The 285231-nt window shown below is 49.5% G+C and overlaps 5 protein-coding genes across 56 annotated transcripts; 1 reads left to right on the forward strand and 4 right to left on the reverse strand.

The window, feature by feature from the left end:
* Positions 1-32: 32 nt before the first annotated feature.
* Positions 33-4286, reverse strand: Sohlh1 (spermatogenesis and oogenesis specific basic helix-loop-helix 1). Of its 3 annotated transcripts, NM_001001714.1 has the most exons (8): positions 4169-4286; positions 3756-3890; positions 3247-3394; positions 2691-2815; positions 2300-2433; positions 1524-1710; positions 962-1038; positions 33-397 (listed from the first exon to the last, which is right to left on the reverse strand). In NM_001001714.1, the coding sequence occupies exons 1-8, from the start codon at positions 4231-4233 to the stop codon at positions 195-197; spliced, it is 1074 nt and encodes a 357-aa protein (NP_001001714.1). In that variant the 5' UTR covers positions 4234-4286; the 3' UTR covers positions 33-194. The 3 variants fall into 3 exon arrangements, with proteins under 3 accessions (NP_001001714.1, XP_006497938.1, XP_006497939.1); XM_006497875.4 differs by lacking the exons at positions 3247-3394; positions 3756-3890; positions 4169-4286 and adding an exon at positions 3453-3677 and having other exon boundaries at positions 37-397; XM_006497876.3 differs by lacking the exons at positions 2691-2815; positions 3247-3394; positions 3756-3890; positions 4169-4286 and adding an exon at positions 2541-2645 and having other exon boundaries at positions 37-397.
* A 16542-nt stretch (positions 4287-20828) lies between these two features.
* On the forward strand, positions 20829-75311 carry Kcnt1 (potassium channel, subfamily T, member 1). Of its 33 annotated transcripts, none has more exons than NM_001145403.2 (32): positions 20833-21100; positions 39234-39275; positions 45107-45186; positions 45797-45896; positions 47887-47943; positions 48229-48277; positions 49096-49155; positions 49372-49446; positions 49512-49595; positions 50167-50261; positions 51320-51500; positions 55309-55473; positions 55737-55873; positions 57261-57324; positions 57410-57518; positions 57927-58035; positions 58247-58396; positions 58790-59028; positions 60397-60631; positions 62311-62416; positions 63701-63873; positions 64313-64384; positions 64554-64688; positions 65083-65194; positions 66243-66344; positions 66632-66715; positions 66852-66974; positions 67304-67324; positions 68064-68394; positions 69693-69755; positions 72817-72904; positions 73035-75311. In NM_001145403.2, the coding sequence occupies exons 1-32, from the start codon at positions 21006-21008 to the stop codon at positions 73153-73155; spliced, it is 3657 nt and encodes a 1218-aa protein (NP_001138875.1). In that variant the 5' UTR covers positions 20833-21005; the 3' UTR covers positions 73156-75311. The 33 variants fall into 33 exon arrangements, 32 of the variants coding, with proteins under 32 accessions (XP_006497955.1, NP_001138875.1, XP_006497954.1 ...); NM_175462.4 differs by lacking the exon at positions 20833-21100 and adding an exon at positions 34821-35073; XM_006497879.4 differs by lacking the exon at positions 20833-21100 and adding an exon at positions 34861-35073 and having other exon boundaries at positions 55734-55873; positions 60403-60631; positions 68031-68394.
* Positions 75312-83875: 8564 nt separating this feature from the next.
* Camsap1 (calmodulin regulated spectrin-associated protein 1) lies at positions 83876-140600 on the reverse strand. Of its 10 annotated transcripts, none has more exons than NM_001276361.1 (18): positions 139820-140320; positions 123724-123986; positions 122701-122862; positions 113285-113365; positions 110953-111012; positions 109716-109857; positions 102172-102311; positions 101980-102076; positions 101464-101641; positions 98416-98507; positions 97903-97987; positions 94984-97351; positions 93553-93689; positions 92888-93096; positions 92500-92599; positions 91258-91373; positions 90629-90747; positions 83876-87066 (listed from the first exon to the last, which is right to left on the reverse strand). In NM_001276361.1, exons 1-18 carry the CDS (start codon positions 139974-139976, stop codon positions 86764-86766), a joined length of 4809 nt encoding a protein of 1602 aa, NP_001263290.1. In that variant the 5' UTR covers positions 139977-140320; the 3' UTR covers positions 83876-86763. The 10 variants fall into 10 exon arrangements, with proteins under 10 accessions (NP_001263290.1, NP_001263289.1, NP_001359428.1 ...); NM_001276360.1 differs by lacking the exon at positions 110953-111012 and adding an exon at positions 112298-112330; NM_001372499.1 differs by lacking the exon at positions 110953-111012 and adding an exon at positions 112298-112330 and having other exon boundaries at positions 92500-92602.
* A 13395-nt stretch (positions 140601-153995) lies between these two features.
* Ubac1 (ubiquitin associated domain containing 1) lies at positions 153996-178819 on the reverse strand. 6 transcript variants are annotated; one of them, XM_030252260.1, is made up of 11 exons: positions 178435-178806; positions 173334-173454; positions 172993-173181; positions 171930-172003; positions 167560-167667; positions 166199-166301; positions 165899-166007; positions 164757-164991; positions 163565-163651; positions 162364-162502; positions 155579-156105 (listed from the first exon to the last, which is right to left on the reverse strand). In XM_030252260.1, exons 4-11 carry the CDS (start codon positions 171954-171956, stop codon positions 155990-155992), a joined length of 924 nt encoding a protein of 307 aa, XP_030108120.1. In that variant the 5' UTR covers positions 171957-172003; positions 172993-173181; positions 173334-173454; positions 178435-178806; the 3' UTR covers positions 155579-155989. The 6 variants fall into 6 exon arrangements, with proteins under 6 accessions (NP_598596.2, NP_001349610.1, XP_030108120.1 ...); NM_133835.2 differs by lacking the exon at positions 172993-173181 and having other exon boundaries at positions 153996-156105; positions 178435-178798; NM_001362681.1 differs by lacking the exons at positions 162364-162502; positions 172993-173181 and having other exon boundaries at positions 153996-156105; positions 178435-178798.
* A 33753-nt stretch (positions 178820-212572) lies between these two features.
* On the reverse strand, positions 212573-279849 carry Nacc2 (nucleus accumbens associated 2, BEN and BTB (POZ) domain containing). 4 transcript variants are annotated; one of them, XM_006498260.1, is made up of 7 exons: positions 279727-279845; positions 247280-247520; positions 246581-247198; positions 221492-221656; positions 219230-219335; positions 218611-218708; positions 212573-217511 (listed from the first exon to the last, which is right to left on the reverse strand). In XM_006498260.1, exons 2-7 carry the CDS (start codon positions 247458-247460, stop codon positions 217000-217002), a joined length of 1680 nt encoding a protein of 559 aa, XP_006498323.1. In that variant the 5' UTR covers positions 247461-247520; positions 279727-279845; the 3' UTR covers positions 212573-216999. The 4 variants fall into 4 exon arrangements, with proteins under 4 accessions (XP_006498323.1, XP_006498322.1, NP_080771.3 ...); XM_006498259.1 differs by lacking the exon at positions 279727-279845 and adding an exon at positions 248789-249429; NM_026495.3 differs by having other exon boundaries at positions 212574-217511; positions 246581-247520; positions 279727-279849.
* Positions 279850-285231: the final 5382 nt, after the last annotated feature.

Raw genomic sequence — 285231 nt, forward strand, 5'->3', positions numbered from 1 at the left:
GAATCGGATTAATTACTCAAAAGCCAGGGAAATTTTGTTTCTGCCAGAAAAACCACTTTCCTCTTTAATACAAACTCCACTCACAGCCCTGCCAGGCTCCCTCAAATTAGGCCTCAGCTGCAAACCAAGCCCAAAATACAACACCCAGGCACAGGACAGCTCCCCAGCAAACTAAACTCTGGGGGACTCAGCTATCAGGGGAAAAAGTCAGGGAAGATGCTGTCCGCTTCATCCTTCAGGGCCAGGCCAGGGCTGCCAAAATCCAAACCCCACAGCTCTCCAGGACCAGCCTGGAGCTCCTGGGAGCAAAGCTCAGGGTCTCCGATGAAGCTTGGCTCTGCCCCATCCACTGGGCTGCTCCTGGCAAGGGCTGGGCCTCCTCTGCCCTCCACCGACCCTGGAAGGAAAAGAAACATCAGTAAGGCAGACATGTACCTCAGACACTGGCCAAAGACTGGCCACAGCATGGTAGGGGTTCCCATGCTGCTAGCACAGTGTCCATTCTAGGTGCCTGTTGCCCCTCTGTGAGAGAATGTGAACCCCATTTCTCTCCTCCCAGGGAGGTAGGATGATGCCAAGTCTGGTGACCTACTCTCATGCCTCAGGAGATGCTGCTCTCCATGCCAGGACCACAGAGGTGTTCACTCAACACCGGATCCTAAAGATTGAGGAGACGCAGAACACCTGACTTGTCCTGGTGCCGACCTAGGAACTTTACTGAGAACACCCAGGACTCACACAGCCATTTGCACATATCATGTGCTCACGTCATTGCATATGGTCAGACGTTACCTCTGTCCCTGTCTGTCATCCTGAACATAGCTAGATGCGGGGAGATGATTTGGGGACCTTGGGTCAGAGAGCAAGCTGAGATCGGATACGGTCTCCTGGTCCTGGCTGGCTGGACACAGGCCCCAGAGCCAGGGCTGGTGTGGGGGAAAGGCAGCCTAGGCTCACTCACCCAACCACCAGTCAGGATTGGTGGTCATCAGAAAGGGTGCTCCATCCACCACATCGGACCCTGCCCCTGTGGTGTACCTGGAGATGAAAAGATCCCCAAGTCGCCACAAGTGCACCTAGACACTAGAAACCAACAGAAACACAGCCCCATCCTGCAAAGGTCCATCAGAGTCCACGGAGGCTGACTCCAACAGGACCAAGTGTAGAAATGGCAGCCGAAGGGCACAGGCCGTAGCCATTGGGCTCTGCTGAACAGAGATCTATGCTGGCTTCTCCAGCCACAGCCTCATCCCTCCCTTTGCCTCCCACATCCCAGCTGGTGTGTGCTCCCCAAACACAAAATTATTTCACCATCAGCCCAAACAAAAGACAATTAGGAGACAAAAATGTTTTAGGAACACATATCAGAAAGCCACATGGTGAGTCTGGCTTGGGCCAGCTGCCTGGGCCTCCTCTCAGTGTGGTGTAGAAGTCAGGACCAGAAGCTTCCAGAAGTGGAGAAAAGCACAGACTAGTGCTAGGCCATAGGCAGGCCAGTGACACACATACTCAGAAGCACCCACCTGGCATCAGGCACAGATGCCAAGACCAAGTTGGCCTCCTCAGCCAGCATGCCGGAAGATTCAGGGTCCCCGGCCAGGGATGCCACCTGGTGTGACCCACCAGGAACAATGTCACTTGCCTCGGGAGTGGCTGGCTGCCATGAGTGAGGGATCCAGGGTGGGAGCCCAGGACCCAAGCTGGAAGACTCTTAACAGGGAGAAGATAGGTTAGCCCACATGGCTTAGGCCAGCTACTGTCCTACAGTGTGTGCATATGAAAGCCAAAGGTACTTGACAACAGGTGACCACGCAGGGCAATGTCCAACTCTGTGTCAGGGCAGGTTCCTGGAAAAGTAGTCTCTAGGCCTTGGATTGCTCACATGGGCTCCAGTCAGGAGTCCCCTCAGCACTGCTCCTATGAGCTTGGTCAAGCTCCTTCCTCCCTCGGACCAGCTGACTATCCCCAGCCCCTGTGTATGCGGCTGCTTAGAACCCCTGCCGGCCAGCTGAGACTTGTAGACACGGCAAATATAAATGATGGGAGACATTAACATCCAAGAAGGGCAAACTGGCATGAGAAGCAGCCCACCTGGTGACTCACTGGTACCTCCTGACCAGGGCTTGGCACTGGAGAACAAGACCCCGTGCACTAGAAAACAGCTAGAAAAGCTGCAGGCCTCACAACTGCCCCGATTTCAGCAGAGGCAGAGGCGAGACAGTCAGCTGTTCTAGACTCTGGACATGGGGGAGGTAGCCCTTTCAGCCACAGCGATGGTCATTTCAGGGCCATAGGTTACCTGGCTCACTGAATGACAACGCGCTCTGGCGATGACCAGGGCAGGAGGAAGGTCTCTCCAGCAGCTCTGACTCTCTCTCAGTAGCCTGGCTCTGGTCTGTATCCAGCATCCCAAAGCATGGGGGATCCTGTACCCTGAAAAAGTATAAGACATTGAGGAGTTCAGAGCCCCAGAGAGCAGGAGAAGAACCAAGTAACCCTCCCCTATCTTCCCAGTGCCCCAAGTCTGCTGACAAGGGCACCCTGTGTAATGTTGTGTCACAGCAGGCTCTCAAGGGACCATCTAAAGGCATTTGAGCACAAGCAGTGATGTCACAGGTGTGTGACACTATTACACAGCTAATGCTACTGCTCAGAGCCCAGGGCGCAAAGATGGCCCCAGGGAGACTAACCGAGACACAGCAGATGGTTTGGCTATACCGGAGTCTGGCTTGCTGTCTGCAATCTGATTCGCCAGGGTTACCTGCAGAACATCACCCTGCCACATGTGCCACATCTCCTGGGGAGGCTGAGGAACCTGAAGGTTAAACACACACAAACTAGCCAGAAACTCAGGGTCACACAGGGAAAGACGTGTCTGGACTGAAGCTTCACTCCTCAAACACCCACCCCCAACCTCCCGCTCTTGGGTCAGGCTGTATCCACCCACGCACAAGTGTACATGGGACTGAGACTAGAGCAGTAGTCTTAGGCTCAAAGGGTAGACGTCTGAGTGTGAGTGCTCTTGGCCAGAAATGGACATATGGAGACCCTGAAACTCCCATACACTGGCATCACATACGGGCAACACTTGCCCCCTAAGGAGAATACCAACTGGTATGGTCTGAATGTATCATGAGGTGCAGAGTGGGCTGAAGGCTGGAGCCCAAGAAGACAAGTGGCATGGCACCCTTAAACAAGGATATCCCCTAGCAGACACCTGACAAGGCCCGCCTGCTTACGACTCACAGAGAGTTGCTCCCAGCTAGGGTCCATGCTGTGGGCAAGCTGGAGGAAGTACACAGACATCTCCAGGACAGATGCCATGTCCTCCCGTCGGCCATCAAACTGAGGCAGTAGAGCCCGCAAGTGCTCACAGCTCAACGAGATCCGCCTCCTGCTTCCAGACAAGGAAAACAAAAATCCTACCCTCACCAGATAGCAAAAGAACCCACCACTGAGCAGCCTCCAAGGCCTCCTGAGCAGCGGGTTCAGCCCTGTCCCATTGGAACCCAGGAGGCACGCCAGAACTCTGGGCTGACGGCACAGCCCAGCCCTGAAGCAGCAGCTCTGTTCTGGTATGTGAAAGGGTGAATCCAAGTCAAATTGTAGGAACAACCGGCCTACTCCACAAAGCTGAGCTTACTTTGGAATCTGGTTTTAATCCTGGTTGGTCCAGATGAATACAAGCTCATTAAACCACAGACCTAAACTCCTCCACCCCGTTGGCATACTGCCCACCCCGAGGTTGCCCGCACCTGCGTTCTCTCTCGCTGACCACGTTTCTCCGAAGACTGGGGCCCAAGTTTGCAGCAGCCACAGGAGCTGTGCAGAGAGCTGAGCTTTGTGATGAGGTCTGCAAGCTGTCCTGAGTCTCAGGCTGAGGAGTCTTGCTACAGAGAAAAGAGCCAAGACCACTTATGAACCTCACAAAAGGCACCAGTGCCCCACATGGAGAACTAGGGCATTTGGGGTAGATGTCTGGAAGAAGTGAAGGCCGGCCTGGGTCATCCAGGAATACCATCTGGCCAGCTCACGACCCCTCCCCCACCTCCTCCACGCCAAGATGGGAGCTCTGCCTGGCTGTGCCAGGTAAGGTGAAGATGTAAGTCACCCTTTGGCAAAGGTCTTGGAACCTGACCCTCTCAGAGCCCGTCAACCCAAATTTTACCTGCATCCCGTAATGCCAGAGACTCTGTAATCCTCATTGGCCCGCTCGTGGCCACCGGACGCCATTGGCACGAAGTTGGAGGGAAGCAACAAGCCGGAAGCCGCAGATAGCCCTTAGCTAGGCCCACCAGCCCGCCCTCTCACCCACACTGTGCCTACCCCAGGAGCTCTGCATCCAACCAGCACCTGGGTGCCCACTCTTATGCAAGCGTCTCACTCCACGCCCCCCCCCCCCGCCTCCCCGCCCCACCTGCCCACTTCGTGCTGGGCTTGCCCCGCCCCTTCTCGTGTTTGACTCCCTGCTTCACGTGCAGACCTTCAGACCACGTGACCTGATCACAGCCCACGTGATAGCTTGCAGCTCTGTTTCTGACCCCTTTGTCAGAAAGTAGCAACACAGTTCCAAGTAACCCGTCTCTAGTGGATTTCTAGGGGCATGGCCAGCGGGATGCCCAGGTCTCCGCTTTCTCTTTTTGCCAAGTATTTGTTCGTTCCCACCCAAGATGACTCTGCCTACAGCTCTTTGGAGCAGACTACAGGGCTATTTGAAGTCCAGCCCTGCCCTCGAGAAGCTCACAACCTAGTTGGGAGAAGAAGGTTGTTCCACAGTATAAGGGACCCTGGCCAGTCTCAAGAGGACTCTAGGGTGTTCAGGTATGCTCTCTCAGATGGTTCCTTCTAGCAGATGTTCTTCCCAAAAAACACAGTTATCACCCACCCTGCCGGATCACCAGAGCCAGGCAACACCCGGGCTTCGCTGGTGAAACACTCAGCTGGCCTGCCAACCCCTACTTAAGCGCCTGCAGCCAGAAGTGTTAGCGACCTGCATTCCTGATCTAAACCTGTACAGCAGTTTGGAGACCCGCATCTGGGGCCTGTCCTCAAAAGCTCAGTCCTAGCTGGCAGGAGTCCCTTAGCAAATATTCCTTGGATGACAGAAAGGAGGAAAGGGGAAACGGGGGGAGGGGGGTGGTGGTGAAGGAACATGTAGTGGTGAGAGATGGGTGCAAGAAATGCAGGGACTTCTCAGAGGATAGTTGATGCAGATCACTGCACCTCTCCTGGGGACCTGCAGAGAATGGGCAGGTAGTGCCACAGAGGAAATGATACATAGTGGGACCTCTTGCCTCTGCTTCCAGTTGGGTGGAGTCATGGTTGAAGGGCTTGGGATGAGCTGGAGAAAGGTAATACTTGGACATTGTAAGTGGAATGGTCTTGCCCATCTCTTCATCTTTGCTCTGCTCCAGGCACCAAAAAAAAAAAAAAAAAAAAAAATTTATTCTGCTAGCAGCCTTCAGATGAAGATGTAGAACTCTCAACTCCTCCTACACTATGGCAGGGTGAGAGCCAGGGTACTGCTGACATGGGCTCACAGGCTCAGGCAACCTTGGTAGGAAGGCACAGCCTTTGACTAAGGATAGGGACAGAGGTGTGGAGAAAGAGCCAGGGGGCTTACTCTTTGTACTGGAGGCTTGGGGCTAAGGCCCACCATTCCCCAGCCAGATGAGGCAGCTACAGTACTTGGGGCTCCCACTTCAGGCATTTTTGCCGGTGTAGTGAGGGCTTGAGATGGGGCCAGAAATGCTTAGGGACACTGGATTCTGAAAACACTGTGAAGTCTGGGGGAAGAGAGGAGGAACATGGCAGCTCCACACAGGGAACCGACCCAGCAGGACCTGCTCACAGTAGCCGTCTCCCCTCTTACTCAGGCTGCACTCTGGGCTTGGATCTTCTGGGCAGAATGTCGCCATATACTCATTTATGTAAAGCCTTCCAAAATGCCTCCCAGCTTGCTACCTCTGATGGCCCAGTGTCTTAGTCAGGGTTGTACTGCTGTGAACAGACACCATGACCAAGGCAACTCTTATAAAGGACAACATTTCATTGGGGCTGGCTTACAGTTCAGAGGTTCAGTCTGTTGTCATCATGGTGGGAAGCTTGGCAGCATCCAGACAGGCATGGAAGAGCTGAGAGTTCTACATCTTCATCTGAAGGCTGCTAGCAGAATACTGACTTCCAGGCAGCTAGGATGAGGTTTTAAAGCCTACGCCTACATTGACACATCTACTCCAAGTCCACACCCCTTCATAGTGCCACTCCCTGAGCCAAGAATATTCAAACCACCACACACAACAAGGCCACCTCCCTGCTAGACCCTAGTCAGTTGGTGATGTAGACCCAGATAGGGTCTCTCTGAGTGATGGTCTGGATCCCCCAGTAGTAAACCTGCCAGAAGGGTCAGTTAGTTGGCTGTTGGGCAGATGGAGGTGAGGCATAACCAGGGGATGTAGAACCCAGATCAGTGAGTCGCAGTCTGTATCTCTTCTGAGGACTGTGGAGCACCCCAGCCCTCTGCAGAGCCAACTGTACCTCTGCCTCAAAGTATCTGTGTTCAGTCTGCCCTCCTGCAGACAGACATGGGGCCTCTGGTGGTTTGAATAAGAGTGGCCCCCATAGGCTCGTAGACTTGAATGCTTAGTCCTGGAGTGGCACTACTTGAGAGGGAATTGGAGGTGTGGCCTTGTTGGAGTTAGGAAGTGTGTCACTGGGGGTGGACTTAGAGATTTCAAAAGCCCAAGCCAAACCTGGTGGCTCTCTGCTCCTGCTTTCTGCAAGATTCTGATGTAGAACTCTCAGTTACTTCTCCAGGACCGTGTCCACCTGCATGGTGTTCCCTACCATGATGATAATGGACTGAACCTCTGAAACTGTAAGCCAGCCCTGATTAAATGCTTTCTTTTATAGGAGTTGCCTTGGTCATGGTGTCTGTTCACAGGGATAGAACACTATGACAGGACTTTTGGGAGGGTTGATGGGAGTGGAATCAGTAGTCCTATTTGTGATCCCTCTAGTATACTGACCTAGCCCCCAGTGAGAGACTGGGTTCGTAGCTTTTCTCTGAAGAAGAGCATGAACAGAAGTCATCTCAACCTCCTTCCATCTCCAAGGTACCCTGTGTTTGTCTCTCCTGCCCCCACCTCTCATTGCCACAGTGTTGGTTTGGAGAGGGTTCTTCAAGACACTGGACAGCAAAGGCTCCTGGAGCCCTTAAGGTCCATATTCAAGGTTTCAGGGTATCTTATGAATAACCTGTTTGCCAGAATGTTGCCCTGCATCACGAGGGTGTAGCACCTGAGGGTGGTACTGTACCTACTCCACTACCTGTTGATAGGTGCTCATGTGACTGAGGGCTGGCAGAGGTCACTGTGATACCTGGGGTCCAGACAGCACTTTAGCCTAGCAGGTTCTGGCTGGGTGCCCTAGAACACTGGGGCTCTAGGTGCAGGCCTCTATCCTACTGAGCACTGTTGGAAGGAGAGGAAGAAAGGGAAAGCTGGCAGGACACAGTAGCCGTGCAATTCCATGGATGCTTGCCCACTTTAAATGTGGAGGTCCTCCCCATTCCCAGTGTCCCACGGAAGCCCCACGGGGTCAGGGTGCAAGGTGTGACCAGCAGGGGGCGCTCAAGGACAAGAGCCTGGACCCTGGGGGAGGGGACAGGACAGTTTTTTTTGTTGTTGTTATTGCTGCTGCCTCCCCCACTTCCAATCTTGGAAGAAAAAAGAGACTTAAGTGTTTCTGGCCAAAGTGAAGAGAGGGGTGATTGTGGTTTCCGACTTATCCTGCACCAAGTCTGCATGCCTCTCGAAGACGCACCCCCTAGTATGAGGTGCACAGTAGTTATCGCCCTCCTGTGGGAATTCCACAGGTCCCCCGTGGATGCACCATCCAGGACATATCCTCCGATTCCCTGTGATAGACCTCTCATCTTCAGGACTGTCTGCAGCCTTTCTTGGGAAGGAGCATTTATTTGGCCCAGCCTAGTAGCGCCACAGGGGTGTGCTGGATGCAACAGTGGCTGGAACACAGCCTTTCCGAAGTCCAGAACTCAAGACTGCCCATATATTTGGAGATGAAAGTAAGATGAGGTGTAGAGAGCGCCCCTTTTTCACATCTTCTGCAAAGAGCACTCAGGTGCGGGCGTAGGGAGGGACTCACGAGGCATCTCCACGTAACAGTAGCAGCACTGGGACCAGAAAGAAATACACCGCACAGAAAGGCAACCCCTGCCAGACAGAGCCACTGAGAAGAGGGTGAGGGAGGTGTTACAAGCCGAGGCAGTGGTAGTTTTCTGCTGGCCATTTCTTTGCAGCTGCTGACTATTGATTCCTGCGAGGAAGGGCTTCCAGTGGCCTGTGAACCAGCCCTTCTAGACATCAAGAACACATAGCTAGTACCTACCCAAGTGACCACATGCCATGCAATACTGGTGGAGGGGCCCAGGGTCAACAGTGCACATTGGTGGTGTTGATCCTGGTCCTAGTCCTCTATGCTCCCTTCCCCACCTCTTTCCCAGCCTATCTCTGCTTTTCTGAGGCCAAGCATACTGAAAGGGAGTCCGGGGATGCTGCCGCTGCTGACAGTTTGCCCTGTCTTTGAGGACCATTCTGGGTGAAGGCCCAGGTTTTCACCTGGATCTTTAAAGGCCAGAGACATTCCTAGAAGTCCTAGGTGAGACAATGTGGGGTTGGGAGCAAATGCTCTGAAAGCAGACAGTGTCCTTGGGAAGTAGAGAGCACCTGGCCCGCCCCTGGCTAGAACCAATCAAGAGCTGCCTGCCAGGCAGAGTAACCCCGGGAGGGCTCTCTGGTTTCTGTGACCTTGCTGTTTGGGGACCCTCTGCCACATATCTCTGTGATTTGGTGTCACAATTTGCTGCCTGGTTGCAGTCCAAGCAGGGACACTGCGTCCTTGCAGTCTGGGCTTCAGCTCCAGGACTAGTGGCATCTTCTACCTGGCACTGTCCACAAGTCTTCCATTCCCGCCCCCACCCTCCAAATCTGAGCCTGACTTCTGTCCCTGCACAGATCTGCTCTCAAACCTTCAGGCAGAGCTGCTGCCAGGACCGTAGGGCTGGTGTTAAGGCGGCAGTGGGGGTAGGGGGTGGGGGTGGGGTGGGGGTAGGGGGTGGGGGTGGGGTGGGGGTGAGCCCTTCGTAATACCAAACTGGCAGTTCACAGTGGCCTTAGCAGGGGCCTGGGGGTAGGAGCTGAGAGTCCTGAGTGGATCAGCCCTGCCTTGGATGTATCTCTGTTTTATAGGTGCTGGAAAATGTGAAGTACTTTTCTCAAGGGAGTTTGATTCTCACAGTGTCTCCAGTTCATCTCTATCAGCCCTGCACCAATGCTGCTAACATACCCAGACTTCATCATAGCTGACAAGTAGGGATCCAGAGACGTCCTCCTAGGTCACTAGACATTGTCCTCTTCTGTTATGCACCTGAGTGTGGTTCGGGGTTTTCAGCCCTAAGATGACAGCCAGTGTGGCAGACGGAGGGGCCTTGACATTGTTGTCTGTTTCAGTTCTTTGGTTGTTTTTTAAAACAGGGTTTCTCTGTGTACCCCTGGATGTCTTGGATATACCTATATATACCTGAATATACCTATAGACCAAGCTGGCCTCAAACTCAAAGATCTGCCTGTCTGTCTCCAAGTGCTGGCATTAAAGGAATGTGCCACCACTGCCTGGGTGACATTGCTTTCTTAAAGCAAAGAGTTCCTCTCTACCACTCTAGTACACTTCCCACCAGAGCACAGACCTTTCCTGGAACTGTGTGTTCCGAACAGCCTGGATCCCAGCCATCTCGGGACCCTCTGGGCCCTGAAGACTAAGAAACAGAACTTGATCTTGGCCTGCAGCCAGAGTACAAGCCTGGCTCGCCCTCTGGGTCTGTGGTTAAGCAGCAGTGTCTCCAGGGCAGCAGGAAGTGGCCCAGGCCCACATGCAGCCCTGGCTGGCAAGAGGAACAGTCAGACAACAGCTCTACAGCCAAAGCTGGAGGGAGCTCAGCAGCCACCCAGGAGGCAGAGGTAGGAGCAAGGAACAGAATGGTCCCCAGGATTCCAGTGCCAACTGTAGATGTAGCCTAGGTATTTACTCGGCATACCCGAGAGTGCAGACTCAGCAAGCCAGGGAAAGCAAGCCAGTAAGCAGCATCCTGCCATGGCCTCTGCATCAGCTCCTGCTTCCAGGTTCCTGTCCTGTTTGAATTCCTGTCCTGACTTCCTCTAGCAGTGGACTATGATCTGGAAGTGTAAGCCAAATAAACCCTTTCCTCCCCAACTTGCTTTCTGATCATGGTGTTTCCTCACAGCAATAAAACCCAGACTAAGACACCCACCTAGTTTAGATTTTTAGTTGATGAAGTTAGATCATATGGGTTTGCTGTCTTTTGCAATTGCTTCTTTTGGTCTTCTTGGTGTTCAAACAGGTAAGGCCACGTTCCCGAGGGCAGCAAGCTTCCCAGGCACAACCAGAACCAGTGAGAACACGGCAGACCCTGTGTGTGGTTAAGCGGACCTCAGTGTTGGACTTTGTCCTCTGTGGCTCCCTTGCCTTTGAATCTTCCTTTGGACCTGGTGAGGTAGCATTTGCCACGAAGCCCAGTGTCCTAGGGTTTCCATGCTGTGATAGAACAAAATGACTAACAACAGCTTGAGGAGGGAAGGGTCTATTCCATTTCATACTTCCAGGTAACAGTCTGTCACTGCAGAAAGTCAGGGCACGAACCCATGAAGGCCAAGAACCTGGATGCGAGAACTGAGGCAGAGGCCATGGAGGAACACTGTTTATTGGCTTGCTCCCTCAGCCAGCTTCACTCATCAGTAGTACCTCCCACCATGACCCACATTGATTATCCATCATCAGTTAAGATAATGCCCCACAGGCTTGCCCACAGGCCTTTGTAGTGGGGGTGTTTTCTCTACTGAGATTTCCTCGTCCCAAATGACTAATGAGTGTATGTCAAGTTAATGTAAAACTTACCAAGACTCCCAGATTCCTAAGTTCCATCCCTAGAAACCACATGGCAAAGAGACTCCACAAAGATGCCCTCTGACCTCCGCATAAGTGCCCTGGCACGTTTGCCATGAGCATCCTCGGGACTCAGCTTTGTCCATACCCTTGATGTAGTGCCAGGGGTGATGTTTGCCCCTTGGCTTTCTGCAACAGCCAGGGCACCTCTCTTCCTTCCAGTTGGTTGATACAGAAAGATACCACTGAGTGTCACTTCCGGTGACTCCAGTCCCAGTTCTGCTCGAACTCTGAGCTTTCACTTTGCTTCAGGAGTGTCAGGGAGCCACCATGTCTGTCATAGACACCAAGCTCCTTTCCCTAGGGAGAGCTACCTACCCTGCAGCCTGGCAGCTCCCACAGTTCTGGCATTTTAACTGTGCAGAGGAAGCAGGTAGACTTCCTGCCATGGTTAGCGTTAGTGGAGAGTGGCTGCTGCACCGAGTCCTCACCACAGTGACACCGTAGTGCTACCTTCAGGACGCAGATGCTTGGTGGGGACACCCAGGAGTTTGCAGGCATGCATGCATAAACACACATAAACATTCATACACCCATGTGCACACACATGCAGATGCATATCCAGGCACACATAAGCATGCATGTCTGGCTTTACAGATGCATATTCATGTGCCCACACAAGTATAAATCTGTCTGTGGCAATACACATGCAGAAATGTACACAAAATGTACATATTCACATGTACATATACATACCTGTGCAGGTACATGAACACAGAAGCATATATTTGTCCATGTGTACACATGGAAAAATGCACACATTACACCTTTTTGTACACAAACGCAGGCATGCATACACATGTGCATGTACCCAGGTGTGTACACCTGTGCATATTCTATACACAAGAATATGCATGCACATTTCATACACACCTCTGCACACATGCATGCATGTGTCTCTGTATATATACAGGATATATTCACTAAACCTGTCATTTTGCAAGGTCAGTGAATGGGATGCTTGTGTGAACAGTGGAAGGATGAATTCCAGCAAAGGAAATACCCTGCCCACAGACGATGGTCCTATTCAAGCACTAAACACATTAGATTCTTAAAAGGAATCTTGCAAGGAGAACAGCCCCCGGCCCAGGGCACACCTTCATGTGGAGCAGTCCTTGCCTCCCTCTGAGATCAGTAAAGCACCTGGAACTGCTCTGGCTGGTGAAGCCAGGCAGAGTGTTTAACAATGGAATCGGGCACTACCTAGGAGCCCACTGTGGCTCTGGGAATTGAAACTGTGATTGCCACACACAAGGATACTCTCTACATTGTATTCAAACTGGGAAGACAAAGAAATTCCCTTTTCTTTTAGGGTTCTTCAAAAAGCAGATATGCCTGGCTTTTGATTTTGTTGTCTAGAGAGAGTCTCACTATGTAGCTCTCATTGGTCTGGAACTTGCTATGTAAAACAGGCTGGGCTCAAACTCTACCTGAGATTCTACCTGTCTCTGCTTTCTAAGTGCTAGGATTAAAGGTATGTGCTACCACACTCAGCAAAAATTATATTTATTTAGGTATCTGTCAAGGAGGAAGTTGTCAAGCTTAGTGGCAAATGCCCTTACCTTTTAAGCCATCTCTCCTGTGCCTAGTGTTTTGTTTTTTGTTTTGTTTTGTTTTTTTTTAATGGAATCCTATTAAGAGACCTGAATGCCTACAGCAGTGTGTCCTTGCAGACTCCTGTGGGCTCCTGAGGAACTGTGAGTTCAGGGTGGCCTGGGGCAGAGCTACTAGCTACTCCTGAGTTACTCTATCAGGTCTCTGCTTCATTAAACCTTAAAAATAAGGCTGTAAGGAAAAAATAACCAACCTTGCCTAGGCTGCCTCTGAAATGGGGTGAGGAGACCTCCATGATACTCCTGATGACAATGACGGTGGGGACGCTGGCATGTCATAGGCTCACGTTTCCCACCATGCTATCCACCAGCTCTGTCTTTCTGCCTTGTGATTTTCTCATCATCAAGGAGGCAGAATGTCTCTTCATTTTATTTCCGTATTGAATTATTTTCTCATCTTTGGACAGCCACCCATCCAGGCTGCCTTTCACTTTCTGCTGGGTTGCTTCTAGTTCTCTGTGGCTTTGCGGTCAGCGAGGTGTTCTTTTGTCTCAGTCATTTGTCCTTCCTGTTGTGGACAGTGTCATCCAACTGCAGAAGAGGTTTGGAGTCAATTCCTCTGTGCCTTTGAGGGGTTTGTGTATTAAATGAAAACGTCCCCTATATGAGGATTTCTCTGCATTGTCTTCCAGCCTTTGCCTTGGCTCAAGGCTATGAAGGAGGTCTGATTTGATTCCGTCCTATCCAATGGCAGGCATGCAACTGTAGGAGCTGTGTAGGAGCACAGGCTCTAGAGCCAAGAATCTGGACTCAAACACTGATCCTGCCAAGGGCAAGGAAACAGCAGCCAGATGAAACAAGTCCTGAGGCTTCAATCTTGTAAATATACAAGATTGAGAGATTGATTGAGAGAGCCTAAGCTGAAAGTGTCACCAAGCAGGGGCTCAAAAACAACCACCAAATCAAACATACAGAGGCCACCACAGCTGTGAATCAAGCCACATCTTATATTGGCTATATAACTAGGCTTTATGGACTGTGGCCACACCCTGAATGCCTCTCATCTCATCTTGGAAGTTAAACAGGGCCTGGTCTGTTTAGTACTTGGGTAGGAGAACTTGGCCTTATCATTCATGTGGCACTGGTTTGTACTAAGGAAAGATGAGACTGAAGGTCATAGAGCCTTGTACCAAGGATCCAGGAGGCCGCTGAGGTCAGAGAGTGTGTGACCTCACTTGCAAGGAAGCCTTGAGAGACAACTGTGTGAAGCCTGAGCTTCTGTAGAGACCCCAGGGTGTTGGAGATGCCAGGACCATATGAGCTGAGGGAAGCTGAAAGCGAGAGAGACTGTGCTGCAGGCAGCAAGGATGGAGGTGGGCAGCCACTGTTGGACTGAGTCTCAGGCGCTCGACATGGGGCCACAGGGTTTGGTGTTTCCCCAACTGGCTTTTAGACTCATCTTGATCTGATTGTTCCTTGGTTATGTTCCCATCCCTCCCATTTGTATTGAGAATGTTTATGCCATTGTATATTGCAAGCATCTCTCTCTACCTCTCTCTCTCTCTTTCTCTCTCTCTCTCATGTTATAGGAGTTCATATTTAATAGATTGTCTCAGGTGAGACTTAAACTTTTAAAGAGTTTTGGAACTGTTAGATATCATGAGGGCATTTAGAGCTGGAATAAATTCATTTCACATTATGGACAGTTGTAAACTTACAGGGACAAGAGGAGGAAGGGTATAGCTTAAAAGTGTCTGGATGCCGTGCAGACAAGGAGTAGACTCGTGATGGTTAATATTGATCATTAACAGGATCTAGGATCATCTAGGACAAGTCTCTCTAGGAGAATCTCTAGGCATGTCTTTGAGAGAGTTTCTAGGTTAAGTTAATTGAGCTGGGAAGCCCCACCCTAAGGGTGGTCAGCAGGACTCCTTGAGCTGGCCAAGATTGAATGAAAAAGGAAAAAGTGAACTTAGCACTGAGATTATCTCTCTCAGCTTCCTGACCGGATGCCATGTGACCAGCTGCCTCACCTCCTGCAGCAGTGTCTTCTCCATTATGATGGACGGCACCCTTCATCTGTGAGCCATAGTAAACTTCACCATGCTCCCTAAGTTGCTTTTGCTGGGCACTTTGTCATCAGGATGGTTGTTGCATCAGGACCTCCTGGCCTCTGCCCTGTCTTGCGCGCGCCAGACTGGCCAGCAAGAACGATGCTACAACAGGATCCTTCTGCACACATTTATTGGGAGAGCTTGATTGCAGAGGTGAAGAGACCCCAAGCCCAGAACTGGTGCTGCTTATATAGGCCTAGGAGAGGCGTGTCTCACACCCGGATTGGTTGTGCTTAGGTTATGCTTACCACCTCATTTGCATGCCTACATCTGATTGGTTAACTTCTCTCTCATCTGATTGGTTAACTTCTCTCTCATCTGATTGGTTAACTTCTCTCTCATTTGATTGTTTAATTTTGGTTAATTCTCAAAACCTCATCTTGGCAGAAAAAACTTTACTGCCTATGTATGCGTGGTGGCCAGCGGTAGCCAGCACCACCCTGCAACGGCACATGTGGCTTCCCACAAGGACCTCCTGGCCTCTGCCCTGGAGCATCCTTGAGCTTCTTATACTCCTGACTCCATGTATCCTCACTGTGAAATATGGTCCATATCCAGGATGAGGCATCAGCTTTGCCCAGTGTTTTCTGAGAGCTATCTTCAAGGGGTTTTGAAAGCATGAGCTCCTGGCCAAAAGAGAAAGACAGGGATGTCCCAGTCCAGCCATTTTAGCCTTTGTCTCAAAACCGGTAGGTTTGGTGCAATCACCTTGTATCAGGTCTGGTAATAGTCCTGCTTGGGATGTTTTGATCATTCTGTGATGACATGTGGCTCCTGAAGTGCCTAGTGATAAATTTTTCTCCACCAGTGAAATGAGCCAATTCCAGACAGATTAAAGTATAGAAAGGCAGGTTTGTCAGGAAGCAGCTCTCGAGCAAGTTTACCAACTACACAGGTGGGGGTCATGTAGGTTGGAGAAACAGAGTAGCCGAGAAGACAAAGAGAAAGCAAGAAGAGACCAAAATGTCTACATTGTATATGGAAGAGCTCCTGAGGCAGGGAAGGCTCAGCCCCTCAGCTTTTTTCTTTTCCAACCTGTAACAGAGGTGGCTGCCAGCCATGTGGCTATCCTTAATCAAGATGGTGCTAAAGCCATGGTTCCACCTTCTTTATCCCATAAATGAGATGGTGGCCAGCCACGTGCTGTTTATATCTTTCCTGCCACTGGCTGGTGTGCAGCCACATGGCTGTGGGAAGGGGGTGGATTTAGAGTAGCAGGCTGCTCCCTCACCATCACTGCTGCTGCTCTTCCCTGGGCCTCACAGGATGGGATGGGATGGAGGTGGGGTGGAGGTGGGGCTAGGCAGCACCTAGAGCTGAGTGTGCGGAGGTGCTCAGCTGCTGAGGCTGCGCTAGAGTGATGAAGGGGAGCAGGAGAGCTTGGTTCCAAAAAACTGGATATAGGGACTTCAGACCAATTTGGATAAATTTTTTGATTTTAGATCTGGTGGTACCCGCTCTCCCAGCCTTTGCAAGAGACCCGAGGAGCTATGGAATATAGTCCCACCCAACAGCCTGGAGTCTAATGGTGGTGGTGGCTAAGCCTCAGACTTTTTCAGACTGGGGACAAACAGTTGAAATGCTCATAACCATAATTTTCAGAAGACAATAATCTTATCTCTGCTATGGGTTGGAGAAAAAACAAAAACAACCCCCCCCCCAAAAAAAAAAAAACAGCGTACCTTGCTTGGTGGCCCTGATACCCAAACCTTGTAACATAATAATAACCTACTTGGTGTTAATTTTAGGAACATTAAATTGTTTACACCTGTTAGAACTTGGTTTTTGTCTTCTGAAAATTATGGCTATGATCAAGGATTCAAAAGTCTTTTACCCGAAGGCTCCCTGGAACAAAGACCAGGTCTGTGTCCTGGCACAGATGTGCTTGCCCTGGCCAGCCAGCTCGGCAGGGAAGACCCAGAAGGAGCAGCTGATGCTCCAAGGGTACTCATAGAGTCCAAAAATTGAGTCAGACAGAGAGAAGGATGAGGGAAAGGAGAGGTCCCATGTGGCCGCAGAGGAACCCCACTCCCCTCGCCCCTAGTCTCAGCATCAGATAAGTTATTCTCCTCCAGTGAAGTGAGCCAATGAAGACAGATTAAAGTATAGAAAGGACGGTTTCTTGGGAAGCAGCTCTGGGCCGAATAGGAGGAGGTCAGTGAAGTTGCTATGGAGGAGGTGGGGGAGATAGAGGGGAAGGGAGAGAGAAAGTGTGCAGAGAGAGGAGAGAGACCCAAATGTCTGCCTTAAGCCTCTGGGGAAGGGAGGCCTAGCCCCCTGGTTCAGGACAGAGGGCTAGATGTGCCCGCCATGCTCTGTAACAGGTAGGAACTGAGGAATGCTGGGAGAGCCTGGAGGCTAGGTCCAATTTGGTATGTAAAATATGCAACTCCGCTGTTTATCCCGAGTCTGAATCCTAACACCTAGCAAAGGCTTGGACATGTTTTCATGCACTCAGTGAGTGCCCTTCCTGTCCTTCATGCTGGGCTGTGTCCTTTTTGCCCTGTTCTCTCTAGATTGATCACCTAGCTGGTCCCAAGACCAAGCTCTCTAAATGGTCTTCCAGATAACCTGGATAGGTTGGCCCTGAGGCCCAACTTGAACTCTGTTCCAAACCAGGAACTGTTGTCATTCAATAGAGTGGCTTGTGTATACCAACTTGGTACTAGTCTACTATTCTACAATCGCCCTGTGAGGGAGGACAAACAACACGGTTGCTCTCATTCCAGAAGAGGAAACAAAGACTCAGGTGAAGAGACTTCCTTAGGCTACCTCCCTATCTATATATCTAGAACCCTTGACCATCACTGGCTCCCAGAGAGTCCCTCAGAGGACCAAGCAGTTTCCTCTGCCGTCAGACTTTCCTCTTTTTTTTTAAATTAGGTATTTATTCCATTTACATTTCCAATGCTATCCCAAAAGTCCCCCACATGCTCCCCCACCCACTCCCCCACCCACCCACTCCCACTTCTTGGCCTGGCGTTCCCCTGTACTGAGGCATATAAAGTTTGCACGACCAATGGGCCTCTCTTTCTACTGATGGCCGACTAGGCCATCTTCTGATTCATATGCAGCTAGAGACACGAGCTCCAGGGGGTACTGGTTAGTTCATATTGTTGTTCCACCTATAGGGTTGCAGATCCCTTTAGCTCCTTGGTTACTTTCTCTAGCTCCTCCATTGGGGGGCCCTGTGATCCATCCAATAACTGACTGTGAGCATCCACTTCTGTGTTTGTTAGGCCCCGGTGGTATAGTCTCACAAGACACAGCTATATCTGGGTCCTTTCAGCAAAATCTTGCTAGTGTATGCAATAAGAGAGCAATTCTATCCCTTGAAGGCTCTGCCTTGACTTGGGGTAGAGATGGGGGACGTGGGCTATGAGTCTCATAAGTTGAACTCTGTGGTGGTTTGAATATGCTTGGCCCCGGGAGTGGCACTATTAGAAGATGTGGCCTTTTGGAGGAAGTATGTCTCTGTGGGGGTGGGCTTTGAGAGACCTTTCTCCTAGCTGTCCGGAAGCTAGTCTTCTTTTTGCCTTCAGATGAAGATGCAGAACTCTCAGCTCCTCCTGTGCCATGCCTGTCCAGATGCTGCCATGCTTCTGCCTTGATGATAATGGACTGAACCTCTGAACTGTAAGCCAGCCCCCATTAAATGTTGTCCTTTATAAGAGTTGCCTTGGTCATGGTGTCTCTTTACAGCAATAGAAATTCTAAGACAAACTCTATACCTTACCTTAAGGGCAGGCTGAGGGCCTAGGATATGAGCAACTAATTTGAGCCACAAGACATTGAATTCTTATAGAAACAGGCAGTTCACTGACGTAGCCACCTCAAAGGAGACAGATGATAGAGATTAACTCTGGGTCCTATCTGTCTCCTAGGCTCTCCCGGGGTCACCCAGGGAAAGAATGAGAAACGGAATAAGAAGTGGACCCCTGAATCCTGGAAGGTGGGCTAGAGCCATGTTCTCTCTCCAGTTGTCCCACCTTTACAGAATCCTCTAGTTGCCCTGCCATGCTTGCCCCAAAGTTCTTCCCAACATGGCTGAGTCCTCCCCACTATCTCCCAAAGCCTGGGACATGCAGTGAACAGAAATATTGACATATTTCAACCACAGCCCTCCTACCATGGGCACTCTCCCAAGAGGCTCTAGGGGCCCTGGTCTGCTTAATAGTCAATTCGAGTTTGTAGGGTGTGGAGGGGCTAGGCACCACTAAGGAACATGAAGGGGGAGCTGGTGGCAGGAGGTCCAGGGGATGCCCACTCACAGCGCCTGCTCACTCTTGTGCACTCTTGTGCAGCAGCACTCTAAGGTTGCAAGAACAGCCTGCCTGTCACTGCTCCCAAACCACAGCTGGGTGGGGGCAGGACCAGGTCTGACTTCAGGTGCATCTCCTTTCCCTGAGGCCCCCTGAAGTAAGCAGAGACTCTCCCCTGACCCCTGACCCCTGACCCCTTGGATCTTGAGGCCAAGAGGGAAAAATTCAGAAGTGCCCAAAAGGTCAGGGCAGCAGAGAGTGCAGCTCCTAGGCACCTGGTGCTGCCTTCCTGGGAGGCTTGCCAAAAGAAATAAAGCCCTGAGCCCTGGCCATGTGCTTCCCCACCTGCCAGCACCTCCCCAGGCCCAGCCAGCTTGTGACTAAGAAATAACAATCAACTCCGCCGATGCTATTAGGAAAATGTTATTTTTCAAGTGCTGCCAGATCCCAGAGGTTGGAGCTGTGATCTGAGAAACATGTGAGTGTTGCCACTGGCAGCCATGGCCTGAGACAGCCACTGAGCATCCCCAGCCTCCAGAGGAAGGGAGTGCCTACACTTGTCAGTGTGCTGGTAGTCTGAGGGTGGGAGGACCAGGGTGGACAATACACCCACTCTTCCCAACTTGAGAATGAGAGTCCAAACTCTGCCTGAGGTAAATGTCCCCTTCATCTTCTACCCCTGTGGCCTACTTTGAACAAACATAGAGCAAACCCCTTCCCCTCAGGCCTTATTTGGAGAAGCTTAAGCAGGTCCAGTGGACTGGTGCTGCGTACTTAAGTGTGAACACTGGCTGCCTTCTTGGGCTCTTTGCTCTTGGCTGAGCCACACTGGGGCACTGCTAAGTCAGGTAGGAGGGAACTGGGCATTCTACCGACTGAATTCTACTGTGGGGTGCTGGAAGGCTAGATTGACAACAGGCTGGGCTGAGGGCCAGGAGCTCTGCCATGCCAGGGTACAAGAAGCATAGGACCCTGGTTAGGTCAGGAGCCCAGTGGACCACAGTCCCCCACTTGTGCCAATGCCCACAGTCCTGTCAGTTCGTGGGTGCAGTTGAGTCTAAGCCTGTTCTCACTTGGTGTGTTTAAGCTGCTTACTGAGTCCTATGCTGTAGGCAGAAGTTTCTACAGATAGCTGCGGTTTGGAGGCTGAAGATAAATGTCCCCAGCTTACTGCCTCAGGAGGCTGGGAACTGGAGCCTGGGGCCCTCTGCCAGCCAGTCTCCAGCTGCTGTGTCTGTTTAGTACAGCTGAATATGGATATGGAGGAAGAGAAAGACCAGAAAAGGCAAAGGGTGGACATACTGCTGGCCGCTGGGGACAAGACCTTCCTGGTGTACATAAGGCTGCCCCAGCATGCTCCACATGTCCCAGTTCATATCAGTGACTCCCACGATTGGGGTAGGAGTCCTTGGAAGTCCAGAGTCGTGAATCTCATCTTTTCTGATTTGTTGGCCCTAGAGGGCCTCCTCTTAAACTGCCTCTTGCCAGTCAGCAGTGAGAGGCTGAGAGGAGGCCTTGGGGGGTGGAGATGCTGGCTCCAGAACCTGAAGAAAAGCTGAGCAACTGGCCTTGGAGCCGACTGTGGGGGCGGGGAGGCTTGCCTGGCTTGAGTCCAGGGAAGAGGAGGGCTCCTATGCCAGCCAACTCAAGGAAGACCAGGGACCTTCAAGTAAACAATGTTCTGGAGTTAGCCATGACCACTCCCATCCGCCCCCCACCCCCGACACACACACACACACACACACACACACACACACACACACACACACACATCTCCTGGGAAAAGAAAAACCTTAAGCCCGCCCGGAGGACCCGGGAGGCGCCCCGCCCCCGCCGAGCTCCGCCCTCAGCCCCTCCCCCTGCAGGTGCTTGTCCCGCCCCCGCGGGGGGTCGCGGAGGCCGGGAAGGGCTCGCAGGGGTCTGCGCGCGACCGGCGAGGGCGCGGGCGGTGAGGGGGCGCTGCCTTGTGCCTGCAGGCGACCCTGCTCAGGGAAAGTCGGCCGCGGGGACGTGCTCCTGGACACCGCCGCCTCACAATGAACGACCTGGACACGGAGGTGCTGCCCTTGCCGCCAAGGTACCGATTCCGTGACCTGCTTTTAGGAGACCAGCCATTCCCGAACGACGATAGGTAAGTGGCGGAGCTGTCCGCGGTGCTGAGTCCCGCACGAGCGCACGCGCACCCTTCACGCCCCCCACCCCCACCCCAACCCCCGCTCTGTCCCAGCAGCCGCCACAACGTTCTTCAACTTTCTCGGTTTCCCTGGATAGAAAGTTTTGGGTGGGCTGGGATCCGGCGCCTCTTCCTGCGGGGACCTGGAGCAGGACGCGGGGGTGCTAGCAGGCTCTGATGCACGGGGGTTGAGGGTGGAGTAGGGGGCTAGCTCTGTCTCCCCGTGCACGTACGTCCGTTCTCATCCCCAACCCCAGCGCTCCACTGATTTGAGGATCAGTCAGATCTGCACGCACGATGGTCGCAGAGCCCCGCAGCCAGCCAAGTAGTCACCAGGGGTCAGTGTCCTTCAGACTCCAGTTTCAGCATGGTCATATTTTCAGAGTGAAGGCGGTATGGCGGTATGACGTTCCCTCACCGCAAATTCTCCTCTGTGCTTTAAGCAGGGGTCAACCGAATGATACTATGGAAATAGCTCCTAAGTGAAGGGGCTTGGCAGGAAGCTGGAAAGAAATGTCTCTTTCTGCCTTTTCCCCAAATAACTCTCTTGGTAAACACTAGTGTTCTTGCTGCCAGCCTCAGGGGAGGTGCTTTCCTTTCAGCAAGGGAAGATGGTGAAGGACACTGGCAGACTTGGAAAGGCTGGCTTATGATCAGAAACTTCTACTTCTGTTCATCACCTTCCCAGGGCTATGTCTCCCCCAACCTTGGACTTGGATGCACTTTCCCCCAAACAACGTAGTTCCTTGAGTTAGGACAGAAAGTACATGAGCCTGCAAATTGTCAGGACACACACTGAGCACTTGAAACAACCAACTGGGAAATCACTACTGAGAACGAATCATGTTTGTGAATAGGTCAGTGTGTTCAGAGCTGGAGTGCATGCAGAGTGAGCTTGATCATTGCTTTGCCTACTGGACCAATGATATTCTAACAGACGTCCCTGGGTGTTCAGAACCATTCATCCTACAGAGCAGGGCAGAGACGTGTGTGCACGGGTGTGTGTTCCAAGTCTTCACTGGTTAGAACCAGGGAGGTTGGATCCTGTGCAGGCATGTCTGTTCTCATGTCTTTTGCTATGTAGCCCAGACTTGCTTTGATTCAGCATCCTCCTGCCTCAGCTCCTTGAGTGCTGGGATTTGCAGCCGTGTGTCGCTGCATCTGGTTTTAGAGATGCATTTTGATGTCATGTTTTCTTGTCTTTTGAACCAAGTGCTACAGTAACACACATACCTGCCTGAGGAAGACCCTGGCTTTGGTCTAGTTAGCAGTGTCTGCTCAGACAGAGAGAAAGATAGGTTGTCTTGGCTCTGCCATCTGCAGGTGGGGACTTCACATGGCAGGGCTTGGGCTTCTGTGAGTCCCATTTCCTGTGCCTGACATCTTAAGTCAGCACCCCCTCCCTCCTGGTGCCTGCTCCACTGGGATTCGGTGAGTTCCGGGAATTAGCAGCTGCGGAGAGTTCTCCCATCCCAGTGCTTGGTAAGAAACGGCATCTGTCTTCCCAAAGTGCCTGGGGCCTGACTGGACAGATGCCAGTGACTAGCTGATGTAGCTGAAAGACTGCCTCCCTTCCTTTCCAGGCATGGATAGTGAAGATTCCTGTTGTCAGCCATAGGGTGGCAGCCACAGTCTGCCTGGTAACAGCTGTCTTCTGCCCTGGGGTGAGAAACTGCTGTTAGGGCAGTGGCACTTTGTGCAATGTTTTTAATTGTGATACATAATGAAACATGAATTTTAAAACAGTAAGATTAAACAAAGCCAGGGTTGGCACAACCCTCGACTCTCAGAAGACAGAACACAACCATCCTGAATATTTCTCTCCCTTCCCTTCCCTTCCCTTCCCTTCCCTTCCCTTCCCTTCCCTTCCCTTCCCTTCCCTTCCAAGTCACTCCCTTATCTCTAAAGCTATCTTAGTATCAGCCTAGTGGGTGAGTCTAGCCTCTCATGACTTTCAGGCTTTGGTCCCTCTGAGCCCCTAGGTTCTCATCACAGGCAGGTAATACAGAAAACTGTGGGCTGAGGTCTGCTCCAGAGCATCTGAGCCCTGTGTGTACACAGACCCAGCACAGACTTCAAGCTGAATACGGAGAGGGCAGAGGAGGTCCCTCCTGCTGCCTGGAACCTGCCCGATGGTCCTGCTGTCACTCCCACCAAAGCTTTGTCCATTCCCTCCCCCTCCTCCATACCTGTCTCCTCTTCCTTCTGCATCATCACTGGTTCTCAAAGTGGACGATGGCACTGGGAACCCTTCTTCACTACTATGATGTTGGCCTAAGCAACTGTGCCATGTGTCTAGGAGGGCTTAGTCAGGGACAGAGGGAGGGGAGGCTCTATCTGCCCTGCTTTCTCCCAGGAGTTCTCTGGAGTAGCCAGCTGGGTCCCAGGCTGCAGGCAATGGGCTTCTGCACCAGGGAGATGTAGCATAGATGTACCCTCACAGCCTGGGGTAGTGGTCTCAGCGGGGGGCTGGGGGGGGGCTGGGCTAACTGTGTCCCAGCACAGGACAGGCTCAGGTTAGATGTTTAGCACCTCCCTCTTTGCCCACTGGTCTTGCCCCACAACTAGCTCTGCTGGGCAAAAGTGGGGGGATATACACCCCGACTCTTGGAAGACTGTAAGCAGGCAGGAAGGGCCGTGTGGGTTTCCTGTTCTCCATAGGAATAAAGCTACTTACTGCTGGTGAGTCACTGCAGCTTCCGAGGCCTTGACAGGGAGGTGCTCAGCCACCCACATGTGCAAATGAGGCTGCACCGCCAGCCTGGGCACTCTTAAGGACACTGAGCACTGCACACAGCCCATGAGGGGCAGAGTTGAGATCTCACCCACACTGGGGCCCATGTTACTGCGGATAAACTCCCACCATCTGTGCTAAGTTCTGAGACCTTCAAGGGGTGGGGAACAGTCAGAGAGAGCTCAGTGGCTCCTGTTGCATTCAAGGTTCTAGACCAAGGCCTTGCCCCTTATGATACCTTACTGTCCCAGCTACGGGAGTCCTGGGCATCTTAAAGAGGTTGGGTATACTCTCCACCCAGAACTACCCCCTCCAAGTTCCCTGATCTGGGGGTGGGAGTATAGACTCACATTCTCCCTGTAAATGTATGAAGACCCCTGAGAGGATGTTATGAGAGGCCTCAGGCTGTGGTGTTGAAGGAGTGTCTGAATCTCAGAGTCTTGTCCTGGTCTGTAAGAGAGACTAAGGCTTCAGTACCACCACTGGCCCTTTGTCTGCAGGATGAACAGGGCACTGCCAGGCTGCTCAGAAGAGCCAGCCATGGGAAGACAGGACCTAGTAGGTCACCACTGGCTGGGCTCTAGGCAGGTGAAAGCAGGTTTGTCCCTGGATTAGTCTGCTCAGTTCAAACCTGAAGGGAAGTCTTCAGGGGTCCAAGGTGCTGCTGCAGACGGCAGGCCAGTGCAGGCCCCATCTGTGCTGTCCCTGGCTCTCAGACAGTGGAGCTCAGCTCACTTCTCTGAGGCAAAAGCATTGAGTACGTTCTGATAGAATCATAAAAAATGGGAAGCAGAAAGTGCCCTGTGGCCAGGGCAGTGGGGTGCCCCCCATTAAGGACAGCCATGGGGAGTAGAGAGCCTGTGGAACCTCCTATCCCTTCCTGTCAGGAACTGAAAGTGCACCAAGTTACCCTTTGGGGACTAAGCTGAACCCTTCTCATGAGATGCAGGCCCTCTACCCAAGTCTCCAACACCGAGATTAAGGAAAGGTGCCTCGAGGGACAGCCCTGCACTCAGAACTACTCACTGAGATTGTTAATGACCATAGAGCTGGGCTGGGCAGTGCTGCTGATGGGGAGGGGCTGAGCTGGGAGTGGAGAACTCCGCTGGATAGCTGGATGCCCACTAAGTGCCCTCCTCATCACTCTTGAACGAGCTTGCCCTCGGGACCAGAGCCTGGCTCCACATCCTAACCACTCCCACAGCTTCCGATGCCCCGTCCTTACCTCTACCCTTGTAGTCTGCCTCTTCTGCTGCATATAACCATTTGGATCCAGAACCCTCACCTCTGCCTCTGCTGGGCAGCCCTGCTTGCACCACACCCCGCCCCACCCCGCCCCACTCTCTGTACATCCCTTCCAGGACAAGTAGCCTCCTATTTGCACCTTGAGCCAGCAGTAGGTGACCAGAGGGCACTGGGACCAGAGTTTGTGCATGAAGCCCTCGAGGGTAGCTCTAAGGTGGGAAGTATTAGGGACACATCTAGTTCTCCTTTGGAGGTTCCTTGGGCCTTGACCAGGAGCCCTTATGGATCCCAAGTTAACACACACAAGCATCCAGTAATGCTTGTTCAGAAATGGAAAAGGAGCTTTGACGATGGAGGGTGTGGCCTGGCTTGAGCCAGGGTGGTAGTGGGTGGGATATGTAGGTCATGCCTGGTCAAGAGTCCAAGGTGACAAAAGGGGTTCAAGAAGGAAGCAGGGTACTACTGGTGATGAGGGATGAGGCAATCAAGGAAAGGCCAGAGCACAGGATCAGAGATGGAGCTAGGAACCCCAGAAAGCACAGTAGCATCTCCAGCACACTCAAGACTGGAGCTACCCAGCTGACTGGGGCTTCATACCTGCCAAGAGCAGACTTCAAGTGAACTGATGGGGCAGGAGATGGGAACTGCCATGGCAGAGGACAGAGCAGGAGATGATGATAGGCCTGTGAGGCCCTGGAGCAAGCTGAGCACTCCTGCCCACTGACTGGCACTGGGTTCTGTCCTGTGTTTTCTGCCCAAGGCTTCTGAACCCAGGAAAACATCAGACGGTGCTGCCTCCCACAGGGACTTCATTTCAAACACCATCTAGGTGCTTCCCTGGCTCTGCAGAGGCTCGACTGATGAACGGGACAGGCTGTGGACTGCTGCCTGACTTAACCTGCACCCTTCTCTGGGCTGGGGCGCTCAGCTAGGGGTCACCAAAGTCAGAAGGGCCAGCTCCCTGGACTCCAGGAGCTCACTTAGATGTCAGTGTGCTCTCTCTCCATCTCCCTGTGCCCCGTGGATATACTCTTGTGCCTCCTAGATGGTTGAATCAAGGCCTGGTTTCAGCAGGAAAAATGAGGACAGGGTCTGAAAGATTCTGGAATGTTCAGGTACTCTCAGGTGTCCTAAGCAAGATATAGGTTGAGACTTTTCAGATCATTGTCCAGGACCAGGGCTGGTTTCCACAAGTCTCTACACTCAGTTTTACATGGGGTGAGGGGTTGACCATGCCTCTCCACTTAGCTATACAGGCAGTTGGATGATCTGTCCCCTACTATACACTGAGCTCCATAACAAGGAGCAGAGCCTGGAAGGTGAGCTTTGGGGCAGAGAAGTCAGGTGACCCTCGATATAGAGTAGTCCCAGGGTCAGTTATACCTTCCTCCTTCTGGTATCTCTGCCTGGGCATGGGATCTGGGACTTGGGCCACCACCCCAGAGCTTGGGCCCTAGGAGGCTACAAACAAGCAGAACCAATAGGTGGGAGATAGGCTAGGATAAATATAATAGAATACAGGGCAATGAGAGGTGTCAGTCCAGGGTACATTTGTGAGTTAAGAGAGCATCACCTGAGAAGCACCTGGGGCCCATGTCTTCATTCACACAAGACACCACCTTAGCTGTACACCATCAGTTGACTAGTCTAGTCCCTTCATGTCCATGCCTGTGATGTCCAGAGACCCCCTGAGAAGATGGATCTGGCATCTCCAGGGGCTAAACTCATATATCTCATCCTCTGAGTCAACACAGCTAGACACATATCTATCTTGGCCTTCTAAGCCCATGTTCTATGCCCACATCCTAGTGACTCACTTTCGTGACTTAAAATCAGATTCCTCCTGAATTAGCATAAAACAGAACCCAGAGGGCTGGGCCATGTGTTGGGGGAGGGGGGAAGGTCCTCTGTGGTCAGGATTAGTTGGGAGAGGGACCCTACAGTTGCTGGGGATTCCCCTGATTTCCCACACACTTCCTATAGCCTGCCGCGTGCCACTCTGAGCTCTTCCATTTGGATGCAAACAGGAGGGCATCTTTTGTTTGCCCTTTATCTCTGTCAGCTGTGGGCAGTCATGAGCAGGCATTGAATAATCCTCAGAAGCAGCTCCAGAGAAGCACAGCTATTCTCACAGTCTTGAAGGTCAGAAGTATCCCCCCAGGTTCCTAGAGGCATCTAGCAGGTGCTAGAAAATGGGGTTCTTAGAGCAAGCATGTTGACTGCTCACAGGCCAGGTGTGGTGGCTGGTTCTTGTCATCCCAGTACTGGGGAGGCAGAAATGGAGATTGGCTGGCCAACCAGTCTGCCTAGTGGACTCCAAGCCAGTGAGAGACCCTGTCACAAAGGAAGAACTGTGGAGTTTCCTGAGTATGATACCAAATGGTGTTCTCTGGCCTCTACACACGTGCATGCACATATATCTACAACACAGAGAACAGGGGAGAGAGAGAGAGAGAGAGAGAGAGAGAGAGAGAGAGAGAGAGAGAGAGAGAGAGAGAGGAGGTAAGTACTCATATGGACATCAGCCTCTTAAGCTTAAGAGGCTAGACACATGGTCACCAGTGAGGGACAGGGTCTTAGAAGTAAACATTGCTGGGGCCACATAGCTATGATCTACAGAACCAACATGGCCTGGGCCAGCCATCTCCAACTCTGGACATCTGTCCTCTAGCACTGAGAGCTCATAGGGCATTGTGGCTTCAAGGCACTCAGTTATGGTGGCCCCAAAACAATACCACCATTAGAGGTCATAGGTGTCATAAGAAGCCAGAGCCAAGAAGCTGGAAGTCACTAATGAGGAATGTGCTATGCCCATGGTACCAGCTCTGAAGATGGCATCTGACTGTCAAGCCACATCTGGGGCTAGGCTGTTTTCCTAGAGAATCTAAGTAGCCTGGAGATATACTGGGAAGTGGAAATGCCATAAGAGAGGCCCACCCTATACCAGATGAGGTGACCTCCTGGCAGGCCAGCCACCATGCAAAAACAATGAGAGCCATCCTGCCAGCTGATCCTGAAGACTGAGGCTGATGGTGGAGACTGCATCCTTCCAACCTCGACTTCCCTGAGAGTCTAGGAAAGGGGCCCTTTGCAACCAAGAAGAGTTGCCATCCTCTAGGTGATGAGTCCCTGAGCTTGCTGGAGGAAATAGCCTGCCGTGGGAGAGAGGGATAGCAAAAGCCAGGAAAGAAAGATGTTCTGAGCAGGCTGCACAGGATAGGATGGGTGAAGGAGCTTCACGGCTGCTCAGAACGTGTGTGGGATTCTTCATAGCTCTGTGCTGGGCAGGGAAGCCATCAAGTAGCAAGCCAAAGTGGATCCCAGCTTTGCAGGTGTATGGTGCAATCCTTGGGTCTCGAGTCCCATGAAGTGCTTGGACAGGATAGTCAGAGATAGATAGCTCCCTGGGAGCAGAGACAGTCTGGGAGAAAGCGTGGTGAGGTTCTGAGCCCAGAAGTTCCCCTATCCATCTTCTGTTGCTTTAGATGTGGGCAGAGCCACACCTTTAGGGCCTGACCTGTGAGAGGTCCTTCTTGCTCCACCTCTCCACCCACAAGCCCCTTCCAATCTTAAGAAACTCCTAGCAAGTGCCACCTGCCACCCCAGGAAGTAAGAGCTGCCTTGCCCCTCAAGGTCCTGGCAGACTCAACTCAAAGACCTCACCCTGTCCCACTGTTAACTTGATTCATTTGCATAGGCCCAGTATGGAAAGGGCAGCTTAGTCCTACATCTCCACTCTAGAGGGGACCCTGTTGAGCCTCTCAATAAGCTGTAGTGTCCTCGGAGGAAGTTGTGGCCTTGGGCCAGGCAGTTCCCACCCATGGGTACCAAAAGTGTTTTCTGCCCTCCCCGGCTCCAGAACAACAATGTGAGGTACCTGCCCCTTTCCTGCAGTAGCCTCTGTGACACCTGGCTTGCCTCACATCCACCTGCATCCTCTTGGCAGGAGAGGCCTCTGGAGAGTCAAGGAGCACCTACAGAGCTAAGGAGTCTGCCCGAGACCCTTTCCCAGGTCACTGAACAAAAACAGTTCAAATACGTCCATGTCTGGTTCCTGGGACCTTGCCTAAAACTATGTTACCTTGAGGATGGTTGTATGGGAGATTTGAGAAAGAAAAGTTGTCCTGAAATGCAGTCACACGAGTCCACATTATAAGAGAGAGGCAAAGGCCTGGACTTCAGTCACTGAGAGAGCATTGGCCAAATATGCAGATTTGGGATATTTTACTTGAGCGGGGGGAGGGTAGTGGAAGGGAGAAAGAAAATGTCAAAACATAAGCCAAAGAAATTTAATGTATAGGTGACATGTACTGGGTCTCTCTGTATCACCCAAGGTCTCCCCCTGCACTTGGCCTGTTGCAGGATAGAGCCTCCACCGTTTATCGTGTGAGCCAGTTCCCCAGCAAACCCTCTCATGTGCTAATGTAATGTATGTTCTGTTGGCTGTGCCCTTACTGTCATGGAAGCATATTTCCCCTCAAATTCCCGTATGAGCAACCAACCTGCTGACACTTGGACCTAAGGCTCATGAGATGTAGAATTGACCATGCCTGGTCTGATCTACAGGACCAAAACAATAGGGTGTGCTGATCCTAGCAGTAAGCACAGTAACTGGCAGCCTCTGGCCCTTCTGGCTCTGGGTATCTAGTGGCCTCTTCATGGGGATCTAGCTTCTCTAGGTCTTTGTAAGTTGGACTCTGAGTCTGAGACCTACTGGACCAGACTTGCCTGATGTTGCCTCTGGACTCGAGTATCCCCATTAAAACTGACCAAATAGGCCCACTGGCAGTTACATTTCCCCCTTTATCACCACAGGATCACTTGAAGAACTAGCTCCTTCTCCTCCATACACCTAAGGACTGTGGGCCTCTCGTAAACATCTGTCACACACACACACACACACACACACACACACACACACACACACCCCGCATCCAATGAGGATAATGTTAGGTCCATAGTCCCAGCTCAGAGCATCTTTATTTTGAATCACAGCACCCCGCACACTCCCAGTGTTTGCTAATTATATTATTCTCTTTACTCGACAAGCTTTAAGATCACTGCAATCTGTTCTGTAGCCAGATTTTGAATAATTATCTAACACTTGCTGCAAACCCACTTCCATGAGCTCCTGCTGACCACAGGCATCCGTTTGCCCCCTTCCATTCTGGAGCAATTCAATTTGGAATTTCTTAGAACTGTCTGCAAATAACCTTTGAGGTCATCCACCCTCCCCAAAAGAGGTATTCGTGCCTGTGTCATGCTCCTGTGTGCTGCCCTACACCTGAGATGTCTCTGTATCTGGCATTTGGGTGATATTTTCACAGGGCGTAATAGTTCTCTGCCTCTCCTTTTCTTCCACCAGATCTGCCTATGACTATTGTTTCCTTATACTTCTTCTCCTGAGGAAATCCCAAAGCCTCCTTCAGCCCTTGATAGACACCCTTCCCCATCTGCGTCCACAAATGTCCTTTGTCCTTCTAGCTCAGTAGATTGAGGAGGATGAATATCCCAATGTACTGTGTCCTGTAGCTTATTTTCCTGGAATTTATTGCGTAGCTCTCCCCGCCCTGTAGAGTGTGTTTCTACATGCTAAGTGTATTTAAACACATGAGGCCAGTTGGAGGTCCTACCCATGGGGTCCAAAGACCTGTTGGAACAGTGTTTTCCACTCTGATGCCCGGTCAGTGTCTACATCTGCCAAGTGATCAGAGCCATTGGCCTGGTCAGTAATTCCATTTCCAGCAACCTCTTTGGATTTGATTTGATTCACTCTGTAATATTGGGGTAGTGCCTGGGCTCCCAGAAAGCCTGAGTTGTAAAAATCTCTCTACTTCCGCTGTGGAGATAGGCTTACTTATCTGGTCTCTCAGAGCTGCTTTTATTGAACCTTGTGCTCATTACTCTGAGAGGTGCTTCCAGCCCTGATGGCCAGAGTTTCCTTCTGGCCTGGGGCTAGGTTTTGCTGATAGCCAGGCTCTCTGTCTTTAGAGTTCTTTCCCTTGCCTGGTAAGTAAGCATAGTCACGCTGCTGTGCATCCCCAGCCCTGTCCATCCCCATTAACGTTGAGTCCTTAGCCCCAGCCCCTGCATCCGCCTTGCACTGCGTGTCTTTATGGAGCCAAGGACTCTGGGACTTCATAGAAACCGAGTCCCACAGGACCTGTCTTTTTCTGAATGGCTTCTTTATCAGCACAACATCTACCTCTGTGGTAGCCTGTGGCAGACTTCCTCTCTGTAGAGGCTGAGTGATGTTCTCTCATGGACTGACTCATGACCTGTCCTTATGGTGTATAGCCACTGGGGCTCTCTCATCTCCTGGCTTTATGTAGCCACACCATTTCTGTTCCTTCTCCACACTACCTTTCCAGAACCCCAGAGGTGGGAAGGGCTATGTGAGCTCAGCTCTGGACCTCCCTTCATTTTAGATCTTATGAATGTCCTTGCTGTGACTTCCTCGATCTCTAGCAATGCCCTAAGAACACCCCTGCCTGAAGATGTCCTTCTTCGTGGACTGTCTCTCCAGTGAAGATAATGTTAGGTCCATAGTCCCAGCTCAGAGCATCTTTATTTTGAATCACAGCACCCTGCACACTCCCAGTGTTCAGGTCGTCCAGCTGGGCATGCTGTAGGGTCCCATGCCCTTTCCACAGGGACAGTCTTAGGGAATGATCTTATTGAGAGGTTAAGATCTGATATCTCCCCAGCTAGACAACAATGCAAGTTAGGACAGCTACCTGCTGCCACCCATTTACCACCAGCAAACTGTGGGAAGCATTCTCAGGATTTATGATTGTCCCAGTTTAGCCTAAAATGGTGACCAGGGTGAAGAGGCCAAATCTTCAAGGTTATTTTTCTCTCAGGCAGGGCATCTGCATGCATGCCAGGTTCTTGTACACTGCTCTGCTCTTGGGATTTCACCTGTAGACTTGGGTGACATATTAGCTGGGTATAGTAGTCCTTGTCTCCCATTCCTTTTTTTTTTTTTTTAAGTCCTGGGACTGTCATCTTCTCATTCTTAGTACCCTGCTTCTGACACTGTTTTGTGAATGTGTGTGATGCTGGTTTGTCCTGTCCTGGCTGGGGTGTCAGGGACTGGATTCTGTCCTTTAATACATTGGTTTATCTCCTCTGGGTCTCGGAGGCTGCCTTCGAGTTGTAGTTGTTTTGAGCAGGTTTCACCCACAGGGACTCCATCCAGTTGGCTTGGAGCTTCACATTCCTCTATGCAAGGACACTTTCAGTGTCACCTATAGCCTGGTGTTCCTAAAAGGAGCATCATTTATACCTTGGTTTCTATGTCATTCATCCTGAGCCTTGGGACTACAGACTGTCCAAGCCTGGCACCCATCTTCTCTTCTTTGTCTCACTCCATAACAGGTTCTCTGACATCTGGAAACTCTCCTCTGTGTCCAGGTGCCAAAGAGCTCCATAAGAAACAGGACCGGACTCTGGAAGCAGAGGTGATGATCGTGCTTAAATTATACCTACTCTGATCTATGTGATTTAGCAACAAGTGCAGCAGAGTCCTCCCTGCCCTAGATTCCCCACTACCACTAAGAGGTTCTTCACAGGCATCAGCTTGAAGTCATGCCAGGTGAAATGCTTGACTCAGACTCTTGTCTGTTATCCGATTCTACTCAGGGAATTCAGATGGACACATGGAGACTCGCTGTACTCAGAAAATAAACACAGAACAGCCACACACGCTGAAGCAAGCAGCGAGGTCTTTGTCCCCCTGTGCTCTGCAGATGTGGCCTCTGAACAGCCCACGTTGCTCAGGGATGCAAATGTGTTCTCTCTGAGCAAGGAGCCCTGCATCCCTGACACTAATGCAACCTTCTACCCTTGCTCCTTGGTGACCCTAAGTTCCCCCAAAGTCCTACTAGCACTTTCTGTGCACTGCAGTCTGTGCACACAGCATCCTGTGTTGTGCCCTGTTGTCTCTTAGTCTGAGTCCCACACATTACTGTGAATCATCCCACAACATGCCCTTGGGAAATTTCATGGTCCCTTCTTGGGTTCCCAAGAAGGGCAAAGAGGCTTCTATCTGCAGGGGCACTCATTGAGTACAAATGCTTTGTTCCTCTATGGCCACATGAGCTCTGCTGAAGTGTAGTCAGGGGATGCTCGCATGGATATTAGCTCAGAGACTGAGGGCTGGTTTTATGAGGACTTGGAGCTGAAGCAGATAATTGGAAAAGACAACAAGGCAGTCTTTTTTTTTTTTTTTTAACACAAAGGCAATTTTATTCAAGTTTAAAAGAAAAACTGTGGGGCAGGCCAGCTGTAAAACACCCAGCTGTTGTCCTGGGTGAGCCACCTGCAGCCTCAGCTGTGAAATGGATAGTCTGGGCTAGAAAAACCATACCAGGTATCTCTGAGTCAGCCAGTCTCCCCTTCAAATGCTCTGTTTCTTATTGCTTCAGTTTAGTGGGGAAAACCACTTTATCCTCAGTTTCCCCACTGCACACTGCTCAGGTTATGACTTTGGTTTGGTTTAGTGTGTGTCGGGGAGAGGTGTATGTGTCTGTTCGTGTGAGTGTAGGCCTGTGTGTGTCGTGCATAGGTGATATGTATGCATGCACATGTGTGTAGAGACTGGAAACAACCTCAGCTGTCTTCCTCAATTTCTCCCTTGTTTTTTTCCACTTGCTTTTGTATTTCAAGATGAGGTCTCTTCCTGGGACTAGAGCCAATTTGGTGAGGCCAACTGGCCAGCAACCTCCAGGAATTTCCTGCCTCTGCTCCCCCAGGTCTCCGATTTTAAGTGTGTGCTATCACCATGTCTGGCTTTTTTTTTTTTTTTTTTTTAATGTATGTGTTGGGACTTGAACACAAGTTCCATCCTTGTGTTGCAAGGACTTTAATAATTCTGTGCTATCTCCCCAGGTCCTGCTCAGGTTGTGAGTTGAGACTGTGCAAGTCCCCAGGTACCTGGCACAGACTAATACCTGTATCTGGAGTTACCACACCTAAGATGGGAACCCAAGCTGCTGCCGGGCAGTGGTGGCACACACCTTTAATCCCAGCACTTGGGAGGCAGAGGCAGGTGGATTTCTGAGTTCTGAGTTCGAGGCCAGCCTGATCTACAGAGTTCTAGCACAGCCAGGGCTACACAGAGAAACCCTGTCTTGGAAAAAAAAAAAAAAAAAAAAAAAAAAAAAAAAAAAAAAGATGGGAACTCAGGACAATTCAGGCATCGACCCTGACAGCCCTGAGATAGGATTGGAGGGTGAGGACCCTAAACATCAGCAGCAGGGAGAAAGAGCACACGTACCATTTCCCATCTGACTAGAAGAGTGGGCCCACTTCACTCCGTGAGGCCCTGAGGTGGGACTTAGAGGATGGGTGGAGCTCTGGGCTTCCTGCCATCCTGAGCAATACACCATGGTTCCCAGGACACACAAGAGTACCCTGTGATGTGGGTAGATGCCCAGCAGAGATGGCTATCTTTTCTCTCCATCAAACTTCCTCTGGAGGTGAGCTACCAAGAGCCTCATGAGCTGTGCTACCCTTTCTGCATCCCATCTCTCTTCAGCGCAATGACCGTTATCACCATTACTATTACTTCTGGTAGGAGTCGGGGTAAGACAGCTGTACACTGGAACTGCGTCCTCCCTGAGGCATCCAGGTTGGGACAAGAGCCTGGAGCCGACCTTGGTGCACGGGGAGCCAAGCTGACACCCTCCCCACTCTGGACCATTCCACTGTGCTGCGCGTTGGGGGTGAGGTGCGCGGTGGTTGCGCCCGGCGCCGCCCCCGCCCCCGCCACCCGCGCCAAGCGCTCCCGCAGGATGGCGCGGGCCAAGCTGCCGCGCTCGCCGTCCGAGGGCAAGGCGGGTCCGGGGGACACCCCAGCCGGCGCTGCAGCCCCTGAGGAGCCACACGGGCTCAGCCCGCTACTGCCGGCCCGCGGCGGGGGCTCCGTGGGCAGCGACGTGGGCCAGAGGTAGGGACACTTGCGGGGACCAGGACCCCGCGGCTGCGCGGGAGGGGCTTCGCGTCGTTCGCATTTTGTTTAGCACTGGCTCTGCTCCCCCGCCTGGCGTTGCCTGTAGCCCTGGAGAGGGCGTCCTGGAGTCCCACCACCCCTTGCCTGAAGCCTGGCTTGGGGAGACTTAGACCCCGGGGCCCCTTGCTTAGTGGTTGAACCTAGGGCCTTGCAAATATGACCTGGGCTCTGAGTCAGGTGGCCCAGGGCCTTGCAAATATGACCTGGGCTCTGAGTCAGGTGGCCCTGGACCACAGTGCTCCAGGAAGCCCACTGGAGTGGGTTGAGGAGGGACACTAAGGAGAGGTAGGCACTTCAGAAGTGAGCAGCTGAGGCCCTGGCAGGCTAGATAGCAAACTGGCTGGCTGGGTTACAGTAAAGGTATGGGATTGCTGAGTACTAACTAGCATGGTGGGCAACCAGAATGCAGGAGGCCTTTGCAGAACGGAGCCCACCCTTTTCATCCTCCTGCAAGCTCCAGGCAGGATGTGGCTCCCCATTTCATGGATGAGGGCACTGAGGTCTTTGCAGCAGTGAATCCCTAGCCATCACCTGCTTGTGCCAAGAATCCTGCTGGCTGCTGTGGGGGGAAATGAATCAGACCTGGCCTGGTGTGGGCACATCGTGAGCTTGAAGCCTGTTCTGCTAGCCATTGGGGTAGGACTGAATGGGACCAGGCCAGTCAACTTCCTGAGCACTGGCTTTTAAGGGTGAACAAGAATTGGCAGGGCTTTCTGGACAGAGGGATGGTGAACCCCCTGGGTCAAGCCTGGTGGTTTGGCCATGGCTTGGCCCAACAGATGGCTGGCCTAAGGTGATCACAGCACCCCCTTCTTCCTTTACCTCCCCCATTTGCACCAGTCTCTTGGTTCTCACACAGGAAGGCTGCTGCTACGCTGTTTCCATTTACCAGAAATGGCTCTTGAGGGGCCTCCCATATCGGATGGGCAGCTCAGGCAGGAGGGTAGTTAGTGCTGCTCAGGGGCCTGGGGATGCATCCTTCTTGGCCTCTCCCTCCTAATGGACAGTTTGGTCCAGTGATCCCAGAAGCTCCCTCCCCTGCCAATCTGGCCCCATGAGAGATGGGCTGCAGGCAAGGCAGTTTTGCCCAGGCTACGCCTGAGCCCAGAGTACAACACGGCTGTGGCCACCTCTTCCAGGAAGCCCTCCCCCCACTTGCACCTCTGCATGTGGCTGCCCTTCATCCTGTAGACCACAGGCTGTGCTGCTGGCTCTTCAACAAGGATAGCCTCTCTCTCCTCTATGCAGGGTCCTTGCCAACCTCCTCTGCAAAGCAGAGAGAAGGAAGCTGCGTACCCAACCGGTCCCAGGCAGCACCTGGGCCTGCAGCTGGCATCTTAACACCTGCTGTGATGAGCAGTTGGGCGCCAAGGCAGGTCCCAGCTGGGGAGGATGAGGTGGAATGACTCGTTAGGAATTGGATTTGTTGAAGTTTCCAGGCAAGATTGTGGCCTGTGACTTGCCTTTGCCCCTGTTCTATGTCTGGACTGCTGGCCAGAAAAGTCAGAGACCTCTCCACTACTAGGAAGACAACAAGGTAGAAAAGTATCTTGATAGCCCCAACCATGTCCACATTGTGGTGTGACTGCCCACACAGTTCCTGAGACACTGCGTTTTTTTCAGAACTATAATAGGCTTGGACCCTCTCACCCCACCCAACCTGAACCCTCTTTCTCCATCTCCCACTGAGGCTTAGAATGGTTGAAAAATGTGAGCTGGGGAGAGGAGAATCTATTTCAAAGTTTGGGAACCTAGAAAGAGCTGGACCATTAGCCAACCTCTCAATGTGTCAGGTGCGAGGGCCCCTTCTAGCTCCTGGATCCACTTGACTTGGGCCCCTGGAAGTCCTTCCCACCTGTACTCCCTGTGGACTCCCCCTCAGCCCCATCTGCTTCCTTAGGGACTGGCTGAGCCAATGAGGGGTGTAAGAAAGTTGTATGCCCAAGAAGAAGGGGCTGGAAGGGTGGGGCCAAGCCTCTACGAGCTGTGCCCATGGGGCCAGGATTGGAGGACAACTGGAGAGGACAGAAGGCAGAAATGGTCCTAGAAGTTGTCCCTACTGGAATATATTGGGAATCTCTAGAGGCTCCAAATGACACTAGTGTATTTCATAGTCAGTAATAGGACCAAGAGAATAGATATCCTGGGGTGCTATGGTGGCTATGTTATGGGTAGGAAGCTACAAAAATACCCTGGGGACAGAATTTTGACAGCCTGGGCTCAAGGAGTCTCCATATCCCAGGAAGGGTGGGGAGAGGTTGATGTTCCCACAGACATTGTCATGGGGAGTTTTGTGACCAGGAATCATCTATCCGTTGACATCTCTGGGATCTTAATGTAAATGTGTAGAGGTGGGGGGAGCTGAGGATGCTGGGGTGGAGTTGAGGCAAAGCCTGATGGATGGGCAGAGGTTTGACTTGCTCTAGGCCCTCTTTCCATCATGATGCTGTGTCCTCACAGGGTCTCCACTGCAGCCACCCCTTTGAGCCTGGCATGGTGAAACTCTCAGTCTACTGGGGACAGAGCCCAGGGGTAGAGGCTGGGGCAAGAGCAACCTAGTGGCATCCCAGCCTGCTTCTGACCTGGCCAGTCTAGGATCAACTGTTAGCCTTATTTCTAAGCTGAGCCATCCCTACACTTGCACACCCAACATAGCTTTCCCAAATCCTGAGGAGTAAGGCCCCCACCTCCTGGCTTTGTGACCAACCCCTAGGGAGTATCTATGTCTTCAACCTTCTTACAGCCAACACATATCTGCCTGAACCTGTTCTCCAAGATCCCCTCTTTACACCCCCTGACATCACCTACTGCCTTACCATTCTCCACCTCAGTGGGGCCATAGCTTCACACTCTGTGGTACCAAGTTTCTCAGTAGCCAGCCAGACTCCCTGTCAGCACTCCCATTCCCAGGGTCTGTCCCTGACCATCATATGCCATAACCACCCCCCAAAGGCCAGGGCCTTCACAGAGCAGTTTCTCAGGCTCATAGATTGCCTTGATGTTCTCCCAAGAATTCTCCAGCCTGTCAGTCCAGTTGCAGGGGGCAGACTCCCCAGCCCCAGCTGCAGTCACCCCAGCATTCTTGCACTCATGAGAGGATCCCTTGGCTCTTCCTTGCTGGGACTTTCTTGTCCTCCATGTCTAGAACCTCGTGGTCCCCACAATACTCCAGGACCCTGGATCCTCCCCTGACCACCAGGTGGTTCCTCTGAACAGCTTCCATACAACAGCTGCATGGTACCTCACTCCCTGCTCTGACAGGTGGACACACCCAGGGACCACGAAGGGCTGCATACTGGAATAAGAAGCCAGATTCTGGCCTCACAGAGGTCCCAATGCAGGTTGTACAGGGTGCCCCCTGCGGTCTGCAGTGACCTTTGCTGAATCCTTGCTCCTTACCTGGAAGATCGTTGCTTTGAAAATTGAGAGAGGCTCCACTGAAGTCCTTGGTTGGAGGACTGACCCAAGACAGCATGCAGTCAACACTCAACACAGACTGCTACTGCAGAGTTCCTGACACTAGGCCCCTTCTTCATGGCAGGGTAGTCTAGGGAAACTCAAGGTTAGGTTGTCTGGAGTTGGCCAGGTCCACAACTCAGTCACCGGAGAATTATCAGCTCCAAGTAGAAAACCAAGGGGCAGGCTGTCCAAGGTTTCCTGTGCCCAAATGTACCCTGGACAGGAACTACTCAGCTGGCTTCAGCTTCCTCAGTTCTGGTGTCACTGTAAGGGTCACTGCTGGACACAGGGTCACAAAGATGCCTGAGGTAGGCTTAACCCTGAATGGGAGAGAGGCAGATCCTTGTCACTTGGCTAAAGGCAGGGTCCTGACCTCCCTGTGGTTGTCACTCCCTCTGGCCAGAGTACAGGGCCTGCATGTGCCAGCACCTGCAGTCTCTAGGGCTTTCTCCAATACAGAGGGGTAAACCTGGCTTCCACCTGCCTTGCATGCTAGACTGCCTCCCCTGACAATACCTATCATGCCTGGGGCTCCACAGGTCACAGGTATGGGGACTTCAGGTATACCCCATTACTCTGAGATACTGCCTGGAGCCCCATCCACCTTCTATGTTGATGTTTCCACTCTGTGTCTCCAGGCTTCATGTGGAAGATTTCAGCCTGGACTCTTCCCTTTCTCAGTAAGTGCTTCACAGGGAAGGGTTGACTATCTCAGGGACAGATGCACCCTCATGCCCTGAGAACCAGGCTCATGGGAAAGGCCACACTTGTTCAGTACCATGATCCAACAGCCAGGCAGGAACATGCCAGTGTTGACCAGCACTTCCCAGGACCGACATGTGTTTCTTGTCCTGGGGGTGGGGGGCTGGGGCTGAAGACAAAGAGATTAATGGTTCCCTTGGAAAGAATCTGTGGACAGGAAATGGGCTCCCCAGGGGTGGGGGGTGGATGTCTGATTTTAGATACTTTTCTAGTGCTGTGATAAAACACCATGACCAAGGCAACTTAAAGGAGAAAGAGTTGATTGGGGTGAGTCCATGGCCACCATGGTGGAGAGCATGGCAGCAGGCAGGCAGGCTGGTGCTGGAGCAGTAGCTGAGAGCTTCCATCTTACCCATAAGCATGAAGCAGAGCTAACTGGGAATGACATAGGCTTTTGAAACCCCAAAGCTTGCCCCTTGTGACACACCTCCTTCAACAATTTCAACAAGGCCACTCCTGATCCTTCCCAAACTGTTGGTGACTGGGACAAAGCATTCAAGTATGTGAGTCTATGCAGAGTTCCTGACGCTAGGCCCCTTCTTCATGGCAGGGTAGTCTAGGGAAACTCAAGGTCAGGTTGTCTGGAGCTGGCCAGGGACAGCTATTCTCATTGAAACCATCACAGAGCCTGAGGCAGTGGTGTCCAGACCTTCAGCAGAAGCCTGATGACAGACAGGTCTGCCACCGTGCCTGTATGAGTACAGTGTTCATTTAAGCCCAAAGCCTACAGCCTCAGCTCCCCTCTGCTTCCTATGTGTGTTGTTGTCTCCAAGGGCCAATGTCTCTGCTGGGTACCTCTCTATCTTGAGCTAAGAGTTAGGCCAAGTGACAAAGACTTTGAGACTGGGGCAGCCAGAGCCCCTCAAGGAAGCCTGTTATGGCATGCTTCTGGGACCCAGATCTACCATTGTCAGAGTGGTCTCCAAGTGAGGCCTCATCTGTCATTTCCATTGATGAACAGAATTGGTAACCACCATTTGCTCAGTGTTTCCAGCTGCTGGTAATTTGGGGTGCTTCCCTGCTACTGTGGTTCAGCCTATTATGACTCCATAGCTGTAGGCTGGGTAGCTGGGGCCACAGCCTATACCTCCATCTCCTTGTTTAGGGCCCTATAGTGCAGTAAACAAACAGACATAGACAGAGATACCCACCTCATGCAATGCTCTCCTCCTCCCCAGACACCTGAGGTCTCAGACCTGGTCACAGTAGGGAGCAGGAACCTGTCTGTGGCTGCCCTTGTTGTATGCTCCTTGGAGAGCCCCTGGGTCCAAAGAAAGATGCCTTGCCAGGAGAGTTAGTTTGGGAAGCCAGTTCTCTTTTCTCAGTCCACACTGGATCTCTTCCCTCAGTTTCCCAGGTGGAGCTTAAAGACCCATACCTGACTGTCTACCCCCCCCCCCCAGGCTGTATGGGGCTGAAGCCTGGAGCATTGTAAGGGGCCTTTCTGGGGAGCTATGTGCTCCAAGCAGAATCCAGAGCTAAAGGAGAGTGCTACAAATAGAGTTCTATTGAACTCCCCTGGGGATTATGAAGGCTTGGGGTTGTGAGAGCATCAGGGCTCTTCCCACTTGGCCAGCCCTCAGAAGATGTAGGGAGGAGTAGATTAGAGTTGCCCCTGGCAGCCTGTTCTCAGGCCCTTCTTACCCAGTCACCAGTACCAGTACCATAGCTGTGCCCTCTAGCTCCTCACCAAGGTGGGTCATGTATTTTACTCTAGCTCAGACTGGTGGTTGGGCATGTGCCCTACCCAAGGTCTGTGGGCATGGCTGGTGTGTGTGTAGCCAGTCTGTGAGTTTGCAGTGTGATACACTGAATGATCTAGTCCTGAGATGGCTTTCTCTTTGCATTGATTTTGACCTCATGGGGTGCTGCTGGTCCTGGGCCCCATCCATACCCATCCTCTCTCTGAGCTCATTCCCAAGGGACACAGTGGGACACGTCTTACCTTCACTCTGTGATACTGGGGGTGGGAGGATGGGGATAAGGCACATCATTGTCCCCAGTGAGGAAGCTAAAAGCAGGCAAGAGGTAGAGCCTGCATCTCTCCAGCTTCCCGGTGGGCACTGACTCTCAGTCCTTACACTTTATGACTCCCGGGAGCTTTGTGTGTCCCACTGTGTCCCTTGAGAATGAGCTCAGAGAGAGGATGGGTTTGGGGCCCAGGACAAGCAACACCCCACGGGTCAAAGTCAGTGCAACCAGAAGGCCATCTCAGGCCTAGATCCTATAGGTCCAAAGGTGCCTGTGAGCAGAGGCTATAAGAGGGGCAGGCCATTCATAAACTCCCTCTGCTCCCGTAGGGCTGTGCGATGCGTCTTCATCTTAGGGTATCTTAAACATAGGTTGGAGTAAAATGGATACTTTTAATCCCTGCTTTGTGTGGTGCTAGAGGAAGTGGGTGGCCACAGGCCATTAAAATTTAAAAGTAAAAAAGAATTCATTGATTTCTCTGGCATTGTAGAGCTCTGACTCCAGTGGCGGCTCCTGGGAGACACCTTCTGCCGTAGGTGGGCACTGCCCACAAAATACCTGGAGCCATCCATACAAATGGGTGTTGTCAGCCTAATGGGAAGCCCTGCTGGGAGGTGGCATTAGTCAGGATCAGCCTGGTTCAGAGAGGATGTCATTAGCCAGGTCAGCTTTCCAGAGCTGGGCGAGGATGCCAACAGGCAGAGTTGGGTGTCACAGGCTCCTGGCTGTTCAGTGAGCAGCAAAGGGCCTGCTGGCTTCTTGATCTTCACAGGCTGCTCAAGATGCTGCTGGGAAGATGACAAGTAGGACAGGAGGCCTTGAGGGCTCAGGACCCTGGAGAGTGAAGCAGCCATGAGCATGGTGCTCAAGACACCTAGAGACCAGGGTCAGACACATGGGAAGCAGCAGGAATGTCCCATGAGAATGTCTAGTGAGATAGGGCAGCAGGGTGCAGGGACAGAGGGGTGGGGGGCAAGGTTCTGTCCTTCCCCAGATAGGGTCCCTGTGGTTGGAGCTCTACCCTTAAGGAGAGCATGCAAGTACTTTCCCAGTGTGTCCTGGGACAGCCTCTCTGGTGGGTCAGCTATAGATAAGTCTGCCCAAGGGAAGTGTGTGAGTCCACAGACCGGTGAGTCAAAGAGGAGCTGATGAGGTTCATCTGGGAATAATTGTCTCACAGGCAGAGGACTGCGGTGGTCACAGTCATCCCACATGGCAGGAGCGGGAACACACATGAGCCTGACCCTTCAGCTTCCCCTCTGCCCATTAAGCCACCATGACTGACTCTGGGTTCTCCCCTAACGATCTTATCCAATCCTAACCTCACCCCCATCAGCACCTGTGCCCCCTCGCCCCGCCCCCCCCCCATTTCCACACACCACAGCTGTATGTAGTTCCTTTCTTCTTCCTACCTCTTGGGGTTTAAACTCCTAGCACATGGCACCTTGAGGACACTTCATCATGTTATACTGGCACGAAATAGCAGAGGGCAGTGAATAGCCACCCTGGCCACTGGGGGCACACTCAGGCAGGTAGAATTTGGTGCCTTGATCTGGCAGATTGTAGAAGACTCCTGTGGCCATCCCTGTTTAGGGTATGGCATAGGAGTAGAGCCAAAGATAACAGAAGCCACAGTGAATCAGAAAGGCTGTGGTCTGTGCCCTAAGGGAGGTGGGGACAGACTGCCATCTTGTTGCCTAGCAAAGGTCTTGGCCACCTGAGGGCCCTGTGGGGCTGAGCAGGTGGGAAGTCCCTCCCTCGAGGCCTTTATTTTAAAGGAGATGGGTGGACAGGAGAGGGATTCATGAGCTCCTTACAGGCTTTTAGGTCCCTGAGGACACCTGACAGTGACTTCCCTGCTCCCACCCCCACCCAGCCTGTCTGCCTAGCCTCAGGTGCCTTCAACGAGAAAGTCGCACAGCTGACTCTTCATAGTCACTAAGTACAGTGTCCTCTCTGGCCTTGGGCTCCTAACACCCTATAAAAAATTAAACTGTGCTGCCATAGAGTGGGGTACAGTTTTGCACTGGATATAGCATGTGTACCAGGGCACTGTGGGGACACGGTAGGTTGTTCTGGAAAAAGTGGGGTACAGAAGTGTGCTGTGGCATAGTGGGTGTGCCGAACAATGTGGAGCATGAAGCTTGCTGGTGTACAGTGTCATTTGTGGGGCAGGAGGGGACATGTGCTGGGATAGAAGGGTGTATTGGGGGACAGTGAGATGTTTGGTAAAATGAGGTTCAGAAGTATAGTGGGATATGCTGGGGTACACCAGCCATTAGCACTGGGTTGGCCCCTACTTGCCTATGGGAAGCTTGGCTTGCTGTGAGGTCCAGGATGGATCCAGTCATGGCCCTGCACCAATGGTACCTGTCCCAAGCAAGATGACCAGGCCTTTTGAACCCTTAGGGAATTCTGTGACCAGCAAACCCACTGTGACCCAGGCCCCTCCCCAGCCCAGGTATAGGGCATTAGGGCAAGGCTCCTGAGCACCCAGTAGTCCACACTTACCAGGCTTTAGGCTGACTGGTGTTAAAACACTTTGGGGCTGTTGGAATAGTCAGTCCTAGCGAGGCACTGACATGGAACTCTCCAACTGTCTTGACGGAACCTGTACCTGATCAGAGGAACATGATGTCCAGCATCTACCTGCCCTGGGTTTGGTGCCCCCTTCCCCAGGTGACAGTAACAGTGAGTGGGAAATGGTAGAAACAGATTGGCTGATATTTGTCTCCTTTGCCTACAGAAAGGCAGCAACTTCTCCATGCAGGGTCCTTCCAGGCAGCAAGACAAGTCTGCAGGGCACATTGTCCTTCTAGCCTTCTGTCCTATGGTCCCTGGTACTGTGTCCCACATCATTTCATCCTAGGGACATTGCAGCCTGTTGGGGAGGACGTACTGGTAGGAGCCATGTGTCCTCTCAAGGGTACCTGACTGCCCCAGTTCACAGGGGAAATGCTGCAAGCTGGCCACACTTGCTAAAGGAGTCCAGGCTCCGAACTCGGACTCCTCCCATTCTTCCTATGTCAGCACGGATGTTTCACCTCCTGCTTCTGAATGTTTCTGAAGCTGAGGAGAGCAGGACCACGTCTGAGGCTGGGATCCTGAGAATAGAGGCTTATCTTCCATTAGCCACAGTTAATCTCAGTGAACACTTGGCTCTTCCTGGGTGTGGCACTGGGGCATCAGTGAGCAGTGAATAGCTCACTCGCTGTTTATACTGGGTGATGTTCGGACCTCAGAGAACGTGGGTGTGGCCTCTGTGTGTGGTGCCATGGGGGATTGGGGATGGTGGACAGAAGACCGGTGGCCAGGTCCACAGTATGGTTAGCTTATGGATAACTGCTTCCTGCTGGCCTTCTGACCATCCTCCAGATTGTAATGATTACAGGCCTCAGAACACAAACCCCAGACGTAATGACTGTGAGCTCCTGTTTAGGAGCTTTTACAGTTACTAAGAAGATTTGAGCATCCAATGCCCAGAACACTGGGTGCTGTAGCCCTGATCTCCTTGGATCCTGGAGGGCTCCAGATGCTGAGCAGATGGTCCACCAGTGGCTGCAGCTGTACTCAGAGGAGGCTTTGTGAGGGCCAGTGGCTGCTTTAGACATAGACCTTGATGGTCCAAAGTAGGGACATTGTCCCTCCCAAGTTCCTCTCTGCTCATGTGGTTTGAAAGAACTCAGTTGGGCTTGGGGCTCTGGTCCTGGCTTGAGGCTCCAGCTGCCTTGGGCCTAAACCTTCTGACGCCAAGCCCCAGCTTCCTCTCCTTTCTCAGGGTCCAGGTGGAGTTCTATGTCAATGAGAACACCTTCAAAGAGCGGCTCAAGCTGTTCTTCATCAAAAACCAAAGATCCAGTGAGTCAGGGGCCTGGATGGAGAGGGATGGGCAGGGGCTGGGAGTCCAAGGAGATGTCCCACCTATATGTGGAGGGAAATGGTCACCCGAGCATCCTGGGGAAGCCCAGTGTGTTGAGTCACGGCCCCCAGGCTGGACCCTGAGCTGAACTGGGTCTAGGCTGTCTCCAGGAGCCAGCTGAGTCACCTCCCCTCTGTCACTCCAGCACCCCCTAGCGATCCCCACCTCCGTGCTTCCCCTCCTCCTTCCCAGCTTTAAACTTGGCCATTCTGGACCCACCTGGGATGCAAGAAGGAAGGGGCTTGGAGGTGAGGCTATGGCTCCAAGTCCCCTAAATCGAATCCCATGAGTGAAGTGGCCTTGGGAAATCCCCAGTACCCCAGGCCCCTGCACCCCCAAGCCTCTGCACTGTAAGTCTCAGTGCTTTATCAGTGGTCAGGTGGATCTGGCGGGGGAAGGTTGGTACAGATACACCTGTCCTCTGCATCTGGAATACAAGTGAGAGACGGAGGCCTATGCGGCTGCTTCAGGAGGGAGCTGTTGAGAGCCCCAAGCAGAGGGGCGGACCTGCTCCTTGATGCTCCTGCCCTGTTGTTCCCCTCCTAACAGGCCTGAGGATCCGGCTGTTCAACTTCTCCCTCAAGCTCCTCACCTGCCTGCTGTATATCGTCCGTGTCCTGCTTGACAACCCAGACCAGGGCATCGGATGGTGGGTGACCTGTGGGGCTGGGGTCGGGGTCCCGAGGCTGAGCCTTTCCATTGCGTTCCACTGGCATTACAGGCAACTGTTTGGGGGACTTGTGACCAACACCTCACCAGACTCCCTAGAAGTCCTGTCACCAGAGCCTTGTGGATCTTTCCTTCTCCTAGTGTGACCCTGTCCCAAAGTCATGCCTAGGGTCACTTAGTCATACCCAGCATGGTAACGGGGTTGGTGTAGGGTAGATCTGTGCACACAGCCACAGTGTGTTTCCTCGAGGAAGAGGTGTATGCTAGCAAGTGTCTGTATAGGCCCCCAGCTGATGAGGCTGGCAGTTCTTCTCCTGAAGTCTTCTTCTCTGTGGTCCTCCCACTGCCCTGCCTTCTGTGAGATGCTATGCTATTATTTCCCAGCCCAGATCCATTCGGGGCGCCATTGTCTTCCCTGTCTTGAATTGTGTCCTGTGAGGCTTGGAAGCTGGGTCCTATATGCTTGCCTCTCCTGACTCCTACTCTATTCCTTCTATTCTCTCCATTCTGTTCTGAGGTGACACTCCTCCCCAAATTTGAGTTCTGTATCCCTCATCTCCTGGTTTCCTTCATTCCTCTGAGGATGCTTTGTCTGGGCCCTTCCCCTTGCTGGTTACTTCCACTGAGTCCTGGTTTTTGGTTTGTTGTTGTTGTTATTTTGGGTTTTTTTGTTTTGTTTTGTTTTGTTTTAACTCCAATTTCCATACCAGCAGATTTGACAAGTGGGCTCAGATGCTAAAGGACTCCTTAGTCAGAGCCTGGAGTTTGAGTGCCTGAGCTGCCGAGGTCCCATAAATCTCCAGGCAGGAGGCCAGATCCTGGAGCCTGTGTGCAGAGTTTCACTGAATTCCTTTTTTCATTTGTTGTCCACTTTCAGGAAAACTAGGGTTCCCAGGCCAAAAACCCCCTCACGTGCTATTGAGAACAAACCTCTCATCACTGTCCGGGTCAGAGGAGGGAAGAGTCTCTGTAGATGTTTGAGGAGAAGCAGAGGTTATAACTAACTCAGAACACTTTTCTGGGTCTGTTTCACCTTTTCCACGTCCCAAAGGCTCAGGACTTCTGCTTGCACCTCCCTAGAGGATCCAAGTCCTTCACAGTCACTAGCAGGGATAGTAGGGGAGGGGTAGGTGATGGATACTTAGGTGGTGGGTGGGTGAGTGAGTGACGGATAATATATAGCTGGATGAGTAGATGGTTGGATGGATAGATGCATGGGTAGTCGGAGAGTTAGGAGTCGGGATGCCAAGGAGATATTGAACAAGAGGATGTGTTAATAGATGGGTACATGAATTACAGATCAGATGGTGGTGGGTTGGTGGATGCATGGACCATAGATGTGGTGAAGGATGGATAGGTGAGTATAGATGTTGGAGAAGAGGAGAGGGGGTCAGTGGATGGCTCAGAGACTTCTGTGGGTGCTGAGTCTAACAGCCCCAGTAAAGCTTGGGTGAGAAGTAGCTCACTGCAAGAGGAGAGGCTAGGAGCTGCCCCCTTCTGGGTTCTGTGAGCCTGGTGCTGGGTCTGGCCTGGAGCAGATTGGTCGAGTCCTGCTTCTCATCAGCTGGTTCCCAAATGCTCGGATATGCTTATCTTCAAGTGGTTTGGAGGTGAGCAACATTAATAGTTCTCCTTAGGATAGGAGCTAGCTATCCAGGTTTGTTCGGAAAGCTCCTCCAGAGGGCTTGTGCATCCACACTGGGACATCTGTGGTTGTGCGGTGGGTGAGGGGCCTCCTGAGCCTGTCATCCTCACTCTCTCCAGAGCAGCACCTTCCTGTAGGGCCCAGAGCTCCAGACTGGCTAGAGAGCTTCCCTACTGCAGGCCAGGGAGGTTCCTTAAATGTTAGAGCACCAGTTTCAGTTGGAGGTGGGCCCTGCGTGAGCAAATGGGGCCTTTTCACTCACTCTGAGCCCTTGGCGTCAGCCCTGGAAGTCTGTGTCTGGGCCAGTGCTTTTGTCTCTTCACAGCTGGGGCTGCACGAAGTATAACTACACTTTCAATGGCTCATCCTCTGAGTTCCACTGGTGAGTTTGCTCCGGGCTCCCATTTGTCAGGCCACATTGGGCCAGGGTGAGAGTTCAGTTGTCCAGCTCTAGTGGAGCCGATGCCCACCCTGGGACATGCTCAGCAGCACCCTAGCACACTGGCTGAAGCCAGTGCTGCAGACACTCCCCGTGTGAGGGGAGTGAATACCCTCCACATCTGGCCACTGGGCTCTCACTACCTTGGTGATACTCTTCTGAAGCCCGACGAGGAGGTGTCCTGGCAGTTGTCATCCTGCCCAGGGCTCACTTCCCTTCTTTTCCTAGGGCTCCCATCCTGTGGGTGGAGAGGAAAATGGCTCTGTGGGTGATCCAGGTGAGTCCCAACCTATCTCTCTTCCTTGTACAGTGAGACTGCTCCTGGAGGCTCAGTAAGGAGAGAGCTTGTTCCCATGTTCAGTGAGCAAGGGACTCAGGCTCACTAAATAAACAGACTTAGGCTCAGTAAGGCCTAGCAACTCTTACTCTGACTTTCCCAGAGACTTTTGAGGGCATACTAGCACCTTCATCTCTTTCTTGGTTGGAACCTGTCCTTCCTACTGTCTGTCCTTACCTAACCCTATCTAACTATCTTCCTTTAAAGTAGAGGTGGGGGTCAATTACTCAGGCGAACTTCTGAGGGGTGTTCCCCAGCTCTGTCCCAGTCCTGTGTGTCTCCAGCCTGGATGACTCTGCAGGATTCATGGCTATCTGTAGTGAGGCTCCATCCCTACCCAGGGTCCAAGGAGTACTGCCAACTAAGCCCCACCCCCTCACAGCCACCTCCACCTCCTGAGGTAGCTTTAGTGGTGCTCCTCAGGTTTCCCCACCCCTCCTTGCCTCATCAGTCCTGATGGCCCACAGGGTGCCTCAAAAGGGCAAGGACAGAGTATGGTCTGCCCTCTAACCTAGCCAGGGCCTAGAGTACTTACTGCAGTTTAGCCTGCAAGCCTTTCTGATCAAGACATCTTACTTCAGCAGCTAGGGTGCAGACAGGCCTGTACACACACACACACACACACACACACACACACACACACACACACACACATGCATGCCCGCCTTTAGGACTCTGCCTGTTGAGTTGTTGAGTCCCTCATAGGTCAGGCCCTGTCCCCAGATCTGCTCCAAGTCTCTTTGCTTTTCTTCACTCAGGTCATTGTGGCCACAATAAGCTTCTTAGAGACCATGCTCATCATTTACCTCAGCTACAAAGTGAGTCCCTCCCTGTGCCCATCCTGCCCTGAGTCCCCACCATGTCCTTTCTGCATAGCCCTTCCTCTATCCCCCAATGAATCCCTAACTCAAAGACTGCCACTCCCAACCCTTATGTCTCCCTATTTCTAAACTCCCAGCCCCCTTTCCTGACCCTGATTGCCATACGGCCCTGCCCCTGCCCCTCACTGGCTCTGAAGTCCCTCTGTCCCCCAGGGCAACATCTGGGAGCAGATATTCCATGTGTCTTTCGTCTTGGAGATGATCAACACACTGCCCTTCATCATCACGGTGGGTGAGCCCCAGCCCCAAGCTCTGCTACCCAAGCCCCGCCTGACCTCTCCCCAACACCACAGGTCTTCTGGCCACCTCTGCGGAACCTGTTCATCCCCGTGTTTCTCAACTGCTGGCTGGCCAAGCATGCGCTGGAGAACATGATTGTAAGTGAGGCCTGGCCCTTGCCAGCTCCAGGAGAGCACTGTTCCCACCTGCTGGCTGGATCAGGCAGTGGTCCAGAGACCGCATGCCACAGTGATGCATTCTAGTCTGGCCTTGAGCTTCCTCTTTCTGTGGAGACAGCTTTTCCAGGCCTGAGAAGCTGGGACAGGGTGTGTGGGTGTGAGCAAGCACAACCAGAGTTGGGCCCCAAAACCAGCGTCAGGAGAATTCAGGTTCCGACTACCTCTATGGCTAGCCTCTGCTGGATGTCCAAGGTTATCCATGCTGTAAATGAAAGCCAGGATGACAGCTGTCCCCCTGGTAGCCAGTCACCTGGACTCAGCCCTGCTCCTGTTGCACAGTGACAACAGTTCTGAAGAAAAAGGTTATCTGCCCTCTGGTACTTTTTGACCTCAGCCCAGGGCATGGCTCATCCTGAGACCAAGCTGAGGTCAGAGTGACCAGCACAGGGCAAGGTTGCCTGGTACCCTCCTCTGGGATGGAAGGGTAACTAGACCTCTGCTTGTTATGCATCAGGGTGTCTGTGGGTTCTGATGGCTGCATTCTCTGCAGAATGACTTCCACCGTGCCATCCTACGCACACAGTCAGCCATGTTCAACCAGGTGCTCATCCTGTTCTGCACCCTGCTGTGCCTGGTCTTCACAGGGTGAGTGCCTAGAAGTCTCGTGGTCCTATCAGGTGGCCACGACTAGCACACTCCTCAGGCAGACCTCAAGCCTAGAAGCAAGCCAAGGGGAGGTGACAGATGGGACACAAAGCTGACAGAGAACTTCGCTCCTCACTTTTGTGTCCAGAGCTCAGGGATACAATGGCCCAACGTCTGAACTTGAAGGTGTCCTGCTCAGCTGGCTGTGTTTGCAACCCTGAAGGAACCTGGCTCAGGGGCTGAGAGGGGTCTCGGGACCCTTTGCTTTGATGTTCAGCTGAGAACGTAGTCTAGAAGCAGCCAGGGTCTTTTGGAGGGTCACTTAGAGTGGGGAGCTTCTGGTCACCTGGGCCAACCTGCCAGCCTCCGGTGCCTGCCTATGGAATGGCCCTGCTCCCCATCTTTAAGAGGCCCAGTCACCTCCTGCTATCCTTCAAGCAAGAATGAGCTGGCTAGGAATGGCTGCAGGGCCTGGAGGATAGGTTGGCAAGGCTTGTGGCAGCCCTACCCATCACTGCTGCAGCCACACACCTTTGCTACCAAAGGCTCCCCCTTCACCAGTGTAGCCCCATTGCCTTACTGCCTCCTGATTAGGACGAGCAGCTTTTCCAAGCTCAGACTTAAACTCAGTGCCAGAGGGCCAAGGTCCTCCTGTGGGTGATGGGTATCCAGGCCAGTCACCTGTATCCTATGGTCAGGGAGGCATCACTTAGGTCCTAGGGGACATGGTTCTCAGGACTGGTAGAGCCTATCACTCTGGGAGGGGAGAAGGTGGGCATGTCCTGTTTCTCTGGCCACAGCAGCCAACTCAGGCAGCCCCATTCCACACTGCAGCCCTGTCTCTTTCCATTCACTTCCTCCCATCCATGGCTGCAGCCCCTGCCCCACTGCTGCAGCCCCTCCCCCACTGCTGCAGCCCCTGCCCCACTGCTGCTGATCCTGCCCCCACTGCTGCAGCCCCTCCCCCACTGCTGCAGCCTCTCCCCCACTGCTGCAGCCCCAGCCCCACTGCTGCAGCCCCAGCCCCACTGCTGCAGCCCTGATCTTCCTGTTTCTAGGACCTGTGGGATCCAGCACCTGGAGCGAGCAGGTGGCAACTTGAACCTGCTGACCTCCTTCTACTTCTGCATCGTGACTTTCTCAACTGTGGGCTTCGGTGATGTGACGCCCAAGATCTGGCCATCCCAGCTCCTGGTGGTCATCCTGATCTGTGTCACCCTTGTGGTGCTCCCACTGCAAGTGAGTCCTCGTGCTCAGCACAGGGACATCAGGAGGCACTCCCTGAAGAGTGACAAAGGACAGGAGGGATCCATGGTGGCTGTGAGCACTTGTTGGAAGGCCATTCCCAGGAGAGCACTGAGGCCAGAGAAGGTGCTCCCTGGTCTGCGGCGGGTCATAGGTTCTCCCTGGACCCTAGTAAACAGTGAGGTGGTGTTCCGCACAAGAGCAACCATGGGCACAGGCTTTCCTTTCCAGAGGGTCTTAGGTACAAGTGATCCCTTTACCTATGCAGACAGACTGTGGGGATGAAATTTACCCTCTTTCCCAGCCACAGCTTTAGGGATGACTCTGAGCTCTGCCCTTGGGCTAGTCCCATCTCTCGGTGGAGCACTGACCCCAAGCCCAGTAGGCAGCTCCCTACTTCTTCCAGAAGGAGCTGCCTGCCTCTCCACTGCCCCTGTCCAGAGTACGCTGCACTGAGAGCCCGAAGTGTGCTAGTTCCATCCCTTTCCCACCCCCACCATGGTCCCTCCTTCCTTCTCCCACCTGCTATCTTCTCTGTGTCTAGGAGCCAGTCCTAGAGGGTTCTGCTCACAGCTGCTGCTCTGTGATCTTCTTCCTAGCCTTGGTCAAGGGCCCTGCTCTTCTCCAGCTAAGGTTTTAATGAGGTCTAATGTGCCAAACTTCCCCCTTAACATTTTACTCTTACCTAAACAACCATTTCCTCCCTCAGTCACAAGTCTGTTTTCTTGCAAAAGTTTAGGGTCAGCTTCTCACATAGAGGGCCAAGCCCGCCCAGAATGGAGCGTGTATGATAAGATGGAATGGGCCTGACTTGGCCATGCACATCTCTTCATTCCACTCCTGAGGCTCTGCACACGATGCTCTAACTCTCCTGTTCAGAGGCTTCCTAGATCCTCGCTATTCTGTGTAATTCACAGGCCAGGCCTCTGGTAGTATCCACCTGTAATCTCAGCCTTCGGGGGTTCAAGACCAACTCCCCATATGAGGATTTTTATGAAAATCATATTGACACGTGTGCCAAGGAACAGATTGTGGCTTACTAGCCTTTAGCATTTCCTAGCAAGTCTCTGACATTCCTGGGGCTTTGCAAAGTTCTGGAGCTTGCTTATAAACCATGCTGGCCTCAAACTCACAGAGATCCTCCTGCCTCTGTGTCAGGAGTGCTCAGATTAAAGGTGTGTGCCATCACACTTAGCTCAAAAACCTTCACAAGTGTTGTTTTATCCAGAGCGCAAAGCTCTTGTTATGTTTCCTCAGGCCGCCTTGTCTTTTTGTCCTGGGTTGAAACTGCATTTCTTCTTCTGAGCTCTGTCAGTGCTGGTGTGTGCAGTGTGTATCTAGCAAGCTGTACCAAACACTGGTCAGCTTTCATGGGCTGCCCCTGAAGAACGACAGTCTCTCACTCCCTCTTCAGTCTAACCATGAGCCTCTGAGCTGTCACTCTGACCTCCCTGTGACAACCTGTTGAGTTTGGGTAGATGCCTGCCTCTGCTTAAACACCTTCTCCCCCCCAGTTTGGTGGAACCAGAATTTTTTTTAATTAAATACTTTTTATCAGTCCAATAGAGTGATAATACAGGGCTTTTACACATTTAAAAATGAATGCAGTTGACTAATATTACCCATCCTTGAATTCCTGAGAGAAACACGACGTAAGACTTTTGACAGCATTATGCTGGAGTCTGCTGAGGTTTGCTGGATTCTCTTCATTCGTTAAGCTTGTGTCTGAGTGGGGCCTGTGTTTTCCTTTATCTGTCATCACATCTAAGATGGGTCTGCTTTGGTCAGAGTCGCTATGGCTGGAGTGTGCAGGTGTCTCCTGAGACTGCTGGAAGCTGGCCACACACCTGGACTTAGAAACAGACACCGCAGTTATGGAGACCTCAGGCCTGTGGCATGGTTCACAGAGAGCTCTGAAGGCATCAAGTTGGCCCTGACACAGTTTTCGGCCCTCAGCCTCTCTTGGCTTACAGACAAAATTCCAAACTCTGGGCCCTGTGCATGGCCTTCCTCTGTGGCTCACCATCGCTTCCTTCTGCCTGCTTCTCCATTCTTCTAGCTGCACTTGGTACCCATGTCAGCTCATCCTGGTGGGCGTTGATGGTACAGTGACAGCCCAGATTCATCAGTCACAGCTCCAGGTGCTCATCCTGACCTAGCATCATCGAATTGTGTTCTTGACATAAAGTCCACATCATGATCTCTGCAAAGGCTCCATTGATTTTTCCAGATAGCATCGCTTTCTAGGTTCTAGGAAGTCATCTCTTTTGGTAGCCTCCCCTTACACACTATAGGTCCCGTCCTCACTGCAAAGCCATCTGAAGCTTGTCCTGGCCTCTCATCTCATAGCCCCACCAGCTTGTTCACGATATCCTGACTCAGAAGGAGCTTAGACAGTGCCAGGGACAATCCATCCATACAAGTCTCAGCCTTCATTGTCTATCAGGACTCTCTTTGGATTCCCCAGTCTCTTCCCCAAGTGAGGATGAGCCCTATCCCAGTAGCCTCAGAGCCTTCTTGGAGGCTCTGAGATGGGGCCCTGATGCTGAGGGTCACTCTCCTCCACAGAGGCCGCATGTTTAAGATTCAGTATCCAAGCATGTAGGCAATGGCTACTCTGGAGGCCAGGTCAGAATGAAATTCTAGTTGGGCTAGGACTTTGGGGGAGGGGTGGAACTGGGGGTGCTCAAGACCCATTGTCTGATAGTTGGTATCATGGTTGTGGCAGCCTCCTGACCATATGCCCAACCGTATGCCCTGCTCCATATGATCTTGTGGCCCTTGTTCCACCTACAAGCAGCCCATGGATATTGGATTTAGAAGTCACCATAATCTAAGATGACCTCAGGTCAACAAATTACAAACACACACACACACACACACACACACACACACACACACACACAAACACACACACTTTTTTCCAGATCAGCTCCCATCTGGAGATTCTGAACAGACAGTGAGTCTGCTTTAGGACTCAATGTCAGTCCTTCATTAGCTCTATTACCCCCTTCACCACAGCTGCAAACACCCCTACACTTCATGTGAGGAGAGTGAGGCCTGAGAGAGGCTGGAAGCAAGCCCTAGGGATCCAGCAGCCCACTGCAGCAGGCCCGGGTTCCCCAACACGCCCTGCCTACAGGTCTCCTTGTGAGGACCCATGGGAGTGAGATGAAGGTCACATCACCTGTGGAATGGACACAGCCGTCAGGCCCATTGCCACATTCCTAGAAGTAGGCTAGAGATGTGGGGTCTTGATGCTCAACAGTGGAACAGACAGTGGACACCTGACCTCAGATCTACATGTCATGTGAAGCCTTGGGCAGAGCCAGTACTGAGCAGCTCACAGGGGCCAGGTAGATGTGAATCTGGCAGACCTCACAACTCTTCCCACCCAGCACGAGGAAACCCCACTGGCAAGGCCTGAACACTGATCTTGTCACTGTTGATAGAGAGGCACCCAATGTGGATGTCCTAATACTGTCAGGAAAGCCAACAGGGAGAGCCAAGATTCTCATGTCTGTCCAGGAGTCTAGAGCACAGGCTCTGGCATCCGCTACTGGTCATGTAGCTTCTGAGACCACAAGCTGGACTTCCCATGACTGTGTCACACAGCACAGCTTCTGACCCCACCTTATACATGCCAGATCCAGGCCGAGCTTATCCTGCTGCAACCTACCAGCCAAGCAGGCCTGCTCTTACTGTCCTCAGCACCTGGCATCTCCATGTAGCTGCTGTCCCACAGCCTGCCCTGCCCTCTGCTCCCCACCAGAGGCCTGTGCTCATTGCTCCCTCTCCACAGTTTGAAGAGCTTGTCTACCTCTGGATGGAGCGTCAGAAGTCAGGGGGCAACTATAGCCGCCACCGAGCACGGACGGAGAAGCACGTAGTCCTGTGTGTGAGCTCCCTCAAGATTGATCTCCTCATGGACTTCCTGAATGAGTTCTATGCCCATCCCCGGCTCCAGGTAAGGCTGGGGGCACCCCTCGGGGGCCTCAGATTTCTTCTAGGCTCCCAGAACAGTTATCGCCCCTCAACCCCCAACTCCCACTCAAGCGCAGAAATGCCATATGCTTGAGCTAGGCTCCTGGGTGCTCTAGAGCCTGGGGGTGGGGGGAGCATCTGTGGTGGTCCAATAAGGCCCTGGGATGACATCACCCAGGAAACAGAGCAATCTGGGGGTGGGACAGGAGCCTGCTCAGAGACACTGACATTCAGCCTTGCCAGCAGGACTACTACGTGGTCATCCTGTGTCCCTCTGAAATGGACGTCCAGGTGCGCAGGGTGCTGCAGATTCCCCTGTGGTCCCAGCGGGTCATCTACCTCCAGGGCTCTGCCCTCAAGGACCAGGATCTCATGCGAGCCAAGTGAGTGCTGATCAGGGCAACACAGCCGACCTAGGCCTGAGGCCACCAGCCGTCCTCAGGCAGAGGGAAGGAGGGTCATGACAGTCTTAACTGCCTAGGGCAGACAGGGGTCCCAGGAGGCAGGGCCAGAGTGGGTGAGTGGAACCCTAGAACCTATCCTCACGTGCTAGTCACTGCTGGACAGCCTGACGAACACTCCTGGCCGAGCTGTGGTCTCTGCTGTGGACCTTGCCTGTGGGCAAAATTTTCTCGCTCCTGCTCTGAGTCTGGGGATTTTCTCTGTTAGATTTTAGGGAGCTTAAAATAGACCAGGGGTGGAAAAAACCTGCTGCGAAGAGTCAGAGACAAAGACACCAGGCTGAGGGTGGCTCTTGATTTAAAGACAGAGTTGACAGAGTGACTTGAGGTGACAAGAGTGTGCTGTTAACATGCAACTCGAACGTGCTATCGCACCATCTGGGACTCTCCCCCAAAGCCTCTGTGCCACGTCTTCATTCTAGAAGGTTCCTGTACCCTTTGTTGTGTGGTACAGGTGATATGGGGCCAAGGGCAAGCAGATCAATGGCCCAGGTCCTTCATCCCCAGAACCCTGAGCTGGGGCGTTCACGGATACAGCCTCCTTTGGGATCCTGCTCTGTTCCCATGAGACTGTATCTGCCTGTGTCCAGCTCTGGGCTGGTTGGCTGGAGAATAGTGCCAGCTAGGCAGGAGGCTCCACCCATGGCTTTTGTGGAGCCGGAGGTGGAATGAGGCTTCACTGTCCTGCTTGTGAGGTAAGGGTTTCTTAGACTGATCCTTAGCAGCCAGACTCCTGGGAACCTGGAAATGGCCACCCAGGTCAGTCAGACAGAGGAAAGGACACACAGGGTTAATGGGAGCCTAGGACATGGGCAGTGCCCTATGTAAGGTCAGCTGCCCTAGGGCCTAGGTAATTCCCATCAATAACACAAGTGGACCGATTCTTTCTGACTCTAAGCCTCTGACAGCTGTAGGCAGAGACCAGAGTGTGGATGGATGTGGCAGAGTGGTTCAGAGACCCCTCTCAGGTACCAGGAGGCCACAGCTTGGAAACCCTGAGTGGTTCCCACTGGCCAGTTGGTGTCTCTAAGATAGGCTTGGCTTGTGAGCATTGCTCAGCCTCTGAGCTTGGACTCTGAAATGGGTGTCCTGGCATCCTGACCTGCTCAGAATATGCTGGAAGAATCTGGGGAGGTTGGAAGGCCTGGGATGCACTGAGGACTTGACACTAGGATGTGCTGGACTGGGCCTGGCTGTCTTGGCAAGGCCCCTGCTTGGCCATCCTTCACCCTTTGCGTGCCCAGCCTCTCCTGACCTCCCGGGGAGGCCTCTGGGTCCTTAGCCACACTCAGCAGCTGCTGCTCTGCAGGATGGACAACGGAGAGGCCTGCTTTATCCTCAGCAGCAGGAATGAGGTGGACCGCACAGCTGCGGTGAGTTCAGGCAGACTCCCCCAACCCGTGCTGCCTGCCTACTCTTAGCAGTAGGCCCTCTAACACCAACCACACCTCCCCACAGGATCACCAGACCATCCTTCGAGCCTGGGCTGTGAAGGACTTTGCCCCCAACTGTCCCCTCTATGTCCAGATCCTCAAGCCCGAAAACAAGTTTCACGTCAAATTTGCTGGTGTGTTGGGGCCCTGTGGCATCATGGGTATGCAGGCTGTAAGGGTATGAACAGAGTCTCCCTCTCCTAGGCTCAAGGAAGGCTCTCCTTTGGGACAACCTTCCCTCTAGCTCTCTGCATCAGAAAGTAAGGAGCAGCCTTGGCAAATGATCTGTCGTCCCACTGGGGCCAGAGGTGGTGAGGGAAATGGGGACAAGCAGAGCCTGAACAGACAGGGGCCATGATGGGCACCCGGGGACAGCCCGTCTGGGTAGAGCTGGGGTGATCCCAGACATTCAGGTACTCCTCTGGGACTCACTGAGATGCTGAGCTAATGCTGAGCAGGAGTGGTTCGACATGTTCAGAAAGACATGGGTGCTGTGGGGAGGGACCACAGGCAGCAGGGGTCTGACCCTGCAGTTCCCACAGACCACGTGGTATGCGAGGAAGAGTGCAAGTACGCCATGCTGGCCCTGAACTGCATCTGCCCGGCCACCTCCACCCTCATCACCCTGCTGGTGCACACGTCCCGTGGCCAGTGAGTGCCCTGTGCCAGACCGACTACCACGCCCTGGTCATCCCGATCAACCCCACAAGGCAGGGCGGGCTCCCTGGAGGTGGAGGGCATGTCGTGGGCAGAGGTCTGGCACAGGAAGGGGTCTAGGGAGATGCAGGATGCATTTAACCAATTGGGTAAGAGGGGCAGGCCTGGCTGAGGGGGGCAGCCCCTTACCCTAGTCCTCTGGCAGGGAAGGACAGGAGTCTCCCGAGCAGTGGCAGCGCACGTACGGGAGGTGCTCGGGCAACGAGGTGTACCACATTCGCATGGGTGACAGTAAATTCTTCCGGGAGTATGAGGGCAAGAGCTTCACCTACGCAGCCTTCCACGCGCACAAGAAGTACGTGGGGCTCGGGGTGGCCTAGAGGGTTGGAGCCCGCTATGCCCACCACCACTGGGCTACTCGTCCTCCACCCAGGGCCAGGTCATTATGAGTGGGGGTCCTGGGCAGGAGATCACAGAGTCTCAGCTAAGGGCAGTGTAACCCGGCTCTGCGCACCTTGTGAGGTGGTCAGGACATCCCAGGGCAAGGTTCATGTAAGAACCTGCCGCAAAGCCTCTCCTTTCTGAAGCTTCTAATGCTGACCTGGGATCCTCAAGTCCCTAACGCCTGAGGGGAGGGCTTGTCCAAGAAGTCCAGGCGTGGTCCCTGGGAGGAGACTAAGTAGCTCAGGACAATGTGAGCCACAGGCTGCCAGGAGTGGCACTGAAGGTCCAGGCCATGTCTGCTCAGATATGGGGTGTGCCTCATCGGGCTGAAGCGTGAGGAGAACAAGAGTATCCTGCTGAACCCAGGACCACGGCACATCCTGGCTGCCTCCGACACCTGCTTCTATATCAATATTACCAAGGAGGAGAACTCAGCTTTCATCTTCAAACAGGAGGAGAAGCAGAAGAGACGGGGCCTTGCAGGGCAGGCACTATATGAAGGGCCCTCCCGGCTCCCAGTGCATAGCATCATCGCCTCTATGGGTGAGCTGGTGAAGTATGCAGGTGGAAGATGGGTGGCTTCCAAGGGTGCACTCCACACCCCACCTGCCACTGGGCAGGAGACTCCTGAAACCCAGCTCTTTCTGGACAGTGTGAGCCTCTTCTGGCCCAGGGTTTTGCATCTGTCCAATTGTGGTACCCCACCTATCAGAGTTTGGGTGAGCATCAGTTACCTGGGCAACTGAGAGCCTGTGGGGGTACTGTGGTAGATGAAGGACTAACCAGAGAGCCCTGGGGTCTCAGCCAGGCATCCCTGAACTAGATGAAGGCCCTGGGGTTTATTGAGTTAGCAATGGTTTATCTTCATGGCTCTTCCCTGGAACTGCTTGCTGTCTTCCCAAAACTGGTTCAAGAGACTTCCTGAACAGGGTTGGGCCAATACAGAAGGCACCAGTGGCGTGTGTCATCCTCTGCCAGTCTTCCAAGAGGTGATGGGGAACAGGAAAGAGTCACTTAGCCTCTCAGGTCCCAGACCCACAGGGTAGCCAGGTCTATGGCCTTCTCACAAGGCAAGTTGACACTAATAAGCACTTACTGTATGCCCAGCGTAAATGGTCTCTAGAGACCAAGTACTTTGACTCTGATACACATTTTTTAAATATTTATTTATTTATTTATTTAATGTATATGAGTACACTGTAGTTGTCTGCAGACATACCAGAAGAGAGCATTACAGATGGTTGTGAGCCACCATGTGGTTGCTGGGAATTGAACTCAGGACCTCTGGAAGAGCAGTCAGTGCTCTTAACCCCTGAGCCACCTCTCCAGCCCTCTGGTACACATTCTCAATGGCATGTGACAGCAGCCGTCAGACTGAAGTTGCTGCCCTTGCAATAACAGCTTTCTCTGGTGGTCAGGCTGGAGGAAGAGCTTGGGGTTGGGGTTGATGCTGCCCAACCCAGCCTCTATCCATCGCTCACCCCCATGCCTTCTAGGGAGACAAGAGTAACTCAGGAAGACCATCCACCCTATCCCTTGGGTCTGGCCCACAGAGGCTGTGAGCTACATCCTTGAGCCAACCACCAACCCCAACCTGGCAGCCCTGGGCTGAAATGGGAACAACAGAGGCCAGGAGGTCAAAGTGGCCTTGCTGCTCCCTGGTTACTGTGTGGCCACCCTCCCTAGTTCCCTCCTTAGAGCAGAGCAACCAGTTTTCCATGAGCCCAAAGGGCCCCCACCTCAGGTCAGCATCAGTCACGGCAACGAGTTCGGGGTCTACTCAACATCACCACCACTCAGGGGCCTCCTTGTCCTGAAGAGGAAACGGAGGCTCAGGAATGTGCTGAAATTCCTAGGGCCTAGAGAGTGGGGTGGGAAGGGCTACTGGTCAGGTTCAACCCCTCTGTCCAGGGACAGTGGCCATGGACCTGCAGAACACAGATTGCCGGCCCTCCCAGGGTGGCAGTGGCGGGGACGGCACAAAGCTGACTCTGCCCACCGAGAACGGCTCTGGTAGTCGACGCCCCAGCATCGCACCCGTTCTGGAGTTGGCAGACAGCTCAGCCCTGTTGCCCTGCGACCTGCTGAGTGACCAGTCAGAGGATGAGGTGACACCCTCGGACGACGAGGGGCTCTCTGTGGTTGAGTGAGTGCTGAGTGGAGCTTCCTCAGTGGGAGGGAGAGGTTCCCCAGTGTGGGCATGCTCCATCTATGGCAATCCCTGCTTTGCAAATGGTGTCTCTGGGGCGGGGCCCGGGCACACGGGAAAACAGAGCAGGGTCCTCACCCCAAGTCCAGTCACTTGAGAGCATTCTGACAGGGGTGTGCTATGCTGGAGTCATAGATAACGGGGCTCACAGACTCCACACAGTGGCATGCAACCCCATACCTGCTTAGCTACTGACCTGTCTGCCCTCAGTTACTCCACAGTCAAGATGGTGTAGAGCCAGGCACTGACTGGCAGGCATTCCTGAGCTCTTTCCAGCTGGCCAGCTCCTCTTGGGACTGTGTGTGTGGCCCACCTCATTTCGGGTGGATGTTCATGGGCCAGGGTCTGTAGAGGTCACCAGTAGATGATTTGGCAAGACTTTGTCCAGAACCAGAGACTACAAGCTTACCCCAAGTTAGCCATCCTGGCTGGGGGTTGGGGGTATGAGGCCAAATGTTCCTGTTTGAGACCAAGAGGGATTTCAGTAAGTCCTCAGCAGTGTAGCTACCTTGACCTCGGTCAGGGCATCCTCCTGTTGGAATCTTCTCTAAGGTTGAGGGGTCATTTGTAGGGGTCCCAGATCCTGCAGGCAGAAATATGTGGGTCCCTGTGGCTGTGTCCCTTAGGGCACGAGGAAACAGTGCTAGAGGGTTGTGACCGGGGCTCAATGTTAAAGCATGGCATGGTGTGTAGTAGTGGGTACTGTAGGGTGGGGAAGAGGAGAAGCAGCCTTCTGAGAGGCTAGCCCACTGGAAGCACAGCCTTCTGAGAGGCTAGCCCACTGGGGGCACAGGCCTGAGTAGCTGTCTGTCACCTGGGGTGCACAGGCCTGAGTAGCTGTCTGTCACCTGGGGTGCACAGGCCTGAGTAGCTGTCTGTCACCTGGGGTGCCATGGGCATCACTAAGGGGACTAATGATTACAGCTCTGGTGTTCTCCTCAGCTTCCAGGCTTGAGAGAAAGAGAGAGAGAGGGAGAGGGAGAGGGAGAGGGAGAGAGAGAGAGAGAGAGAGAGAGAGAAAGGGGAGGGAGGGAGAGAGAGATTATATAGGTATGTAGATGTGTAGAGGTGGGTATTGCTTGTGTATGCTTGCGTTTGTGTGCTCATACATATGTGCAAGCATGTTGTGTGTTCATGCATGCATGTGTGCACACATATCTGTTCCTGTCTTTTCTGCCATATGTATATGTGTAAATGTTTGCACTGAGTATACTTTGTGTGGAATTTTTCTCAAGGGATGCAAGGCCCCCTTCCTGTCCCCATCTGAATAGCAGAGGGCTGACTATTAGGAGACTTCCTGGTGGGCAGCGACACTGGGAGCCCAGCTTGGGCCCTATAGAGGGAGCAGCAACAAGTAGCCCCTCTGCACCCTATGTCTGCCTGAGCCATTCTGGGGCCTTGGTGAGGGCCAATGTACCTGTCCCAGTCCTGGCCTAGGAAGCAGGGTCAGGCTTCTAAGGTGTTATCTCACATGGTTCTCCCAGGCAAATATACGAATCAGGAGTTGGGGGACAGTAAGCCATCTCTGCTAGTACCAGTTGACTCTGTGATACTCCAGGTAAAGGGCAGCTTTGAAGTGGCCAGGCTGCCATGCTGTGGTCTCTGTCTTCATCCAGGTACGTGAAGGGCTATCCCCCCAACTCACCCTACATTGGCAGCTCCCCGACTTTATGCCACCTCCTGCCTGTGAAAGCCCCCTTCTGCTGCCTGCGGTTGGACAAGGTAAGGCCATTCAGCTATGGCCATCTGACATCCCACTTTGGTGCCTTACCCTGCCTGCCTGCTCTCTGCCTCCCTGCTCTGACCTCACAGCAGCCTTTTCTAAACAGGCTGGAAGCAGATTAGGACTATTGTGTCCCTCATCCAAACACCTGTGTGCTTCCAGATGGTGAGGGCCATCTCCTCTTCATATAACCCCACTGCCAGAGTCAGGCAGAGAAAGAGTCTGCCAAGGCTCCAGGGTCCTTGTTGTTCTGTAAGAAAGCACATGCCTGTCACTCCCCGCTTCTGCCTTCCTCAGGATCCCTTGTTGACCTTGGAAGACCTTGGAGTCTATGGGACAGGACTCAATCCATGATAGAACCCAGCTCATGCATCTGGGCTGAGCACACTGGAACAGGGTGGGGCTCAGTTGGCCACATCTCTAGCCATGCTGCCCCCTGTGAAAGTGACTGTTTCTTTTTTGTTTGCTTGTTTGTTTTGTTGTTGTTGCTTTGTTTTGTTTTGTTTTGTTTTGTTTTGTTTCGAGACAGGGTTTCTCTGTATAGCCTTGGCTGTCCTGGAACTCACTCTGTAGACCAGGCTGGCCTTGAACTCAGAAATCCCCCTGCCTCTGCCTCCCAAGTGCTAGGATTAAAGGCGCCCGTCCCGAAAGTGACTGTTTCTTTATGGTTCAGTGATACAGACATAAGGGCAGGATAGCTTCTGAGCTGCTCGACTCTAAATCTGTCTTATTTCTAGGCCCCTCCAGTAGTTCTTAGTGTGTTACCAAGAGGAAAGTGTCTGTTGCATTCACATGGTGGAGGCCCATGGCCTCTTGTTAGCTTTGGGCCTATACTCTATTTCATGTTGCTTGGGCAATCTGAACCCTTTGATGCCTGCCGGCCTGTCTCACCTCCTCCCTGTACAGTGCCAAGCTGTAGACTGAGATCAGGCACCTCCAACTGAGGTCTGACTCCATTCGAGAAAAGGGGCTTTAGGAATCATCTGCTGCCTGTGGCCTCGAATCTGGGCTAGAAAATGCATGTGCATTAATACATGCATACACACCTGTGCACACATGACTTGGACCTCTAGATTTCTGTAGCTAAATGCTTCATTGGCTGGCTTCCATCAAGTTCTGTGGGTTACTGACTTTAGTGGCTGCCAGCAGGTTGAGCCCTGGTGGCTGGTGGCCCCATGTCTCCCCAGGGCTCCCATGTGCTGCATGTGTCCTTGCTGTTGTTGGCCCACCGGCTTCTCCAATAGCCAGGGTGGTGCCCAGCCTGGGTTCCCCTACATCCCTAGGGCTGCAAACACAACAGCTACGAGGATGCCAAGGCCTATGGGTTCAAGAACAAGCTGATTATTGTCTCTGCTGAGACGGCAGGCAACGGGCTCTACAACTTCATCGTGCCTCTGCGCGCCTACTACCGGTCCCGCCGGGAGCTCAACCCTATCGTGTTGCTGCTTGACAACAAGTGAGGCGGAGTACAGTCCTCATGATGCCTTGCCTGTGTGTGTGTGTGTGTGTGTGTGTGTGTGTGTGTGTGTGTGTCCTGTTGTCTTCTGTGGCCATGCTTGCCTTCCTTTGCTGACCATGGTAGCCTCCTCCTCTAGTTTCTCCTGTAACCTCTCTACCTTGTGGCTTCACAACTGAGAGTCCCGGGTGGCAGGACCACAAGGATCCCCTGGACCACAGCCCCTTTCATCCAAGGACCCCAGAAGCCTGGCAGCCAGACCCCAAGGTCCAATCTTGGCTATTAGCCTCAACAAGCCCAAGGCCTAGGTTTCCTGAGCTGAATAGTGGCAGATCCTTTGACTGTAACCCCCTTCAGTCCCATGTTTTGGGGGTCCCAACAGTGTGGGGAGGATGAACCATAGAGAAGATGGCACCTCCAGGCCCTTCTGTCCTCACAGGCCTGACCACCACTTCCTGGAGGCCATCTGTTGCTTCCCCATGGTCTACTACATGGAGGGATCCGTGGACAAGTGAGCTGAGAACAGCATGGCCAGGGTGTCTGCATGACCAGGGTGCCTGCTGTTGCTCTCTGCCCCGCTCCCCCAGACTGCCTCAAATGAGCAGTTGGTCCCAATCCAGGGGAAGGGGTGCTGGGGGGATTAGGGCTGATCCTATGGTCATATTGCTTGCCCTGTGCAGCCTGGACAGCTTACTGCAGTGTGGCATCATCTATGCTGACAACCTGGTGGTGGTGGACAAGGAGAGCACTATGAGCGCTGAAGAGGACTACATGGCAGATGCCAAGACCATCGTCAATGTGCAAACCATGTTCCGGTGAGCACCTGGCCCATGGGAGCTAGGCCTCATGGTGAGGACTACAGAACCTGCCAGAGTCCACATCCCTGACTGTGTTCCCTACAAGAGACCCCACAGCTATGACCATGGGGCCCATTAGAGTTCAAAGACCTCTCACCACAGGACCCACAAGAGACTACACTTCTATGACTATGGGACCCACCACAGACTCCATAGGCTTGACCCCAAGATCTACCAGAGACCAACCCCATAGCTGTAACAATGGGACTCACAAGAGGCCACCCAGTTATGACCACAGGATCCACCATAGACCCCAGAGCCATAAGAGCCACCACAGAACTCCACAGCCCGGGGACCCACTGGGGCCCTCAGCCCTGAGTGGGTGACAGCTCCCACGATCATCCTCCCTCAGGCTTTTCCCCAGTCTCAGCATCACCACGGAGCTCACACACCCTTCCAACATGCGGTTCATGCAGTTCCGTGCCAAGGACAGCTACTCTCTGGCTCTTTCCAAACTTGAAAAGGTAAGCAGGCTCCTCCTGGCAGGCCGTCCTTCACTGAAGAGGCCAGAGAGAACAGGACAAAGAGGAAGAGACAGGGCTGTGGGAGCATCGGCTACTGGCTACTGTCCCGCAGTAGCTGAGGAGACAGGCTCAGTTGCTGGTGCTGTGGTGCTACATCCCCCGAGCACCTGCAGGTCAGTGGATCCGCCAGGAACTGCTAACAGATACCTACAGCCCACCGGGTACCAGACTCTGCCTCTGTGCTCTACATTAGGGATCAGAGAGTGGAGAGGCCTGCGTGGATCACACAGCAGGTGGGGCAGCAGTGGCAGGGCTGTTGCACTTCTGACACTGGAGTTCTATGGGAGGTATCAGGTCCCATGGAAGGCATCCACTGGGTCAGATGTGGAACCCAGGGGCATAGGGACTCAGCAAGGTATTATAGACACACTAAGGACCCAGGAACTCATGGGGAATATGGGGAACTTCAGGAGTACGGAGAGAGTTCACTGTCTGTGTTGCTCTGTGTATGGTGGCTTGGCCCTTCCTGCTATGCACACAAGGGATGGCCAGGTACTGGGAAGCCATGTATTAGGATGAGGAAGTCATGGCTGCCAATGCTTGCTGTTGTGTGTGAGTCCCAAGTTCAGCCTGGGCCAGTGTGCTTGTGGAGAGCTACCAGGGACCAGCATGGCTGACTGAGGAAGACCGAGGAGCTGTCTGGGACAGTGTGTGTGAGGCCCTGGGTTCCACTCTCTTCTCAGAGCCCCAAACTCTCCCTAGGCTCTGTCCCTGAGAGTATAAGGGAATGTACCTGGATATTCAAGCCTGCTGGCCAGAAGTCTGTTAGTGTATGCACAAATGCACATCCATGTATACATACCATGCACATATAACACATGCATATGCATACATACCATGCACACATGATCATACACCACTTTTGAGCACAAAATGCATCATAGACATACCACACAGACATGTACATACATATGCATACTCACATCCTATGAACACTCTGATGGCCACCCACAATCCTTTGTGCCATCTGAGGACCCCTTCCTTGCAGCAAGAACGGGAGAACGGCTCCAACCTGGCCTTCATGTTCCGCCTGCCATTTGCTGCTGGTCGAGTATTTAGTATCAGCATGTTGGATACACTGCTCTACCAGGTCAGCTGGAATGTGGAGAAAGGTGGGCAGGGTCCCATAATCCCTAGGCCAGAGTCCACAGCCCATCTATGGCTGACATCTGGTCCTGCTGCTGTGAACAGGCCTCCCCAGGTCCCCCTGACTTTCTCCTGCTGGAGCAGCAGGTCTCATTGCCCTCAGGGATACCCTAGTACCACTCTGGGGGGTTGGGATCCTGGTCCTTTTTGGACCTCATGTGCTGGGGCGGCAGGCAGGTTCTGAGTGTGGAGGCTGGAGTGTCTGCCTCACATGGCCCTGCTGCCCCACAGTCCTTCGTGAAGGACTACATGATCACCATCACCAGGCTGCTCTTGGGCCTTGATACTACACCAGGCTCCGGCTACCTCTGTGCAGTAAGTGAGGGGGGTGGGGGTGGGGGGCGGGTGTGTGGTGCCATACGGCACAGCCACCCTCCGTGGCTCACTGTAGCTCTGGGGCTCTGGGTGCTGTTGTAACTCCTCTCAGCTCAGAGATTCCCACTCGTTGCAGATGAAGGTAACCGAGGACGACCTGTGGATCCGCACTTACGGCCGCCTCTTCCAGAAACTCTGCTCCTCCAGCGCCGAGATCCCCATCGGCATCTACAGGACCGAGTGCCATGTCTTCTCGGAGGTACATTCCCAGTGCCGTAGAGCTTCCTTACAGCCCAGTGCTGAGGAGCTGGGCGTTTGCCATGGGCTCCTTCCAGGTGGGTTCAGCAGCTAAAGCGTGTTCCTCCGGTGAGGACAGCTGCCACTCTGGGAAGAATGGTGACCTTGGCAAGCATCCCAGAGCTCCCGGGGGACTGGGCATGGTGTTAGGGGAGGTCTACCTGACGTGGGCAGCACGCCTCCCACCCTCCTGCCCCCTGCATGTTCTATATGGACTTGGAGAGGCCAGGGTGCACTGGGGAAGAGGCAGACACACCCACAGGTCCCAACAGCCCTTGGCTTCCTTTACAGCCCCATGACGTCAGAGCCCAGGTGAGTACCCCGGGCCCCTGTGGAGCTCCTGCTTCGTGGGGCTCTTCCATACCTTGAGCAGGCCCCTGGGCAGCAGGCGGGAAATGAAAATGTGTTGGTCACTGGGCAGTTCAGGGTTGGGGGCGTTTAGCAGTTACTATCCTCCCACACAGTGTGGAACTAAGGCAGAAGCAGATCCAAGATTTCAGCCCATGGTCTGTACCCCGCACCCCAGCCCAGCTCCATGTTCATTAACAGGTGGCAGGTGCCTATATGGTCTGACCTGGCCCTCACGCCCTCTTTATCCTCCCCAGTGCCTCTCACACCCACTTAGGCAGGCACAGCCTGTTTGCTCTCTGTTTGCTGACTCCCAGGGATGTGTTTGGCAGTGACACCTGCCCCATCTGTGTATGGGTATACTGTGGTATAGACAAGGGCCCCTAGGATAAGGTCAGGATATGCTGGGCTAGAGGGACCAGGCCGGCCCTAGACGTGATGGCCCAGAGAGGCTAAATCCTGGTCCAGAATGGAGCCAGCCTGTCTCCATTTCCCACCCTCAGCCCCAGGGAAATGGGGACAGGCTGGCTCCATTCTGGACCAGGAGGCCAGGCAGACTGGGGTACAGATGGGAAAATAGAGCCCCACAGTTCTTCTGACCTGGAGAAGGCTGGAGTTCACACTGTGGGTCCAGGGCCCATCTCCTCTCCTGGCACACCTCATGCCACAGGGGGGCCCAGACATAGCCCTCCTGCCTGCCCAGTCTCAGATCTCGGTGAACATGGAGGACTGCGAGGATACTCGGGAGGCCAAGGGACCCTGGGGCACACGAGCTGCATCTGGCAGTGGCAGCACCCATGGCCGTCACGGGGGCAGTGCTGACCCAGTGGAGCACCCACTACTACGTCGCAAGAGCCTGCAGTGGGCCCGCAAGCTGAGTCGCAAGAGCACCAAGCAGGCAGGGAAGGCACCTGTGGCCACAGACTGGATCACCCAGCAGCGGCTCAGCCTGTACCGACGCTCAGAGCGCCAGGAGCTCTCAGAGCTGGTCAAGAACCGAATGAAGCACCTGGGACTGCCCACCACTGGCTATGGTAAGGGCTGGCAACAAGGCAGGGCCGGTAACAAGGCAGGGCCGGTAGGACCATAGCAGATCAGCTGATGGGCATCTCATATCTGCCTGACCCTTACAGCTGGGATGGCCCAGGTCTACCATGGCCTCCCTGGGCTTACTCAGCAAAGGGCAGAGGGCTGTCTGCAACCATGTCATATGGAGAAGGTTCAGAGTGACCCACAAACTGACTCATTTCTACCACTCTGGAGCCTCAGTTTCACACACACACCCCCCATAATGTAAGGGAAAGAGTAGAGAGCCAAGCCAGCTCCCCCAAAGCTCATCACCTTCAAGTGGGGTACAAGTTCAGTCTTCCCATCCCATGAGAGACATGAGAGGCAGGGAGTTGGCAGGGCCACAGCACATCCCTGCCCTGGTCATCAGAGACAAGAACAGCCTGCACACTTCTCAGTCCATCCCATGTCCCTCCCAAGGCAGTCGCCATAGCTCTGTTGCTCCAGAGTCAGCCTTAGGAGAACATCTGTGCAAACAGATTTTTGTAACTCCTTTCTCTCTGTGCCATTTTGGGGGTAACACCAGTGTGACTTTGATCAGGACTTCCTCTAGAGATGTTACCTCTTGATGAGGTCAGAGGGGCCCAGGATCTCTATTCTGACCTATGCCTCTCCCCACTCTTTCAGCATCTCAGTACTCAGCCGTTGCCAAGGCCCAACCTACATGCTAACGTCCATTGTCACCCTAGAGACTCCTCCTCTAAGTAGAAGGAGCTGCCCGGGCGTCACTGGGACTGGGCGTCATAGGGCATAGGCAGTACATATTGGGCATGCTGGGTATGTTCACAAGACAGTGGTAGACCTGGAGAAAGGCCTGGCTGGGGAAGACTGAGACCAAAGTTTTAAGGCCACCAGAGCCCTCCCCAGCCATGCATACAGTGTAGAGAATGTCCCGATAATGCCCTAGATCTAGTGGCCTCCTCAGTACTCCTGCCTGGGTGGGGATTCCGGCATTCACAAGCCTTTGCAAGTACGAGCAGATGCAAAGTGGAGCCCTATGACGACCTGCCCTGTGTGCCCTTTAGCCTCTGCAACCCAGCCCCTGCCAAAGCTTGCCAGATAAAGCCTAGATCCTCTTTGGCAACTGACTTGCTTCTGACGCCACTAGTGCTGGCCACCATTCTCCCAGCGTGGACGGTGTCTGCGTGCAGCTGGCCACTGTCCCCCACCCATTCTTCTGTGCCAGCGTGCCCACCCTGCCAATGCTTGCTGACCTGTCTCTCTCTCTCTGTTTCTGTCTGTGCCTCTCCTATGTGTTCCATAGAGGACGTAGCAAATTTAACAGCCAGTGATGTGATGAATCGGGTAAACCTGGGATATTTGCAAGGTAATTCTGCTCCAGTGAATACTGGCCACCACACAGGGGATATGTCAACCCTTTGCCACCTTGGCTGGGCCAGGCAGAGACCAGAAAAGAGGGCTTTGTGTGTCCACAGTGGGTTCTCAGACCTTCTGCCTCCCTCCTTGGTTTGGGCCTCCTAGCTGAGGGCCATGGGAGCCCAGATGATGGAACCCACCCTGGTCCCAAAATACTTGACCCAGTTCTGTTAGGATGTGCCATGCCACCTAGCTTTGGACTGACTAGGCAGCAGGCTATCCCAACAACAGCTGGTCTCTCTGGCTAGTCCCAAGAGATGCCCAAATTCCCTGTGTGTCTCAGTAGGCAGGCATGAGGATGGAACTTAGCGTTGGCTTTCTGTGCTAAAGCATAGAAAGACCTGGATTACTCAATCCAGGTAGACGTGGGGGCTCCAAGAGAAGTCTCTTTCTGCTTGAGACAGAGATCTACTTACTTCTCATCTGTGTGCTTCACCTCCTCTAAGGAGCTCTCCCTCCCTGAGGCCCAGAGCAGAGGCTAAGCCACTGCCTTTCAGTGTCTCCCCTCAAAATAGGTTGTCAAGGAGCTTTTGGGTTATCTGAGCTCAGTTAAGCTGGGTCCTTATTTGCAAGGATGGCTGTGGGAAGCCACAGAAGTGAAGTGTTGGCATCTCTGGGCTTGTGGTTTTTCTCATCCTGCCACCCATAACAGCAATCACGGAAGCTGGGCCCTCTGCTGGGCACTTGGGGTTTTGATCTAGGGCTGGTGACTTCCATGAACCAAGCGTATCCTGCACCCAGTTACATCTGCTTCCTGTGTGGCTGCTAGGCAAAGGTGGGCAGGCAAGGGCTTGGGCAGCTCCTACAGGGTCACAAGATGCTCTTGGGTGTGCAGTGAGTGTCACCTATGTGCTCACTGGAGAAAATGTGCTGGGACTCAGCAACAGGAACTCACAGTACTCTACGGGCATCATGGAGTGGCATCAGGATGTCTGGCCAGAATGTCACACTGTGCTCAGAAAAGGGCAACACCAGGCAGGGGTTGGGCCCAGAGGCATAGCCACTGGAGTTACTCTGGCTCTGGGATGAGCAAGCTGAGAATCCAGTTATTACCCTCTAGCTACATGGGAAATGGATGTAGAGGGCCAGGGCCTGAATCTCGGGGTTACTGGGCTGGGGGAAGGGGAAGGAGGAGAGGGGACACAGCTGTTGCAGAGGCATGATCTGTTGGGAGTTTCCATTCTAGAAGTGCATTCAAGCCAGGTCTTGTCCCCACCTACCCCTACACCTGCTGTCCACCTTTCCCAAGCATGGGGGCTGCCGAGGCCATCTTAGCTTGCCTTCCCCATCCCAGCAGTTGGGAGTCAGTGCCACAAGACTGACCACAGCCCCTCCTTGCACTACAGCTGGAATTTGGCATGGCCCCCTCAACTCAACACTGAGCCAGGCCTAGTCCCATCCTGGGCTTTGCTAGTCTCAGACATTTCAAGATCTGACCTCGGTTGGAGGAGAATCATGACCCAGGGCCTAGCCCTGACAGGGGAAGATTCATCAACAGCTTCTCACAGCCAGGCTTCTAGCCCCACCTTTAGGATGACTGTATGGTGGTCATGACAGAAATGAATCAGTACTGTGGTCTGAAATGTTGTGCTCACACCCGAATACTCTTGCTTCTGCACAAACCCTGCTGTCCCTGCATTACCCACGCCACTGCATGAGGGCCTTGGTCCCAGAATCACACCTCTCCCATTTGGCTCCCAGCATGAGTCATACCATGGGTATCTTGACTGTAGGATTTGAGGGGGGAGGAGCAAAAACTGATGCTCATGCGACAGAACAGCCTTCCTATATGGAGGGCAAGCCACCAGGCCTTCCTACCCTGCAGAAGTAGATGGAGGTGTTGACTCCATTTCAACTACCCCAGGTACAGACTGTTTGAGGTGCCCCCCCCCATTTCTCAGAAGCATTTTGTGCCACATTCCTTCATCCTGGAGCTACAGTTCTGAGAGCGAGGCATGCCCCTCCCTGGCTCAGTTGGCTACCTGGCAGATTCTTTAGTTTCACAGAAGGGTCAGTCTCTTTCTTAGGGTTATGTCCAGCATGACCAAAGGATAGAGAGAAATGGAAGGAGCCAGGTAGAAGATGCCCTGTCTCAGGTCACCTTCATTTTGTATGCTCGTTGAGTCCAGAGATACTTCTAAATATGAAGTAGGTAAATTGAGGTCAGCAAGCTAAGGGCCATTGCCAGGACTGTATGAGGCCATGGTGACCTGCTGGCCAAGCACAGGCACCAATGAGATAACAGGCTGCTTCTCTGGACGGGCCACGTTCCCATGAGTCAGTCCATGGTCACCCTGGGGCTAGGAGCTTGTGGCAGCAGAGCCACAAGCAGGAGGGAATGACCCTGTTCTCTGATCAATGAGTCCGAAGTATAGGGAGTAGAGGTGGCCTTCCCAGCCCCCAGGAATGGGGGTCCTGCAGAGCACTTCAACTGAGGTTGCAGCTTATGTACGTATGTAGGTGTGAGGTAGATGGAGTGTGTATGGGGGGGGGGTGTGCATGTGGGTATGTGTCATGTGCAGGTGACCAGTAGTGTTTATGGGTACACAAATGTATATGTACAGGTGCAAGTATATAGGATATGCACAGGTCCTTGCAGGTGTGTTTAAGTGTGCACAGTTATATATTCAGGTGAAGGCATGCATGGATATGCACAGGTGTACTCAGGTGTGGTGCAGGTATGTGTACATCTGAGCATATGCACCTGCCCATACAGATCTATAAGAAGCAGGCATGTACAGGTGTGCTCGGTAACTCTGTCCTGGCCCCACACACTGGTGAGACATCATCTAAGGTTGGCTCGCAGCTGAGCAACCTGCGCAGGCAAGTGGGAGCCAGTGCTCTGCTCTTCCTATGGCTGAGCCCTGCCAAGTGCAGGCAGGAGCTGTGGACAGGTGTCAGAATCCATCTGTGGCCAGAAAGGAGGGACAACTCGCTCCCCTGGCTCCTTGGGGCCCCGCAGAGCCGTACTGGGTGGGGCTGTGGTGACACTTAGGCTATGTCCTTTTCAGATGAGATGAACGATCATCACCAGAACACCCTTTCCTATGTACTCATCAACCCCCCGCCAGACACAAGACTGGAACCCAACGACATTGTGTGAGTACCAAGTGCTGGCCATCCCAGCATCAGGCATGGGGGAGGGGGGGGCGGGAATCACCTGGCACGGACCTGGTGTGGCTGCCTACCTGGCTTGCCATTCCAGGACCAGCCTTGGTGTCTTCTGCAGGTACCTCATCCGTTCCGACCCCCTGGCCCATGTGGCCAGCAGCTCCCAGAGTCGGAAAAGCAGCTGCAGCAACAAGCTCTCATCCTGTAATCCTGAGACCAGGGATGAGACCCAGCTCTGAGCCCCATGCTGGGGCGAACAGGACGACACAGGAGAAGAGAGGAGACACTGTCACAGGCTGGCCTGGCCCAAGCAGGCTGCATTATGACTTTATACAGTGGCTCCAAGACTTGCCCCCAGAAAGGAAATCCTCTCAGTGGGGCCAGTCGTGAGACCACTGGACCACTCTGGAAAGTGGCATGAAGCATTTTTTTAACCTTTTTTACAAATCTGAATGATTTGCATCTCTTTACATAGCTGTACCACAACTCGTGACTGGGGTCTGGCTAAAGAGTGAGGCAAGCAGACAGGACAGGGACTGGACCCTATCCTGGATCCCTCCGTCTTGCATGGCTTCACTCAGCAATTTCTGAAGGGGTGCTGGGGTGCATGGGAGAAGTAATGACCTGGAACTGGAGAGTTCCATAGGGGACTGGGGAGTCCTCCTGCATGGAAGCCAGCTGTGTTCTCTAGCCATTCAACATGCTGTTCTGATCAGTTTCTGCATGGTTCTGGGAGTACACCAGGGCCTATGGGGTGCCTCTCCCCAGAACCAGGCAAGGGGCCAACCAGTAAAGGTGCCATGCCCTTTAAGAGGAGAAAAACAGAGGGGCTTAGAAACCTGGTCGGGAGAGCCCCAACCTGAGTCTGAGCTCTGCAGCCCCTGCATGGGGGAGGGGGACCACAGTGGCTCCTCCAGAAGTCCTGAGCTGTGGATGGAAGTCAAAATGTTCTTTCTAGCTCTCACACTTGAGCTTTCCTAGCCATGGCCTTTGGGGACATCGAACTGGCAGATGATGTGTCTCCACAGACCATTTCACACTCAAACTCTTGTCTCTAAACTCCTGATCTGAGAAGCACAATTAGCTCTGGGCCCTGGTCATGCCTCAGGTCTCCAGGGATTGCTTCAGGCAGCTGACTTCATTCTTGTTTATGGTTTGTATGATCAGAACTGGAACCTTCTATTAAAATGGATACATCCTGCAGGCATGCATGGAACAAGGCAGCCCACCATAGCTCTGGAATGGTGGTGGTGGTGGTGGGGAGACAGCTGAGGCTCACCTGTTTTAGGGTTAGAATTGCCTCATGTATCCCTCACCCCAGACTTCACAGACTAGCTCCCAACCTCTGGGATGGCCAGCAGGGCCTTCCCAAAATAGTAATGAAATCCTCTGTGGCTGCAGGTGGCTGGGCCTAGACAGCTGCTCCAAGGTGTATGGGGACGTGATCCCCAGAGGACCTCTTGGCAAGCTTTCCATTGGTTTCCCCCTATGGTCCAGTCCAGCATGTCCCAAAGATAGGCACAACTCACTTAAGGTCTCAACGCCTGGAGATCCACCCTTACCCCACACTTGGGAGGAAGGTGTCCCTGATGTGACTATGTGAACTTCCCCCTTAAGTGTCCTGAAAGGTTGGGGTGAAGGGATGGGACCAAAGGGCCTACACTTCCTCAGCCAGAGCAGATGGAACCTCAGGAGAGCAGGAGATAAGGGTCAAGGCAGTTGCTGTAGCTTGCTTGAGAGCACTTGCACCTACGTCTCCCCTTCCCATAACCTGCCTGCATATCCAGCCTTCCTATTGCCACTCTGTGCCTGTTGGAACCTTCTTGCTCACAAAGTATGCATGAGTCCTGGTGAGGTGTAATGGGACAGAGCTGGCTCTAAGGACTCAGGGAAGAAGTTTGGGGGCTTGGGTAGAGAAGCAGGTGGCTCACACAGGGCTTGGCTGGCCAGGACTTATCTAGGCTAGGATCTGTCAGTGGCCATCACTCTGGAGCAGGAGGGGTCTGAGTCTATACTCACATTCTCTCTCCCTGCTCAGCCACCTGCCAGGCTGCTGAGCCCAGAGAAACAGGAAAGCTGGTCTTCATCTAGATGGGACTAAATAGCCTTCAAGTCCATGGGAAGAGCTGCCACTTCTGAGGCACCTTGGGGAAAGCCACCTGCTCCAGGCCCTGTCAGGATGTTTACTCTCGTGTTCATCTGCAGCATGGAAACACATTTCAGACTTTAACAGTGTGAGGAGGGCACTCCTCCCACAGCTATAGACAGATACTTCCAGCCCAGCCTTTGCTAGCTTTTAAAGATGCCCAGCCCTGGGGCTGGCATTTGGGCCAGGAGGATTTGTGTGCTCAGATACCAGTCACCAGATCAATAAAAGCCACCTGCACACCTGGAATTCTCCATAGCTTCCATCGCCTTCATCTCTAGGCCTGGAAGACTGTCTTTTGCAGTATTATCCCTGTCTCCCACTGTCTTTGGACACCACCGATTCTCCCAGTCCTCATACCCTACTGGTCTTAAGGGCTCTCATGAAACACTTGTTCCCAATGGACAGGGTCTGTCCCAACCCAGGAAGAGGCAGAATTTACACACAGCAACAGAATGTTCAAGGTATACAAAATTAGCAAGAAGCCTTTTATTTTTTTTCATTCCTAACTACTTGGAATCGTAACTCAAAATAGTGTATTGGGTGCTGTAGCCTGTGCTAAGTGAAACACTGGCAGCCGTGTAGTGTTGTGAGGGGCAGCTGGGCCTGGGAGCTGTTCTGCTGTGGGAGCTGGGAGCCTGGGAAGCATGTGTTTGCTGCAGGTTCTAGGCTATCTCAGTAACATGTATTTACAGATGGGCAGTGACAGACAGACAGGAATATCTAAGCTTAAGTACTTAGTGCAGAAAAGCAGGCAGGGCAGAGACAGAGACCAAGGCAAGGGCTAAAACACAGAAGTTAACACCAATCCAGCTACACGTCGGCCACGCCAACTGAGGGTAGCTTTAGGTGGGCAATGATAAAACAGACCTACAATGGACAGAAAGAAGGCTCTGAGACATGACCCATCCCCCAAGTCCCTCTCACTCCACCACATGTCCCCATGCTCCAAGGCATCTCTTTGGGGGATTTCAAGACAGATTTCTGAGAGGATGTGACTGGTCTGCATTTGCCAGAACCCCCAGGCTATGCTCAGTCCCACCATGCTCTTAACCAGCCATTCTGACCCCTCATCTTAGGCCCCACAGAGTCACACACCACACACCACAACACCCTCAAAAGGACCTTTCTATCTGAGTCACAGTTTTCCCTGTTGGGTTAGTTTCATTAGGAAGACAGTGTAGAATACAAAGACAAATTGCATTTGAGTGACAAGAACAGTGTTGCGGTGGGGAAGCTAACAGTTTTAGATACTTCCTTACTAATTTCAGTTTATTTTGTCTTCCCTTCTAAGAGGCAGGTTCCTTAAGAATGGGGTTCTGGGTGTCTAATGCTCACTGTGCGCAAAGCAGATACATGCCTTTGGTATCAAAACTTTGGGGTATATTGTTCTTATTCTCTCACACATTATATCCCTACTGCAGTTTTCCCTCCCCAACTCCTCCCAGAGCCCACCACCACCACCCCACCCCCCAGGATCAACTCCTCCTGTGTTTCCCTTCAGAAAATAAAAATAAATAAGCAAAAGCAGGCCTCCCAGGGATATCTACTGAACATGGCCTAACAAGATACAATAAGACTTGACAAACTTTCACATTATGGGTGGATGTGACAACCCAGTAGGAGAAAAAGGGTCCTCAGCACAAAGGAGTCAGACACCTCCCACTCCCATTGTTAGTCCCATAAGAACATGAAGGTGTACAACCATAAGGTTTATGCAGAGAACCTAGCTTAAAACCATACAGGGTTTGTGTCTTGTTACTTCAGTTCCTGTGAGCTCCTATGAGCACAAGGGGGCACATGTCTGCCCCAGGCCCTGCAGTGTAGTTTCCCAATGCAATTGCAACTCACACAGGGCACCCAATAATGGTTTAGCCTTTAGCTGGGGGTGACATCTGCCTATCTAGATAAACAGCCTTAACCCTGGCCCAGAGTCCAGAGCCCTGGACTCTGCATGGGCAACTCTGGGTATCCCTAACAGGTGCCTGCCAGGGGTGGGCAGTTTGTGAACACAGCAAGCCCCGCCCTCACCTTCTGTTCACACCCTTTGCAGCCAGGCACATACTCGTACTTCCCTGGCCCAGGGCCTGCTCTTCCTCCAAGTGGGAGCATCCAGCTCTGAACATCTTATGCACATCAACAGATGTTTAAACAGCTGGCTGTGGTCCAGGAGACAGCAGACAATAGGGCTCTTATACTCTCCACTCCCAGACTCTGCTGAATAAAGTACATGTTCCCTAACTAGGATGCAAAACGGCACACCTTGTCTTTTGCATGGCTTGAGGAACTCCTCCTTCACAGACTCAGATAGACTCATAAGACTGTAGGGCAGGTGGGTGGGCACTCCCGTCACCAGGGAAACTGAAGCCCAGGCCCGCTGTTAAGAGCTCAGAGCAGCAAGGCCCAAGCTTGGACTTTGGAAGTAAACTTCTTAGAACCTCCATCATCTCAGCAGCTTAGACTGCTGGGACAGCACTACCTTTGGGTGGCACCTACACCAACTGTCCATCGTGAGAGCCCAAGGAAGCCACAAAGGGCAATCAGGCTGGGACAGACCACCCTGCCTCTCTCCTCAAAGTAGCACCTCTGGCCCCTGCTCTGCCCACTCTTCTCAGGAAGTCCTAGGAACCAAGACAGGCCTGGCCAGGGCACTAGAACCAACAGGATCTGCATATAACATTGGCATAAGCAAATATTACAGGCTGCACTGATGACCTGCAGAGGGTCCCTACTTTGGAGGCACTGCCATTATCTGTTAAAATCTCACCTTTAAAAAACTTTAATTTTCCTAAGCCATGTAAGAAGATGGAATCTCACCCACTATGGCACAGTGAGGACACAAACCAAGCCGGGTGTGGTGGCACATACCTTTGATCCCAGGATTCAAGAAGCAGAGGCCAGCCTCTGCTGGTATACATACCAAGACCAGCCAGGGCTACATTAGGCCCTGTAGAAAAAGAAAGGGGGTGTGGAGATGGGGAGGGTTGCCTAAGGATGGCTTGTACTTAAGAACTGCTGCTCTTCAGAGGACCCATGTTTGGTTCCCAGCACACACACACACACACACACACACACACACACACACACACACACACACACGCACACACACACACAACCAGCAGCTCACAAGCATCTATAACCAAGTTCCAGGAGATCTGAGGCAGCACACAGTCATATACATAAAACCCCACAAAATTTCTCACCATAGCATATGCTGGTGGCAGAGCATGGTGAGACAGCCAGAGGTGCGTCAGGGCTGCCAGGCTCTGCCTCTGCCCCTCAGCACTTAGGTCCAGTGAGTCCTACTTCCCTTGTGTCCAGATATCAGCCGAGGACTGCAGCCTCCTAGGCTGCTTGAGCCTAGAGAAGAATTCTGATTCCTGTGGCCTCTGCACTAAGTCCACTTCACTCACCTGATCCTAGCGCTCCATCTTATCAGACTAGCTGGTAACTGGAGCAGCTCTCTCTGCTTCATGATCCCCATTATGTATGTGAACTACTAAAGTACACCAGGCCCATCAGTGTGGACCAACCTCTGTGCCTGCCCCCATAGGAACCAACATCTCATCCATCACCTACTCTGCCCACGACTACGGGAACCTCTCCTCCCCTGTACACCTCAGAGTCACACCATGTAGCCCATGCTGGCTGCAAGTTTATGATCCTCCGCTTTAGTGCCCATAGTACTCGCGTTACGGCATTGTGTTTCATATCGAACACATATTACTGTGTTCTTTGGGCAGTTTCTAGTATCTTACCATACAGAAATGGGAGGAAACTCCTGTGACGTCAGGTCTCCCAGAAGAAGTCTGGCTGAGATGACATCTGCCATAGGCAAGTGTGTGCCAATTCCTATGTTGAGACCCTAAGCCCCAATATGATTGGGTTTGCTAGAAGGTTTTGAAAGACAAGGACCATGGAGACAAGAACATGAGTGCCCATAGATCCAACCCCATCTCACTGGTGATCTTATAAGTGGTCAGGACACAGATACAGAAGGACATCTACATAAGGATACAGGGTGGAGACTGCATGAAAGGAGGAAGGTAGCCACAGGAGTTAGCCCTGTCACCCCTTATCTCAGGCCTCTAGCCTCCAGGACTGTGCAGGGCACACCATGCAGTAAGACGTATGTGTGTGTATGTGGTGGTGGTGGGGTGTGGCATGGATGCAAGTGCTCCCAGAAGCCAGGTCAACTTCTGGCATAAACACTACAAATTGTCAGCAGACTAAATCTGACAATATGTAGGTCAGAGCTGGGTCATTTATTCCAGGAAAACAGGTTTCTCTAAACACCCAGAAGGCATGATGGTAAGAACAGAACCACCATCTTTTCAATGGGATAAAATGAACCCTGTAAAACTCAACCCAATTCTAGTACACTAAGACAGGAAACCTACAGACAGGAACGCCACAATGCCACCAGGAGGATGCCCGGCAGCTCTCCCAGGCACAGCCAGAAGGCAGGAAAGACACAAAAGCCTTAATAGAGCTACAAAGGAAGGACAAGCAAACATTCCTTTTCATGGGATGCTAACAGAGTTCAAGTGCCTCTAAAATTAATAAGAATTAATAAAAGTTGAGTAAGACTGCTCATGGCAGAAAAAATCCTTTGTGTTTATATGCTGCCTGCATCAGTGCTATTAATAGGAAACAAATTATAGGTACAAATCCACAGTGCACTCACAGAGAGCCAAGCTGCAGGTGCAGCCCAACAGGACCCGGCAGGGCTCACCTAGAAGACACAGGCACTGCCCTCTTCCAGCCTTCTGAAGAGTTTTGTTACCTCTGTGGTCTCAACTCCCTTGCCTGTACTTAACTCTCTGGGTGGATCCTCACCCACGTACCCACCCACAGACCACGGGCCCAGAGAAAAGGAACAAAGTCACAGAGCAGCGAGCACTGCTGATAGGGAGAGTGGAGGGGACAGTCTTGGTCACTGGAGATCTACCCAGAAGCAAACAGACAAGATGCCTACACTTTCCTAAGCCCAAATCCAACCCCAGGTGTATGGCAGGCTGAGAACCAATGAGCCAAAACCAAGGTGGTTTTGAGGATACTTTAAAAGACTTCGTGACCCTATAGCATAGAATTTTTCAAAACTAGTTACAAAAACTTGATAATGCAGCCCTAGAAATTTTAAGATTTTGTTTTTGTTTTTTTTTGTTTTTTGGTATTTTTTCCGAGACATGGTTTTTCTGTGTAGTCCTGGCTGTCCTGGAACTCACTCTGTAGACCAGGCTGGCCTCAAACTCAAGAAATTCACCTGCCTCTGCCTCCCAAGTGCTGGGATTAAAGGCGTGTGCCACCATGCCCAGCGAAATTTTAAGATTTAACAAAGCGTGAAAAGTGGAAAAAGCTAATCAATTTGCAAAAGATAACAAAATAGGCAAAAGCTTGTATAGATAGCTTCCGAAGCAAAAAGTACAGCCAGCCAATGGAGAGAAATACAGTCAACTTCACGTGGTCAGAAACGCCCATCAAAGGCTGGGCGGTGGTATTGGTGAAGACAGAGGCAGCAAGGTCCCTTTGAGCTCAAGGCCAGCGTGATCTAGATAGAGTGAGTTCCAGGACAGCCAGGGCTACACAGAGAAACCCTGTCTCAAAACAAAAACAAAACAAACTCAGGCCTGATGAACACATGACTGAACAAAAGACAACCCATGTTGATCCAAAGCCTGGACCCTCCAGGACTCCCTCCCCATGAGCCCACTGTGCACCAGCACCTGGCCATGTAGGCCCACAGGCTCACACTGCAGGTGCAGGACTTGTGGGGCCTCCTCTGACATCCTCCACTTTTCTCACTATGAAGCCAGAGAGCAATGGTTCCACCGTTTCTGCTTCCTCAGCAGCCTCCCTGGGTCTGAGATGTGCCCTCTATTATACCATCAGAATGAGTTTGCACAGCAGGCCTCAAGCCTGCCCCCTGGTTTACATGCTGCCTGCATTTCCTTTTCAGGGGCAGGGAGCCTCATGGAGTAGGCAACTGTGATGGTTTGGACTAGGGAGTGGCACCATTTGGAGGTATGCCCTTGTTGGAATAGGTGTGACTATTGAAGTAGGTGTGTGACTGGGTGTGGGCTTAAGACTCTCACCCCGGCTGCCTGGAAGTCTTCCACTACCAGCCTTTGGTTGAAGAGGTAGAACTCTCAGCTCTGCCTATGCCATGCCTGCATGGATACTGCCATGCTCCCACTTTGATGATAATGGACTGAACCTCTGAACCTGTAAGCTAGCTCCAATTAAATGTTGTCTTTTTATAAGACTTGCCTTGGTCATGGTGTCTGTTCACAGCAGTAAAAACCCTAAGAAAGACAGCAACCCATACCTCCAATCCTACCCACATAAGTGCCAACTGAATGCTGGCACATGCTGCCACAGGCTTACCCACGTGGCATCTCACATGGCAGTAGGGACACTCCAAACAAGAATGCCAAGCACCTGGCAGCACTGAGGAAGGCAGAGACAGAAGGGTCAACTTGTACCTACATGCTCTGGTCTGTGCCCATTTAATACCCTCAATGAATGCCATGTTTTAAAGTAAACACAGAGGGCTGGCGAGATGGCTAAGGGGACCTGAGTTTGGTTCCCAATGCTACGTCAAGTGGCCCACAACTAACTTCTGGAAACTGGGCCGGTTATTCAATGGCTATAGTTGCAATCTAGGGCAAGGAAGACCATTCCACAGCAGAAGGTTCCCTGCAGTGTTTGTGGCAGGGTGGTGCCCATGGGAATGGGTGGGCTTAGATGGTGCCAAGACCACCTGGTACAAGGGGCTTCTCCTTTGCTCCCAGATACCCAAAGGTGGATGCTCTACCTACTTCTGTAGCTCTAGGGAAAACATGCCAAGCATATGGATAAGTCTGCAGTTGTGGGGCGGGGGACAAAACAGCTGTGCATGAGCTTAAGTAGAGGGCAGACTATCCTGGAAGGGCTCCTCCAGTCTTCAACACACATGTGCCCCTAGTACCTCTGGGAGCTCCGCAGGAAGGAATTATCTCAGTCTCAGAGCAGGCCTGCTATCCCAGAGGGAGTCCAGGGCCCATGTCCATACTCACAATGTGACTTCCTTGTCCCCAGCATGCCCAGTCACTGCTGCTGCTGCTGCTGCTGCTGAGGGCATGCCCGCTGCTCTCCAGAAGCTTCCTGATGTTAAAAACCTATGGCCTTCCTGAACCCAGCTTCCGAGGTAACCATCTGTTTCCTTGAGTTCACTTGACAGAAGTTTAACCACTTTCATTGACCATCCATCAATTACTAAGAGGCAAAGGGACACAGCTCAACAGAGATCACCGGAACTTTAAACAATCCCGGGCATTAGCAAACGGCATCGTCATCTGATGCCAAGCCTAGAACCACAAGTCCCAGAGTGGGGACTGGGTCCACTGTTAACCAGCAGTGGCTACATCTCCCCAGAGCACTGTTCCTGCCAGGGTCTGCTCTCCTGGGAAAAGAAACAGTAAACTGGCTGCTTGTGAACCAAACAAACAGTTGAGGAAACAAACACAAAAACAGCTTAAATGTCACTATGAGATAGCAGCACGACAACTGTCACAAGCTCAAAACTGCAGCTATGGTAGGTAAATGGACTGGTGTGAGTGGATAAGGCCGTGATAAAGGTGAGCCCAGCAAACACCTTGTGAGAATTCACTTAGCACTGCCTGGCTGTCCCACTCCCGTTTAGGAAGATCTACCTCGAACTACAGATCCAGCATAGAGACCAAAAACCAAGCTGTCTTTCAAAACAATAGCTCTATCAGTTCAACTTAAACACACAGAAGCCCATGTCTTCAGCTCTAGACCTGGGAGCTTGGCTGGTCCTAAATCCCCACACAACAGCAAATACAGGGCCATTCTCTCAGGCCACCCAGCTTTGTGTCTACAACTAGTAGCAGTGGCTACCCAGGGCTTCCATCAGCCCACATAGTCAAACATGAGAGACCACCCTTCCCTCCCAAACACAAGGGACTACTCTCCTGTCTATGGAGAGTTTCTTTCTCTATATGCCAGAAAATACGACAGGGCCTTTTCCAGCCAGGAGACAAACCTGAGATATCACAGATGTTAGAGTGGGGACAGGCACCCTCTGAAGCTTGTGGTGCGCAGAGGGACACCAACCAGGATCTTTGCTCAGGCACCAGCTTTCAGAACAAGTGTGACGAGGGTCTCAGTAAAGATGCTACCATACTGCTGCAAGGTCTGTACCACCCACCCTAACTACAAAGAACTACTACACCCTGACTTGAACCATTCACGGGGTGCAGCCTGGGCTACATGTTCTTCCTTACCATGCAGGTGTTGCTATGTTCTCCTTACCACTTGGGGAACTAGGGAAAGTAGACCCTGGATGGTAAAGACACTGACTGTACTTTCCCAGGCCACAACCTGGCAAATAGGAGGAGGGATGACAGGGCTAGGGGAGGAACCTGTCATCCATGCCCTAAGTGTATTGTCAGGGAAGTTTGCATCACAGCTCTGACATCCCCAGCCATACCCTTGCACAGGCCTCCCAATGGTGGCATGGTGGCACCGGAAGATGCCGAATACCTCTCACAGGTTTGAGAGCTGACACAGCTTTTGTCAACACAAACCTAGTTAGACCTGGGAGAAACACCCACTGAGGAGCGGCCTCCATCACGTTGTCTGTGTGGTTTAGGAGGGTCGAGCCTGTGTGAAATGGCAGCAGAGCAAGCCGGGGGGAGCAAGCCAGGGGGCTGCACCCATTCCCCACTGCCTCTGCCTCAGCGCCTGCCGTGGCTTTCCTCAGTGGTGGATTGTAATCTGTGAGCCAGACAAACCCTTTCTTCCCCAAGTTGTATTTGGTCGTGGCTTTTATTATGGTTTTCATTTATCACAGCAACACAAAGCTCAGAACACCAGTGATACCAGATACCAAAAGCACCTCCAGAGTGCACCTCAGACACCAGGAAGACCCTGAGTCAGCAAGGTACAAGTTTATTGCCAAGGAATCAGTGAGAAACAAGAGGATGCTGGGCATGGCTCGTTCCCAGTTGGGGCTTGTGACTTGGCCATAGTCACAAAACAGGAGTTAGAACTGGCTTTACACATGTGGTACTGGACACAGATAGAATGAAATCACCAATAGGCTCAGGTAACCAAGATCAAAGCCATTTCACTAGGTAAACCAGCACCAATCTATAAAGGTTTACTCAAGTTGATTAACTTTCAACAAGAAAAATGGACTTTTAACACTTTCTTCTTCCAAGTAACAACCATAGTTTCAAACAATCTAGAAGTAAATTTTGTATTATGCCACTTTTCAATGTTGCCTGAAGCAGTCTGGGCCTTAAAAGTCTGATTGGAGATTGTATTGCAGGAACACACCGAGAATACCAGGTCAAAAGGTCACACTGGAAACGCTATCTTTGGCATGCATACACACGTGTACACAGGCCATATGCACATGTTTGTGTGCACATACTCATATACGCACACACAGGTACATCCCACATCGACACAGACATGTAGACCTGCACATCTAGTTCTGAGATTTTTTTTTTTTATTTTTTCGAGACAGGGTTTCTCTGTGTAGTCCTGGCTGTCCTGGAACTCACTTTGTAGATCAGGCTGGCCTCAAACTCAGAAATCCGCCTGTCTCTGCCTCCCAAGTGCTTGGATTAAAGGCGTGCGCCACCACCGCCCGGCTGAGAAATATTTTTAATGCCAACCGACCTGGGCTCCTCGGGGGGGTCTGTTGTTACTAAGGAATGAGCTGCATGAGTCGTCATGTATTCAATTTCTTGGCACTTTCTGCCCGAAAAGCTGAGTAGCCTTCCCAGCACAGTTGGTCAAGACAGTGTACCCACACCCTGGAGGCTCCAGATCACCACCACAAAATCCTGTACCGGAAACTTCCTAATTAAAAAAAAAATCAAAACTACTTCTGTGTCATGGAACACAGAAGGCACGAGTGCTTCTGAGCCATCAAGCCACATGGCCTCCACAGCCCGGCCTTGAGACACTGGCACTGTACTTCACATGCAGACCCTGCGTTCTGAGACAGCCTTCAGGACAGGCCACATGCCAAGTCACCGTATTAAAAGTCGAGCAGAAATGCAACTTCCTGCTCTACACCAGGTCTTCCAACTCTTCATGAAAAATAAATTCCTAGGTAACCCAAAAGTCATGCGCAGCTGCCCTGAAGCCAGAAGATGTGGGACACTGTCAGCAGAAGGAGTTGTGACAACCACACACATGGTTAACAGAAAGCCAGCTCATTACTTTATTATATTTTAGTGCTCTCTTAAAATAAATATGGTAACATCAAGTGCACAGTGAGAAATGAAGACACACAGGGCATCCAGTGACAGGTGGCCACAGACTTTAATGCTCATACAGCACAGCGCCACCCCTGACTGGATACACAGTCACCAAGGAAGAGAAGACAAGACCTCGCCTCACGCCTCCGGCGTTCTGTCCCATGCTCCTTTCCTCTGTCTACATGACACTGCTAGCGCTAACACTAAGATGTCTGAGTTCCCTCTATGATCTTCAAGTCTCTCCTGCAGTTAAGACAGATTCAAGTAACACTCTCAAAAAGAAATGTGCAAAACTACAAGTGGCTCCAGGGTCTTCACATAGCTGATCCATCGCTGGGGCACCTCTGCTCCCCAGGAACGCCTGTTCTGAGGCAGGCAGCTGCCACAGGGGCCAGCGGGGAAGAGACCCAAAGCAGCTACACCATTCTGAAATAACCGCAAATAACCACCAAGTTTTAAAAGAGGCAAAAAGCAGAATTACCCACCTCACCTGAGACTGCACACTGCACTGAGCACGCTGTTCCTCCAGAAGCAAGAACCGTGGTAGGTAAGCCAGGCCTTCACAGCACCACAAAGGAACCGGCAGCCAAGGGTGGAAAGTACGCTACTATACCAAAATCTGCCTTTATCAGAGTGAACATGCCAGCACATTCCCCAGACCTAACCAGTGGTGGCTAAGCCGGCTTAGCTGCCGGCTTCCAATGAGGCCAGCATCAGCTAGCAGTACCCACAGCCCCCAACTGTGTGGCAGAAATACTCACTCCACATATGTAAACGTCATTTTAGCAGAAGACAAACTTTACCGATTTCAGTGCTTTTAGTGAACTGACATTTTCAGTAAACTTTTTCTGAGCAGCAAGGAACAGGTTTTTTTTTTTCTTTTCTTTTTTTCAGAATCTTAGAACTGGATATAAAGGTTGGCAGTAGACACAGTCAATAAATATTATACAATTTCTAAAATGAAAAAGATTTCCCATACGAACTCCTTTTATGAAGACATTCAAACACCCTGACCCGAATGAGCCTTGGCCCTATAATCACGCACGATTACAGCTGGCCAACATGGGGCATCAGGCAATGTGCACAGGGGTGAAGGGAGGCCAGAGAGCAGATCACATTTAACTTATTCTGAAGAACTTCAAGTGAGGGGCCCACAGGCCAGGATCTCACTCCATGGTGTCCCTTATTCTGAGGATCTCAGTGGTCAGCAGGGCCACAGCAGCCATGCCCATGAAAGCACAGGACTCACTCCTGCATATGTCATGCCCAGCATCCATGTGTGCAGGGGAGAGAGCATCTTCTCTGTTCTCTAGGAACCGCTGTAGAAAACTGTCCATGGCTCATCAACTTCGTACCAAGTAGATGAAAATAATAAATAGGGATCCCGTCAGCACAACCTCTCAGAGTCCTGGTTGCCATGGTCACTTACGAGTCTGGGTCTTCTTTGGCACCGTGGGCCGCTTGGGCTGCCACAAGTGGTTATGGATCGTGAGTGCATCCACGCTGACTGACATGGTCTTGGCTGGGATCAGGTTAAACTGCTTTCGGTCTGAGCTGTATTTATATAGTTTGTCAATCATCTTCTTGGTGATGCTTTTTGGCCCCGTGCCAGTGAGTTTGTAGATTTCTTCAGTGTCGGGTTGGTAGCAGTAAAGTGCCCTGAACTGGCAGCCCGCATCTCGGAACAGAATAATATAGTGGTTGGCATCACACTTCTCCAGCTCCTGGGGAGTAGGAAGAGATGGAAAACACTGAATGTCACTCTTACACCCTAGATTCCCATTGTTGTCCAATGGGTAGGTATTGTTCCAAGGCAGTAAGGGTCCAATAAACATCCTCTTTTAAGACAGACAAAACAGGTTCAGCACAGCCTCCCCACTCAAAAAAGCTATGGCTGGCCAATGAGATTTTACTAAAGACTCTGAGCAAGCAAGGAAAAATGCTGCTGAGACAAACTGAGGAATCATATAAAAAGATGCTTCACAGCTCCATGCTGTGGAGAAACGTAAATCAAAACCAAGTGAGCACCAGTTCACAATGAATGCTAAAATAAAGAAGACTATGAGGGCAGATATGAAATGATGTAGTCAGCTGCTCTCCACAGTGGACGTGGAGTCTGTTCTCAAGGAAACTGCGAAAACTGTCTGCGGCTCATCACACTGTACCAAATGACATCCTGTGACCACACTCTCTCCAAGTCCTGACTACCATGGCCACTTACATGTCTGAGTCTTCCTTCTATATGCAAAGTCAAGAATAAGGACATCCAAGGAGACAGACCGCATGTAGACCAGTGACTGAACTAAATACACAGAAACCTACTGAGTGATGGCTTTCAAAGGGTAGCATTTGTGAACTAAAGTCTAGATTTTACCCCTCCCCCTCCAGCCAAGACAGGGTTCTCTGTGTAGCCCTGGCTGTCTTAGAACTCACTCTGTAGACCAGGTGGGCCTTAAACCCAGAGATCTCCCTGCCTCTGCTTCCTGAGTGCTGGGACCAATGGCATGTGCCACCACATCCCACTCTAATAAAGCTATTACCAAGAAAGAACCTGCAGCCAACAACCTATTGACGTTGCTACCAGGCTTTGCTATGCAGTGTGTGAGAATACAGTCCTACATTGTGCACTCCTCCACATAAACTCTCGGTATCAGCAGTTCCTGAGTATGGTGGGGGCTCCTGAACTTTCCTGGCATCAGACTGCAGTGTTATAATCTCAGCCTACCATCTCCAGTGAGTGCAAAAGAGACTCTGAGGCCACCCAAAAAGCAGGGTGTGCCAGACCAAAAGGAGGTCCCAGTTCTCGCCCATAAAGCCGAAAATTTAAGAGTTATAAAAATATAAAACAATGGCTTATCTTTGCTTCAGAAGAGACAATTTCCAAAACATTTGATTTTGCCAGTGTAATGTAATGGGCTTATTATTGTCTATCCTTTGTAGTATGTACATGTGTATGATGGAAAGGGTACACGTGTGTAGGTCAGAGGACAACTTTTTAAACTGGTTCTCCCCTTTCAGCTACGCATGTGTTCCGAGGATCAAACTCATGCTGTCAGTATTTGCTGAGCCACCTCACTGACCCAGAATGTTTTGCCTACATGTTTGTCTGTGTACCACATGAAAGCCAGAAGAGGGCAGTGGTGCCCCTAGTATTAGAGTTACAGACGGTGGTGACCTGCCAGGTGGGCCTAAGAGTCAAACCCCAGCTTCTAGAAGTGCAGCCAGTGCTCTTAACCATTGAGATCTCTCTCCAGCCACTATCAACCTACAAATGTAAAAAATTAAATAGAAAAAGAAAACTAAGTCTGTATACAATACTGACCTAACCTATATGAACGGTGTTTAAACATGGCTGAATGAGCTCTGGTCAGGAAGAAGAGCGCCACCTGCAGGCATGGCAGCTGTTGTGTATCAGGGTCCCTCACCCATTTCCTGGAGTGTGGCTCTGTAAGGAAGCTGGTACTTAACTTCCTGGGTGTCCAAATCAATGGCTGACAGGAAGGCTCCTTGTACTGAGCTGGCTGACCATCACATTAACTCTGCCTTCCCTTTAGAGTTTGGAATTAAGTTTTACATGGCTGACTAGGTACCATGTGAAAGAATACAGTTGAGTTAAAAAATAAGAAACACACACACACACACACACACACACACACACACACACACAGGGGCTGGAGAGAAGGTTCAGCACTTAAAAGCACTTCCTGCTCTTTCAGAGGATGGAGTTCAACTCCTGGCACCTCATGGTAGCTCACGACCATCTGTAATTCCAGTTCTAGAGGATCCAACACCTTCTTCTGGTCACACGGTGCCCAGACATACAAACAGGCAAAATATCCATAACATATAAAATAAAAATAAATATTTTTAAAAGAAATAAAACAAAACAAAACAACAACAATAATAATAATAATAATATAAAGGATGTATAGCAAAGTCTTATGGAAACCCACTAATTTCTAACTTTATTAAAATATAAAAAATTTTAAGAGGAATTTTAAAGGAGTGGAGATGCCCTGCAAAGTTCCTCCCAGGAAACCCTGTGTTATTAAAACAACAGACCTCAGTGTCAAGCATGGAATAGTTCCTTACAAGGAGGCCAAAGGCCCCCAAACATAGATAGAATCCTGCCATTGTCCTTGGCTGCATACTCTCACTAGACGGTAAGACCCTACTGCTGAAGATGCAGCATATTATGCTGGCTGCAGTCCTCCCTAGGCCACTGCACAGGGCTCACCAATACACACACTCTAAGCATTCACTGTGCGGATGTGGCCTCCCTCCCAGCACACATACTCACAGTTCCCAATTGTGAAGAGCATGTCAAACCCTAACTTTGACCCTCACTTTCTAACTGTCTCCAGACTCTTGAACTTGAAAGGCTACTAACATCTCTCATCTTTTCTTGTTCTCTCTCTCTCTCTTTTTTTGAGAGTCTTATACTATAGTCCAAGCTAGCTTCAATCTCATAGGAATCCTCCTGCCTCAGTCTCTTAAATGCTGACATTATAGGCATGAGCAGACACAAAGCAGCAAACCAGCAGACACAAACAGCCTCAAGGAAGTGACAACTGACACAGGAAAGACGAGTAGTTTTCCACCTGACCCAACTTTTCAGTTCTTGGTGACTCAGGTGCCCAAAGTGCCTCCAAGGCCCACCCTTCTAACTTCTGCCTTCAGCCATGGGCACTCACTAGCAGGACAGCAGAGTCACCTGCCTCTTTTCTGTCTCAAGTGCACTGCCATTTAAAAATATCTACTCTACTCTGGGGACAAAGTGGGTTGCTGGGTGGCACGGTACTTGTCTACTATATATGCATTAGGCTCTGTGTTCCACTGTCAGCACCAGAAAATAAAAACAGAAACAAGTCACATCTATAGCCACAGAAACAGTCTCCTCTCCCCCCAGGAATGTGGCCCACTGGACCAGGTCCTGGCCCTCGCATGGCCAGCACGCCATACCTACCATGAACGGCTGAAGAGGATACCTCTTATCTTCTATGTCTAGCTCTGAACCAAATGAAACCATTAACTGAATTAGTAATCCACCTTTCTGACAAAATCCTGTTCTTCTATGGGGTCTCCCATAACCCTACAGAGAATTCTGTGTTCATGCTTCAGGACACACACCCCTCTACTTGATAATTAGGAGAAAAAGACTCCATGGCTATTCAGTAACAGGGTAGCTTAAAATAACAGAAGAGAACATACCTCTGGCATTAACAGCAAAGGCTAACAGAATTTATTTTTATTCTATGTATAACCACCATAAAATTTGACACTTGCCTCCAATATTGAATTCTTGTGAGGCTCATTCACTTTTCCAGCCAGACAGCAGTGGGAGATGGCATTGTGAATAATTGGTTTGTTTGATTTGCTACTGGGCTCCTTAAAGAGTTTAGGACCTAAGAAAACCAGATCAAAAATTGCAAAATTATTAACAACAAGCCACAAATACACACAAAAGAGCAACACTTTTCTCAGAAACAAAATACAATTATGCATTTCTGAAAACAGACCATAAAGACCTCTTCTAATCTACTCAGAAGAATTTAAAAAAAAAAAAATTAAAGTACTTGTTGCTACTTTCTGACCTGAGTCTCTTTACTATACAAATTACAAACCCAGAAACCGGAAAGTGACCAGGATGTATGATCCTGCTTTATCTCTGCTCTCAAAAGAGTAAGGAGTTATTATTGCCCACGGGACAAATAGAGATAAGATCAGGGTCTCTGCTGTGTCCCTGCTGTGGACAGCCAGCAGTTAGAGATAGCTCTGACACTGAGTATATATTGAATTAAAAAAAAATAAAACAAAACATTTTAGGCCAAAATAAAGATATATTTTAAAGAGTGCTATCTATACCCAAGTGCCTCTGTGGGCAATATACCCTAAAGATGTTGTGTGGCTGTTACCTGTGTACTCAGCCACAGAGGCCAAAGAGGAAGCTGCTGATGCAGTCTCCCAGTCTCGGTCTGTGCTCCGACTGGGGTTGCGGCTCAGGATAGGTAAAGCTTCCAGTGATTCAACTCTGCAGGCAGAAAAAGACAGGGTGCTCAAGCTGCAGTTCTCCTACTTCTCCATGACAACCATACATTCAGGGCAAGATGCATGCCCACAGCTGCAACAGGCAGGGCCTTTATGTGAAGGTAGAAGATTTGGTGAGCCTTTGTCAACCACTGCCAGAGGGTGTCACCATGAGTGCAGGGAATGACTGACGCTGGCTCAGGTACAGAGGACCAAGTACAGGAGACTAACATCCACCAAGCAAGGGATGAGACCTAGGGAAGGAGGGGCTGAAATGGGGCTAATCTAAAAACCTATGCATGCCTCAGCTACTCTCTGACTCCTAGCAGGTTGGGGCTGTACATGCAGGGATGCTGGATCATGAACAGTAACTACCAAGGCCAAAGCCTGTGAAAACTGTGTAGAAGGTCACTCTCTCGGTGAACTGTCAGGGATGGAGTAGAATCTAGCTAGACAACCAACTCCCAAAACAAAACTAAAAGAAGCACCATTCAAGGCTGCCTAGGAGTCTTCCAGAGTCCAGGAGACAAAACCCCACTAGACATCAAGGAGGAATGAAAGCTCCTCTCCACAGACAGCATTCACAAGATGCCACTCAAATGAAGCCCCAGCTACCAGAAGTCAACACCATGTAGGAGCTCCCAGCTAAAGCTACATTAAGAATTCATTGATGCCACAACAGGTACCCACAGCACCTGTAAAATTACTTTGTAACACAAAGAGGGGGTTTTAATACCTGGTAGAAAATGAAAAATACCACTTTAAATGATCTGGTAGCCCGAAAGCATTGGTCCCTGCCAGACCCCATAGCCCAAGAAAGACATTCACACTTAAGGCTGTGCCAGATGACGGTTTGACAAGCAATGTACTGAGTTACTCACTGAAGTATGCAGGTAATGGGGCTAAGTGTCACCCACTTACTCCTATGCAACAAGAAGTGCACACTTTTGACAGGGAGGTCATGGAGAAAGAATGAGGGACGATGTCATAAAAGCCACTTAGCCCTGGTAGGGGTGGGCTGGGTTTTCTCCTAAACGTTGTGGATCTAGTTATAAAGTGTCTCTCGATCTGGAAGGCTCTCCTGCTCTGTACAAGCGCTGAGATACTTCATAGCTTCTTAGCCTCCTTACCGGTGAGAAGGTGTGCCCCCCGAATAAACACTCTCAGGTTCTGTTGTTGCTGCAGATGCCAAGGATAGGCTGGAGCCAGAGTGAGTTTGGCTCAAGTTATCTGCTGTAGGAACAAGAAATTGGCAAACTGTGAAGAAGTTTACCAGGCCCATCCCTGCCATCCTAACACACTGTGATGGAGCTTCCCTCTACAACCCCCAACAATTAATTCTCTGCCCAAACCCTGGCTGTCCCTTGCCATCTTGGAACATCACATTTGGTCTCAGCCCCTTAAGCCTGTTTAAGGGATGGCCCCTCCCCTGCACCCTCTCCCAGTGAGATAAAGCACTCAGCACTGAGCAGCAAGCATGGCACACGGCTGGGGCTGGGGCTGGGGCTGGGCACTTACGGGTAGAAGAGCACTTGGTGCCAGAGTCGCTGTAAGACTCTTCCCGGTGAACTGACTTTGGCCGAGGCTTTTTAGGCTTTGATTTAGGTTTGCCAAGTCCTTGCTCCTCCAAGGCCTGCTGCTGCTTCCTCCGTAAGTATTCCTGTTTAATGAGCTCTCGCCTTGCCTTCTCCTCCTCCTTCCGTAGTCGATCCTCTTCAGCCTTACGCCTAAGAACAAAATGGATTCATGAGACTGGGTCAGAGGTTCTCTTCCTAAGGACAAACGTACCAGACCCACTCTCTAAGATCCCTCTCTGTGGTTCTTTCTGTAGATTCCTGGGAACTATGGGAGTTTAAGGGGCAGGTTAGGACTGAATCACCTGGTAAACTCTCTGGACCACAGACATCGTATCCCCTGTGCTGCATGCGGCAGCCTCATCATTACAATGGGGAGTGAGCGCACAGGGAGTGAACGCATAGGGCTGATGTGAGCCTGGCATGAGAGCCACACGGATGTGTACTGTTGTGGCTAGTGAATGCCAACGTCCAACAGCAAGAACGAGGAGGGAGTCAAGAGCTGTGAGATGCTAGCCCCTGTGATGTACCAGCCTGGTCCTGTCTACCTCTACATCTAGGCTGCCCAACTGGACACAGACAAACGAAGGCTGCTGAGGAAGAGGTTACCGGGCTTCATCTCGCTTGAGCTCCACTTCTGCCTCCAGCTGCTGCTTGCGCGCACGAGCCTCTTCAGCCTTGCGCTGCTGTTTCAAAAGGAAGGCTGCCCGCTTCTTAGCAAGCTCATCTTCTGCTTTCTGTTCATCCTACAAAGCCCACATTACTTTGTAGTCAGTGGAAGTACAAAGGAACTCCTTACTATCCAACCTAGGCTTACCCTGATCAAGTATGGACTTTAACATACACTTAGAAAATCTGACTTCATTGTAGCTCGCCCTGGATATCCTAGAACTCTCTTTGCAGACCAACCTGGCCTTAGGTTCAGAGGTATGTTTACCTCTGCTTGCCAAAGGTATGCACCACCATGCCCAGTTCTGATTCTTTTTAATTAATAAGCTGTGACACAAATGGGAAAAAAAAAGTCCATGCCACCAAAACAGCCTATTAGATGACCTGCAACAAATTCAGTTTCCCTACAAAGCCACACATTTCTCCACATCTCAGCTAACACCATGTGACTACAATCATACCATACAAAGTATGACTGGGAATGAGGTGGCGGCTCAGCAGAGAAACCTCTGCCTGGAAAGCATAAGGACCCGAGTTCAGATCCCCAGAACTCACAAAAAGCTAGATAGGAAAGACAGCCTTGTGTAATCCCAGTATATGAAAAGTAGAGACAGGGAGTCCGTGGAACAAACTTGCTTGCCAGGCTAATTGAAATGATAAACTCCAGGTTCTACAGGACACCTTGCCTCCTATAGACTATAGAAGGTGGTCTATGGCCACATCACCCTGAACCCATCCGCTCTTGTCTAATACATAAGGTGGAGAGCAATAAAGTAAGACACCCATTGTCAGCCTCAGGCTTTTTACACACACACACACACACACACACACACACACACACACACACACACACACACACACTCACTCTACAAATGTCAATAAAACGTGCATCTTATAAGGCTGAGACTATAGCATGTGGTCAGGAGAAAACAGATATGATCAAGAAGAGAAACCCTAGAGGCCATACTTCTTATCATCTCTGCATGGCAGAGAAACAAAGGCATTTCAAAGCTTCTCTGCTGCCAGGTTTCCATACCAGGGGTTGGCAAATTGAAGCATACAGGCCAGGCCATATCTGGCTTGGATGTCTTTGTACAACGTTCAAATTCTGAGCACTTTTTACATTTTTCAGTGACCAAAAAGCCATCCAAAAATAAAGTATTCATGGCTCATTAAAAGTATCAGGTTCTAGGATGCACTGCCTGAGACTACATCTGATTGGGTATATCCTCAAAATGGAGGCTTCCGTAGCCCACAAAGTCAAACATGTTTCTTCTCCAGCTTGTTATGGAACCTGCTTAGAACAGAAGTTCGTGAGATAGCCTTACAACTAAGGCAATATGACTACACTTCAATACAATTCCAACTTACCTTGAAGAAGAAACCAACCCCAGGCTTCTGGTCACTATCTCCACCAAGCTCCACCGAGCTCTCATGGCCAACCACCTCTCCATCCTCATCAGGGGCCTTCAGGTCAGAGAGGTCTACCTCAATGAGGCTGGCCTTGCTCCTCAGCGGCTCTTCCACTGGAGTATGTTCTTTGCCTGTGATGGTAGAGGAGCTCAGCCCTGCCTCTTTCACACTTGTATCTAGACCCTCTTTAAAGTTCACCTGTTCTGATACAATGTTTGCATCTTTGCAAGAGGACAGAACAAATGTCCGATGGTTACTCTCATCATGGAGCCTATAACTGTCGAAGAGACACTTCTCAGGGAGTTCCCCGCCTGGGTCGGAGGGTGACCGTGGATGGGTACTTGGAGGTAAAGACCTTGACTGTGGGAGTGTCTCCACACTGGGTGTTGGGGTTTTGCTCCGAGAACAACCCTGCTGCCTGTCTTTTGGAACCTTCAGTTCAGCCGGCCTTCCTGAGCGGGAATTCCGGCCCTGGCCAAGCCGTGGTGGTTTGCGGTGGCCAGGCACGCCAGTTGGAGAGAGTGGCTCAACAAAGTGGACTGGGGCCTTTATTTTTTGGTCCTGGCAGTTATTTTTAGTGCCCGGTGTTGGCACTGTGGGGGACTTCATGAGAAGCTGCTCTTGCTGCTGGGAGATCTTCAGTATAGCCTGCTGCAATGTACTGATGGTCTCATTGAGCTTCTCAATGGACAGGTCACACTCGTTCACATCTACCTCACCAACACTATCCTCGAGGAGGGCCGTAGAAATCATTCTGTGCTTCTCTCCATCATGCAGAGCAGCTGGGTCCCTGGGCTTATGTAGCTGGACAAATGCCACATCCTGAGCGTCACTGAGATCTCTCTGCTCTTCTTTGACAAGGAACCCTTCAGTTTTACAAGTGCCATCATCCAAGTCCTCCCCATTGTGCTGTGTGAATTCCTTTGTGAAGTGTTCGGGTCTCAGTGGCTGTGGGGCACCATCAGCCTTCCCTTTCTTTACCACATGCAGAAAGGCTGCCTTGCCCAGCTTCAGACGCTGCCGTGCGGACAGCGCCTCCATCTTTTTCTTCTGGGCTTCAATAGCTCTGCGCTTTTCCTCCAGCTGCATGTGCAGCTGCACCAGCTCAGAAGCCAGCAGGCTGGCAGGGTCCTTGCTGTGCCTGCCTGGACTCTGCTCCCTCTTCTGGCGCCACGTTGTCAGAGGGGCTGGGCAGCTTTCAGATGCATCAGGGGTGGTCTTCTGGGAGCTGCTGGTGCTGGACTTGGTCTCACAGCTGTTGAGCCGCTGGAGCTTCCTTTCAGCAAAGCTGGTCATCTTTACACTTCCACTGGCCATGGACATGCTGCTGAGCTGAGAAGTGGTGCTCAGACACGGGCTTGAGCGGCCGCTGGCATCATCCTTGTCTTCATGTTCCTTCACTTTCATATCCTCCTGTAGTTTGGCTGACTCTTCCTCACCAGCATATCTGGGGATAACCACAGGGTGGTCCTCACCAATAAAATCCTGCTCTGTATCCTCTACGTCTACTACATCAGAGTCCGAGTCTTGCCTCAAAATGGTCCAGGGTTCTGAGTCGTGGGAGCTAGGACTTTGTGAACCAACGTACCACCTCCCCTCATCTTCCTCAGCCCTGCCTACATGGAGAAAGAAACCATCAGCAGCCTGCCCCTGAGGTAATGTATCAAATCTACCCAGGGCCAGAGGCTGTCCTTCCCCTGTAGCTTCTGCTGACTGTGGTCCTACCTCCGCAAGATCAATGCTCGCAGCAAATTCTGAACAAGGAATTGGGGTGAAAGTTCTGTTCAGGTCACGACTGCCATGGCCACCACTTACTTTCTTTCGTACCATAGGCTGGGAGCCCTCACTAGGCCTCTTGGCCATGATGGTCCTTGGCCTTCCTTCTCCACGCTCATCTTCCTTAGTGGTAATCTGCTTCTCTTTGGCTGGCCGGAGTACTGCTGGCATCAGGGGTTCTAAGTAAAAACTGTCAGGCTTACTCTCCAAAGTGTCTGCCTGTCTCTGGGGAGACCTGATACTTGCTACCAGGCCTGGGGCCTGAGGTGAGGTCCTGGGCATCTGTGGGGAAGGAGGAGACACATCTGTCCTGATGATGGCTACAAGCTCCTCGTCCTCATCCTCAATGTTGACATTGCTCAGGAGGCTTTTCCCATTGCTCTTTCCAGCGGAGGGATGGGGCTGGTTCTGTGGGGTCAGGTGGATAATGTTAGATGCCAAGCTATCTTTGCTGATAGAGCGAGCTAAGCTGACACTGTCACCAGAACTGGGATCCACATCACAACTTGCAGCATGATGGAGAGCAAATGATGTTGGCTGTGACACAGGCCTGAAACAAGAGGAGAAACCAACTCACTGCTCAGCAGCCTGAAGAAGAGCTCAAGATATGGAGAGAGAGCAGCAGTCTTACAGGAAGAAGCCTTATACAAACGCTTTAGGACAAAAGAGCCGCAGAGGCAACATTTAGTGAATGACTCAAAAACACTTTGCCCCAGCACTCCTTTATACACCCTTTAAAGTAACCAAGGCCCCGATGAGCCTTGATTATCTACATTTAGCACACTACAAATGACAGCTCAGATATTTTTTAAACCCTGAATAAAAATCACCACAGGAAACATGAAAAACAAAAGCGTCTATAGCACAGGAAGCACCTGTTGCTACTACAGACCCCTACTGCGAGGCCCTCACAGCTCCCTCTATTGCTGGGACACCATACATCATACAGTCGCTGTGCCAGCACATGCTGCCATTGCTGTGGTATCACTAGCTGCCAGCTCCCAGAAGCAGCGTGGTGAATCTTTAAGGGTCCCTGGAACACATCTGGAGAACTGCTGCTTAGTCTAATGAGCACCCAACAGAAACAGTTCAGTGACTCACCTGTTTTTTTTATCTGGCCATGCTCCTATTGCACCTCGTGGCTGACCATCAACCCGAGTTAAAGAATTCGACCTGTGCCGCTGATCTGTAGTTTGGAAGAAACATTCAGTGTTAAGTAACTAACTCTGTACCGTTGGAAGTTCTTTCAGTGTAACAGCCATTTCTCTGGGTAATAATAATCCTAACTCAGGACACTACTACACTCCAGTACTGTAACTTCCAGTAGCTGCAATACGTGAAGAGCAGTGCTACACACAGTAGCCAGTGCGGAATGTCTGCGACACCTGCCACTCTGTGCATGCAGCACACAACTTACCTGAGTTGAAATGACATTTACACCACAAGTTCTGAGCTATAGATCAATACAAATTAAAATTTATCCTGCTCTTCTTAACTAAAATGGGTACATTAGAATAAGGTCATTTAATTTTGAGGAATATTATTTTACTAACCATGAAAAGGAAAAGTAAAACATAAATAAAAATAAAAAAGGGAAAAGAATCATGGTCTCACCAGGGATTTCCTCTGTCTGTGACACTTTTTGCTGTTTCTGTCTCAGTGGCAACAAAGGATGGGACGGACTAAATGTGGAAGCTCCTTTCCCACTAAATAAAAATAATTCAGAAAAAAATAATGAGTTTAACAAACTTCAAGTTCAAAAGCAAAGGCAAAGGATAGTGAGACGGCTCAGCAGAGAAGAACACTGGCTGCCAAACCTGACAGCATAGGTCCCACGTGGCAGAAGGAGAGAGCTCATTCCTGAAAGTTGTCTTCTAACTTCCACATAGGCACTGTGGTACAGTAACCATAAATACACACACACACACACACACACACACACACACACACAACCTGTCAATCAATGTAAAAGTAATAAAACAAAGGCATATAACTGAAAGAGACTATTAAAAACTTGTATCAAGCTGAGAGCAGTCAGCAGGTTTCTCTGGGTTAAAGTCTTTCCATAAAACTGAACCAAAAGAAAACCAATAAAGTTTTGAATTTGAGATAAAAATCCCCAAATTGGAACTGAGCTCAGTTGGTAAAGTGTTTGCTATGCAAATATAAGGTGGGCCTGAGTTGCCAGCACCCAGATTAAAAAGCCAGACAGAGCAATCAATACATATCTGCAGCCACTGTACTGGCAAAGACTGCTGACTAGCCAAATCAGTGAGCTCTGGGCTCAATGAGAGACCTTACTTATCTCAAAATATAAGATGGAGTATGATCAAGGAAGACATCCAACATCAACCTCTGTCCCCCCAACCCCCACACACAGGCGCATACATGTGTACAAACACACCAACACTCACAAATCCCAAAGCTTCGAACACAAATCATACAACTTCTGGTTGCAGTATATGGCACAAAGTCCCAAGTGACTACCACAAAGGGGACCAGCTGGGTAAGAACAATGCATGATATATATGTATGAAAATGTCACACTCATAAACCAGGCGGTAGTGGTGCATACCTTTAATCCCAGCACTTGGGAGGCAGAAGCAGATGGATCTCTGAGTTCAAGTCCAGCCTGGTCTACATAGCAAGTTCTAGGCCATCTGAGGCTATATAGTAATACCCTGTCTCAAAAACACAAAAATAAAAAAAATTTAAAAGGCCACAAAGATGGTACCACTATATCAAACTGACTGAAAATGTTGAGAGTAACTTGAAAATGGATAAGCAGGGCACTCCCACAAAGCTGGGAGAGAACACTCACATATTTTAAAGAACAATATGGAAACAGCTACCAAAAAATCTACAATTATTCACACCTTTTGACTTCTTTGATTACAGCTTGAGTAAGAGGACTCAAGGCTCTGGCCATAAGGACACCCACTTTATATGAGACCAGCGGGTGTGGCGAAGGCACAGACCAGGTGAGCACTGTTCAGTGCAGCTACGTTAGCCTGACACCCAACCATGGGGACTGGCACTAGCTTCCCATCAGGAAGAGCACACTCACACTGGAGGGCAGCTATTTTGCTATTTTACTTTGGGGAAGAAGTTGACCAATGGACAGTAATAAAGTCTGGGCAGGAATCACAGGGGCACTCAACACCCTGGACTGCAACTACTAAGGTTAACCCCAAAGGAATAAAGACAGGTGGCAGTCCCTCTGGGGAAGAGGGGACATTAGGAAGAGAGGGAGACAAAACTGAACAGAGGGGTAGAAGGAAATCCAGAAGCCCAGCAGAAGGCAAGGAAAAAGAAAGTGGTTTATAACCTATAGTCACCCACGGCACCAAGGACCAGAGAATTCAAACAGAATAGAGTCAGAAATGCAACAGTGCCAAGCTATTCAGGGGAGAATTTGATGAATGAGAAAATCTTCACAGTCACTATTAGGTAGAAAAAGTCACTGAGCCAGTTAGAGCACATGTGATGCCAATGCTGCCTCAACCAAGTTCCATGAGCTAGAGAGAGGGAGAGGGGGAGGGAGAGAGAGCATGCTCGTGTATGTACACACACACACACACACACACACACACACAGCATGTACTGGATCTGACCATAAAGACCCAGCACAAGGGCTGGATGTAAGGACTGCCAGCAAGAATGCCCAGGTACCCACATAAGGCACATGTGGCTATATAGCTCTGCCCTTGTGATGCTGTCACTCCTCAGCCACCGTCTGTCTGTACCCATGGGCTCTGAGCCACACACAGCTTTCCACTCTGCTCCAAGGACCAGATCCTGTCAGTGGATCTCAGCCCTTAAATATTCCCAGGGCCACCTGACAGGTTTTTTGGGCCCCTGAACACTCTCCTCCTGGACCGACCCTCTAGCATCTTTAGTGTCAACATGAGAAAGTTGAGGTCCTTTCCAACTTGTGTCTAACTAGCCATACAGCTGCATGTGCTATTCAAAAATCACTTCTGAGTATCGTTTTAACCTTAAATCTCAACTCAATCTCCACATTCTAAAACTATGTTTCTGTTTTAAAATATTCTCTCAGGAGAACACACACAGGCCTCCTCCCACAGAGGCTCACACTCTCTCCCAGGAGAGCTCTTTCATCTCACCCTCAGCCCACTGACAAGGTTGTAGCCAATCAACCAGATCTAGCCAGCTGATAATGATAAAAATCCATTCTCAAAACCCACTCTCCAGCAGCTCCATTCACTATGTCATCATCCACTGCTCACTGAAGGCAATGAAGCAGCACTGCTTACAGCTGAGCAGCCTTCATCCCTAAAGGCGATCAGATGACATTTCACAGCCAATTCCAACTGTTCTTCAGTTTCCTCCTCATTACATCATCTGTGAGACTGTAATTCACTGTGAAGAGATACGGGAGAAATCTCTTTTCTCTTCTACAATTTGATGTATTAATTAAGAATGAAACTTGTTAATTGCAACTAAGGCTTACAGACTCCTGGCCTCTGAAGAGGAGACTGAGTGCTCCAGGAACAGGCAGGAGGACAGACAGCGAGCAACAGGAGCTACTCGGGTACTCTCTGCATTACTTACTTAAGAGAGTTTCCATTCTCAGGCTATCATGTAAAAGGAAAGAAGATGGTAAACTGGCCACAAAAGTGGAATGACTGACAGACTTACAGACACTCAGGTTCTTCCGAGTGGAGGTGGTACCGATGACTGCCTTCAGCAAGAGGCTGGGTGGATGGTGGCTGGTCAGCGGGGCTCATGGCAGCAGGGCTACCCAGGAAGCTGCGTTTGGTTGCATTGGAGATAGGGACAGGAGGCCGGCTGCTCTTCTGCTGTAACACTGTTTTAGCTACAGAAATAGCAAATTTATATAAATGTCTATTATTTATAGTTATAATGTCAGCAAGAAACAGAGAGCCTATAGCCTTTAGAACCATGGAAACACAGTTCAACTTTTATTTGAAACCAAACTTCTCAAAATTAGTTTAACAGGTGAGGCTCTAGGCTGACTTACAAATACAAAATTTAAAAACAATACAGACCAGAAAACAGACAAAAAAGGCAAGCCTGGACTTCAGGTCTGCCCAAGCACTGACACACACACCACCTTGGCCTTCACAGACAGATGGGCTGACTCAACCTTCGAGCTCTCAAGAAAATGGCTATGACCACCCAGTTGTTACTCACCATCCTTCAGCTCTTGAATATCTCGGGGCTGAACAAAATCTGGTTTGACGTTCTCAAACCACCAGAAGAGCTCAGCGATAAAAACCATAACGTTCGGCTAAAACAAAACACACAACAACCCCGGCACAGTAAGTACCTGCTCAAAGCCAGCTGGCTCTAAGTGCGTGTCTGTCTGTCTGGTGGCAGGCTTACCTTCAGCACTAGGGGGGCATACAGCATATCCTCCAGCGTGAGATAGAAACACTTGTTCAGATGCTCGTTGGAAAACTCCCTCAGAAGGCGGATGTTATAGAGGCTGTCAGCCATTGATGGCACCTCCTTCAGACAGATATCTGGTAGATACAGACAGGAAACTGTTATGGCACGCGTAGTGTGCTCACACCGGTGTGTGTAGACACACAAAACTGAAATTCTATGTAAAAGGGTTGGTGATAAAGGAAGCAAGGTGAAGAGAGTTTAAAAGACAGTAAGTTTCATAGGTGACACTAAAAGGAAAAAGAAAATATGTAAAGTACTCTGTATTCACAACATAGATCATTTGAGAGTTCAAGGCTGAAGTCCTAAAGTGAACAGAGGGGCTGAACTAGAATTTAGTAGCATAGCACTTGCCTAACATGTGCAAGGCACAAGAGCAGGCAAAGATGAGCAAAATGAGAAATCTCAGTGTTCTGGGTCCTCAGTGCTCAATGGGTAAAGGCTCTGGCCCTGCAAGCTCAACAACCTAAATTCAATCTCCAGGACTCACATAAAGGTGGGAAGAAACAGCCAGGTGACGGTGGTGCACACCTTTAATCCCAAGGGGAAAAGGCAGGCAGATCTCTGAGGAGTTCCAGGCCAGCCTAGTCTACTGAGCAAGTTCCAGGACAGTCAGGTATAAAACCCTGTCTCAAAAAAAAAAAAAAAAAAAGTAGGAGAAAACCATTTCCAAAAAGATAACCTTTCACATCCACATCTGTGGCTACACCCACATACATACAACATGCATGCACACACAATACTATTAAAATAAATGTATGGAAATGTTTGCATTTTCTTCCACAAGCAGAGACATATTTGCAAATGGCAGGAGATAGGATATGCACAAAATTATAATTGTCAAGCAATGTCTCTAATCCTCCAAATCAAGAAACTACACTGATCGAAAAACCAAAAAAAAAAAAAAAAAAAAAAAAAAACTACCCCAAAACAAAAAGAGAAAGAGAGAAAGGGAGAGAGAGAGACAGAGAGAGAGAAAGAGAGAAAGAGAGAAAGAGAGAGAGAAAGAGAGAAAGAGAGAAAGAGAGAGAGAGAGAGAGAAAGAGAAAGAGAAAGAGAAAGAGAAAGAGAAAGAGAAAGAGAAAGAGAAAGAGAAAGAGAAAGAGAAAGAGAAAGAGAGAAAGAGAGAAAACTACACCAAGTACAAGCCTCCTCTATGAGAGGTGAGGCTCTTCCCAACCTCTCAGGTAAGAAAATTCAGGAGGGCAGATGCTCCATTGGAAAATGTGGTACAGGCAGTAAATAAGGACCCCTGAAAAGGGGCCTCCGGGGTTTGTCCAGATGCCAGTAAACAGCAAATGTAAGATCATGAGACAGATGCACCAAGGCTTTGCCTCTGAATGTTCCACCTTTAAAAACGAGAAGCCAAGAGGGTGGTGTACACATTTAATCCCAGCACTCCAGAGGTAGAGGCTGGTAGATCTTTGAGTTCAAGGCCAGTCTGGTCTCCAGAGTGAGTTCCAGAACAGCTAGATCTTGTTACACAGAGAATCCTTGTCTCGAAAAACCAAAAAGAAAACAGGAGGGAGGCAGGCTATCTCTCTAGCATGCTCGAGTACCAAAATAAGAGGGGGAGGGTTTGAGGGGATTATTTTTCAAAGATCTCAATTGCTATTTCCAGTCTAGGTCATCAGTCCAGGAGCAGGTGTGCCCATGTCACAGGAGGTAGTGTCTGTCATCTGACCATGGAGCGCTGTTTGCCACCACTCCTGACTGCCCAGTCCTCCCTTGCCCTCTATGGTATGGGTATGTGACCCCTCAATGCACAGCTCTGACTGACCATCTCTTTTTCCGTGGTTTGTGTATTCCTGCTCTATTGATTGCCCTGAGCCAATGCCACAGTTTCAGCCAGTGTAAAGCTAAACAAAATGTTACACTTGTAGAACAAGGGCCCCATGTTCTATTCTAAATAAATAAATAAATAAACAAACAAACAAATAAATGCAGCTAAAATCTGTGAGAACTAAGTACCAAGTACAAGTCTCTGAGATAGATGGAACCAGACACAAGCTACCAGGTGATAAGATTATAATGTGAGTTCAGTCTGTCAATCAACAAACATGCTGGCAGGAAGAGGACAAAGCTACCCCTGCACAATGCCAGCTAGGAAACAACAAACAGGAACGAGGAGGGACACTCAGTGGTGAAAATCAGATGAGGAAGCAGATGATAACCGAAGATCCAAAGTCCAAAGGTCTCCCTAGGAGTCAGTTCATCAGTAAAAATCACCTTTCTCAAGTGGTCTTAAGCGGCCAGCACACAGCGTTTTGACCAAGAGCACAGTAGACACAGATACTGGTGTGCAGTATAGCCTGAGGCAGACAAATCATAAGGAAACAGTAAGCCAACTAACCACCAAGCAAGGGACAACAGACCAACTCCATAGCCTAAACACCATGAATGGCAAAGGCTAGGTGGACACTATGGCTTTAGGGAGACTGCAAGCCCCAACAACTACAAACGGTGAGTAGGGGTGAAAAGACATCCCTGGACCTCCCCTGAGCGTACACTGCGTATAGCAGTGCTGCCAGGAAAGCCTTTGGTCCCTGAGCTACTCCAAAGACAAAAGTGAGAAAGGATTGCCCTGGGAAGGCTAGACTTTAAAAAACAAATTCTTGGAGCTGTTATATATTAAATTTATACCAAAGTAAAATGTTGTAATTTTGCCCTTATATTGCCTTATCAATCTTGGTAAAAGCGAAAGTATTTACTGGACTGGCAATATATTTACAAGAAATGATGATTTTAGTGATTCTGACTCCACATCTGAGAATGTGAAGCCTCTTCCAAGAACTACAGGGATGTTTAGGACTTTTTTTCTTGCAGTTTTTAACTTTTTATATATTCACATTTTCTTCTCACACCCCGTTTTACTGACTGGGTTACCTGGCTCTCCCCAAGCTGCGGTCCACATGAGACTCATGTACTGCATAGTGGGCTAGCACCACCAGGGGTCCTCCTCTTTGAGAGTTTGGTAAATGCTCCAGCACAAAGTTCCCACAGGAAGTCAGCCCAGGAGGATGCACTTCCTGATGCCTGAGTCCATCTGTCTTGTACTTATGGGTCTCCGGCTCTCTCATTCCTTTTTCTCCAACACAGAACTATCTGTGTCATATAACAAGTGAAATAAACAACACAAAATACTCTCCATATTTTTACTTGGTTTCTACTAGACCTCCATTTATGCCATTTTGTTTTCTGCTTTTTTTCCCCACCTAGACAGGGTTTCTGTGTTAACGGAGCCCTGGCTGTCCTGGACTTACTCTCTGTAGTAGATCTGACTGCTTCTATCTCCTGAGAGCTGGGATCAAAGACATGGGTCACCACCACACCTTGCCTGTTTTCTGCATTCTCTATTTTGCTCTCTTTTATTGTCTGATCGATCCAAACATGTATCTGTTTAATGAATCCATCAAAACAAAAACAAAAACAAAAACCAGCTTCTAACTTTACATGGTTTCTCTGCAAAATGTCTAACTGTTTTATTACTTTCCTACTAAATATACTTTTTACTTTTTATTTCAACAAGATACAATGTCTTCTAAACTGCACAAAGATTCTGAAGTGCTCTGTGTAGCCTCTTCTCCAGCAAGCTGGAGTGCAGAGGCAAGGCTGTTAGAAAGCAGCCAGCCGTGCTGAGACCTGCTGCTGTCATACAGTCCTCTACTCTGTGTGACCTGCTTTGTCTCCCCACAGAGTGCTTTGGAGTCTTCTCAGTATACACCATAGTCCTTCAACTGGACACTTCCAGTGGGTTCCTGAAATCTGGCTGTGCTCACCCAAGAGGCGTCTACACTTTCCTTTGGTAAACCATCTCTATTTTCTGTGTTCATTCTCCTATATTGATTTCATTTTTCTAGTTTTCCTTTACTTCCATGCTTTTGCTCTTTCTGTTCTATTTTCTGGAAGATTCCTTTTTTTTTTTTTCTACTCAGCCTTCTAACTCTTTAGTATACTCTTACACTTTAGATACCAAAATGCCTACTTCCTCAGAGCTCTACAGAACCTAACGTGGACATACCAGGAAGACAGTTTTTAAGATGCCTCTTTCCAGTCACCGTTCTTGGCAACTAGGTCCCCGGCCTCTTGGTGCTGTGTATTCTGAACTCTATCTGTTGTCTGAGTATTTGTTATGGCCAGGGGATTTCCTCAAATGTTCAGGGGGACCTGGGTACCCCTTCACTGTTAGAGGGAGGCATTAAGAAGTGGGTTTTGCTGCAGGTGACCAAGGCAAGAAGCCAGCTGATGTCAAACCTCAGTCACTGTGGCTTTTATCCTTAAGAGCAGTCTCTAGAGAGAAGACTCTGTGCCTGCTTTGCATGTGGAGCACAGAACTGAGGCTTACAAGTACAGGATGAAGAGACGCACACAGAAGCCTTGATTCTGGTCACCTCCTCCTACCCACCCCACGCGGAGCCTGAGGCCATGACTTACAGGCTTAGTCTCCCCAAGTGTGTTTATATCCCTATCTTTGGACATGGAGGCTATTACTGGAAGCAAAGGAAGAATCCAGGCTCTCACAGTTCTTGAGACTGACTTACAAAGACACACCTAGGCATAATTGCTGGCCAAAAGCCTTCTTCTGTCTTCCTGTGGCAGCTCCAGAATTCTAGCTGGTGAACTGTTTTGCCTCTGTTTTACTTCTTGGCTAGCCAGCTTGTTAGAGCCTGGAACTTACAATTCAGTCGCTTGCTCTACAGACACCGTCACAAAACTTCATTTTTTTCTCCCTTTACTTTTCTCTGGGATTGTGTCCTTTTTTGTAAGATACTGAAATGAATCTAATTAATGCCCAAGCTCCCTGCTTTCTGACACACATATGTAAAGCATTCACCTCCCTTACAGCACGCTTCAGGCTGTGTCCTACCCACTTCTGGCTATTGTTCACTGGCTCAATACCTAGTCCACATTGGTCTGTCCTACATATCACTTTAAATGGTTGTAACACATCAGTGAAAACAAATAAAAAGCTCCCACTCTTACAGATCTTACCTACCAGCTGACTTCTCTTATTAGGAAGAGTGTGGATAGAAGCTGTGCCTTTGTGACTGATTTGTAATGTGCTAAATTGGCGGGAACACATACTTTGGGATCTGGTGTAGTTTCTCTTGTGGCTTTGACCAAGTTTGTTGTTGCTGTTGTCGTCCCCATTGACTGCCCCCACCATGACATGGTCTTAACTATGTGGCCCTGACTGGTCTGGCCTTGGCTTTGTAAACCAGTGTATACTTGAAATCAGAGTTTCACCTATCTCTGTCTCGTGTGTGTGTGTGTGTGTGTGTGTGTGTTGGGGATAGGGGGGTGCATGACACTAAAGGTGTGTACCACAACACTAAGGTCATTTTTTGCAAAGGTTTGTGTACATGGAGACCAAGGAACAACTTACAGGAATCAGTTCTGCCCTTCTACCTGTAGGTTCTAGAATTGAACTCAGGTTATCAAGCTTGGCATAAGCACTTTCACCCCCTGGCCCATCTTGATAGCCCTGACCATTTATTTTTATTCAGTGTACTACAATATCTGGTACACTATGTAGCCTGTCAAGTTTGTAATATTACTGTCTGCCTTAAGATGCTCAAAGGACAGATGTAAAAGCAGGCTACAGAGCAGACATGGTGGCATATGCCTTTAATCCCAGCACTTGAGAGGAAGAAGCAAGAGAATCTGAGTCTGAGGCCAGCCTGATCTATATACTGAGTTCCAGGACAGCCAAGACTATGGAACAAACATGCAAACAAACCAGGCCACCTCTGGAGCTGAGGGAAAACTGAGAAAGTGCACTCGGGGCAGAGAGCTACCAGAGCACAGCGGGCAGTGATGCCCATGTCTCTGAGCTTAGTACTCTGAGAGGCTAAGGCAGCAGGACACACGGTCAAGGGCAGTGTGGAACACCTATAGCCCCAGGTCAGTCTAAGCACAGTGAAAGGGAAACCCCCACAACTCTGGGATGAAGTGCCCACCAACTCTCCTCCGTACAGCTTCTATTTCTTTCCTAAGGTCCTTCAGAAGCATTCTGCATTCTCTTTCACCTGCTGTGAAACCTGAGGGTTCTATGGAAGCATGTTTCCTTGGAAATTGTGGTTTCTTGAAATGTTCCCCACAAGCAGAACTCTGGAGTTCCTACATGGCCTGAGTGTCTAGCACTAAACCAGTTTTACTTTTCAGTGCTCGGGCAGAAACCTAGTGCCGTTTGCTTGTCTGCTAGGCAAGCCTTCTATTACTGAGCTGTATCCCCAGATGTGTATCATTTCTTTTTTTTGTTTTGTTTTTGTTTTTGTTTTTTTTTTCGAGACAGGGTTTCTCTGTGTAGTCCTGGCTGTCCTGGAACTCACTCTGTAGACCAGGCTGGCCTCGAACTCAGAAATCCGCCTGCCTCTGCCTCCCGAGTGCTGGGATTAAAGGCGTGCGCCACCACGCCTGGCCGTATCATTTCTTTTTGTGTGATGCTGGAGATAGAGCCCAAGGTCTCAGTCAAGCTAAGCAATTATCCACACTGAATTATTTCCCCAGAGTTGTTTTTATTTTGTGAAGCTGGCCTCCCTCCCACTCACTTCCTCTTAGTCCTCAGAGACATGGGTACTTGAGAAGCCACCTCGTATAAGCTAGGGCTTTTCTGATACACTTCCCCATGTCACAGGACCAAGGCCAGCCAAATGTGAGGAAGCCATTTGTTCACCTGCAGGTTTTATCCTCATGAAACCTGGGGGTCTCCCTAGCCACCTGTGTCTGTAAAAAAGAAAATGTATTATCTGCACTTTCATGCCTAGAACAGGCATTAATACCAGCCTAAGCTGTCCAGTGCTAAAAATCTGAGATAAAATTCCAATCAGAACTGGTCAGGTCCCTGGCCTTCTACCTGCCCACTCCAGACACAAGGCACTTAGGAAATAGAGCTACTGACAACACGAGCTTCATAATCCCCTGGCAGGTCTGTGCCGTGGCCCTCACAGCCAACCACTTCCCTCCTCCCTGCTGTCAGTCACAGCACCTAGAAAGAGGCACTGTGGCATCAGAATAGTGCTCCATCAGGTCACGACAGGACACAGACTGAATCTAGCATTCATTTGCATGTCTTCACAAAGTTCTACAGAATTGTTTTGCTTTTGGCTTCTGACAAGGGGTCTCCTTTAGGCATCCCAGGCTTGTCTTGGTCCTAACTCAGCCGACCACATACCAGGATTATAGGTGTGTGCCACCCTGTCTGGTTTAAGTTCTAGATGTTTCAATAAGGAAGGAATTTAAACCCCACTCATACTCAAACAAAGGTAAAGTCACAAAACACAATGACATAGTATCCAATACTCAATGGGCTATTTCTTTATCACTTAAGATACAGATTACAAATAAGAATCTGGTTTCTTGGAATTTCTAGGTATATAGTAGTATCCCAACTGACACAGGGACTCCATGCTACTTCTCTTGCATGCTAAATGCACACTGTTCCCTCTCAGGTCTGTTCAGGGAAAGTGTTCTGCACTCACCATCCAGTTTCATCTGCTCTGGGCAATAATAGTGAACCACTGCTAAGAGAGCAGCGCCATCACTGCCGTCTCTCATCAAGTCCTCCAACAACGGGAAGTAGGGTGACTGCCTAGCAGAGAGGTGCTCTCGCCGATAACGGACCTGCAGTTGATAAAAGGAAAATGGTCTCTGCGTGTGAGATCGCTTCAGTCTGTGTATCTTACAGGCATACTGCTAGAGCAAGATTTATATCAAGTCTAGAGCCACATGATATTGCCTGGAAAAATTCAGACTATGTGGATGACATCCTCTATCCAGAACAAACAAGTCAGATCCAAGGACTGGGGTCCATGGCTACACTGTATGGCAGAGATTCACTGCTAACACCACCAGGGTCAGTCTAACTCTAAACTGACTCTGGCAGTGGGCACACATGGGAAGGAGACAAAACACATAACTATACTACCGTGAGCCAATGCATTACAAACTAATGAGAAACAAGTTAAACAGTGGGCATTCAGATGCTTGAAAGACCCAAGCTACAGGCACTGTTCTAAGTATTATCAACATTAACACTGGTCATTAAAAAGTACAAAATAGCATTAATTGATAGTTTGAGAAATTTCAGAAACCAGATTTAAAAAATTTCTCACACCACTACACCAGCCACCAAGAACTATAAGTGAAACATCAGTGCTAAACTCACAAGATCATCAAGCAAATGCCAGACCAAGGCTCCTTTATGTGCACACCCCAATATTGAAGCTACCTGTCAATATTCTATGCGTTACAGTCCATCCATACTTTTCTATCTACTGTCAGTAAAAGCTTAGCAGAGAAGGGGTTGCTCAGTGTAGACACGACTCCTTGAGAGCTGCAGTGTACCGCTCTCACCTGAATCAGTGCCCAGGGCAGGGTACCTACCAGTCCACATTTTTCTCCAGGAGCACACACAATAGAAACTAAAAACAAGGGAGCCAGCACCTGCCTAGAAGAAGAACTATTGGTTTCTGAGAGTTCTACAGGTAAGTCATCCAACTCAAAGAATCATCTTGGAATCTAGACTTTCAGCTAACACTTCCATAAATATTCTGCATGAGCAGTAGTGATGCTCATTAGAAAAACACTTGGAACTGACTCCTTCACATTTAGCAACAAGGCTTGTTTTGTGTTGACTGAATATTCCAACACACATTTTAACTTGTTTCTCAGAGCCCACAACAAGCACTATCATAGGGAACCCGCCTTATACTGTACCACACGTGCAAAGTCCACAGGTTCCAGCATGCAGTGCATCACAGCATGCTCCAGGCCAGGCTTTCAGAGACAGCAGACAGGGAGTGAGCAGACATGCAGTAAAGCAAATGGTTTCTTGAGTAAAGATGGATGGCATGGGTAAAAATTAGGCTGACACTGAATTACAGGGGCCCAGAAGGCTCACATGGCTGCTGTGCTCACCCACATCTTCAAACTTCTAGCTGGGACATGTTTAGGTAAAGCCCAAAACATACCAACCTTGACCACACGTTTTCTTGTTGGTCTATTTACCACTGTAGGCTACCCATAGCCTCTCTAACAAAGTTAAGGCGGATTGTTTTGGGTTATAGTTCTCTTTTTTTAATCAATTGTATCTGAAACCAAACCTCTCTACAGGACACCTGAGTGTGTGAGCCCTTGCCTTGGTCAAATTCAGTACTCAAACATTCATTAAGCATGCCTTCCTCCTCCTTCTCACAAACACACTTAGCAAGAAGTACATTCAAGGTTTACATTGGCCTTTTGCAGCCCACAGCTGTGGGGACCCAAAAAAAAAAAAAATCTGGGCCAAATAATGAAGCTACAGGACCCAAGCAATCAAAGGGCACTTACAAAGCCATCTGCAAAGAGTTCACATAAAAAGGTACCACTTGACACAAGGCATTTCCTATAAGGGCAGCAACAAACTGGTCTACTTCCATTCTGGGCCACCAGTTAGAAACTGCTGAAATTACTAAATCAAATCCTGTTTTTTAAACTTTGTGTGAAAATTCATACGTAATTTCAGAAACCCTGCATTTGAACTGACCTAACTCAGACTACAGAATCTGAGCTGACCTCCATATGACCTGAGGGGTAGAAACAAGAAGACCACATCAAAATACACCATCGACAGCCCTCTCTGCAGTCCACCTGTACCCTCAGTGGGAGAATGCCTCTTCAATCTGACAGCCTAGAATACAGGTTCTAGGGAAGGTGGTTAGAGACACCAGCCCCCAGGCAAAGTAACAGCAGAAAGAAAAGGCCATGAAATGATTCCAGCCACTAGGTAACCCCCAGTCCTCTTAGCATCTGCTAGAAAAGACAGTGTCCTGTCAGCTATGCTGTACTGGTCACTTAGAGATCACTAAGAGCCTAGGGGAATGAACATGGCATCCCAATGTGCCACATAACAGAACCCATCAGCGTGGCCAGCAGGGCTCATGCTAGACAAGCCGCACAGCCCCCAGGCGGACACTTAAACAAACAGACAAAAACCAATCTTGGGTGCGAGCAATTTTAATGGAAGCGCATGATGGCAACAAGATGGCTTTGCAGATGGTGGATGGTGGCCTGGGTCACTTACGGGTACTAACTTCCAATACCACTTGGAGGGAGACTGCTCAGGAAGCAGGAAGGAAGGTGGAAAGGAATGTCAGCACTGCAGGTCCAGGTGTGGCCATGACACACATGCTCACACAGGAGAGTTAGAGACAGCCTCTGATAGCAAAGGCTTTCCAGTGTGCATGACCTTAGCTAATCACAACACCAGGCAATTTAACTGGAAGGTAACCTGTCCCCTTTACAACTCTGTTTCACAATAGCAAAGAACAGTTCCAAACTTGAGAAAATCAGGGGACCAGGCTACAGGTCTGCCCTTTGTCTATGCCCATGTGAGCCTGTCCCCATCCAAAGATTAGGGAGGTGCTCAGCTCCAGCCTAATCCTCTACTGACCTGGCTGACTAGAGCTGACCAGTGTAGAGAGAAAACTACACAGGGAGAACACATGCTGCTCTCAGTAGTGAAACTGTGTCAATAGTCAGGCATTCCTGGGTACATCCCACTGACTGTGATACATGGCCTTGGCAAAAGAGAAAATGGCCAGGGACAAGACCAAAGGTAGAACGTGGCACAAACGTACCCATCTACACCCATCCCAAGGTACACACTTCCCACTGGCTCCAGGCACAGGGTTTAGACCCCCATCTGTCCCATGGCACCTCACAGGCCATCTCAAGTATCTGCATGAGTGCAGCTGGGAGTTTTCTGCTCAATTTCTGACCTTCTAAAGCTCACTCCCAGCTCAGGCTACATTGCTTCCTTACTGAGCCTCCCCCCAACACCCCCCAAGTCCTCCCAGAATACCCCTAGTTCAACAAACCAGACCTTTTGGGGTTGGGCATAGAAGACAGGTTGCCCATGGAAACTCCTAACTGAAGCATGGAGAATCTAAGAGGCCGGCTTGCTCAGAGTGATAAAAATATAGAATGAGCAAGTAGAAACAAAGATAATTCTTTAAAACTACTAACATTTACCTTAGTGTGTTTCGAAGAAATTAAAATTACCCTTTACCTTTTGATGAGCGGGACTTTCCAGTGGCTGCTGTTTTAATTTAACTTCTTTCTCTGTTATCTCTCTCATTTTAAGATTTACCTAAGGCAGAAAAAAATGCATTAAGAAGGCTACTGCTCAACCAAAAAAAAAAAAAGAATAGCTTGAAGAACTTAGCCGGGTGTGGTGGCACACGCCTTTAATCCCAGCACTTGGGAGGCAGAGACAGGTGGATTTCTGAGTTCGAGGCCAGCCTGGTCTACAAAGTGAGTTCCAGGACAGCCAAGGCTACACAGAGAATCCCTTCGAAAAACCAAAAAAAAAAAAGAAGGCTACTGCTCTCCCATGTCATCCCCTATATCTCCACTTCACCACCATGAGATCCCACAGCACCTGCCGATCACTCTTAAGACAGGCGTACGTACCATCAGGCCAATTACAAAGATGCAGAACACCTGAATTCTATGTGCCCCTCAGGGTCAGCCTGCCCTTGCAAGGAAACCACTGTGCCTTTAAAGGTCAGTGCAGGACGTTCCTCACCATTGTAGAATCAAGGCTAGACCCCATGTACACTTTACACGGTTGTTTGATGTCACCCCAAAACAATCTACCTAATTTTACATCACACCTCAACTGACTACACAAAACTAATGAATCAACACAAAATAAAAGCTCGGTTATAAAACCAAGCTGTAAATCCCTTTTAAAATCATAGATTTAAGTAATCTCTCTTGAAATTAAGATAATATCAAATTTGTATTTCTATTGAGCCAACGAGACAGTTTAGCAGACCGAGAAGGTACTTGTCACTGCAGTCTAGTCACTGGAGTTCAATCCCTAGAACCCACATAGAGATGGAAGGAGAGAGCAATCTCCACAGTGTCCTCTAACTGCAACACACCTAGTGTGCCACATGAGCACCCACACATACGTCATACATCATGAACACGCATTTATCATGCACACACACATACATCATGCACACTCACAATATAATTTCTCAATCTGTATTTATAAAATAACAACAGGTTTTGTAAAAATACACATTAATACTTAGGAGTGGTTAGAGCAATAATGGTCAGATGAAAACGTGCAGTGGCTTATCATCCAAGAAAAATACAGTATGTGAGCTCTTTACCTACAACACCAAGAGGGCAGAAAATCTCTTTAAAACCATGATAAAGGAGCTAGAGAGACAGCTCAGTGGTAAAAAGTACTTGTTCTTGCAGAAAACCCAAGTTTGATTTCAAGCACTAATATGGCAGCTCACAGACAGACAGACAGACAGACACACACACCCACCCACCCTCTCTGTGAGTACGTGTGTTTATGCTCACGATGCCACAGTACATACGAGGAAGTCAAGAGGACAACTTGCAGGAATTAGTTCTCTCCTTTTACCAGGTGGGTAGGGATCAGAATCAGCAACGACCCGTATTTGGTAAGCCACGTCACCCACCAATCTAATGGTCAGATTTTTGAAGGAAAGTAAAGCCACTATCGAAAACTGGATGAAGTGGCTCACGCTTGTAATTTCAGCACTCCAGAGGTACAGACGAAGATCAGAAGTTCAAGGCAAGGTCCTCTGAGCTACACAGTCAGTTCAAAATCAGTCTTAGATATATGGGACCCTTTTTTAAAAAAGGAAAACAAGCCCATTTTAAAACAAAGGTGGTGCATACCTTCAATACTAGCCCTCAGGAGTCAGAGGCAGGTGGATCTCTGAGTTAAAGGCCAGCCTGGTCTTCAGAGTGAGTTCCAGGACAGCCACAGAGCTATATGGAGAAATCCTGTACCTAAGATGTAAATTAATTTCAAGTTTCTCATAAAGTAAATATTTTAAAGTAAAATATCAATTTCTTTTCAAAATCAAGATCTACCACGGTAAACCAAACCAAGTATCTGCTGTGAAACCAGGTGGCCCAGAAAGCACAGGAGAGAGCATGCCACCACCTAACATAAGGAATGGGTTTGAGAAGCAGACAGGAAGGGTGGAGGGCAGTTACCCAAGACACCACCCCCATCTTCTGAGTGGGGGTGTGAAGCTGACCATGACAGTCAGTACTGACTTTTAAAACATTAACTAGGAGAGGAACTGCCATTTTAGCCTCCTATGTGCACCCTGAAACTGGGAAGCAACATCTTCATCCAAAAAGAGACTGCCAGCCATTGTCTCTTACAAAGGTGCAGCACCTGGGGAAGACATCTTACAGTCTTTTTCAGGAGAGTCAAAGCTTAGTGAACTCATAACCAGTCTATAAAAATTCACTACAACAGTTACTAGGTGGTACGGAAAAAATGCAGCTAGAAATGTACATCCAGTTATTCAAATGGGACTCAGGAGCCCCTACCAGTCTGAGATACTGCTAAAAAGTGTACAAGAGCAAAACTAAGCTGGGCAAGATAAGTTATCCCAACACTTGGGAGTCTGCTGAAAGCTTGAGGCCCGATCTGAGCGATATAGTAAGTTCAGGCCAACTTAAAATAAACACAAAATCTTGTCTCTAAAAAAAGGGAGGAAGTTGTACAACTCAGTGGGTAGAGTGTATAACATTCACAAGGCCCTAGGTTCAATTCACAGCACCACATAAACCTATGTATAACACTTGGGAGGTAGAGGCAAGAAAATCAGTTTAAATTCAACCTCAACCAAACAAACCAAACAGATGAAAAGTAAATTAAAAAATATCAGCTGGCCAGCCAGTCTAGCCAAAAAACAATGGTGAATTCCAGGTTCAGTGAGAAACAGACAGACATCTTCTCCTGGTCTTGGGTATGTATGTACCTGCACTTACAATACACATAAGACCCCTATCATGCGCACGCGCACACACATACACACACACACAAATGTCCTTTAAAAAAAAAAAAAGACTGTATATCCTTAAAACATCAAAATCTCTTATCTTTTTGCAGTGTGAACACTGCACAGCCACTGTGCACTGCTAGTCCTTCACAACCAGAGAGGACACAAGGACCAAAAAGCATTGGTCAGCACCAGCCTCCACAGCTACAGTTGACAACTAGTACAAACTAACAAATAAACACACAAATAAATGACTACTGAAAACAGAAAGAACAGAACTGGGTAGGGTTACCACCAAACGAATGTGACAAGGTCAAAGTCCCAGGAGAAAAGCAGATCTACTACCGTTAATACATCACTCTAGTCTCAGTAACCCCTGGCAACACAACAGCGCAGGGCAGAACCTACAGCAACCCTGTAAAATAATGGAACTACTACAGGTACCTGGAGGGAGGGAGGGAGGGAGGGAGGGAGGGAGGGAGGGAGGGAGGGAGGGAGGGAGGTTGGTTTAAAAAAAAAAAAAAAAGGACAAGATAAGCAGCCATCAAGCCAGAAGGTAGAATTCAACCACATGGACAATCAGAGCAATCTAACTGGTCTAACACTCTAATGACGAGGCAGATATTATCAAATACATGAGAATGGCAAACTTACAGTGTGCTCGAGGATCCACTTAAACAGAAAGACAGCGGAGTAAAAAGGCTGTGTATGATGATATACACCTTTAATCCCAGCACTCAGGAGGCAGAAGCAGGCAGATCTCTTGAGTTCCAAGTTAGCCTGGTTTACACAGTGAGTTCCAGGACAGTCAAGGCTAGACAGAGAAACCCTGACTTGAAAAAAACAAAATAAAATCCAAAACACAAAAATGTATCTGGAATGATTTCCCTCTAAATACTAAAATTTAAAAACAAAGTCATTTCAGATAATGCACTGATAAAACAAGAAATCACCAAGATTGATACTATTTTAAAAGAAATGCAGTATACTCAAGTACAGGAGACAGAGCAAAGCTCTGCTCAGAGGGTGGGCACCACACCTCATACACAAGAAGCAAAGCAAGTTTGAATGAACTTGCTCTCTACTTTAACGACAAGTGAAGAGAGTGTGTGTGATGCTCCCACGAGCTGGAACACTTTATTTTGCTTGGTTTTAGTTTAGTACTGAGAACAGAACTAGACAAGCATCTCTGTCACTGTGCTATTGCTCAGCTCCTAGAAACAAGGTCTGTCTGAGAATGAATGCCTGAGACGCTGGCTATGCTATACATATGAATCTGACCATTACATGATGCTGGAAGATCACACCACACTGCACAAATACGCTCAGTTGTTATGTGCCAATAACATATAAGAGGTAAACACTGTGGCTAAGACCGGAAAAATGCCAGGAACTCAAGGCCAGCTTGGTCTAAAGAGTTAGAACCTAGCCGGGCGTGGTGGCACACGCCTTTAATCCCAGCACTCGGGAGACAGAGGCAGGTGGATCTCTGAGTTCGAGGCCAGTCTGGTTTACAAAGTGAGTTCCAGGACAGCCAGGGCTACACAGAGAAACCCTGTCTCCAAAAGCCCCAAAAAAAAAAAAAAACCCCCCCCCAAAAAAAAAAGTTAGAACCTGTCTATAGATAGTCAGTCACACAGATAGACAGACAGACAGACTAAAAATGAAATGAAAACAAGAAAAGAATAGTAAAAAAATAAAGGTAAAAGGAAAAAATAAACATTAAACAGCACAGATGTGCAATGTCTGAAGATAATAAAGTTGGTAAACTAGAAAAAAAAACAAGGTAGAAAGAAGTCATGATAAGTATCAGGAAACAAAGACAGGGTCACTAGAGACTGCAGATACATTTACCTGAAGGATAAACATCAATAAACTTTATGCTAATAACAACTTAAAATGAACTCTATAAAAGCCACAAATTATCAAAACTGACACAAAATTTAAAAATCTAAATAACTTAATGTATATAAAAGTTTTCACAACTACATATACATCACACACACACACACACACACACACACACATATCTCCAGGCCCAGATAGCTTCACCAGCCAGCCCTAAGGTTTCAGAATGAAATGAAACAAATCATAGTCAAATTACTACACAGAACAGAAAAAGAAAAACATCCCTTATCTCTTTTTGAGTCTGCATCATCCTAATATCAAAACAAGAAAAAGAAATGCATGAGAAGAAAAAAAGCTGCAGACAGTTCTGTGGGTCCTGAGGGTCAGGGACAAACAATATACCTTATTCTACCACTTCTACTCCACATTCCACAAGAGAAGAGAAACGCACTCTTTAATTTAACTGGCTTTCTATTGAACAAGCAACTGGAAATGAAACTAAGAAACATCACTTACAGCACAACTCAATACACTGAAATTAAATTTCCCTGGGGATAATTAGTGGACAAAAGTATGGCAATGAACTGTGATCCTTACAGGGTAACAACATAGCCATGGCCCCACTGATCTAGATCCCTACAAGTGCTTTTTGTAGAAACCAACAAGTTGATTCTAAAATTCATGAGAACATGCAACCTACGAGAGCTAAAACAACTCTTTAATTTTAAAAAATTCAGTTCAAAGACATGTATTGTTTAAATTTAAGTCATTATTACAGAGTACTGTGTATAAGCTTACAGTCACCTCAAGTCACCATGGAACTAACCACACAGGTCAATGGAGTGTGTCTAGAGACACACTTAAATGTGTCTCACCTAGGTCCCAATAGAGCCACTGCTACAGTAACGTGCAGAGAAAAAAAAAATCTCTGCTCTGGGGAGTCTCTAACTGCTCTCTGTCTGTGAAAAAAGCAGGGCACTTCATACCTTCCCTGCTTCATACACAGTATATAAACACCAGGGCATCAGAAAGCTCAGGAGAAGAGCAAAGACCACCAAACCACTAGGAGGAAGAAAGGGAACAAACCCTTCAAGTCTTGGGGCAGGGCAGAAATCTCTTAGGGAAAAAAATGTAAACTAGGCTTCAAAATCCCAGAAACCTCTGCTTTGAGGCGGCAATTACTAATAGTAAAAAGTCAAAACTAAGAAAGCAAGTCACGACATACATTCCTAACAAGGTACATACATATTCTTGCAACTATATTAAGACAAAGAACACAATTTAAAACTGGTCTAGACCAAGAACGATATTACTCACTTGTAATCACAACATTCAAGAGTCTGAAGAAGAAAGACCAAAAGTTTAAAGCCAACCTAGGCTTCAGAGTCCCAAGCCAGCTTCAGCTACAAAGGAAGACTCTATCTCAAACACACACTCAAAATAAATAAATAAAAGTTGTGTAAAAGATTCAAACAAGGACTTGCAAAAAGAAAAAAATCAAGGAAACACATGAGAATCTACTACACCAATGGCCCCAAATCAAAGACCTGATGGAGTAATGATAAGTTAGAACCAAAAGATTCCTATTCTGTACCTGAATTTTAAATATTTTAAATATTCCCTTAGAAAATATTCTGGCAGTTTGTTTCTAGAAACTTAAGTATAAATGCTTGATGTGGAACAAGACTTTAGTCTCAGCACTTGGTATCAGAGGCACTTGGTGAGTTCAAGGACATCCTGGTCTATAGAGTAAGACCCTGTCAAAAAAAGAAGCTTAAGACCTTTGTCTTAAGCAACTATGTTAGACATAGCAATTCTGCCAAGTACTCACTTAAAGAAAGAGCAGCAGCATCTAGACACACCCAAATGCCCCAGCAGCTTTATTCAAAATAGACAAAAGCTGGAAAATATGTAGGTATCAATCAACAGGTTAATGACAGACAAATCATGACACAATCATATAAAGAAATTCTACATGGCATAAACAAAACCAAACTACTTATAGATACATTTGGTTCAGCGAAAGAAGCCAAGTTCAAGAACATTTTAAGCAAAACCTGGATGAAACAAAACTAATCCCATTAAGAAAGCAGGTAAGTATAAGCCTGGGCCTGGGGGAGGGGCTGACTGCAAAAGGATCCAAAGCAGCACTGAGTGTGAGAGAAGAGCTGCCTTGACTGTAGTGGCTGTTAAGAGGGTATCTATCATCACTGCTTAAAATGCAAGGAATCGCCACATGTGGAATCTAGGTTAACTTTCAGTACAGAGAAGATTTTTTTGTTTTTTGTTTTGTTTGCCTTTTTTTTTTTTTTTTTTCCATACAGAGTTCCTCTGTGTAGCCCTGGCTGTCCTGGAACTTCCTCTGTAGACCAGGCTGCCCTCAAACTCAGAGATCCACCTGCCTCTGCCTCCTGAGTGCTGGGAGGTTCATACCACCATCGCCTGACTCAGTAGGGAGTTTTAAACCACAGGTTATCAGTAAACTTCTGAAGATGACTGAGTATATGAAGAACTTGCTGTGTAAACATGAAGACCTAAGTTCAGATCCTCAGCACCCACAAACTCTGAGTCCTTGCGACAGTCACAGGATGACCTAGGACTTGCTGGCCAGGCATTCCAGTTAATTAGGGAGAGCTCTATGTTCAGTGTGAACCCCTATTTAAAAAAAAAAAAAACTTGGGTGGCAAGAGATTTACGACTTTTGACGTCTTTTACTTATGACTGGCTGGCACAAATATATAGATGCATATGCACACAAAAACATATATGTATATAACACACTCACCAAAAAATTTAAAAGAGCCCCAGAAAAATGGGCCATGGGCCAACTCAGAGCACCCAGGAGATAAGGAGGACCTAAGTGTCCATCAAAGATGATTCATGTCAGGCCAGCATGGACAACCAGGATGATACTGCCTGCTCAGCTCTAGTCCTTCCAATACTAGACAGGATGCTCAATCATAGCAGGGTTGGTGCTCTGCAGAAAGGCTTCATCGACTGCATCTCAAGTCAGGAGGAGAAAAGGAGTCCAGGATGACAGAAAAGACCATTATCTAAGCTAGAGAAGAACAAGGTCCCAAAGGGATGCCACAAGGAAAGACACTCAATACTCTACAGTACTTCAATGCTTGTTGAGGGCCCTGTGAAGTTATGGAGAGGACCTTTAAGAACATATGCAATCTAGTGAAGGCTGCAAAAGAGCTCCATCTTGCTGGATGCTGGGCAATTCACCCTGGATGCAGAGTAAGGATAACATTTAGCCAGAAGCACTAACTGCATCTGATGACTCCAACCAGGCAAAAGCTTACAAACTAGCAAACACCAGAGAAGCCACACCAGGAAAAACAAGTAAAAAGAGGACTGTAAGTTACTGTGGAAATGCTAAGGAAATAACAAACCATGAATAACAAATACAAATATTAGGTAAGAAAAAGAGAAAGATTTGTAAAAACTGAAACAAGAAGAACAAAGGATGGTTCTAGAATGGAAATATGGCTGTATAAGCAGATACCAAAGCACAGTAATTTAAAATCTAACAGTGAAGTGCCAACGTGTCTGTAACCCAAGACAGGGATGGAAGCTACAAGAGCAAGTGCACCTTATTTTCCACAAACCCAAATCTGCACAAACTTTGTCTAAGAGTGACAAGTCAGAAGACAAAAATACAGTGTATTTCCTTGAAGTACTACATGGATGCAGCCTGACATGATGGCATATGTCTGTATGCCTGCCCCAGGACTTAGGAGGCAAAAGAACCAAGAGTTCAAGGTCATCCTCAACTACATAGTGAGTTCAAGGCCGACCTGAGCTACCTTTCTCAAAAAGAGGGGAGGGATCTCAGTGGGTGCATGAAGTAGTCCTAAGCAAGCACGAGGAACCAAAGCTTTAAACCATGTGTTCTAGTTACAATTTCTGCTGTGATTAAACACCATGAGCAAAAGCAACTTGGGGAGGAAGGATTTATTTCATCTTATATTTCTTCTACATCACTGAAGAACTTCAGAACAGGAATTCCAGCAGGGAAAGAACCTGGATGCAAGAACTAAAACAGAGGCATGGAGGAATGCTAACCACTGGCTAGCTCTGCCTACTTTCTTATAACCCTAAGACCACCAGCCCAGGGTGGCACCACCCACAATGAGCTGAGCCCTACCTGAACAGTCATCAATAGAAAAAATGTACTAGAGGCTTGTTTATCAGCCAATCTAGTGAGGGTATTTTTTCAAGTGAGATTCCCTCTTACAAAATGACTCTAACTTATGCCAAGATGCCCTAAAACCAACCAGCACAGCACGTAAACCCAGCACAGCAGCAATCTCAGTGCTCCTACAACAAAATGGCAGGTGGACCTTCTCTCAAACAAGGTAGAAGACAAAGACCAATACCTGAGATTTTCTTCCACAGGCTTGCCATGTCATGTGTGTATCTGTACTCTCACATGAATACATGTGTACACACAGATACACACTGATAAACAGACACAAGAAACTTGACTCCTCCCCAATAACTATCAGCAAAAAATCATGAACAAGCATTATATATAAGTACCTTAAGCTAAAAATGAAACCCATTAGTTGTAACCACACACATATGTACATCCTCATACACAAACCCACACCCATTTGCTTAACTCTCAGCGCTCAGGAATAAGGACTGTCTATTGGACACCTAGCTGGATAAAGTACCATGCAGTTCCAAATGACAAACTCTAGTGGCAAGTCCCAATATGGAGAACAAGAAGCAGACAGCTCTCAATCAGGCAAAGAGCTAAACAAGCACTCACCTTATTGATCCAGAATACCATGGCATCCTCGAGGTCATAAGGAAGTTCTTTTGAGGCGCTGAATGTAGAAAAGCGCTTGACACTGGCCACCACCTTCTCAATGCTGATCATCTCCACAGTGTAGGCCATCATCAGGGCATCCACCATCGCCATGTGGCCACTCTGGGAACAGAGGCTGCAATCAGCATCCTAAACATCTTGCAGGTCCCAATGCAAGAAAACTTTCTGCCTTGCCTTCCCCGCCAAGGACAGCACTGGCTGAGGCCTGTCCATCCCTGGCACTGTTCTGCCATGCAGTAATGGTCCATGGTCCTAATCTCTTACCAGCAGACTATAAATTTGCTTTGTAGCCCTGGAAAAAAAGCTGTGAGAAGAGGCTGCCCGCTTCCTCTGCCCCAAAGGCTCTGGAATGGCACCAGGGCTCTCTTTGTATCACACTCTACCTTCAGTCTCTTCAGAGCTTTCTCTTCACCCACACATCACCCCACTGAGTGAAAACAGCCATAGCATGCTAGGTGCTGGGCTAATCTGCAGAGGCATAGCCTCTGAGAACATAGCAACCGATTCTGGCTGAGTGCAGATATCCAGCAGGAAGGCTCTGCAGTGGTGTGCCCTGCTACACTGTCTCTTCAGTGAGAAGAAAACCCAAAAGCAAGCTGTTCTTTCCAGAATGATGACATTCTTTAAAATGCAGGTCTGTCATTAAGGTCCACCAATACACATTGGCAAACCTCACCATCTGACCCTAATGGAAGGGCACTGAGTCTTGCCTGCTCAGCCAAGGGAACAGAGGAATGCCTGTCAGACAACTCACCATCTTGTTTTGTTTTTTGGGGTTTTTTTTTTTTGGTTTTTTTTTTTTTTTTTTTTTTTTGGTTTTTCGAGACAGAGTTTCTCTATAGCCCTGGCTGTCCTGGAACTCACTTTGTAGACCAGGCTGGCCTCGAACTCAGAAATCCACCTGCCTCTGCCTCTCAAGTGCTGGGATTAAAGGCATGCGCCACCACGCCCGGCAACACTCACCATCTTAATAGGTGCCTGGCTGAGGTCAGCATCTGTCACAGGGGTATCATCACTCTCCATCACATAGATGCCCTTCCGGGACAGGGCCTGGATGACAGACTGGTGTCCTTGCAAGGTAGCCACCTGGTCCCCTTTTAGGATGAGGCTGCAGACACGGCAATACAGCTCACTGGACAGGAGAAGCTTGATAACGGGTGGCTTAATGTGCTCCTGCTCATACTGGTCGATGTAAAACGGGTCTCGGAGGTCCTCAGGGATGTTGTCTATGGCAGGAGAGAGAGCACTGGGTGAATGGACATGCACAGTCCAGTCTCAAGCATCACCAGCCAGATGAGAACACACAAAAGCACCGTCCAGCAAAATCCCAGCCAAGGTACCACACACAACACACAAAGATCTAGGGTCAACTAACAGCCTCATTAGCACGACAGAGGCACAATGAGGCATTTGTGCAAAGGCCAGCATAATCTGAATGATGGTGGGACGCAAGCACAAATTTCCTGGGATGCTAGAGAGCTCAAAGGAAACCAAGATGCCATCGGATTAAAGAAGGGGCTATGGTACAATGACATTCATTCTGAGAAGGGAGCTCTGCTTATCTTCTTTCCAAAGTCAAGGTCAGGTACCAAGCAGAGACCAAACAGCTTTTGTTTAGGAAGTACGCCAAGTCTGCTACCACAACAGAACATGGCAACCAGCTTTCCGTTATCTTTGGTCCAGGCAGCATACTGTTTAATCACAATTCTAGTGAATCAGGAATAATGACTAATGTGCCCATATTACAGACAAGAAAACTGAAGCACAGAAAAAGGACGTAGCATGTCCAATGTCACAGAAGACAGGACCCAACTACAATCTGGTCTTTCATACATCACCAGAGAGCCATATGTGCTACCACTGATTCTGTGCCCTCTTGGCACTGCCCTCAACTTGTAGGATAACAACAGCTATCCTTTGTGAAAAGCCCAAAATCCTGAAGGAGAATCTCATTCCTTTATCCAGGGCCTGAGGACCTCTGGCATCTCTGTATCCCAACTAAAGAGAATGGCGAGTGCAGTCTTCTCAAACAGCAGAGTTAAGAAAGCTGGCATTACCAAGAGAGCTGCTTAAGAAAACCCACCACACCCAGCATTCAAATAAACATGTAGGAACATACTAGATGATGCTACCCCACCCCACAATCCGTGGACATTTGTGCTAGCTAGTTTTATGTCAACTGGACACAAGCTAAAGTTATATGAGAGGAGGGAACCTCAATTAAGAAAATGCCTCCATTAGATCAGGCTGCAGAAAAGCCTCTAAGGGCATTTTCTTCCCCCATGCCTCATCCCTCTCCCCCTCCCCCACCCACCACCAGACAGGGCCTCACTTTGTACCTCTGGCTGTCATTGAACTCACTATGTAGACCAGCTGGCTCATTATGTAGACTGTGCTTGCCTCAAACTAATAAGAGATCTACCTGCTCCTGCCTCCTGAGTGCTAGGATTACGGGTATGTACCCTTATGTATGACCCATTTTCTTAGTGACTGATTAACCCATTGTAAGCGGTCCCACTGGTCCTGGGTTCTGTTAGAAGCAGGCTGAGCAAGCCAGTAAAGCAGCACCCCTCCATAGCCTCTCTGCATCAGCTCCTGCCTCCAGGCTCCTGCCTCCAGGTTCCTGCCTCCAGGCTCCTGCCTCCAGGCTCCTGCCCTGTTTGAGTTTCTATCCTAACTTCCTTCAATAATGAACAGTGGTGTGGAAGTGTAAGCCAAGACAACCTCTCCCTTCTTCCCCACCTTCTTTCCCTTCTTCTTGCTTTTGGTCATGGTGCTTCATCAAAACAATAGCAACCCTAACTAGGATACCATCCACGCTCCTCCTGTCTGTGCCAGGTATAGAACCACACTGAGAAAAGGTCAGCTTTTCAGGGGCTGTTTCCCCTTGCGCCAGCATCCTCTCTTTTGCTCCCTTCTGACTGTTTCTGAGCTATAACGACAAGTGAGTAAGACAAAAAGAGGGGAGGAGCCACACCACACTTAAGACTGAGAAGTCCCATGGAACAGAGCTGAGAGGCACAGAACACAGGGTCTGTGAAACTGTAGGATCTGGTTCTGAACTGGTAAAATCAAGCAAGGATCTGAGCTAGGGAGGCCAAGTTCCAAATTTGTTTTGCTGCTAGGAAAAGGAGACAGGAGTCACCTTAGGCCTGCACTTTCTTTAAGTGTCTAGCAGAGCTACCCTCTACCTAACTTCCAGCCCATAACTTCTTGCATGTTCAGAAATCCAAGAACACATTTTACTTCACTCCTAGGAGACTTTATCCACCTTGAGACTTGAAAAAACATAAATGTGTACCTATCCCAATATGTATACTAGCCCCAGCCACCTTCTCTGAACTACCTATATGCAGTTCCATGTAATGTCTGGAATACCTCAAGCCAGACTGGCTGTCCAAGCTACTCTCCCTTCTCACCTGGATGGGAGCGTTCCAGTAAGGTTCCTCTCTAACAGAAGAGCACAGCTCAGGAGGGACCGCACAGAGTCTCACTGTTACAAGGAAGGAGACGATGGTACACCACAGAAGCACAACCAAGAGCTGGCGTTTGACAGATACAGGGAAGCCCAGGGAAGATGCGGGAGCTCACTGACACAGTTATAAAGACATAAGCAGCCTGAACTTGGAAGCTAGCAAGACAGAAAAAGCAGCCAGGCCAAACATCCAAGAGGAATGTTGCCCTGGGCCACTTGCAAACAACCTAACATAGTTCGTGTTCCTGGCACACTGGATTGGGCCCCGTACAAATAGTCATTCTGGAGCACTTCAGAGTCCTGACAGAAAACCAGAACACTTATGTAGGTAGACAACAAGCCTAGCCGCAGCAGGGTTACCACACCTGTGAGCTCCCTCCAATCCAGTCTTAGGGCGCTTCAGCCCACTCAGCAACAGAACCACTTCTTGTGGCCCTTCAGGGGAGAAACTGTCCTCAGCTCAGTAAGAGAGCACCACTCCTTCCAGTCTACCAAGAGAGTGACTGTTCCAAGATAATAAATACTCAGCTCAGAAGCTATGTTTGCACACATCTATTGGTCTAATAGTTAGCAGTCAGTAGTTGTTCTTTTAATAAAGAGACAAAGGGCTACAGAAATGACTCAATGGTTAAAAACAAGTATTGCTCTCACAGAGGACCCAAGATTGATTGCCACACCCCATGTCAGGCAGCTTATAACTGTTTGCCTGGAAAGTTCCAACACCCTTTCTGGCCTCCATGGACAATATATTTATATGCACAACCCCCTGCCCCTGCAACACACACACACATACATACATAATTTTAAAACGATAAGGATGATGATAAAATATTACAAACAATACAAAGGCATTGTAAATGCATTCTGAATCTGTTTCAGGTGACATATTTCTCTACAAAAGACAAAGACAGCAATTTACAAATCACTCAATAGACAATTATTGAGTACCTGCATGAACCAGGAAATATATGAATATGCTAGGCCACCAAAAGGAGGTGGAAGGCCATCACCATCAGCAAAGGCTCTGAGACTCTGAAGAGGACACAAAAACAGTAGGCAACTTCCATGACAAGGAGCATCACACTGGAGTGAGCACAGAGCCCAGCTTAGGCAAACAAGAGAAAAACATGACAATGACTCTCATCAGACAATTTAAAGAAATAACACAGTTCAGAACAGCATAGGAAAAACAAATATGATGATTCACTAATTCATTCAACAGGTCCTTAACTGAGTATGTGCTACGTGTACTGTACCTTTGGTGGGACTGTCATTAGGTTTATATACTCTGAAAGCACAGAACAGGATAAATTAGAACAGGCTGAGTTAGGAGATAATGGAAAGAGGCCCCGGAAATAATGTCTGCTGCTGCTTCCTGCACAGAGAGTAGAAGACAGGCCTGGACACCAGCCAGTCACAGGATCTGTTACTAAATTAGGAGCTGTGGCTCAGAAGATGGCCATGGTATTAGGAGGAGCTCCATTATGGACATATGGCTAAAGGGGGGCATTCTGAAGAGGCTGGCATGTGGGGACCAGAAGGACACAGTGAGAATGGAAGCTGGGCAGGACAGACTGGTGGTCACTCCAGGCTAGGCATGCAAGGAAGAGAATACCAAAGGAGCTAAGTGGTGGCCAGGAGAAACTTGGTAATTGTAAGGCCATACCTACTCTACCCAAACATACCAGGGAGAGTCACCAAACCAACATACATCAGGGACAAGCACACCACAGCCTCTCTGTACAGTGTAGCCTTAAGTATGCATGCTGAGCTTCTAGTCAGAGGCCAGGAGGATGACCAGAGAAAGTAGGGAGAGATTCCAAAACAGAAGGGAAGATATATCAGGGGTGTATATAATGTCCTGGCCACCTCAAGAGACCCATTTGCTTAAAACCAGAATTGCAACAACTGTGAAAGTTTCAACACAGCTGCGTGTTATGGCATTGGCCACTGGTCACATCAGATATATGGCATATGCTTTTAATATGCACTAGAGGTTGAGACAGGAAGATCCTGGTAAGTTCAAGGCCAGCTCAGGAAACCTAGCAAACTCAAAGAAAGCCAGGCTCAGGTACCCTGACCCTAAGTCACAGGAAGTGATAAGCCAAATTGACAGCCAAGGCAGAAAAGTAAAAGTACTTTTAATAAAGAAAAAGTGATAAACTGGAAAAGAACAAAATAGAAATTCTAGAATAACAACAACAAATATATGTAAGTATATGCTTACATATATTTACATATATACAAATACAATCACTGAACCTGTGTCATAAAATGAACTATTAAAAGCAGATTAAAGCCGGGTGTGGTGTCGCACGCCTTTAATCCCAGCACTCTGGAGGCAGAGGCAGGTGGATTTCTGAGTTCCAGGCCAGCCTGGTCTACAAAGTGAGTTCCAGGACAGCCAGGGCTACACAGAGAAACCCTGTCTCAAAAAACCAAAAAAAAAAAAAAAAAAGAAAGAAAAGAAAAAGCAGGCTAAGATAGTTGACAGCCATGGTGGTACACAGCTTTAGCCCCAGCACTCTGGAGGCAGAGGCAGGTGAATCCCTGAGTTCAAAGCCAGCTTTGTCTATAGGCTGTTTCCAGGGCAGCCAAGACCACACAGAGAAACCCTGTCCAGAAAAGGCAAAAGGAAACACTTGAGAGATGAAGATGAGTAGAAAATAAGTATCCACAACCAACAGTAACACAATGTGGAAACAGCAGGGAGAGTAAGTGACAGTGGCTGTCAGCCCATAGAAAGGACCTGCAGGCCCAGAAGGGAGAGGGAATATGGTAGAAGGATGCAGACTTTACAAATTTATGAAACCACTAAAAATGGCAGCAAGACTAAAAAAAAGAAAATCCACATCCAAAAAACACTAATGACACCAACAGGATCCAAAGGCAAAACACTTTTTAATATACCAGAGGGAGTTACTAGTCAAGCCAAGGTAGCAGACCATCCCTGCTTGCCTTTTTAGGCAGTAGGCAGCTACTACCCTGAAACTCCAAGCACGGGCACCTACAAAGTGAAAAGGATGGATGCTGATGCTGGCTTGGACCTCACACTCACACTGCAGGACAGCAGTAGAGAATCACATCCCCACCAAGGGCAGGCCTGGTGCTTGCTAAATCCCTGTACGAAAGGCAAAACAGGCAAGGCAGCTGGTTTCTGGGTCTTGGAAGAGGTGAGATTAACAGGCCTAAGATACTTTCTTTAAGGCCAAAGCCACCATGGACCAGGGAACACAACAAATAAAAGTCTCCCCAAGAGCACCTAGCAGAGAAGATACTCTCCTCCCTCCCTGGTGGTTATGAACCTCTTTCCCCACACAGACGAGGATTCTAGTAAAGGGAATCACATGTTACCAGAGGTTTGTAGTATAATTCTGAGCCCTGGCATCCCCAACAAGCTACGTTTGGCTGCCATCCTCAATACATCAAGTAATAAGACAAGTGACAGTGAGAATCAGAAAAAAAGCATTTTATTCGTGTGGTCACCTTGGGAAGAAAAATAAATGGATCCAGTAACCCCTAAGTCCATCCTTGAGGTGCTGACCTGAGATTTAGGCTTAAAGAAAGGGCATGATTAATTAAGTAGTCCTGGTCAAGGAGTGGCCCTGCCCATCACTGGCCAATCACAGCTTGGTTCTATAAGTTCTTAAAACTGTGTGTAATCTTTTCCTGGGAGGCAGAGATAGCCAAGCACCATAACTAGCAGTCTGATAGGCAGAATCTCACCTACCTAGGAGGGAAAGTTCCTTTCGCCCTTAAGCAGCAGCAGCAGCAGGGAGCACCCCCAAAAGTAGACTGAACCAGACGCTCAGGGCTGGGCACAGGGCCTGTCAGAACACTGCGAACACTGGAGCTCCAGTCTTCAGGCAAAGCCAACAGGATACGAGCTGGCTGCTTCCTCCTGGAATCTCCTGAAATCTCCACTCCAGTGTGATGACTGACACACACCAAGATGCATCAAGTGTTGAAACATCTCGGACATTTAAAAGTAGCCAGCACAAATAACTGCAAGAGTCAGAAACTCTGAAGCAAACTAAAAAAGTTCAGCAAAGAAAGCTTTTTAAAGCACTAAATATAGAAATGAAAAGTAGAACAACAGATATTTAGAAACTCACTGGGCAGACTGAGGAGCAGGGTAGCAATGACAGGGACTGAATGGAATCCCTGACTTTAAAGTGAAATCAACACATCCATCTAATCTGAGCCACAGGCAGAGCTGGAGACTGAAACTAAGGAGGGTCAGAGGCAGGAAGCTGTGGGAGAGGGGCGATACTCCCCAGTTCCTGATGACACAAGGCTGGAGACTTTGAAATGGAAGATGCTGCCACAGTGAGATCCATGGGGCCCGGATGGGAACTGCACAAGGATCTGGAACCTCCTGCATCTAGTCAGCCACGCCTTAAGAAAGGTCTTCTACTCAACCAAAAGGAACAGAAAAGTGGAAGGCAACAGAGCAAGAAGCTGTCTTACATGCCCTCTCCTACATGCCCACACATTCACCAAAATAAACTATATTCTAGGCCCCAGCTTAACTGAATGTGGGAGCCAGAAAAGTAATTGCAACAATAAAAACACACAACAACCAGAACCAACTGGATCCAAAATGTTTGTGGCAGTGTTTACCCATGCTGCATCAAGAAACTGTACTGCAGCCCTGATTCTAAACATACAGCAGACATACTGTACATGCCACCACACCACACAAGCCAGCACATACAACCTCAAACAGTTCCACTCAGATTCAATGTCACCAACAGAAATGTGTTTTTACTGTACACACAATGTTTTCTGCTTCTATAGAAACATAACAGCTTAACACAGAAAAATACTTCCCATCATCACTCCTCAGCATGTATCATTCAGATCATTGTATTGTTAGAATGTTTAAATGTGGGATGAGGATAAAGACAAGATTTCATGTGGTTCTGGTTAGCCTTCAATTTTCTATATAACAAGAATATCAGGCCGGGCAGTGGTGGCACACGCCTTTAATCCCAGCACTTGAGAGGCAGAGGCAGAGGCAGGCAGATTTCTGAGTTCGAGGCCAGCCTGGTCTACAGAGTGAGTTCCAGGACAGCCAGGATCGCACAGAGAAACCCTGTCTCGAAAAACAAAAATAAAAACAAAACAAAACATAAAAAAGGAATAATAAAAAAAAGATTATCGATCCTCTTGCCTCTACTTCCCAAGTACTAGAATTATATGCATGCACCATCACACCTAGTTTTATGGGCGCCGGGTATGAACCAGGACCCAAACCTTACCACATGTAGGATCTGCGTTTGCATTCACCTTGAACTTTCATACCCCAAAGTCTCCATCATTTATGAGTTACCTAGGTCATGGAATCTTTATGGCAATCCAGATGGAATAAGAGCAAGCATCAAAGGAAACTTTTCATACACGGAAATAGAAGACATCAAAAATGTAAGTGTGGTATAACCCACACACCTACAATCTCAGCACTTTGGGAAGGCAGAGGCAGGAAAATCTAGGCGCTCAAGGTCGGCCCTAGCTACATAGGAAACTTTAGCTGAGCCTGTTTTGAACATAAGCCTTTATCTCAAAACAAGCAAACAAAAAATAAACACAAACAACAAAAGAAAATATAAACTATCAACACACGTGAGCTGCCACACTAACTGCTTGTAGAAGCAGCCTAAGTTTAGTAAACAACTAGAGAAGGAAAGGCACAGAGGCCGATGCATACACAAGGTGGCAGGCACAGTCATCAAAACAGAACAAGAAGTTCTGAGAGGAGGGAAGGTCCTAAACTTGGTTGTAATTTTCTAGTAGATTTACAAGAAGTTAAATGGGAAACTGAGTAGAGACATCTAGGACCTTTGCAAAATGCCTTAAAACTACATGTTAATAAACCTTGAAATAAATAACTTATTTTTTTCTTACATTGTCTAAGACTCTAAAAGCTATTATTACATGGGAAGAGATTAAAATGGGCAGAAAGCATATTTTTAAAGGCTTTTCTTCATTAGTCATCAGGGAAATGTGTACTAAACCAGTGCCATGCACAGTCCACTCACTTGACTGGCTAAGAGTATAAAGCCCAACACTACCAAGTGCGGACATAAAAGCAGAGCAACTGGAATTCTCATACAGTGCTCATGGGAAATAATGACTCAGCAACTTTGAAAAACTTCATACTTCCTTCTGAATTAAAATGCATTAACTCGTGACCCCCTAATCCTATACATAGTTAAGATTTTTTTTAATCTGCCCACATGAATGCACATAGCAGTTTTTTTCATAATACCCCAAAGCTAGAAATGACCCCAACAACATTCCTCAACAGACAAATGGGCTAACCATACAATGAGATAATATTACTAAGCAAAGACTGTACACATGAATGAATCTGAAAGATAATATGTGGAATGAAGGAAGCTAGGTGCAGGACCTTGATGTGCTTAGATGATAGGAAACTTCAGAGAGGAAGTAGGTATAAGAAGGCCAGGATGAGACTTACAGGGGTCTGGCGGTGTACCACCAAAACTTTACCTAGCTATATACTTACACGTGTTTTACTGAGTATCTAAACTGTAAGTCAATATAAGGTCCAAACAATGAGCACTACCAACTGTGCCCTGTTAAAAAGCCCAGATCTCAGCCAGGCAGCCGTGGCACTTGCTTTAATCCCAGCACTTGGGAGGCAGAGGCAGGCGGATTTCTAAGTTCAAGGCCAGCCTGGTCTACAGAGTGAGTTCCAGGACAGCCAGGGCTACACAGAGAAACCCTGTCTCGGAAAACCACAAAAAAAAAAAAAAAAAAAAAAAGCCCAGACCTCTTTCCTTCTTAGAAACTGTCCATAAGTACAGGTACAAAACTTCTGCTAGGGTTTTAGGGTTTACCAATATGTCATTTAATACATTCCAAAATCTGAAACTCAGCCTTTTGTCCAATCTCAGCTTCTAATTTCCACGTGCCTGGGCTTGTGCTTGAGCAAACTGAACCCACACCTGTCTCCACCCCCCTTCCCTGTCCTTGCCTGACTACCTACTTCTACTTCTTTATGGGGCATTCTCTCCTTCCCACCTGACCTTCCAGTGGCATCTTCTACCCAGGCACCACCCAGGGCTTTTCTTCTTTACATATGTGGCCTGCAAAGCTCCATTCAGTTCCCACAGGTCATAAGACAAATGTTCACCTGGACGGATAGACCAGTTTTGACTAGTTAAATCTGTAGCAACCAGGGAACATCTGCTCAAAGCACATTCCCAGGCTCTCAGCAACCTCTCCTATTCAAAAGTGACCCCACGCACACACACCAAAGGAATCCCCAAAGACACCACGAGCACTGTGAACAACCTGGCTAAAGACTTCCCAAGCTAATCACCTGCTATGTCAGCCCTTACACCTCTGCCTCCGAAGTTAATCTACTCAGTGCACAAGAACACAATGGTGCAGCCAGGTCCCCACCTCCTGCTCTCACGGGCTATCCAGGCCTTGACCACCCTTCAGAGCCATTCACTTTTGTTCTCTGACACACGTCTCTCACTGACCTAGACCCTAACAGTAGACCAGGCTGGCTGGTCAGAGAGCATCTTCTACCTCCCCAGCATGGAATTACAAGCATACACACCTGACTTTCGTATTTAAAATTTTTCATATTTAAATTTTACTTCATGCCAGGCAGTGGTGACACATGCCTTTAAACCCACCACGGGCAGGGAAGAGAGGGCAGAGGCAGGCAGATCTCTGAGTTTGAGGCCAGCCTCATCTATAGAGGGAGTTCCAGGACAGCCAAAACTACACAGAGAAACCCTGTCTCAATAGTAACAATATTTATTCATTTGTGTGTGTATGTGTGCACACACACATGCAGTACATGTGTAGAGGTCAGAAGAAAATTTGCAGTAGTTCTCTCTTTCCATTATGTAGGTCCTAGGCACCTACAAACTCAGGTTGTCAAAGTTGGCAGCAAGCATCTTTTATCTGCTGAGCCATCTTGCCAGCTCCATATCTGACCTTTTTAATATGGGTTTCAACTCTGGTCTTCATGCTTGTGTAACAAGCACTTTACCAATGAGCCGTCTCCCCAGCCCCATGCCTAACAAGCACTTAATTATCTAAGCTATCTCCCCAGTCCTATGTAGTCGTCTTCAACCTTCCATTATTCCCATTTCCTCCATGAATGTTATCTCATGAGGATTTTGATCAACAACATAGATGGCACTATGTGCCTTTTCCCTTTATATTTCCTATTCTGAAAAAGAAATAATAATTATGCACACAAAAGCAACTGGATGAAAGTAATCTTGCCTCCATCATGGTCATCCTCAGACAATATGAAAATGGATAGCAAGCAAAGCTATTAAACAACTCTGAGCCAGGTGTGGTGGCACACACCTTTAATCCCAGCACTTGAGAGGCAGAGGCAAGGCAGATTTCTAAATTTGAGGCCAGCCTGGTCTACAAAGTGAGCTCCAGGACAGCCAGGGCTATACAGAGAAACCCTGTCTCATAAAAACCAAAAAAAAAAAAAAAAAAAAAAATGTATACCCAAAGTTAACAATCTAAACCACAGTAGCAACTAGCCCTTCTGAGGGCCAAAGGATTAGCTCACAGATTAAAGACAGATTTTCGTTCTCTGATTAGTATTAACTCCTGGCATCAGGCCAGGAAGGAGGACATATATAAACACAGCTCTAAAAACATGACTTCTCCTACACCGACAAGCACCTGAGCATTTTGCAGGTGGGCATGTGAGGGGAATCCCAACCTTGCAGAGACCAGAACCCGAAGACAGGAGGTTCTCTAAACAACCTGTAGAGGAGTCATGGCACAATCAGCAGGCCCTACAGCATCAGGCTTCTCCAGTTCGCCAAACACTTGAGGCTGCTGGACCCTCCCGCCCAAAAACACCCAACTCACTTGCCAAGAATAGCAAAAGGCTATTTAAAAACAGCCCAGAGCTCGAGAAATTACTCAGCACTTAAGAGCACTGGCCGTTCTTCAGGGGACTGAGGTTCAATTCCTACCATCTACAAAGAGCTAACAACCATACATGCATAACTCCAATTCCAAGGGATCTGACGGCCTCTTCTAGCCTCCAAGGGCACTGGGTATACATATGGTGCACAAGTACATGCAACGTACCCAGACACTTAAAATAAAATATATAAAACCAGCCGGGCATGGTGGTGAGTGCCTCTAATATCAGCACTCCTGAAACAGAGGCAGGTGGATCTTCATAAGTTCGAGGCCAGCCTGGTCTATAGTGAGTTCCAGGACAGGGCTAAAGAGAGAAACCCTGCTTCAAAAAATCTAAACTAGATAGATAGAGCCACAATCTAAACTCATGAACCAGTAGTCTGAACAAATTATAACCTAGAACAACTTGATAACACACTTTTGAACTGGGCCCAGGCAGTAGACTGTTCCCAGGGAAACCTGACCCAGTCCAGGAAAGGCAAGGCTCAGTGAGCAGCTCTAGCCAGCTCCAAAGCTACTGAAAGGGATTCCCAGTAGTGAAGAACTTTTGACCAAATATCACTAAACCAAACAATACCATGACTCTGGCAATATGTTAACTCCTGGAGTTAGGAAAGGGCTCTGCTCCTAACACTGGCTAGGCAAACCAGCTTAAAAGCACTTTGTTGCCAGCAGTGGCTCTAGTTCAATTTCCTAGGAACAGGGTTGCATAGGCCACAGATCCTCATGTGACTCCTTACTCTATAATGTGCTCATTCTGGTGATCGTGGGAGAACAGGAGAGGTAGAAGAGAGGATGAAGAGCAGCATTCTTGGTTAGTAGACCTAACCCCTACAGCCAGGCCACCAGCGCCCGGTCTGTTGCTGGTAAGGGGAGAAAGATGAGCCTCTTGACTGGACCTAGGATTCAGGACAGCTCAGCTCTGGGGCAAAAGGACAAATCAGTTTCTGCTGAGCCTCAAAGCAATCTCCTTGCAAACAATTTAGAGCCTTCTCATCCGGTCCCTGTGTGTGCCACTGTCCTTGAGAGATAAAAACTGGTATTCCCCCACTTTCCCCTGAAACCAAAGCCTAGATAGATACCTCTGAGCTTGCTCAGAGCACAAACAGAATGCAAATCGACCCAAAACCAAAGCCAGGACTGTTGCAGCCCTGGGCTAGCACACTACCCTGGAAAATAAATGCTCCTTTAAGCAGCACTTTGACGTTCTCTATCAATTTTATGCAGGTCTCACACAAATGCTACCATACACTCTTGGAGCTAAGCAGACTTTGCTCCTCTTTGCAGACACATTTAAGTGAACAATTTTCAGCACGCCTAATAAGTTACTCCTAAAAAACAACAAAAAGACTGTTAATGTCACGAAAGAGTTGCCAGAAAGAGAGAAGGAACCTAAAAATAGAAGCACAAGACAGCCCCAAATCTTGGTTGTGGCATGAGTGCAGAATAAATCTTGAGAAAATGTTTCTTCATAACCATAAACCCAAAGCCTGCTAGGGTGAGCTCCACAGCTTGCCACTCACTACAGATAGCAGCCTGGCACAGGGACACAGACTTCCGGGGCAAGTGACAATGGAGTCTCCAGTGGCTAGCCCCACAATTCCACCACACTTTCAACTCCTATACAGAAGAAAAGCTGGTTTCACTTCGTGACTTAACCAAACAGTGCATAACACATAAAACATGCAAGACCCTTTCCCTATGGCCACCCAGACAAACTAAGTTGTCAGTGAAGCATCCAGATGCAAAGAAAGCAGCATGACCAGGACCAGCATCAGAATTTTACTGGGGTAGACGGGGTGTCCCTGTGTACCTTGCCAAAATGTGTACCTTGCCAAAACTCCCTCTTCACCCATGTTCCTGGAAGACCCAACTCCAGGCTGGCAGAAGTAAATTCACACCAGACTACGAACAGCACAAGCACCCCTCCAGCTTAGACAGCTTGCTCATATGAATTAGGGCCTCCCAAATTCTGAAGCTGAGTATAGAAACCTCATTTACCCCAGCAAATGGAAAGAAACTAGACCTCCTAACACTCACGTCATATGCATGCTGCTAGCAGAGGCATGCCCTCAGGTCATGGGGTCACCTAGGCTCAGACCCACGCTGGGCCTCAGTCTTGCTCTTCCAGTCTTCAAATGAGCACTCTTAATAATTCTAAAACCTTAAAGCCCATTTTCTCCATTATTTGATGAGGCAACCAGATCTCACAAGTAATCTGGTACTAGAATAAAACTAAACCAGTCAGGTGCCAACACTGAGAGAGAAAAACTTATCTCTAGATACCTTACCCCCAAGCTGAATGCTAAGGCTACACAAAACTCAACACGCTCACCCTGTTAAGGAAACAGAATCTAAGTAAACTATCTCCACATGCCAGCCTTAAAAAAAGAAGGCAGCTCAGCAAGAGTACTTGCCTAGCAAAATCCTGAGTTCCACCCCCAGCACGAGGGTTAAAACAATACATATACACAGGAGGTCCACCCCCAGCACACAGGTTAAAACATACATATACACAGGCGTGAAAACTTGTAGAAAGAAGAGGAACTATGCCCAAGAATGCACCATGACAAGTGGTGGGCTAGCCTTGGCGAAATACTACCAATGGAGAAAATGCTGGGAGTTAAGATGAACCTAAGAACAACTAGAGGGTTGGAGAGATGGCCCAGTGGTTAAGAGCAGTGGCTGCTCTTCCAGAGGACCCAGGTTAAATTCCAAGCACCCATGTGGCAGCTTGCAAGTGTCTGTAACTCCTTATCCAGGGGATCTGACATCTGTCACACAGAAATACATGTAGTCAAAAAAAAAAAAAAAAACAATGCACATAAAATAAAAAATTGTGAAATATAAAAAATGAGCACACGCCTTTAATTCCAGCACTCAGGAGACAGAGGCAAATGGATCTCTGGGAGTTCAAAGTCAGACTGGTCTACATAGGAAACTCCATAGCAGATACTGTCTCATTAAAAAAAAGAAAGAAAAAAAAAAAAAAACCTGAATGCTAATAGCTTAGAGTAATGCCAAGCAAACAATAAGAAACATAAGGTGGGAGATGGGCAAAGTGTGGAGCTAGCAAAGAGAATGGCCAGTGGCCAGACACTCATTCGCTGCTCTAGGTAGGTAGCAGACACCTTTTCTCAATTGCACTTTTTTTGGGGGAGAAAGGGGGGTTCAAGACAGGGTTTCTCTGTGTTGCCTCCCGGGTGTTGGTATTAAAAGCTTGGGCAGCTACCACCCAACTTCTTCAATTGCACTTTTTTAAGTAAGGTAAAGCCCTGCACTGAATAGAAACAGTGACCAAGAATTATAACACTGAAAACTATAAAAGAATTTCTTCCTCACTGCTAGTTTTATACCACAGAAGTAAATTTAAAATAAAGCAGTTTATTTAATCCCAAGACTCACAAAACAGTTTGTTCTTATGACTAGTTGGAGGCCACTGTCACCGAGCACACCTGCTTAGCAAGTTTTCCAAAGTGGTCACCTAACCCTTTCCTGAAAGGGTTATCTCAGTAACCCAAGTCTTCAGGTAATGTTTTTGCCAGCACAAGGGTAATTTATGCTTCATTTATCATAGTTTTATGCCTAAAACAAGACACCTGCCCTGATACTAGAGCCTCCCAACCAACTCATTACCAGCACTATTTGGTCTGCAATGTTCCCAGAGCACCAAATCAGAGAATCCTAATCCTACTAAGCATATTAGGCTTCATAAACAAGGTTACCTTGCTCTTTACAACAGGAATTAACCAAAGGAGATGATGGTTTCTATACAATCTGTATTACACATAATGTATCTTTGGAGTATCCAATAACTTCTGTTCTGTTAAGTACCAAATTTCATAATATATAAACCAGATTGGCTGGAACTCTAGTTTGAGACTAAGTCTCAAACTATCCAGCCTTCTAGTCACCCTGATGCAGTAAGGAACAGCTAAGCAGTGGTTATTTAGGTAAGAGTCTTTCTTGGACTTAGAGGACCAGTCCAATTGCCAGAGAATAACACTGCACATGATAGGCACCCTCCACCCACCGAGACTCAGAGAGCATGGATGACACGCGAACACAGTCCCATGCCTGGACCGACCCTGGGCTACCTCAGCGCTCGCTCACCTGGGCCGCCGCCAGAACAGCAAGACTTGAACTGACACCACGCGAAGGCGCGCCTTGGCCCTGTCACCGGCCTCATTCTCAATCTTGGCTCTGTCTCCATTCCTTGTCCCTAGACCTTACAACCTCCTCCCGTGCGTCTCATCCCCCCAAGACCCGTCAGATCCCCTCTGGTCCCAACCTGCCCCGTCTGTCCAACGTCCGAAACTCTCTGCTCTCATCCCCCAGCATGTCAGTCCCTTTTCTGACCCCTCTGGTCTCATACCTGGTCGTTTCCGTCGGTCTCCCTCTGGTCCCATTCTGCGGCCGTCGCGTTCCCCTCTGGTCCCATCCCCCGTCGTAGTCCGACCCCAGTTCTGGTCCCATACCCCGGCTCCTATACCCGTCCGACACCTCCCGGTCGCATCCGAAACCAGTGCGTTCCCCGTCGGCTCCCCTCTAGTACCATCCTGGAACCGGATTCATTCCCCGTCCGTCTCCCTGTAATCCCATCCCCCGACCCCGGACCCCGCCGCGCCCGCCCACCTAGGCCATAGGCCTTCGCACAGATCCACTGCAGGTTGGCGGCGATCTTGGCCCGCGCCGCGTCGTAGCGGTCCAGCGGCACCAGGTCGGCGCCCTCCGGGGGCGCCTCCATCCTCCTCCAGCCTTCGGCGGCACAGCGACCGCCCGCGTCCACCATCTGCAGACAAAGGCCGCGGCAGCCCGGCCGCAACAAAGACGCCGCCGCCCTCCCGCGCCGCCCGCCCGGGCGCACGGCCCTTACTTCACGGCCGCCGCCGCCACCCAGGCTGCTGCATGCTGCGGGCGCCGAGCCGAGGCCGAGAAGGCGCCGAGCGGGCCGGGCAGGCGGCGGCGGGCAAGCGCCGGCCGAGGAAGGCGCGGGGCAGGCGCGGGGCAAGCGCGGTGCGAGCACGGGCCGGGGGCGGTGGCGGAGGCGCGTGCGCGGCCCAGGAGAAGCGGCAGCTGAGGCGGCGGCCAACGGGTGGGAGCTAACGCGCCGCCGCCGCGTCACGCAGGCGCACTTACCGCCCCCCGCAGCCCCACCTTTCTCCGCAAGCGCAGTAGGCACCGCCCGTAACACCGCCCGCTCGCCCCGCCCTCCTCCTGAAGGCTCCGTACCTGTCCCCTTCTTCAGATGCTCTGGGTACACCCTCAGCCCCGCCCCCAGCCCTGGTCCTGCAGAGTAGGCACGCCCCTCTAACCTAGCCCAGTCCGTGTCCTTAGTAGCTATGGACACACCCTCGGCCCCGCCTCTACTTCGTCCTCAAGGCTGCATACACGCTAGTCCATCCGGCCCCTCCCCGCCCACCCCCCGGCACAGTGGACACGCCCCTGTCCGGATCCCGCGCAGGCGCAGTATTCTCTTCTGAGGGCTAGCCTGTTTCCTAGCAACTTGAGAGACTAATCTCTGGCCTTGATTGAGCCTCAGTCCTGTGTGCAGAGACGTTCGCCTCTACCTCTGGCAAGGCCAGCTCTCTGAGAACTGAGCGCCCTTAGAGTCTGCACCGGTGCTGCATCTGTGGACTGAGATGCCAAGACGTCTCCGCCCGGACTGGCAGAAAGTGGGCGTCGCAGAGTGTGTGCGGCTCGAGAACTGCGCCTGAGATTAGCCCAGAGAAACAATCCCCGCAGCTCTCGGGAGTCCGGAGCAACCGCGAGCTCCGCCTCCTCCTCCTCCTCGGTGGGCACTATCAGATCTCTCAACCAGTTTTGGCATCTAAGGGAAATGGATGCCAGCCTAGGACCATCGTCGCGTGTGACCTGCATTTTAGTGCTTGAAAGGAGCAATAGTATATTTTTGAAAACTGGGTGCGGAAGGAGAAAGATGTCACTGAAGAGCGGACTGTGTGCGCACCAGCCCCTGGGAAGGCTCAGGAACCCTCCGGCCCGGGCGTGGGTGACCTTACTAACCATCATCTGCAAACTTCAAGGTGTTTAACTTCTGTCATTGCCAGAGCCGCCCTATGTATGAAGAAGGCAGTGTGTAGAGTGGATGTTGTACAGGTAGCTGTCCCTCAAGTCCAAGTGCATGTATGATGTAGTCAGAAAGAGCCGCGGATGAGCCTGGGCATGGTATCCCATGATTGTAATCCCTGCAGTGGGGAGACTGGAGGCAGGAGGATCTAGATGAAATTCAAGGCCGGCTTCAGCTACTGGAGATGAGACCCTGTCTCAAAAAACAAAACAAACAAAAAATGGATAGTGGCCTCATGTGGCAAGTATCTTGAACCCAGCACTTGGGAGGCAGAGGCAAGTGCATCTCAGTGACTTCAGAGCCACCCTGTTTCTAATCGAGTTCCAGGTCAGCCAAAACCACATAGTGAGACCCTGTTTAAAATAAAATGAAATAAAAATTGGTTAGGGCTGGGTACCCATGGAGAGACCGAAGAGAATGACATTTGGGCAGAAAGGAGTAAAAAGTGAGCCTAGTGTCTGTCCGAGGAGCAGTAGACTGGGCTGCTATGGTAGGCTGATCTAAACCCCGGTGTGTAAAACCAGCAAGGCTCAGACTTGGGGCCAAAGGTGGTGGGACAGCAGAACTTGGCCGGACTGGGATGGGGCCGGGGGGGGGGGGGTGGAATGCCAGGTAGGTAACAGGACAAACCTGAGAATATAGGAGAGAGAAGAAAGGGGGCCAGGGATGGTGGTCTGATGTTCTGGCTTTGTATTCTGCAGCTCTGAGGAATCCATTTGCTAGTTGAATGGTTTCAGACATGTTATCTGTGGGTAAAGAGCATTCTTACCTCCTTCCTGCCTTGTCTAGAGCCCCAGTGCCCTGTGGAATAGCAGGGGAAAGCAGACCCCTTGTCTTGTGATCTGGTGGAAGCATCCAGTTTGCACTGACTGTGATGCTGTTCGGTTTGATGGGTGTCTCTTATCAAGCTCAGAAAATCCATCCATTGTACATCTGTGTGGTGCTTTGTTTTGTATCTGGTGGTCATGTAGAGGCTTTTAGTCTGTCTGTCGTTTATAACATTGTCTGGTGTTCAGATACTGTTCCTCCCCTGTAGTCTGGAAGAAATTCCACTTGGCATGGAGCATAGTCCTTTTTATACATACATACATACTACCTAGCTTTGTTTACTGTGTCTTGAGTGTTCATGGCACGTTGTAGTCTGCAGTTTGCATGTGGTGTCTGTGTGGCTTTAGAAGCAGATTGCTAGTGGGCAAGTAAAATAACTTGGGAGTGTTTCTTTTATGTTCTTGCTTTGGTTTGACTTAATTATTTGAGCCACAGTCTTACTGCCATGCTGGTCTGGAATTCATTCTGTATGCCGTCACACTGACCTCCAACTTCTGGATTCTTCCTGCTTAGCCTTCCACAGTGTTAAGATTGTAGATGTGCACTGCCATGCTTGGCCCTTCTCACAGTTTGGGGAAGAGATGGTTTCTAAGTATCTGATAGACCTACCTTGACCTTGCCTCAGTAGCTGGCTCGGGGTGAGGAGAATGAGGTGAGTGCACGTGCCATGTGCACTTGTGGCAGTTAGAGGATAGCTTTCCAGAGTCCACTCTCCTCTTCCTCAGCGGATTCCAGGGACTGTAGTAAGTATGTCAGTTTCTTTTAAAAACACACACACGCACACATACACACACAGAGAGAGAGAGAGAGAGAGAGAGAGAGAGAGAGAGAGAGAGAGAGAGAGGGAGGGAGAGAGAGAGAGAGAGGTTATGGGAATATGTTCTTGTTTTAACCCCAAGTGTGGGATGTAGGGTTACTTCAGATGTCCACAGCAGCTGACTGATTTACCTCGTGCTTTAGCAGGGGTGTGATTGTGCCAGCAGCAGACAGTTTCTGGGATTGTGTGATGTTTGGAATTCTGGGGACTTTTCCGAGGCTGTATAAATGCCAGCGCCCCAAGAGTCTGTGTGGGCTGTTGGTTGGATTCTGTTGGTTATAGTTTGTTAAGCAGCATGTGCAAAGAAGAAAGAAGAAAAAATTAGATATCCTGACAGTAAAGATCAAAGCTGTCCCAAGCAGGTCTACACCCAAATCATCAGGAAGTAGTCTAATGACATCGTTGCCCCTTTCCAACCTGACTTCATCTGGGATTTCTTTCATTCTCCCCGCTATCTAGTGTTAAAAGGTTAGAATGGTGGAAGAAGAAGGGTAGAAGAAAAAAGAACCCACAAAGTAGCTAGCCAAAGTCCAGCTACAAGGGACCAAGCGTGGTGACTCTGCGGTGGCCTTTCAGACAGACTTAGTTCATTGCTAGAGGCCTGCTTAGGTCACCTGTTTCTTGAGTCAGGTTCCATACTTTGTGTCTTTCTAGGAATCTGTCCATTTTAATCCAAGCCCAGGGGTTTGGGCCTAACCAAGGCGAGAGGCAGAGGAGAGAAGGAACCTGGAGGGCTCGGGGATCTGGAGAAGGACTCCTGGTTTCCATGATGACTTACTATCCCTGACAGACACTTTTGTGAAACAAAGGACTAAAGGGATGGGCATCCTCGGAGGGTAGAATCCATCATGACAGGGACGGGATGGAAGCAGGAGTGTGAGGTGGCCAAAAGGAATGCCTGTGCTCAGCTGGTGACCTCATTTCTATTCAGTCTGGATCACCACCCTGTAGGACGGTGCCACCCACATTCAGGACGGGTTGTCTCACTTCAGTTCAGCCTCTCTGGAAATGCCCTCATAGACATGTCCAGGAGTTTTCCTCACACATGACTCTAAATCCCCCAAAGTTGATACTCAAAATTAGCCCCTTTTAGAAAGTTTGAGGTAAAGTGAACAGAAGAGTAGGGAAGGCATGGGATGCTGCTACTATAAAGGCAAACAGAGGCCCTCGGAGGCATGAGACACAGTTACTGTAGCAGAGAGACAAGGCCCAGGGAGGCAGTGCCATAAAGGAAAGCAGAAGCCCCAGGCATGGAGTGCTGTTGTACGGTGCTGGTCTTTGAGCAGAATTGCTGCCAGGTTTATCAGATCAACTGTGGAAGGAGGGAGTAAGAACGGTCATTGGGCCCTTGCCTGAGATTCCAGCTGCTCCCTGTGGCATGTCCCGGCCATTTGTAATAAAGCTTTGATTGCAGGTGCCCTAGCTGAAAGTGGAGACTTCCATCTTTGCACCTATGGGGAAGCCAACTATGATGGGTAAAGACCATCTGGTGCAAAGTCAGGCATAGTATCTCATGCTTTAATCCAAGCACTCTGAGTTAGGGGCCAACCTAGTCTACATAGCAGGTTCCATGACAGCTAGGTGTACCTTAAAAAAAATTCTAGAGCCAGGCATGGTGGCGCACACCTTTGATCCCAGCACTCGGGAGGCAGAGACAGGCGGATTTCTGAGTTCGAGGCCAGCCTGGTCTACAAAGTGAGTTCCAGGACAGCCAGGGCTATACAGAGAAACCCTGTCTCGAAAAACAAAATAAAACAAAACAAACAAAAAAATTCTGACGCAGCTGCTCTAGAGTCCCACACTTTTATAAGGAGCACTTTACCCATGTTCTGTAAGTAAGGCCAAATAAATTCATTGGTTCTGCACAGTGAACTTTGATTTGTCTTTGGGGCCTTACCCTTATGAAGAGGGGATTGGTATTGTCTCCCCAGGGAAAGAATTCTCACAATAGGTGCAGTTTTAGGAGGGAATCTGACACTAGGGAGCTACAGAAGGTACAGATAGCCGAGCTCTGGATGTCAAACTCACAAATTCACCTGCCTCTGAATCCCCAGTGCTGGGATTGATGGCGTGTGCCACCACGCCCAGCTATGCGAGGTCTATTTTAAGACTGGCAAGATTTCATCATTGGAACGCTCACTGATATACTGGAGCAATGGGAAGACCTGGTGCTGGATAGGACAGCAGAGTGCTGGTGTCATACAATTGGGCAGAAGCCTAGCAGAGAGGGCCTTCCTCCTTCCTCAGCATCAGGAAAGAAAGCAGGAGGTGTAGGGGCAGGAAGGTTGACCGGGGTGGGTACCAGCTACTTCTGCACTGGTGGCAGAGCAGGGGTACTATGGGTTAGATGCAGAAAAAGCCGGGACAATTGTCTGGACTGTATCCCCCCCGGACAGGAGCTGAAACACGAGCAAGGGCTTGGGCAGAGCTACTGAGTTGGACCAGGATAGAACCATCAAAGGATATGCTGGGGTCATTAGTGACACTGGTCCACATGGCTAGCAGGCAGGTGGAGGGTCCAGTAACACAAGGTGCCCTGGGCTTAAGGCACAGCCCGGGGTCACTTGAGACCAGCAGCAGACTGCACGGAGGAAGACAGACTTGAGCGTGGAGGAACAGTAGCCATCCTGGGCTGGGTAGAGCTGACTGCTGAGAGGCTAGTGAGCTTAGCCCTTGGCTTAGGCGCTGAGTTTGTTTTCATTTTTCAGGATCTTCCCTCAAAGCCATTTGATCAGGCTTCTGCACAGAGCTGCTGTCTTAACACGGGAAGGAGCGCTGCACCCGAAGGCAGGCTGTCCTAGCACCTAGAACCAACTCTACTCTTCTCTCTATTGGAGAAGCTATCAAAATTCTAAGGAGCCATGAGGAACAGCTTCCTCTTCTGTCCATCCTTGAATCCTCAGTCAGGATCCAATGAAAGTACAAATCAAACAGTGGGAAATGGCTTACCCCCACCCCCACCCCCACCCCAACTAGCTCGCAACCACAGCAGGAGGAAGTCACCCTGCCCTGAACGCTCCAGTGTCTCCCAGAGGAAGGCAAGCCAGGGCCAGCTTCCCTAACCTGTCTTCTCACAAATTCTGGTTCAAACTGGTCCTCCACCCCCATCCAGACATACAACAGGTATGAACATGAACAGGTATGCCCTAAGTCACTATTGTTGGGCATGGGCTCATCACAAATACCCAGGAGATAATGATGCAGCTAGGAGATGCGTGGTTCTGAGGACTGCTCCCAGTCTGTGGTGATAGTGAGTGGGATCCATGTCCCCAAAGAGAACAGTCACAGGCTTGATGTGTATGGCCCGCTAAACTCACCATTTCCTTCTCTCTTCCTGGCCCTTGCATCAGAGTTCATACTCAAGTGTCCACACAGACAGTAGGGAAATCAAAAGTGCCCTGGCCCAGTGTGGGTCGTGGAAAGACCACTGATCATCCCAACAGGAAGTTCTGGAAAAGATATCAAGACGGCACCACAGGAAGCTGGAAAGAGGCCACCTGGAGGGGCTCCTGAGGGCCCTGAGCAGGGAGGCATTTGTAACAGTTTACCTGTGACCTGGGACAGCTGTCTATCCCCATCCCAAGAGCTGAGAGTCTAAAGTGTCCTCACATATACTATATACACACAACTCTAGCAGCACCCAGTTGGAATTATGGCAGAAGCTCCTGTTACTAAGAGGCTGGGTGGCCCACTGAAAGTGCCCCCCATCCCCTTCCTGGACTCACTCCTGTTAAGTGTGAGCAGAGCTCAGAGGTGAACTGAGAAGGAGGCTGTTCCAGACCTCAGTGCAGACCCCCTGAGGTCTCCAACCAAAACTTTATCCCTTTGTGACATGGCTATGCAAAACCAGGTAGAAGCTAGATGTGTGTGTGTGTGTGTGTGTGTGTGTGTGTGTGTTTTTTTTTTTTTTTTTTTTTTTTTTTTTTGTAAACCTGTGACTTCAGCACTTAGGAGACTGAGGCAGGAGGATGGCAAGTTTAAGCCAGCCTCTGCTACATAGTAAAACCCAGTGTCAAAAAAAAAAAAAAAAAAAAAAAAAAAAGCAGACACCAGAATGGCAGTATGGACACAGAACTCAGAAATGTCCCCATCACCTGTCCTGAGGACTGTTCCCTGTTCACAAGTGTTTCCTGGGTAGAATTTGAGCATTACCGTTGAAGATTATACAGCCATTTGCTTCCTGTGAGGATACAGTGAGCCTGAGTCAAATTGTCAAGATGGGTTCAGTGAAAGACCTTCTCTCAAAAGATAAGGTGGGAAGGCTAGAGAGATGCTCAGTGGTTAAGAGCTATACTGCCTTAGTTTCATGGCAACTTGACACAAGCTAAATTCATCCAAAAAAACGGGAGCCTCAATTGAGAAAACGCCCCCATTTTCTTCTGTAAGATATTTTCTCAATTAGTGATGGGTCAGGGGACAATCCATTGTGGGGGAGGCCACCTCTGGGCTGGTGGTCCCACGTGCTATAAGAAAGCAGGCAGAGCAAGCCAGCAATAGCAAGTCTGTAAGCAGCACCCCTCTAAGGCCTGTACAACCACTCCCGCTTCCAGGTTCCTGCCCTGCTTGACTTCTGTCAGTGATGCATAAGCAATGTGAAAGTGTAAGCCAAATAAACCCATTCTTCCCCAGGTTGCTTTGGTCATGGAGTTCAACCACAGCAGCAGTAACCTAACTAAAACAAGAGCAATGGCTCAAGCGACCTGGATTCAGTGCCCAACACCCACATGGCAGCTCACAACTATCTTGGACTCCGGTTCCATTGCGGACTTTTGGCCTCCACAGGCACCAGCCACACATGAAGAATGCATACATAGAGCAAGACATCCATACACATATAAAGTAAAAAAGTAATGAATGTTTTTCAAAACTAAAGTGAAGAATGATTAAGGAAAGCACCCCTCACTGGCCTTGTGCATATATACATGCACTGACAGAAACTTAGGTGGGAGCATTTCCTGTGCTATTTTGACTGATTTGTTTTGTTTTGAGGCAGGATCTCTTTTTTTTTTTTTTTTTTTTTTTTTTTTGGTTTTTCAAGACAGGGTTTCTCTTTATAGCTCTGGCTGTCCTGGAGCTCACTTTGTAGACCAGGCTGGCCTCGAACTCAGAAATCCACCTGCCTCTGCCTCCTGAGTGCTGAGGATCTCTCTTATGTAGCCCTGTCTATCCTAGAATGGGACATGAATACCAGGCTGGCCTCAAACTCACAGAGATCCACCTATCCCTGCCTCCCAAGTACCGAGAATAAAGGTCTGAGCCACTATACCAGGCCCTATTTTGACAGTTTTGTTTAAAAAAAAAAAAACGGGGCTGGCATAAGCTAGAAAGATGGGTCCATGGTTAAAAGCACCCACCGCTTCTGCAGAGCACCCAGGTCAGTTTCCAGAACCCACATAACAACTCAGAACTGCCTCTAACTCCAGTTCCAGGAGATCCAACTGCCTCAGCCTCTACACAGCATACACTTACACACACACACACACACACACACACACACACACACACTTACACACATGCACTCACACACACGCACACACACACACACACACACACTTACACACGCACGCACACACACACGCACACACACACTTACACACATGCACTCACACACACGCACACACACACACACACACACACAAAATACATTTTTAGCCGGGCACTGGTAGTACACACCTTTAATCCCAGCATTTGGGAGGCAGAGACAGGCGAATTTCTGAGTTCGAGGCCAGCCTGGTCTACAGAGTGAGTTCCAACGAAGCCAGGGCTACACAGAGAAACCCTGCCTTGAAAAAAAAATTTTTTTAGAAAAACAGGGCTAGGAATATAAGTCAGTGTAGCACACTTGCCTAGTGTGTGGAAGGCCCTAAATTCCATCTTTGTAATGACAAAGAGGAAAAGAAATTTAAAACAGTGAACTGACTTTTAATTTGCTAAGTGTGGTGACATACACCTGTTATCACAGCACTACTGGATAGACTGAGGTTAAGGGATTGAGGGTTTAAGGCCAGCCTGTGCCATATAACAAGGCATTCCCTCAGAAGAGGTTGGCTTTTATCAGATTATCCAAAGGGTGACTAGCACAAGTCTTGACATGAGGTGGTGTGGGTGTGGGTGATACCCTCTACCTTCACCCCCTACCCCTCACTATCTGAGGCAGTCAGGAGAGCTGGCCTTGAGGGCATTAGAGCAGGAGAGCTAGCCCTGTCCCCTCACTGGCTGTAGCAGAAGCCAGAGAAGAAAACATACTTTTGACTCCAAAGCAGATCTGGAGCAGAAAAAGGGCTGCAGCCTAATGGGCATGGAGTGGAAACGCCCTGAACCAGACAAGATGTGCAAATGTGCTTTTAAAAAGGGAAACAACAGCCGGGTAGTAGTGGCTCGCACCTTCGATCCCAGCACTCTGGAGGCAGAGGGAAGGGGATCTCTGAGTTCGAGGCCAGCCTGGTCTACAGAGTGAGTTCCAGGACAGCCAGGGCTACACAGAGAAACCCTGCCTCAAAAAAACAAAACAAAATACAAAGAAAGTAACTGGTGCCAGCACTGGTACCAAAGCCAAGATTGGCCACATTTTGACAATATGCCAAGGTTGACTTCCTTTTCTCCCCTACTCCTGCTGAGCTCCTCATAGCTATGCAGATGCTAAAACTGATCGCTTCAGCAGCAGTTTACAGTTAAGGAAGGTATGCTGGATAGTTTGGTGGCCACTGAAGTGTGGCTGTTTATATCCAAGAGATAACAGGCAAATGTGGCATCACTGGCTATAATGGATTTATTTGGATTCATATTTGAAGGTTCTTAAGCACATATGATGAGACTGCAATCCAAATAAAGGAAGAGCTATGAATAAAAAGCAAAACTCCTAAAAATCAGCATTGCCCCCCCCACACACACACCAGATCTTCACCTGGGTAATTGGGGAATGTTTTAATTGAGGTGCTAATGGGACTCTACAATGGAAAGTGTATGAAAGGGACTAGAGTATCTCTACCCTAGCTTCTCAGCCAGCACTGGGCACCAGCAGAGCCCAGCACAAGGGCGAGGCTGCCTAGCTGCTCCCCCAAGGAGAAAATGCTACTTAAACTTAGTGCCTCTCAAAGACTAAACAGTGGGAGTGTTTGTTAGTTGGGTAGAGCCGAGCACTGAGTGGTCACAAACTGTAATGGCAGCTAAGGTTTGTGAGCTGTCCAGGAGTTCCAAGCTTGTGCCCAGCCTGATCTTCCTTAATATAGCCCTCTGTTCCTAAGTCCTGCAAGATGCAGCTCACAAGCTCCCAGGGGATGCCCACTTGTACTCTGCTTAGGCATCTCCTGCACACTAACTGACTAAAGCTCCTTGCATAGCCATTAGGCCTCTGGAGACAAGCAAGCTTTCCCAGGCTTTTGTGCATCCAGGGTTCCTAAGCTCCTGAGACAGCATAGCCCTATCCCAGCTCTGGACCGACTGCAAAGCACCTGCATGCCTGCCCTCCTGGAACATATATTTGTCTCCAACTCCCCACTCCACCCAGTAGACAACATGCTACCAGCAACTACACAATGGACTGATTCTGGCCTGGATTCTGTCTCATTTATTAGTCAGGATCTGTGGACCACACAGCCCAAACCAAGGATGTAGGCTATGTTTTCACCCATACCAGCTCAGGATTCCAGCTTTGCAGGGAATGAAAACAGTGGTCTGGATGGTGGCAAGTAGAAAAACTCCATGCTACCCAAGTCCAAGTCTGAGGTCTCCCAAGGCCACAGTGCCTCTGGCCACACTGCTCTGAGTGGTCTTCACACATTTCAAATCCAACTGTTTCTGGGACATAAGCACTGTTCACACTCTCATCATTCTGGGACCTTCTGAATTCCAGAGATAATAAGTGTTGCAGAACATGCCCAAGGCTTGACTTTGTGTGGCCCAGAGGCAATTTTGTCTTCACACATTGGAGATATGTCCACATTTCTTTGGGATCCACATTAAAATGGGTGTGAAGGGAGATGGGACTAGGCCCAGCAGAGTCTCAGGTCTGAGCAGGTGCCCAACAGCAGTTTCCAGACTCTTGCCCAGGTAAAGAAACTGAGTCATAGCCTCAAGGTAGAATTAAAAAACCCTCACAGGCAGCCCCTTAGTTCCAAAAGATCTTCCATAAGCTGGATAAAACCAAACATCAAGACCATGCCTGGGAAGAGGTTCTGAGCATCCAGGGAGATAGCCACTGTGACCAGGAGTCTCCAGTGAAGTCCATGGAATACGGCTGCTCCTCCAGAAAAAACCTAGGTATTCTCCACACGGTCAGCGTTGGGGGTGGGGAGACCAGACACATGGCATCACACGTTCTTGTTTGTTTCTTTTCTTTTATTATTGGTATGAGCTGGACTATTTGCGGCCTTAAACATCATGCACTGGACAGGAAAGGAAGTACGAGAAAAAGGACACAAGAGAGAAGCAGGAGTAGCGGCAAGATTCCGTAATAAAAATTGTAATTCATTCAATAGGTTATGTTTTGGCATTATGAAATCAAATACCCCTTCTCACCCTCCAAAGTTGTAATCTAAGTAAGAGGGTCGCCGTGGGACCCAGCTAGGTGTTCTGCATTCCCTCACAGGCTGTGACAGGCAGCGTGTGGGTGTAATTCTTGTAAATGGTCTCAACTTTTTACTTTCTTTAAATAATCTCCTTTGCTTCTTAGAAATTCCGGTTCACTGAGGTGACATATGTGCCATGGCAGGTCCCTTCCCAGCAATTGGGATCTGGGTTATCCATGACATGAATGAAGTTTCCTCTGCGAAAAGCCAGCTAGCCATCCTCCTGGAGGTCAAAGCCAGAGTGCCTGGATGTACGTCGGCTGCTATGACGCCTGTTCTATACCCATAGGAATATCTGCTGGCTCCTGGACACAGATGTTGATCTGTGGTAATCTACCAGCTCATTAAAAGAATTAAACTTCACCACCCACAGGAAACACTTCCCAGCTCCAGCTTGGAGCACCTTAAAGTGCTGTACATCATTTCCAAACCTGACAGACAGGGAGAAGTCTCCAGGAGCGCACTCACTCTCTCAGATCAGGAAGGCCCTGTCATGCTGCTGTTTGCTAAGCATTTCTTCTGCCTTGGCTCTGGGGATTTTGCCAAAAAATACCAGGGATGTGGTTTCATTTCTATGTAATTCTTGAGGATGAAGCCATCTTTCCACTTGAGTTCTGCCTTATACCAGTTCTGGTTATATTCTTCACTCAAAACCTTAAGGATGCCCCCCCCCCCACTTTGAAGCTCAGCTCATCGTCAGCAGTAGCTTTGAAGTCATATTTGGCGATGGCTTCCATTCTGAGTGTCACTCACGACCTTCCTGTCCATTTCCCTCTCCATTCCTTTCTTCTGCCAACCCTCCACTCAAGATCTTCACCTTTTACAATTTGCTATTTCCATCTCCCACTCCCTGTCTTCATTTACCTGTGCAGCTTTGCAGCTCGTGGGCACCTCCCATCAGGGCTCCCATGGCATCCTGCTAACAGGACATGTAGGTACTATAGGCCTTGTACAACCAAGCAGGAGACAAGATCCCAAAGAACCAGTCCCAAAATCACCATGTTGTAGTCACAGGGTGTGCATGGACAACAAAGCATCCCAGGTAAAGATGGCAAGGGTCTAGCAAGGGTAGAAAGCCAACAGGTCAGCTGACAAAGGAGTATGTAGTTCATGTGTTGCTTCTGGGTACTATGTACACCTTCCCACACTTTCCCACACACCCTATTCCTGGCCCACAATCCACAGCTACCCTGAGAAATCTCTCTATATGACCAGCTCTTGAGTGTTGTATCCACTTCCTTAACTGCCCCTTGGCATGCATCTCAGACTATAGTCTAAGATATAGACTTAGTCTAAATGTGCAGAGTTCAACCCCAAATATACCTGGGAGTCTTAAGGCCAGTTAGAAACATGCCAGTTAGAAACATGCCATTCACGTATTTCACAATAAACCATTGGTCTCCTCAGCTCTCATTACAGCCATACTCAGGCCCAGTGTGAAGGTTTGGAAAGTAAACTCTGGGAACAGGATCTCTAGCTGCTGTAGGCCCCATGCTTGAAGCTACCTTCCAGCCATTCCATTAAGTTTTCTCACCACCCCTTCGGCCCACCAGGCCTGAATGTAGGATCTCAGCACAGGTCCTGCCCCCCAAGAGGGCTGTGGGCCATGGACCCCAAGGCCTTCCTATATCCACAAGAGCTCCCTTTTGTCCCCAGGGACAAGTGTCACCTGTGGATCTGCACAGAGACCTATTCACATTCCCTATTGGACACGGACATACAGAAGTTGAAATGACACACTACCCTGTGTTCAATAGAACGAATGTTCCAGGCCAACTGTTCTGTCAGGCTTCAATGTCACTGGACCTATGTCCATACCTCATGGCCAACAGATACAACTCAGAGGCACACAACCTACCCCAACTGGCTGAGAAGTCACTTGGTCATCAATAGCGTAAAGCAGGTCAAGGCACAGATGTCCTTCCTCTCTCTGCATCCCAGCTTTCATTGTAAAATGATAAATTCATGCTTTGCTAGTCATGAAACATCAGCCCTAAACAATGACTGCCATACAGTGTTCACCCAAAAGGCTCCACAGAGACTGTGTATTAAATATCAGGCAACACAGAGATGCTGTGCTCTCCCTGATGGCCAAAGCAGGAGTGGAAATTTGGCACTAAGGTAGTTACTCTCTGAGGCCCAAGAGCAGCCATGGTTACCAATACTATGGTTCTTCCCCGAACTCCACAGTGGCGCAGAGCTGGGGGGTGGGGGGTTGGTTCAGCAAGTAAAATTGCATGTGAGTCTGATGACCTGAGTTAGATACCTCACAAAGTATCCTCCAATCTTCATATATCATGGTAGCTCACACTCTCTCAAACACACCATAAGCAATTAAAGATTCTTTTTAATGTCTAAGAACTACAACCCAACTGAAACACTGTTCTATGCTTACTAGTGGTTGGAATTAAAGAAAGTACATTTGCAACCTCAGGCTAAAAGTGGGCCACAGAAGGCACACGCTAGCAGAGGAAACACAACTGTAAGAACAGCCAAAAGCAGTCAGGCAGTGGTGGCACACGGATTTAATTACAGCACTTAGGAGGCAAAGGCAGGTGAATTTCTGAGTTCAAGGCCAGCCTGGTCTACAGAGTGAGTTCCAGGACAGCCAGGGCTACATACACACACACACAAACCTGTCTTGAAAAACAAAACAAACAAAACATGAAAAAAACCCAAACAGCCAGAGCAGGAAATCTATTCTTTCCAAACGAAGACCCCTTTTCAGAGCCAGTTTGTGTTAGCTCCTTTATTACATGAACACAATGCTTGTCTCAGAGGATACTAGTGTTGCAGAACACACACACACCACACACACACAGATCCTGGACAAAAGACCAGCATCAGGACCTATCCCCAAGTACAGAACACTCCCCATGGCCTCCAGAGCCCATAGAGATGGTTCCTTGAAGTTCTGTGAAGATCTTTATTTTTGTTTGGATGTGTGTACAGAGGCTACAAGAGGAAATCGGCTTTCCTGGAGCTGGGGTTGGAGTCAGACAAGCGGTTGTGAGCCATCCAATGTGGATCCTGGGACTTAAACTTGAACAGCAAGTGGTCTTAAGTGACGAGTCATCTCTCCACCCTCCCTCGGAGATTCTGAACCATGACTCTTCAACGCACTAGGAAGACAGGCAGATCCCGTCATAGTCTTTGTTATATGTGTGCTTGCACACACATGCCAGAGTCAGTGTCTAATGTCTTCTATCACTTTCCAGCTTATCTTGTTAACCCCCCAGGATCGAAACTCCACTTACCATCTCCAAATGCTGGAATTACAGCTGTGTGCTGCCATGCCTGGCTTTTTACCTGGTGCTGGGATGTGAACTCAGGTCCCCTTGCTTGTACAGCGAACACTCCAGCCGCTGAGCTCCTTTTCCATGTTAGAGTCTTCTGGCTCAGCTCCAGCAGGGTGAGTGCCAGCCAAGGCTGTAGCTATTCCTATACCTCACCTATGCTGCAGCTTCTCAGACATGCTTAAACACACTCAAGAGCTAAATGCTTTTTACAGTAACCCTGAGCAGGGGTCACAGAAAGGGGACTAGATCATGAGCCAGCAAGATGAGTCAGAAGAGTGTTTGTTTTTTTAAGTCCTTGCTGCAGGAACCTGATGAGCTGGGCTTGATCCCCGGGACCATGGTGGAAGGAAAGAACCAACTCCTGAGTAGGGCAGGTGTGATCCCCACGTTTGTGTTCTGGCACAAGGTACACATGAGTACATGCACCTGTGAGTGTACACACACACACACACACACCCTGCTCCATCTGCTGTGGCTGGGGGGAAGGCCTGCTACTTGAAATGTCACAGCCCCAAACCCAACTTGAGCTGGGCTCAGAGGATTCAGGTTTCCAAGTGAAGAAGTAGCCATGAAAGCTGAGAGGTGGTGGCACGCGCCTTTAATCCCAGCGCTCAGGAGGCAGATTTCTGAGTTCAAGGGCAGCCTGGTTTACAGAGTGATTTTTAGGACATCCAGGGCTACACAGAGAAATAGTATCTAGAAAGAAGTGGCAATGACACCTGCTCTGGGCAGAGACAATGTGTACACGGCCTAGGGGATACATGTGATGTCCTTGCTGCCATGAAGTAACACAAGTAAAAATAGGAAAAGGGTTTATTTATTAAAGAAGCCATCTGTGAGTCAGTCTGGTTAAATTAGCACACTTGACATAACACTTTGGATCAGAACATGCCTTCTTTTAAATACATTGGGCTCCACAAGCAAACACCTAAGGGTCAATTCAAGTAGCACTTCAGGAGCCCAGCAGAGTATCTGGAGGGACGGGCAGCAATCATTCACCTTCCCAATGCAACAGCCACTTTCTGTAGACACCTGTCAGAAGCTAGGACTGCAACTTTCAAGCCATGTGGCAGAAGTTGATAAGCTGTTAGGTCTGGAAAGGAGAGTCCGAGAAGCTGTGGTCCAGGCAAGATCCCGGCTGAACCCTGTGCCCACTGCCTCACAGACTGCTGAGACTGCACAGCCAAGGAGCACAGTAGGTACCACCTACGTGCGATTCAGCGTCTGGAAGATCCTAGAGATCTGCAGCATGACCGGGCCCGTCTCTGGGTCGTTCATCCACTGGGTGCTGTTAAGCGGATTCTCCAGCATGTCTTCAAATGCTGTGGGAAGACGACAGAGCTGAGTGGTAGCACCCAACACCAACAAGCATACTGAGCCTTTCTCAATGGCCCTGACACTCACCCTTACGAGCCAACCATAGTGCCTGAGCTACTGACCAAAAAGACTTCAGAGGCTGTTGGCAGGGAAGCAGACTGCCTGTGAGATCACAGCACCCCCAACTCAGAGCCATCAGCAGGGTAAGGTGGTCAGCTGCCCATGCTTACATCTTTTACAGAGCAATGGACTGCCTGTGTGCTCACAGTATTCCAGATCACAGTCCACAAGTGGGGTAGTCAACAGCCTGGACTCATGGCATTCCAACTCTGGAAAGCTACCAGCAGACCCAAAAGTCAGGTTTGCAAATACCCCTTTCCACACACCACAGGAAACAGCCATGTGAAAAATCCTTGGTACAAATATGCTTTAGCAGATTTTTTTTCTTTCTTTCAAGACAGACTTTCTGTGTAGCCCTGGCTGTCCTGGAACTCACTCTGTAGACCAGACTGGCCTTGAACTCAAGAAATCCCCTGCCTCTGCCTCCCAAGTACTGGGATTAACTGCATGTGCCACCAGCAGATTTAATTCTACCCTTCTGGAAAAACCTACATGTTCAACCCTAACAAGGCTGGAGTATAGCCCAATAGTAATCATTTGCTCAGCATGAACAGGCCCCAGGTCCATCACTAAAAAAATACACACACACACAGAGTATTTTAAAAAATAAGAACCTTTTCTTTTCTTCTTTTCTTTCTTCCTGGTTTCTCAAGACAAGGTTTCTCTGTGTAGCCCTAGGTGTTCTAGAACTTGATCTGTAGATCAGGCTGGCCTCAAACTCAGACATCCATCTGCCTCTGCCTCCCACAGTGCTGGGACTAAAGGTGTACGCCACCACCACTACCTAGCAAACTTTGATTTTCTAGAGTTTCACAAAATTAGGGCTGGGAAGATGGCTCAACAGATAAAGGCACTTGCCGTGTAAGAATAAGGACCTGACTTAATCTCCAGTATTCATATAAAAAGCAGGGCATGAGAGCACATGCTTGTAATCCCAGCACTGGGGAGGTAGAGACAGAAGGACAATGGGGCTTATGGCCAGCCAGCCTGGAGGCTTATGGCTAGCCAGCCTAGCCTACTCAGCAATTTCCAAGTTAACAAAGGACCTTTGGGAGCTGGCAAAATGGCTTAACAAGTAAAGGAGTTTGCCACCAAGTCTGATGACCTGAGTTCAATCCCTGGGACATACAAGGTAGAAGGAAAAAAAAAACAACCCAACTCTTGCAAATTGTCCTTTGACATCCACATGCTGATGAATGTCCTCCCCCCACGAATAAATAATGTAAGAAACATGGTGGGCAGCTGTAGAATGACACCCATGGTTGACCTCTGATGTTCACAGCACAGACACATGTTCATCTGCACACGTAAGAATACATACGCATGTACACTACACAGTGACATGGAAGGCATCTGAGGCACAGACACATGTTCACATGTATACTACACACAGTGACCCTAGAAAATTAAGGCACATCAGGATTATCTGTACCAGGTAATACAGTAACAAGTAGCTTTGGTTTCTTTAAAAAACACAAAAATATTATGGGAATACGTTTCTGTTTTAATCTTAGGTGTGGGAAATGGGGCTGCTTCAGATTGCCCACAGCAGCTGTCTGTGATTGTGCCAGCAGCAGACAGTTTCTGTGATTGTGTGATGTTTGGAATTCTGGGGACCTCTTCAGAGGCTGTATAAATGCCAGAGCCCCAAGAGGTGGAGTGGATTGTTGTTGGCTGGTTGGTTGCTGTTGGTAGTGGTTTATTAAATAGTCAAGCACAAAGACAAAATAATAAGAAGAAATTAGGTATCTTGAGGACAAAGATCAAACTTGCCCCCAAGGAACGCAACACCCCCAGTCAGCCGAAAGTAGTCTAACGATACTGTCCCCCCTTCCCCCTCTATTCTTTTTTTCTCCTCCAACTAGTGTCAGAGGTTGAAAGGGTGGAGAAAGGGTGGTAGAAAGAAGAATCCACAAAGTAGCCAAAACCTGCTACAAGGTAGCATCAATGGGCAGGTGTCCTTTACCTTCACAAGCTTTAAAATAAGTGTCAGGACTGGAAAACAGACCATAATACCCAGTGCAAAGGGAAAAGAAAAGATGCAGAGCCCAACAGAAAGTATTCCACAGCGCTTGACATGCAGTGCTCAGATGGTTGAGCAATCAGGCCGTGCCAGTGGAAGGAGAAAGTTTCAAGGTTGGTGGCAATGCAGGAGAATGGAGAACATGCAGACAGGGCGTAAGCAAGAGCTCAGTGCCAGCCTCTGACCTGCTCATCCAACGCTGCTTACCCCTGGGAACGCAAGCTGCACTCACAGTACAGGGCACAAGAAAAGCCCTTCTACAACCAGACAGAAAGGAATTCAAGTGACCAAAACCAGGGTACCATGTTGTCACAGTAACCCAGTACATCTATAGAACCAACGGTATGCATTCACCAAACACTGTCTCAGATGGTGAGAACAGAGTCACACAAGCAGTGCTACAGGACAGCACAGATACCCACATGCCCAGAAGCCAGGCAGGCACACACCCGGCACAGGGAAGGCTAGGTGGGGGGACAGCACAGGATTGAGGCCAGCCAGGGCTACATGGCAAGTCTCTGAAAAACAGAAGCACCAGAATGACATACACGCATGAAAGGGGTTCAAGGTGACAAATTTGCTAAAATAAATATATTTCTGATAAAACATAGAGGGCATGGGATTGGAGATTTCTTAATTTTTAAAGTTTATTTCTTTATATATTGGAAGAGATACCTCATTGTTCAGGAAGGTCAGGGGACAGTTTGTAGAAGCTAGTTCTCCCCCATCTGAGTTCCAGGAAGTTGTCACATTTGGTGGCAAGTATCTTTATTCACTGAGCTTTCTCCCCAGCCCAGGGTAGTTGTTTTTATTTTATTAGTAAACATCAAAAATATCTAATTAGAGCTTGGGAGAGGTATCTATCCCTGCAGGAGATGGCACAAGCTGGCCATCCTTGGGAGAGGTATCTATCCCTGCAGGAGACGGCACAAGCTGGCCATCCTGATGGTGTGGACCTTCACAGGAGTTCTGTAGGACTGGCATCAGCCCTGCAGTGCAGATGTGGCAGAGAGCCAAATGCCCACTGCCAACTCAGTCCTGTCATGCTGAGTGCTGACGCCCTGCCCTGTGAGCAGGCTGCTGCTCTGAGGAGCAGTCCACAGACCTCCATCCTGCCCTCCAGGCCCAGACCCCAGCACACAGACTAAGTGTGCTCACTTGGGGTGGTTTATTTCAGAAAAGAGAAAGGGCTGGCACTAGCTAAAGATACACCTGACAGTCTAAAGAAGGTAAAACCCAGTACCTAAAGTGGAGGAAGAGCTTCTCTTCTCTGGCCAAATGCACCTTAAAACACACTGACCAATACACAGCCAAGTCCACACTGACATATGAAAAGAAAGCCCTATGACTATAGAGTGTGTACTTAGCATGCTCGGAGCCGAAACCCCAGCACAAAGAAAAAAAAGTCCTTTGGTCAGATCTCAAGGCAACACCTATTTATTTCTTATACTGGCTGGTTTTGTGTGTCAACTTGACACAAGCTGGAGTTATCACAGAGAAAGGAGCTTCAGTTGAGGAAATGCCTCCATGAGATCCAACTGTAAGGCATTTTCTCAATTAGTGATCAGGCAGGAGGGCCCATTGTGGGTGGTGCCATCCCTGGGCTGGTAGTCCTGGGTTCTATAAGAAAGCAAGCTGAGCAAGCCAGGGAAGCAAGCCAGTAAAGAACATCCCTCCATGGCCTCTGCATCAGCTCCTGCTTCCTGACCTGCTTGAGGTCCAGTCCCGACTTCTTTTGGTGATGAACAGCATTGTGGAAGTGTAAGACATTTCTTAAAAACCAAGTGGTGGTGGAGTACAGTTTTAATCCTAACACCTAGAAGCAGAGGCAGACCTCTCTGAGTTCAAAGCCAGACTGGTCTACAGAGTAAGTCCCAGGACAGCCAGAACTACAGGGAGAAACTCTGTCTTGAAAAACCAAAATCAAAACCAAAACAACAACAACAATAAAAAAGATCTACAAACAGCCTGACAAGGGTTAGAGGGAGGGATGTTCTCAGTGTGAAAGATCAGAGACAATGAAAAATACCAAACATAGCCTCAAATATATAATGGACAACTGTGTTGCTTATACTGCACATGCTATAGCCACACACCTGCACACATGCACGCATGTAGACTTTCAGCTAAATGATGGACTTAAAGAAATTTCAAAACTCTCCAACAACCTAAGAGAAATGTTTTTCTGACCATAAAAAAAAAAAAAGTTCAAGGAATCAGAGGACTTCAGTTCCCAAAAGCCACCTGATAGGAACCAGAAATGGGACAACACGCGGTAATCTATAAAGAGCCGGGTTCAGACTGTGTGAAGGACTTCTTCAGTACATCCTAGGAAGAACGTAGAAGGAAGCGACATGGAAACAGGTGGAAGCCCCTGTGCTGTACCCACAGCTGAGCTCCATCTAGACCAGAGAGCACAAGGACACTTTAGGCCCAGGCAGCAATTCCTTCTCTTTGTGCTCATCCGAGCCCTGGAAGTCCAGTGCACAGGAGCCCATTTGCATTGAGGGACAGGAAAGAGTTTCTGCACGCAAGGAAAAAACCCACATACCACTGGGCAGCAGGGTACAGTCACTCCTGACCTGTGGAATAGTTTACAACACCTCACAGGAGATATGGCAGTCAGTTACAGAAATGGCCTAAAAAGGTGATGCCACCTTTTAAGGCAGGGACAAGTGACAGACAGAAAATATGTATAAGAGTCGCCAAACCCTACAGGAAAGCCAAGGAAGGACAAGTCCTCGGGGCCGTGGTCACACTTGTATGCAGGGGATGATGATGTACGGGAAGGGCATATGAGGGTGCAGAAGGAGTAGGACTAGATGGATCAGACTTCTGCACTCACAGGACTAAAATACTGAGGCGAGGCCCATCTTGATCCAAGAGGCCACATAGCTGGCTCAAAACAAAACAAAACAAAACAAAAACCCGAAACACTTCAAGGGGAAAAAAGTGCATATACACAAACACACAGACAACCTGTTGTCACCCCTGAACAGTTCAGAATCACAGCCATGCTCCTGGCATTGATGTCACATTAGAAGACAGAAGGAATCTATAGAATATAAACAATTCTATGGTTTTTCTGCTGTTTCTTTGAGACAGCGTCTTACTCTTAGCTCAGGCTGACCTGGAAACAGTCTGTCGTTCTCTGAGACTGCAGGTGTAAGCCACAGCAGTCCCCAGGTTCCATTGAAACACCCGAGTGTCTGCACACACTCCTGAGACCAGTACTGTGGACACGGATGGTGACTGCTGTCTGGGGAGAAGCTACCAGGCTGGCCTAGACCTCTCAAGTCTCCTGCCTCCTCCTTCCAAGTGCTGAGATATAGGCATGGCCAGTACAACAGTTTTCAAATGAATGACATGTTCCTAACTATTTAGTTCTATTACTTTCTTGGGTTTTTTTGTTTGTTTGTTTAGTTTTTGGTTTAGTTTTTTTTTTGTTGTTGTTGTTTGTTTGTTTTTTCGAGACAGGGTTTCTCTGTATAGCCCTGGCTGTCCTGGAACTCACTCTGTAGACCATGCCAGTCTCGAACTCAGAGATCTGCCTGCCTCTGTCTCCTGAGTGCTGGGATTAAAGGGGTGCCCCACTACACTGTCATCCTATTTTTAAAGTGGCAGACTTAGGTTTTATTTATATTTTTAGCATTTATTTATTTATTTACTTGGGGGGCATGCACATGCCAGTGTGCAAGCAGAAATCAGCTCTCACCTTTTACCATGCGGTTTCCGGGGTCAAACTCAGATTTGTGAGCAAATACCCACTAATCTTGCTAGCCCCATTATGTGGATTTTTAAGATATATCACAAGTAAAAAGTAATTATCAAAGAAATTCCTTATAAATAATAAGCAAAATCCAAACTCTACTGTCTCCTCGCCTCCTCTTCCCATACAGGCCACTGCTCTGCTCTTCCGAGTCCCCCTCTGCAGAAGCTCATCCCATCAAGGCAGAAGCTGACTCCCAGGCTTTCAGAAACACAGCTACAATGCCTTGCATAAGCCAACCTGCATGGCACAGTATTAGTGCCCAAACCATTTCACTAGCACCGGTCTTGTGGCAGGGAATCCACCCGCCATGTGTTCCTCACCCAAGCTAGCCTAAGTAAACACACATACCTAGCAATGTCTTAGGGTTTGTCAAACCCAGCTGCACCACTGGGTTGTCCAGGATGGCCTGAAAGAGAGGGCTATTGGGATCGATGCCCTGGTCCAATTCCTCAGGGGATGGCTTCCGGTCCCCCAGCAGCCATTCACACTAAAAACCCAAGAACACCAGATGAGCTGTTAGTTCCTTCTCCAAGTACAAAAGGCTCACCTGTCCCTTTCTGTGGCTCTCCAAAAGCCCCCATGGCTGCAATGCCTGGAAGGGGCCCTAACATGTACAAACCTGATCCACATTCAGCTAGAATAGAGACAGAAGGAAGCATCAGTCTGCATTTCTTAGAAGGCCTGGCACTGCAGTTCAATTTGACCACAGCCACAGCCCTGGTCACAACACAGTCCCAAACACCCTGCTTTCTTCAAGGGGATCCCAGTATGACAGTATCTCTCCATAGCAATGAGCCTGGAGAGTCTAGATCCAGAACTGTGTCTCAGCTGTCTAAGCCTTGACTTCACACACAAATGAGAAGGTCATAGAGGCCTCCCTGGATAGAGTCTGCCTGTCAGCAGTGCTATGTGTTCATGGCATGATATTTGATCCCTTTTCATTTGTTTATTTAGGTATTTTTGAGAGACAGGGTTTCTCTGTGTATTCCTGGCTGTCCTGGAACTCGCTCTGTAGAGCAGGCTAACTTCAAACTCAGGGATCTGCCTGCCTCTCCTCCCAAGTGCTGGAATTAAAGGTGTACATTCCACACCCATCCTATGGGATTCAATTTTAACAGCTAATAGTCTGCAGAATGTGCACACAAGGTGCACTGTGGGTCCAGGGTATTCTCAGTTTCTTTTTTTTTTTTTTCTCAGTTTCTATTTGAACCATCTGCCCTAACATTTCATATAAAAAGCACCATCACAGGCTGACAAGATGGCTCAGTGGTTAAGAGTGCCAACTGCTTTTCCGAAGGTCCCAAGTTCAAATCCCAGCAACCACAAGGTGGCTCACAACCATCCGTAACGAAATCTGATGCCCTCTTCTGGAGTGTCTGAAGACAGCTACAGTGTACTTACATATAGTAAATAAATAAATCTTAAAAAAAAAGAAAGAAAGAAAGAAAAGCACCATCACCAACTATGTGTGGAGGTCTTGACACAAGGGACATTCCCAATGCATGCCACATGAGGTACAGGGATGTGAGAGTCTCAAAGTGGAACTCACAGCAGCGTTCTGCTGGTTGTTGTTCACTCGGAGGGCATCAATCACTTCCTTCTCGTCAAAGCCCATCTCCATCAGCGAAATGACAGCCTAAGAGGGAAGAACAGGCTGGTCAGAACCTCGGGAGAGGACACTGCCACCAAAGAGCGGTACCACCGCAGTACAGGCTTCCTTCAGTCAGTCACAGGCAGAAGACAGCATTGGGCACACATGAGGTAGCAAAGAGCACCCGCCCTTAAAACCAGGGCAAAGCAAGGAAATGTTTCATCTCTGCAGCCAAGGAGAGAAGTCAGAGCCTGGGCAGTGCATTTGCTCCTGCACATGAGTATACCAGGACCACTGATGGAATACAGGCCCTAGGTGGCAGTTTTCCTTAGCTGTGTAGATATAAAGTCCCAACCTGGCCAATGGGATTCCTATAAAAAATACAAGCCAGGGGGCTGGAGAGATGGCTCAGTGGTTAAAAGCACTGATTGTTCTTCCAGAGGTTCTGAGTTCAATTCCCAGCAACCACATGGTGGCTCACAACCATCTGTAATGGGATCTGATGCCCTCTTCTGGTGTGTCTGAAGACAGCTACAGTGTACCCATATAAATAAAATAAATAGATCTGAGAAAAAAATACAAGCCACAGATGATACCCTAAGAAAACCATTTAATCAACATGCCAAAATCTAGGGAGCAGGTAGCATGCAGCCTGAGTAGGCTGAATTGTAAGTTGAAAGTGAAAGACCAAAGGAAGAATTAAAACTCCAGCAAAGAACAGGAAGGTGCATAAAGAACACAAAGGGGAGAAAGTATCAGCGCAGTGATGGTAAGGAGACCATAAGTGTGGACCTGCGCAGCTGACGGAAGGCGCACAGGTATCCCACATCCTTGTCCTTATCCAGTAGCCAGCATGATACACTCCTCCTCCCTCACCAGCCCACAACAGTTCCTCTAGCTCTCTGAACACTGGCCACCCAAAGGCACAGCAACAGATGCAGCAGCACTTATAGGGGACACAAGCTTGTATTCAACTTTCCAAGAGATGTCACTGAGCAGGGAGAAGCCACCTAGACGCAAGCATGGATTTTATATATGAGCAGCCAAGTCCCCAGGCCTGAATGAGAACTGCCACAGACTCCAGGCCCCCTGGTTTCCTTGCACAACACACCCACAAACCTAACCTCATACTGAGCCCCCCATCACATACCCGAGCATCTGCTCGAAATTCCTTTTTCCTGCGTATCTTCTTGAAGATTTCTGTGAGCTCATCCCGGGACTCCTCATCTTCAACACTAGTTCCCACAGCAGCTTCAGAGGAGGTGGAGGAGGTAGTGGCTGCAGCACTGGCCCCTGCTTGAGCAGCATGGCCTGGAAGAGGTGTGTCAATAGCTGGATCTTCTGAGTGTTCAATTAGCCACTCCATGGCCTGAGGCACTGACATGCTGGAAGGGGACAAAAGATTCTTAACTCTCCAGGATGGTTACTGAAAACTTTCCTATCCTATGTACTCCAATATGTTTCAACAGAGATAGCAAGACCAGCAGCAGCAATGGTGACATATGATCTCTTGGGATGGAAACCTCCACAAAGCTCTTACCTCAAACCCCCAAGACCCAATAAAACAAGCACAGACACATGCCCAAAACACAAGAGACAAAGGAGTCCAGGTCCTAGGTGCACAGCACAAAGAACACTGTTGTTGACCAGCTCTGCTCTATAGACTTCATATGGGATCCGAGTGAGTATTAAAACCAGAAGTGCAAGAAGACTATTAAGAATCCCTGTCCAGCCAGGAGCAGGTCTGGCTCAGAGCTCTCCTAACTTGAGAGTGCAGGATACATTTACAGAGTGATTTTTAACCCTCCAAACAGCCAGGTATCATGGTTCACACCTTCAATCCTAGCTACTCAGGAGCCTAAGGCAGGAGGACTACATAAGTCCAGGAGTTCAAGTCCAGCATAGGTAACAGAGACCCTCCACACACACACACACACACACACACACACACACACACACCCCAAAAGATCATATATGAAAGCACTTCTGAAGCACAGCAATAAGGTGCCTCTACTAGAACACCCAATTAGAAATGACTCAATGGGATCGGGGAGCTGGCTCCTAGATTAAGATGAAGAGCTCCTGAGTTTGGTTCCTAGCACCTGTGTCAGGCAGTTCACAGCAGTCTGTAATTCTAGCTCCAGAAGATCCAACTTCCTCTCTGGCTTCTATGGGCACCCATACACACATGTACATATACACAGATAAATAAAAATTAAAAAAAAAAGTATGACTCCAGAGATTGGAAGGAGAATCACAGGGAAGCCCAGGGCAAGAAGAAAGCAAGCATACTGGTTCAGCCGAAGGGCCTTTGAGGCTCTGCTCTCAGGAAAGCCCATCTCTGTGAGCTGCCGCAAGGCAGTCTCATCCACTCGCTCATCCTCATCTTCATCCAGCATAGCTGAGGAGAAAGACAAGGCCTGCCATGAGGGGATTCCAGAGTCCTTTGAAGCCCCCCAGCCTCATCAGTAGAGGCTCACCTCACCTAGCAATTACTGACACCAAACCCTCTCCCCCATTAACCAAAGCAGAACTTGCTTTCAGTGTGAGGGCTGGGGACACTTTTAGGAGCAGCCTAGGACCCACGCATACCATTTGCCTTCTTAAACAATTCAACTGCATCGGGATTCAGTGCTAACAGCTTCTGTGCCACCTCAATGAGAGACACGAGGATCTTCCGGAGTTCTGTCTGGAACTGCAGTAGGATAAAGAAAGAGATCATGCCCGGTACAGTGATGCACACCTGTAATCCCTGCTCTTGCGAGGCTGAGAAAAGAAGTCTGCTGGGAGCTTGAGGCCAACCTTAATTCTACAGTAAAAACCTGTCTCAAAAATCAAACAAACCAAAAAGATTATTTCTCAGAATGTCCAACAAACTTGCTTAAATCTGCAACACTATCCCAGACATAGCCCTCCAAATCTACAAGGGCATATTGGGCCTTACCTTTAATCTCAGAGCTGGAAGGCAGAGGCAGGCAGATCTCTGTGAATTCAAGGTCAGCCTCGTCTACACAGTGAGGCTATTGTCTCAAAAACTAACAAAGAACCTGAAAACACTAGACTGGTGCAGCACCCCTTGCCTAGTATAGGGCCTGGAGGTGGGATACCACAGACTAAAGCCCCCTGAGAGGCTGGATCCAGGGCTGAACCCACAGAAGCCAGAAAAGGACACATTCCCTGTCAGTCACTGAAGAATTACAAAGCTCTTATCTAAAGGACCTCTTCAAAAGAGACCCCAGAAAGGTCTGGCTTCCAACAGTGTCCAGATGGATGGGGACCTAATGAAGTTAAGTGGTGGCAACTTTCCCCAACTGCACACACAAGTACATCCTATCATGGCTGGCCCATGTGCGCATGCTGCAGGCTTTGACTTTAGCTTGATTTCCTTGTCCAAAGTAACTGGGGAGTTCAGACTATTCCCTGAAAGCTTTGTACCCAGAGCAAAGACATTACATTTCCATACAGCTGTCTGTCTGTCCAGTGCTACATGTATCTTGTCAACTTTGTAGTTTGAAAAAAATTCTTAATTTATGGAACAGTTCAAAAGTAGTAAAGGGGGCTGGAGAGATGGCTCAATGGTTAAGAACACTAACTGCTCTTCTGAAGGTCCTGAGTTCAAATCCCAGCAACCACATGGTGGCTCACAACCATCTGTAGTGAGATCTGATGCCCTCTTCTGGTATGTCTGAAGACACTTATAGTGTACTTACATATAATAATAAATAAATTTTTAAAAAAGTAGTAAAGGGTTCCTGAATATTCTGTTTCAGATTCATTTTTTAAGGGGCTAAGGGGTGGTCCTAACTATAACATCCAAGCTAGCCTCAAACCTAAGCTCAAGCCATCCTCCTGTCTCAGTCTCCTGAACACCAGAACCACGAGCATGTGCCAGGCACCATCCCCAAGCACTTTTAGGAGCTTCTCCTCGAGCCCCACACTAGGCAGGTACTCACGTCTCTCATGGTGGTCTGGACAGCAGTCCGGTCAGTGCTGCAGGCAGGCAGGTTTGCCGTTGCTCGAAGAATAGCATCTTTGTCTGGAGCCTTTTGCTCTTGTTTCTTCTGCAGAGAAAATGACTCAAGTCAGCAAAGCACCCAGGACCTTGAAGAGTATGACAATGAACATGGAACAGCAGCCCAGAGAAAAGGAGAACAGTAACCTTCTAAGCCTTAGGTGTGATTCCCTTCATCTAGAGGATTCTGGAAAGTTCTGTGCACAGAACTGGAAGCAGAAGCCTAACAAGATACGCCAGACATGACCTCACCTGCTACAAACCATATGCACATAAAGACAGACAGAGAGGATGGTGCCGCAGAGTGGTGGTCCTGTGATGCTTCATCGGGACTGGGGAAGAGGCCTCTGGAGGAAGCACATAGCTGCAGTGAACTCTGGAGGTCTCCCAAGCCTCCATGGATGAAAGTAAAAGATGAAGGTGGCAGAAGCTCACAGATAAAGAGGATAGGAGAGAAAACCAAACCAGCAGTGGCCGCAGCACTCAGCAAGTTCAGAAGGTACAGGAAGCAAACAGCGTACAGTAAACAAAGTACAGAACGGTTAGAAAAGACACACAAAGGATGGCTGGGGCCGTGGCTAACGCAAGAACCCACAGGGCAGAACCTACCAAGAGCAAGGCTACCCCAACCTACCAAAGGGCAGCAGGCCTGGGATCCAAGAGTCAGGACGGTACCAACAGCAGTCTGGTTGGCCTGAGACCCTAGAGTGGGAGGCTGCACTCAGGGAGGGAGGGAAAAAGAGAAGGGACCTTCCTGCACCCACTTACTGCTTTGCTTCTTGTTTACCCCAACTACTCAGACTCAGCAAGTCAACCAGAATAAATGAGACAGGAAGGGTATAAGAAGGTCTCTGCCACAGTGAGCTCAGCAGTTGGCACAAGCCACCTAGGCATAAAGCACCAACAAGCCTCCAGGGCTCTCAGACGCTAGAGGCATAAGGAATGCTTCCAAGACCAAGAAGAGGAAAACTAAAAGTAGTGAGAAGAAGAGGAGGAGCAAGTGAGGGAGGTGGGCACCTCAGCATCAGCAACCCCAAGCCACACCCACCCAGTGTGTGCACACCAGGGTGCCACCAGCAAGAGCTAAAGTAGGTAAAAGGGCTATAGAATGGTCAGAAGATACAGTTAAGGAAATCCACAGGATGGCCCACCAGGCCAGCCAACAACAGCTGCAGAGAAAGAAACCAAGAAAGAATCAAGAGCAATCAGAGAAAACAGATGTGGTGGCACACATCAGTAATATCAGCACTTGGAAGGCTAGGGGGAAAAGACCTCCAATAGTGCAAAGCCAGGCAAGTCTACACAGAAGCAGAGCTAGCAGAGCTACATAACAAGCAAGGCTTTTACCTTAAAGCCCAAACATCTGAGGAGCTGTTAGACGGCAGAACAATGGAGAGCAAGGCCTGGTCAGACAAAGTGTGGATCTGAAATGTGTCTTTCTGTTTGTTTTGGTTTTTTTCCCAGACAGGTTTCTCTGTGGAGCCCTGGCTGCCTGAGACTTGCTCCATAGTCCAGGCTGGCCTCAAACTCAGAGATCCACCTGTCTCTGCCTCCTGAGTACTGGGATTAAAGGCGTGCACCAGCACCCAGGTGAAGATGTGTGTTTTAAAGAGTATGTCCTGTCCCTTCCTGTCACTCCTCTTTGTTCCTGAGTAGCATGCAGTGAGCAGCTTCTGTTTGCTGGTTCTTCCATCACGTTTCTGCACATTTACAGCCTAAAAGCAATGACGCCAGGTGACCCCAGACTGAAACTTCTGTAAAGTGAACGTCACAATAAGCCCTTCCTCCTCTAGAATGCTCCCATAGGTATTAAAGTCTGACACACCAAAGGAAGACAAGACGACACTCAATTCTGCAGACGTGGCACTCAGACAAGCCCTATGTGTGCTTGCTGCTCACAGTCCCAAGTCTGTAAGACCCTAAGATGTAAGCAGGGTGATCAGTCCTTGGCTTGGGTTTTATCACATGGCACAGCTAAATGTAGAAAAAGCAAATGGTTTTGAGTCCTTTCAAAGGGTTCACTCTTCCCAACAAGGGGCCTCAACCACTAAAAATCTCTGCTTCTTTGGCAAAGATGGAAAGCCATGCAAACTGCCTCCAGGAACTAAAAGTAGCCTTCAGCTGACCTCAGTGACAGAATCCTGGCAACTGTCTCAAAGTACCCAGAAGCACATTCTCCCCACAGCCTCAACTGAGCCTCTGTCCTCACAAGCCTTAATACTATGTTCAGAAAGCAGGTCTGGGGCAACCAAAGGAGGCATCAGGAACCCAACATCCAACACAGAGAGAATCAAAGAGCTGACTGCACAGTAGCGATTCAAACAACACACGTAGGCCAGAAGCATCTGAGGGCTTAGATACACAAGACAAATGCTCAACCACTAAGATACATCCCCAGGCCCAAGACAAACAGAAATCCTAATACGCTATACTCCTCACAAAAATGAGTACTTCCATGACAACAGTAAGCAAACAGGACCAGCTTCACCCAGCATTGGCTATCACTCAAAGGAAGAGGCTAGGAGGGGAGCTGTAGCCTTATCACTAAGAGGCTACATCTAACGTCGTAATTCCAGAAAGAACAATGAATGCAGAGTACCTAGAGAGCCGGAAGAGAATTACTGAAGATAACAGCTGAAGGAGTTAGAGGTGGGCTGCGGTGGGTGTCAGTGGCATGAATAGGGCAGCCAGAATCTGTCACTAACACCAATAGTTGAGTGACTTCCTTTAGGAAACGTGAGTCTATTTTTATTAGATTTGTAGTACTCTTTGACTCTTAATAACTGCATTATTTTTACTTAGTACTTGAAGTAATGCCATGATTTTTAACTTTGCAGTTATGTACTGCAGTATGTAATGCAGTTATGTACTGTGTCAAGGCAGCTCTAGCAAGCTACTAGCTAGGTACCTTAAGTACCTTAAGCAAGCAACAGAGTTTGTAGTCAGAACTATGTTTTTTTTATTACTTAATTATTTATTTACTTATTTATTAACGAGTGTTCTTAATGTCTACTCACCTGCCTGAAGAGGGCATCAAATCCTTTTATAGATGGTCGTGAGCCACCATGTGGTTACTAGGAATTGAACTCAGGACCTTTGGAAAAGCAGCCAGCACTCTTAACCGCTGAGACATCTCATCAGTCCCCAGAACTATGATCTTAATAGTTACAGGGACTTCAAGTCTAAACATCCAGTTAGAACTGTTATCTGCGCTCTGCTATCAGCGAGGAAAGCAGGGTGAGGCCCAGGATCTGTCTGGTGAAGATGGATGGAGCAACCTGCCCATGTGCTGCTGACTGTACCCACACCCACATCCACCCATCACTGTGGCCAGGTGGTCAAAGATAAGGAGGGTGTAAAGGCCTGGCACTCTCCTATATCCTTGGCCCCAGCAGAGACCCCAAAGTAACTCATCTGCTATCAGGTCAGAGGTCCACCCAAGAGTTGGCCTTCTTTAAGACCAATGCTCTCTCCCTGGCATTTCAAATAATGTACAGGAAACTCCAGAATCCCGAGACAGAAAAAGGTGTTAAACAAAGGTGACTGCCCTTTAAAAGAGTACATCCTGGGACTGGAGAGATGGCTCAACACTCAAGAGTGCTTGCTACTCTTCCACAGGACCTACATTCAGCTCCTAGCACCAACTTCTGGAGGCTCACATCCATCTATAACTCCAATTCCAGGGGATCAGATAGCCTCTTCTGACCTCTGTGGGCACAGACACACAGGCTCATAGAAATACACACACACACACAAAAATAATCTTTATAAACAATTTCCCTTCACTAGGCACAGGCATGTGGTCTGGTGTTAGAGCAGACAAGTTACTGACAGGATGCATCTTGCACTGCATTAGAGAACCTTGCTGAAGGATGCACTCTGGAGCAGCCACTACACAAGAGACAAAGGGGTAGTTTTCCTGAGGCCCCTAGATAAAGAGAAGGTGTAAGCCCCAGATGACACTCTAACACAGACTTCAAGACATAGAACTCGGCATAATTGCAAAATTGCAAGGACAGACACAGGCCAAACCAGGTGCGCAGCTGCTTGTCATCTCTCTGCATGCCAACCCTTTATGTGCAGGAGCCACACTGGCAGCAGCACGAGGAAGCACCTGCTGAGGACCGTGTTCTCACTCTCTTCTGTCACTGGTCAGCAATCACAAACACTCAGTTCAGTACAGGCTCAGCCGTGATGAAGGGCCCCTTATACCACACATCCTGTGGAGGGACGATACAGTCCCAGGAAATAACACGAGAGACGGCAAAAAAGAAGCAGTGAAGAGCCCTACTTCCTAACTTTGACACTGACCTTTTCTTCTGCTGAGACGTCAGCCATCTTAGGGAGTGGAGAAGGAACACGCTTTTTTATCAATAACAAGACGTCTAGAAAAAATAAGTTATATTTATGAAGTCAGTTAGTGTTCCAGAGCCATAAATGACAGAAAAGGTAGCAGATGGGGGTCAGGGAGATGGCTCAGTGGTTTAAGGGCTTGCTATAGACAACTGAGGACTGGGGTTCAGATCCACATAACTGTTTGAATGACAGGTGGGCACGGCAGCTTGCCCATAGTTGTACTACTTGGAGGCAAAGGCTGGAAATCCCAAAATTAAGCTAGCTAGCCAGAATGGCTGTATAGACAAGCTCTGGGTTTAACAAGAGACTCTGCCTCAACAAACAGATGTCAACCCCAGACTTCCACAAACATATTTACGAATGTATACATATCTGTGTGTGTGTGTGTGTGTGTGTGTGTGTGTGTGTGATGACAGAATGTCTTGTGTGTCATGACATGACACACAAGAATGGTGCTTAATGCTTGAGGTTAGAAAGCAGGATCCCACCAGGCGGTGGTGGCACATGCCTTTAATCCCAGCACTTGGGAGGCAGAGACAGGATTTCTGAGTTCAAGGCCAGCCTGGTCTACAGAGTGAGTTCCAGGACAGCCAGGGCTACACAGAGAAACCCTGTCTTGGGAAAAAAAAAAGAAAGCAGGATCCCTGGGTCCCTCCTAAGCCAAGCCAGCATCCCCTCCTCAGCTTTGAAGTGGCCACTGGGTCACCACAGACGACCTGGGTCTTCAGAAGATGTCACTGAACATCCCTGATAACCACAAAGAGTACTAGTGGACATCTTGCATAATGTCTTTATTTTCAAGGGCTCAGTTCTAAAAATCTATGAGGCAATAATAAGTGATCTAAAGCATGAGCAACCTGTAGCCAGTCCACAGTTCACCATGGCGGGGGAGGAGGAGTGGGGTCACCTTCCCCTCTAGTTTGGGTTTGGTCCTCATTTGAATGACATACAGAAAGCAAGTTTTGTCCCAGAGCCAAGCATGAGTGAAAAGTGGGTGTGCAGAACAGAAGTGTCTCACCTGCACTGAACAGCTAGCCGCTGTGACGAGTGCTTCCGGCAGGCACAAATCAAGCCACAGAAGCTCCAGGATCTGCCTTTGCTTTAGAACAGAACTAAACATAACACTTGAATTTGACTTCTCAGATGTCTGCCAGCTGTCTGGTTTACGTTTCTGCTACTTTTCACAAGTACACCAAAACATGTACTTCTTTTAATTGAAAAAACAAAACAAAAAACAAACAAACACAAAAGCAGTCAATCTAGTTCTCCTGCTCTTGTGTGAATTCAGAAAAGCGCCTTGTGGGTGGCCCGGGGATTGAGGCTCTATGTTCTATGGGCTCTGCCTCACAGCCTCCTTACCTTGGTCCTGGATGTTTTCTTCCAAGATCGTTTTGCTGTCACTCAGCACCCTCTCTGAAGCAGCATGTATTAGCTTGTGGTGGGTCACATTCTTGGGGTCTTCTAGGCTCCCATGAGCACCCTGGGGGAAGAATTAAGCCACGAATCTCTAAATCGGAAGTAAACTATGATAGGAGTAACACAGAGCCTGACATCTCAAGCCACACATGGAATTACTAAGGTTTGTCTCTCTGTCATGTGTATATGTATAGTGTATGCTGACTGCCCTCCTCCTCACCGCCCTAGTGCTGGGTGACAGACATGCTGCTGGTGCTCGCTTTCACACAGGAACTGGGGACCCAAGCCCAAGTTATCATGCTGTATAGGAGACACTTTACCAACCGAGGCATCTCCCAGCCCATGGAATTACTGCATTTTCATACTAGTCAAGACATTAAAGCATAAATGACAGTAAAGAATCCCCATACATGATTTAAAAACAAAAAAACAAAAAACAAAAAAACAGAAAAAAAGAGTAAAATGCCAGCAAGCACTGATCCCTCCACGCTTTCAAGCTAATAACCAGCCCACAGTAGACTCCCAAGATGGCTAAGAGCTTGGGAACAAGATCCTATTGATAAGCACTTGCAACCCAAATCACTTTAGTCTAGAAAGACCTGGAAAATGATTTTTAGATGAATATATGCCTTGTTCTCCTGAGGATGTAAAGAACTAGCTGCTTTATGCATTTGCTTTTCCTTCTTCAGCAGACACACAAAAGGCAGAAGAACTGCACAGAGAAAAGACTGCTTTCCAGGAGCAAGGTGGCCACACCTGCCCAGTGAATACCACAAAGTCCTCAACAGAGCACAGGGCAATATAGGCCTCAGCTTAGTCTTGGGCCCTAGCAATACCCTACTCCAGATGCAGCCTACAGGAGATCAGGTGGCACACGGCTGTGTATATGTCCCCAGGGCCCTAGAACCTAGTGACAACATCTGGTAGAGGAGGTAGAAAGCAAACTATCAGTGCTACCGAGGAAGACAGCCCCTCTGAAAGGACCCAGCAGGTGATCCTGCAGGCACCGACCTCATGACAAGGGACTTCACATACTGAGTAGAGGCTTGTACAATCTCTTCAATCTTTCACCACAGACAGAGGCCTGGCAATCGTAGCTTATGATCTCAGCCAGGCTCCAGCACTCACTCATACAGAATGCAAACGCATCATCTCCAATGACAGAGTCCTGCCTGCCTTTGGGCCACACCTATCATATATCTGATTGCCAAGAAGACAAAGACCAAAAACACACTGCTGGTACCACATGGCACAAATGGGGGATCACTGTGCCTGTGGTTTGTCACCAGGTAAACCCGAGTTTGTACAAGTTTCCATGAGTCCACCACTGCCCAGCATCAGACAACTTTCCCAGGCCCAATACCAAGTCAGCTGCAGCCCCTCCCCAAACTCAGAACAAGGCCAAGGGCTATAACCATTTCTTGCTGCTATGGGTCCCTGTGTTAGATTAAGCATGGAAGAAGTTCAGGAAATCCAGTGAAAGGACTCACTAGTGCTTTCCAAAACCTGAAAGGGACTGACACACAGGCTTGGAGGAGGAAGCTTTGGCCCGCCCCAGAGTGGGCCACTTTGCATATTCAGGACACGGTTCCTGGATGTTCTGGAAGGTATCTTGGGTACCATAATGCACACACTCAACAAAGGGCCTCTGTATATATGGCTGCTAACCAGAGGAGAAGAAAAAACAGAAGCATGCACTTCCCTCTAGACCCTGGAATTTTAGAGTACCAGAATCTTGCATCAGTCTCAGATTGAAACCAGTTTTGAAAAGTGGACCATGACACTCAGACAAAGCTGTTAAGACTAAGGACTTATAAGATAAATCTACCCTACAGCAACCAACTTACTCAACATTGTGATGAAGCAGACAACCTCAACTTTCCTTGAACCTAAAAATGACTCTTTAATAATGTCAATTTGTTTGAATTAAGAAATACCTATGGCATCAATAAGGCACACTGCTGGGTGTCTATGAGGGCTTTCCACAGAGAATTAAATGAGGGGGAAGAAAACCAAGCCTGAATGTGCTAGCCCCATCGAATGGGCTGCTGGAGTTCCAGACTGAATACCCATAAGTCAGTCAACTGAGCAGCAGCACTGCCCTTTCTACTTCCTGATTCAAAGATATGTGAGCAAGCAGCCTCAGGCTCCCCCTGGCAGAGCCACTTGCCACCGTACCCCATCACCAGAAAGAACTGTATCCCTCCAAACCATGAACTAAAATAAACATCCTTTCATTTGCTTTGATGTGGTACCAGGTCATAACAACCAAAACAGTAGAACCCCATTCTGCTTCAAAAACTACTAAGTGGGATGCTTTGAAATTCTAAAATCCCTGGTTAATTCTAGCAGATTTGTCAAGTTCAGAATACAGTATGAAACACAATTAGAACCTACTAACTGTATTCTGAAGCCTGTCAGCAGCACACCGGAACAAGACATGACACAGGTCGTCACACTACACACCACCACAACCCTATCTTCACGTGCACATATCCCAGAGGTGTCTGTCATTAGCTTCTGCTCATATCTAGTACTGTACATCATGGAAAGATAACAGGTCATGGGGGCTGGAGAGATGGCTCAGTGGTTAAGAGCACTGACTGCTCTTCCAGAGGTCCTGAGTTCAATTCCCAGCAACCACATGGTGGCTCACAACCATCTATAATGGGATCCGATGCCCTCTTCTGATGTCTGAAGACAACAACAGTGTACTCATATACATTAAATGAATAAATAAATCTTTAAAAAAAAAGATAACAGGGGCTAACTCTTCACAGGACCTGGGACGGTTTAGGCTTTGAAGGAGAATTCATGTGCTTCATCCAGATGGTACACTACAGAAAAGCTCCTCCACACCACAGCTCCATCACCCCAGACTTCCACTAACCCCCTTTAGAAAAGAGGACTCACTGTGCCCCTTTCCTAGATACCGGCAGTGGAAGCTGGGCAATAGCATGGTGAAGTCACTTTGGGTAAAACAAAAAGGGGGAGGCAAAAACCAAATCTATTTCCTTAAGAATTTAAATAACAAGCCTCTCCTTGATACAGCTGTAAATTCCCAGGAGTGCTGTGGGAGAAAAAATTTTTTAAAAAACTCTATCATACCCCTCTGGAAGAGAGGAAAGAAGAAAAAATAATAGTGATAACAACCCCAGTAACCAGGGTGCACAGGACAATAAAGAACATGGAAGTCAGGTCAGGATAAAGTATCTTGTGCATGACAGGTTTACAGTCAGGTACAACGAGAAGATCATCTTTTCTAATAAATGCAGTGTGACTCCTAGAGCTGATGGGACCCGGAGGTGGGTCAGTTCTAATGCCTCTGCTCTCCAGCCCTGTGATCTAGAATGCTGTGAAATTCTCCTGCTGCTTCAGCCCTCTGCCCTGGAAAATGTGGAGTAGAATAGTCTCAATTTAAACAAGAATAATGACAAAAATGGTCAAAATGATACAACTCCAATATCAACTGGAATATTAAACATCACAAATAATTAGCATCATATCAAAACCTGCTGCCTAAGCCTAACCATACTGCCCCTAAAATGTATTAGCAAGCATCTGTGAATCATCTCCCTACCCCCTTCATAGAATACTGCCATGCTCATTACGTATATCCACACCACAAGTGAGTTAGGCAAGAGATCACAGCAGTGAAGGTGACATCCCATGCTCATGTGGTTTGAGGCTGACACCTTTCATTCCTTCAATCCTTACACCGACTTTGAAGTTACTCCAAGCTCAGCCCCCGAGGAACTGACCTAGGAGATGACACAGCATAGTACTAGGCCAGCATGGATGCTAGGGAACAGTCTAGATGCCCAAGGAGGCCCCAGTCTTTAAGCTTCTGCTGAGCCTCTGGGTCTTGCTATTGAGAAAATCCACAGGCTCAACACAAGCTTAAAGGTTGGGGACTCCTTGGGCAGTCTAAAATACATTTTGTCCTGTATGTGAGCCTCATTGAGGTGAACCACAGACACTGAGACCCACGGTTACTCAACATCTAATGCACTGCAGAAGAGGGGCTTGAAACAGATCTCTTGGAGCCTGCCTGACATTACACACTGACTACACAAAGGCACACAGATGATAAACTACCCTTTGCAAGCAGCTGCTATAGTAACTTGAAGACTGCCTTTAGAGGAAACACAATGCTGAACTTTAACACAACCTACTGCTGTAGATCCCTAACTTTCCGAAGAGTCCCCTCTAAAAAGCTATCTGGCACTAATCTTGTCTGGCATGGTGCTTCCATAGGCTACCAGTGTCTAACAGACATCTGTTTCATCTTCAACTGGGAGCAGTTAGAGCCAGGAAGGCTTCAAGAACTAATTCCAAGACTTAACTAAAACTAAAAGGCTAACTATAGTACAACGTTCACTGAATGTAAGTAAACTTAACAAATGCCACTTGCTGGCAGGAGACAGTCATCCTGGACCTTCCCACTCAATCAACTGTTGCCCCAATAGAAAGTAGAAGCCAAGGAACTTGTCCCACAGTGACACTATTTTAAGTGACTACTGCTAAGTGTCAAGTCCCGGCCATGGGCTCCTAGCAGCTGGCTCCTCAGGCAAGGAGCCAGTCCTCTTATAATGGGATCTAGTTACTTCCAGCTTCTGGAGGAAACTAAAAGCTCATCCCAACAGCAGGCAAGCCCCAAGGCTAGAAAACCATGATCCCTTGCCTTTGCCTCTCCCAGTCTCTGTTCACTCTCGCCTTCACCTCCCTAGCACGTTGCAGAAATTAAATAAAGCTCGCTCAACAGCGGGGGCCAGATGCTCTTCTCTGAGCACTAGGTTTGTGATTGGAGGAGCGGAAGGCGCTGCCCAGGCCCGGAGGAGCGAAGGCTGGGAGCAGCGGGCTGCACGGCAGGGACTGGGGACCGGTCCAGGAAGAAGCGAAAATCTGGCGTCTAGGTAGAGATAGGAGTGTCGGGGCAACCAGAAGGCTGGGGACTGGGGCGGAGTCTGGGACATAAGTCTAGGTTTCTGGTTTTCAGAACGGAGGCAGAGGTGGAACTGGGTCGTAAGGAGCTCGGCCTTACATGTTTGAGGCAACTCTCCTTGAGCTTCTCCACCGATGTGTCCTCGGTCGCCTCCTCCAGCCACTCGGCGCCGTCGGCTGCGCAGATGTGCAGCCGAAGCACCTTGCCCGCGAAGATCTTCTCCTCCTGCACGAACATCGCGCCGCCGCCCGGGCCTGCACCCGCCGCCCGAACCAGTGAAGGTCACTGAGGCTGGCGGGAGGACCAGGGGCGGGGCCGGGCCGCCGTGCGCTCCTTCGCTGGCCGCCGCCGCCCCGCCCCGGCTCCTGTCAGCTCCGCCGCCCGTCACTGAAGGGGCAGGAGCTGTACCCTTGCTGCCACTGCCCGTGTCGCCGTAGCCGCCCGGAGCGCGCGGTCGCAGCCGCGCCGGAAGTGCGTAATGAGCGCCCGTGGGTATGCCGGGAAATGTGGTTTTTTTTTGGCAGGCATTCTGCTGTTGCCCACCCCACCCCCCGCACCCCCCGCCCGCACCGCGCCGGAAATAGGTAAAGTGCACCAAGGCACGCCGGGAGTTGTCGTTCCCAGGCAGGCTCACGGCCCCCTTACCAAAAATTAATGTGTGAGGTGGGTCAGATGCATACCGGGAGTTGTAGTTCTCCATATACCTCATTCCTTCAGCACCTCCCAGCCTTGTTACCTGATTTGCTGGTCTGTTGGAATTGAAAAGGGCTCCGGAGTCAAGTACACAAGATAATACGTCTGGGTCAGGGCACTAGAAATGTGTCACAGTTGTAAGTGCTTGTATGCCATGCACAAAGCCCTGGGTTTGCTCCTCGGCGCAGCATACGCCTGGCACAGGTTTATAATCCTGAACGTTTAGGCAGAACCAGAAGGTCAAACAGGTCATCCTTGACTACATAATGAGTTCAGAACCACTCTGGAATACAAGCCTGCATAAAACACATACAAATGCGCGTGCGTACACACACACACACACACACACACACACACACACACACACACACACACGCATGCGCGCACACACTCACACATACGGGATGGGGGGCCCTGGCTCGGTGGTTAGGATTACTTTCTACTCTTGCTGAGGATCCTGTGTTTCTCAGAACCCACAATGGTGCTTCAGAATTATCTTGAAGATCAGACACACTGTTGATACATATATGTAAGCACAATACTTACAAAATAAATCTTTTTAAGCTAAAAAAAAACAAATAAAAAATAAATAATATCATAATTATTAGTGATCCAGGAATGGTGGTGTGGAGGTAGGAGGAACAGTTCAAGTTCATAGTCATCTTTGACAAGATCCATGAGCTCTTGCCACAGATCTGTGTCTTGGCAGATGGTACAGAACTAAGCAATAAGGGTTGTGAGGAGTGGGTCTGAGGCCCCTCCAGCTGGTCTTCAAGTTCCCCAGGCCTCTCCCCAACAAACCCCTTGCTCTTTGTCCAAAGCCTAGGCTACTAAGCCCCAGTCTTCAGAGGCCTAATGTCCTCTTTCTCTTGGAAGCCTGTCATGGTGCCACCTAGGGCATAATAAGAATGTTTGCAAGTATTTCCACATAGCCCATTCAGCATCCTACCACTGGATATACTGAAAGAAGTACCCAGAGGGACACGGGACAAGTCCCTTCCATATGCTTGATCTGGCTCTCCAGGATTCCCAAGAGTGAAGTGAGCAGAAGGAATTGTGGAGACAGTGATCTTTGCAATGTGTGTATGAGGTCCCTTTGGAGCTGGAGACAACAGATCCTCTCCTCCAAAACCTCCAGGCTTCTATGTGAACACAGAGATACCCCTCAGAGCACTATGAGGAAGGATAGGCTGCCCAGCCTCCCAGGTCAGCCTTACTACAGAAGCCCGGCAGGCACAGCTCTGTGGGTGCTCATGCAGTATTCAAGGGAGAATGCATCTCCCTCTACTCACCAGCTGGGCTAAGGCAAGGAGCTTGCATGGAGACTCAGCTTCTGCCCATCTGGTGCCATTCTGTACCTTGTCCAGTTTCAGTCTCTGCTTCAGAGAACATGCTGTCCCCTCCCTGCCTGCCTATAGGAAGGCGCGTGCTCGTAGAGTACCTGCTGTTTATGCTGGGGATGCAACGGGGAGGGTTGAGTGAAGTTCCTTGGCTGGCAGATCCTGTTTTCCTGCGATGGGCCAGCCAGACAAGGCTCTGAAGACTCTTTTTTTCTTTTTAAAGATTTATTTATTTATTTATTTATTTATTTTATTTATTTATTATATGTAAGTACACTGTAGCTGTCTTCAGACACTCCAGAAGAGGGCGTCAGATCTCGTTACGGATGGTTTTGAGCCACCATGTGGTTGCTGGGATTTGAACTCAGGACCTTTGGAAGAGCAGTCAGTGCTCTTACCCGCTGAGTCATCTCACCAGCCCGAAGACTCTTAATTAAAGCAACAGAAATTAGTTTTAGCCACCCCAGAGGAAAAAAAGAAATGTACAGAGTGGTCCCTAGGGGCTCTCTCAGAATCTCCACTGGCCAAGAAGACTAGGTAAAAGTCGGAAGTTCATTCAACACAGGGCCCACCTAGGCAAACACAGTACTACCTTCACACTGGATCCCCTAGTCCAGGCCCTACCTCACAAAGCTTGACAAGTAAGATCCAAGCAACCTGTAGCTTGTAACACTACTTACACCCTTAGGGTCACCTTCCTATCTATATGGTTTTCAAGAACAGAACAAGTCAGATGCTCCCAGAGCCAGTCAGCTCTCCATCTCAATTGGTCTGAGTATGACAGGTCCAGGGCCCATCTAGGAACCAGAGAGCCAGTCTTGGCAGATCTGTGGCAAGATGGCTGCCACACCAGGTACTGGTTCCACTCCAGCACCAAGAGTTCACAGGAGGAGGTGGCTGACAGGAACATGGCCCTCCTTCCCATGGCCTCCTACCCTCTGCCCTGGCAAGCACCCTGGGGAAACATGCCCTGTGTAGTGTCATGTACATGTTATGTTGTAATGTAGTACATGTTGTGTTGGCATTAGCTATGGTAGACAAGGTGGGAAGGCTCTCCCTGCAAAAAGGGCATCAGCTCTGATACAAATGCTTCTGCTAGTCATGAACAGGACAGAGTCCCCACACTGCAAATTTTACCAAAAAAGGGGGATACTGCAATACCTGGAGCAGACCACTAGAAGGCGCGAATAAGCCACTGTCAGCTCAGAGCAGGTATTTGTGAGTTGGCTGGTTGTATGGAATGAATGTGCATACTGTGTAAGCATGTATATGGATGTACATATGTTTGTGTACAGATGTATATGAATGCATTTATATGGGAGTATGCTGGTGTGTGTTTGTGTCTGTAGGAATACCAGTATGTATGGTACTGGTAGGTGGTGAACATAAACGCAGGAGCAGGTGTGCAGGTGAGCAGGTGAGCAGGTGTGCAGGTGTGCAGGTGTGGGTTCGACCTGGAACCCCAAGGCTTGGCAACCTGCAGAATGGGATGTGTAGAGCACTGAGGAGCAGCACCACCAGAGGAGGTTGCTGGGAATGGGCCATGAAGGATAACTGTGTTTTCCAGGCAACAAGTGAAGGAAATAGAAGGGCATGCTTCCATGCTCCCCTGTGGTGCACTGAGGGGATCCAGTTTGAGAAGTGTATCTCTGGTCCAACACTTTACAATAGGAGAGAGGGGAGACAAAGCCAGTACCAGGTCATCTGATTCAGCTTCTAAAGAGCCCCTATCCCCCCACCCCACCCCACCCTCACCCCAAGGCCTTCCTGAGCTGCCTAAACACCAGCCACCATGGCTGACCACGGTTAGAGTGTCCTGGGATAGCTACAGCTCCACAAAGGAGCCTGTGGCTCGAAACAACAGGAATGTTTTCTCACCTGTGCTGGGGATTCGTGATCAGCATCAAGTTCCCATTGGGACTGGCCATCCCAGGCCCCTCCCAGCGGCTCTCTCAGCCCTGGACACCCTTAACCTTGGCTCATATAGCTGGACTATTCCCTGCTGAGTCTTCGTGTTCTCTCCTCTTTCTTTCTTGGTTTTTGTTTGTTTGTTTGTTTTGTTTTGTTGGTTGGTTTTTTGTTTTTTGAGACAGGGTTTCTCTGTGTAGCCCTGGCTGTCCTGGAGCTCACTTTGTAGACCAGGCTGGCCTTGAACTCAGAAATCTGTCCGTCTCTGCCTCCCAAGTGCTGGGATTAAAGGCGTGCACCGCCACCGCCTGGCGTGTTCTCTCCTCTTATAAGGAAACCCGTTATTGAATCAGCACCACCCAAACTAGAACAAGCTCATCTGAGATCTTAAACCAAAGGACCTAAAGACCCCCTCCTTCAAAGCCATATTCTCGGGTTCCAAGTGGGCATGAGTTTGGGGACCTTCAAGTTGCAGCACTAGCGGAGAGGCCGTGGGCACTTACTAGCACAGGACTGTGTTGCTGTCCCCTATCCTCCCTATGCTACCCCATTCTGCACATACAAGCCCCCGCCTCCCAGTGACATTTGGGCTCAATTTTGACCTCTCAGCTCCCCGGGAGGTCAGCCCCAAGGATCCAGTGCCCAAGGTGGACAGAAATGAGGCAGAAAGAACCTCCCACCCCCAAGCCACAGCATCAGGAGTTGTGAAATGTGAGTGATCCCCAAGGTTAATTAATTATTACATTAAAATGCACCCGTTAAGGGGCCGCAAACAGGAAGTATTAATCACCATCTCCTCAGACTGACAGGCGCATTTCCCTAAGTTCTGCTGGCTGCTGACTTAACCAAATGTTAATCTCCCCGCGGCTGCCATTTCCCATGAAGTCACAGCTCATGAATATTCCGACATCTCAATTTGCTTTTTATAAGGACAGACTTATTATTTCATTTTTAAGTTTACTGTCATGAATAGTAATTTGCCAGCTCCCAAAATAATGAGATAGCAGCCATCATTCCAGTCATCTGGGAGCTGGGCTCTGTTTCTTCCTCAAGGGACCAAGGGGACACCAGGACACCTTGCCACTCTATCAGCTTAGGGGAATATCAGTGGTAGAACCAAGAGCAGGCTACCCCTGCCCCAGCACTGGGATACTGTCCACTCTTAGGCTCCTGTGACTGGAGCGAAAGGATGGGAAGCTTGGCCCAGACCAGCACAGGCCCCGAATTCAAGTCCTAGCTTTGGTGTAGGCTAGACCTGTGTAACCTTAACTTCCACAAGCTTTTCTGTCTGGAAGTATGAACTAGGACTGGACACCTAGCTGGACTTTCTGCATCTCCTCTGTGTCTCTGAAACAAAAAGTCAAAACCCAGGGGTCTGGCCTGATGTCAACCTTCCATTTTGCGCTAGTAGAAATGGTGGTGCCTCGGAACTGGATGAAGTGGTAAAGCCTCCTGCAGCCTTTCTGGGAGCAGCTTCCTGGGGCTATTTCTACTGTTTAAGGCAATTTTAGGCTGGCCCAAGTGCCCAATAAACCATAGCAATTCACTAAACTCACAGTAAGTGAAACATCAGATTTCATGACGCCCTTCCCTGTTTGTTCCTGTAGGAAGGGACATATTCCAAAATGCCTCTTTGAAAAAGAGCCCACCCCTTCTGGCACTACCTTCATGGGGCCGCCGCTTCATCCCAGCCTGAACGAAGAAAACCTCTTTTCCCAACCTTCAAAGGTTCCATTTGCTACCAGGTGCTCACCCTCTGCAACCAGACTGCCGTCCCTCACCTTGCCCTGTGACTCACTTAGGGCAATATCTATAATAGAACCAATAGGCTCAGATTTAGGCCCCTCCCTCTCCCAGGCTCCACCTTCACAGACCTCTGGGACTCTATGTAACCTGCCCACTTCAGGTCCTCCTGGGTCTTCCCTTTCCCCAATGTGCCTATGTGCCAGCGGGTGGTCACCATATTTGCCCTGGCTGTTTAGAGAGCATAGATGAGGAAGTGGGGATTTAGCGTGGGTAAAAAGCTTGCCTAGTGGGCTGGAGAGAAGGTGCAGCTGTTAAGAACCCTGACCAGTTAAGAGCACTTCCAGGGGGGACCCAGCAGCCACATGGAAGCTCACAACTGTCCGTAACTCCAAGATCTGACACCTTCACACAGACACACATGCAAGCAAAATAAAATGCACAAAATAAAAATGAAAATAAAAGCTTGCCTAGCAAGCTCAAAATATTGAGTTTTGTCCTCAAGCTGAAAAAGGAAAGACTATAGGAGAGGCCACGACATAGAGCAACCCTGCACATGAAGGGGTCTAAGAGAACAGCTACTTGTATATGTCAGGACAATAGCCCAGAGGTTATGTGAGAAAACAAGATTCCTTCCTGGGCATGCTGACAGGTCTGTAATCCCAACACTTGGGGGTCAGAAACAGAAAGATTGCTGTGATTTCCAGGGAGTTAGAGACATGAGGATTACTGCAATTTCCTGGCCAGCCTGGCCCATGTAGTAAATTACAGGCCAGCCAAAGCTACATAGCAAGACCCTGTCTCAAAAGGAAAGACATGGAGAAGGTAAAAAGGCATTGGGTACCCTGTGGACCCACGGTGCCCCTCTGCTGGTAATCAGAGTATGGTCCAACAGGCTTGAGGCACCAAGTATCTGGTCAACCTGAGGGACACCAAACAGTTCTGCCTGCGTACTCCCCATGGAAATTATTGGATTGGGATCAAAGTTGTACTGTAACCAGTGTCTTTCACCATCCTGGAGCCATGTTCCTGGGCTCTGATTGACTGGGGCCTGCAGAGGCTTGGTTTACTGGAAGGCTGCATGCTCTTCACTGGAATGTGTGGGACGTGTGGTGGTTTGACCCAGTACCATTCCAGTGGAATGGTGATCCCTACTGGGAGAGGATCCTTCCTGGGGTGAGGCCATTGCACATGCAGTTGTCTTTAGCATCCTAACTCTTGAGGCCAGTAGTGGGCACTAACCTTCAGTAGCACACCCTTGGTCTCCCTTTGACAGGATGATAAGCTCTCTTAGGGGGATTCCACCACCCCAGGTGGAAAGTCTTGGGCCAGGTGTTGTACACAGCAAAGAACAGAAGCCAGACTTTCCCCACTTCCAGTCCTAGCCTTGCCTGGACCTTCCTCTCCTGACCAGGCTCTGAAAACCAGATTCCCAGGAAACTCCTGAGAACATGGAGAGAACCAAGAAGCCCAAAGATGAGGAACAACCTTCTCTGGGACACTAATACAGCAGAAGATGAGACCCAGGCTTCTGGAGCCCCACTGGGGACTATCTGTGGGCCACCAGCATAGTCCGTCCCTCTACTTAGATACGCATAGCCCCAGGAGGTTCATCCTCTGTCTCCTTCATCAACAGAACCTTGTGGATACCTATTTGTAGGGACAAAGTCCTGCAGAATCCTGGAAAGTGTCACCAAACATTTGCCCTGCTTTTGTCACTGACAAGAACAGGCAGAGCTCAGAGGGAGCCAGGCCTCCATTTCCCAGGCAGGTTCTCCGGACTCCTTCTAGATCCATCCCCACTCCCTCACACCTTCATGCCCTTTTTGTTTGGTTGGTTGGTTGATTGGTTGGTTGGTTGGTTGGTTTGGTTTGGTTTGGTTTTGGTTTTTGAGACAAGGCTTCTTTTTATATCTTGGAACTGACTCTTTAGACCAGGCTGGCCTCGAACTCACAGAGATTTGCCTGCCTCGGCCTCCTGAGTGCTGGGATTAAAGGCGTGTGCCACCACTGTCCAGCCGCATGTTTTTTCTCTCTCTCTCTCTCTCTCTCTCTCTCTCTCTCTCTCTTAAGATTTATCTATTTAATGTATATAAGTTCACTGTCGCTGTCTTCAGACACACCAGAAGAGGACATCAGGTCCCTTTACAGATGGTTGTGAGCCACCATGTGGTTGCTGGGAATTGAACTTAGGACCTCTAGAAGAGCAGCCAGTGCTCTTAACTGCTGAGCCATCTCTCCAGCCCCCAAATGCCCTCTTTTTTTAAAAGACTTATTTATTTTTTTGTATTTTAATCTATGAGTATTTTGCTTGTGCACATGAATGTGAGTGTGTGAATGTGTGTGTGTGTACATGTGTGCATGTGTGCATATCTGCTATGTGTGTGACTGGTCCCCATGGAGGCTAGAGAATGGTGTCCTGGAACTGTAGTTAAGGGTATTTTTAAGCAGCCATGTGGGTGCTGGTAATTGAACCTGGGGTCTTCTGAAAGAGCAGCAATGGCTCCTAACTGATGATTCATCTCTCCTGCCCATCAGCTGACTTTCTTGCTGCTCTCAGACAGGGCTGTGTGTTGATGGACTGATCCTGGTGGCTCACAACCATCTGTAAAAGGACCTGATGAGGCGATTGTCACTCTTAGCGTCACATAAAGGAAAATGATGATCATGGCCCCCACAACATTGTCTTACTCCTGTTAGGTGAGCCAGGGCACAGGGGCCACTGTCTGTGGTATGGGCTATGGCTTCTAGTTCAGCACTAATGCATAGGAAGATGTTCAGTAGCTGGTATTCCGCGCCCGGATGCAGGAAGAACCCAGCGCCACTTCTGGGAACACAAGACATTTAAGTGACTTCCTTGATGAATATTTCATGATTTACATTAATGGCTTTCTGGTGTTTTTCATAACAAAACTCTCCACATTATGTTGGGTTAAACGTGGTTATTCCGGCTCTCTCTCTCTCTCCCCCTCTCTTCCTCCCTCCTTTCCTCCCTCCCTCCCTCCGAGAGCGAGATACAGTGTCCCTCAGCCCTCTATTAGACTCCCCTTCTGTGAGGAGTTACATCACAGCTGTGACATAAGATGGGGACTGTTGGAGCAGCTTGTGCCCCATAGATGGCCAGGGCTATGCCTTGAGCCATTTTACAAAGTAGCCTGGGGTCTGAGGCTGGAGAAGCCCAGCCAGGACCTCGTTCATATGTCCCAGCCTATGAACTGTGTGGCTTATCCAAACTCAAACTCTAACCCAGAAGTTACCACTCTCCCAGGAATCTACTCTTTTTCAGTAACTGAAGCTGCATCCAGGTTCGCTGCTTCCTTTACTTGGTGTCCCATCCTGTCCCAGAACACTACACACCATATCTATTGTTTGTCTTAGTTCCACTTGGCTGTGACAGCATCTCAAAAATTCTCTCCTTTGGAGGCCTTGATGGCCTAGAGTCTCCCTTTGGCTGGGTTTTACCTTCCATGACCATGGTGTTGGCCTGTAGAGGCCGCCCTCATCCCACCTGCCAGTGCAGATTGTCAGCCTTGATCACCTGACAGAGACCGTGCTAGGCTACACTGCAATAAGCTACCATCCCATTCCTGCCCCTAGGAAAATAAGTCACTTGCCCCTCTCATGTGAAGAGTGAGCAATCAGGCACCTAAGTGACTTGGAATTTTCTTCTGTGTGAGAGATTTGTCACTGGTCACCTGCCCACCTCCTCACTCACTTCATTTAACATAGACCCAAGAGCAAAACCACTCCAGCTCTAACCCAGGGCTTCTACTACCTTGGCTGTTGGCCTTTCTTGTGGGTTCCTGTGCCCTTTGATATAGACATAGCTGTTTTCATTCTTGAGGATTTCTAAACACATAATTTTGTAAGTTTTTTTTAAAAAAAAAGATTTATTTATTATATGTAAGTACACTGTAGCTGTCTTCAGACAATCCAGAAGAGGGAGTCAGATCTTGTTACAGATGGCTGTGAGCCACCATGTGGTTGCTGGGATTTGAACTCTGGACCTTCGGAAGAACAGTCGGGTGCTCTTACCCACTGAGCCATCTCACCAGCCCAATTTTGTAAGTTTTAAGTCAACTATATAGTGCATGTGTGTGCGCATACACACAAACCCACACACACTAGTATTTGGGGTTCATCTATGTTGTAGTAGGCATTGCAACACTTTCCTTCACAAGGCTGACAATCCCCAGGAATTTCCCAGAGCCATAAGATATATGTATTTAGCCTTTGTCCCTAGTTCCAGACACAAGTTCCTCAAATGCTAGGAAGAACACAGGATAGAGTTGATATTGCCACCACCTGACGTCAGGGAAAGGTAGGGCTGGAGGCTGAGCTCGAGGGCGGTACCTCTGAGATGGTACCTCTGTGAAGCTTCTCAATTGGGTTGATGCTGGAATTAGGCCCTCCCTCAGATTACTCAAGAGCTCCCATTTCTCTGCCCTGTGCATCGTCACCCAGGATCTCACTGAGCTGGATCCTAGAAAACAATGAGCTAGTGACTAGTCGAGTATTGTCCTGACTAGTATTGTCCTAAATCCCACAAATCACCTTAGCAAATTAGCCAACCTGATTAAGTAGTGTGGTATGCAGCAAGTCATACACAGAGTATACAGGAGGAAACAGCAGGATAGCTCAGCAGGTAAAGAGGTCTGTCACTCTAGTTCAATATCCAGGACCCTTATAGTGAAAGGAGATAAGCAACTCCCACAAGTTGTCCACTGAAGTCCACATGTGTACCATGACATGGCAAGAACATACCCACATATACTTCTTATCAGGACATCAGGTGAACAAAGCCCAGCAAAAAGGGCATGTGGGCACAAGGGCACAGGAAGGACCCTTCACAATGACCCTACCTGAAGGTGCACAGGAAGGGTCAGGGGTGGCTGGGTGCCTAGGTGAGAATCTGCCAAAGCCCCCACCTCTGCCCCTGGATAAGGTTCCTCTCTTTCTTCCACCAAGAGGCTCTAGGAAGCTGCAAGTGACCCGGGGCAGCCAGCACTCAGACGCTGGAAGGAGAGCACAGAATAGCCACTGTCCAAGACTCCAAGTCTGAGTTGAGCTTCAGGGTTAGATGGAGCCTTGGGCTTCTCATTAGCGAGTCTCAGAGGACCTGAGCTATGGAGGTTGGCAGGGACCTGCCTGCTCTAACCAAGAGGCCACATGGGCATACTGTCTCTTCCCCTGGGATACTTAGATAGCTTATTGTCTAGAAATGTTCCTGCTAGGACAGAGGTTGGGCCTCCCACAGGCACACTCAGAGAGCCAGCACCTACCTGGTATCCAAACTGCACTGTCCTGGGCTGAAAGCCCTGCTGGAGACAAGGTGTCACCATTCTTACCATCCCTATAGTCTTTGTGCTGAGGTTCACATGACAGAAGGCACTGGGAGGGAGGGTTTCCATCTTTAAGTGACTACACATGCCTCCTACACCCTGGGTGTCCTTCAAGAGCTCATGGGGCAACTGTGAGCTGGGCACTGCCCATACAGCCCAGCACCCAGGTTCCCACAGTGACCACAGCAGATATCTGCCTGGTCCCTGTGAGGCAAACTCTAGCCTGGGCAGCAGAAATGTGGTTGTCTGGTATGGCCATACTCTCATGGAAAACAGGCAGATAAAGGGAGGGACTGTCTGCCTGAGTTGATCCAGATATTAATTCCTTCCCCAACCCCAGCCACTTTATCCTTCCAGCAAAACCAGATGTTTTGATAGACTGGTCCTGCCCAGTTGGCTTTCCTGGTATCAAATGGGATGGCCTAAGCCTAGTGGCCAACCAGGTACCAGCAACTCCTTGAGCAGGCTGGGACACAAGTGCTGTATTCATGTTTTCTGTTGAGGAGGTGGCAGGGACTCTGTGTTCTCCTGGTGCTTAGCCAGACAGCATTCCCACCCCTCCCCAACTCCAGTGTTGAGTCTTGGGCACTGCTTATCCCCCAGATACACATAGCTTACAGTCCAACCCCCAGAGACACCCTTGATTTGAAAGGAGGTTATCTAGGTAAAGGATCTACAGGCTTAAATGAGATCAGAAACCCCATGTTTCTGATCTAGAAACTAGAGTGACAGGACAACCTACCTCCCATTTGTCAGACCACCAATGACTCCTGGTCTAGGTAGTGGAAATAGGGACATGAGCATCTTCCATCCCCACAGGTTGTCATGGAGACACTTAGCACTGAACTCTTGACATTGAGCATAGATGAGATGCATGAGTTCTCTGGATTCCCTTTACTTCAAGTGCTCAGGCCACAGAGCTGATGAGTCACCCTGATGGTCCTCTCAGCCTCTCTTCCAGTGTCTTCCATCTGACTCTCCCACTGCACCATCCTTTCCCATTCTCCTACCGTACCCTGCCCAGCCTCCCCTGGGTCCCCCTTATGTACACTCCACTTAATGGGGACTTCCACAGAGGCCAAGCCTCCACCATGACCTGGGGGAAACATGCCCAGTGTGTCCTTCAGGTTTATGTCCACAGACTGAGGAAATGAGGCTAGAATATGGATGTGGACATTGTACTCTTGAGCTGGAAGCTATGTTTTAGCCATGGGGCAGGGCTTGTCTGGATTATCAGGTCTAGGGCAGCAGAGTCACAGCCAGCATAATTCTTGACAGCTGCCCGCTATGGAGTCAGCGCCCTTGCCTTCTGTTCAAGGATGGCGAGGAGTGCAACCCAAAGTGAGCAGACTTTGTCACTCAAGAGGCCATCTAGGACAGGACAGATGTCAAGGCCCCGGGACCTCATGACTAGTGGGATTTCAGAAGTCACAAAGCCTTAGCACAAATACACACAGTATTCTAACCTTCGGCAATCAGTTGACTCCACATCATGTCCCATTGAAGCCAGGAGACCCTTGGAATTCTTCTGAACCCCAAGCCCAGCCATGTGTCTGTGTGTTGAGGACAACCTACCTCCCATTTGTCAGATGCCCCACCCAAGGGCAAATACATTGGAACTCCCTAGGCAGCAATGACCCCCAACATGACTTCTCTGGGGTACAGCCATGTCAGAGTTGAGTGGTACCAACCAGCTTCTGTAGGGCACAAACCAGCTGTGGGAAAGTGAAGAGGGGGAGATGCTGATGAAAGAGAGCCCATCCCTTAGCTAAGACCCTGTTCCTCTAGCTGCGTATCGCCATCATGGGAAGAGAAAACACACAGGGAGGGATGGGGTGGGGAACCAGTCAGCCAGGACTGCGTCATCCCTGCTCACCCTCAGCTGTAGAGACCCTTCCCTGTCAAACCCAGGGCCACTGCTACAGTATGACCCTGGGCATAACCGTCAGATACACCTAGGCCCTGCCCAGTGGCTGCTTCTCTCTAGGAGTTCTAAGGAAAGCCCTCCTTACGTAGCCCTCCTAGGGCCGGGCATTTCCCAAGCTGGCACGAAGAGTGAGACCAAAAGTAATTCCTAATTAAATAGAACGTGAACCAGAGGATTGTAGAGTGATTTCCCAACTCAGATGGAGCTGAAGAACAAACACCATTCCTGTCACTTCCACCAAGTGTACATGTCTACAAAGTGGGTCAGACAGGGCTAGTGAGGAAGCCGGGCCTTTCCGGGCACTGTGCTTTGCCGAAGGCACTTTATAGAGCTCCTACCAGCAAAGGGAAATGACTGCCGCCAGCCTGATTTATTTGCCCCGACACTTTGCAGCACTTCAGATTAATAAAAATATTTAATAAAGAATCAAGATGGTTTATCTGTAATGCAAAGAGAATTGCATTGCCTATATTTTTATTACTGAAAAATTGGAAGCAGGAAGAAATAATGTTATAAGCTACTGTGTAAATGACAAAAATACCCATTCTAGTAGTGTGCTTTGCACGGCAGCCTCTCTCTGCCCTGTAAACATAATGTATGGGTCGTCTCTTTCCGTGGCTTGCGCAGCCTGCTCACTGTGGACTTAATATCGCCCCACTCTCTATGGCGCAGGGAAGTGATTAAATAAGAAATAAATTTGGCTGTCATTGCATTTAAAATCAAATCAAGGATCATTTGTTACCCCAAATGAAGCTGTTCTCCTTCCCTGCCTGTGAGTAGGCTGCTATTTGCCGAACCATTTAGAAATGTGTGTACAGTAAACTGGCGCGTAATGGCTTGTACTATAACATGATCTTTATGGGGCTGCCACGCCGGGCTGCAGCTGGAGCCCAGAACAGCACAGGGCTTTTTAAATTTAAAGTTATAGGTGTGAGATCCCGCAGCTTGTCTCCCATACATCTGAGTCTTGTTGACAGGGATCTGGGGCAAGATGGAAGGAAAAGGGGCTTCTGTCCTGGTCCCCTGTCCTTCCTCCTCCATTAGCTCTGCTTTGGCTAGCTCACCCACCCTCAGATCCCCAGTGCTAACTGAGGTCACAACGGGCCCTACAGGGTGGGAGGAAGGTTCTCCTTCAAGGAAGCCGGCTAGGGCTGTGCATAAGTAACAAAGAGGTCTCAAGTCTCAAGTATATACCTGGTGTTTAGGGGTGACAAAGCATGGCATTCTAGAGCTCAGGGGTGCTAGGCAGCCCCCTCAATGACTAGATCCCTCCAGGCTCTCACACAGTGGGCAAAGTAGCCTCCATTCTGCTATGTTGGTTTTTTTGTTTGTTTTGTTTTTCAGAGTCTCTAATGAGAATAGTTTGACTGGCTTTAGCATACAAGAAGTCAAGGCTGAGGAAATGCGCTGAGCCTATCTATACCTTGGGCTGCCTGTCTCCAGCCGATAGTGCTAGGTTAAGAGCCAGAGAAAGCAGACTCCAAAATGGGTTGAAGTCCTGACCCCCACCCCCACCCCAGGTCCTTAGGAAGTGCTTTACATCAGGTGGGTGGCTGGGGATTAATTAATTAATTAGTTGAGGTCTGGCCAACTGGAGTATAGAGGTCCATGACTATGCTGTGGCCAGTGTTCTCAGGATACAGCCACACAGAGGCAGAGACGCTACTTCTGGGCAACAGAGGCACAGACAGGAGGCTGAGAATGCAGGGGTTCCAGACACCACAGGGCGGTTGATGAGGAGGAAGGCCCACTCACAAAGAGACATGGGACACCTGAATTTGAGGGGGGAGCTCTCAGCACTGGGCTTTGATCCAGGTAGCACAGGACTCTGGATGCTAGATGCCCCATGCTCCTAGCCGGGCCTGGCTCAGGCCTTGAGAAACACCACCATTGAGGGAGCAAGTGACCATGTAAGTGAATGAGTGAATGAATTGGTGAGTGAATGAATGAGTGAATCTCCTTTTTCCAGCCCTCTGCATTCATCTTTTCTGTGAAGCCACGTGTTCCTGCTCAGCCATGAGGTATAATGATACAGGTACCTGCCTGGGTCAATCAGGCAGCAGGGACAAGGGACAGGACTATGCTGAGCTGGAAGCCAGCTCTGGCACTTAGGGTCTGCTGGCAAATGCCTTGTAGGTACCTTTGCTGTGGCCTGTGCTGTTTTGTTTAGAAGAAAGGAGCACCTCTCATACCTAGAGAAACCTCATGGTGAGCCCATCCTGGCTGTGCTCTGCCCAAATACTTCCAGCCACAAAGCTTTGGTCCCCAGAGCCACAGAGATCGGGAGGGGATGCTTCGCTGGGGTAGCTAGGCTAGAAAAGCTTCCTGGAGGTACCAATCAGCCCACTCCCTAGCTAACAACAGAAAAGACCCTGTCACTGGCCTCCAGTCTAGACCCTCCACTCTTTGCATCTCCAGATCTAATGTCTCTTTTCAACTTTTTCAAAGTTGTCACCTTTGCTCGGCTTGGGAACGCTGTTATGCTCTGTCTCCACGCTCCACGTTCTTCACCGGATAAGTAAGGGCTGGGCAGTGTTTGTGTTGGAACCTGGAGAAACGGGCCTCATACCAAAGAAAAGATCCAAGGTACCCCCAGGGCAACCCTTTCTCCTGCCTGATCCTAGACATCTTCCTGCCCAGCCTCTGCCAGTTACTCCAGGGACAACCACAGTCCACACCTCCATGTCAGTCACTCCTAGTTGCTGTCTTCATCAGGAAGACTTGTTAAAAGCCTATGAAGTCCAGATGGAGTAGGAGCAGGCTTGTCCCCTGCCCTAGCTAAGTTCTCAGAGGCCTCACCCCTGTGTTCTCTGGGGATGATATGGATCCCCAGTAGCCCGTGTGGCCTTGGCTTCTCAAGTCAGATCCCTGTTCACTACGATTGTGTTTCTACATCTTGCATCCTGGCCAAAGAGTCCCCCCACCCACCTTCTTCACCTCTTAGTTCCCCTTTTTGTTCAGGAGATACTCCAGGGCTTCCCTTGTGCGCATACTAGGCAAGTGCTTTGCCCCTGAGCCACAGTCCCAGCCTGGATGCTTCTTTCAAAGATGAGCAGAACACATCTCCTGGAGCCTTCCTCCCAGTTGTCTAGACTCCTGAGGAGGCTCTCTACTAGTATAGAGCCTGCCACTGACACGCTGTGGGTAGGGAGCAGACAGTGGCAACAGCAGGGGTATGTGAGGGCCTGGAGGAGGGGCTGGCTCACTGGCTCTGAAGTCACAGCAGGCAGGAAGGTCACCCCTATCTGGTGGCAGTGACAAAAGCAGATCCTGCCTGAGCTGGAACCTTTCCTGGAAAGTGGGGGCCCCACGGTGCCCACTCTGAAGGGCTTGTGGGAAGAAATTCTCAGGCCGTGAGGGACACATCTCTGCCCTCTGCCCCTAGCTCCAGACTGAGCCCTAATCTCTGATCCCAACCCACACAGAGTCTCATATCTCACTGGAGCCGCACCAGCATTCGTCAAGCTGTCAACCTTCAGAGACAGTCTGAGCAACCCCTTTCTACCAAGGCTGGGGGGCGGAGGGGCAGGGCAGGACATTTTCCCTTCCCACCGTAGGTGGACAGCATCTACCAGCCTAGTGAGCTTGTGTAACGGTCTTTCACCTGGTTGAGCACATGGGGTGAAGATCCTCAGCCCTGGCTTGTTGGATGTCCTGCGTCCATGCAGTCCAGGAGCCTGTCCAGCTTGCATCCACAGCTGTCTTTGCCAAGTACATTAAGGTTAATGTTGCCATCTTGTTAATGGCCTGCTGTGTTATAATGTGTAACATAAACTTAAAAATTAATTGCCTCACCTTCTGAAGTGACTCTAACTGCTCCTGAAAGGAAATATGGCTAATAACTGTAATTTTAACATTGATTCTTATAGGGAGGTTATGTTTGACCAAATATCCATTGTTAATTCATGATTTCACCTTTTCCCTTCCCTCAGGCTTGGGGTGGGGGTGAGGTCTTACTATGTATTTTTAGGCCTAACTTGAAAAAAGCCCCAAGTAAAATACATCAGTCTTTGTGTATCCATTGTGAATTGTGGCTGCAGGAACTACACATGGTTACAGGGTGCCTGACTTGCCCTAACACCTTTCTAGTGTTCAGCTAAGTACTAACACTGGCCCACAAACACAGGCAGCTCTAAGTTCCAGGTGGGCAGGTTTTTTCCTTATCCATAGGGAATACATAGGATGCAGAAAGCGAACCCCTCTTTCCTGTTGGCAACAGTCAGCTAAAGTGGAATCGGTAGGAATGGGAAAGGGTGACCTCTGTAGCTAGCAGCCTCACCTCGGCTTGTTAATCAGAGGCAGATACTCTTCTCTTGCCACTTGGGGGTTGGGGGTGCAAATCCTGGAGACTGGCTGCACATTGCAGCTCCACCACCCCTCAGTACAGCTCCGCTTCTCGGAAGTGGTAGACAGGATCTGTTTCACTTCATGATGATGAAGGCAGTGAAGCAGGAGAGAGAAGAAGCCAAGGACCAAGACCTGGAGATAGGTGTATGCCCGTGTGTGTGCACATTCGTGTGAATGTGTGTGCAAGCAGGAACACAGCACTCTGGGGTCATCCACACTTGCTTTGCAGCATCTCTGAGCCCTGAAGTTGTCCAGTGGGGTCTACTAGACCATATATATGCTCGAGGTCAGGCCAGCCCTAGCTTCAGGCAGCTCCTGAGTACAGTAAGGGAGTCCCAGGGTTAAGTCTAAGCCACAACACATTTGGAAAGCTAAGACAGCAGTCCCAGAGGTGGGCACTCCATCCCGTCCCTCTGGCAGCCTCCTGTAGGTGAAGGTGGCAGTCTCCCTCAAGGATTCTAGCAGAGATGCCTGCAGGCTCCTGCCTCAGCAGGTGGACTTTTATTACTCAGAGACCAACAAATCATTCTGATGATAATGGGGATGAACAAGCACTTAATTATGAGGCCATGACACAGCAGGATTATTAATCTTAAGAGATGCAGCCCTGTCCAAAGGCCAGGCTTGCCGTTCCCTACCTTCAAGGGAGCCTGGGACCTGGCATTGGCCTCAGTGAAGCAGGCAAAAGAGGGCTGTCTGAGCTCAGAGATGAAGTGGGGGGTGCAGTGTACTGAAACTGGGGGGTCTCTGAGAGTGCCAGGACTGGAAAGGTGTTGGAGGCTCTAACATCGTTATCCCACAAAAGGAGGCCTGGCAATGTAGGTCTAGGCTGACAGAAAGCCAGTGGGACCTGAGTTCTGGGATCTTGAGAGGCAGCATGAAACAGAGCTGACTGAGGTGTGGCCCTAGCAACTCCTCTCATTCACAAGGATGAACTAGGGCCAACACTGGAGCAAACAGGAGCTCGGCATCTTCTCCCAATACTTTCCCCAGTGATGAGAGTCTACCACCCTCACACATGCCTAGAGCCAGGAAGTTTAGACTGAGGAGAGTCCAGGTGTATGGCTGCTCTTCTAGCCTGAGTGAATTCTGGTATCCAGCATCTTTAGGGTTAAAAAGGAGATGTCTCCATGCTGCTGAATGAACTTGTAACTGATCGGCCATCAGATTCATAAGAAGACCTGAGGATAGTCAGGTCTCCAGCCTCGGGTGATTCCCAGAGACAATTTAGAGGATGCCAGTTCCTGCCTGGACATGAGGTACTACATGGGTGACCCATACCCAAGTCTCAGTGGTACTGTATATCCCTAACTAGGGTCCTGAGGGATTTCAAGGTTACCATCTCCCCAGAGCTCCTGGATCACTCCTGAGGTGTCACTGAACCCTGGAATCCCCTGTTTCCTCCGGATCCAGGAGTACCCAGGGGCTGCAGCAAAGGTGGCTGGAGAGAAGCCGATGAGGACACTAAGGGATGACACCTTGGAATACTGCCAGCTCCTGGGGGAGGCCAGCTAACAGCCTGGTGCCAGGCCGGGCAGCTTGTGCGAACCGCCTGCGAAGCAAGCTGGCGGCTGGCGGCGCTTGGCAGGCAGCGTTGGGGGCTGTTTGCAGACTGCCGCCGACAGCTTCGCAGCTGAAATTGCCCTGGGTAAACAGAGGAGTGCATCGTGCCCACAGAAACTAGGAGGGGGCAGGGAACAGGAGATGTAGAGGGCTGTTTTAGGGTGACTGGAGCCTTTTGGGAGGCCCTTAGTATCTACTGGCCCTATCTGGATCTGACTTGGTCTCTGGGTCCTGGATCTAAGACTGGCACCCAGAAACCCAGCTTCCTGTCTCAAGGCTATGAACCAGGAAGGTTGATGGGGCTAAGGTGACCCTTTACCCTCCCTTCTGTGTTTTAGGGGGATTGCTCTCCTGACCATCACACTTTGTCTGGGCTCTCTTTGAGGAACCGCTGGCCTTATAACAGTGACCAGAGGAGACCCATTATCCTGTCCCCCTCAAGGAAGGGACCTGAGTGCTTTGGTTCCCATGTGTCTGGGCTGACATGTATGTACTTTCCTGGGTCTCACCCACTGAATCAGTGTTTCTGACACCCCATGCCCATGCACCCTAAGGCCCAGGGAGCCCATTTTAGGAGCTCTGCAGGAGATGAGGTAGAGAGAGGAGCATAGAACAGAAAAGGAGAGCCCTGAGGCAGGAGGCAATAGAGAGGAACTGGTGGAGGATTCTGTTAGGCAAACCACCCTCCTGGACAGCTCCTACCAGAGACCTAGTCCCACTCCCATCGGGGCTGTCTCAGCTCCAAAGATTGGGTCCCCTAATCTGGCTGCCTACAGGCTGCCCATAAATTAAACTACTTTCAGACAATAGGTAGAATCTTTGGACTCCTGGGGTTTTGGAAGCTGTGCTTCCAGCAGGGTATGGTACTGAAATGATAGTCATCAATGTCGCTGTTATGATTTTTCTGCGGTGTTGGGAATCAAACCCAAGCCTTCACACGTGCCAGGCAAGCGTTCCCTTTATTTAAATGCAGAGAACATGAAATGAAGGTTATGAGGATCACGCCTTGCACATGTGAGCCTTGGCCTGCACAACCTCTCCAAGCGGACCCTAGCTTTGGGCTCAGGCCATCCCATTCCATCCTTGTCCGTCTGATCTCAGCAATCCACGATGCTGCATTCAAGAGAGGCTTCACCTTGACTGGTGCGGCTCCTATCCAGGCCAGAGATATACGTGGCTGCTTTGTTAGTCATGCACAGGGAGGCCACTAACTCTCAGGGCCACCCAGTACCACAGATCTACAGGTCCCAGGCACCTGCCAACCTCTGTGGAGGCCACTGAGTTCCCCAGAAAGAGGTGATAAACATCCACCAGATTGATTATTAATAGCACAAATGCCCGTTACAGGAAGTGTGGTAGGAACGCAGCCGCCTTGTGGGGAGAGCCGATGATTGTCCAGCTAGAGACTGAGGCTCCTCCTTTTCCTGGAGGGACTGAATGATTAGATTTATTGAGGGCATAAGATCGCCCAAGCACTTAGCAGTCTCCTGGTCTGGTGTGAGGGGAAATGGAGGAGAGGCTGAAGTGGGCTGGCCGGTGGGGCAGTGGGAGCAGCTCCAGGAATCCGCCCTTCCCCCACAGGTTGGGCAGGCCTGTGGAGAGGAAGACTGCAGGAGGCCGGCAAGAGAGAGAGAGACCCTGAAGCACTTCTGCACCCTGCTCGGGGAAGATTTCTGATTGTCCCCAAGGCCTAGTGGCCAGGGAGTCCCCCAGGCTCCTCCTAGGCCAGGTACTCCTGTCAGTAGGACTTCCTCTTCTAGTGTGAGCTGCTTAGACAGGTCCTACCTGAGCGGGGAAAGAGAAGCCTCGGGAGGACCCCATGATGTATACCAGGGCAGCACGAGCCGCTCTGACTGGCCTTTGTCTCTGAGCACAGGATGGAGGGAGAAGGAAGAAAAGGGAAGAGGGGAAAGGAGAAGAGAGATTGGGAGAGTGAAGGGTGAGCAAGCTGGCCTTGGGGGTTGGGAGGAGGTCCTCTATCCACTTGGTATGTGGAGCACCTCAGCAGGATGGAATTGTCAGACACCAATATTCACAAATATCCAGACTCTTTAATTTCCATATAACGGCTGTCATACTAAATCTAAATTTAATGTTTGTGTGGAATCCTGAGTTTAAAGTATCCTCGCACGACTATCTGCTTGGTGGCTCTAGTGTAAACACAAATGCAGTAAGCATGGCACTCAGAGTGTCTCTGTCACCTCTGCACCTGGGCCAGTACCTGATATAGCTCCAGGAAGACTGATTCTGTGGACAAACACTGAAGGGCTTGACTGCGGAAATCACCAGTGTCTTAGTTAGGATTTTACTGCTGTGAACAGACACCATGACCAATGCAACTCTTATAAAAGACAACATTTAATTGGGTTTTCTTATAGGTTCAGAAGTTCAGTCCTTTATCATCAAGAGAGGAGCAGGGCAGCATCTAGGCAGGCATGGTACAGGAGGAGCTGAGAGTTCTACATCTTCATCTGAAGGCTGCTAGTGGAAGACTGGCTTCCAAACAACTAGGATGAAGGTCTTAAAGCTCACACCACAGTGACACACCTACTCCAACAGGACCACACCTTCTAATAGTGCCACTCCCTGGGCCAAGCATAAACAAACCATTATAATCAGGTTAGTGGGTGGGGCTAATGCCTGATACGATGTCTGAGTATCTCAGGGACCCTGGAGATATAAGGCTATGCCCATAGTACCAGAGTGTGGTTAAAATCCTTTTGGGACACCAGAACTTTTAAGTACGGTGGGAGAGGGAGGTCAAAACCCCAGGGTGGTATAGGAGTCTCAACTTGGGCCTCAGCCCACTTATGCCTGCCTCGCTAGCTTGGATTAGTGCTCTTAGTGGGCTGCCATAAACTCACAGAGATCTGCCTGCCCCTTACTCACCAGTGCTGGGATTAAAGGTGTGTGTCACCACACCCAGGGAACCTAGCCTTCTGTATAGGTACACTTGATATCACCCACTACTAATGTGCTGTGCATTGCAGTAACCAATACATACTAAATGCCCATGGGACTTCCAGTATCCACTATGCCTCAGTCAAAATCTCAGAGAGTTCATACAACTCCGAAGATCTCCCACCCAGGTGATGGAGCTGGGGTCCCATCACTGGCAGCTCTATCTCCTGGGTGAGGGTCTGCAGTGCACGTGTGTGCAGGTGGCCCAGTCCACAGAGACACCTGGCTGAAGCAGCATCAGGGGCAGTCCTTTTATTTCTCTGCTCTGTCATGAACTGGCTATCACCTTGTTGTGATCCTACAGAGTGAGGAATGGGCTGGGGACACCACAGTGTGCTGGGTCCACCTCAGAGTGTTGAGGATGAAGTACAAGGGAGACGACTGGAGGCCAGAGATGCCTGAAGCCCTGACCAAGGCTTCTGAGAGAGAAGGCAGTATAGCATGTATTTGCTACCTTGTGGGACAGAGGGTCCAGACTAAGTATATTTTAGCTCTCAATAAAAGGGAAACAGAAGAGGGGGCTGTGGGGGTACTCTAAGGCACCTCTCCTTCTTTGACCACCCTGCCGGTGTTATTACTCTGTTTATAGAGGGAGAAATTGAGGGTCACAGTGTCCAGAGTCATAAACCAAGGATCTTTCTCTTTCTGTCACAGGCAGGCATTGGTGGCAGAACCCAGCTTTCCCTCAATTCTTGGTACAAAAGCATCCTGAAATTCTTTTTATAATATTTCCTTTTTATTTGTTCACTTGTTGTATGTGTATGAGAGTTTTGCACTATTTGCCTACCTGATTCTCATGGAGGTCAGAAGAGGGCATGAGATTCCCCTAGAATTGAAGTTACAGATGGTTATGAGCCACCATGTGAGTGCTGAGAACTGAACCCAGGTCCTCTGCAAGATCAACAGGGCTCTTAAATGCTGAGCTATCTCTCCAATTCTTTAGGGCCAGATGTGGGGTCCTATGGGACCCAGGTGTTCCAGTCTTCCCAGGGACACATTTACCAAGTACTTACTGTCCCCAGGTACTGGTGGCACTTTGCAAAACTTACCACTTAAGTCTCCTACACCCTGACAGTTGGTATCAGTGTTACCTCAGCTGACTGGAAAAGCCAGAACTAAGAACTAAACCAAAGCCAAATCCAAGTGGAAAAAGTGGCTGGGATTCCTCCATACCTCCCTGCTTTGAGAGAGCTGTGGACAGACTCTGCCAGCCTTGTGTCTAGCAACCCTCCCCCAGGCAGGCCATTCCTCTGAAAGTTTTACACATTTTTTTCGGATCTGGTTCTCTGCCCGGATCACAGCCGCGATCTCCACGGTAATTGACTGCTCTCTAATCAAATTGATTTTCATTCCAGAGAGTCCTGCTGTCCGCCTCCGTTCCAGGAATGATATTCTGAGCAGTTGGCGCTTGGTACAGATGTATAATCCAACAACAAGAAGCAGAGGGCATGGTGGGCCTCTGCCAACCGAGTAAAACCTAAATGGCCTGAGCTTTTAGGCCTAATAATTTATGTTTCCCACTCGGGAAGGGTCACTTGCCAGCCTATCTGCCATGTGGAGAGAGGCTTCTATGTCGTCTATAGGTGACTCCGGATTCACTTACTTTCCAGCCAGGTTGCCAAGCAGGCCTCTTCCCACTCCACCCTGAAGGGCCTCAAGAATGAGCCTTCCACACATACAGTGCAAGCCTCCCTTTACAGGGGCTCAATGCAGATCTGAGTCTATCTTCTCTGTAGATCTGGAATCTCAGCCTAGGCAAATGCAAGGCTGTCCCCACCTGGATACATTTTGTCTTCTGGATACATTAAGCCTCCAGTAGGGTATTGGAGGCTTAAGCCACTGATCCAGAGGCTAATGACCTCCCAGTCCTGGGCTTTGAGCATGGAGAACATAGGTTCCCTCCACTGGACATAGGGTCTCTTTAGTCAGGGTCAAGTCCAAGGCCCTCAGGCACCCCAATTCTTCCAGTGTACTTCCCGTAGTGTTCTCCACATGCCCTGCATCCAATTCCTTACACCCAGGTCCATCAGAGCCAATGTCCACCACATTTCATTATTTCTCTAGGTAGAAATGAGAGGGGTAGCCCTCGAAGGCTCCAAGATCACCCTGACAACCCTCCCTACACCTCTTGGCTGGATCCCTGTCCTGTGACACTCATAGGCAGAGAGGCTGATACCTGTCAATACCAAGCATGTCTCCCCAGGCTTTGCTGGGAGCAGAGCAAGGGCCTCCTTCTTGCTCCTGTTGCTTCCTGGCTGGATTAGAGCTGCCATCCTTTCCAGTTTTCCACTGAAGCATTTACATGGCAGAACATGTGACAACAAAAGAGATTTCATTGTGAGAGGTCAATTTGAGGGGTGGGGTTAGGGGACATCCTAGGACTATTCAAGTCTTCTTGGGAGCTGCCCTCATGAGCTGAGTGATAGACTTCAGCCCCCTTCTCTCTGAACCTTCAGGGGGGTCTCAGGATTCATGAAGTTTGATCTTTAAAGCTTCCACAGCCTGAGACTCCAGGAAGCACCGATCCTGCTCCCCTGGGAGTATGGAGCCTGGTGTCTTAGTTAGGGTTTTACTGCTGTGAACAGACACCATGACCAAGGCAAGTCTTATAAAGGACAACATTTAGTTAGGGCGGGCTTACAGGTTCAGAGGTTCAGTCCATTATCATTAAGGCAAGAGCATGGCAGCATCCAGGCAGGCCTGGAGCAGGAGGAGCTGAGAGTTCTACATCTTCATCTGAAGGCTGCTAGGTGAATTCTGGCTTCCAGGAAGCTAGGATGAGGGTCTTAAAGCCCACGTCCACAGTGACACACTTCCTCCAACAAGGCCACACCTTCTCCTACAAGGCCATACTTGTAAGTGTCATTCCCTGTGTCAAGCATATTCAAACTAGGTAGTACCTGACATTCAGAGGAAAGAGAGTGACTCAAAGGCCCGTGGGCCCATTCCTATCTTCTCTCTAGCTCCAAAATCCTGGCTTTACCAGAGCAGAGCAGCCACTGGTCTGATGAACAGGAGGTGTGCCTAGGTGTCCTAGTTAGGGTTATCATTGCTGTGATGAAACGCTGTGACCAAAGTGACTTGGGGAGGAAAGGCTTTATTTGGCTTGCACTTCCAAATTATTGTTTGTCATCAAAGGAATTCAGGATAGCAACTCAGTTGGGGCAGAAACCTAGAGGCAGGAGCTGATGCACAGACCATGGCAGGGTGCTGCTTATTGGCTTGCTCCCTATGGCTTGCTGAGTCTGCTTTCTTATAGGACCTAGGATCACCAGTCCAGAGATGGCACCACCCACAGTGGGACCTCCCCCATCAGTCACTAAGAAAATGTGCTACAGCTAGATCTTATGGAGGCTTTTTTTTTTTTCAGTTGAGATTCCTTCCTTTCAGATGACGTTTGCTTGTGTCAAGTTGACCCAAAGTGGCCTGGACACTGGGCCTCCTGTCTTCATGTGCCAGGGCACTTTGTAGCAGGCTATCTCCAGAATGCAGTTTACATGTCAGATGAGACCCCAGCCAGAAGTCATTCTTGTTCAGCCTGGCTGTGACTTGTCAGTAGTCACAGCTTCAAAATCCTAGTTGCAAAAACCCAGTCTAAATGTGGGTTAGCATTATGGTTGCACCAACCTGTATGAACAGATAATTCATCCTCTTTTACTGGGAACTTAACCTCTGTGGCTTTAAAAAAAAGGTCTGCGACAGCTCTCAGAACAAGCTGGTCTTCCCCTCTTCCCCGTATTTTCTCCTGGGCAGCTCTGGGTCTATTAGAAATGGTTTCAGGAGTCAATATATGGCAGCACACACCTTTAATCCCAGCACTTTCGAGGCAGAGGCACATTGGTTTGGGTTTGAAGGCTGTGGGTTTGAAGCCAGTCTGCTTCTTAAGTCTAAATAGAGGGTCCCAGACCAGCCAGGGTAACATAATGAGACCCTGTCTTGATTAATTAATTGATTAATTAATTAATTAGCAGAAAAGAAAAGAAAGGTTTAAAAGCACACAGCTAAGGCAGGGAAGCACAAGAAGGCTTCCTGGGTCCTTCTCAGACTCAGCAGCAAACTACTTGACGGTCAGAGCTGTGAAGGGGAGATCCCAGGGCCCAACATGTCCTCCACACCCAATCCTGGGCAAGGCATCATCACATTAGAAACTTGGAGGACAGTGCAGTGCATGTTTCATAGATGGAAAAAGACAACACTGGCCAGTGTCCACCTCACAGGAAAGCAAAAGTCACAAAGACACAGAGACCCTCAGGTCAAGCCCACAGCCTATCAACAAAGGGCTCTGTGGGTGTGTGAGGACAAAGATGAAAACCCAATTAAAAATCAGAGGACACTCAGGATGCTTAACAAATGTATGGTGGCAGGTGGCCTGTGGAGTTGCTGGGTGACCAGTGAGAAGAGAGCTTTCAGAAAACAAATTAAGGACAGAGAGCTTGCCTCCATCCCCAGTACCATAGAAAAGGGAAGACCACCTAACATGTAATGTTTTGTGACGCAGGTGGCTCTGAATGGGAACCTATATGCTTAGCTGTGATGTTGGGGGCGAGGGCAGGGTGCCATGGCTCACGTGCAGAAGTCAGAGGACGACTTGTGGGAATTAGTTCTCTCCTACCACGTCAGTCTGTATCCCTCTCGGGCTGTCAGTCAGCCTTAGTGGCAAGTGCCTTTACCTGCTAAGCCATCTCACTGGCCAGTGGCTTTGGTATTTTTCCCCTGTCAATATAGATCCAATGAGAGTACCACATCCCCTAACGCTGGTGATAAAACAGGACAGGAGGCATCAGAGAACTCCGTGGGCAGTGAGATCCTTCCTCCAAGGGCTCTTGCAAGTCCAGCAAAACAGCTAAACAGCTGTGGGCTGTTCGTTCACATCTGGTCCATTCCCAGTCTCAGTGCATAGTGGTAGACTATGAATGGTAATGTGGATTCACAAAGGTGAATGCAAAGGTGGCTGTGACCCCATACATGGTCATCTGTACCCTCGGCACGTCTACTCTCCACGCACAGGACAAAGCCAAATCTACCAGAAAGCAAGGGCCACCCTCTCTGTGCCTGAAGAACGACACATACACTGGTATACAGCATGGTCCCGACATCACAGGCCTTTTCTAGCTATAGGACATCCCCTGAACCCCTGCACAGCCCACATTGACCTACAGAGCCAAAACTGCATTTTAACGGCTTAGGTAGAGAAAGCTACCTTGTCCACACAACTGGTAAACCTGGGGAGATTGAGGCACACAGAGACACATAAGCCCACAAAGAGCTGGCACCACACAGGTATCTGGTGTTCAGTTAACACGCCTTTACTGCGCTGAGTGATCTCCCACAAAGAAAAGGGGCTGGCTAATTGGTAAGCAAAGATTAGCTGAAAGAGGGGCAGAAGAAAGGCCTGACAGGGACAGGGCTCTAAGGACATTGGCCAAGCAGAGCAAATGGAGGAAAATGACCAGGGTCTCCAGCATTTGGGGCTCGCTGCCCTGGGGAAGAACAGGAGCTCTCTCTCCCCAGTTGCTTCTAAGACATACAGGGTTCTGGAAAGAGAAGGAGCTGAGGTATTCGCAGCTATTCTGTGCCTAGCCCAGCCTTGTAGATTGGCCCTGACTGGTGTTTGAAGCAGTATGCCTTGCATCTGGACAGGCACCACCTGTTTTTGTGTGGCGCTTGCTCCTCTGCTGTGTCTTTGGGGATAGAACCACCTGCATCACAAAACATTTTCATGTTCTCAGGACACTGGGATAGGCAACTGTCTCGTGTGTCTCCTGTTCTGAGTGACTTCAGCTGACAGGAAAGTGCCTCCCTCCGCAGCCGAGGAGCACTGCTTACCTTGAGATCGGCTGAAGGGCTAGAAACTGGGTGACCCCACCATCTGGAGTGCTGAGATAACCAACAGCTGTGTTCCATATGCCCTCACCTCCTAGTCCCCCCAGCAGCAGTCCCCCCTAGTCCAGTGAGGGGGTCCTTTTTATCTCCTCCACTCTTGAAATGCAAGTGTGCAGCCATGAGTTGAGAACATCTGATCAGTGATGGGCCACGTGTGTGACTCTGGGTGGTGAAGTTCTAATTCCAAAGACTCTTGGTTTGTGTTCCCACCATGACACATTTTGTTCCTAATGAGACCTTCCTCAGAATCTATTCTGTCATTAAGCAATGCATGGCATATACATATTTTAGTAAAACATTATGGGATAAAATTTAAGATTTTAAACGTATTTTACATCTATATAATGATTGTTTGTATATGTGTGACATGGAGGCCCATGCACCATGGAAGGCGCATATTGTGTGTGTGTGAAGTCAGAGGACCACCTCAGTGCCAGCCCTGGCCTTCCACCTTGCTTGAGACAGGATTTCTTGTTAGCCAGCACACCAAGCTTGTCTGCAAATGTCTGGGAATTCTGTCTAATTTTCCATCTTGCCATTTAAACACTGGGAATACAGATGGCTGTTACCATGCCCAGCTTGACATGGGTTCTGCAGATCCAAATTCTGGTCCTCCAACTTACACCTTAAGTGCTTTACTAAACGAGCCATCTCCGCAGCCCTTGTTCTAAACATTGTTAAGTCTGCTGTGTAGCCACTGCCACCATCCATCCAGAGAGCTCTCACCTTCGCAAGCAGACCCAAAGTCCCCACTAACACTGACTTCCCAGCCAACTCAGACCTTGACACCGACTTTCTGCCATCTGTCTCTATAGGTTGGAGGACTCTGGGGACCTCATTTCAGTAAAGTCCCATAGGACTTCCCAGGATTTGGGAGCTATCCCTGTGGGAGAAGGTGGCAGATTTCCTAAGTGGTGTTGTATGCTATGGACTGACCCATAGCTTATCCCTCATCATGGGTAGACACTGGGCCCTTCTTTGCTGTTGGAATGATGCCCTGAGAGTTTGAGCAGCAACAGCTCTTCAGGGCCACATCCTTGTTGCCCACTGGGAGTTCCTTCTGCCTAGCACCTAGCCTCCTCCTATATGGAGGCATTGGAAGGTTATAATGGGCCAAGCTGCCTGACTAAGATCTGCTAACCCCAAGAAATGGTCTCTGAGCACCTTACTCCTCGATAAGTGCCCAAGGCTCAGCTGATGACCTACTGGATCTCATCACTGTCCCCTCCACCCACAAGGAGCAGGGCACATACCTTATGCTTTCCCTACTTGGTGGAAGATTAGAGAAATTCCTGTGTGTGTGTGTGTGTGTGTGTGTGTGTGTGTGTGTGTGTATGTGTGTGTGTGTGTGTGTGTAGTCTGTCCATGCTGGGCAGACCAGTAAGGGGATGAAGATGTGATCCCACAGAGGCGAGTGCCAGAGGAAGACCCCAATCCCAGTCTAGGAGTCCCAGTCTCCAACACAATTACATAGAAAGGCCTATATGGAGTGTCTGGACACCCAACATCTCCTAGATCCCACAGCAGATCCTGAACCACGTCCTGGAGTTTCTTTGTGGAATTCACAGGGGAAGCCCTGGCTTCATGAGAGCTGGCTTACAATCAGGAACCAGGAACCCCATCCTCAGAGAGCTGCATATTGTTAGTCACCTGGGTGGCCAAAGTTAAGCTGTCAGTTGAGTCCCTGTGACTGTCCTTCCAAGTTGGGGATCACAGCTAGTTCTTCGGGAGAGACCTATCCCCTGTTTGCATCCCAGGATAAGGCCAACAAGGCAAGGATGAGGCCATGGCTGCCTCCTCCTCCACAGAGAGCCTAGCAGGACTGGCCTGTGTGTGTCAGGGGCTACCCAAGGCTTCAGTTAAGAGAGACAGATCCTGCCTCATCAAGAGGAGACCGGATGGTCAAGGTGCTAAGAAAAAAAATGATAGTTGAATTCTCTACATAGGATATCTATATCATGTGCCCTGCAAGGCTCAGGGAACATCACAGAGACAGACAGAAGGAAGAGGTCAGCGTGGATTGGACATTGCACCTATGATTACCTGCATAAGGCTGGGATGGAGGGAAGCCCCTAAATCCCTGAAAGGTGCCCCCCATGTGTGTGTGTGTGTGTGTGTGTGTGCACATTCACATGAGTGTAAGGCCTACAGAGAAAAGAGAGAGTGTTCACAAGGCCCCACCTCTCCCTTAGAATCTACAGGTAGTTAATGGATGTTGTGGCAGAGATTGACATTATCTTCGGTGGTATAGCCACTTGTAAGTTACCTATGCTCCTGCAAACAGCCCTTCACCCAAGTTTCTGTTGTTTTACCTTTTTATCTTTGTTATAATTTTGCATGTATGAACATTTTTCTGCATGAAAACTAGGTGCTGCAGTGCCTGCAGAAGCCAGAAAAGGGTGCTGGATCCTCTGGAAATTGGAAGAATGCGAGAGAAGAATTGGGTGCTGTGTAAGAGTTCTTAACTGCTGAGCTATCTCTCCAGCCTCTTCACCATGTTTCCGAAAGCAACCCAAATGAAACTCATTGGGTCACATACATTAAAAAAATGCTTAGCAGTGGGCTGGTGAGATGGCTCAGTGGGTAAGAGAACTGACTGTTCTTTCGAGTTCAAATCCCAGCAACCACATGGTGGCTCACAACCACCCGTAATGAGATCTGATGCCCTCTTCTGATGTGTCTGAAGACAGCTACAGTGTACTTATTTATAATAATAAATAAATCTTTGGGCCTGAGCTAGCAGAATCGACCAGACCAAGCAGGCCGACTGGAGTGAGCAGAGGTCCTAAATTCAATTCCCAACAACCAGATGAAGGCTCACAACTATCTGTATAGCTACAGGGTACTCATATACATAAAAATAAATAAATAAATCTTTTTAAAAATGCTTAGGAGTAAAGGGGGCCAGTTGGAAAGAGGAAGGGTATCCGTGGGAGAGGGACAGAGAAGAGGGTGAATATGATGAGAATACATTATCATAATGAAACACATTATTATATGTAATTCATATGTGCCAATAAAAGAGACCAGAGTGCCATGGATAGGTGCTTCTGGGATGACTTCCGCTCTTGGGGTGACACACATCACATTTTTTTGAGTAATTTATTTATGTGTATGAGCACTCTATTTGCACATATATCTGCATGACAGAAGAGAACATCAGGCAGAAGAGAACTCAGGACTCCTGGATGAGCATCCAGTGCTTTTTATTTTTATTTTTATTTTTATTTTTATTTTTATTTTTATTTTTATTTTTATTTTTTGGTTTTTGGTTTTTCGAGACAGGGTTTCTCTGTATAGCCCTGGCTGTCCTGGAACTCACTTTGTAGACCAGAACTCAGAAATCCTCCTGCCTCTGCCTCCCCGAGTGCTGGGATTAAAGGCGTGCGCCATCACAGCCCGGCTGCAATCAGTGCTCTTAACCACTGAGCCATCTCTCCAGCCCAGGGTAACATATGTTTTTAATTATATTTCTTGAGCAAGAGAAACAAATGGCCCAGAGTCTGCTTGGGAATCAGAGGACAACTTGCTGACGTCAGTTCTCTACTTCCACTGTGTGGATTCCAGGGATTGAATTTAGGTCATCAGGCATGGCAGCAAACACCTTTACCTACTCACCAGCCCTCCTGAGATCATCTCTGCTCCTGAGACAACCCCAGGATAGAACCACATACACACTCGGGCCACTCCCCATAGAAACCTTACCCTGCTCCTGCCCAGACAGCTGCCACGGTCCCTGAGGAGGCAGCCTGCTTTGTTTGAATTCCGTCTTCCTCCTCCCCATAAATCAGTTAAGGATCTGCGAAGACTGGCACCAGCTTCATGGCCAGGAATGCTTGAGTCCAAGTATGGGAGCAGGGGTCTGGCTTAGTGTCCCTGCAGGCTCTGGATTCTCTCAACTCCCAAGTCGTCCAGGCACTGAGCTCCTCCCATTCAGCAAAGAGCCTGCTGCACCTCCTTCTGAGCCTGGTCTCTTTGGTTCTCTCTGAGCTCTAGGACCCCAACCGAGGTGGTAAATGTCCAAGGTCAATGTGGTAGTTTCATCCTTCTGTAGGGGCAGAGACCTCCCTGCTTTCAGTACTAGATCCTTGAATCCACCTCCTCCCCTCAGCCCTTCTGCAGAAGCCCGTGGGGATCCAGGTGACCTTCTGGGGTTGGGAGCTGGAGCCTTAGGACAGTGCACAAAGCAGGCCTGCCTCTCCTACTGCTGCATGGCTCTGCCCTAGTTCTGAAGCTCCTCTGCCCTAACTGATGAAAAGGAAGGGAGCCCTCTGCTTTCCAACTGCTGCCCAGTCCTCACAGCTCCCTCTCCTTATGTAAGTACACTGTATGCAAGTACGCTGTAGCTGTCTTCAGACACACCCAAAGAGGGTGTCAGATTCATTACAGATGCTTGTGAGCCACCATGTGGTTGCTAGGATTTGAACTCAGGACGTTCAGAAGAGCAGTCAGTACTCTTAACCGCTGAGCTATCACTCTAGCCCCCCTCCTTTTCTTTCCTTTTCTTTTCTTCCTTCCTTCCTTTCTTTTCTTTTTTGTTGGTTTCTCTGAGTCCTAGCCATCTTGGAACAGTCTCTGGAGACCAGGCTGGCCTCATACTCACAGAGACCTGCCTGCCTTTGCTGGGATTAAAGCCATTCATACCCTCCCATCTCCTCACTTTCCTCTCGTTTGTGAAGGTCCCTCGATAAGTGGCCCATGACCTTTCACAGGCAGAGTTGTAATGGCAGCGAGAATCCTTTCGCCTTGGTAGGGATGGCTCTGTCCAAAGCCACATTAAGGTCCCTCTTAGACTGGTAGGGAAGGGCTGGCCCTCCTGTGAGCAATGCAGGAGTATGGGACTTAAGGACTTAACTGGGTCTATCATGTCCCCCAAGCCCACCTTCTGCTTGGACCAAAAGGCCGGGCAAAGCCAAGAACCTGCTAAAACACCAGCTTCCTCCTTAAAAGGGTAAGGACAAGGGATGGAAGGGGCTGTGCACACACGCAAGACACTGATACACATTTCCTGAGCATAGCAGATTTTGTCAGAGGCTTCCAGGTCACAGGGTCAAACCCCTAGTGGCACTTCACAGCCTTCTCTTTCTTGGAAAGCCAGAATGACTCTGGCATTTGACATGCACTGAGTGACCAATTTCAAAGTTCCTGTTAAGACAAAACCTGTCTTGCATCAATACTCCCTGACCCCCACAGGCCTTGGGGCCTTCTGGCCTATGCCCTTTCTGGTTCCTTAACAGTCAAAGTGCATGGCTAAGAATCCAGCCTGAGTGGATGAAGGCTAGGTGGGGGTGGTGGCTGCAGAGGTAGGGATTTTAGAGCCAGGGTAATATGTCCTGAAAAGGGATGTGTCTCTATTGTTCCCCCACCCTGCCCCTCCCCTGAATGTGGGCATGGATCCATTGACTCTGGACCAAGCTGGAGTTGGTGGTAGGATGTAAAAGGGGGGGGGCTTAATGCTCACCTCTCACACCTGTGTCCTTGTTCTTTGAGCATTTGGATGGGGACAGGGTGGGAGCATTGAGGCTCCCATAGGAGATGGCTCTGGATGAGCCTAAACCAGTATCCTACCTCAAACACTCCTTTAAGAGGGCGATTGAGCTGGGTGATGGTGGACAACTTTAATCCCAGCACTCGGGAGGCAGAGGCAGGTGGATTTCTAAGCTCAAGGCCAGTCTGGTCTACAGAGTGAGTTCCAGGAGAGCTGAGGCTGCACAGAGAAACCCTGTCTCAGAAAAGGGGTGGGGGAGAGAGAGAAGGAAGACGAAGAAAGGAAGAGGAAGAAGGAGAGGAGGGGGAGGAGGAGAGTGACCATGCTGTGCTGGACAGGGCTCCAGGACACCTTTTTCTGGGGACATATACATGGCACAGACCTACTAGCTCCAGATGAGACAAAAACAAACAAACACAGGTGAGTTAGGGAATCTATCTCGAACTCCACAGAGCAGGTAGTATGAAGCATAGAAAGGGAGCCAGAGATTGGGATCCCATCAGGTAACCAAAAGTGGCCCTGGGGAAACCCCTCACGGGCTGCAAAAGCATGAGCAATAAGGTTCAGAAGGGAGTCATCTTTAGTAATGGGACGTACAGAGTCAGGGTTCAGGGTAAGACCCCAGAGGCTGCTTCCAGGACCCTCTTCCGAGACTCATGTTAAAGCCTGCTCACCCACGGCAAGGGAAGAACAGCTGCCAGGCCTAAACCCAGAACCCCAGTGCAGCCCAGATAAGCTCCACCCACATGCAATTGTCCCTCTGCCCACTTGGGGGCAGGCCTGGCCAAGGGGAGGGGACATAGGGAGCCACACATCCAAAGGAGGGAGGGCAGGTGGGCCAGATGAAGAGGAAGAGCCATTTTGTAGACAATACATTGAATAAAACCATTACTCAGTCTAGGCAGTGGCACCCTCATATCTCTCTCAAATAGCGACTTTTTGGGGACAGGCAGCCCCATGTTCTTCCACAGCTAAATCTCTTCCCAACTTCTCTCCAATACTGTGTCCCCATTCCCACTGGTCAAGCAAAGGTCAGGAAAGCTGGGTTTGAATTGACTTTATTATTCTGTAAATGTGAACTTTACAAAGCGCCTTACAGTTAACGAGAACATCCTTTTGTCATGGATTTCCACTTCTGAAACAGCTCTGAGCACAGGCTCAAAGCTCTAGGGTTTCCCTGGTCGGCTTGCGGACATAGCTGTGTTTGTTTGTTTTATTTTTTGTTGTTGTTATAGATACAATGTTTTCAGCCATGGCTACAAAGTAACAGTCTTGTCACTACGGGGGTCACAGCACAGAGAGAGGAGGATGCTGGAGGGACAAAACAAAAGGAAACCAAAAGAAACCAAAAACCAAAGCCTCCTCCTCCCTAAAAAGAAAGCCAAGATGTGGTGTCTGCTCTAGCTCAGTGGTTCTGTGAAGGCCTCCTTAGAGGTAGGGGAGCACTGACTTTATTAACTTAATTCCTAACAGTCATGAATTATGATGCTACTTTAACCCCTGGACAGTGCCTTCAAAACAACCCCCTTCCTCCGGTCCTGTTCTCCAAACATCCCCCTGAAGGGATTAATGTTCTTCTTGCACCCAGAGACACCCAAAATGTTCAAGTCAAAAATATTTATACATTTTATACCGAGTTATCTTTTTGTCTGCTAAAAATAGTATTGCAAATTTTGGCTTCCTTTGACATAAAAATCACAATCGAGCTTGCAGTGAGGGGACCAATGGGACACAAGCAGAGGCTATTCAATCAGAAGGTTTTAGATCCTGCATCCTTTTCCTTTCTAGGAAAACAAAACAAACAAAGCAAACACCTTTGCCACTTTTGAAACACTTTGTACTGAGCCCTTCTTCTAGCAGCATAGGCTGAGCTGCCTGACATGCAGAACCACCCAGCAGCAGCACCTTTCCACGAAGTGAAGTGCGTAAAGCTGACAGATCATGTGCTTGTCGCCATTCCCATCTGGGATCTGCGGCAAGCAGGTTCTAACAGGGTCTTTCGAGTTTTCAGCTGGTTGATAGGCCACCTGCTCTTCCCCAAGTCAGCTAAGAATCACCATCTTTAGGGAACCCAAGCAGAGGACAGTGGGGCAGAGCACAACATGCACTGGGCTTGGGAAGGTCCTGCTGTTGAAGCAGGTAGCAGCAGGCACCCCACAGTCCCTTGGAGGGGACTGGCCCTGTCAGCTTGCCAGCTCTCACAGCCCCTTTCTGCCTTCCTTTAGGTTCTAAACAAACACCACACATCTAGTTTTCTTCGAGGCCCACACCTGCAGTCACACCACAAAGGACCCCTCAGAGTCTCTCCTCAATTGCCTTTCATACATCACTGGCTGCATCTACATCCAAGGGCAAAGTAAGACACCAAATCAGATGTTAGCTGAAGCAACTGGTATAGAAAACAATACAGAATTCAAGTACTGAGACAGCCGGGCAGACAGGCAGCACCTCCAAGCTCACACTATCAGCCCTGTCTCTGGTCCCTTGCCCCAGACCTGCTGTATTCGTCCCAGCTGCCTCAGGGACTATTGTCTGCTCTGGGAGGACATAAGACTCATGGCTGGATCCAGCTCTGTCCCAGTAGCTCCAACCCTATCCAGTCCCGACTGTCGTCCTGGCAAAGATGCTGATGTAGCAATAGTTTCTACAATAGACTCTACATAGTATGTGCATATTGCTAGTAGTCAAGCTAGGAACAGAGGTGTAGACATCTGACAAATGCTGAGAGGCTCTCACCTATAGGGTCTGGACAAGTCAGGGTCACGTGACAGGACAAGACAGCCCCGATTCTGGAATTAGTCATCTTGTAAACAAAGGAGGGAGTCTGGTTTTTTAAATTGGTTTTCCTTGAAAAAAATAATCAAAAGATGCTAAGGCACTCTGGAAGGCCCCTCGGAGCCCAGGCCTGCCACCCGCCTGCCTCGCAGTACATTCAGGATGCAGAGGGAGTGCCCCTCCCCTAAGCAGGTACAGTCATTGGCCATGCATGTCTGCAAACGATCCCCACAACGTCCACAATGGGACACATTAGTGCAAAACGCTCTGTCTGGCCCACCCGGGGCACAGGGAGAGCTCAGAATCCATTCACATTTAATATTATTGAAGTTTTACCTATAGCTCTTGCCTTCCTTACCCAGAACAAAACAGATGGCAATTATAAACACTAAGGGACAGAGGTTGAGGACATTGTGCTAGCCCGAGCAGTGGTCAGGCATTCTGTGCGGCCACTGTTCCTCTAATGGCCAGCGGCACCCTCCCTATGCTGGCCCAGGGTGGGACCATGCTCATCTTGGAGTGGAGGGATGAGAAAGAGCCCTTCTACCACCAACCAAAATAGGTGGGTTTGTCTCCCAAAGGTCCCCAAGGATGGTCAAATTAAAGTGCAAATTTGGGTGGAGGAAGCAGATGAAGGGATATTCCAGAGCGGAAGGGCACAGCCCTGCCCCCAATCCTGCCGTACCCTCTACAGTTCTATGGTCTTCACCCAGCACCAGGAGGGTTTGGTCCAAGTCACTAAAGGGCTGGCTGGGGCTCCAACCTACCTAGGAGTAAGATGGAAATGGGAGAGGTGAGAGGTCCATCTCTGGGCAGCTAGTTCCTGAGCTGGATATTAGCTAGCCTCTGAACCGGCCCTAGGAATGCAGGCCTTGGGTTACCAAGGAGCAGGGGGAGGGGCTCAGCTCAGTTCCCACAGTGCCTGCCATGATGCCCCTTTCCCTCTCCACACCACAGGTCTTCCAAAAGAGGGGAGGGGGAAGATAGGACTATACATGAATTGACGTGTATAGTCAGCACAGTATGGGGTCTCCCTGTGAGGCCCCCAAGACAGGGAATTGCCTGCAAAAAGGAGGCTGTGACACAGAGGGAGTCTAAACTGCACCTCAGGCCTCCTACCCTCCAATGGGGAAAAGACTGCTCTGACTGTGGGCACACAGTGGGGGGTTCATAGGGCAGCAAACTCAAGATGCATAGAGGGATAGGGACGAGACCTTTCAAGTTTGTTATAGTCGGTGTCCTTGGGCACCTCAGCAGCTGCTAGGTTTTGCAGGTGGGCAGGCAGTCCTCAGACAAGAGTCCAAGAGGAGACACTTGGGAAAGTAGCCTCGGGAGCATATCCCACACTTTAAAATGATAAACCGCCAGCTTCTCACCCACCAGCAGTCCTCCACGGCCCCCACAGGTGCCGTCCTCGTGATAGTCTAAGTTTCTGGTCCCCAGTGAGGTTGATCCACACCTGCCAACTGCCCTGGCCCAGGCCTGTAGGGCCTGTGCCTTCCACTACACGGGCACCCACAGTGAGCGCTAAGCCCACCCCAGGCAGCAGTGTCCTGCTGGCCAGGTCCACAGGGGCCTAGCTTGGCTGTACACAGATAGCTATACTTTCCTGGGCCCCTCTGCCTCCAATGGGAGGCCAAGATGGGGGTTATGGACATGTATTCACCCAAATCCACAGCAGGCTGGGAACAGGGACACTAGTCTCTCGCTTTTTTTTTTTCTTTTTTTTTTTTTTTTTTTCTCTGTTCGGTCTGAAAGTTTCCAAACCACAAACAAAATAGATCTGAACTAAACAAAAACAGCAAACAAGCAAAATCCCAGAGTGGCTGGAGAGGCAGAGGGTGGTGAGGACAGCCATGGCCAGGGGCAGAGAGACCCTGGGGGGATCAGCAGGCCAGCCGCTGGGGGTCTGGGTGGAGCAGAGTGAGGACACAGGTATGGAGGGGGGAACACCTCATCTTTCCCCCACCCCCAGATGACCAGCCACAGCTACTGCAGGGCCATCACTGGTCTTCCTGCCCCCCCTCTTTCTCTTTCTCTCTCTCTGTCTCTCTCACTCATGTGTGTGTGCGTACATACTCATACACACACATGCACACACACACACACACACACACACACACACACACACACACACGCACACACACACACACACACACGCATACATACATGCACGCAGGCAGCTTCTTCGGAGGAATGAAAACAAGAGAAGTCTGGCCTCTGGGGGCCCAGCATTCCCCCCACTGTCCCAGTGGGGTCCTTATGGTTAAGAATGGAGTGTCGTGTCTGCCCCTCCAGCCCCAGGCCACTGCTGCCCCAGCTTCTGCTTTCAGAGCAGGGGAATAAGAAGGGTGGATGAGGCAGGGTCAGGGCAGGACATCAGGGACCCGGTGCCCTCTTCTGTCTCCCCAAGAAGGGAGAGAGAACACTACCACGGGAGACTGAGCTGGGGAATATCAAAAAGTTGCCCTGGGACCTTTGTCCCAGAGAGTGGCCAGCGGCCTAAATGTTTACAGTATAATGAATGCATTTGTTTCCTTCATCCATTTTAAATACAGGCAGAATAAAAATCACATTTTTGTCAGGCAGCAGTAGCAGTTCAGTAGGTAAGTGGCTTGATCACATTTGTTTGTATTAGTAACGCATGCAAGCAGCTTTAGTACTGGGTTCCTGTGAGCTGGCCTTGCCGGCCACTTACAAGGTCCCTGCATAGGTGCCCTCTGGCCTTCTTGTTGCTGTGGCCACTGGTGTCTGAGGCCTACTGGAGCTGGTGTTGCCCTGCTCAAAGGCCTGAGGGGAGCTCTGGCCATCAGCGGGCAGCTGCTCTGGGGCAGCCACCTCCTGGATAACAGAGCCACCCCCATCCACCTCCTCATTAGCCTCAAAGGCAGGGTTGGCTGAAGTGCTCAGATCGACATTCACCGCATCAGTTCTCAGAGCCACGATGGTGGCTGCATCACTTCGTCGCTCAGCATAGATGCGCTGCTCAAACACCTGTGGAGCCGCAGATGGGAACTCGGGGTCCAGAGGCAGGCTGGCGGCCGACGCACCCATGACGCTACGGTACATCTCCACACCCTCTGGAAGCATGGACTTGATCTTGGGCAGCCAGCGCTTACGGACACGGCGAGCATTGGTACACATGTCTGCGGCAATCACGTTCATCTCGCTCTCTTTGAAGCTGGGGGCAAAGTTCTGACAGTACACTGCATGGGAGAGAGAAGCAAGAGGAGTCAGAGCAGCCTCTCCCTGCCCACTGCTGCCTAAGTGTCCACAGAAGTAAGGTGCCCAGGGCTGGAGTGTCTGCAAGCTTGATCCCCACTGGGGTCCCCTGATCTGAGCTGTCAATCCAGAAGTCACTTTTTCTTTCCTCCACCCAGGAAGCCCATATATGACTCTTTAGGACATGTCTATAACAGTAAGGTAAGTCGGCTTGGGTGCCCACCAGGTTTGCACCTGTGTCTAACCTTCCCACCTCCCCCTGAAAAATGAGACAGGTCAGCTCCCTTCCATATGATCAGTTGGCTCGTCAACACCATCCCTAGTTTCAGACACAGCAGACAAAAAGGAGTGTGGGTGTCCGCCTCAATGTAACAAAACAAACGCTTCTGTTTCCTAAGGAGCTGGAGACCAAGGTCCCCACAAGCATCAACCAGGAACAGGTTCCTCAAAGCCCAGCTTCACCACCTTCCAGTGTCTCTGGGTCACTTCATTCCTCAGGACTGTAATTATCCTCTTCTATAAAGTAGAATTAGTCTCACAAAGGGAATTTCTAAGAAAGAAGATAAGACATTTCTTGGGCCAGTGGCCCCAGGCAGCTGTGCTCAGGGCCAGTCTCTGTGTGTGCTGGGTAGTACAGCTTCTTCTGCATCTGCCGCTACAGGGCTGGGCGGTGGCTTGCCACAGAGATGGACTGGGCTCCGCCCCACCACGCAGGAGCGGGAGGCAGAAGCCGGCCGAACAGATGGCAAAGGCTCAAAATAACCTCAACATGTAAATAAGGGGTTTTGTTCAAAAAGGAAAATTAGATCTATTTCACATATTAAAATAGTTTCGCAGCTGAATTCATCACACTTGGAAACCTACCAAGGACGTTAACACCTCGAGACGAGTTCTACTTGCTGCTCTTTTCTCTCTCCTGGTCCCGGTGCTATAGGCCAAAGCAAGCATGCAGGACAGGAGCCGATGGCCCAGAATGACCCTGGGGCCTTAGCCTGCCTCGGTTGAGATCTCAAGTCCAGATGGATTGATTCCTAGAGTCTCCCAGACCTACCCTACGGGAGTGATCATTCACTGCCCACTCACGTTTCACAGCGTTCAGGACTCGGCTGTCCAGTGGCTTTCGGCTCGGATCACTGGTGGAGGAGCGAATGCCAGTGCCACAGCTGTTGGCCAGTGTGTTCCTGGAGGAGGGATAAGGAAAGGAGGCAGAGTTGGTCCAGAGCTTCCCGTTCACATACCAGGTGAAAGAGCTCATGTGTCGCACACCCACCCATGTGTCCCCTGAAAAAGTATGTGTGTCTCCTGTGTCATGTACACTCTAAGGGACAGAACTCCCAGTGAGTGGGCAGCCTGAGTGACAAGACTAGGAAGCTGACTGTCCCAGGCATTATCCATGGGAAATCCTGAGCCCCCTGAGTGGCTTGTTTTGCCTTAGGGAAGGGGCTCTTTTGACTCATGCACATGGTAGTGTACATAGAGCTTTTCACTTCCTTTGGGGAGGGGTACACAGCCAGTATTTCACCAGACTGGGCCCTAATATACAAGGATCTTTCCAGAGCCTCTCTAGGGCATCTCCATATCAGACGCCCACATCTGTATTAGGAAAAAGCAGAAGGCTATAAAAGCTCAAACCGTTCATGACCAAGGCAGCTCACAGCTACCGGAAAACTCTAGAAGCTTCTGCAGCCCCCTAAACACCTACCTGTCAAAGAAGGTGGCCAGGAGCCTCCGCAGCAGGACCTTGTGCTTCACCCCTGCACACAGGTGGCAGTTCATGAGCTGGCCACGTGTGATGTAGACCCCGGAGCCTAAAGCCAGCAGACATCAATGTGTGAGGTCTTTAGTCTGATAAACTAAGCCAGGGCTCATGCCCTCTAAGGGGGGAGGGGTGGTGAGGTCTCTAGGACAAAAACAATCTCAGCTCTCACCCAAGACACCAGGGCTGGAGGATGCCAAGGCCACACCTTTTCCTGTCATACTCCCATACTCAACTGAAAGCCACCAGGGTTTGGGAAAGGTGTGGCAAACCCTATACCTTCAGTTTCATTTAACCCCTGAGCTTCCTTTACTGTGATAAGGCCTGTGGGCAGGATTAGAGAACTTCAGCCCTTGCCACCGCCTCAGGAACTTTCTGGAGTTAGCGTTGGCTTTGGCTTTGGCTTCCCACCTTGTCCTTTCCCAGACACCAAAGAACCATGGGCAGAAGTTGGGAGAGATGAACAGCAGTCTGGAGAATCCAGCTGAGGCTTCTGCTGGCCCAGCACTGGCCTCTCTACCTCATGTGTTCAAGGAAGCTCTAGTGCACGTGTGAACAGAGAAGCCATTCTCAGCCACAGACCCCGCAGAGAGTTGACAGTGTCCCAGAAGCCCCTGTATAGTGTGGATGAGCAGAGGACAGAGCCTATGGAGACGAGAGCAGCTGGATCCGGGAGGCCCCTGTTTACAGGGTGTAGTCACACGGGAAGAGCCTATCACTTGACTGGAGGGAAGCACAGGCGAAAACAGTGAGAGGTGCACTAGACTGCGGCTCTGGCTGTGTGTTCCCACTTATGTGAGTCTCCTTCATCCGATTTTTTCTGTTTTTCAAGACAGTTTCCTCTGTGTAGCCCTGGTCATCATGGACTAGCTCTGTAGGTCAGGCTGGCTTCAAACTCAGAAATTGATGCTCTACCTTTGCTTCCTGAGTGCTGGAATTAAAGGCGTGGGCCCTACCGCTTGGTTGCTTATCTTATTCTGACAGAGCATGGGCTAAGCCTTTTTGTTTTAAGACGAGCTCTTACTATAGAGTCTAAGCTTGCCTTCAGTTCTTAATTCCCCTGCCGCAGTCTCCCAGGCACTCGGTTACAGGTATGCACATATGCACACCTGGTTCTTGGATCTTTCCATCAGTCCTGTCTATTAGGTTTTAGCAAAAGGAAGAGACTAGGTGAAGACAGGAGCCTGCTCTTGCCTGAGGAACACTTCTACCCTCTTAAAAGGCATCACAGCAGTCTGAGGGACTGTCGCTAGCAGCTTCCAGAGATTCTGTTCTGCTCTAAGACTTGGATGGAGCAGCCCTACTCCATCCTACCCTGGAAGCTAAACTCCCGCTGCCTACCGGAGAGCTGGTCAGTAATGGAGTCTCTGAGGCACTGGTTTCCAGGAGAGGGGGACAACTGGACAGAGTCTGGAGTTTCTGTTCTGTTAAGAGAGTGGACCTCAAGATGCTACCCAGGATGTGCCAGTAGGGGTATCCAGAAAGAAGCAGGAGAGGGTGGCTCAGGTAGGCAGAGCTAAGGTGCAGAGCTGAGGAACCAGTCCAGTTTGCTTGGGGCTTCCCAAGCAAACAAAATGAGCAATTAAAATCCAGACACGACACGGTGGCTCATACCTTTAATCCAATCACAGGAGTCAGAGACAAGGGGATCTCTGTGAGTTAGAGGCCAGCCTGGTCTACATATCAAGTTCCAGGAAATCCAGGGCTATATAGAGAGACTTCTCTCATACAGGCAATTAAAGGAAACTGTGGACACCCCCTACTTGGATCTTGCTGAATACTGCCTTACAAAATGAAAGCATCCCAACACTAAAGGGATGGTGTTTCTGAAAAGGCGCTGGCCCCAAGCGCTTCTGGACTCCACTCTGCACTGTGAACTACTATTCAGACACTGTGACCGAACACTGGGGCAGGAGAGACACTGGTAACTGTGTGACTTGGTTCTATCTGTGACCTAAATTAAAATGCATCATGGATATAGCCCCTGCCAATCAGAAGCCTGGCCAGCTCAGGGGACTCAATTAAAATGCTAAATTAATTCAATTGAATAACTCCTCTTAATGACACATTCTTCTAAAAGGAAATTAGAAGAAATTTAAGATGTTCTTTTTTTCTTTCTTTTTGACTGATTGGTGATGAGTGTATTGTTTATAGGTCTGAAAAATAGGGTAGGACATTTGCATACAGTGATGGGTGGGGCCACCTCACCTGCTACAAGCTCCAGTTTCTCTCCAGGATCTCCCTCTGAGTAGAGCTTTGGGTGGCAGCGGTACCCAATCTGGCTGATGAGGCTGGCAGGAAGTGCCACCAGGTCTCGACGGATGAGGACACAGGAGCGGCTCTCCAGGGGCACTGGCTCTGGTTTCTCTTGCACTAAGGCAAAAAACTAACCCAATTAGGTTGGAGTCTGTGGGTGAACCGGGGCTGTTCTGTGCCTGTCCACTACATTCCCCAAGGCCCAGGTTAGAAGCTTTCCCTATCAGCCTGGACCACGGCACCAGCCTTCCACACTATACACGCAGTGTGTCCAACTCCACATCCAGCACTGTTCTGCAAAGATGCCTGATAGCATGAATGAGAAAATGGCTATGAAGAATGCCTGCCTGCGCCTGGCAACAGGCTGCTCAGGGTGAGTGGTGTTTCCCAGAGGTGTCAAGACAACAGGTTATAGGTTAGGTGGGAAGGCAAGCACTGAAGGGGAGGCCAGAGGGTACGTGCTGGAATCAGGATATAGGACAGCCTGACCAGAGACCTCGAGGCTGCAGATGGAGCTTAAACTCGGCAGCTTGCACCTTTCAGAGTGTGAAGCTGCCAGCTCTGCTGTCAGGAAAACTCATGGAAGGAGACAGCCAGTGAGACAGAACAGGGCCCCAAGTAGGGACCCGGCTCTCCTCCAAGGGGCTTCATGCAAGAGGTAACCAGATATGTACAGTTCTAGTTAGCAGATGAGGGGATAGGGGTCTTAGCACATTCCAGGATATGTCCCCTAGGACTGTTTTGGCCGGGCACAGAAAGTGCTCTTAAATATTTGTCAGGAGTAAAGCCAGGCAGTCTGGCATCCCTGTTGTCTGGAAATGTTCTGGCAAACCACTTCTAGAACAGGCAGTCGGGCCTGAGAGCTCCTCTGCACCCGTAGCTCTGAGGCTGTATCAGTGACACCTGCCCACAGAGGCAGTCATGGCTGAGTGTGCTTCACAGAGTGCCGGATGCCAGCTAGCCAGCATCAATAGCCAACAGGCAAGATGAAGTCTCTACTAGTCACAGAGGGCCTGGGCCAAGACTCCTTAATAAGGACTATGGACTGGGCACCCTATGTGCTACAAGACCAAGGAGGACCTGTGGTGCTAACCAATCTTGCACAGTCTTGCCTTGGTCCCTCCATTCTTCCACTGCCTCTCCAGCCTCTTTTCCCAGGAGGCCTTGCAGCTGGGCTAGGCTTTCAGGTAGTCCTTGGTCCATGCTCCCACAGGCCACAGAGACTGGAGTAACACATTTGTGTGTATACCATGTATGTTTATACATGTGTGTTTGTGTATCTGAATGTCTGAGTGTATATGTGACTGTATGTGTCATGTCTATGGTTGTATCTGGGCCTGTGTTTCTGTATGTGTCTGTGCGGCGCAGGTAGGACTTGGCCTTAGGACAGCTAGAACCTGTTGGCTCACATGAGCCTGGCCCGCTCAAGGCAGGTTTCTCAGACTTAGATCTTGCCCGAGACAGCGCCAAGATCAGACACAGGTGCATCTGGTTGCTACAGCAGGGTAGCTTTAGGCCCCTTCTCAAATGACCACACACTAGGAACTCTCAACCCTTCTCAGCAGGGGGCTGTGGTGCAGGGGCCCCTTAAGGGCAGGAGACAAGGGAATGCCCTGCACAGAAAGGACCTGCAAGTCATCTTGACACCCTGCCCCAAGGGAGATGTTGGAGTGCCCATCCCCAAGGACCAATACCTGGGTTCTGAAATGACCACCCATACCCTAAGACACCGTGATCCACTACAGGAGAATTCACTGTGAGAATACAGGAGGGGTGTCAGCCCAGAAGATGGGGTGGAGAGCCCATCTTTAGCTCAGCTCTGCCCCAGTGTCTAGAGTCAGAGCAGGGTGCCCAGGCCCACTACTTTTTGATGCAGGCCAAAATAAGCACAACTCTGCCAGTGTTATGTGGAAGTCTAGAGTGTTGCTAGACATTCACTGAGGACAGAAGCTAGAAAATGGAAGCTGCTGAGATACTGAGATGCTGAGATGCAAAACCCCTGGGACCAAATGGTGGTCAGACTAGCCAGGTGGCATTTCCCATCCAACAGAGCAATGAAGAATCTTTACAGCCCGGAATTACCCAGAGACTGAGGGAACACATCAAACAATCCGGATGGTATTTTAAAACATAATTATCCACCCCCCCTCGCCCCGCCTGCTGTGATTACACATGCAAACGAGCAGCGCCAACGCTGTGCGCCGTGCCGTGGCATTTACATAAAGAGTGTTCACCAACAGAAATAATTCTCCATCCGCAGCCAGCGCTCTCTTGAGATGTTTTTCTCAACAGCAGAAGTTGTTTGTGCTCCACATGCACACCCCTCCCCAGCCTGGCTCCCCAAGAGCCAGAGACTGTCAGCCCAGAGCCCCAAAAAACCTCTTCTATTTCTGCCCTGCCAAGTGCTGGATGCTACCGCCGCTAAAAATACACCAATCTGAGTCTTAGCTCATCTGCAAAGGTGCTCTGAGCTCCTTTGTGTGCCCTGCCCCTTCCCCAAATCTCCACATCACAGGCCTAAGTGGCTTCAGTCACCACTCAGGCTACAAGGTGGTGTGATATCGAACTCCAGAAAATCACTCCCAGAGGAGACTGGACACTCATCCCCGCCCACGGTGGACCTCAGTGGGTCTTGCCAGTGTCAGGGTCGGTACCTGGTTCCATGTATGCTGGAAGTCTGTCTGTCCCTGAGCCGTCCCCCCTCCTCCCCAAGAGGACTGTGAACTGAGGGGAGATCCTGTGATCACATGACGTTTCCTGTGTCCTGGTCTCAGTCTCCTATCATCCAGGACTGGTCTCAGTGGTATCAATGTCACTTCCACATTCCCCAGGCCAGGTGACAAAGCTCTGGTTTCTAGGACTGAGCGTCCTAGGGTGAGAGCGTGTGAGGCATGGTTAGTTATTTCTATGAAGAGCTGACTAACCACCAGCTCAAGTGAAGTCACTTCCTAGTCCTGGCAGAAAGCTCTGTTATAGCCCCCCCCCAGACACTCAGCAACTGACCCCCCTCTCAGGATCAGTGACCTATCTCCCTTGAGTTACACCATGGAAGCAAACTGGATACTTGTGGTCACATGATATTGTGGGTTGCATTCCAGGGCTCTTAACATGGTCACCTAGGAAAGCTGCTAAGCCAGGTGTCAAACCCCATAGACCCAAGAAGCAAAAATGTAGATACTGAGTAGGGAATTTGTCAGTTTGGGAAGATCTCAAGAAGCTCCGTGGTTAGGATAATAGTGACGGCTGAACAGTGTGAAGATGCTTAGTGTCACTGAAAATGACTGCAAAATATCACAGCATACTATAAGCACATTTAAAAGGAGGAGGAGGCGGGACATGGTGGCTCAGGCCTGTAATCCTAGTACTTGGCAGAGGCAGGAAGATCAGAAACTCAAGGTCACCCTCAGCTATATAGAAAATTTAAGGTCAGCTTCACGAGGCCCCATGTTTAAAAAAAGAAAGCAGCAGCAGCAGCAAAGAAAATAAGTAATTTGGGTGTAGTTTAGTGGTAGAGCATGTTTAGTTTGGGATAAGGCCCTGGGTGCCCTTGCCAGCACCAAAAGGCGGCAGATGAGAGTAGGAGGCATGGAAGGGAGGATGGATCCCATTGCCTGTTTTCTTCCCACAGGATCTGCCCCCAGAAGGGTACCCAGCAGGAGCTTCCTCACCCCCAGCCTCTCCTACCCTGTTCCACAAATGTCCTTGGGATTCACTCGAGCTTCACAGAGGCCTAGCTACTTCACAGACTAGAGGTATCCCCCCTCCCCAATTCAGAATCAGAAAATAAACCTTAGTCTTAACTATGAGTGGAATTGCCGAGCCCACGCCCACGGTGAGAGAAAACTGCTGACTCACACCATGGAAGACTCCCTGGACCTATACTGCCAAGTCACCAAGAGTGCAGGGCACAGTCAGGAAAGCTACTCGTCGCCACTCACCACAGAGCCCACAGACCATGTGCCAGCCAGCAAAGCAGCCACAGACCTTTGCCGGGCCATTCTCAATCAGAAGAGAAAGGTAGGAAAACCCTGTTCTTGGGTTAGGCTAAGAGTTCTGACATGATTTCCACAGTACAAATCCTTAAAAGAAGCAGAAATGTGAGGTCTTTCAGAATGAAACAAATAAAACCAAAACTTCTGTGAAAGAGTAACAAAATGGGATGGCTACAGACAGGATGCAAAAAAAGAAAATGCTCTCAAAACTCAACACTTAAAAACAAAAAAAGCTGGTTGAGTAGGAAGAGGTAGGTGGATTTCTGAGTTCAAGGCTAGCACAGTGTAGAGAGTAGTGTTCCAGGACAGTCAGAGCTATACAGGGAGAACAACAAACCCTGAGGGCTAGAGAAATGGCTCAGCGGTTAAGAGCACTGGCTGTTCTTCCAGAGGTCCTGAGTTCAATTCCCAGCAGCCACATGGAGGCTCACAACCAGCTATAACCATAATCCCATGAATTCTAATATCCCCTTTTAGTGTGCAGACATACATGCAGACAAAAAGACCCATACTCATAGATAAATAAATCTTTAAAAATAAAACCAGACCTCAGTTTCAAAACTGGGCAGACATCAAGGATTTACAGAAGAGAACCTGCACTGAGAAAGTGTTTGCTCAGTCAAGAAGTGCACATCGAAACCACAATGAAGTCCTATCCTGGTCTCTGGACCTAGAAGCAGCTACAAGGCTGTGTGCTGGTGAAGGTGGAACCCAGCATCCTTGTGTAGTCGTCGGTGAATATAAAATGAGAGCCACTTGGAAAACCAGCTTCATGGAGTTTCCAAGTAACTGGAGTCTGGCAGTCAAGATTGTTCTCATAAAGGACACTACCTGAACACAGTGGTCTTGGGTCTTAGTAACAGGTTAACAGGGATGAAGAGCAGGCAGCCTGTAGGAGAGGCCTCACAGGTGGGGAGGTGAGCGGGCAACTGATGGCAAGAAGGCAGGGTGTGTGAGATACTTACTACCTGTGCACCAAGGCAAGTGGAGCCCACACGTGCGTGATCTTCCACAGAAGACTGTGCGCCCCACTCCTATCCCCAACAAACACACACTTCCTGCCCAATACCATCCAGGTCTGGGTCTCTAAGAGTTCCTGGCTCAGGCACCTGCCTGATGGCCAGGGTCTGCAACAGCTGAATGTTAGTTTGAAAGGTTAAGGATACCCAGTGTTGCTTTTTTCCCCCTCTGGGTACCACGTCTTCACCCAGTGCTGAGGGTGGGCCCTATGGTTTAGCTGGCTCTGTGTTGGCTCAGCATGACCTGCTAGACAGTAGCCTCGCATCTTGTAAGGACCTAACATACATGGGCCTTACCAGTATAGGCACTTCCTGATGCAGCATCCCTTCCCAGTTTCCAGAGCCCTTCAAAAAGGGAGCCAAGGGGCTGGTGAGATGGCTCAGTGGGTAAGAACACCCAACTGCTCTTCCGAAGGTCCAGAGTTCAAATCCCAGCAACCACATGGTGGCTCACAACCATCCCTAACGAGATCTGACTCCCTCTTCTGGAGTGTCTGAAGACAGCTACAGTGTACTTACATATAATAAATAAATAAATCTTTAAAAAAAAAAAAAAGGGGAGCCAAGATGCTCCAATTGCCAAGTGAGACTCTGTGTGACAGAGGTCAGACATGTTACCAACGTTACCTGGACATACCCATCTCACAGATGCCAAAATGTAGGACAAATCCATCTCAGATTCAAGAAAATGTGGCAAACTGTTACACAAGAAGACAAGCTGGTTGGGAAGATCCAAAGACAGTGGGCACGGGAGAGAGGCATGGGGCTCGGAACAGCATGCTGAGCACCACTCCAAAATCAGCCCTGGGTATCTCTGTAGAACACTAAATAGCAGCCATGCAGGACAAAACTCAAAAACAAGAGCCAACACACAGCTTGCTGGTTCTTGTCGGGTGTGTGTGTGTGTGTGTGTGTGTGTCAGAGTCTGCGGGACAGTTCTGGCTTCCAGCTGTAACCCAAAACAGCCATGGCTGAGGCTGGGGCTCACAACAGCTTACACTGGCCCACCCAGGGCCTCTCACTGCAGCCTGGGAGGGCTTGAGCAGCAGTTCCAAGGAGAGCTTCTAAAATGTTGTCAAGTAATACCCAGCAGTCAAGAGAACTATGCCAGGAAAGACCAGAAAACAGCAGCAAAGATATTAGACACAGATCAGATGATAAAAGCACAATTTACAAAAAGACATTCGATCTGATCGTTAGCAGATACACATGGTACATCTGCTGTGAGTGTGGAAAGGGAAGGGAAACAAAACTGGGAGTCTCAAAGAAAACCAGAATCAATAAGGAAATAAAACACAGCAGTAACTAAAACCACGAGTTCAGAAGGACGATGAGGAGAAGAATTCCACAGAGCAGATAAGACTTGTGAACTAGAAAATAATTCATTAAAAATACTCAGATGGGGCTGGAGAGATGGCTCAGCGGTTAAGAGCACTGACTGCTCTTCCAGAGGTCTTGAGTTCAATTCCCAGCAACCACATGGTGGCTCACAACCATCTGTAATGGGATCTGATGCCCTCTTCTGGTGTGTCTGAAGAGAGCAACAGTGTACTCACATACATAAAATAAGTAAATCTTAAAAAAAAAAATTTAAAAAAAACAACTCAGATGGCCAAAGGAAAACAAAGAAGAAAACAAGAGTGCAGGAGATAGGGCTGGAGAGACAGCTCAGTGGTCAAGAGCACTGGCTGCTCACAGGGAGGTTACTGGTTCAATCCCCATACCAATATGGCAGGGCACAACCCCCTGTAACTCCAGTTCCAGAGATATCTAATGTCTTCTTCTGGCCTCTGTGGGCACAGCATACACATGGTACACAGACAAACATGGAGGCAAGACACCATGCACATAAGAAATTTTCATCTAAAAAAAAAAAAAAAAAAAAAAAAAAAGACAAGCCAGGCAGTGGTGACGCATGCCTTTAATCCCAGCACTTGGGAGGCAGAGGCAGGCAGATTTTTGAGTTTGAGACCAGCCTGGTCTACAGAGTGAGTTCCAGGACAGCCAAGGCTATACAAAGAAACCCTGTCTTGAAAAAACAAAACAAGCCAGGCAGTGGTGGCTCATGCCTTTAATCCCAGCACTTGGATTTCTGAGTTCGAGGCCAGCCTGGTCTACAGAGTGAGTTCCAGGACAGCCAGGGATACACAGAGAAACCCTGTCTCCAAAAAAACAAAAACAAAAACAAAAACCCAAAAAAGAAAAAACAAACCAAAAAAATAAAAAACAAACAAACAAAAAAAGATAAGGGCTGGAGGGATGGTTTAGCGGTTAAGAGCACTGACTGCTCTTCCAGAGGTCCTGAGTTCAATTCCCAGCAACCACATGATGGCTGACAACCATCTGTAATGGGATCTGATGCCCTCTTTTGGTGTGTCTGAAGACAGCCAACAGTGTACTCACATACATAAAATAAACAGATCTTTAAAAAATAAAAAAAAAAAAATAAAAAGGATTTATTTATTTAAAAAAAAGACAAATCAGAATAGAAGACACATGGAGAACCATAGCTGTGGCAACTGCCTTGCATTGGTGGCAATGGTGTGCCACAGGGAAGAGGGCTGCTGGCTGAAGACCAGTGCCAGGACCCGACACAAGCCCCTAAGGAGGAAGATGGCCCCAGGCAGGTCGGAGAGGCAATGCCAGGGAATGGAAGGTACTATAAAGATAAATGCACAGGGAGACACAGGAAAGCAACTTCTAAAACAAGCTGGGTGGAGTGTAAACTGCTCACAGAACTGAGACATACCAAGGCAGCAACAGGGCAACAGGCATGGGAGAAGACAGCATGGCAGAGGAAAAGGGGAGACTGCTGTGCAGAAAGGCTTCATGGTGCCAGGTAACTGTCCCAAAGACTATGAAATCCTAATGCAGATGCTGAAATCATTTGTCTTTAGAGCAGTGTTCTCAACCTTCCTCATACAGTTCCTGTCGTGATGACCCCCAACCATAAGATTATTTTTGTTGCTACTTTATAACTGTGTTTTTGCTACTGTTGTGGATTATAATGTAAACATCTAATATGTAAGACGGTCTTAGGAGACCCCTGTGAAAGGACCATTCAACCTCCACAAAGGGGTTGTGACCCACGACTTGAGAACCACTGCCTTAGAAGGACAACATAAAAACTTACAAGCCTTCAGAAGAAAGGACACTTGTTTAATGCAAAAAAAAAAAAAAAAAAAAAAAAAAAAAAGGAGGAAGAAAGGAAGGTGTAACAGTGGTCAGGGCACAGTAGGGATCAAACCGTAAAGCAGCTTATTTGAGAGTGGGCCACGTATGCCAATATAACACAAGCCTTGGAGCTGGGGTAGTGACAGGCACTGTGGGTTCCAGCGTCCAGGAGACAGAGGGGAAAGGATATGAGGCACTCCAGGCCTGCCCGTGAAACACAGTGCCACCCTGTCACAAGATAAAACAAGAGGCAGGAAAGGCAGTACAGGTACACCGGACATAGAAGAGAGCTGGGTACCATACAAACATCAGACCAAGAGAAAATAATGTAAGGAAATACTGCCAGTCTTAGTGGGGTTTATTTCATAATAAGACAACAAGCCCGAGATTAGCATGCATCCAGTACAGCTAGCAAGACAGCAGCAGGAATTCAAGAGTCACACACTGTCTCTGTGCCCACCCAAGACCAGGCCAATCTGGAAGAACTCCCAGCTCTGCCTTGAAACCTTGGTACAGCTTATAAGGTGGCCCATGCAACCTCCTCTTAGCACATCCGGGACTAAGTAGGGCACCAAGCATGTCTCCACAGACTCCGGAGAGAGGGGGAGTCTGAATGTACTCCAGGACCACACAGGATTCAGTCTGCTAAGATGAGCCCAGTTCTGCCTATGCTTGGAAATGACACAGATGCCATAAATTCACGGGCCATAGAAGGAGGGGAGGGTGTCATACATTAAGAAAATATTTATGGAGACAATAAAGACAACAGAGCACACCAAAATGACTTGGCAACATGTAGGACCCTAACTGGCACTCAAAGGAGAGTGGGAACACTGGGCTCCATCCCAAAGAAGCGTCTTACAGGCCTAACAAGGTGGCGTTTATTTTATTAATATTACTTATTGTGGGATTTAATGTTTTTAGTTGTTCTGTGGGTATGTGTGGTTTGTCAGGACACTATGTACGGGCCTAGATCCCCTGGAACTGGAATTATTGAGGGTTGTACGTGACCAGATGGGTACAGAATTGAACCTGGGTCCTCTAGAAGAGCCGGCAGTGCTCTGAACCATTGAGCCATCTCTCCAGCCCCTAATTTTTGGTTTTGTAAACTGAAACTAAAATATATGTAATGTAGTAACCCAGGCATAGTGGTACATCCCTTTAATCCCAGTAGGCAGATGGACTTCGTGAGTTTCAGGCTAGTCTGTCTACACAACAAGCTCCGGAGCAGCCAAAGGTATGCGGAGAGATACTATCTTAAAAACAAGTAAACAAACAACTAGGACCTTTGAGAAGGTGGATAGAGGTGCCAATGCCAAACCAGACAATCCAAGTTTGATTGCCAGGAGAGAACCAAGAAGTTGTCTTCTGATCTCTACATGAGCCATGGGGTACACACAACTTCCCCACACATACACTACTGAAAATAAGTAAGTAGATAGATAGATAGAGAGAGAGAGAGAGAGAAAGAAAGAAAGAAAGAAAGAAAGAAAGAAAGAAAGAAAGAGACACTAATACAAGACAGTTGGGCTAAAAGTGATTCTATGCAGGGGAAGGGTCCAGAGGAGCTGAGTAAGATAAAATCTGAGCTGGGCACAGTGGCACATGAGTTTAATCCCAGCACTTGGGAGGCAAAGGCAGATGAATTTCTGTGAGTTCAGGGCCAGCCTGGTCTACGTAGTAAGTTCAGGTCAGCCAGAACTAAATAGTGAGACCCTGTCTCAAAAAAAACAAGGGAAAACTATAACAACAATAAATTATTAATTTGCTAATTATTAAATGTATTAACCAATAAAAAAATGGCATTTGACCACAGAGATCACTCTGTGTTAGTTAATTTAAATTGTAACAAAATAATTGATGTGAGTTTTGAAGGGAGAAATCCTCTGTTAGCTCACAGGTTCACAGGGCTCAGTCCAGTCTGGAGGGAAGGGCATGGCTCACCATGGCAGACACGAAACAGAGAAGGAAAGGGGCTGGGAATTCTTCCTTTCAAGTGTTTTATGTGCACCAGTGTATGCGTATGAGCATCCTTAAGAGACAGAAGAGGGATTCAGGTCCCTTTGAACTGGAGGCACAGACACTTGTGACCTACTATGTGCTGAGAACTGACCTACTATGTGCTGAGAACTGAACTCTGATCTTCTGGAAGTACACCCTGTGCTCTTAACGGCTCAGTCATCTCTCCAGCTCCTTGAGATTTATCGTCCCTAGCTAGGCACCCCCTTGCCTACATTTCCACGACTTCTCTCAAGACCTGGGCATCAAACACTGAAAAACACGGCCTGGGGAGCATTTCACATTCAAGCCATGAATGAGCGCAAGGCCACTGGACTCAACCTGCCTGTGGCACAGATCCAGGCCTTGCGCTTGGACTCCACATTCTGGGATCCTGGGGAGCCAGGGACATCCCTGGGACATGTCTCATTCAAGCCCAGAGCTGGAGACAACAAAGGCAGAGCCATCAGCACAGCTTTGGGGATCTGGCTACAAAGGTTGGCTTCCTGGCTCTAGCATCTGCAAGCCACAAGTACCCCACTGAGCTCTCATGCCTGAGGCCCCTTCTGAAAGATGACACTAGCAAGCCAGATCCAGAGAATGCTACCTCTCAGCTAGGGTGATTTTATCCCACGGTATATGGTGGCACATGCTACTTCAGCATTTGTGGGCAGGGGAAGGCAGATATCTGAGTTCAAGGCCAACCTGGCTTACACAGCAAGTTCCTCCAGGACAGCCAGGGACAGCAGTGAGACCTCGTCTCAAAAACCAAAGACCAACAAAAAAAAAAGTAAATAAAATTAACAAAACACAATAGGGAACTCATATACTGCTGGGCCCTGATTCTCACACACGGAAGCCACACACAGGACAGCGGTCCCTTGAGACCCCACCACTTGGTGACACGCACCCAGCTTCATTTTGCCCAGTGCAGCCTAGCATTAAGCAGTGTGATGATTTGAATAATTTCCCCACAGGCTCATGTGTATTAAGCACTTAGGGCTTCCATTGGTGAAGCTATTTGGTGGTTCTGATGGAGGATTCCATCACTGGATGCAGGCTTGCAGGGTCTATAGCCTTCTCTTACTTCCAGTTTGGTCTCTCAGCTTCTTCATGCTTGTGGTTGAAAATGTGAACTCTGCTTCTGGACCCAGGGGCCTGCTGCCATGCCCCACTGTCAAACCTCTGCTAAAATGGAATCTCCCTCCAAACAAACTGTTCTATAAGCTACCTTTGGTCATCGTATGTTTACCAGAGCAACAGAAAACTAACTAATGCAAGTGGTGTGTGGCTATCATTAGACGGGAGTGGGGGTTGGGGGTAGGGGCTGGGGGGAATATTCTTAATTTGATAAAACAAAAACAAAACAACAACAAAAACCACATCAGAGCAGGCCTAGAACAGCACTGAAGTCTGTGAGATCAAAAGCTTTTCCTGAATTGGGGAATGAAAAGCACACAAGAAATCCCAGCTAAAGCCATGAGATAAGAAAAGAACCTTGAAGGGTAACCTTCGAAATAAAGTCCTGGGCTGGAGCTGCCATTCACTTGGTAGAGAGCTTATTTAGCAGGGGCAAAGCCCTGAGCTCTGTCTCTATCACCAAGTAAACCATGTGTGAGGTGCACACCTTAGGTGGAGGCAGAACGATCAGCAGTTCAAGGTCAACCTCAGCTACATTGTGTCCAAAGCTATACAGTTGCAAAGAAGGAGGAGGAGGAGGGGGAGGGGAGGGGGAGGGAGAGGGGGAGGGGGAGGAAGAGGAAGAGGAAGAGGAAGAGGAAGAAGAAGAAGAAGAAGAAGAAGAAGAAGAAGAAGAAGAAGAAGAAGAAGAAGAAGAAGAGGAGGAGGAGGAGGAGGAGGAGGAGGAGGAGAACAAGCTAGATGGAGTGTCATACATCTGTAATTACTTTATCTGGGAGGCTGAATCAGAGGAGTCACAAATTCAAGGCTAGTCTAGGATACAACTTAATATTTGTCTAAAAAAAGAAAAGAAAAGAAAAGAAAAGAAAAGAAAAGAAAAGAAAAGAAAAGAAGCCCACTGTGGTGGTACACGCCTTTAGTCCCAGCACCCAGACATTGGTGCAGGCAGATCTCTGAGTTCAAGGCTAGCCTGGTCCACTGAGAATTCCAGGACAGCTAGGGCTGCACAGACAAACAAACAAACATAAATAAATAAATATATATATATAAACAAATCAGTTAGAGTATAGCTCAGTGATAGAGTATTTGCCTAACATGCCTGAGGCCCCAGGTTGGAAGGAAGAAGGAGCAGGGAGGGAGGGAGGGAGGGAATGAGTTAGCAGAGAACCCCATTATATACATAGACATCTCAGAAGACACTGCAGGTAAACCATTAGAATAAATCAGAAAACGTGTCATTCAGTTTGTTTCTGTATATTATCAAGAGCAACACAAAACTACAGAAAGAAACTTAAACACGTAATTAAAACAAGAAATGGATTTCTAGGAATAAATGTAATGAAGGATTTCAGAGCACGGTGAGAAAAACTGGGACATCAGGTGGCCGTGGCTGAATCTATGCCCAGTTGCTCTTGTGAGAGGCACTTGGCATCTTGATTCTCAGCAATAATTGAAAATGAGTCCAAGGTCAGGCCAAGGTCAAGGATGGAGGAAATAAAAAATCTGAACAATTTACAAGGCAGAGAAAAAAAAAAAAAGCTGCTCCCAGCTCAGGCTCAGGATTAACAAATCAACAGGGCAGCAGAGCTTGAACTAAGATCTTACAGTTTATAGAAATCCGGTATCTAAGAGAGCACTGGCATGGTGGCACGTAAGATGTCCCTTTTAATAATAAGTGCCAAAGTGGCAGGGAGAGTAAGATTCCAGAACCTAGGGCCAGGCTACTCAGAGGAGTGTACCTTTAAGAAGAAACTTGAAGCCAGGCAGTGATAGCAAAAGCCTTTAATCCCAGCATGTGGAGGTAGCGGGATGTGATGGGGAGGCAGGTGGATCTCTAGATTCAAGGCCAGCCTAGTCTAAATAGTGATTTTAGGACAGCCAGGGTTACAGAGAAACCTAGTCTCCAAGGGTGGGGAAAAAAGAAATAACTTGGAGGCCAGACTTGCTGGCTTTTAAATCCCAGGGCTCAGGAGGCAGAGGCAGGTGGATTTCTATAAATTTGAGGTCAGCTTGGTCTACTGAATGAGTTCCAGGAGAAGGAGGGAAGGCGGGAGACAGAGACAGAGGACAGAGGACGGATAGATAGAACACTATTGGGGGGGGGAGGGGAGCAATGTTTCTCTGTGTAGCCCTGGCTGTCCTGGAACTCACTTTGTAGACCAGGCTGGCCTCGAACTCAGAAATCCGCCTGCCTCTGCCTCCCAAGTGCTGGGATTAAAGGCGTGCACCACCACTGCCTGGCAACAGAACACTATTATTAGTCAGCAGTAAATAAACGCAGCTCTGAGATCATCATTCCTAAACAGCTCTTGAGCATGGGTCAGTGGTACACACCACTTGTTACAGGAAGGAAAGAAAGGAGGAAGGGAGAGGGAAGGGAAGGAAAGAAAAGAGGAAGAGGGGAGGAGAAAGGAAAACTAAAATAGACAGGTCTCCACTGAAAGTTAAAAACAACTTATTCAGGGAGGGTAAAGTGAACCTGGACTGTTTTTGCTGAATAAGGCAGTAGGAAAATGCTTTAAAAAATAAAAAACCAAGGTAGATAAATCACATCACCTGGCGGAAGAGAATAAATCAGCAGGCAGTGGCAGCAGCATCCGTGGCTGTTAGCGCGAAGTGAGCTGCAGTGCTAGCTGTCACTCCCACAACCCTGAGTCGCCACCTATCTCCAGCATCACCACAGAAATGAACTTTGAACTCTACTTAACTTTTAGGTGAGTTTAAAGTGACTTCAAATTAAAGTGGGTTTGTTCTTTATAAACATGAGAAGATGGGAGAGAGTTCTTCAAATAGCATGCAAAAGCTGTGATTTGGAAATTTTAACTAACTTTATATCAAAATTACATTTTGTGGGCCCACCTCAATGGGAAAGTGCTTGCTTAGCATGTGTGAACCCCCAACACTTTGTTTCCCAACACTGGAAACAAAGAAGAAAAGAGAGAGTGGGAGAAAGAAGAGGAGGGTGGAGGGAGAAAGGGAGGGAAGGAGAGAGGGAGGGAGGGAGGACTTGTAGAGCAAAGATTTATAACATGCATGTCTGAAGAGCTGGGATTGTGGCCCATGCCTGCAACTTTAGGCACTTAGGAGGTGAAGGCTGACTCCTTGTCTGCATAGAAAGTTTGAGGCTGCTGGGCGTGGTGGCGCACGCCTTTAGTCCCAGCACTTGGGAGTCAGAGGCAGGCGGATTTCTGAGTTCGAGGCCAGCCTGGTCTACAAAGTGAGTTCCAGGACAGCCAGGACTATACAGAGAAACCCTGTCTCGAAAAAACCAACAAAAAAAAAAAAAAAAAAAAAAAAGAAAGTTTGAGGCCAGCCTGAGCTACAAGAGACATCACAACCAACCAACCAACCAACAAACATATAAACAAGACCTCTGATAAAAGATGCTGGGTCATCAAACCGTGGTGGCTCTGGCCTATATGGTAAGACCCCTCCAAGAGAGAGAAAGAGAGAGAAGGAGAGAGAAAAAAGGCTTTGGGAAACAGATTAAAATCAGGTAGGTCACTCCACAGGGAAAAAACCGATGAGCTGAGCACAGTGGCTCATTCTGTCAGGCAGGACCTAGAGGCTGGAGCAGAAGTATTGGCTACAAGTTCAAAGCCAGCCTGAGCTACATAGTGAGTTCCAGGCAACCTAGAATGAGACTCTATCTCAATAACAACAAAAAGTGGGACAAAACATTTAAATATCCACAAGGAGGATACCTGAGTGTAGAAACTGACAATCCTGAAGAGACTCAGCACACAGCAGGTGCTCTGCACCAACAATGCCCAGCATCTACTTATAAATTAAAAGATGTGGAGAGCCATAAAAAGAAGAAAAGTCAACTACTGAGAGCTGACCCAGGAGTGGCAAGATGCTGACATTCTCACACACGGGTTTAACTGCCTACGATAGCAGGATCAGTCACTGGAAACAACGGAGGGAGGGAGGTATTGCAGAGGACAAGATGGAGCCACAGAAGGAGTTCAGGGACACGCATAAGTTATCTTACCTAAAGGTTAGAGAAGAAAACTCTAGATAGTTCATAAATAAACAAACAGCCTGTGGGAGCAGCACAGTGTACTGGAGTATAGGCTAGAAGCAGACAGCAGCCTAGAGAGGAGCGGGCAGCATGCTACAGCACCAAAACCAGGTATGACCAACCTAGCTTATTACCCCCAGCAAAAGCACCCTTCAGAAGCAAAGGCAACAACAACTACACATAGAAAAAAACACTTAAAGACTATAAAGAGTAAGGTATAATTCTTGTTTTTCTTATTTATTTGTTGATTGACTGATTGACTGACTGACTGATAGGGTCTCTCTACATAGCCCTGGCTATTGTGGAACTTACTATATAGACATGGTTAGCCTCAAATTCACAGAGCTCCTCCTACCTTTGCCCCCAAGTGCTAGGATTAAACGCATGTGCTACCATGCTCAGCCAGGTGGAAGCTTTAAAGTAGTCTAGAGATAATTTTCTGATTTTTCAGAATTCATCACTAACTGAACTCTGAGAGCCATTGAGAGCAATTTTCCAGCAGAAGGAGAGTGAGGATAAGAGGAAACACCTGGGCAAACACACGCCGATGTCCACTCGCCCAAAATTATGATGCCATTTACCGGGCATTACTCACAAACTGAGGAGTTAACTGCAATGGGAGGAGACTGGCTTAGCCATAAAAAGAACAAACCTCTAACACACACCACATGACTACTGAACCTCAAATACGCATGGCTCTAAAGGCACAAACTCAACCACTAATAACATTACTTGACTGAACCTCAGCTGTCTAAGGTTCTAAAGGTACAGCTGCATTGGATTCCCATTTATACGACACAAAACAGGCCCATGGTTGCCAAGAGATGAAGGAAAGAGATGGCCTTGAGGGGGCCGAGAGATGGTCAAGAAGGGGTATCAGCTTGCCTCTCCACTGCAAGTCTCCACTGTGGATAGACGTCCAGAACTGCTGGTATCTGCTTAGACTCAGAGAGTAGCTTTTACTCATGCAAATGCCAAAAGTTACCAAAGAGGGGAAGGATAAATGATAACCAGCCATTTAAGGTAAAAAATAATAACCGATCTCAAGACTCACTGCTCAGAGAAAGGAAAGCTGTGGTTGCAGGGAGGTCGGGAGTTGTGCAGGAAGGCAGAGTACAAGACAGGACACAGATGCCAGCTCAGGGCTGCAGAGGAAGGCAGAGTACAAGACACAGATGCCAGCTCAGGGCTGCAGAGGAAGGCAGAGTACAAGACAAGACACAGATGCCAGCTCAGGGCTGCAGAGGAAGGCAGAGTACAAGACAAGACACAGATGCCAGCTTAGGGCTGCAGACACACGCTGTGCCAACAGGAACAGGAGAGGGGTGCTAGGAACTGACCAGAAAGGAGAAGAGCAAGGAGCACAGAAAGGAGACCTAGCAGCAGCAGCAGCAGCAGCAGCAGCAGCAGCAGCAGCAGCAGCGTAGGCCGAACCCAATACCTTCAACCACATAAGACTGCTTGTCAGATAGGACTAAGCTAAACATGTCCAGCCAGCCAGCCACCATCTATAAGAAATGGACTGCAGATGGGAGAGTTAAATGAGGAGCCAACAGTCGGCTAATGATTCAGGCAGCTGGAGCTGCAGTGGTGGAGCACTTCCTTAGTATGAGTGAGGCCTTGTGGAAGAGAGGGAGGAGGAGGAAGAAAGAAAGAAGGGGCGTAGTAAGGGGGGGGGGGCTGGACTGGATCTATTAACATAAAATTAGACTTCGGAGATGGATCAGTTCCATGAAGTACACAAATTACCATGACATGAACAAAATGAGAGGGAAGATCTCAATGGCTCCATATCTAAGGTAATTAAAGGAAATTGTAATTGGTAATAATACTGGCAGTTAAAATAAACTGAGAAGTTAAAGACTTCTCACAATTAGGAGCAACATACACCAGGCTTGAGTGGACTCAGCAGTGTCACACTCCTACCCAGAGTTAAAGCAGGAAATATCATCAAACTTATATGAACTTTCTCAGAACAACAGAGGAGGAGGCTGGAGAGATGTCTAGTGGTTAAGAGTGATTATTGAGGGCTGGAGAGGTGGCTCAGCCGTTAAGAGCTCGGACTGCTCTTCCAGAGGTCCTGAGTTCAATTCCCAGAAACCACATGGTGGCTCTCAACCCTCTGAAAAGGGATCCAATATCCCCTTCTGCTGTGTCTGAAGACAGCAACAGTGACAGTGTACTCACATACATAAAATAAAAGTAAAATCTTAAAAAAAGAGTGTTTATTGCTCTTTTAGAGTACCTGAGTCTAGTTCCCAGCACCCACATCACTTACAGGACCACAGCCACCTCTAACTCCAGCTCCAGGGGATAGAATACCTCTGTGCACTCAGGTCCATGCTTGTGGACATGTGCATGTGTGCTCATGTGTGTGCGAACACGAACATACATACATACACACACACACACACACACACACTCACTCACTCACACACTTAAAAATAAAGTAAATCTTAGGAAAAAGATGAAAAACCCATAGCTGGGTGTGGTGATCCAGCACTCAGGAAGCACGTGTGGGAATCTCTGTAATTTCAAAGCCTGCCTAGTTTATTTGAGGGAATTCAAGGATAGCCAGAACTACAGGGTGAGACCCTATCTCAATTAAAACAACAACAACAAAGTAAAGAACAAAACTAAAACCCAGTGAAGACAAGATGCACAGGGCCAGTGTTCCCGCTGCTAAATCAGGCAGGTAACACTTCTTTAGCCCCAGGAGTGGGATCTTTGTGAGTACGAGGCCAGGCTAGTCTACATCATGAGTTGCAGGCTAGGCAGGGCTACAAAATGAGACCCTGTCTCAGACAATCAGACACTCAGACAAATGGACAAACAGATGAAAACACAAAAGAAACACAGATCAGCAGCTTTCATGAACACATGAACTTTCTCCAGCAAAACTAGCAAAGGGCAGCTGGAATGTGTAGTCACTCTATCTTGTCACAAGAATGCAAGGACAGCTCAACACGGGAAGAGCTCCTAATAGAAAATTAGAAAAAGGGGGAAGGGGAAGGCGGGATGACCCCTGAGGCAGTGAAATACTGTCCCCATATGGCAGGCAGGGGTAAGTGACATTCCAAGGAACCTCTGGACAGCCTGGGACTGAAACACAAGGTGCAAAGCAAGACTACATAAAAATAAAAATAAAATCCTATGCAGTATAACTCACGGCAACAGTGACTCAAACCAACCCCTAGGTCTGTGCCAAACACAGGAAGAAACATAAGAGCCTGCTTGGGTGACTGGACACACTTCCTGCTCACAGCCTCTGTGAGCTAACATCAAACATCTGTGAGTGAGCTCAGGACTGCCAGAGAAAGGATGGCACATCCTCAGAGTGGACCCTTACTCGGCAAGAAAAAAAATGAAACAGCTATCCGTCCTTCAGTACAATGGTTCTTAAGGTCGAATGCTGGTCACTAAAGTCTGGACACTTGAAATGCTGTATGTCTGAAATGCCCAGATAACACCAAATACGTAGACTGGACAGGAGCTGGCGAGTGTGGGGAAGTAAAGTGACCGTGTGGGGCTTTCTAGACATGGAGAATCACATTCTAAAGCTGACTGGGGGTGACGGCTACTTGATTGGGAATGATCCCAAACCATTGGGCTTCAATGCTCTCAGGAGCAATGGCTATGCCCCACTGATTCCACGTGTACGATATGGTGACCAGAAGCCACATGGGATCCAGTGGCTCAGAAGCTCAGGCATCTGAAGTGCCAGTTGCTCAGAGGTTGGCCCTGCCCACTCCGCCCTACAGCTGAGCCCTATGGACATTAATAAAGGCTAGGATGGCACAACAATTTTGAATAGGAAAACAGACAGGGCTTTACACCCCTGACATGGTGACTTATTTAAAGGCACTGTTACTCAGCTAGTGGAGAATTTGACAGAAACAGAGCCCCTGAACAGGGCCCCTGAAAGGTGTGAATTCAGCACAGTTCCAAACATCCATACAGAGAAAACAAACTCTTACCTCAAACCTCACCTCAAGGGGACTAGTGACCTGAATGTGAAGAACAAATACATATGAAGTTCTGTGTTAGGCAGACAGAGTCTCAGCAAGCCTGACTCAGGCCTGAAGTCCTAGCACACAGGAGGCTGAAGCAAGACTACAGCCAATCCACGGTCAATCTCGGACACACTAGGAGACCCTGCCTCAAAAGAAGAAATAAAACAGAACACAGCAAAATAAAATCTGAGGGGTTTAATGGCGCACACCTTTAATCCCAGGACCCAGGAGGCAGACGCAGGCGGATCTTTGTGAGTTCAAGGCCAGCCTCATCTTCATGATGAGTGATATATAGTGAGGCTGGCAAGGGATATATAGTGAGACCTTGTCTCAATAAAATAAAATCAAATCAAAGAAAAACCTTTAGTTGGCTATAAAAAACGTGAATAAATGTTGGGCATCTGCTGGATGCTGGGCATGGCAGCTCACACACCTTTAATACCAACACTCAGGAGGCAGAGGCAGGCAGAACTCTGTGAGTTTGAGGCCAGTTTGGTCTACACAGTGAGACTCTGTCTCAAAAATAAGTCAGCACTGGTATCCAACAAAACATTTCACTCTTAGTCTTTGCAATATACATCATGATATTAAAGGCACACTGAGCTAGCTATAGAAAGCATATATATATATATATATATATATATATATATATATATATATATATATATTCCACAGAGAACTTGTTTGTAAATTAGAACAGAAACTCTTCAGTGCCCTTTAAAAAACAAAAAACTGACTGGGCAATGGTGGTACACGCCTTTAATCCCAGCACTTGGGAGGCAGAGGCAGGCGGATTTCTGAGTTCAAGGCCAGCCTGGTCTACAGAGTGAGTTCCAGGACAGCCAGAGCTACACAGAGAAACCCTGTCTTGAAAAACCAAACAAAAACAAAACAAAAAACAAAAAACTGGATGAGGGGCCCTGGACAGCTCTGTAGTTAAGACTCCAGGTTCAAGTCCCAGCACCACACAGTGGTTCACAACCATATCTCCACCTCCAGGGGAATCCAATGCTTTTTTCTGATTTCTGTGGGTACCAGGCATGTGGATGGTACACACACACACACACACACACACACACACAAGCATGTGCACAAGGAAAATTCATACACAAAATGAATCCAAAAATTAAAGAGAACGGGGCACAAGACAACAAGAGGCACAGTCCAAGGGAGCAGAGAAGTCACCACTAAATTAAAACTGCACAGGCAAGCCATGCCTCAAAACTGGCTTAACTGGCTGAAGAGATGCCCAGAAGTAAGACTGTGATGCCCTTGCAGGAGACTCGAAGTCAGATCTTAACACTTATTTCAGGTCACTTACAACTGCCTCTGGCCACTTTGTGCTAATGCGCACATACCCACACAGAGAGACACACAGATAGATATACATCATTTTTTAAAGAGTAAAATAATAGAAATGAAAGCAAACTATCTTAGGATGATGGACATGGTGATTCACACCTACAACCCCTGGGCAGGAAGCCTAGGCCAGCGCTGTGTGGAGTGGAAATCATGGAATTCAAGAATAAACAGGGAACTGTGAGGAGAGCCCTTCCCAGGCCAGGGCTAGGATAACCTGAGGCCAGCACTGCCTTCAGTTCACCCCCACTGCAACGCATTGCCCTTTAGATGGGAAGACAGTTCTCCCTGCAGCAGCCGGCATTACACCACCTTCACTGGCTTTTCTTCCTGGGCCTACACAGTCCAAACCAGGGATAAAAAGCACCCCTGTTGGGTCGCTCTATGGACCAAGCTGAGCTCTGACTATATGTCCCTGCCCAGGCTACGAGTGACGGGATTGGGGGGAGGTCTGCACACTCAGCACCCTAATCCAGTCCCTCTCTCCACTCATGGGGAGATATGGCAGGAACACCATCTATCTTGGTTAGGGTTTTACTGCTGTGAACAGACACCATGACCAAGGCAAGTCTTATAAAAACACCATTTAATTGGGGTGGGCTTACAGGTTCAGAGGTTCAGTCCATTATCATCAAGGTGGGAGCATGGCAGCATCCAGGCAAGCATGGTGCAGGAGGAGCTGAGAGTTCTATGTCTTCATCCAAAGGCTGCTAGTGGAAGACTGACTTCCAGGCAACTAAGGTGAGGGTCTTATGCCCACACCCACAGTGACACACCTATTCCAACCAGGCCACACCTCCAGATGGTGCCACTGCCTGGTCCGAGAATATATAAACCACCACACCATCTAAGGGGCACCATGCCAGCTGGCCATGCAGGAGTTTTACTATAAACTATATCATGCTAGGAAAAGTGGGCAGCTGTAAGCAGGACTGTCCACCCAGACAGGAGCCCTCCTGACCACACTGCCTCTGTGCAGGTCTAGTCAGCCCAGCCAGCTCAGGTATGGAATGGCTGAAGCAATAAATGACCACCCAGGTCTCACAGTGCCCCACGTAGGTCTCACAGTGCCCCACACAACAATAGCAAACTGCCACCCCTGCCCTTTCAAACTCCAAGGACCACCTTGGAGATCCCTTTTGGAGAGCAAAGTCAGGACAGTCATGTCACTATGTGCTGGTACAACTCTCAAAGGGTGTCTGTCCATGTCAAGTGAAGATAGTGGGGGAATGCTCTGTGAGTAACCCTGACTTCTCCTAAATTTTGGCAGCCCTCACATGGTGACCTACAGAAATGGACACTAGTTCTCCCGTCTCAATGAACAGAGTGAGGAGAATGGGCAGAACCCAGGAGTGGGTATCCTCAGAGGGGAGATGGCACAAACCAGGCAGGGTTTATCTCAGAAGTATAGTGGATAGCAGCTGACAGAACAACTAAGCATCGTCCAGGGTAAAGAGGAGCTGGGCTTGCCATCAACACTGCTGAAGCACTGGGGAAGGGAGGACACAGTGAGCTCATGCCTGGCTCAGGCTTCTCATGGGACAGAACAGCGAGGCCTCCTGGTGTTGGTCACTGCTATACCCTCTTGGGTTTAGTATCCTAAGCCCCTGCCTGCCTTACCACAGGAACCTCTTTAAGGTGGGATGACCTTGACACCAACCATAGCTCAGTAACTACTCACGATCCCCAGAAAGTACAGCAGCACCATGTCTGCCTCTGCCACTAAGGGACTGGGGGTCAGATTTGACTTGGGAGCAGAACCAGAACACAACCAAGGCCCTTGGTGTCCCTAGCCCAGGTCCCACACTACCCTACTGGGCCTGCTGCTGGGCCTGAGGCAGCTGCTGGCTCCTGGGTGTGCTGACTGTGTGGAGACAACACAACCCAGTATAGAGGTCTGAAGGTTCAGATAAGCTTCCTGTGCCAGAGAAGGATGGGGTGGGGATGGGGGAGGAGCGGAGAAGTGGCTTGGGCTGTGGCTTTGTCTGTATCATTGGCTATGTGGGATCCATGATTGGGGCACCATCCTCCTGCCCTTGAAGTGCTGGACACTGACAATCTCTCTGGCTTGGAGAACAGCCGTTCCAGAATATATTGATGTGTGTGCTTCACCCCTGGAGAGTGTGTGCTGCTCACCAGCAGCCCAAAGGGAGCGATGCTGGACACCTGCCTGCCCTGTCAGAACTCTCCTATTATGACAACATGTAGTTCCCAAGTGTCTGTTGGCAGCACATCAGGTTAGGAACACATCTCTGCCTGTTGCTCTCCTGCAGAAGTCTTGGCCACTAGAAGGGCTACCCCGTGTGGGTTGAGATAAAATGGGGTGGGCAGGAAGCAGAGATGGACATCCTGTTGTGTAAACTGAGACAATCAAGCCTCCGGAAGGCAGGGTTGTGTCCAGCCCGAGCTCAGGGACTTGCTTGTAACAGCAACGCAGGACATCTTAAGATCAGAGCAGTAGCCAGAGGGAGGGGACTCAAATGGCTCAAGACACAGAGGGCTGGGTTACAAGGGTGGCACATTATTTAGGGAGGAGTTAAGATGGGGTCTAGTGTGTCCCAGGCTGGCCTCCAATTGCCTATGTACCCAATGACCTTGAAGTTCTGAACCTTCTGCTTTCACCTCCTGAGTGCTAGAATTACAGGGCAGATCATCATGCCTGGTTTCAGACAGGGTGTTGTTATAAGTGGTACAGCAAAGCACACTGGGAACAGCTCTTAAAGGGCGAGGTGGCAAGGGGGTCCTAGCCACCATTACACCTCAGGACACAAAGTGGACAGTAGGTCTTTGAGTGGTACTGGCTAGCCCCTCACTTGGGGTGGGAAACTAAAGCCAGAGGGAGTCAGCCTTTTTAGGAGTACCTGAAAATAATCCAGAGTCTATCAGCTCAGACTTAGGCATCTTGTCTGATCAGGGAGCAATGGGCCACCGGCTCAGGCGGTGGGTGTGAGGCTCTCCCCAGTCAAAGCCAGACACAGGGAGCGTGCAGTTCCATGGTCAGGGCCAGGTCTTCCCTCTACCTGCTCATCCCATGACTCCCTTCTCAAGCACACCCAGGGTAGCAGCGTCACCACCAATAACCTAGATTTTAACCAAGAAATTGCACACCCCCTTCTCTGCCCCACTTACAGGCCTGCTGAAGAGAGAGACAAGGAAAGCTAGACTGTGTACGGGGGGCCAACAGAGCAGGGCCCATCCCACAGCCTGTCCATGTTCCAGGGTACTTCACCACCACAAAATGGGTCAAGCCCGACTCCCTCCTGACACCCACGACTTCACAGAACACCCTTGGCAAGGTCCCTGTCCCATAGCCCCTAACACTCAGAGCTATCTATGAACCAAGAGAGCTGAAGTATTCAACTAGCCTGATCAAGGGTGGCTGAGATCTGCCGGGCCTCCTGTTCACACCCTATACATGCCAGCTCTGCAAAACCTTCCAAAGCCACTGGCTCCAACCTGTTGAAAGAGCTGGACTGTCCCTGTGTAGGCAGTTAGGGAGTCAGACTATCCAAGCCCTGATGAGCAGGTTCAACACACACGATACTGGATACACTTTGCCCTGTTTCCACTCTTCCAAGGGCGCCAGGGGAGGTAGGGGCTGTGCAAGCATGGTCTTAAGGAATGAGTAGAGACCAGGTCCTTTCCCAGCTCTGTGGAATCCCAGGGAGCTTCCCCTGCCCTCAGCTCACACCAATTCTGCCCCAGCACCGTTTCAGAGTTGTGTGTAACCATCAACATAGTAGGAAAGGGCACCTTTAATAGGATCTGTATTACAGACACCTCCAAGCCTTGGGGTCCCAGGAACAAAGGGGTCTTGGGTCTTTCCCTGGACTCCTAACTGGTGGTGAGCAGGAATGGAAGGCCCTATATACTGGTGGATTCCCTGTCGTGGGCCTACTCACCCTGGCCAATGCAGTGGCTAGCACTGTATCTTGCTATCAGGAGAACACCAGCTCCAATTCTCCCCATGAAAAGGAAACAGAAGCTATCTACCCAGACCCAGGAGGCCCAGAGCTCCATTCCAAAATACTTATACAAAAGTGCAAGAGTCATTAAACCCTAAAGGGACTCCTAGGCCACTGAGCCCCCCAGCTCCTTCATTTGTTCAATGTCAGGCAGAAATGCTCTGCACATCACGCTGCAAGTCTGACAGACTAGTGTCAGACCCCATGGGCAGGATCTGGGTTTCTGCCCAACTCCTCCAGACCACACACCTTGCCTGCAGCATAGAGACCTTCCACAGCAGGCTACAATCATCAGAAAGTCCCACCGTGCAACATGCCCTCTGTGGGCAGTTTGCAAGGTGCCCTGCCGTTTGTTACCTGCATAGTTTCCTGTGGCTTTAATATACATCTGGCCATACTGCTCCTCCACCATGGTATCATAGGCTTCGTCATCCTCTTCATCCTCCTCGTTGTGGTAGGAGGTGGGGCTGTCAGTGGTGGGCAGGCTGCTGGCCCCAGGACTGGTCCGCTCCCCCGGGGGATAGGGTACCTGCTGGATGCTGGGGATGAGAGTGGCCAGGCTTGGCACACCATAGTAGGAGACTCGAGGCAGCTTCAGAGGGGCCGTGCCAGGTGTCCCTGCAGCACCTGTAGCTACTGCCACACCATCTCGAGGGCCCGTCTCTAGTGGGCGTTTAGAAGCCAGGCCCGGGCCACTGGCCGGCGGCATCTCCATAGCTTCATGCTTTACACGGGTCAGAAGCGGGATGGGCACAGAAGGAGACGTGACATAGGCAGCAGTGGCCGGTTGCAGCTGGTTGCAGGGACTTTGGGGCTCCGAGCTGGCATCTTCGATCATGGCGGTCTGCGAGTCACAGTGGGGTGAGCTCACCTTGAACATGAGATCTGTGCCCCGCTCCACGATGTGCTGGATCTGCAGGAAGCCGGCTGTGTACATGACCACGAGCTGCTCGCTGGCCGCCATGGTAAGCTTACCTGTGTAGCAGAAGGACAGAATCTGCTGGAAGCAGGCAGGCGGCACCGTGCCCGGCAGCTCGAATGCACTCTTGCTATTACCACTGAAGAGGTCTCGGAAATAGAGGCTGCTGGCGGCCAAGACGGCACGGTGGGCCTTGAAGGCCTGGCCTTTGACCACGATGGACACATCACAGTAGAGGCCTAACAGGCGCTGTTCGTTGAGACAGCCAAGCACTGTGTTCCCGAAGTTGGGGATCTCGATGTGCAGCATCTGAGACATGGTGGGTGCTGTGGTGGGTGGGTCTCAGACTCAACGTGGGGCAGCCTGGATGAGGCACATCTGTTGGGGGAACACTGTGGTCAACTGAATGCCAGATGACCCCCATCCCTGTATAGCAACCTGCTCCCAGCCTTTGACAAGGGCAGTGCCCTGCTTAAGACACTCTCCTCGGCTAGAACGTTCCTTCCAGAAGGACTTGGGGTGGGGTGGGGAGGTATCTCAGGATCTGGATCCCGGCTTGGAGGCAGGGCAGTGATCCTGACCCCACACAAGCATGAGAACCCCTGTCACCTACTGCGTTCACAGAAGCCATGGACTACTCTCAGTAATTCTGAGGGCAGGGCTTTGTTCTCCCCATCTGCGCAGAGGACACAGGACAGAGGCTCGAGCCCTCCAGAAAACAAGAGAGGAGTGAACTGGACAGACAAGTCACCCACTGATTGGGGTGGAAGGTAGTAAGGGCCAAGCCCAGAAGCAATCTCAGGGACTCCTCATCTAGAGGGAAAAAGTTCCCTGAGCCCAAAGCCCCTCACTGTGCAGCTTTCCCTGAGAAGCCCCAGAGCAGGGAGGGCTTTAGTTTCAGGTCTGTTTTTCCTCTTTGCCCACTGAGCAGCCTGCGGAGGGCACTCTGAGGAACTGCAGAGCAGCGTCCCCTCTCAGAGCCCTTGCTCGGCTTCAAGCTTCCTCTGCCGGATAAGGAGGAACAAGGAAGGTGGACAAGGGGGAACTCAGTGGGCTCCTTCCTCCACTCTTTTCTTGGGGACAGACCTCTATTTGTCGGGTGGAAGGGCTCCGGGTACACTCTGTGTTTCCTGGCAGCTCCAGGCGCCCCAAACCCAGACCCTGGTCCTGAGCACCCTCAGGGATGCAAAAGGAGTTGGTGCTTGTCGCAGAGCAGCCTCCCGCCCCGTGCGCCCTCCCTCCGCCCCACTTCCAAAACCGGCCAATCCCAGCTGGCTTGGTCCCAGCCCAGGTAAGTAGAAGGGTCTCAGGACTAAGCCCGCCAGGGGGCAGGGGTAGAGGGCAGGTCGCCACTGTTTATCAGCATAGGACTCTGCTGATGGCGGGGGAGTTGGAGGGGGGGGGCGGTGACCGGAGAAGGCGCAGGCCCTGGCCCAACTCTGCAGAGCCGCACAAAGGGCCGCTGTGTCCCGCGGGAGGAAAGTGCGGGCGGCCGCAGAGGCGCCGGGTGGCTGTAGAGGAGGACGGAGCCACCCTGCGCCAGGAGTTGGGCAGGTGGGCGCAGCTCCGGGGCGTCCCGCAGTGCCCCCGCTACTGAGAAGTTGTTGGGCTGGCCGGCAGACAGGAACCGGAGAGGAAAGACCTACCTTCAGCGGCTGTGGCCGGCGGCAGACACTGCCCACTCAGCCTGGCAGCAGGCTCCCGCACACCGGCCCGCCAGCTGCTCGGGGAATGCAGCAAGGAACCCTGAGGTGGGGAGGGCGTGAGGAGCCCTGCAGGAGGGGTGGGGGTGGCAGAGAGCTGGGCGCTGGGCTCAGCGGCCGCAGCTCAGCTGCACCCAGGCCGGCTCTCCCGGGCAGCGCGCAGCATCTCAATGAAGCAGCCGGATGCAGACGAACATCCAGGCAGCTCTCGGGAATGAATAGCCGCCTTTGATTTGGGAGCTGAAGTAAATGCCAGCTCCCAGCCCCAGCTTTAAAAACAGTGGCGCGTTGGTGCCAGAGGAATGCACGGCTCCGGGTGTTGGTGCAAGACAGACTTTTGATGACTCACTGCAATGCAAACAAAGATGGCAGAAATACTGTACTGTACGTGGAGAAATGCTTCGTGGTGCCACGGCAACTGAGACAGCTTGGAAATTTATAGTGCAGTTTTGCATATGAATTACCCAGTAAACTGCCTCCCTGCCATCCTGTACAGACCCAGTGTCAAAGCATTTAAACTATTCCAAACAGTCTGCAGAGCTGGCAACGCATAGAACTTAACTCTTCCTGGGTAGCAAGAGACTGGGCAGGAGGCAGGGCACGGGGCTAGGGGATGGGGAAGGGGGCAAGCACAGTCAGGAGATGGGGAATAGGAAAAAGGGTGCCAAAGGGGTCCTAAAGAGGCACAGATTGGGAAGGGGTTAGGACCCTGGAGCTATCTCCCCCACTTTGCCTCAGAGCCTCAGAGCCAAACACTCTGCTGGGCCACAGGCTCCTTAACAGTCAGACTTGTGGGTCCAGAACGCTACCTCTACCTCACTCCATCTTCTCGTATCTGACTGGCTCTTTAAGAAAGGAGGAACTTTATCGCCAGGCAGACCCCTGTAAGGTTAAGGGTACCTGCTCCTTCAGCTCCCTGAAACAGTTCTTGCAAATAGAGACCAGCTATGCAACTAAGTAAGGTGTCTCCTGTGCCCTTTACGGGTCTTTTTCTGGGACGGGCCAGTCATGTTCTGCTTGGGCAAAGGGTAGGCTTCTTCCAGGCTCACAGCATTTGCTTAATTGCAAGGGCCTTAGGGAGAGCTATTGGGCAGCCTGCCTCAGTTTCTCTCACTGTCACTAACCATGCTTCCAGAAAGAACATATTCTACCTGCAAGAAAGGAAAGGGTCAAGGGTGGCAATGGAGATGTCTACTGAGAAGCAATACTATCAAGGTGACGCAGGCTCAGCAGGCGGTAGTATTAATGGTCCTGCATTCCCAGTGTACCCTCCAAGACACCAAGAGAACAACAAAATGGAGCCATCTGGCACCTCCTTATTTACACATTGTGGGCTCCCATGAACAGGGATTGGGGGGGGGGGGAGTCCAGGTGTGGAAGCTGCCAGCAAGCCCAGCCTGTAGAACCCTCCAAGCCTTTGTCGTCCTTGCCTCCTTAAAGGAGGTAATGAGAACCCTCAGGGTGGCTGGCCATGAGGTTCTCTGGGACCTGAAGATTACAAACAAGTGCTCAGTCTGGCTGAAAGGAGGTTCTGCACAAGGCCAGGAGACTCAGGGCTTGTCAGGGTCACCTCTGGGCCATACCCTATCCAGGACAGTCCCTCCGCCTCCTTTCCCCCCCCCCCCACACACACTTAGTGGCTGCTTCTTTCCAGAAATTGTACAGGTAGGACTCACAAGCCCATCTTGGGCAAGACAAGGTGTGCTCAGGGCTGTATGGGATGCTAGCTAAATGCTGAGCCTGGCTAGAGAGCAACTGTGCTACTCAGAGATGTAGGGCACGAAAGAGACAAAAAGGCTCCATTCCCAGGTGGACAGCACCCACCATAGAGATGCTTTCTGCTCAGACAGCCACAACTTCTGCCACAGGCAATCCCAATCAAACAGAGGCTCTCCTGAAGCCTGGCCAGGGACAGAGTAAAACTCATGGGACCAGCCCCTCCTAACAGAGTGAGCCTGGCTTGTGGGCCAAGTTAAATTCTCCGTCCTGCCGGCATTGGTCATTTCCTATGGTCTGCAGTCTCCGGTGTCGGTTGTATAGTGGGGTTAGGGTGGACTCTGGGGAAGTTTTAGAGCACAGATCAAAACAGAATCTGTAAAGCTTGCAGCTTGGGCCTGCTACCACGTAGACTGATGATGTCTCTGATTTGCTTTGACCTGAGCAGGTGAGGCATTTATGTCCATACCTCAGGGGCTGGCGCCCAGGACCTGGGCCAGTCCAGCTCACGAAGTGAAGGGGCCATTATACTCCCAGAAGGTGACAAGGCCAACCTGGTCCCCAGGGACCGAGGACAACTGGCTCATTTGCTACCTTGTCCTCAGGCCACCTGTGCTGGCAAGTGCCTGCACCCAGCCTGCGAGAACCAGACCGGAGCTGGTTTTAGGTTGCTTTCTTAGAAGCCTTGGCTGGGGCAAAAACAAAGCTGAACTTTAGGAGAAAAGAATCAAATAAAGGCTTGGCTTACGTTCCAGGACCATGAAAAGTAAGACTAGCCAGGGCTGACCCTGGGGCTGCAGCGGGGGGACGAGGGAGCCTTGCATCTAAGTGGGCCAAAGTATGGCTGCCTGCTCCGTGGGAAGGACAGAGCCTCCTCACAATTGTCTGCACCAAGCCTACATAGTTGTGCCCTGCACCACTACACCCTCCTGGCTCTTCTGTAACTCAATTCCCCTCTTTCCCCTCCTTGCCCAGCACAGCTCCTCTTCATGGTAAGCTATGCTATATTTGTTTGCTTATGGAAAGTTCTAGAGTCAAGTAGTACATTGGCAGTCTCTGCCTTTGCTTACCCCGTCTATCCTCACAGTGTTTGCACTAAGAAACTGTTCCTTCATAAAAATCTTCAGGGTATACCCTACTTTGGGAAACCCATGAAAACACCCCAAAGCCAAGCACAAACCCTACTGCTATGCTCACCTTTGATGTCCTTGTCCCACACAGAGGAAGCTCCTGGGAGTTCCCAGGTATCTCCAGAATAAAAAATGGGTGAGGTCTTTGTAGACAATCCCTCAAGGGAGGTTAGGGTCCTACCAGTCCCTTGAAAGCACCGAAGCCAATAGGTAGATGTGAAAGAAAACTGATGAGGGCACTGGGTCAGAGGTGAAGGTACTAAAACTGTATCCAGACACAGAGTTCAGTTCCCAAGCAGAAGGGAGAGCCTGCCAGAGTTAACTTCCCAGAAAAGATTCAAATGAGGGCACAGTTTTCAGCCACACATCACTCCTGGGTTTACCTGGGTCTTAGAGCCACACCCCTGAGAAGCAAAGGCACAAAACCACTCCAAGGATATCTCCATGGACAGGACAGGATCACCAATAAGCAGAGGCCAACTTTCTCAGTACCCCCAAACCAGTCTCAGCTCCAGGGCCTGTAGGTCCTGTCTGGAATCCAACAGGCACTGTTCCATCCCATCAAAGACTAGGAACTTCTTAGCCAGTGGGAAGGATGGGGCCTGGTATCTATCTACACAGTGATCACCAGCAAGGAAAATAAGGGGAGAGAAATTAAATTATTTTGCAGGATTTAATTTTGTCAAATTAATAAGAAGCCTTGGACATCAGCAAACACACAGGTACCACCACACAGTTGCCAAGGAAGGAAGGCAGCACTCAAGAGAGAGCCCCTCCTCAGGCAGTCTCACCCACCCGGGCCAGGTCAGAAGCACCAGCAGGTTTGTGCAAGGCACCAACCCCAGGGGGACTGCAGATGGAAAATGCTGGAGCACACAGCATGTGGGGTTTCAGGAACACAGCCTGGCAGGGGCTCGGTGAGAACAGCAAAGAAACCCCCTTCTTCCACAGTGTAGGTAGAGAAGGAGGCCTGCTCCTTTATGGATTCCTTCCCAACAGTTGACCATACATGCCATTACCAAGGAAGAGTGGAGGCACCAGGGCCCTGGATTAACCTGCCCAGTCCTGGCAGCTAGCTTGGATGAGCTCAGGTCTCCCAGAGCTGGGTGAGGCACCAGGTTGGCCCTGAGGTTTGCATTAAACTTTTAAAACACCATCAGGCAGAGCTGGGCTGCCCCAGGCCTTGCTGCTAATGGCATCTTTAGCATCTCACACAAGACCCAAGTGAGTAGGAGCAGAGGCTGCAGCATTGGTCTTGGACACAATGCTTCTTCCCACGATACTCACGGGAACTGCATGTTTGCTTGTTTGCCCACCTGAATCCCTCTAGAGAGTACAGATGAGAAGACTGGGACCACAGACCTAGTAGCTGCAGGCCCAGGGCCTGAGTCACAAACACCTGATAATCAAAATCTCTAGCTTCCTAATTTTGACATCCAGCACCATGAGAGTCTTTGGTCATCAAATGACAAGAGCAAGAAGGGGAGGTCTGCCCCTATTCAACTGACTGGACCAGAGCTAGCATTGCATAGGATCCCCAGGGCTCTGCCACAAGAGAAGACTATATCTCAGGCTCCATATGTGGAGAAAGAGAGGAGACACAGGGACCTCCCTAGCACTAGGCAGTTCTCCAACATGGTAGGTTTCCTTGGAGAAGCAGGAAGGGACCACATAAACCCCCCCAGATGAGGCTCTCCCTTTCCAGACCCAGGCCTGGGCCAGCAGCAGCCACAGAATCCTGTTCTAACTGTACAACACAATGTTTGCCTTTACGCTTTTTTCTTCTCCCCCCACCCCCCAAGGAAAAGGGAGGCAAGCCAATTCAAAACATTGACTTGTCAATCTTTGCTCCCTTGCTGCTCCTTGCTGTTCCTTTGAGAGAGAACAAAACCAAGTGTGTGTGTGTGTGTGTGTGTGTCTGTCTGTCTGTCTATGTCTCTGTGTGTGTCTGTCTTTTTGTGTGTCTCTCTGTGTGTGTCATGTCTGTGTGTGTGTGTATGTGTGTGTATGTGTCTATCTATGTCTGTGTGTGTGTCTATGTTTCTCTGTGTCTCTGTGTGTATGTGTATGTCTCTCTGTGTGTCTGTGTGTTTGTGTGTCTATGTCTGTATGTGTCTATGTCTCTCTGTGTGTCTGTGTGTATGTGTGTGTATGTGTCTATCTATGTCTGTGTGTGTGTCTATGTTTCTCTGTGTCTCTGTGTGTATGTGTATGTCTCTCTGTGTGTCTGTGTGTTTGTGTGTCTATGTCTGTATGTGTCTATGTCTCTCTGTGTGTCTGTGTGTGTATGTGTGTCTGTCTATGTCTCTGTGTGTGTGTGTCTATGTTTCTCTGTGTCTCTCTGTGTGTGTATATGTCTCTCTGTGTGTCCGTGTGTTTGTGTGTCTATGTCTGTGTGTGTCTATGTCTCTCTGTGTATCTGTGTGTATGTGTGTATGAGACAGAGACAGACAGAGAGACAGACATGACCTAGGACCACTCAGCATGTGTCCTCTATGGAACATAACCACTACACCCAAGCATCACAATGACAGATTTTGCTACTTCTCCTCATCAGTCAGTCTTGCATCTAATAACACTGGACCTTGTGGATTAATATGGCCCAGGAGAACCTTATGTCCACAGGGAACAGCAAAAGCCAGTAACAATTCTAACATCTGCAGCTTACCTGAGACAGAAACACCCATCTATGCAGTCTAAGCCAGCAGTTCTCAAACGGGGGGGTCTTGACCCCTATGGTGTCTCATATATCAGATATCCTGCATATCAGATATTTACATGACAACTCATAATAGCAGAATCACAGTTATGAAGTAGCAACAAAGTAATTTTGTGGTTGCGGAGAGAGGGTCACCACATCATGAGGACTGTATTAAAGGAACTGCATTCAGAAGGTTGGGAAAAATCAGCCCCACACTATATGTCTTGCATAATCAGTAAGTCACTGAGGTGGGGTGCAGTATACCAGGAATGTCCCCCTATAAGCCTATCTCCCTCTCTGACCCTGGCTTCCCAGCCCTGCTGACCCACTATTCATAACTCTCCTGAGCTACATACTGCTTCCAGAAGGTTCCCAAAGAATTAAGTAGTGTTTTGAGAAGAGCCGACAATCTTCCCTACTCGTATTTGTAATTTAAATAACGTAAGCTTGAAGAGTGTCTCCCTCGGGCATAGTTTAATAACTTAAAAAGCCAGTGCAGCTCCGCATGCCCCTGCCCCCGCCCCCTCAGCCTTCCCTAAGAGGCAGAAGCACATCCCTGCTCCAGGCCCACCAGGGGGTACTCCACAGTCAACAGCAGGAGCAGCTGTCTCTGCTGACCCCTTTCACTTGTGGACTTGCCAGAGATTCCACAGCAGTCTGTGACCTTGACCTTCCCCACCAGGGCACCAGGGGAGGGTCACCTGGACCCCAGGTGCTTCAAGGGAGCTGGACACAGGGTGGCATAGATGCATGCTGGGTTATGGGTCACCCAACTCTGTACAGCCAGCCACTTCCCAGAGCACCCCATTTTTAATATTCATAGATCTCCTCATCTGCATATCATGCCATAAATAGTCAGAGTCGAGGTAAGACACAAAGATCCCCTGCATTTCTAATTATGCTTAAAAAGCTAATGTAAATCAGAGACACAGAGGAACACTAAATCATCTGAGAGGACACGGCCCAGGAGCCCCCACCTCTATGCCCTAGCAAGGTAGCTGCTAGTGAGAGGCCCAAAGGACCCAAGTATGACCTTGGGGAAGTCAGCCTCACCTGGGTGTGTCCCAAAAAGCAGGACCACAGGCATCTTTCTACTCCTATTCCAACACTGTTTTTACCCATACGAGATGCCCAGCCCCCACTTCTCACTGAGGGCAGCAGGCCCTGAACACCCACATTTAACTGTCTGGGAATGAATTTCTGGGGGGAAATCAGAAGCCCTCCTTCCTCTGGCCATTCCTGACTGAAGGACCAGGGCACTAAGCCAGTCAAGGGTCCCAGGATTTGAACCCATCCCCACTCCAAATGACAGCACTGTCCTTTGAAGGCTCCAGCCCTGCAGAAGCAGATGAGACACAACTCCCCTACCTTTAAGGAGAGGAGCATGGAGACCTACAGGATGGAAAATTCCGGGCTAGAGGTGGAGGCAGAGCCCAGGGGGTGTGGCCAACGTGGGAATCCATACTCCCGCATGTGGCACTAACCTGAGGATGGCAATTAAACAGATCACAGAACTCTAAGGGCAATAATGTTGCTGAGATTCTGTCAAGGGTGCCCGCAAAGAGCCTTGGACCTAGACATCAGACAAAGGACAGCTCTCAGTGCTTAGCCATTCCCAGGCTCAGGTTGAACCAAGGTCCTAGATAAGTGCCAGCCCCATGTGCTGAGAACAGAAGACATGCTCAGGACACTTCTGGCCACCAGGAAAGGGCAACACAAGGACCAGAGGTGTTAAGTGAGAAGCCAGGGGCTAAATGAGGAGCACTCCTAGTTTCCAGATAGCAGTCCAGGCAGACCTGTCTCACGCAGGACATGCCACATCAGTGCCACAGAAGACCAGGGGACATGGGCTGACTAGAGAGTAGCTTGCAGATGTCAGGCTCAGGAGCCAGACCCAAGCACAGGGTTCAGGTGCCCACGACCTTACTTACCATTTAGAGCATAGCTCAGAGATACTAGTGTGCTGGACTCTGTTAGACTTTGGACAATAAACATCTCTGTCTTTCAGCAAAGTGTTAGGCTACCAGCCCAACCAGACAGAACTGGTTCTCAGACAGCAGAATGGGCCTTTCTGTGCAGGGGGTCCAGGGTGGACATGGGTACATGGGTGTGTGTGTGTGTGTGTGTGTGTGTGTGTTTCATACGTCCCCAGCCTTCAGCCAGATCCAAACTGACTTCCTGCCCAGAGGTGGGATGCTGTACCTTTTCCCACTAGAAGTGCCAACCTGGAGGACCTGCTAGAGGCACAGGCCCAAAAGACACAAGGCTTACCCCCATCGCTGTTGGTGAAATGATTGCCGCCCGCATCTGCCCTGGCAATAGGCCCAGAACTATTTTTAAGCCCATTTACTAGAAATCCCACAAATTAAAGGAAATATGGATAATACAGCAGGAATCCTGGGGGGCAAATTAAGGCTGCACAGAGTTGTGTTCATGTTCCACGGCAGAGTTTAACTGGGAAACCCATCTGCTGAACCCCTGCACAGCACCCACTAAGTCCCAAAAGGAGGGCTGTGGACTTGAACTGGGCTCAGGGATGACAAAAAGCATCGAAGCACCCAGGCTGCTGTACCCAGGCCATAAAAGGTAATTGTTGGTATGAAAAACCTAAGTGCCCAGCTCCCAGGCCTCAGTCAGGGAGTTCAACAGCAAACAGCAGCCCCTGAGTGAGTGAGGTGCAGGAACCTCCCCATTCATATCCTACTTTAGCAGACAACAAAGCCCTTTGGGAAGGCTGTGCACAATGCCCTTATCAGCTACTCCATGTAGCCCTCACAAGCCAGAGGCCCAAAGTGGCATCTCCAGACTCTACTGCCCAACCTCAGTGGTCAGAGCTGACAGCAGTTGGGAGCTGATGGCAGGAACTGTCCAGGCTACCAGGACAAACATCTGTTGGGTTACGAAAAGACCCTGGGGTGGGGGGTGGGGGTCCTTAAGAATCAGGCCCAAGCTAAGTATGATGATGTACCCCACTGATCCCAGCACTTGGGAAACAGAGGCAGGTGGATCTTTGAGTTCAAGGCTAGCCCGACCTACATAGTCCATTCCAGGACAAATAAGGCTATGCCTCAAACAAACAAACAAACAAACAAGAACCAGATCCAAGTCTGATAGCCTCCAGAGACGTCACCAAGGCCAGATACCTGCCAGGGACTCTGCTCTGTCAACAAATGCTCTTACCAGATCTAAACTATGCAAATGAGGCAAGACTGAAAGGACAATACAGGCAGTATACCCTCACCTACACAGGAGGCGAGGTTAGCCCTCCCTTCCCAATCACTGTAGACCTAAAAGGGTAAACTTTCTGGCTTGAGGTTAAGACTGAAGAACGGGAGAAGGAACAGGTCTAGGCTGGTGGGTGTTGACCACAGGAGGCCACTCCACATCTGCATCCTGGACCTAGGCAGACTCCATTGGTGATGATAAAATGGGTCTGCTGGGCTTAAGACAAGCAAGAATGCAGAGGGGGTAGGATCTGAACTGTGTAAAACCATTGCCAGGTGTTAATAGACAGAACTATCAAAACACTGGGGCTGACCAGGCAGATTAGCAGGGGCACATGGAAGATTCAAAATAAACCTAGAGCCGGGCAGTGGTGACACACGCCTTTGATCCCAGCACTTGGGAGGCAGAGGCAGGCGGATTTCTGAGTTCAAGGCCAGCCTGGTCTACAAAGTGAGTTCCAGGACAGCCAGGGCTACACAGAGAAACCTTGTCTCGAAAAACCAAAAAAATAAAATAAAATAAAAAATAAACCTAGGCTACCTAATGAGGTCTTGACACAAAACAAACAAACAAACAAACAAACAAACAAAACCCTAGGACAAGTAGTGAGGTAAGAGACCATCCAGAAACGAGCCTTGTCCAGAGGAAGACCCTCTGGCCAAGGGTAGCTGATTCCAGAATTCCTTCCTTGAAAAGACATATTTCTCACATCACCACCCCATAGTGCCCCAAACCCCATTGCTGAACCTGCGGCTTTCTCAGACCCTAACGTAAAAAGCATGACGTTCTCCTTTCTCTTTCCTATCCTACTCTTTCTGGCAGCTGCCGAGACCATAACTTACCTGCCTTTGTTGTTTTTCTCTTAAATAAAACTATCCTCAAGCCTCCTTCTTAATCCATTTTAAAATTCTTTTTTTTTTTTTTTTCGAGACAGGGCTTCTCTGTGTAGCCCTGGTTGTCGTGGAACTTACTCTGTAGACCAGGCTGGCCTCAAACTCAGAAATCTGCCTGCCTCTGCCTCCCAAGTGCTGGTATTAAAGGCATGAGCCACTACTGCCTGACTAAAGTTTTTATTATCAAAGACTAAGAACTTCGGGTTGGGGCTGAAGAGATGGCTCAGCGGTTAAGAGCACTGACTGCTCTTCTAGAGGTCTTGAGTTCAAATCCCAGCAACCACATGGTGGCTTACAACCACCATGGGATCTGATGCCCTCTTCTGGTGTGTCTGAAGACAGCAATGGTGTACTTACATGCATAAAATAAACAAATAAATCTTTAAAAAAAAAGAACTTCGGGTTGGAGAGATGGCTCAGAGGTTAAAAGCACTGTCTACTCTTCCAGAGGTCCTGAGTTCAATCCCAGCAACCACATGGTGGCCCACAACCATCAATAACGAGATCTGGCACCCTCTTCTGGTTTGCAGGTAAACATGCTGCAGAATGTTGTATATGTAATAAATTAAAAAATCTTAAAAAAAAAAAAAAGACTAAGACCTTCAAAAAGGGACCAAGCATGGAGGCACACACCTTTAATTATAGCCCTTGGGAAGCAGGGCAGAGGCAGGTATGTCAGAGTTCAAGGCCATCCTCAGCTACAAGGGGCTAGTATGGACTTTGGGAAAGCGCCTCAAAACAAAACAGGCAAAACAGAGCTGGCTCCTACTGGCTCCCAGATTGAACAATCACAGACTGAACAAGTGGTTTTTAAAATCTACTACCTTATGCCTGGGTGTGGTAGTGCAGTCCTTTAATCCCAGCACATAAGAAGAACACATAGGTAAGTCTGAGGTCATCCTGGTTTACAAAGTGAGTTCTGGGACAGCCAAAGCTCTTCAGGGAGACTGTCTACAGACAAGCAACAACACACACACTCCTACTCTACTCTAAGCTACAGTAATTCAGACTGATACAGATAAAAACAGGTGTAGGTCACTGGGGTAGAAAAGTCTTTACATGAATTCCCATGTGCATAGCCAGCTGACTTAATAAAGATGCCGAGACCTTGCAGTTAGGAAAAACTTCCCTTTCCAGCATCGCCCTGAACACGGGGACAAGCACACATGAGAGCATGAAGGCAGACCCTTACCTCACACCACAGATAAACAGGAATTCAAATGCAGCAAAAGCTACCTAAGGGCTGAGGTGGCTCAGTGGTTACTGACGCCGCACAAGCTTGAAGTCCTCCGTAAACCATAAAAAGCCTGGCTATAGTGGCATGTACCTGATACCTAACACTTGGACGAATGGAGACAGGTGGATTCCACAGGGTCTCTGGCCAGTCAGTCTAGCCAAAACAGAGGCCTAGGTTCAGTGAGAGACACTTTCAAAAACAGAAGGGACAGTGACTGGGGAAGACACTAGCAACAGAACTCTAGCTCACACACACATAGCTGTCCACACACACATGTACACATATCCCACCCACCCCACCCCCAAGCACACAATAGGGGGAAATCTATTAGGGAATACCTGCCAGTCATATTTCTGATGTGACTTATACCCAAAATGTTAAAAAAAAAAATGTGCAAAGGCACAAATGTCCAATATGCACACAAAACACTCAGTATCATTAGCCATCAAGAACACTGAAGTAAAAACCACAATGAAGAGCAGATGTAGCTAGGGCTGGGACAGGACATGGGTTTAACATGTAACCCAGCCCCTAGCTTCCATCTCCAGCACCCAAAACAAAAGAGAGCACCAGAGACAGAAAGAGAAAGAAGTGAGTTACACAGAGAAACCATGTCTTCAAAGGAAGAGAGAGAGAGACACAGAGAGAGAAAGAGAGAGAGAGAGAGAGAGAGAGAGAGAGAAGAAGAAGAAGGAGGAGGAGGAGGAGGAGGAGGAGGAGGAAAGGAAAGGAAAGGAAAGGAAAGGAAAGGAAAGGAAAGGAAAGGAAAGGAAAGGAAAGGAAAAAGGAAAAAGGAAAAAGGAAAAAGGAAAAAGGAAAAAGGAAAAAGGAAAAAGGAAAAAGGAAAAAGGAAAAAGGAAAAGGAAAAGGAAAAGGAAAGGAGGAAAGGAAAGGAGGGGCTGGAGAGTTGGCTCAGAGGGTAAGAGCACTGACTGCTCTTCTGGAGGTCCTGAGTTCAAATCCCACAACCACATACATGGTGGCCCACAACCACCCTTAATGAGATCTGACACCCTCTTCTGGTGAGTCTGAAGTGTACTACAGTGTACTTATATAAGTAAAATAAATAAATCTTAAAATAATAATAATAATAATAATGATCATAATAAAGGCTAAAATGAAATAAATAGAAAAATATGTCATATGAACATAATCAAAAGAAGGCAGGGTTACTTCATAGTTAAAACGTATAAAGTAAACGACTGCAGAAGGACTGAGGGTCTGCATACAAAGAACACTCAGCTACACTCTATGTGGACAATAGAAAGCAGTACTTCTAAGCATGAAGCAGAAAGTGGTAGAGCCAAAGGCTCATGGGAGTCCTTCCAACTCTCTAATGACTGATAGAACAGCTGAACAGAAAATCAGCAACAACACAGAGAACTAAACTCCACCAGCTATCACGGTATGACCCTCACTTGCAGACCACCCCGCCCAGCAGCAGCATCAGGACCTCACTGTCCCAGAGACTTGAGGGCACTAAACAGGATAGAGAGCAGTTGAACCAAAACAAACAAAAGCAAGAAACTTAAGACTTGAAATTGAGCTGGGGCTGTAGCCCAAAGGCAGAGCCTCACACACCCTGGGATCAATCTGGGCATGGTGGCTTACCCCTGGAACTCTGGCACTTGAGAGGTTGAGTTCCGTCAGGAGCTCAAGGTCAGATTTGCAAATCAGCAAGTTTGAGACCAGCTGAGTTATACTAAAGTCTGCCTCAAAATAATAATAATTGAACACTGACACACACACAAAAAAAAAAAAAAACAAGCAAATGACAGGCATGGTAACTCACACTTATAATCCCAACACTCAGAAGGCTGAAGCAGAAGGATGTAACCAGGAGTTTGATGCCAGCCTGGGCAAAACAATGAGTTCTAGCTCAATCGGTTACAGTAAGGTCATATCTAGAACGAACGAACGAATGAATGAATGAATGAATGAGAGAGAGAGACAGAATAGTGATAGGTAGACAGACAGACAGACAGACAGAGAGACACCCTGAGACCCAGCACAGGAGGAGGAGGAGAAGGGAGGGAAAGAGGAAGAAAGAAGAATTATAGTCATCTCTGACCACCACCACAAAGGAATCGAACCACAACAAAGAAAGCAACAAAGTACCTCTCAACACTCCAAAATTAAGTAGCATATTTCTGACACAAACAAAATAAGTAAAAGCAAACAATATTTCTAAAAGAAAATGTACAAATTAACTATAAGTCTCAAAAAGAAAGCAAGGGCCATTACTGCAGATCAATACCAGAGCCTGCTGTGACCAGACCACCCACACTTGACAGCCTGTGATAAACGAACCAGTTCTTCAGCAAACACCTACTCAGCCATGTACGATCCACCCAAAGTCAAAGAGCACGTTCAAACAAAAATCTCTAAAAACTGAAATTTTAATTCGGAAAGTTCAGAATTTCAAAAAGAGAACTCAAAATCCAAAGATTGTACTGGGGATGTAACCCAGGGACTTGGACACTCCCCAACTCATTTTATAAGGTGTCTTAGGGTTCCATACTGTGAAGAACATCATGACCATGGCAACTCTTATAAAGACAAACATTTAATTAGGGCTGGCTTACGGTTCAGAGGGTCATGAAATCCATTATCATCATGGTGGGAAGCATGGCATTGTGCTAGAAGGGACTCAAGAGGAAGGTCTAGATCAAGCTGGCCAGACTGAGCATATATATGAGACTTCAAAGCCCTGCCTCCACAGTAATGCACTTCCCCTAACAAGGCCACATCTCCTCCAAGTTGGCCATACCCCTAATAGTGCCACTTTCCATAGACCAAGCACATTCAAAGCAGCACACAGGATAAATTGGGTTCAATTCTGGGACCCATGTGACGGCAAAGGTGAGAGCTAACTACACAACGTTGTCCTCAGACCTCCACACCCTGTGCACCACCAAACACATACACAATGATAGATATTTTTAAACAAAATTTTTTAAAAAATTAAACAATGAAAAGTAGAGTCCCACATTTCTTCTGAATACAGACACCAAAAAAGCTTTTCACAAACTATTAACAAACCTAAGTCAGTAATGTTTGCACTCAAATACAAAACACACACGCTCTCTTTCTCATACACATACACACTTTTATATACTTTTTTTTTTTTTGGAGGCAGGGTCTTACCCATGTAACTGTAGTTGACTTGTCGGTAGCTCTATAGCCCAGAGCATCTGCCTCTTGAGTGCTGGGAGCAGACAAGGCCACTATACCTAGTCTTTTTTGTTCTCATACTGGAGTTGAACCCAGGTCATACCCTGACTCCCATCCTGAGCACCACGATAAACAGTGGTGGTTGGAGGTGGGTGCCAGGCACCCACTGAGGCACTCACCCCATGGCCCAGAAGCAGCCCCATCTTGTAGCATGTCCTGTGCCCAGCCCTGTCACCGTACATTCCTGAGACTCCAAAAGCTACGTTCTCCAAACCCAGCTCGCAGCGCCTGTGAAGGGGACAGCACGTGTGGGCTCTGTTCAACTCAGGTGACATAAAGGCCAATGCTTCTCAACAACTTAGAAATGTTCAACATAGATGCAGCTACCCTATCTCCTCATGGCAAATCTGAGGCTGGGTCACTCTCTCAGCCCTGGAAAGGCCTAGGAGAAAGAGCCCTGACTACAGTGAACTGACGCTGACAGAGTTCAGAACACACAAGGCTCACAGGAAGGGTGGGGAGACAGGAACCTGGTTACTTTTTAATTGCCATGCCAAGCCACCATGACTAAGACAACTTATAAAACTAAGTGGGGGCTGACAGTTTCAGGGGGTGAATCCCTTACTGCCATGGAAGGAAGTTCAGTAGCAGGCAGGCACACATGGCACGACAGAAGTACCTGAGAGCTTATATCCTCTACAAGAAGGAGGCAGAGAGGGATAGCTGGGAATGGCAAGAATGTTTTGAAACCTCAAAGCCCACCCTAGTGACACACCTCTTCCTGGAACTCACTCTGTAGACCAGGCTGCCCTTGAACTCAGAAATCTACCTGCCTCTGCCTCCCAAGTGCTGGGATTAAAGGCGTGTGCCACTACTGCCTGACTCAAGGTTTACTTTTAATGATAGTTCTTAAATGCTTTAACCTCCCTTCTAGCCCACTACCCAGCAGAGGTGGTGGGAAAGAAAGGATATGGGGGAAGTGGACCTGCTCAGAAAGGTTCTTTGGAGCAACTCCCGTCTGTGTTGTCAGGAAATCAGCAGTTCAGTTCCCAGGTCAGCAGTGGCAGCTTGATCCACTCACAGACACTTCACGAATATCAGCAGTCCAGTTCGGTAGAGTCGGGATAGCAACTGTGGCAATACGACCTAGCAGGGACAGCCAGGCCTCAGCCTCAGCACAAGTCAGCAAGAGGGACCAGGGAGGAACGCCAGAAAATCTCTCAGCTGTGCCTCTCTTAGAGAAGTGAAAATTAGTGAAGATGCAAGACCCACAAGTGATGCACAGCTAGCTGTCCCAGCGAGCCAAGCTCAGCCTCTGACACTAGCTGTCCAGCCCTGTTTATACACTCCAGACATCACATGTCCTCCATGGGCCTTGCCTCAGCACGTGCGTCTGTCTCAGCTGACATCACTCTGCCAATCGGTCCTAGTCCAAGGAAGTGGCAAGAAATTGCAGCATAGCACCAGAAGTTTTTTGGTGCACAAATACTGCTCAACTATGAAATATAAGGCGGACCAATACATGCGTGTCATTAATGAAGCATCCTTCCCCGGCAATGGTGGCAGCACTTGAAAGGCAGAGGCAGGTGGATTTCTGAGTTCGAGGACAGTCTAGTCTACAGAGTGAGTTCCAGGACAGCCAGGGCGATACAGAGAAACCCTGTCCCGAGAAACAACAACAACAAAAAGAAAAAGAAAAAAAAATTAAAAAATAAAACTAAGATTCCTTCATCATGTGTCCTTTCACGTGCTTGCTTTCACAGAACCTCCTTTCACTTGTGTCTGCTTCAGCTAAACATTCCTTCACACCCCAGTAAAGCGCTACCCAACTGACTTTCCAAAGAACCCTTTAGTTTCTACTTCATACCTCCTCCAACAAGGCCACACTTCCTAATTCTTCCCAAACAGCTCTATCAACTGCGAACCAAGCATTCAAACCTATGCACCTAGGGGGGCCAGTCTCATTCACACCACCACACTGAATCTGGCCCTAGTGGGGTAGACATACACGGCTAAGCTGGCCAGGCCAAGACAAGCAGCCCTCAGGAGGCATGACTATGGTAGCCTCAGCCAGAATCACATGTATACAGGAGACTAGTCTCTTGCCTCATCCAGGCAGCACTACAAGCAGCCAGGAAGCTCAGGCACCTGTCCCTTGGGAGCTAACATCCACGTCACTGTCACCAGTGCAATGCAGCCGCTGCCGTACCTCTTAGATTCTCTAACGGTTCCCACGGGAGCACTGAAGGTAAATATGTTAATTTGACTTCAATCATGGCTTTAAAAAAAAAACACACACACACGCTATATTAGCTTAGGGCTCAGATCCTAAAAACCACTGAGACACATGTGTGCACTGCACGTCCTCAGCAAGTGGAAGTGAATGCCCCTGCTTCAGGGAGCAGGTGGCAGGATGCTCCCCCAGAGTAAGCAACAGAGCCTCTTGGGTGGATGCGGAGACCAGAGGGAAGCAGGATGCTTGCCCAAAATGCCACAGACGGCAGGGTAAGGCAGGGTTCTTACTCGGTCTGGTTGGCACACAACCACCCCTGCTAGCCAGAGCAATAGGTGCCATCCTGGATTCCAAGCAAGGGAGCACAAGGCTTCAACCACTGAATCTGCTGTGCCAACTCTGGGAGCCATCCAGGCCAAGGTTCCTGGAAGTCATCTGCAGGCAACAGCCGGACACCTAGCTCCCAACTAGATAACAGGGACACTGTCATAGTACAGTTTAAAGGCGGGACTCCTGGCCAACCTCTCCTTACTTCCAGCTGAGGGGATCATGTGTCCCAGTAGAAAGGACATGGAGGTGCAGATCCACTCAAAAGGAGTGGGAAGGCAGGGCCAGACCTGAGGTCACCTGGAGCAAAAGACCCTCTATCCCCTTCCATGGGTCTAAGGAGCCCCAATCCCAGCTCACGTTGGAAGTCAATGTGTTCAGCAAAGCCTGGAAATGGCTAATGGCTACACCAGTGGGGGTGGGGGCGTCTGAAGCCTCCCTCAATGCCTATTCTATGTCTAGGAATAGGAAGTTTCCAAAATCTGGAAGCTTATAAAATCCCAGGAAGTCTAAAAAGACTCAGCAAAATCCCTGAAATTCACACTGTGGACTGAGCCGTCAGACCCATGTGCCCTCATTGCCCTGGGAATGACCTGCAAGCTGCTCACTGTAGTAGCTGTGGAAACAGAAGCCCTGCACAATAGCTGCAAACGAGCATTCCTGCTACTAAGCTAGGGAGACCTTCTGAGTCTGAACTGATAAACACTGCCAGGATCAGCAATGCCCACCCGGGCACAGAACCAAATACCCCTCAGGAAGGACCACTGTCCTCTGAAGAGACCCAAGAACTAGAGCATGCCCCCCCCCCCACTTCCCCTTCTCAGCATATCCTCTCTTACACCACTCTTCTCTGAGCCTGGCCTCCCTTGCTGCTCCACCTGGGTTGCCCCCTCTAAAGGCATCCAGAATCCAATCTAGGTTCCCTGTAGAGTTTAGGAAATTTAGCTGCATCCCATAGCACCAATCTTCCCAGACCTGCAGACAGCAGAATTTAGCCCACAGAGAACATTCATGGGGTTCTTCTCCAATTTGGGAGTGGTGCTGTGTGGACCAGGTAGGGGCCTGGGTCCCAAAAGAGGCATCACAGAAGGAGCAGAAGGAAGAAATAGAGCCACCTTAGAGCTGGCCAGTTAGACCTGGCAAAATCACTTACGTGTAGGAAGAACATGTCCAGGACAGCTGTCCCCTCCTGTACCTGCTACCCCGAGTGCATAGGAAACTTTCTCATGAACACCTGGGCCTGTGACCAAGGAGGCAAACAGCCCTGGAGAAAAGTAACAGGGTGTTCCTATATCCCAGAACCAAATAAGACACAGAAAATGATCCCTGGAGGAGGAATCCCTGACTAAGCGGGGCCCTTGAGGCCAGTTAAAAACTCTCCACCCGTCAGGCTGCTGGACACCCAAGCAACCACTTGGTTCTCTAGAGCAGGGGGACAGTAGGTGTTGGGGCTGCTTGCCTGCACTTGGTTGGCAAAGTTAATGTACGTATTCTCTCCACCCCCCAAGTACAGCTAAGGCAAACCCAGGGACAGGCCACTGCCTAGGAGGCTCAGGACACTCAGTACCAGTTGGTCTCAATCAGGGTCACAGTGATGACACTTGAAGCCTTCGGGAAGCCCTGGACCCACAGAAGGGTGAAGGCTGCCTGTAGGTTAGCCACAGCTGCCTACTCCCCAAGCCAGGACACTGCCCCCCTGCCCTGCTAGCCTTCATGTGTCACCAAACCCAGTGTCATAGCGGAAACTAAGCTCTATCTACCCAGAAGGCACCTGGCTCAGGCATCAACAGTGCATGGAAGGGGCAGGAGGACCAGAAGGCGGCCATCAGCCACACTGATGCTTTCTGGGACCACCTGATGTGGTAGGGGTCAACAGCAGCTGGACTCCAGGACACCTGCAAAACCCTAAGAAAATGTCAGAGCACAGCCATTGCTAGACCCAGCTCCTCCCCAAAGAAACTCTATCCCAAAGTACCCAAGAACCTCATCTCTAAAGCAGAGCCACAGTGACCCAGAACTCCCCACAGCGTGGGGACGAGCCTCATGTAAGTCCCTCCTCTGCCCTGGTACAAACAGGGTGAAGGGCCTTGCACCCCCAAGGGGTTCAAGCTCTGCGTGTCTGTTTGATTTCCTTGAGCCAGCTTGGTCTCTGGAGGCTCAGGTTTACCAGTGTCCTCCCTGCAAGGGAAGGGCTAGTGTGGGTATGCACTGGACAGGGCAACTAACAGGCCTAGGAGATCTGTGGCCCATAGCACTGGGGCAGCTGGGGCCTACCAAACAATGGTGAAGAGCCAGGCTCCCACTGCCCTCCTACCAGCACCTCTCCACAAATCCCTCCTGTGGGCCCCGATGGGAGGCTCAGCTTGCACGGATCCCAGATCCCCGTTTGGGGCATTATTCAGATATCTGAGCATCAGTGACACCTCCCCTGAAGTAGCACGGCCACCATCAAACCACACCACTACACAATCCTGGGTAGGCTTTTTTCTCCCCTCAGGAAAAATCAGACACTGTCTTCTGTAGGCAACTAAATTGGCTTTTTTACTCATTTCCCACCTCTCCTAGCTTACCTCAAAGCACGATGACCCACTAGCCTTCTCAGGCCTCATCACACAGCTCAGAGCAACACACAGGTGTCTCACAGCTGTCCCGCCAGTGCGGACCTGTGCTAAGGACACAGTCTAATTGGTTTTCTCCTAGTAGGACTGAGAAATCTGAAAAGCCTTCCTGACACATGCTGGTCTTCAATCCCAGAAGCATCACTTCCTCTGGTCTGAAGGTCAACGTGTCCTCCCCTCAGGTCCTGGGGAGGAGCAAGTGGCCGGAGAGGGCAGGGGCTGCTGGGAACTGTTCTTTGAGAGTCAAGGCTGATTTCTGTGGTTGATGAGTTGGGTGTTTAAAGGCACAACTTCATTCTGTAGCCCCAGCTGAGCTGGAACTCACTCTGGAACCCAGGTTGACCTGGAAATCTTGGCAAACTTTCTGCCTTAGACTCTCAGGTGCTGGAATTCTAGGTGAGCTGCCATACTGGTTTTGGGTTTTGTTGTTGTTGTTGTTGTTGTTGTTTGTTTGTTTTGGGTTTTTTTTTTTTTCAAGACAGGGTTTCTCTGTATAGCCCTGGCTGTCCTGGAAACTCAGGACACCAGGCTGGCCTCGAACTCAGAAATCCGCCTGCCTCTGCCTCCCAAGTGCTGGGATTAAAGGCTGTGCCACCACTGCCCGGCTCCTGGCTGGTTTTAAACTCCTAGACCAAACAATGCCCTGCCTCAGGCTGAAGTAGCTGGTACCACAGGTGCATACCACCTCACCTGTTTGGTAAAGAATTAAGGGCCACCTGGGCATGATGGCACAAGCCTTTAATCCCAGCATTTGGGAAGCAAAGGGAAGTGGACCTCTGAGTTTAAGGCTTGCCTGGTCTATACTGAGTTCCAGGTCAGCCAGAGGTACACAGAGAAAGTCGGGGGGTGGGTGTGGGGGACAGAGTGAGAGGGAAAGAGAGAATTAATTCAGGGTTCCCTCACCATTCTGTCCAAAACTGGGGAAGCTACTTGGCAGTCAGCAGAGCTGGCACTGGGGTGTGGAAGAAGCACTCAGAGAGTAAAGGGAACAACAGGTAATGGGCGATCCAAAGTTCATATACTCCCAGAAGCTCAGAACCTAGGGCCTCTGTGGATGTAACGAACCAAGTTAAGATGAGATCTAGGATGCTGGACAGTGTGGGTGCACACCTCTAATCCCAGCATTCCAGAGGCAGAGGCAGGCAATCTCTGAGTTCAAGACCAGCCTGGTCTACAAAAAGTTCTAGGAGAGCCAGGGCTGTCACACAGAGAAATTCTCAAACAATCGAACAAAACAGAAAAGTAAACAGGCTAGCTATGGGAGGAGGGTCACAAAGCAACCTGAGGTAGAGACCCACTTATCCATCTACTTCCCTTGTTGTAGGGGTAAGAGAAGGTGGTGTGCCCAAGCCTGGCACCTCATACCTGATGATGGCAAGTCCTGTTGCTCTCCTGACCCTCAAGTGCTTGGTCACCATAATCTAAAGAACAGGAGACAGACAGTAGCAGGACCAGCCTAGCACCAGCTCTGACCTTCTCTGTGGGGGGCACATCTGGCACCCATAGGCACCAAAGATCCTAACAAACAAGCTGCTCACATCCAGGATGAGACCTGCCTCTCGCCTCCTAGTAGAATTCTGTGAGTTCAAGGCCAGACTGTTCTACATGTGGAGTTCCAGGCTAGACAGGGCTACATAGTGGGACTGTGTCTCCAAAGGAAGGAAGGGGGTGGGGGGATCCTGCCTCTCCAGAAACAGTTGTTGGCCATAACGTGCCCTAGCATCCCTCACCATCCTGCAATGCTACAGCTTCCTGCTTCTACACACACTCAAGATCCCACGCCTGACCCTTCCTCCACTGTAGCCACACATTCCTCTACCAAGGCCAGCCTGAGAGACTCAGCAACAAGCCAAGTGTGGCAACTCATGCCTACAATCCCAGGACACAGGAGGCTGAAGCAGGAGGACTGCCATAAGTTAAGGCCAGTCTGAGCTATATTGTAAGTTTTAGGACATTTGGGCTACAGTGAGAGACTGTCTCAAAACCAGAGAGAGAAAACTCAAACAACAGATAGACAGACATGTTCCCCAGTGATGAGGAATACAGAGTGGAGCATGCCACCATCTCCAGCTGTAGAGGTGACACCAGAGGACACAGCAGTGCATGTGTGACGACAAGTATGCATCAGGGAAGCCACAGGCAAACCCTCACTGGGGACATCCTTCCAACTGGCCCGGCGTCTGGGTCAAGACCACAAGAACTGAGAAGAGACAATGGAACATTCCAGGTTCTCTGGAGCAAAAGCCTGTTAACTCCATTCCTAGCAGCAGCACATTTACCAGATGTTGTCCACACAACACGGTATACCTCAGTATTTGCCAGCACGGGCCACAAGGCGGATGAACTTGGAAGATGTTAAAGAAGTCAGCCATCTACAGAAGGATGATCCCAGGCTGGGGTCCCCTCATCTGAAAACTCAAAGCAGATGATGCCACAGCTGACCTCAGGAGATAGATCAGATTCTACCACAGGGGAACAAGGCTTGGAGCACACACCCGTAATCCTAGGACTGGAGAGGTTGGGGAAGGAGGATAGAGACTTGGAGGCCAGCCTGGTCTATGCAGTGGGGCGTGTTCTCAAGAAAACAAACACACAAACAGAACCTCCAACACAAACAGTGCTGGTGAGAGAGCTCCGTGGGGTAAAGCAGTTTGCCACAAGCCTGACTACCTACATTTCATGCTTGGAAACCACACGGCAGAAGGGGGGACAAACTCTTTTACAAGTTGCCCTTTGACCTCCACACTCTACAGTATGCATACATGAGGATATACAGACACAACACACACACAACACACACACACATATACACACAGGTGGGGGAAGGGAAAATTAATGTTAAAAAAATTAAACCAAACATGAAAAGCAGAATTCTAGTTACCACCCAGCTAGCCACTGCTACTACTGCAGTATAGCCGATAAAATGTTCTTCAAAAGAATAAAATAAAAAAATAAATCCCTCAGATTTACTAAAACATAAAATTACCTTCTGGCCATACAAGTAACCAGAACATGGCTTCTGTACCGGATGTCTCACTCTGAAGAATGTCCCCAGGTGACAGCTGCTGAGTACTTTTTGGAGCATGCACTGCCACAGAGGTCACAGCCTGTGCTAGCACAGGGAGGTGGCAGGTGGCTCTTGTTTGAACAAGATACACCTTGTATATATGCAGGGTAACTTATTCCTAATAGGTCTGGGGAGAGTTCTTTAAACAGCACATGTAATCTCTAAATTTGATTATCATTAATCTTTTCTCAAGCATCTGAACCACAATGTCACTGTCAATACTGGGTAACCAGTGTATCAATGGAGGTGGGGTCAGCGGGGCAAGGATGGAGGGCAGCCAGTGTATCAATGCAGGTGGGGTCAGCAGGGGCAAGGATGGAAGCCAGTCTCCCTTCAGAGTGCTCAGAATGGAAAGGACTACCCTTCCACAACTCTTAGCCTCAGGCTGGAGAAGACCATGTCACCCCATCAAAGCCCAAAGAAGGAGTCACGGGCCAAGAAGGGGACCATGCCTAGGTCATGAGCCAAAGGTTCTGTTACCCCTCAGAAACAGCACACAGAAGATAACCAAGGTCTTCAAGGCAAGAAAGGTAACGGTCAGCCTTCCCAGAAGCCCCTGCCAGGAGGGACAGAGGTCTATCTCCAAACCCTGAGGTGTCCCATACAGTGTTTGGAAGGGAGTGGGGGATTCTCCAGGACATCGTGACATCTACCTGTGACATGAAGAGCTTCCTGAGTAGTCCAGAGCTAAACCTCAGGGCAAATTCCAGTGACTCCAGAGCCCATGGGCTCTATCCTCCACACGTGTGGTCACCTGAAAAGCAGATACCTGGGAGCCTGCTGTGTGTCAGGAAAGAAGCCAAGGCTGTCGCTTTGCACAAGCTCACCACACTGACACCATTAGGCTGACAAGGCTGCAGCTGGTCCAGACAGTGCCTGGCCTGATGCTCAGTCCCAGGTACGAATGCAGCTGAGGCGAGCTCACCCACAGCTAGCGAGAAGAGGCTGGACAAGGAGGCAGAGCACGGTACAGGCAGGGTCAAGTGCGCCTAGGACTGTGGAGCAATACTTCCCTGAAATATGCGTTGGTCTGGACCCCAAGGATAGCTCATTCTTTCAGCCTCCCCTACAGTTGCACCTGGTATGCACCCCACACCGTCTGTTCCTGTGTCAGCCATGTCACCCCTGGGCTTCACTGTGACCCACGCGCTTCAGTTTCCAGGCCACTTCATGTGACACAGACTCACCGCTAAACTGGGTTACAATAATTAACACAGTGTCTGTCTCTCCATCCCACAGCTTATGTAAGCCTCGGCCCCATTTCCCTCCTTCGGCCCCCTCTGCTCTGTTCTTTCAAAGATCTCTAGCTGGACTGCTGCAACTCACACATCCTCCACTAAGCTTTGAGGAGCAGCAGATGCTATGTCTAAAGCCCACCCTGCTGGCAAGTACTGCAAGAGCCACCAGCACAAAGGTTTTCTGTCCTGGACCAAAACCTCCCTCAGGGCCTTACTCACAAACAGGGCATTGGTTGGTTAAGGAGCAGAGGTGAGCTCATCCAGTTAGAGGGAAGAGGCAGAGTCAAGGGGGCAGCAGCAAGACTGGTGGTGTAGGCAAGGACAAGTGTGTGTAGCAACCCCAACCCCCAGAAGCCATCCAAAGTTGGAGGAGTTAGCAGCACAGGAGAGGTAGCTGGCTAAGTCATGAAGAGGACAGCACACTATGATACAAGGTGGTCTTCCCAGAGCTGACTGTGAATCAGCTCACGGTCAGCTTCCCTCATTTCACACACAGAGAAACCGAGGCCCTGGATCAGGACCCAACGGCAGTAAGGGCCAGGGCCCACACCCCGAGAGGACCCTGGGTATGGAAACCCCACATTGTGAGCAGCAACTATGTGGGATAAGCATCAGTATGATCCTGGAGAATGCCCCTATCTATCCCTGACCTTTGCAAGAGCCTCCTGCCTGCTCCCCGGAAAGCAAACCTCTCTACCAGATGCCAGAGGTCACACCCCTCAACTCCCAGCTTCCGATTCCTGCCCTGGGAAAGCTAAGGGCCTCCCCAGGCAGGTGCCTACCTCCCCGACCTTGGCTCTGCATCAGGAGATTTGGAATACAGCAAGCAGATTCAGTAACACCCAGTGGGCATCAGTTTTACCGCACTGGGGCATCTTTAGGGGACCAACTACTAGGCTTTCACTAGCACCAGGTGGACACTGTTTCTAGAACGCCAAAATGTGCCTTTCTGCTGTTTAAAGTCAGGGATATTGCTCTGTGGGGCTTTGTTACAGTGGAACAAAGTTTGAAAGAAATGTTCTCTTAGCCAGACTGTACCACCCCTATTAGGATAAACTGGGAGGGTAGACACATGAGAACACTTCCTTCCTATGATGGTATAGCTGGCATCAGAGCCCCAAAGCACAGCACAGCAGGACATACACATGCCAGAGTATCCCCTTTCCCAGGTGCTGCCCTATACCCCTGGAAGCAGCCCAAACTCAGTGGTCATACAACCAGTGGGACAACCGCCTCCCCTGGCTATGGCCATTCCTCAGGGGCTGCTGAGTCCCAGAAGCTCAAGTGCCCATGTCAAGGCCCAACCACGATCATCATCACAGTACTGTCACTCCAGATAAATGCTACCCCCACATCAGGGCCAGCCTGCCAAATGCTTCTAGTTTCCTATCTCTGTAGCAAAGTGGAGTCAAGGGTGTGGGTGAGGCCCTACAGACCTAAGGCTCAGGGCTACTGCTAAGAGGACCATGGGGGCAGAGAAGCCTGTGTATCCAGGGAGAGAGGAAAAGAAGAAAAAGGCTCGTCCCCAAGGACAAGGGCCCAAGCTCTGGGGAAGCCAGACTAGCCCTGCCTGCCAGGATTCCCAAGTCCCAGGCAATTTGCATAATATTCTTTGCAAGTTAATATCAGACTGATAATGATCTCCCTCACAGCAGAGCGGCTGAGACGCTGTTACAACACTAAGTAATCATATTTTAAATTATGTTTCCCTTTATAGAAAGGTGTTGCAGAAACATAGACATGAAATCTGTCTATTGCAGCCCACTGCCAACCACCTGACCAGCTCCAGCACTGCCAGGTGCCCACAGAGCTGTCCTGGGAAAGCCAGTCCTGGGGACAGAGAGAGGCTGCTGGCCATGGGTCACATGAACACACATCTGCATATATACATACATATACATATGTATGCACACACATCCAACCCACCTGCCCAGAAGTCACACAGTCCTGCCCTGAACTCTCAACTGTCCTGGGAAGAAGACCTGGGGAACCCCCCTTTTCATAGCCCAAAACCCTAGCCAGAAACACCAGTGTGCCCTTAAATAGTCCCAGGTAAAGGGGAGTAATGGGGGGGCGGGAGTCTCCTATCACACACATTCCAGCTTCTAGTCTCTTCCCTGGGGAATGAGTATACCCAATACCCCAACCTGGCCCTCAGGCTCACACCCCCCATCCCTCTAGGCTCTTCCTCTTGTAAAACCACACCCCAAATACACATCTTAAAGCTGAGGGATGGGCTCTGAGCTTGCCCAGTGAGGGAGAGAGCCAGGCTTTCCCATTTTCTACTCTCTTCATTTCAGGACCAGGACCGGCCACTCAACCTCTATTTTCTTAAAAGCTTCCCCCCCCCTTTTTTTTATTTAAGAAAAAAAAAATCCAATTATAGCACAAATCTCTCAGCAGGGGTCAGTGTGGAATAAGAATAGCCAAAGTTAATGGACATGACACAGGCAAGATAAATGCCTGAAGGGTTTCAAAAGTTGTATGATGCAGATTTCATTAACATTTTAATTGTAATGTATCTTTTTAATCTTCTCTCACCCTAATGGCTTTATATCTTTAAAAAAAAAAAAAGAAAGAAAAAAAAACTGCTGACAACAACAAAAAGTATCAATATACAAAACTTAACAAAGGCGCTTAGCAGCACAATAGTAACTAGATTAAATGAGCAAAAGCTGTGTTAACATTGTGATTTTTAAAAGCAGAGTCAAGAGTGCAGCAAAGAGTGGCTGGGCAGAGGAGGCCGGCCAAGGACGAAGGCCCGGGGCTCCAGTGGGGAGGGAATGCCCCATCCACAGGTAGCAGCCCACACCGCCCACCCCCACCCCCACCAACACCAACACCAGCAACATAGGAGACAGAATGGAGAGACTCCAGAAACATCAGAGGCTGAGGCAAGCAAGCCCTTCTCTCCAAATTGGGCTGTGAGTAAGAAGAGACACTCAGAAGCCCCCATAAAAGGGGCTTCAGCCTTTCATGTTGGAATGAATCCCACCAGGGACTGCAACCACTTTTAACTATGGACATACTGTTACTTCTGACTTTTACAAAATGGAAGTTTTCAAAGTATTCTTGGATCTAACTACAGAGGAATTGGGACATTTTATTTTCAATCAATAAACATTCCTTGGGGGCTGCCTTTGCTGGACCCAGTGCACTTTACCCTATATCCTCCTGCCTTTCAGATGGCAATCCCTCCCCACTGGAATACCAGGGGGCACTAGCCACCCCAGGATCAGACAGCTCACAGGCCTGACTCCTTGCTCACCCCCAGTGACTATATATGGGCACTTTCAGGCCCCAAGTTGTTCCCGCCCCACCCCACCCCTGCCTGCTTCCCAGACACCAGCAAGGGGCGGGCCTGGAGCTGGAGGCCCATCTGTGGCTGGGTGCCCTCCAGGATGCCAGGCCTGGTGCAGGGAGGAGGGCATGATTCCTAAGAGCCCCAGCCAGCCCTTCCCCAGGGACCTGGAAACAACTCCAGAGAAAAAGCCTCCTTCCCCCTGAGACGGAGCCAGCCTCCCCTTAAAGGGCCAGCAACATTCTCACCAAGGGTCTCCTCATCCCAAGGGCAGCAGGCCAGGCAGAGCCTGCTTGGAGACCTAGCTTGGATTCCAGAGAGGGACAGCCTGGGGAGGGGGCAAAATCTCCAGTAATCTGGCCTTAAATTCCTAACTCAGAACCCAGGCCTGGCACTGCAGACTCCAGGGCAGGCAGATCCTGGGTCAGAGTCCATGCTTTGCTCTGCTCAGACTCCTCTCTGGGCGAGAGACAGCATGAGCTCCAAATTGAGGACACAGGCCTGTAGGCTGGGAGAACCAGACACACAGGTCTCTGCTTCTAAAACCCCAACTTCCAATGTCAAAGACAGGCTTGGCCAACTGCAGCAGAGAGCAGCCTGGCTCTAGGAGAAGTGCAGGTGATGCCAACAGGAGACAGCCTAGGAAAGAGTGAGAATCTGCTAAAACAGCAACAGAGGTTGCCAGGATCCTTGCACTGGAGAGCAGGCTAGAGCAGCCACCTCGGGCCAGATCACATGCTGCTGCTTCTCCTGTAGTCGGGGCCCAGCCAGGGGATGGGGGTGAGAATGCTGTAAGGCTGAAAGGAAAAAAAAAAAAAAAAAAACAAATCCCAGGAGGAGGCAATGGTGGACAAGGCTCTGAGAAGAGCTGCCCACATCTGAGAAACTATGTTAGATGCTAACCAAGCTTCTCATGATAACTCAGGGCCAGGCTGCTCATACTGCCTGAGTAGAAGAGTCTTGCCAAGTCAGTCCTAAACAGACTCTAGTGCTCCTTCATCACCTGATTATACTCAGGCAAAGCAGACTTTATACACTCGCCCACTGGCCAGCTGCAGGAAGCATACACCTGCTAGGAACAGCTAAAGCCCAGTGTCCCGGGGGCTGGTGGTGACTGCCCCTTGCATTGAGGAAGTGTCTCTTGCATTACCACATGGCTCTGCTCACTTCTCCAAAAGGCCAAACCTGGAGTAGGGTATAAGGACACATACTTGTAATCCCAGATCTTAGAAGGCTGCAGGGTCAGGGGTTCAAGGTCATCCTCAGCTACAGAGTGAGCTCAAGGCCAGTTTGAATGACATAAGATTCTGTCTCAAAAAATAAAAAAATAATAAAAAAATAAAGCAAAGCAAAAACAGGTCTCAAAGTCCACACAGGTGTGACTCAGATGAGGGTGACCCCTAGAAACATCGCCATGGGTACCCGCATCCAACCCCATTCCAACCAGCCATGACTCTTCAGAGCTGGAAGGCAGCCTATGTCACCTCGAGAATCTAGGCACAGCAGGAGGCCACTGTGGGCCAGACACACAAAAGCAGCAGCTAGTAAGGCAAGGGTGGGTATCTGCAGGAGAGCAGCACATAACTGGGACAGGGGGTGTAGACAGAAGTCACTTTCTCTGAGCCTCACACTGAGGGTTTGTGGCTTTGTGGCAGAGGAAGGTAAGGGATTGAGGTCTGATAGTGGTTGGTGGTCGCTGGACCAACAAACAGCACACACCCTCAGCAGCCTGGGAGGCCTGGTGAGTCACTTCACCCCTACACCCAAAGTGACTTCAACCCATCGTAAGCTCTCCAGAGAACTCCCTAGAAGTCACCAGGAAGGAGGAGGAGAGTCCAGAAGATAGGAGATGGGGTGACTTCATGGGCATGTCTGGGGGAATGAGTACAGAAAACATGAACAACCAGGGTTGGCAGGTTGGGTACCGTGCATGTTCTAAGATCAAGGATGTCAAAGGCACAGATCTTAGAGACAGGGAGTCACATTCTGTTAAGGTAACCACAGCTCTCAGTTTCTGCCCCATCAGTGCTGGACCCCTATACCAAGACCTGCCTAGACCCAAGAGATCACACTGGCCACCATGAAAATTAGGCAGAAAGGACCTCTGTGGCAAACAGGGCTCTGTGGCACACCGGCTCACCCCCTGAAACAACTATTCTGACAGACAGTGCAGGTTCAAGAACTAGTCTGAAAAAAAGGTTTGGTAAGATCGTCAAACTCATGCACAAGCCCTCTCCCAGGAAGCGTCGCTCTGGGAACCCACACATAATGCCGACAGTCCATAACGCAGACCGATGGCGGTTGGTGAGCAGCTCAGAAGCAGCCTGGCGCTCAACTCTTGCAGCACAAGCGTTTCTCTCTGATAGTGTTTCCCAGCATTCTAAATGGCTTCTAGCTCCCGGAATCAGCAAGGCTCAGATGCCAGGGTGCACAGCCTTCACCCAGCACCCAGCCATGGGCATGACTGCTGAGAAACGATCCAGGCCACTGTGAAGTGACAAGAGATACCTTGTTCTACTTATACTGATTCCAACCGACTGGGTCAAAGAACAAGGGCCAACTGCCCTGGGTCTCCCCCAATGAGGAAGTGTTACAGAGCATCCTTGAAGGAATGAAGAGTGAAGGACACTCACTGGTGGAAGGGTGGGTGGCTCCATGGGCTTGGAGAAGATTGTTGGAGGGTGAGACAGGAATGTTGGCTGTCCACCCCATAGCTGAACACGCTTTGTCCCCTCAACTGTGAAATTAAAAGTCACTGCCAACCCTCCCAGGACATCATATTTAAAGACCACACAGTGTGCAGAGCCCCACGGAACATACTGCCCTCATCTTTAGTCAAAATGGAAACAGAAAGGAATAGCAGTTAAGAATTTGTAGAAGGAAGAGAACAGAAGAGCAGGACCAGAGGGCTGGCTGCACCAGGGATGACACGAACGTGCCCACATGAACGTGCACATGAATTGCTCGGAAGGAAGGGCTTTACTGGACCAAGAACCTAGACAGACCAGCCAGGACCATGGCCCAGCTCACTCCACCCCCAGACAGGCTCAGCTGCAACACCCCCAGAGCTACACCTGAAAGCTAGTATAGAGGGCCCACAAACATCTCCATCCGGAATCTCCAAGGAGAGGGAGTAGGGTACAGTGGGTGTTGCGGGTGAGGTCAGCCCCAGGGAGCAGAATGGGGGAGCCCGCAAACCCTAGGGTTCAAGAAGCACCAGTATCAGCAGTAAGCAGCGCGGAACAGATCTGCCCATGAAATGAACTTAAAGAAGGGCTGAGGCGACCCCACACACTCCCGTAACATATGCACGGGAGAAGCGGGAACCGAGTCCCAGCCTCGGGCGGGCGAAAAGCCATGGAGATGGCTAATCTCACCTCCCCCAGCCCACACACCCTTGAGTTTTCTTGGAGAAGAGTCCGGAGACCTGACAACTTTGCGGAGATGCAGAAACAGGGACAAGCCAAAAGCCCCCTCCCACTGCAGCGAAACCCAGTGTCTCCCAAAGTTGGAGTTGGCACCAAAGAGAAAGGGAGGCAGTGACGACCCCTGGCACCAACCGGCCCACCTAGCTAGGGAAGACGGACACGGGCCGAATCTGATGCGCAGACGCGCTGCCTCTGACCTGGCCAGCCAGGAGGGGTGTGTCCCCTGCGCCCTGGCCAGAGGCCAGTGTCATCGGGGCTTTCCCTCCCGTGCAGGACGAACCCGGGGTCTCCTGTGGCCAGAGGACCCCAACGGGAAAGGAAGGCACTAGCGCACCCGGAGTGCCAGTTTTGGCCGGGCCAGGGCCGGGCTCTGGGCCGGGACACCTCGGCGAGCCGGCCTCTCCGCCCCGGGGCCAGCGAGCAGATCTAGCGCGGCCCGTGCCCCACTCGGCCGCGCCCCGGGCGCGCGGCGGGCACTGCGGCAGGCGGCGGGTGCGCAAGTTGGGCGGCCGCGCCGCGGAGTTTGCGGGAAGTGCGGGCGGGACGACTGGCCCGCGGCGGAAACGGCGCGACGCGCGCCAAGTTGGCCGTACCTGCGGGCACCCGGCCCAGTCCGGCCTGGGCAGCAGCGGCGCCGCCCGCGGCAGGAAGTGCTCCGGCGTCCCCGAGCTCCGGCGCCCGCGGACTTTCTCCGACCTCGCCCAGCACCGGCGGCCGCACCGCGGCGGGGGCGGGGCGCGGGGGAGGCGCCCGCGGGCTGTTTAAAGGGACAGAGCGCCGACCGCGCGCGCGCGCGCGCACTCGTCGCCAGGTGGGCGCGGGAGAAGAAAGCATAGAGGGGTCTGGTAGGGAGATCCCGAGAGTTGCTGCGTGGTGCCTTCCGAGCACTTAGCGTTCAAGCCTGCACCGGGCACCGAAGGGGATGGGATCAGCGCCCAAACAGGGGTAGGACCTGAGGCACTGAGTCCCAACCTCTTAATTCCCCGCTTGCACCCACCAGTTTTGAATGGCAAATCGCGTGACTGAGCAGCCTTGGAATAAGTACCACCGGGCTCTGGTGCCTGCTGCCCACCGACTTACAGCCATGTGGAGGAGGCTCTTGCAATATAGAGGCCCAGTGGGATCCAGGCATGTGACAGTGTCTCCAGACATGGTCAACAGTACTCACTGTTTGCTCAAGGCTATGCTCTCTTGAACAGAGATCTGGTTTTAATACAAGTGCTTAGAAATAAAACCGGCCACACACCTCAAAGTACCCAGGAGTCCCCTTGGTTGCCCTCCCAACCTGAGTCTCAGTGTGTGCTCAGGCACCAGTGCCTTTTGAGAGTCACAGCCATCTTGGCCCTACGCCACACAAGGGTGCTTGCAGAAAAAAATAAGAATGGCACCAGGAAAGAGGTCATGAGCAAGGTCACTGGGGAGGAAGCGCATCAAGTGAACACAAGTTGACCCCCTCCCCCAAGACTTTAGCTGCTGGCTAAGGTCATTACTAGGCATTAGCTTGTCGGAGTATCTCAGACCCTGGCTTTTTTGTCCATGCTTTGGTCATAACTGACTGTTGGCCTAAACTTGACTTCAGCACTGCTTCTAGAAAACACCTCCTACCACCCAAACCCCACCCCAACACACACGAACTATCTCATTCCCCTTCCAGCCCACCAGGTAAACAGATATGGAACCTCAATCCTGGGCTTTCCCCAGAACCCCACTTAGATCTAAATTTGGTCCCAGGTCCAAAAGCCCACCCCCACACTGTCAGCCTATTGAGGGCTGTCTGTCCGAGGGAAGCTGAGAAAAGGGGGCAAGATGCTGGAGACCCTCAACCACGCATGGTTGAGTTAGAAGTCACTTGGGCATGGGGACGTGGCAATGAGCAAGGGCAGTTATGCATAATGCCACCTGCTTTACACAGGTGAGTGGGAGCAAGGCTTCGAGCAAACCTGGGGCCCAGGCAGGAGATGGTGACCACAGAGGATTCCTTCAGGCTCCTAACTTTAAATACCAGCCCCAGTGCCTTTACTCCCAGCACTTGGGAGGCAGAGGCAGGCGGATGTCTGTGAATTTGAGGCCAACCTTGTCTACACAGTGAGCTCCAGGACAACCAGAGATACGTAAGAAATACCCTGTCTGTCAAACAAACAAACAAACAAACAAACCCAACAAAACAAAAAACACCAGAGGCTGTCCGTGAGACACTAGTGACCAGGGCTAGGTCACTGTGTATAGAAGGGATCCATAGGTGGAGGTGGTTGCCAGGAGCCCCTCCCATACCCTAGTGAGCACCTTTTAGTGCACATGTTTGGTTCATCCTTTGCATTTGTAAAAGTTACTGTTAATGAAACATTTTGGCAAAGCTAAAATCCAGGGTTTCCTACTGTGCTGAATAGGAACACTGCTCCCAGTCCTAAAACTATTTTTGGTTTGTTTGTTTGTTTGTTTTTTCAAGACAGCGTTTCTCTGTGTAGCCCTGGCTGTCCTGTTTCACTGTGTAGACCAAACTGGCCTCGAACTCTCAGAACTGTGCTTTTCTCTACCTCTTGAGTGCTGGATTAAAGGTGTGCGCCACTACTGCCCAGCAAAAACACTTTTTTAAAATGAGTGTTAGATTTCAAACCTGGGACAAACGGCTGAAGTGACTATTTAATATATCAGAGTGAACCTGGCTTCCAGCTTCCCCCAGCATCTGTCAGTCTTGGAATGTCCAGGACTAGGATAAGACATGTTTCCTTCAAGGCCTGTGCTTCCTCCACCCATGATGTTACTCAATAAAGACCTACATTCCACCTTCAGCACTATAACACCTGGTGGCTTCATCAACTGGACTTCCTGTCACCCCAGATACAAGCTGCCATTTTCCACCAGTTCTGGGACTCTTCCTGCCCCAGTACCTTTGTTCCTGCTGTCATAAGAATTAGCTATTCCAGCCGGGCGTGGTGGCGCACGCCTTTAATCCCAGCACTCGGGAGGCAGAGGCAGGCGGATTTCTGAGTTCGAGGCCAGCCTGGTCTACAAAGTGAGCTCCAGGACAGCCAGGGCTATACAGAGAAACCCTGTCTCGAAAAACCAAAAAACCCAAAAAAAAAAAAAAAAAAAAAAAAGAATTAGCTATTCAAAAAAAAAAAAAAGAAAGAAAGAATTAGCTATTTCACGGGGCAGTGGTGATGCACGCCTTTAATCCCAGCACTTGGGAGGCAGAGGCAGGTGGATTTTTGAGTTCGAGGCCAGCCTGTCTACAGAGTGAGTTCCAGGACAGTCAGGACTATACAGAGAAACCCTGTCTCGAACCGCCCCCCCCCAAAAAAAAGAATGTATATAGAGACCTGGGTCAAGTGCTAAGACTAAAGGCATATGCCATAGTAGCCCAGGCTTGCCTTGAATTTGCTATGTCGCTGAAGAGGACCTTGACTTCTGATTCTCCTGCTTTCACAGCTTAAGAGTTTAGGCATGCTTGTAACCAGGTCCACTACTTGACTCTTCATTGTATTTGGAAATGGGTAGCTAAGCAGAGACAAGTGAGTTCAAGTCCGGCCTAGTCTACATAGTGAGTTCCGGTCATCCAGGCAAATATAGTGAAGACCTGTCTCAAAACACGCATGCACGCATGCACACACATGTTTGCACATAATCCAAGAAAAACAAAGGAAACTTATCCAATATGTCTACATTAGGAAGAGGGCAAACAAAGGGGCCAGTGAATCCCAAGAATGTCTTCAGGGTTCTGACAGGTTCAGGATTAAACAGAGGGCTAACAAGAGAAACCCTGTGCATTCCTGGCCAGCTTGTGTTCCTGCTCTAGTTTCTGCTCTGTTGTGTCCTACAAGTTGGTCTGATAAGCTATTGCATTGCATTGTTAATGTGTCCACTGCCTTTTGAACCTAGGGTTTCACACATGCTATGCAAATACTCTACCACTGACCTAGGGCTCTGTTCCCAGCCCTAATGTGTTCATTTTGAAGGTCAGTATCTTTACCTAGGAGGAAAGTCTGTCCTGTGGGGCCTTGGAAGCCAAGAGGATTCCACAGGGAAAGACTAAGGACGACAATTTATATCTATTGCCTTCAGCCAAATAAAGCAGACAATTGAAGGCAGATATGCCAGGCTCTGTCCTGCTTTTGGTTACTTTGTGGGCCCAAGCGAGGTTTTTAGCACAACTTCACCTCCTCCTCGTCTTGTTTTCAAGTGTCTGGAGTGGCACAGTCTGGCCTTGAACTCACTGTGTAGTCCAAGATGCCCTGGAACTTCTGGCCCTGCTCCCTCTCCTTGCAAGTGTCCCATCACAGGTCAGGTGGGTACCACCATACCAGGATTATTTTGGTGCTGGAGGTCAAACCCAATCTTTTTACATGCCAGACAAGCATCCTGTTAACTGAGCCACACCTTTAGCCCCTAAAATGTCCATTTCCCCTCTGCCTCTCCTCTCTCTTCTTGAGAGAGTTGATCATATCCTCTTGTGCCAAATCTGTCTCTGATTCGTCACTTTATCTGCCACACAATTAAACAGCACTTTTAAACATAGGTACTTCTTCCCAACAAATTAACTTTTATCTTCATTGTTTGAGATAAAATGTGTGTACTAGAGCAGGTGTGTCTGTGTATTCCAGCCAGAGGGATTAAAGGTGTGTGCAAAGGGCTGAGCCACACCACAGCTAGAAAGCGTTGTTTTCAGTAAGTAAAACAATCTTTTTTTCTTTCTTTTTTTTTTCTTTTTTCTTTTTGGTTTTTCGAGACAGGGTTTCTCTGTGTAGCCCTGGCTGTCCTGGAACTCACTTTGTAGACCAGGCTGGCCTCGAAATCCGCCTGCCTCTGCCTCCTGAGTGCTGGGATTAAGGGCGTGCGCCACCACTGCCTGGCTAAGTAAAACAATCTTTAGGTTCACAGTATGATCAAATATCTTGGTACAAGCTCCTTATGGTCTTCTGTCTCAGCAGGGAAGATAGACCTGCGAATAGAGTGTATCAGCAAGTTCTGAGTACAGCAGATGTGTTGGTACAGTACTTGTATTCTGTCCTCAGCTGCATAAGTAGGTAGGTATGCTGCAAACCTATGACACCACCACTTGAGAGATATAGAGAGTAGGACCAGGAGTTCAAGGTCATCCTCAGTGTCATAGTGAGTTCAACACACGGGACACGTGTTGCACTGCTAGTCCTGGAAGCTTCTTGCTTGCATACACTCTTATCTAGGCCTAGAATGTTTTCAGCCTCTGAGACTTACTGCTGAATAATAAGGCAGACAAAGCAAGGTTTCACATCACCCTCAATGCAGCAGCTGAAATAAAATAAAAGGAAACAATCAAAAAGTCAGGGCTGGGCTGGTGAGATGGCTCAGCAGGTAGGAGCACCCGACTGCTCTTCCGAAGGTCCTGAGTTCAAATCCCAGCAACCACATGGTGGCTCACAACCATCCGTAACAAGATCTGACTCCCTCTTCTGGAGTGTCTGAAGACAGCTACAGTGTACTTACATATAATAAATAATAAATAAATCTTTAAAAAAAAAAGTCAGGGCTAATGAGGATATGGGGAATTTAGAATCCTGTGCCTGGCTGGAGAAATGTGGCCAGGCAGGGCCCAGAGAAGTCACATGGCAGGGTTGGAGAGATGGCTCAGTGGTTAAGAACATGTTATTCTTGCAGAGGACTTGGGTTCAGTTCCCAGCACCCACATGGTGACTCACAGACATCCTTACCTGGTTCCAGTTCTAGGGCTTTCTTCTGCCTCTGTGGGCACTGTGTGCACATACACACACGCAGGTGAAACACTTATACACCATTCTAAAACAGAAATCCCCTGGCAGAGCCTCCCCCACCCCCACTCGATGACCAGCAATACCTCCTCTGAGTCAGCACCCCAAAGCACATGGAAGGGAAGGCTCGAGGTGGGAAGGCTCGAGGTGGGTAGCAGTGGCTGAGAACTTACCTAGCATAGGGTCTGTCCTGTGAGCCTCTGCTCCAGTGAGCACTCCGGAATCCTCAGGTCCAGCGAGACAAAAGGCAGAAGGTGACCTTGGAGGAGGGACAGGGCCGCCAGGGTTTAAATGGAGATACTTTCTACAGGGAAGGGCTCTGGTGACAGTGGCTCATTTCGTACTCTGAAACCA

This window comes from Mus musculus, chromosome 2 (genome assembly GCF_000001635.26).
Source record: "Mus musculus strain C57BL/6J chromosome 2, GRCm38.p6 C57BL/6J".
NCBI lineage: Eukaryota > Metazoa > Chordata > Mammalia > Rodentia > Muridae > Mus > Mus musculus.

What these genes read in the sequence shown, in the direction of transcription:
- Sohlh1 (NM_001001714.1), bottom strand. Translation starts at nt 4,233, where the DNA reads ATGGCGTCCGGTGGCCACGAGCGGGCCAATGAGGATTACAGAGTCTCT. An exon ending in GTCAGCGAGAGAGAACGCAG is followed by an intron (nt 3,395 to 3,755) that starts GTGCGGGCAACC and finishes GTCTGGAAGCAG; the next exon opens with GAGGCGGATCTCGTTGAGCT. An exon ending in GTTGTCATTCAGTGAGCCAG is followed by an intron (nt 1,711 to 2,299) that starts GTAACCTATGGC and finishes CTCCCTGTTAAG; the next exon opens with AGTCTTCCAGCTTGGGTCCT.
- Ubac1 (NM_133835.2), bottom strand. Translation starts at nt 178,572, where the DNA reads ATGTTCGTGCAGGAGGAGAAGATCTTCGCGGGCAAGGTGCTTCGGCTG. An exon ending in AGGAGAGTTGCCTCAAACAT is followed by an intron (nt 173,455 to 178,434) that starts GTAAGGCCGAGC and finishes TTCTTCCCCCAG; the next exon opens with GGTGCTCATGGGAGCCTAGA. An exon ending in AATTTCGAGCAGATGCTCGG is followed by an intron (nt 163,652 to 164,756) that starts GTATGTGATGGG and finishes CTTCCCTCTTAG; the next exon opens with GCTGTCATTTCGCTGATGGA.
- Nacc2 (NM_026495.3), bottom strand. Translation starts at nt 247,460, where the DNA reads ATGTCTCAGATGCTGCACATCGAGATCCCCAACTTCGGGAACACAGTG. An exon ending in GAAACTGGAGCTTGTAGCAG is followed by an intron (nt 219,336 to 221,491) that starts GTGAGGTGGCCC and finishes TGCTGGCTTTAG; the next exon opens with GCTCCGGGGTCTACATCACA. An exon ending in AGTCCTGAACGCTGTGAAAC is followed by an intron (nt 217,512 to 218,610) that starts GTGAGTGGGCAG and finishes TCTCCCATGCAG; the next exon opens with TGTACTGTCAGAACTTTGCC.
- Kcnt1 (XM_006497877.4), top strand. Translation starts at nt 34,919, where the DNA reads ATGGCGCGGGCCAAGCTGCCGCGCTCGCCGTCCGAGGGCAAGGCGGGT. An exon ending in AGTGCCATGTCTTCTCGGAG is followed by an intron (nt 66,975 to 67,303) that starts GTACATTCCCAG and finishes CTTCCTTTACAG; the next exon opens with CCCCATGACGTCAGAGCCCA. An exon ending in CTGGAACCCAACGACATTGT is followed by an intron (nt 72,905 to 73,034) that starts GTGAGTACCAAG and finishes TGTCTTCTGCAG; the next exon opens with GTACCTCATCCGTTCCGACC.
- Camsap1 (XM_006497898.3), bottom strand. Translation starts at nt 139,976, where the DNA reads ATGGTGGACGCGGGCGGTCGCTGTGCCGCCGAAGGCTGGAGGAGGATG. An exon ending in ACAGACAGAGGAAATCCCTG is followed by an intron (nt 97,988 to 98,415) that starts GTGAGACCATGA and finishes TCCAAACTACAG; the next exon opens with ATCAGCGGCACAGGTCGAAT. An exon ending in ACAAGAATTCAATATTGGAG is followed by an intron (nt 87,067 to 90,628) that starts GCAAGTGTCAAA and finishes CCTACTCCCCAG; the next exon opens with GAGCTGGAGAAGTGTGATGC.